At 39.9% G+C, this 288,358-nt stretch overlaps 5 protein-coding genes across 26 annotated transcripts; 1 reads left to right on the top strand and 4 right to left on the bottom strand.

Annotated features, from left to right (window-relative positions):
- Nucleotides 1-75,570: 75,570 nt before the first annotated feature.
- AGTPBP1 (ATP/GTP binding carboxypeptidase 1) lies at nt 75,571-147,441 on the bottom strand. 15 transcript variants are annotated; one of them, XR_007505113.1, is made up of 29 exons: nt 138,380-141,025; nt 136,619-136,750; nt 135,507-135,577; nt 128,236-128,366; nt 127,636-127,703; nt 127,169-127,232; nt 126,676-126,822; nt 126,273-126,404; nt 124,260-124,353; nt 122,774-122,811; nt 121,028-121,236; nt 120,390-120,567; nt 118,131-118,228; nt 116,970-117,086; nt 115,636-116,345; nt 112,015-112,098; nt 111,652-111,738; nt 111,413-111,561; nt 109,785-109,872; nt 108,945-109,089; nt 103,359-103,512; nt 102,417-102,597; nt 100,882-101,011; nt 100,385-100,516; nt 98,591-98,767; nt 92,988-93,148; nt 90,742-90,767; nt 87,944-88,087; nt 76,228-76,292 (listed from the first exon to the last, which is right to left on the bottom strand). XR_007505113.1 is itself a non-coding variant. In XM_049795686.1 (28 exons), exons 4-28 carry the CDS (start codon nt 135,536-135,538, stop codon nt 76,115-76,117), a joined length of 3,684 nt encoding a protein of 1,227 aa, XP_049651643.1. In that variant the 5' UTR covers nt 135,539-135,577; nt 136,619-136,750; nt 138,380-138,481; nt 139,107-141,019; the 3' UTR covers nt 75,571-76,114. The 15 variants fall into 15 exon arrangements, 12 of the variants coding, with proteins under 12 accessions (XP_049651643.1, XP_049651648.1, XP_049651645.1 ...); XM_049795686.1 differs by lacking the exons at nt 87,944-88,087; nt 90,742-90,767 and having other exon boundaries at nt 75,571-76,292; nt 138,380-138,481; nt 139,107-141,019; XM_049795693.1 differs by lacking the exons at nt 76,228-76,292; nt 87,944-88,087 and adding an exon at nt 88,847-89,534 and having other exon boundaries at nt 138,380-141,026.
- GOLM1 (golgi membrane protein 1) lies at nt 91,829-216,413 on the bottom strand. Of its 3 annotated transcripts, none has more exons than XR_007505116.1 (10): nt 209,320-211,264; nt 206,765-206,944; nt 196,926-196,980; nt 196,505-196,607; nt 191,030-191,168; nt 187,048-187,177; nt 185,512-185,799; nt 183,986-184,099; nt 182,044-183,680; nt 91,829-91,840 (listed from the first exon to the last, which is right to left on the bottom strand). XR_007505116.1 is itself a non-coding variant. In XM_049795701.1 (10 exons), exons 2-10 carry the CDS (start codon nt 209,446-209,448, stop codon nt 183,619-183,621), a joined length of 1,200 nt encoding a protein of 399 aa, XP_049651658.1. In that variant the 5' UTR covers nt 209,449-209,493; nt 216,332-216,413; the 3' UTR covers nt 183,569-183,618. The 3 variants fall into 3 exon arrangements, 2 of the variants coding, with proteins under 2 accessions (XP_049651658.1, XP_049651659.1); XM_049795701.1 differs by lacking the exon at nt 91,829-91,840 and adding an exon at nt 216,332-216,413 and having other exon boundaries at nt 183,569-183,680; nt 209,320-209,493; XM_049795702.1 differs by lacking the exon at nt 91,829-91,840 and adding an exon at nt 214,630-215,407 and having other exon boundaries at nt 183,569-183,680; nt 209,320-209,493.
- NAA35 (N-alpha-acetyltransferase 35, NatC auxiliary subunit) lies at nt 153,635-181,244 on the top strand. 3 transcript variants are annotated; one of them, XM_049795699.1, is made up of 23 exons: nt 153,635-153,722; nt 155,227-155,368; nt 156,449-156,482; nt 157,920-158,034; nt 159,142-159,216; nt 160,468-160,635; nt 161,466-161,532; nt 162,245-162,288; nt 162,892-162,942; nt 163,771-163,854; nt 165,605-165,719; nt 166,234-166,412; nt 167,523-167,582; nt 168,648-168,754; nt 168,997-169,063; nt 170,356-170,454; nt 171,773-171,951; nt 173,662-173,798; nt 175,149-175,216; nt 175,463-175,603; nt 177,334-177,456; nt 178,562-178,642; nt 179,293-181,244. In XM_049795699.1, exons 2-23 carry the CDS (start codon nt 155,245-155,247, stop codon nt 179,350-179,352), a joined length of 2,178 nt encoding a protein of 725 aa, XP_049651656.1. In that variant the 5' UTR covers nt 153,635-153,722; nt 155,227-155,244; the 3' UTR covers nt 179,353-181,244. The 3 variants fall into 3 exon arrangements, with proteins under 3 accessions (XP_049651656.1, XP_049651655.1, XP_049651657.1); XM_049795698.1 differs by having other exon boundaries at nt 155,212-155,368; XM_049795700.1 differs by lacking the exons at nt 153,635-153,722; nt 155,227-155,368; nt 156,449-156,482 and having other exon boundaries at nt 157,920-157,978.
- Nucleotides 216,414-242,306: 25,893 nt separating the features above from the next.
- On the bottom strand, nt 242,307-249,224 carry ISCA1 (iron-sulfur cluster assembly 1). Its single transcript, XM_049795704.1, has 4 exons — nt 249,070-249,224; nt 247,436-247,489; nt 245,604-245,709; nt 242,307-242,751 (listed from the first exon to the last, which is right to left on the bottom strand). Exons 1-4 carry the CDS (start codon nt 249,148-249,150, stop codon nt 242,603-242,605), a joined length of 390 nt encoding a protein of 129 aa, XP_049651661.1. The 5' UTR covers nt 249,151-249,224; the 3' UTR covers nt 242,307-242,602.
- Nucleotides 249,225-253,092: 3,868 nt separating this feature from the next.
- Nucleotides 253,093-287,537, bottom strand: TUT7 (terminal uridylyl transferase 7). 4 transcript variants are annotated; one of them, XM_049795680.1, is made up of 29 exons: nt 287,436-287,537; nt 284,856-285,376; nt 279,888-280,063; nt 279,211-279,327; nt 278,026-278,203; nt 277,440-277,528; nt 276,366-276,417; nt 274,492-274,561; nt 273,494-273,620; nt 272,661-272,780; nt 271,543-271,674; nt 270,623-270,803; nt 269,136-270,262; nt 268,860-269,010; nt 268,098-268,184; nt 267,142-267,242; nt 266,001-266,058; nt 265,203-265,306; nt 264,145-264,234; nt 263,943-264,056; nt 263,757-263,834; nt 262,953-263,130; nt 262,184-262,231; nt 261,978-262,069; nt 261,383-261,498; nt 257,372-257,697; nt 255,453-255,529; nt 255,208-255,271; nt 253,093-254,092 (listed from the first exon to the last, which is right to left on the bottom strand). In XM_049795680.1, exons 2-29 carry the CDS (start codon nt 285,343-285,345, stop codon nt 254,025-254,027), a joined length of 4,611 nt encoding a protein of 1,536 aa, XP_049651637.1. In that variant the 5' UTR covers nt 285,346-285,376; nt 287,436-287,537; the 3' UTR covers nt 253,093-254,024. The 4 variants fall into 4 exon arrangements, with proteins under 4 accessions (XP_049651637.1, XP_049651638.1, XP_049651639.1 ...); XM_049795681.1 differs by having other exon boundaries at nt 253,093-253,549; XM_049795682.1 differs by lacking the exon at nt 287,436-287,537 and adding an exon at nt 283,688-283,806 and having other exon boundaries at nt 284,856-284,939.
- Nucleotides 287,538-288,358: the final 821 nt, after the last annotated feature.

Raw genomic sequence — 288,358 nt, 5'->3', positions numbered from 1 at the left:
AAACGCACCAGCAAGGCTATTTCTACCAGGAATAGGTATCTGTATCTGAACTGTAAATCACAAACAAAAACGCAGTCTGGGGGCCTTGTAACATTTACCTCAGTAACTATTTTCCTCCCTTGGCTTCAGAAAAAGAGAAATCTCTAATAATAACCCTATAAACAACTTGGGCTTTGAAATGTGTCAGGGAGCTAGGCTGGTGTAACACTGAGCAGAAATGAGCTTTGTCAACAGTGTGGTGCTCGCTTCATCTCAGGATTAGATTAATAAGGTTGTTTTTATTACTGGGCATTTAAATCTCCCTGTTCTTTCTGCCACACCATGCTTTGAGCTACTTTATTTAAAATAACAGTTTATTGTAACTGTTGAATACAATAATTCATGTTCATTGAAAGAGTGCTGTTCCTCCACTGTTGTCTTGATATTCAACACAAAATCTGTAAGGAGGAAAGGAATTGTGGATTCCTGACACACTAGGCTCAGGGCTGCTGAGCTTGAGAAGTGTTGAGGATTTTTGGCTGGGCGAAGGCATGTGAGCAATCCAGCTGTTCGGTGGGAACGAAGCATAAGTTTACAAAAGTGCCAGAGCAGATGAGGACGCTGTGTCCTTGTACGCTGGGAAAAAGGAAGGTAAGAAGAGCCTGACAAGCAACTCCTGGATGCTGAAGAATGAGATAAGTAACTGCTGGACACCTCGTGAAGGAGCTTGCACAGTCAATATAGGATAAGATAGTGTCGCGTGAACCGGGGTATTGTACCAATTAGAGTTTTGTATAAGGCGCGTGCACAAGCACATAAGGTATATAACTGTGCTAGAAGTTGTAGTAAATGGACTTCACTTGATCACATTGGTCTGTGCATGATTTCCCCTGTGGATCCTCCACAACAGAGAAGGATGTGGTTCCCAGGACTCAACTCTCCAAACCAAGCCCAAAAGAAGCCACTGGAGAATTTGCAGAATTCACCTGGCACAGCCAAATCATGGGGCTTCTGCTTGTTTAGTGCTGGATATAAAACTCTCATATTAAAATATTGTCTCTTCTCCTTGAAGAAAAGTCATCTTTGAATAACTAAAGTCTGCAGAATAAGTGCAGTAGCTGTGCTCTGGAACAATATCATTATCATCATGCCCAAACAACAGCCTCCAGCTCTGTAACACAGAAATCAAGCAAAGGACACCTCGCTGGCAAAAGCGTCGTATACTGTAACTTCAGCCAGGGCTTTGCAGTCAACGTTTCTAACAACTTCATATCCCTGTGAATTTCACATGGAAGAGGAGCCGATCCCCATACTTCAACATGGGTGTTTTGTGGGGCCTTCAAATCTCCCACTCATGGTTAGATGGCAAGGTTCACCCTGACCCGCTATTTCCTTTCTGTCACCACCAGGTTTATCATGGAAACACACCCATTTCTCCTAAAGAATAAGACTTCTGCTTTCTGTGAGGAAGCTATTAAAAGCTGATGACTTCTGAGTGTGAGTAAACCAGCCAGTTTTGAGAATCCTGTAAATATGAATCACATGCTTGAACTGCACCTTCCCTTCTTGCGTGCACAGTGCCTGACTGCAAGTTACAGGTCCTGGCGGAAGCATACTTCCCAAGAGAAACAAAGGCTTTGCAAACCAAATATTCCCATGTATCACTCATAAATATTTAAATCTTGCCTGAAGAGTGATTTTCAGAGAAAAATAAATTGTGCAGATTACTACCATCCTCCCAGTGAAAACACTGAATCACAGAAATCAGTGGTGTATGTGTGATGTACTCCCACTCTGTGTTAATTGAGATAAATTTCTTTTACAATACAAATTCATTTTCCCTCATGCTGGCACACAGCGGAGGATGCTGCTGGGCCAAAATCTACCCTCAGAAATGTACATGCAATGCCTACAGAAACCATACACAACCATGTACGAATATAACTTGACTTACAGACCAGAAATTTTGATTGTTCAAAGCTCTTCAGAACTGGAGGAGCAAGAGGGAGAAAATTGCTTTTACTTTATTAGAACAAGGAATGAAGGACAATGACTTTGCAGGTAGTCAAACAACACAAAAATGATAGGTGTTCAAGAACGGTGTGTATATGAGGAGGACTGGGAGCAGATATAAACTTGACTATGCCTAGGAAAACAAAAGTGGAAATGCTGATAAAAGATTCCTTAATGAAACAGGCTCCTGTACAAATGCTTTGGAAGGAGAAAAATAAATTTTGCTAATGCAGAAAGAATTCTGTAGATCTCCTTTTTTAATCTCCCTGAAGCCCAGGAGAATGAGGGCAGACTGCTGCCCTTATGCTGCTTGGGACAACCCTTACAAAAAAGCAGCAAAAACCTCAATCCAAAGGAGTGCTAATTTGACATGGCAAAAAAAATTGTAGGTATTTTTAAACTTCACTTTCCGAGCAGGTTGACAGCATCCTTTACAAAACTGACTTGCAAGCAGGTATTGAATTACCAAATGCCACTAAGACAGATGGGTGGCAACCTTCTATTGACTGGTGTGGATATCTTTGACAAAGTCTGCTGAGCCACATGTGCTTGCAAAGGCAATTCATAGAATCATAAAATTGTTTAGGTTGGAAAAGACATTTAAGATCATCGAGTCCAACCATCAACCATGTCCACTAATCCACTAAACCATGTCCTGAAGTGCCATGTCTATGCACTTTTTGAATACCTCCAGGGATGGTGACTCAACCACTTCCCTGGGAAGCCTGTTCCAATACCTGACAACCCTTCCAGTAAAAAAATTTTTCCTAATATCCAATCTAAACCTCCCCTGGCACAACTTGAAGCCATTTGCTTTCATCTTATCACCAGCCACCTGACAGAAGATACCAGCACCCACCTCGCTACACCCCCCTTTCAGGTAGTTGTAGGGAGCGGTAAGGTCTCCCTCCCCTCAGCCTCCTTTTCTCCAGACTGAACAACCCCAGTTCCCTCAGCCGCTCCTCATAAGACTTGTGCTCCAGGCCCCTCACCAGCTTGGTTGCCCCTCTCTGGACACGCTCCAGCACCTCCATGTCTTTCCTGTAGTGAGGGGCCCAAAACTGAACACAGTACTCGAGGTGTGGCCTCACCAGTGCTGAGTACAGGGGGACAATCACCTCCCTGCTCCTGCTGGACACACTATTTCTGATACAGGCCAGGATGCTTGTTGACCTTCTTGGCCACTTGGGCACACTGCCGGCTCATATTCAGCTGGCTGTCAACCAGCACCCCCAGGTCTTTTTCCACCGGGCAGCTTTCCAGCCACTCTTCCCCAAGCCCGTAGCGCTGCATGGGGTTGTTGTGACCCAAGTGCAGGACCCAGCACTTGGTCTTGTTGAACCTCATACACTTGGCCTCAGCCCATCAATCCAGCCTGTCCAGATCCCTCTGTAGACCCTTCCTGCCCTTGAGCAGATCAACCCTCCCTCCCAATTTGGTGTCATCTGCAAACTTACTGAGGGTGCGCTCGATCCCCTCATCCACATCGTTGATAAAGATATTAAACAGAACTGGCACCAGTACCGAGCCCCGGGGAACACCACTTGTGACCCGCTGCCAATGGGATTTAACTCCATTCACCACAACCCTCTGGGCTCGTCCATCCCGCCAGTTTTTTACCCAGCGAAGAGTACACTTGTCTAAGCCATGAGCCACCAGCTTCTCAAGGAGTATGCCATGAGAGACAGTGTCAAAGGCCTTGCTGAAATCCAGGTAGACAACATCCACAGCCTTTCCCTCATCCACTAGGCAGGTCACCTGGTCATAGAAGGAGATCAGGTTGGTCAAGCAGGACCTGCCTTTCATGAAACCATGCTGAGTGGGCCTGATCCCCTGGTTGTCCTGCACATGCTGTGTGAGCACACTCAAGATGAACTGCTTCATAATCTTCCCCAGCACTGAGGTCAGGCTGACAGGCCTGTAGTTCCTCTGATCCTCCTTCCGACCTTTCTTGTAAATGGGCATCACATTGGCAAGCCTCCAGTCATCTGGGACCTCCCCTGTTGATTCAAGGTGCTCTCAGCTCATTGGGACACACAGCAATACCTGGGAGCATCTGATGCCTCACCGTGCATGGGAAAGGGCTTTCTCCTATTGCTCCCAGAACCATCTAAACAAGAGCACCTTGATGTACCTTGGAGGAGCCTCAAAAGCTGTGCTCATCTGAGCTACCTGTGTTAATGGGGGTGGGGGGTGTCTTGGCTTGGTGGCTAACTGTCCCTCCCTGCCAATGAGATACATGCTCCAAATATTTTGGGGGCCTCAGCTGAAGTAAAAAAGGCTACCAGTTCTTTTCTGAGTTTGTTCCTCCAACTCTTTGCCATATTGATTATTATCATTTAGCTAACTTGTAGTACTGTCCATGGATAGTGTCCAGCCCTTTTAGAGATTGTACTACCATACAAAGAAGTGATTTCTACCTATCCAAGGCCTGATTTAAGTCGTAAGACACTAGATAGCAGATGGATGTAATGAGCAGACGGGACGAGCAGAAGACCCTGGCAAGCCAACACAGATGAACAAAATAAGTAGTCGTTACCCCACACCAGCTGTTTGCTTAGCCCTTGTCATGTGTTTTATAGGGGTTATGATGGAGAGTAGTTATAAGGATGGATATGCCAGACAGCAGCATGGAAAGGAGTGCTCTCTGTAGGGAGTTTGCTCCATGCATGAAGGGCCTAGAGGAAGGTGCAGGATGGTCCCTGCTGATGGCTATGCTAGTGCTCTGTTCCCTGGTTGCTTAGTGTGAGTGGCAGTCAAATGTATATCTAAATTGGTTTTGAGCAACTAGAGAACTTTAGATGTAAAAGTCTTTATCAACGACTGATTTTCTTTGATTATTTTTTTCCCCTGCAGAAAACACCTAGGTAAATAAATGCACACACACAAGTGTGCACACATGCATCCCTCCCAGACAACAGAGAAGACAATACTGCATGCACAGTTAAAGTGCAGAAGCCAAGATATGCCTCAGTGAAGTGCATGCAGGCTTGTTTCCTTGAAAACATATATTTAAGCAGTCAAAGGTATGGGCAGCTCTCAGAAAACAGGGATCTCCAAAAGGTCAGATTATCTTCAAGCATGTTGCACCTTTAACCAAATAACTAAGCCTTTCAAGATTCTTCAGTGTTACTAGAAACTTGCCCTTGGTGTTTTACTGCACAGGGCATCCTCATTTCCCTTCTAGTGGAAGATGACTGAGATTTTAAGTGCTTGCTTATGAGTTGTGCAAAAAAAGCCTGAGGTCTAATGATTTAACATTAAGCAGTAGTTTCAAGATGAATGCTGGAAACTGGAGAAATCCCTCTTAGGTATTTATGTGGTTTAAAGACTAAGTGAACCGCATATTTCCGTTTAGTAATTCTGTGGTCAACTTGATCACTTTAATATGGCAGCTGAGGTGGCAGGAGGAGGAAGTGAAGAGATTTATTGAAAAACCATCAACTCAAATATGTATCAGACCACAGAAAGTTTCCAAAGTCCCCAAAGGCCATTTTTGCTTTTTTTTCTGGCTATGTAGGTATTTTTTTTTTTTTTTTTTTTTTTTTTTTTTTTGGTGACATGTCTAGCTTAAATGGTAAATAATAAGTGATAATAGCAACCAGCTGGTTCCCACAGAATAGAAAGTGACTGACAGAGCAGCTGCCATTCTGCTTTCTGTTACTCCCCTTGTCAGAGCTTCAAACTGTCTGTTTAATGTGGTATATTAACAGCACTATTATGACTGTAAATATTAAACCCCAAATCCTCACGAGGAGCTCTGCTGAACAGAGATTTGATTTCTGGGGATGTGATTTTCCAATGGAGCTGCCATGAGAACCATGGAGAGTGTTCCCCTGTCAGAAATGCATGATGTGACATGTGGGGCATGTTCTCCTGCTTCTGACATGCACTTCCCAAAGCCTTAGCTGCCCACAGCTGGGGCTGTCAGCATTTTCGGTTCTCTCTGCACAGCATCCCTGCATGAGACGTTACCACAAACCTCAGTGTAAATCAAAAACCTGTCCAGGGTTTGCAGGAAAGTCTTCTGGAAGGTGGAAAAAGCAGCAGTAGTGGTCCATATTGCTTTTACTGGCATTGCATTTGGGGATCACTGCTTTCTCAACAAAATGCCATCAGCTTCTTGGATGTGCAGGATTTGGGCTCATAGTTTCCACTGACTCTCCTGGAAAGCTGAAAATCTGTGTGTTGTTGAAAATACAGCGGTTCCTCATATTTTTGTTACAGGCCTCTTCCTGCATGAATAATGTTAATGGGAGCTTTACCACTAGCTGAGACCAGGTTTTAAGCAGCCTTAACTTCCTAAGTAGCAAATTCATGTGATTTTCCCCATATTCTGTTCTTAAAAATGTTGGTTGTTTTTTTCCCCAGAGCTTTCTGACTCCTCCAGGAAAATCATCATTACACTTGTGATCACTGCAGCCCTTCAAGATGCTGGATTCTCTGGAAGGAAAGAGACCCAGGAGACGAGTAACAGAAGACTTATGCAATCCCTAAAGCTGTCTGCACTGGCACCAGGAGTAGGTGCGGGAGGTGAGTAAGCAGTTGCAAAGTATTTAAAAATTCCTTGTGAAAGTGCAAGAAGCAGTAGCATGGCTTTGTTTCTGAATTCACGTAAACGTAACTCACAGGAGTGACCGAAGACCAGAAAGGGCTGCAGCGTAGAGGATTAGGTTCTCCCCCAAGACTTCCATTAAGATGAGAGCCAAGAGCCTTCCTTACTTAACAATAATAACTTACTTATACTTACGTCCCCAGAGTGTTGTGAGGCTTAATTAGTTAATGTTTGCAAAGTGCTTTGCAGATGCAAAGAGCAATATACATACTAAGTATTATTAACTGGCAGAAGAGTTCCACGTGAGAAGTCCCTACAGTCTATTAGAACTAAATTATTCAGCAAGTTCCCTAAAATTATGGGGCAAGGTACAGAGAGCTCTCCCTCAGAAACACTACAAGCCCACTTTCACAGCCTCCCTCTGATTCACACCCCAAGGCCATGGATCAAAAATTGCCTCTATTCCCCTGGCACTACACCCCACGACAAGCCAGGAGGACAAGGTCTGTGAGACCCCCACTGGTCTGAACAGAACTGAACAGAGGGTTGCCTGCTCTCCACCAGGCTAAAGACAGGTTTTCAGTTTGTGACATGGTTACAGCTTGAATTGTACCCCAACACCTTTCATGAGATTTTTCTCCTCAGTGAGATACATGGGAGACCTTCTTCCATGCCAGCCTGGAACCTGATTTTCCCAGGGAGCCCAGAGTTTGCTACCCCACGTTTGCTGGACAACTGCAATTGCCAAAATGGAACAATAAACTGTTGTGTGACTTACAGAATGATTGCTATGCTCTTATACTAATACATAAGCTGACTATTATGCACACAACTGACAAGCTGGAAATCTCCAGCTGACAAACAAAACCAAAACAACAAAAATGCCTGAAATACATTTCTTCAGACACTATAGAGAAGAGACTAGATGTCATCTGATATATTGCTGTTTGGTTTTCCATTTAATTTCTACCACAATGAGAATTGGTTGTACAATTCTTGGTTACAAATGTGTGATTTAAAATTTTTTTCATTCCTGCATTTTCCTCTTTTTCTTTCCTCTACATGCATACTAGCTTTCCAGATGGATTGTCCAGTTGGCTATGTACAATATTTTCTCATGCCTTTACACTAGAAGGAAAGTAGATTTTCTGGCATCTGAAAAGTACAGTAATATAAAAATAAGGCATCCAAATTGTTGAGATTACTTTTCCCATCTTGGAGTCATGTGTAGCTCAGTACTTGGCTCCCAGTGCAGCTCGCTCCTGAGATTACACTCAGATGTACCCAAACTTTCCTGGTTCCCGCTAGTGCCACAGACACTCTGGCGGTCCCAGGTGGACTTTGGACTCTCTCATCCCTCTGCACCCTAGATGGCTGTGAACAGTCATGTTCTTCCCACTCGTTGTGAGTGTCCCCTTGAGGCTACAGCTAGGAGGGAGGTAGGTGCCTCTCCAGTGCCTGGGGAAGAGCACGCGCTAGGAAATGGAGCAAGAACTTTTCATTTTGCCTCAGACAGACATATACCAGCAGCCTTTATCCTTCTTCTCCCTAGGCACAGAAAACACTAGCACATAGCCAACCTGCTGGGGCAGGTCCCCTGACACTGCAAGTAGAGAAGCGTATGTGAGGTACCTTAGCCTAACACTGCACTACTGATAAAACACACTACTGAGTATTAGGCACCTAACTCTACTGTGTGTCCACAAACTATAAATAAAATAAAGGCGGGCCTTAGGAGGCTTTCTGAAAGCTATGCTTACTAATTTAACATTTCTAATATCATATACATGGAGAAAATACACTGGTTTTATACTGTACTTTTGGGGAGTTCATATTAAAAATCTGCTTGTATTGTTTGAATAATTGAGCAACGAATGAAGAAACTATGCAATAACCATATACTGGAGTCAAAATTTGAGGGAATTTCAGCCATGACTGTATTGCAAAGTGGATATGCAATGCTTCAAGCTTTTATTTGCTATGGTTGTCAAAAAAAAAGTGAGCTATGAGTTCCAATAGCATAATTTTTTTTTCCTGCCAACAAAGACTAGGAGAGGGATGTTCTCTCCTTCCCCCAGAATCTGCATTAGCAATGCAGGCAAGGCTATGAGATATCTTACTAGGTGGATTTTTCTTCTTCAAATAGCTGTACTCATTTCCTTTGAAGACCTATTTGTTTTAATAGGTCACCACACACTAAACAGCTGCCACATTTCCAGTCAAACACAAAGTTCGTTCTTTGTGATTTTCTCCATTCCATTTCACTATACATCAACCGATGAAGGCTCATCTTGTAACTGAAATAAATACAACCAACACATACACATTTTCCATGATACTCTACGATCATCTGTTATTAACAAGCCTTTTGGTAACAAATCCTTTTATGATGCATTTGTTCAAGGTTTATCCTTCCCAAAGAGTGGGGAATACTTAACTTGTTTTCTGTGCCGTACTTTGTGTAACTAAATAATTAATCATATTGATAGTCTATCAATACATCTTTCTTTAATGGTTAAACATGTGTTAATAATTCAAATATCTATGGGTGACCTCTTTGCACTCCTGTGATTTTCAAAAATCCCAGTGCTCTTTGAAGGCACTCTATCATTATCATGTATGGTGCAAGTTAAAAGCCTTTTGTTCTTTCTTTTCTTTTTTTCTCTCCTCTTCTACTGGTATGTACCTTTCCAGGAGGGGTGCTGTGGGCCAGCAGTAACTTAGGGTTAGTTTTAAGTGGAACAGCAAAGTTCAAGGGTGTTGAACTGCTGATTCAGTTACAATATTTAAACACAGAGCAACCATACAAAGCGGGCAGAGGAGGGCTACACTGCATAAATCTCTTTATACTCATCTGGCAAAGCTTTTCAATTGTGATTAAATTAATCAACAGAGTCTGAAAACCTCAAAACTGGATGTTTGCCCAATTCACGGTTTATGCAATTATGAGTTATTAGAGTCCAGCAGTCTAATAATGCTGCCAAGCCCCAAAAGAAGCTGACTGCTCTAAAATACTGCAGGCTACAAATGCAGTTACACAGCCTCTTCTATAAGACTTTCGCACACACTGCCTACAACAGCAGCAATGTTTCCAGGCAAACTGGTGACCCCTGTTATGGAGCTCAGAAACTGCAAATATGGAAGTCTTCTCTTATATCCTGCAAGGAATTAATGGGCAAACCTTTCCCTAGATTCACTGGGGAGCAGGTATTTTACTGTCAAGTTTCCCATATTTTACAGCTGAAGAATAGGGCTAAACCTCCCAAAACTTACAGTGGAAGCTTATAGCAGAGACCATGAACTGCAATGGATAATCTTGCATTCATTCCTACTGCTTTAACATGAAAACACACTTCCTTGTTAAAGCTAAGATGACATATAATGAGAATTGTTTATCACCCAGTGAATCCTCACATGTAATGGTGCATAGGTTTCTCCCAAAGGCCATGTCACAAATCTTGTTGACTTAATGCTGCTGTTTCATACATTTTGGAAACAGAAGCAGGTTTCTTAGGGAAATAAGGTTTGAGGACTAATTCTGGGAATTCTGGGAGTGTGCTCTTGGCCAGCAAAGCTCATGAGCAGCATTCCTGGTTTTTTCTCCCTTGCCAACTCCTGTGTAAAACGAAAACAGAGACTGGCTTAGCTTGGACACAGACTGCAGAGTGGCAGCTGGAACTGACTTGGTTCTGCTGTGTGTAGGGAATGATAGTAAAGAAAGTATACAGAAGTGAGCGGAAAGTATATTTTTAAATAACACCTCTCATAATCTCAAAATCGGTCCTATCAGACGTATCATAACACAGTTTTTTTCTCTGGAATCACCTCTTCCTAAAAGTAGGAGGGGTGGAATAATCTATGTCATGACAAAAGAACATTATGTTAATTCCTTATGTCTTTACCTCTGGCTGGAGAAAGAACAATACAGCTGTTTGTACAGTGCTTTTACCGATATATACCATCTATTGTACTATGTAGCATCTGCATACTGGTATACACTGCCATACCTCCTATTTCTGAGGAGGGCACCAAGAAACGTATGTAGTTCTTCTGAGTCCAGTTCAGGAAACCATGCCTGTTCAGGAAAGCTATAAAGCCAGCATTTTACCCTTGTGCTTCAGTAACCTTGTCTTACAACCAAGTGCTTTGCCCCAGAATGGCTGGGCCTTAAGCCATGCTTGGACACCAAGGGCCCTATTGCTGGGTCAACCCACAAAGAAAAAGGGTTCCCCATACAAGGTCCCCCTGCAGGGGCTTAGGTGAGTTACCAACATGTTTTACTTGTCAGGACTTACTCTGTGCACACCAAGAAAAGGCTTTGAAATAGCATCTCAGTGCCAGGCTGAGAAGATTTGCTTAACAGAGAGCCAGACTCACCAGAACAGAAATTCAGGATGAACAAATGCACTCACACACAAGCCCCATGTGCTTTCCTCCCCCTTCCTCAAAGTGGGACACACCTGCTAGCTCAAGACGATGACCATGCACTCAGCTGTCAGTCAGCTCGTCAATTCTCTGCAGCAGAAATTATCCCAGGAATTACAGGACTTTGTTTTTCTAAAACAACCACAGACTGTGTCAGAGAGAGGGGGACACCTTTTCCGACAGAATAGTGTGGGCAAGAGCCTGAATAACATACACCGTGCCGTGTGGTCAGATGTCTTGCAGAAACCCTCCTGGTTTTCAGCACCAAGGGAAAATCATATATATATGAATCTGCACATGCTGGCAGCATCTATTCCAAAACAAAGCATAATTCAAAGTTCACAGTTTAGAATGTTTATTATTTTTATCTGTGCCTGTTTTTAATATTTATATCTATCTCTATGGCAAAAAAAACCCCACTCTTTTTTATAAAGTTCTAACATTGTGGGAAATGTTACGCAAGGAAACAAAGCCATATGCAACAGTATTGGAGGTCAACGTGAAAACAAAACCAGGCCACACCCATGCAAAACTCTGGCCCAGCAGCACAAGCCCTCCGAAAGTGTAGTTGACATTAAAGAAGATTCATGTCTAGAAGGACAGCAGGGGCCTTTCTTCAGGGGTGAGGGAGAGTGCTTACAAAGCATTACTGAACTTCACGTAACACTGACCAAGAACAACATCTCTTCAACAGAGTTTTTAATTTCTTTTTGGCTTTGTAAAGCCACTCAGAAGAGTTGGCCATAGATTTGGAGTTATACCCCCATACACAGAACAAACTCCATCACTTTGTGTTCCACATTACAGTCAACTCACCCCTTAAATACCCTTCAAGCATAAGCATCAAAACCAAGTAATCTACCATAATCTGAAGATACACAAATACGTACCCAGATGGCTATGCCTGACAGCTGCCAACTTGCGATTAACCTAAAATCTGACCTCACAAAGTCACTAGGAGCTGTATTCCTTAGCTAGCGGAGAGCTCAGCACTTTACATAGCCACTACATCATAAAAATAAGCATATTTTTCTCCTCTGTATTTACTCTTTTTAGTTGTTAATATTCTACATACTTAGGAGCATCTTTTTATTCCCCTTATCACTACTTCTGTGTGGACGCTGCTGTCAATCTGCCTCACTGATGAACCATCTGAGGCACTGAAAGAAACATGAATTAGCCAGCTGGAAACTGCGCAAGGTAGTGAAAGAGCCAAAATTTTAACTAAGCATTTCCAGACACCACACCCTTATTTCTTTAGAAGCCCCATGCTCTTTGTGCAGCAAAAATCTTGTTGGAAGGACCTAGCTGGATGAATAAAAAGACAGAATGAATCAACTGAATTATAATATGAAAAATCTGAACCTTAACCTAAACTTTTCACTGGATGTTTTTCTGCTTTCTGTGTGAACTCTGACTTGTCCAGGATCAAAAGTACTATCACATCATGATGATCACAGAAAACATTCTTTTCTTTCCCAGCCAGAAGCCAGAGCTAGTGGCAGCATCCTTTCCTCAATGGTTGTTGTGGCTTTCTACCTCAGCTCAGTACAAAACATTTTGGGTCCTAACACTGTCCCTTCCCCTCCTGTTGTACCTGCAGTGACAGAGGCCACCTGAAGCATTTCTGGTGCTTGTTCCCAGACCTGGCTATGCCTGCACTACCTGAGCAGTGAGGGTGGCTTGCCTGCATGGTGTGCCTCTCTCTCCAATCTGCAGGATGCATGGCAAATACCTTCTCATGGCTTGGCAGCCTCGTGTAGGTGAATGGGGCTTTTGATAAATAAGAAGACACTGGACTGAGAAGCTCCGTTCCTTGAAGTGCCGAGGAAACTCCCTCACTCATTACCAAACAGCCTACAGTGTTGGGCTCTGCTATAGAAGTCATCAGTTAGCCATTGCTTTATGCTCTGACAATATGATAAATATTTGATAGTCATAAGCTGCCTAATGCCAGGCACGTTTCCAGGGAGAAGGCCTGATCGAATTGGCAGTGCGCACACCTCACATACTTGCAGTTGCGTGGAGGCAGGGCCAGTCCCTGCCTGTGTCACTCAGGCCTGTTTGGGAAATAAATTTGGCAGTTTTGGTCCAGCTCATGGCCAATCAGCCATTACACTAGGAAAAAAAATAAAAAAATCAGTGCTGTAGTTGGCACTGATCTGAAATTTCTGTGTGATACATTCATCCCACATGCAAAAGGTCAGCCTTTGCTGTTGATTTCCAGAACTTCAGCAGCCTTTGGATGCTTTTCAATTTTCTCTGCACACAACTGGAGCAGGAACTGTCATGTCTTTACTGTGTGATGCAAAAAATATGTAATGGAGAAAAATGTCCTGTACTGACAAGCAATAAAGAGTTAAAGTCAGTGGGAAGAATTTTTTTCATGAACTCTGACAATGGCTAATACTTTCCACTGAAACATTTTCCCAGTGAGAATGGGGTCACACAGACATTTTGTATTTTGGGAGACAGTGCTGATATTTTCTGATGTTACTGATGTTCTGATTTTCTGATGTTAGAAGAAGTATTTAAGAAAAAATTTGGGTTGAACTAACATACGGAAGTGAAACCTTGTGTTTCAAATTGGTTTTTCAGCATTTCAGTATGATAAGATATGAAAATGCCGTTACTTCAAAGCAAGTGTTTTCAATGCAATTTCCATATCGGCTTTTCCAAAACCCATATATTCTGAAACTTCCTGCTCCATAAAAGAGGAAAGAAAACTGTCTAAACAAATGCATTTGGGCATGTTTTTATTAAAATAATTATTAAAATAGTACAGTCTCTTATGGCAGGAAATCCCCCCCTCCAAAGAACTACAATGTATTACATTTGCATAACAATGTCCTTAATAACACTCATCAGGGATTTTAGCTCTTGCCCTGCCTATGTTCCAGGAAATTCTGTCTTCCCACTGCAAAGAAAAAGTCATTTCTTCCATGAAGACTCACTTTGCTGATCAACAGTCAAATAATCAAAGTGACTTATCAAAGAAAGATCTGCTTATTTTAGAGCTGTGCATGATACAACTGGGGCTGTGGTATCTCTTTACAAGTCTGCTTTGTGCTTTACTTCTTTGCCCTGTTGAAAAGCATTCAGCTTAAGCACAGTGTAAAATTAGTTAAGCAGCTCTTCCAAGTAAGTATATTTGCAAATTGTGTGTGCTCTTGTTAACAATGCAAAGATGGTGGACCTGTTCACACTTGTTTAAGAATTTGCTGGCATTAGATCCTCCTAGCAGAGCTGACTTTTATCCATAGTACAAAATCTACCATGCTGCTTTTTCCTCTTGTGCAACAAAAGGGAATCCCCTTCAGGTATTCCTAACAAACTTTAGGCAGCTCACAAGTTTCCGGGTACTCTTAACAAACTTTGGGTAGCTCACAACAAGTCCTTGCCCTCCAGAATCATACTCTTCCTTGTCAGGATTGCTCCAGCACCACCAAATGGACTAGACCTTCAGCCAGCATCACCCAACACAGGTTTGGGTGGGACAAGGGGAATCTATCACTATTGAGGATGTCGTTCAGTTTGAAAAGCTAGATGTCTGCTAGGAGAGCTCCTTGAGGACTTCTCACTTATCTGACCAGCAGAGATGTCTTGGCTTTATAACTTCCAGCTTACCTTTTTTAAAATGCACACGAAAGGGGCCACAGCAGCCCTGTAACAATTTTCAAAGTAGGTCTAGCCCAAACCTAGTACCATTAGGTTTGGAAAGGCTTTTGTAAACTTATCACCGGCTTTGCTGTTAACAAGTTTTAAGAAGTTCTTGTTACAATGAAATGCTGCCGCTTATCTTGAGACTATCACTACGCACTAGTACATAACTGAGAAGAAAGCAAAAGCCCTGGAACAGACCAAACTGCTTTCTTTTGAAAACAATACTCATTTTGCAGTGATAGTCATGCTCTTTCTTTCTGTTACTTAGCTTTGTCACTTTTACTGTCAACCTGGGATTTGCTGAGCAACAATTCCCTTGTATTGGTTTGAGCTCAGGATTCCTGCAGAGCACAATGCAACAAAAAGTCCAGTCCTACATGCTGCCGGAGAGTGTTTGGTTTTCCAGACATTCAAATACAACCTAGTTGTCATATCTTTGCAGACCAAGAGATATTAACAGGTATACTTGCACATGATACATTATCTCATGTAAGGTCTGTTGCATGCTCATTGCACAGACAGCCTTCTGAAGAACAGCTAAAGGGCTTGTAAATTTCTACCAGTAGTTTGGCATTTTTTCATTTATGCTGCCTTCTGCTCAAAGGACTTCGAATAGGAAATCCATAGGCAAAAGTTAGCTTGTGAGCAAAGAACAGTTTTGCCTGTTTATACTTCCCATCAGAGTCCTGGAAAGGGAGGTCTTCTGTACAGCCCTCCCTACTTCCCAGTGCATCTCAGGCTCACTGAGGCTTTTCTGCTACAGTGCTTGCCATCCAGTGATTGCCGAATGTCACAGAATGGCTTTCATGGGGTCTTTTGGGGAAAGAAACAGGTGAGAATGAGAAATCCTGTCAGGGAGTCCTCACACAGGAATGCTGAGCTCTTCCCATGTGCCTGCTGAACTGCATAGCCCAACTAATGCTTATATAAACCATCCAAAATCATGGAAATATACTGATTTCCATCCGCTGAAGATCCAGTCCTGTATCCCTTTGATACACTTTGGCATTGCTGTAGCCTCAGTCCATTTTTTTGTGCAAATGGAGGCACTTGAAAGAGAATCTCTGAAATATCAATAAAAGAGAAAGATTGGGTTACATAGACACACACTCCAATTTGTATCATGCAAGAATCTGCCCTGAAGACATTAACAGGAAATTCTTGTGTCATCTGTGAGAAGTTCTTGCAAACAAATGGTTTTGTCATTAGATGTGGACCTTTTTCCCTTCCCCCCCCCCCCCCCCCCTTCAGCAAATTCTCTGGAAAATGCAGGGATTGGGTTGCCAGACTTCTCTGCAGATTCAGATGGAATTTGCAGAGAACTTTCAGCTGAAATAAAAATGACACAATAGTTCACAAGTGCTTAAGGTACCTCTTTGACAAAACACTGGAAAGATGCATTCTCAAATGTGGTTTCAGGCCCATGTAACAAAACATGAAGTAGCTTCACCTGCCAGGAGAGTCATCAGAGCCCTGAAGCAGGTGAAATTCCCAGGGGAGCCCAGGCTTCCACCCATCAGCCACCCGCGCTTTCCTACAGCTCTTACTTCCAGCATGGGTCTGCTCACTCTTAATCACTGGTGCTTTTCCATTTTACATGGACATAATCTTTCAGTCAGGGAGGAAGCAAACATACAGAGGATTTGTACAAGGACCCCTGTACACCCTGCAGGCTGGACACTGCACAGCACAGTCCCCTTCTGACTTAGATGTAGCAATGATTCACGTAAGTACTGCTAGGGCAATCCCACAACTTGAGCACTTCCATGAACCCTCAAGCAATGGCATCATTTCACTAGCTCACTGAACCAGTGGGCTGAAAGAGACCTCAAGCAGCCTCCTCCTTCATCTTCTGCCCACACACCCGTTAATGTCATGGTCCTGCAGAATTGCCTGTGCCAAAGCCATTTTGGACAGAAATTGCACTCTAACATTATTCTAACATCTCAGTGATGGATACTCCATAACCAAGGCATCTACTCTGTTGCTATCCTTACCTTTAGAAAGTTTTTTCTGAATTTATTCTTGTTATGGAGGGGGTTTTCTCTCTTTACTGTAACCTTTTACCTATCTGAAGACTATTATCTTTCACTTCTTTTTGGACTAACAATTTTCAGTACAGTCTTTCCATGATTCATAACTATAACATGGTGATGGATAAGACACTGACCTTGGAGATGTTGTTTTAAAACCTAGGTCACACACATACTGGGGTGTCCTAGCCACATGGCTTTGGGCAGTTGTTGAAGAGAAAGTAGAGGAGCCTTGTTATAATATGTAGAAGTCCTGTTATGAAATATATGGTACCATTTCACCTTTGTGGAAAAAAACTTTTAGAAAAATCTACATTTTAAATTCAAATATATAACACCTGCATCCCATTCCATTTCAACCCCTGCTGAAAAAGCTAGTCCATTGTTTCCTGGCAGGAAAATGCAATGCGCTACTTTGGGTCAATCAGATTTTATGGTCAAGCTCATTCAAAAATGTTTGCACTGTTGTTCCAGGAAAAAAAATCATGTAATCAGTCTGATTGACTGCAGGTTTGGGACATTATTTTTCAGTAGCTCAATCAAAAAATGTACAATTTTATAGCCCTGCTCATCATATTCAGACACATTAGCACCTCTGTAGGTTTTTAGAAGTCCTAGAAGAAGCTAATTTCAGCTATGAAAGCTAAAATCACTTTAGTCCTTACTTTACAAATTTCTAAACTATTCTTCAGAAGAAAACTTAACTAAACTTAACTTAGTTTTCTAGGGGAAGATTCAAGATGATGGGCTACATCCTTACTTTAATTTGATTCATGGCAAACTACCTTTAAATTTAGAAGAAAGTCACTTTGAATGAGTCCTGAAAGAGGGATTCAGGTATTTTAAACAAAAACTTTCTACACATAAGCAGAACTGAAACACTATCTTCCCTGCCATGAAGATTTGTCCCTGTTATGCCAAATGCTAAAGATTGTTTCACTAGGCAATCTTACACTTTGAGCTCATTGCCTAAATAGTGTTTTGATTTTCTAGTAGTGTGGCTGGCATCAGAGAAAGGTATGCACTCTATTTTTCCAGTGTTTATTATTTTCTCTTCCTACAGGAGCTTTCTTTTTCCTGGTTACACTTTTCCCATTGCAAGTTTTGGTTGGGGTCCAGGGGATTGTGGTCTGGTTCTGCAGGGATTTTTTCTCCTGGTTCTCTCTCTCCATGCATATTTCATGTGCCCATTACTTTAGGTGCCATAAATACAAATTAAAACCAGCATCATTTCTGTCAGAAAGGACCATATTTCTCTACTCATTCATTATTTATATTGCTTCCTTAAGTGGTGTTGTTCTTGCTTGTTTGTCTCTAATAGAGGATACAAGTTATTTCACAGCCCTTGTTCATTACTGAGGTTGGGCTGATCAAGAGGTCCACTGAACTGTAAAAGCAGCGAGGTTCATCTCTGCTAATAGATAAATCCATGAACAATGTCTCCTGCTGAATGACCAGCCCCAGTCAGCCACATAAACCACATTAACCTCACCTTTCACTGTGTGTCATGGGAAGGAAGACAATTTCTGTGCTTTGGGCCCATTTGAGCACCAAATGTTTAACCTCTGCATCTAGAATGGATTATGAACTCACATGGTGCATAATCAACCTCTAAGTATGAGTAGAGAAAGAGCTGTCCTGCGTCACTGAGTCTGGTCTTGTGAACCTCACCTTCTTCTCAGGAACAAGTCAAATTGCATTTAAAAAGCTGTTTGATTTCCCTCTCCCACTGCCTTTACAAGGAAGCCTCCAGATTCTCTCTACTCTAATTTTTACAAGACTCCCTGTTTCCATCCTGTACTTTACACATGGTCAGTTTTGACTCATTTTTTGTTTTGTTTCTGTTTTTGTTTTTCACCAACATTATTATCCTCCAATTACATATTTCTTTCCACCATGGAGCATTACCAAACAATGTACCTTGAGGGAGCAGCTGCACAGCCTTGCACATTTTATTTTGTTATGCTAAAAATGGGTCTATGCGGCTGCAGCAGAGACAACTCCACTAATCTTGACCACTGGCCATCTAAGGCCTGCAAAAATTATGAGACTAAAGTGCCTTGCATTTTCTGGGACAAATGGTGGGAATTTGTTTTCTGCCATCAAAGCCTCTGTTTTTCACATTTTAAAGTTGTTCCACACCACCAAGAAAGCCACACATTCCCTTTAAAAGAAGGAGACATGAGCTTCTCTGCATATGAATGCAGACTGAAGTTTTGAGAAAAGCATCTAATGCTATGAAATTCATGATAAGGTTGTGAGACTTGACCACACCACATTCACTCTACTTTTCTCCAGGTAACAATACATCAGAGGGATCAGCAAGTCTATTTTACCACATGCTGCAAGGCCATCGGTAAGTTCATCCTAAAGAGGTGCTAGAGGACTGTCATCTATCACCAGCAGAGTCAGCGAGGACACTCTCTAAATGCAAGAGTCCCATTACACAAGGAACAGGACATCTGAAGGACAGTTTATCTCCCCTTTCTCTCTCCACAGCTATAATGCTATGGATGTCTTTTCTCGGGTCTAGTGCACTCAGTCCTTGTAATTTTGGTGAGTCCCATAGGGACCAGAGCTTCGTTTGAGAGCAGCCTGTGGCTTCTTGTGCTGTCATTGAGAGCTAACCTTGCAATGAACCTGACCTCCAGCACCAGTTGTCCTGTCCTCTTGGAGAGCTGACGGGCAGTCAATAAATGCCTTGGCAATGCGTGTTTGCTGGAGGCTGATGTGCTTCCTTGCTTTCAGACATGTCACAGCTAAGGCTGGGGAAGGCACGGCATTTGCCTTACAGGAGTACAGCCAGCTTGGGAGGGAAGGAAAGAGGGAAGGAGAGAGGGGAGGAAGCAATGGCAGAAGGGCAGAAGGGAGGGAGGAAGGAAAGGAAGAAGGTTGGAAAGGGAGAAGTAGGACCAGTCCATGAGGGGCTGTGTTGTGCCAGGCAGAAATTAAATACCAAGTATGGCCCTAAGACATCCCATCCATTTCCCTCCCACCATCTATCCTTACCCTCAAGGGACTCTGAGTAACAGAGGCTCTCCCTGTCCTCAACTACAAACATCTTCACGCATTTCTACCACCTCCTTTCCTTTCTTTCCTTTTAGGGAGTCTTTTAGGCAGCAATTTAAGCTCTACAACACTAGAGCTCTATCAGAGCAGAGGAACAGTATTTCAAATGAATTAAGAAAACAACATTAGGCAGCTTATGAGCCCCCGGTTGTGCCGAGCCATCGCTCTCCCTCCCTGTATTCTGCAGGCAGCAGCAGCAGCCAGGGCTGCCGGCAGCACGGGAGAGCACTGCCACCAAGTGCAAACCCAGCTCCTCCACATCCCCCATGCAGAGAAAACGATTTTTAAAAGCCCATATTCACACCAGCTCTTCAGTCCCTTGCTTTAATGAAACTCCCATGAGTTGCACAGGTGGTCGCATTGGTTTTTTTTGAATTTTCAAGCTATAATTACTCCATTACTTCATCATTTTTATTCTGTGAATTAGTATATCAGCCTGTTCTTTGACCTTCTTTTTAAGCACCAGCTTTTTCAGTAACTGCATAGACAAAAGCTGCTAATATCACAGACCTTTTAACAGCTGGTTAAATTAACTGTGTGATGGCAGGGCATGCAGCAATCCGTGAAGTGCAGAAATAAGAAATCTCCCAGTGGCACTGAGAAGAGAAGGTAGAATACGGCTTCAAGACTCAGAAAACAACATCGTGTCCTGCCTGCATGGGGATGCTGAGGAAAGGTAAGCTGATCTAATTCAAGGTGTGAATTTAAATTAGATCAGGTAAACGACACTAAATTCCAAAGTGAACTAAAAGAAACAGAATTAAGGACTATTTTAAATCAAAATAAAAATGTCACCACAGTGAGGTAATGCAGTTTAACCAATACATTTAAACGTGAATTTGATTAAATTTTCTGAAGTTCCTATCCCTACACAGATCACGATGCAGGTGCAACCAGAAGTGGTTGAAAATGGTGATATTCCCTCCTGTGGTGCTCTCTGGCACTGGCTCACTGAAATTAATTTTTTTCTGCTCCAGTCCTGTATCAGAGAAGGCAGCCTGGCCCCTGCTTCATTTACCTGAACACTGGACAAATAGGCACAGTTGCTGTCTTTGGTTTACTCACCTGCAGAATGGGGATGCTGCTGTTCTTTACCAAGGGTAAATAATGAAGAAAATGCTTATGAATTACTCTTGTCTGTTCAGCATTAAACGATGTAAGACGATAAACAGAAAAAAACATGCTCTGTTGTCTAAGTAAGGACAGGTAATTTAGTTCTTTTACTTTCCTTTCTTCATGATACTTTTAATTACAATCTAAATGTTTGTGCTTGGAATTTAAGGTTTTGTACTATCAATGAAATCAAGGCATCCAAGCAAAATTCCCTATAAATATAAACCAATAGAGGATCTGAGCTCCAGATACTTGTCTTCAGAATCAGGCAATGTTTAGGAAATACAGCTTAATTCTGCTCCACCACAGTCTCCAAAACCAGCCTGTGCCTGGTTCAGTCCTTTGGATGCCAGCAAAACTGTGCAGGATGGTCATGAACAATACACTTAGCAAGGCTAATTACTGCTTCCTTTCTGGCTCAGTTTCACATCATGGTTAAAGATAAGGGAACTAAAATGAAGGAAATGTTAAAGGCTGTTAGTAGGTACTGCAGTTTATTCCCACCTTCATAAGAGCAGAACGGACTCTACAGCAATACGTTATCATCTGTTTCTTGGTGATCAGCTGTATAAAGTCATACTGCTAACTTACTTCTGATAAATACATTCCCACTAGTGCTGTTCATAATTTACATATTATACATCAATGAGAATAAAAGTTCTGAAGATATTTTCTCTGCTTCTTCCTTCTATTTTCGTTTCCCACCTTAGCAAAAATTAAAGGGGGGGCGGGGGGGGGGGCGGGGGGAGAATCACTGAGAACACTGAGAGCAAGCTGGCAAATCACTTGCTTAATTGAGAAAGAAGTGGCATGGCCAAGCTGTTACACACCAAAATGGGTAAAGCAGGAAATTTCTCATAGGCTTGCTCTGATATGGCCACATGTGACCGCCATGCACGATAACTGCAGAGCATCTGTGCTTTGCTCAGTGCCTGTAAACCATGGCACCACTTAGCTGTGAAGGCATTATCAGCATTAATCACAGCCAAGACATGTCTTGTGCATTTCATGTGAGAGTCCAGGTCAAGCAGGAACAATGCTGCTGGGGCTGACTAGGCACCATGGAGAAAACCAGTTTGGGTCTTTTAGGTGCCCTGCCCTGGGGAGAGACTACAAAGGCCAAATAGCCTGGATGGTTTTCGGAGAAAATAGGATGGGATGAGTACCCAAGGCACGTGCTTTCAGCTCAAATCATCAAGAGGGTTTTCAAATCCAGGCAGGATGTCCAAGGTAGGAAATGCAAAGAAAGGCAGGAAGAGATGGACAGTGTCTGACCTTAAGCCATTTTCTGAATAAATCTTGGCTGAGTTTTAACACTAAGCCTTTTGGTGCTGGGAAGTGAGGGAACAGACAAACTGAGGACACTGTACTCCCAAGAAGGTGGCGAAGAGCAACAGCCCTGCAAGAGGGATCTGAGAGTAAAGGACCCATCCCAAAAGGGAGGCCAAAGGCTGGGCAGTACTTCTTGCCCTGATCCAAAGAGTCACAGAAGAGGACAATGCTTCTGGATGCTGGCTTTTGGGAAGGAAAGGAAAATACAGCAAAGGACATTTGTGGAGCTGTAGGGAGATATCAAATGCCCTTTTTAGTACACAATTAATGATGGCAGAGGAAAGATCCTGATTAAATCTAATTTTTTTTAACATATTCCTAGCCTGAAAAATAATTCAGTGGTAAAGCAAAGAGAAAGAGAAAGACAGCTCACACAGGATATTTACATTAGATGGGATAAGCCCTTGTAAATGTGCAGTAAGGATTAATTGCACTTTGGCAGAGATGGACTAGATGACCTACCGTAACAGTTCTGGAGGTAGCTAACAGCCAGAATAAGTCATCTTGAAAATGCAGTAGGGAAGCTTAGTGTCTCAAAGATTCACAGCAGAAATGGCTGTGTTCTTCTGCATGATAATAAGAAAAAGGACAAAGGGGTGAATTAAGGACACAGGGTTGGTTTTGCATTTCAATTTCCTGATTTTTGTCAGTTATGTTAGAACTTAAACATTCCTAAGAGGTACGGCAATTTCGTTGACTGTGAAATTTGTATCTGTTTTATTTTTGCTTTATTTTTTTTTTCCTTTTCTCATAAGTAGCGTGGGGAAATATCTTATGACAGATTAAATCCTAAATGGCTGATGCAGCTTGGCAATAGGCATTTTTACAGGGAAGAACGTATGGAATTAAGTATGTTTGGTGTGTGCACTACATAGTATACCACAATTATTTATTCAGGTAATCATATCTTTCAAAAAAAACAATCTTTATATAAGCATGATTTATTTACCCTAGAGACAGGAAAAGCTCTCAGGGAAATGTATATTTAGACATCTCCAAAAAGTGACTTATTTACCCAGTTCAATACATTAAATCTGTAGATTAGATGATTCACCTGACAGACATCAAGGCCTCCCCTGGAACTGTTTCATTCTGATAAGCAAATGTGCCTTTCATGCCTGCTTACCAGGGAAAAATTACTATATTTGCACAATATCTTGTAATGACTCTAAAGAGGTGTTTAAACATTACTAGCATTTTCAACCCCCTACGCAAAAAGCAAACAAACACAAAGACAGTCAATATTGTCTTTATACAGTAGTGTATTCATCTATGCTGGGGCTTTGATTCAGGGGTGGTGAACATTTACATCTCTGAGACATCTGCTGTCTTCAGACAGTCAGTCATTTTGTCTTCAGTTTGGAGCAGGCAGCAGAGAATCTACAAAGAAAACATGCTTCTTAAAAATGTAATTGAGTCCTTTCTTGTTTAGGTTATTCTGACTGAAAGCGCATGGCTGCTATTCATGTAAAGGAAAGAAACCTTTCTACTAAAGACAGAGTTGTTTATATAGGAAGTATGCTGTTCCAGGCTCCCTTTTCAAGGTGGCTTGAAAAAATTATGTGAAGTGCAGTAACTAGGAGGAAGGGAAAATCAATGTCTTTGTTTAGCATGGGAAGCTAGATTGAGAGCTAGTGAGAGCTTATATTTTTCCCAGATGGTTTTATTTCCCCAATGGCAAACTCAGAATTGATTTTTTTCCCAGTCCTCTAGAATTTAGATGGGAAAGAAAGAAAAGAAAAAAAGAACTGTGAAGAGAATTCAGACAAACCATCCTGGTTCTGTTTTTTCCTTTCATCTGCAAAAGGGATGGTAGCATGCCATGTAACCAGTCCAAGTTTCACCCTGTAGACCTAATGTCACCCAACAAACACAGACTTGCTTTCAAGGTTGGCACTGAACACTTTTGCCAGGAGAATAGCATAGCATGCCATCTTCTGATGGGCTGAACCAGATGGATGTATCCTGGAGCAGGAGGAGTTTGATAAGGACATTTCCTCAGTGGGCAACAACAGCTCATAGCTCTTAGATGATTAAAATCTACTCTGGCCGACAACACCTCATAGCTCTTCTATGATTAATATCTACTCTGGCCAGCAGCAAGGTGAATGCCAATGGTTTGGGCACCTCCAGTGGGAAGGTCAGGAGTCCCAGGCCACCTGTATGGAAGAGTGTGGAGCCTGATTTCAGATAAATATGAGATACTTTGATAAGTAGCAACAGGGTGGCAATTTGCATAAGAGACTAACAATAACATTGGTGCTGTCACTTTCTGGAAATGGCAAACCATTTTTAGAATTCTAAGTGGAAACTATTCAATTTTTATTGAGCACATTATGGGATATTCAGAGTAGAGGCTGGAAACAGAAAGCAGCAGGAGAACCAGAAGAGTACAAAGAGAGGGGACCAAAACCAAAAAGCAAATTAAGGATGCAAAGGATACCTTGCTGTCAAATTTTCCATTCACCAAGGTTCTCATTTGGGACCCCTGAAGTGGGAATTTCAAAAATACCATTTCACACTTTGGGAAAACAGCAGCAGTGGTATGGGAAAGGCCAGATTTTCAGACTGAGTTGAAACACAATGAAAATGGGATAAAATTAAATACTATAGTACCCTTGGCTTTATGACTACATTAGGTACAAGCTCTACACTGCAAGAGGAGCTCTGAATTACTCTGCTCACACAGACTTGCATGTCCTTCTGTTCCAGCGCACCTCCTCTCTAAGTAAGCCCTTCCCCTTCTTTCTCTGCTTCTGTCTCAGTCCACACAGCCAGCTTGCAGCACTGTGGATGTCCGCTCTCAAACCTCTCAGTGCTGGTGGTTGGAGTCTTCAGTTCCAGTTTTGCCACCGTTGTTACTGTGGATGTCCAAACACCAAATGTGGAGGACAAAGAGAACCCCTACACTGAATTATGGTTTTCAGTCATCTAATCATAGTATTTTGCTCTTATGAAACATAACACTTCTCATTCAAAGACCTCTGAGCTTTAATTGATTACTTAATTAAGTCACAAAATGTTCCTGTGATGTAGGAAAGTATTGAAATGGGTGAGTAAACTAGTATAGATGAGTAAAGTCATTAGTCAAGATGACTAACAGAGATGAGAAACGTACTAATAGAGGGTAGTTGCAGTAAAAGAAAATGAGCTTCGAAGGGATTAGCAGAGAAATTTTTAGAGAATATTTCTGAACACCTACACTCTTTTATAGCCAGCAGAAGCTGTGACTGCTCAGGAATGTCTAAAAACTAGACTAGGTCTGACTTACCTAGGGACAGGGTAAAACAAGACATTTTTAAAGCAAAGGTGTGTATGGGGCATAGGAACACACAGCTGAACAGACCACCTGGGCTACTGAGTCCACTTGCTCACCTACATGGACAACCACAGAAATTATGTTCAGTCTAGGAGTCCCTACAGACCATACGCTACTCACCACCTGTGTCCAACGTCAGTTGCCATTTTAGATGCTACTGGCCCAGAAGTCTCTCCTGGGTGGATCTCACCATTGCCTGGCTCCAGTGGATGATACTGAGATCGTCTTCCTGTATGGACATCTTTACCAAGATGGGCAGGGTGCGTTTTGACAAAGACAACCATGGTTCTATTCAGTCATCCCATGCTTGGTCTCCCTGCACTCTGTGGCCCACCAGTACCTTCTTCAGAAGTAACAGGAGAGAGGACCAGAGAGAGGTGGTATCATTTATCTCATCCATCGAGTAGTGAGGGTACCAAAGGGCTGATGGGTGTGGAGTAATGCTTAGGTAAGATTGACAACTATTTCCTCCTGCCTCATACACATAACCAGCACCCACCTGTTTTCATCCCACCCAGAGATATTTTTGAACGCTTCTTCTAGCAAATTTCTGCACCAAAATTAAACCCATCTAGCAGTCAGCCTTACTGCCATGTTCCAACGTCAGCTGTGTGTCATGACAACAGATGATAGAAATGCTGCTATTCAGGCTTCAGGGTGCGTGTTTCTTTTCATTTTTTAAAATTTTAATAGCTTTAAAAAGAGCTCTGAACAAAAGTGCTTGCTCCATGATGCAGCGCTGAGCTAAGGCACACAGGGCAGGTATACCTGCCCACATGCCAGTGGGCAAAAATAGGTAGAGTGGGTGAGGTTTCCTGTGATGCTGTGGGGGCTGAGGAAGAAACACTTTGAGGAGAAAGAGATGGCAACTGAAGGGAAAAACGTGGAGAAAGGAGAGGCAGAAGCAGAAGTGCTCCCCCTTCCCTGCATGCTGGGGCCCTGCACCCCTCCCCTGTGGGGCTGCAGCAGCAGGGTGGCCCTGCAACCTGCACATGGGTGTCTCTGTTCTGACCCCTGTCCTAAAGCCAGTCAGACCTCCCCACCTTGGGGTGCTCCCTGGCAGATGCCAGCCTGAGGGGCCCCTCCATGACCTGCCTGCCTGCTCCTGACCCACGGTGCTGACCCAGGAGAGCAGAGGCCACTTGGAGACCCCAATGGAAATTAGGAGGTTGCAACCTTCAGTGCCTACCAGGTGGTCAGGGACGGATCCTGTGCTCTGGAGGAGAGAGCTCCGTGTCCACCACGGCTTGCTTGAGTTAACCTATGGCGCAAGTGCCACAAGCCACCCAGGGACGGTGAGCATTAATTTAGGACCAGTAAGCCACACCACAGATGGGCTTTAACTGCACAATCATCCGTCCTCATAAGTCTTACCTGTGGTCCAACAGATCAGGAGGCCCAAGGGCAGGCTGAGCTTCTGTTTTACCACCACTGTGATTCTATAAGAAAGGACCATCACATGCAGAAGTAAAACTGTGAAAAATAGGACAGCTGATGTAGATTAGTAGATTCCTGGTGCCAAATGTTTCGTTTGTCCCACGCTAGGTAAGCAGAAGTATTGACTGGCTTTCTTTGGACCAAAATCTGTCCTGAAAGTTCAATGTCAGCAGTGTAAGGAAGCCTGAGAGAGGCAATTTTAAACAGTCTGTGTTTGGGTTCCTCTTAGCCCTTCTGAATAAAATAGGAAGCTAGATACCTGTGTAACACCCCTAAGGTAAAAAACCTTGAAAATTTCTGGCCCTCAAAGGTTACAACCTAAATATCTAAGATAGGCAAAGCACACCATGAGTTAAAAAACAGCACTGAGAAGCAAAGCAGCTTGACCAAGGTCTCACAGAAAAGCAGTGGCAGAGGCTGAGATAGGGAGCAGATTTGCAAACGAATCTGACTGTGTGAAATGCTTTCCCACCTAATTGGCTAATGAGAATGCATTCCTCTTGTAACACTATGTACTTATTTTCTACCAGTCATATTGCTGTGGATGGATTTAATTTGGAATTAATTTTAAAGTGAGTATTTTTAAACCTTCTCTCATACCATGCTTCTGTGAAATGCAAAAGGCAACCATAAAAAGCCCCCAACAAAACCCACAAACCACTTTATAACCTGATGGACAAAAAGTAAAGGACAAAATAGTTACAAAAAAGAAGATCAGAAGCAGAATAGCAGATCCCAGGAGAAATCCTCTTTCGAGGATCATCATAATAAGCAGAAGTACCCGATCTCACTCACACAGTATAAGCCCCTTTGCGTGCATCCTGGACAAGTATTCTCAATAGGTTTTGCTATCAGTTTCAAGAAAGGGAAGTTTGGATTTCCAGGCGGGGAAATCTTGCCCTGCAGATGTCAGCTCAGTTACTCCATGGGAGTAGAGCACTACTGAATGAAAGCCTCCTCCCATGAAACAACGTTATTCCCACAAGATATAATTTCTTGCACGACAGACCTGCAGACACTACTTTCTACTCAACAGCTGAACTAAAAAGTTTGTATGCCTTTTTTTTAATGCACCACTAGGTCCTCAAGGCATAAAAATAAATAAACCAAGTAAAAGCAGGCTCCCAGTTACTTTGGGATCAGGCTATGCAAGGGCAGTGAGAAGCTCAGAGAGGAGGGCATCTCCAGCTGAAACTGCTGCAGTTCACAGCTCACACCTCAGTAATCATCACAGTTGCTTCTGTTTCATAGCATCATAAAAGACTGCAAGCAACCCCTGAGCCAAGCAAGAATGTAAATATGTCTTTGAGGCCTTTCCCATTTAGAAAGTCGCTTGTGTCTATGCTTGATACTAAGGGCTGTTTCTGAATAGCAATGCTTCCCTGAATCAGGGCTACACAAGTATCAGAAGCTTAGATCAAGGAGCTGATCTGTCCAAACAAGATATTAGAGGCATGATGAAATGCTGCAGATCTTCCCTTTAATGAAACTTAGTTTATGAAAGCCTTTAATAAAGCTGCAGTGAGTATATTTACATTCCCAACAGAGAAGAGCTCTCTCTTGAAACAGGAAAAAATTACCACAATTAATAATATCCTGATATTCTTCATAATGACAGTAGATTGCAAGTTTTTGTTGAGCTGTTCATCATTTTGAATTTCCATGCATCTCTTTATTCCACATCCACATCTATACCCGCTGGGGCACTTTCAGGACTAGAATTCATTGCTGTATATTAAAAATAGCAAATGAATCTCATGATTTCTTTTGTATCTCCCCAGTTTATTCAGCATACAAAAGACAAAATCAATGGCATCCTGCCTGAGGAATAGCGTTATTTTTATTTTGGGGGTTTTTTTATACTGCCACAGATTTTTGGCTTTACTCTTGAAACTGTGGTGTGGTGCAGGAATAGATTTTCACTCCATGAGTTTTCAGATGATCTGCATTTTGCTGTGCTAATCCCAGGTGTTTAATATCAAGCAAAATAGTATTTATATCCCATTCATCTCTCTCTCCAGCATCTCCTGTGTATCTGCATTTTCCTTTTCCATTTCCAAGAGTCCGAGTTGAAATATTCAGAAATTATTTTCTTCTCAGGGGCACAGATCCAATTAAGCACTTATACCTAAGCTTACGTACCACTGAAGGTAAATTTGGGTTTGAGAGGCTGAGGTGCTTCCTTAAGCTGAGAGGGACAGGGAGTAAAGGAGGGAAGGGGTGCCCCTATGGGCTCTGCCCTTTAGGAAGAGCTGGGACCCACAAACCAAGCGCAGCTGTTGCTAGAATTGGTCTGCTTTCTGTTTTAGAAAAGCAGTGTGGTACTTCCTTTCCTTCCCTTCCATCTTTCAGCACTTCCACAGTTGCCCACGGTTTTCAAATAGTTGTAAGTGGCAGAAAATTATTCAGGAAACAGTATCTTTAACACCTAAGGATGTGTGTCATTCAGGTGACCCATATGTGTCCAGATTTCCTATATCTTGTTCCATTTTTTTCTTTTTTTTTTTTTTTTTTCTTAAGTAGGTTATTCCCTTTTGCATTTACTGGTTTTTTCCATCCACTTTGTCCATTATTTTTCTCCAGATTAATGCAAAAGCAAGTTCAGTGTTTCAACCATGCTAAGTGTCTGTTAATGTAATCTCCATCCCAATTTATTAACAGATGGACTTTCTACCAAGTACTGCTATTTCCCCAGCATACTGATAAAACCCTTTCTATTTGTCCTCATGTATCTGATGGAGGCAATTCACTTTGCTTTAACTGCCTTCTTTTCTCTGAAATCATCGGCTGCCTAATTATTCTATCTACACAGGTTCCTTCATTTCCCAACTACCATTCAGGAGACTTGGTTATTTGATTTTATTATTCTTCAACCTGAACCACCAGACTTTCCACTTTATGACAGAATTCTTCTGAATGTAACTTTCTGGACATGTTTTACTACGCACTTTAGTTTTAAGGCAGAACAGAAAATACAAAGAATACGCTTCCTTCTTTCACGTCTTTGGTCCCATTTCTTCTGGGACTTTTCCCTGAAATGTGAACAGGCTTTTCCAGTAAAGCAAAGCAGATGTTTTGCAACTGTTTTCACAGTTAGAAGTCTCTGACAAGCTATATATAGTTCACGTGTCCTGTACTGCAAACATTGTACAAATACCTTTGCATACAATCAGTCTCAATGAAATTAATATGATTATGTACCCCAGTAAACTAATCTTCTTTCTGCTTGGGAGAAAATAAACTTTTCTTTGCATTTCCCAATATATTTCTCCCCTTAGCAAACTGATTACAAGGAAACCATATACATACTTACAGTGCATCTTGTGGTGGAATTTGCAAGGATTTGGGGTTTATTTCTTTGATTTCTACCTCCTAAATTATGGCTTAGGTAGCTAAGAGATGTGTCTAAACTCTAACTAAATACAAATTTGAAACAAAGTGGAGGCCTAATATGAACTTATCATTAATTTAGCTTGAGTGCACTTCAGATGCAGTACTTGATTGCATCCCACCCAGTGTACCTGAAGAGCAGTCATCCTTGGAAGAAAACCTCTTGACATTTTCTTCCTTTAGAAAGCACGGTCATTTTGAGATCACTTTTGCTCCCTTTTTCCTGCCACTAAAGCAATGTTTGTTCCCTCCACAAAATGGAGCCAAACAAGGTGATTATATGAGTCATCAGAAAAGAGCAACAGCATTAGATGGTCACTGATGGTGATCAGCCTGAATTGCTTACTGGCCCCCTGCCAATCCCTTGCAGGCTTCGGCATCTGGAGGACAACTGGGACTTGTCAGGGGAATAGCCTTGGTGCCCACGAGGCAATAGGCAAAACCAGTTTTATCTGAAAGCTAAGTTTGCATTCCCAAAACATTGCAAGTCTAACATTGTAGACTATTGCCTTAGCTGATTGCAAAACATCAAATGCTAGTAACTGAAAGTGGAGGTATTCCCTTCTAAGCATAATAGAGAATACATGCCTAGCTAGTTATGAATACACCTATATTGCTAGATGTTAAAAGAGATGCCACACTGCCATATAAAAATGCATTCTATTGTCCTTAAGTTGATAGTTCAATCAACCTGTCATCAAACAGCATAAGTATCCTTTCTGCTTCCATCTCACAATGAAAGGAAAGTAAGAGCAGATACATGTGGCATTAATTCTCATATCCCATGACATTTTTTTCGTATGAAGAAATAATATATTATCAGAGCAGAGGTAGGTAAAGAGAACAGGAAAAGAAATATTCAGTCTGTTGGAGATTTTGCTATGCTAAAATCTCTCCTTGTTTCTCTGCAACACTTCCATACTGCCATCTGAGTTAGAACTTCACATCATTGCGCAGCTGGGCATCTGGCAATAGTTGGAGTAAAAAGATTTCGAGGCACACGTCGTCAACATGTATATAAAAATAAGAAAGCCTAAACAACTCCAAACAATGTAAGGAAATTACTGAAATTAAGAAAGATTGGGAAGTGTGTTCCCCTTCTTTAATGAAACAGCAATGTGAAAGAAATTCAGCAGACCTCAGCAGTTTACGCTGGAGAAAACTTATCGTTCACCGATGTGTTCTGTAGCTTCTTTCAGTCAGCGACGAAGTCGCGTTTGCTGTGTATTTTGAGACAGGGGAAAGGGGGGGGAAGCGCAACATTGCCCGGATCGCCACATTTAAGCACGTATTTAAGTTCCTACACAGAAATTAAACACGGTGGTAGATGCCAATTATCAGTATTTAACGCACCTAAGAAGTCATGAGAGGGAACTTCACTCGTCTTGCTAACCGACACGACACAGGCAGCGGGTGGCGGCTGGTACTCCCACCAGAGGGTCTACAAAGGAGGGGCGGCGGAACGGGGAGGGGCGGGAGCTTGGTTCGGCACGGCACGGCACGGCACGGCACGGGGCCGCCCCCCGCGCCGAAAGACGGTCGAGGAGCCCCCTCTGACCAGGAGCGAGGGGAGGCGCCGGGCGGCAGCCTCCCGGCAAGGAGCTGGGCTTCGCTGCCGCGCTCCGAAGCCTGGGCGTGCTGGTGGTGGTGCTGGTGCTGGTGGTGGTGGTGCTGGTGGTGGTGGTGCTGGTGGTGGTGGTGGTGATGCTGCTGCTGCTGCTGGTGCTGCTGCTGCTGCTGGTGCTGGTGGTGGTGGTGGTGGTGCTGCTGCTGCTGCTGGTGCTGGTGGTGGTGCTGCTGCTGCTGGTGCTGGTGGTGGTGCTACTGCTGGTGCTGGTGGTGCTGGTGGTGCTTGTGCGGGACCCCACTCTGCCCCTCACCCTGCCGGGTGGGGAGGGGACGGAGGTCAGCCAGCGGCAGACTCCCGAGGCCGCCCCTCACCCCTGCCTGTGCCAAGCCATGCTTAGTTATCCGCCCGTTCAGGGAGGGTGGGAAAGTGCCTGTGAACTGGAAGATTTTGCGGCGTGCTCAGATCTCCCGGGGATTTTGGCTGTGTCTTACCTCCTCAAGGAGCTCCCTTGGCCGAGAACATTTTGTCTCTGCGTCTCACGTGCTTCCTTCTTTTCTTCGTTGCCGTGCGGCGCCGGGGGGCAATGCTGTCTCAGGGCATTGCAAAGGGGCTGGCGGCTTCCCTGGTGGTCAGGTCCTGATCCATGGGGAGTGTGAGGACAAAAGCCCAGGGCATAGGGATGCTCGGCAGGGTGCAGGGTGCAGGCAGCAGGGCTGGGGGCGGCTGCAGGTGACACGGACAGCGGCCAAGCTCAGTGCAGACGGCCTGCCAGCACCTCAAGACCTTATAAAAGGAGCAGCTTTGGGAAGCAGGACAGTCCTGGCAATTAATTCCCCACCTGTTAGAGACAAAAGCTCCAGTGCAAAAATATTGAGCACAGGGTAAAGGGACCTCCCAGAGGTTTTAGCTGAAATTTGGACCTTTTCCAGTCAAAGCTACAAATTCTGGGTGAATAAGGAGGGGTCCAGCGAGAGTCACGCGCTGATGCAGTTCCACACCCCTCATCAATGTAGGCACTTACAGAGGCCATTTGCATCCCACAGGCTGGGGCTTGCCTCCATGCCCAGGGCTCAGGAAGGCCTCACATGCTGCACACAGGGCAACACCACTTGGCAGCTTCTCTTAGCCTGCAGGGGTGAGCTATCATCCGTGCTGGTGATGGGTTGTCACCCTTTGCTGGAAGTCCCTAAGCCCACGGTGGCACTTCAGCCATGCACCAAGCTGTACCCACGGTCCCAAATACATGTCTCCTGGAGACATTGCGGGCACCAAAAGCATCCCCCGTAGGTTCGCCCGCACTGAAAGGAGAGACCAGAGGGAGGTAAGGGGTGAGAGCGGGTCTATATCTCTGCGTACCAGCCAGACTCAGCGCTGTTATCTGCAGGGGCCAGCAAGGGGGAGGGGAAAGGCAGAGGTTGGTGCCATGCTCACCCTGCCCTGCTCATCCTCAGCCCGCAGCCCACACCATGGGGGTGGTCAGGCTCCTGTGGGCACCAGTGGTCTGGGAAAAACAGCTTTTGCCCCATTTTGTGGGTGCAAATGGAAGAGCCTGTAGAACAAAGGCTATTATTAATTCCCATCTGCTGAAAGGAGGCTGCAGCTGTTTTGAGAGGTTTTCCTGCAAGCTATGCAGATCTGCTCAGAATTTTAATGGCTGTTTACCAACCAAAGTGTGCCATTGAAAGAGCAAGATGTTTCCAAGCAAACAAGGTGTGAATGTCATTTCAGCCTGGAAGTAAACCTCTTCTTTCTTGTTAACGTTTTTCTGGGTGAGCAAAGACATTTTTTTATTTGATTGTTTCAGTTTTCAGCTCTTCTTTTTTAACTCATCCTCTCCCATCTAAGAAGCATATAGAATAAGAGATTCCTTGAAATATGCAATGCATTGTTACACACGGAAAAAGCCTTTTTTTTTTTTTGGTGGGGGGAAACCCAAACATTCTCTCTGTGTGGTCTCTAAATGACTGAAAGAAAAGGGTAGCCCCACAAAACACTAGTCCGCAGCTGAAGCAGTATGCACATAAACCTGGTATCTGACTAAAGAGCCTTCTAAGCCCTGAAGAAAAACACAGCATACAAAAGACTGAAGAAGGGAAAAAATGAATAGGCTTTGTTATATTCTGGGGAATGACAAGACAGACGGCAGGCTTTTTATCTTATATTTTCTGCAGTGGCCATAAACTTCAAGAGGATTGTTATTGCTAAGAAATTAACATGTCTTTAGCCAAACTCTCTAGTGCACGTTATTTATATCGGGAATTAAGTCTCTGCAACTGTGCCTGTGCTTTATGGCTGTGTATAAATATAAGCCCTGCTTCTGTGATATTAATACATGCAGTTTCTCTATGACATGTATACCATACATAGCTAAAAGGAGCACTAGAGAAATGCCTCAGATAGATACAAATAAACAAAGGTTTTTTGCTTCAATGCATTTGCAATCCAAGCTCTTTTTCTTTATCCCAGTGGACTTTGAACTGTCTGACCTGCAGAGGGTATTTACAGCTGAAATGACAGTCCCTGAATGCAGCCTAGCATTCTTGGTATCACTGCTGCAGCTGGGGGTTGGGAAAGATCCACTAGCATCCACCATTTAGCCAAAAAGTTATGGGCATCCTGCATTTAGAGAGGACTATGCCTGAGAAACTGAAAAGACAAGAGAGTTAAGTGACATGGTAAATGGTGTCCAGGAAATGACCAGGAAATTAATATAACATTGAGGCAGTGCTAAGGAGAGGGTTGGACAGCCTGCTGCTATTCCATCAGGTCATGCAACTGAAAATATTAGTGAGAAAATTAAAACTATTCATCTTTCACTAAGACAGAAAGGAAAAGTGATCTGGACAGTCTGACCTTCTAGTCTGAGTTAAGTCAACACATAAACAATAAAAATGGACTAATATTTCAAGGAATTTCTTTTTAATGACTGTAGCAGTTCAAGTTACCATAAGATATTTTCCTGTAATATAATAAAATCCCACTAAATGGTCGTTATTTGACTTCTAGTAATGGAGACACCGAGGCTCTCTGCGTGTTGTGTGTTTCTGTTACAGGAGTCCAGAAGGTAGATAAGGCTACTGGCATGGCTTTCACCCATATAGACATGAATTTATTTTCTCTTAATAAGTGGTAACCTTCAGCTTTGTATAATGACAATGCAAAGTGAATTTCTACTTCATGCTAGCTAATTCATGGCAACTAACTTCTAAGAAAGCATGTGACTGCAAACAGCTGTGGACTGTTAAATATTAGAGATGATTAAGTAGATTTTTTTGAAATATCACACTTGCCCATTTCTTAAAAATACTTTTTCTGCTCTGCAGTTCAGCCTACAGCATAGCACAAACAATGACTGAAACAAGTATTAAAATTTTTTAAAAAAAGGATGGGAAATCAGGGGATTGATAAACACAATAAAGTTAATGGCATAGTCTGAAATGGCCAGAGATATCAACTGAGTAGGCTGAGGGGACATACCACACCTCACTGCCCAGTGTTTTCCTTATTAAGAGAGTTGATGCTCTCCCATGTTTTAGAAGTGTAAAATAGGATTTAGCTATATAATCCAGCCACCCCCAATTTTCTTTATGCATGCTGGCATTCATGGACGTGACCTCAAAGTATCTAGGCACTTTGATGTACTATGAGACAGTATCAAGAAAACACTTACGCTACCTGAAAATAACCTGATCTAATACACCATATGATTTTACCGATGTTCTGTCTGCATGTATGTACAGATGGATAAAGAAGTCATAGAATCACAGAATCATAGAGTAGTTTGAGTTAGTAGGGACATCTAAAGATCATCTAGTCCTAGCCCCCTGCAATAAGCAGAGTCATCTTCAACTAGATCACGTTGCTCAGAGCACTGTCCAACCTGACCTTGAATGTTTCCAGGGATGGGGCATCTGCCACCTCTCTGGGCAACCTGTTCTGCTGTTTCACCACCATCATCACAAAAAATCTCTTCCTTATATCTAGCCTGAATTTACCTTCTTTTAGTTTAAAACCATTACCCCTTGTCCTGTTGGAACAGGCCCTACTAAAAAGTCTGTCCCCATCTTTCTTACAAGCCTCTTTAAGTATTGAAAGGCCGCAATAAGGTCTTCCCAGAGGCTTCTTTTCTCCAGGCTGAACAACCCCAACTCTCTCAGCCTTTCCTCATAGAAGAGGTGTTCCAGCCCTCTGATCATTTTTATGATCCTCCCCTGGACCCACTCCAGCGGGTCCATGTCTTTCCTGTACTGAGGACCACAGAGCTGGATGCAGTACTCCAGGTAGGGTCTCACAAGGGCAGAGCAGAGGGGCAGAATCACCTCCTTCAACATGCTGGCCACGCTTCTTTCGATGCAGCCCAGGATACAGTTGGCTTTCTGGGCTACAAGCACACATTGCCGGCTCATGTCCCACTTTTCTTCTACCAGTACCCCCAAGTCCTCCACAGGGCTGCTCTCAATCCCTTCACTCCCCAGCCTGTATTGCTACTGGGGGTTGCCCTGACCCCGGTGCAGAACCTTGCACTTGGCCTTGTTGAACCTCATGAAGTTCAAATGAGCCCACTTCTTGAGCTTGTCCACGTCCCTCTGGATGGCATCCCAGCCCTCAGGTGTGTCAACTGCACCACTCAGCTTGGTGTCATCTGCAAATTTGCTGAGGGTACATAGAGACTTGATCCAATACAGATCCCAATACAGACCCCTGAGGGACACCACTCATAGCTGATCTCCATCTGGATATTGAGCCATTGACCAGTACTCTCTGGGTATGACCATGCAAGCAACTCCTCATCCACCAAACCAGCTACCCATCAAATCCGTATCTGTCCAATTTAGAGAGAAGGATGTTGTGGGGGGACCACATCAAAAGCCTTACAGAAGTCCAGATAGATGACATCCATAGCTCTTCCCTTGTCCACTGATGTAGTCAGTCCATCATAGGTTTGCTTTCACAAGGAAGTCTCCCCTTCAGTCACTCGTGGCCAGTGTTCTGCAGCCTGGTGCGGTATTGACTTCCAGTGCTGTGGGAATGCGCATGTAGCAGTGAGCTGGTTATCCATATCATCCCACTGAACAAGCTCCTCATTTCGTTACCCAAAACTTGCCCAGAAACCAGCGCTGGACAGGTTTCTAAACAAGTGTGAACCACAGGAGCACTAGGAAACATCCTTATCTCCCATTTTGGATCAACATCCTTTCCAGATGTGAGACCTCACTGTCTGGCTGCTGCAATGCCCTGAAACATACCGTCTCTCTCACTGCTTCTGGACCTGTCTTCTCTACCTCAAAATGTTAAGTACTCACTGAGTTCCTGCATCCTCATGGTAGCTCAAAGCCACACCATCTAATCTGTGCATGCCACCCAGAACACAGCTCATGTACATTGTCACTGCTGCCACTTGGGACAAAAGAGTGTGTCAGCATTAGTCACAGCTGCAGGGCTTTATGGACACACAACATGGGCCTTGACATAGCGAGTCATGGACTTCCAGCAAGAGCTACAACAGTTTTACATAAGGAGCAAAGATGGTGTGACCTGAGGTTTTGGAGACTAGCACCCTTTGGGTCTGAAGAGAAATTCTCATGCGCAGGTGAGGGATTTTGTTCTCAAGAGGCTTATGGACCTGCACTGCTACAGCCAACACAAAAAGAAGTGTTAGCCTCTCTACCAAATGAGCTATGCCAGAGGTAAGCAGTCCATCAGTCAAGCTGGTGGTGCCCCTAGGAAAACATATTTAAGAAAGGGTAAAAATCATCTCTCACCAGTTTTGAGAGAGAGCAGTGAGAAAAAATGTGACAGAAACAGCCCTGCAGACATCAAAGACAGTGAAGAAAAGGGGAGAAAGTGCTCCGGGTGCTGCAGCCATAGGTGAAGACCATAGGGAAGCAGATTGTCCCCTTGCAGCCCATGGAGGACCATGCTGGAGCAGATATCCACACTGCAACCCATGGAGGACCCCACACCACAGCAGGTGGACATGCCTTGAAGGAAGCTGCAGCCTGTGGAGAAGAGTCCACACAGGAGCAGGTTTTCTGGCAGGACCTGTGAACCCATGGGGGACCCACACTGGAGCAGTCTGTGCCTGAAGGACTGCACCTCTTGGAAGGGACCCACGCTGGAGCAGTTCGTGAAGAACTGCAGTCCATGGGAAGGACTCACTTTGGAGAAGTTCGTGGAGGACTGTCTCCTGTGGGAGGGACCTAATGCTGCAGCAGGGGAACAGTGTGAGGAGGAAGGACCAGCAGAGAGGAACTGTTAGGGACTGACCACAAACCCCATTCCTCATCCTCCTGTGCTGCTAGCAGGGAGGAGGTAGGGAGGTAGAAGAGCCAGGAGTGAAGGAGTGAAGTTGATCCTGTGGCCGTGGAGGGGAAGTGGTTTTAGTTTTTGTCTTTGTTCTTTAGCATCCTGCTCTACTTTTATTTGGCAATAGATTAATTTTCCCCAAGTCACATCTGTTTTCTGTGTGTTTGTAGTTGGTAAGGGATCTCCATGTCCTCATCTCAACCCACAAGCTTTTCCATCTTATTCTTTCTTGTGATGTCAACCCACTGCAGCCAACAATTATTCCTTGTATGAACCACCAGAAAAATACTGTTGGTGTTTTAGATACAGGGGTGGCAACACACCTCTTTTCTGTCGTTCAGAGAAATCCATTGACATCTTCCAACTGTCTTTCAGAAATCCCTCGCAAAAGTGGTAGCAAGGAAAGATTCCTAACTTGGCTATGCCTCCAATGTCCTGTACTACTAGCCTGTATATTTGTGTTAGTACACAGAAAGCCATCTAGAGTAATTTCCTACTTCTTTTGCCACAATAGGAATCCATGTCCATATTTCATTGAAAGAGTGTGTCATACAATGATGAAAGTCAAGTGCTTCTGTATTTCTAACTGCTCATCTGAACAACATTAAAATTGGCCACTTAAGGTAAAGCTAGTAAAAATAAGTTTTATTTTACAGACAATATTATTTTTTTTAAAGGCTAGAAAATTTTCTTAGTGGAAACAACTTAACTCCAACTTTTCTTAAAGAAGTTGGCACTGAAATTACTACTGCAATAATCTCAACAAGGGTACAGCACTACCTAATCAGCATCAGGCAATATGTGACACAATTAGTTTATACATTACCCCTCTGTTTCCAATGTATTCTGCAAGCCCGTGTCAATGTATAGGTCGCTGTAAGCTTTCAGATGTTCTGCAGAGGTCAAAGATACAGATTACCTCTTGCTGTTCTTATTTGGACACTTACACGCTCAGAGACTCCTGCAGATGCTTATGGGAGTAGACCTGTTATGTGATTGACAACATGAGCTGTGGTTTATTAGATGTTCCCACGGGCCCTTATGGGCCAGACTGTATCTCCTGTGCTGCCCCTGCAGTCAGACAGCAGCAGGCTATTAGATGGAGGAAGGACAACACTGCATTATGAGAGCTGAACAGAGCGGGATTCCCAGGCAGTGGCTTGCCACAGTAGGGAAATCCATCCTAATTTAATTAATAGGAAAGAAATATTTGGGGTTGTTTGAACAGGCTATTACAAAGACACTTGGGCTGACCCTATGTGAAACATCAACATGCTATAACTCAGACAAATTGAAAGCTTCCTCATGCAACGTTGTTTTGTAGAAACTGCACTTTCTATGGTAAAACCATATTAAAAATCCTGACTAGATTCTTCGGCCAAGAAGAATCCTTCAGTTTCTTGTTCATGACTGTATATTTCAAATGCTATAAACATCAACTTTGTCTTGGAAGATAATATCACTATCAAATTCTAATTAAAGCTAACAAGAGCTGAGAGTGCTCATTGTAGGCCTTTTAATTTTACATTAGCCAAGTCATCAATTTGAAACAGGAACAGACCAAATAAATATGACAAAGTGGAAATGAAAAATTGTCTTTTAGAAATACTCTGCCATTTATTCAAAACAGACCAAGCAGAACACCTGGCTCCTTAATATAGAACAGTAGTTGGGGCAGCTCCATTAGGGGAAATTGATTTCAGCAGAGATGGTCTTGGAAAGCAAAGTAATTTCCAAAAAAAGTCATATGGAACTACTTGCTATTCCCTCCTCTTCCTTTTCAAATCTGCTTCAGGGAAAAATTGTTTCAGGAGCAAGATCTTAAACATAGCTTCCTTGTGTCTGCTTCCAACAGAATTTTTCATGCCTTACTTCTGATTAAAGGATCTGTTCTCATCAGGTTTACACAAACACCACATTTCATGGTTTCCAGATTCTAACTCTAATTCCTTTGGCCACTATTGCTCTCCTTTTTATTCTTTACCTCCTGTAAAAGAGGAACCTCACATGAATCACTTGCTTAATGTCCAAATTCAGTGAAAAGAATTGCACCATGAGGAATGAAAAATTGACATCTCAAAGTCATTGAAACAGAATTATTACTAAAGTCTAGAGTTCCATTGCTCCCCTTTATACATAGCTACTTCTGTCTATGGAAAGGTGTTATAGTTGGTTGTTTTAACTACTCAGTCTGGTTCTGTAAAGAGGCAGTGAGGAGCCTTTTCCCATTCATTAATATTCACAGCACTGCTGAATTCAGTTTCAATTTCAGTGGCTGGTAAAGGAGTCCAGCATCTTGTGAGGCCAAATGCTTTCTTGGTCACATAAGCAAAGATGAATTTGGGTAGGAAACCAAAGCTAAAAGTACTGCTTTGACAGAAAATGAAATTTCAAGCTCAGAAAAACAGAATCAAGCTGATTGTTGTCATGACATTTCAAGAAACCCAAGTTCACATCTTAGAAATGCTTCGGCTTCATGTAACAACCTTCAGAAAATATTTGCATTTCTCTGTAAATACAAGGGAAATTAAACGACTTCATTCACCCTTTTTCTGCCTTGCCTTCTTGTCTGTCTTGCCTCTATATATCACGTGCTTTTTAGGAAGGACAGATCTAATTTCTTTTCATTGTAATTTTCACAGAATCACAGAGTGGTTGAGGTTGGAAAGGTCCTCTGGAGGTCAGCTGGTACAACTCCCCTGCTCAAGCAGAGCCAGCTAGAGCAGGTTGCCCAGGACCATGTCCAGATGACTTTTGAAGGTCTCCAAAGCTGGAGATTCCACAACGTCTCTGGGCAACCTGTGCCAGTGCACAGTCAGAGTATATAGAAACTTTATAAATGTTTATAAACTTCTTATGTAAGCTTATACAAAATTTATACATTGGCTAGCACAAAGAGCCATCTCCTTGTGTGGTAAGTGGAAGCTACCTAAAATAAAGAACAAGAAGAGCACAAGGGTTTGTAAACATGGGGGTATTTGGGATCCAGGAGCAAGTAACAAAACAATACAAAATTATATATGTAATCATACTGACATACATGAGGAGTTAAAGAGTGTTATATCTGCTTAATGCTGTTTGAAGCACTTCAGTCACTCCTGAAACAGCATGAAAATGGTCAGCAGCAGGATGGAGAGTTCAGTGCCTGCCTAATAAAAGACGGCTTGAGAATCACTATTCTAACACTGTGCAGGGAGACACATACATTACTAATATGAGATGGTGTATACTGTGTTGTACTGCTGCATAACATATAGATTGTGCATTGCCTCAGAGGCACCCACATTAGCTCTAAGTCTGGCTGAAAATCAGGGTGGTTTTTGGCCAGGCAGAGGTCAGCAGGAAGACAGCTGTTCCATTGGAAGACTGCACTTTGCTCCTAGCAGCAGTGGAAAAGTCACATTTTCTTTCTAAGCTTGTTTCCTTCACACATTTGCCTATTTGGATTGCGGGTAACCTGGAGCTGAGTTTGCCTCACAGTCCAGGTGGTAGCTTTTAGCAATAGTTTTGGCTGCAATCTCTCCCTTCTAATTCAAATAGTTTTTTGAAATTATTCACAAAGCTCTTTTCCAAAAGATGGAGACTTTGGTTTTACCTCAAAAACACAATCAACCAGGCAAATAAACATCCTTAACTGGCTGATTTGGTATAGAGGGAAGAAAAGTTGGCATAAGTTTAAAGATTGCATTCATTTAGCTAGTCTGGGATTAACTTGTCATGGACACCCCCAGCTGTCAGTAATATATAAGTATGTATCTAAGTATGTTTGCATACCACTAAACAGCTACAAAGAACAAAACAGTGTCATATTAAAAGCTGATAATTTAATCAGTTTAAATTCTGCTACCATGCTGGTTACTTGGTTCCAATGCCCATAAACAGTTATCATTAGCAGCATTACTGCAAATGGTGGGAAACTTCTGCTGGGCAGTGGCTTTTTGCTAAGGGTAGCAGAGCTCCTGAAAATGAGCTTTAAAAGAACATTTGTGTGTTGTTGTTTTTTTAAATTCCGATTTAACAACTTGATCGTGATCTGCTGAATATGAAACACATGCAATAGATCACATAAAATCACACTCTGTAAACATTTCGGATGTGCAAAACCCTTAGCAGACCTACAGTGTCCTGGCTCTCTGACTCAGAAACCTACCATGTCCGTACAGAGATTTCTTGGGGTCAACATTGTTTGCCCACCCAGGCAATACAGCTGTCTCACACTTTTGCGGTCTCTCTCCAATGCACATCCAAATAAACTCTGCATTACTGTAACCTCCCTAACCCACCCAGCCCTGTAACCTCCACTCACTTTTCTCTTCTAATGTCTCCCTGCTGACTAATCCACCCTAAAAGGGATAACATGAGAACAATGAACACCCTTTTTTCATTTGCTGGACAGGTAAAAATCACAAAATGCTAGTGGGTTTGAATGCTTCTACTGGGCCTAAATTGAAAATTATTCTGAACCTAGTCACCAGTTTCGCACACACAATGTAGAGTCATTGAACTATGGTCTTACACAAACTTCAGTCAGCTTTGTATCATTCATATAAGCCAAATCTTTATTGATTTTCACAAAGAGTACAAGGCTAAAAAATCATTTTCCTGCTACATTTCACAATAGAATCATGTCCACCTTTTAGTCAGTGAATATGAAATCTGAATGCTTTGCACTGTCAAAGAGTGAAGATGGTTTAGTGCACACAAAAAAATTGTTTAAATTATGGGAAATCAGCTGGAGAAACACTTTGGCCAAGGTGAAGTTCCCAGTGCCAGAATTCTTCCCATGAAGGAAGCATTTTGACCCACAGTGTGGCCTTCTGACACCATTTACTAAAAACTCCTCTAATTCTGTCCAAACTACTTCCAAGAGAGTGTCATTGAAGAACTTATTGCACCATCTCAGCCTCAACTAAACATGAAATACTTAGGAAACTTCTACTTTTTGTTAGACTAATATAAATCCACAGGAGAATAAAATCAGTGAGGCTACTGTTTTCTTACATCATCACAGGTTCAGATTATCCGGTTCATGCTACCCATTGCAAGCATATATATTCCATGAGTGTGTTTAACTGTATTGTTATGCAGGTAGAAGAAAATTTCAGAGAATGAACCTTTCTCCTGCCACTATATATTTTATATATTGCCTTTCAACTATATTGACAGTACACATATGCAAAGAAAAATAAAGCAGACAGAACTCTGATCAGTGAATGCTTTATTTGGAGCTGTATTTTACAGTCATGGGGAAGCTTCAGAATGAAGAAAAGTTTTAAGAAGGAAACAACACTATAGTATTTTCATTTTTACTTCAGAAAAAATGCTGGCAACACACTCAGCACAGTTCTCTGGAAATATTAAGTGTTGCCCATCTTTTTTCAGCATAAGCACCACAAAGAAAGGCACTTTTTCATATTTTATTTTGGCTTATTTGTTCTTTGTTTGCAAAATGCCCTGACACAAGATGGATGAACATCAGAAGAGCTGGTGACAGGTATCGGTCCAGTTACATAGTTTCAAGTTAATGCACAGTAACTTGCATTAACACTTCACAGGACAAGTCCATAAACAGGACAAAACCACAAAGTTGCAGTTTATAGAGTTTTCAGACAAGCTGTTTGTATCAGTATTAATGTGATAACTTTCTCTAACTAGAGAAGTATTTCCCATGAAATATTTTATAAGTAGCATCAGAAATACCTTCCTTCAGGTTTGATTTACTAAGTCAAAGTCCATTGCACTACTCAGAACACAAACCTTTCCATATAAATTTAAGGTGATTTTTTTTCAGCCTTTTTAATCAGTGCTGGGGAAGGAGATAATCTCTGTTTTAATCCATGATAATCACTTCATTCATCGCACAGCAGCACTGAATTTTAACCCAAACCAGGCGAGCTGTATTCTATTTTTAGATACAAACATTGATCTCCAAATTAATTCAAGAGGTGCTGGCATCCAAGTGCAGCTTTTGGCTTTCAGACAAAAATTTTTCTTCTCATTTTCAGTCCAAATCAGATAAAGCTGGTTTTCTGTGACTTCACTTCGGTGGTTTGAAGGGAGAAAGAATTATGTCACCTTTGTGCTAAACTTAGACATTTTCTTTGTATCATAGGTAGACAGTGCATTCTCCATCATTAAGCAATCAATAATTAACAAGCAATTGAATAACAAATTAAAGATTCAAGCCGCCTTCTTGTAAACCTATAAACACCTCCTTACCTTACAAGTGATCTTGTGCTTATGCTTTGGTAAGGTCAAAGCCAAAGTTAAAACAGCAGCAAGAAGCTTTTTGGAATCATGGACAACAGTTTTAACTTCATTTATTTTTAGTAAGGAGACTAATTAGCCATCCAGACATGAACAAAGCATATGAACTTCTGCTGGAAAGATGGCAAATCATGATTAAAAACATTGCTATGGTTGGAACTACTGAAACGACGACTTTCAAAGGTTCATTTTTTCTAAATCACAGTCATCTTTCACTGACACAATCAGTGGTGCTTATTACACTCACTAGGTCCTTTCTCAGACTCAGAAATTTGGACTTTGGCCTCACATGGCTTTGGTACTACTAGATGTTCACATAAAATCCCTGGGATTAATTTGCTCATTTTTGTTTGTTTAGGGCTCTTTCTCCTTCTTCTTATCTCACATTTCAACACGAAGCTGTAATTTTTTCTTCTCAAAATTTCAAAAACAATTCAGCCTTAGGCAAAGCCCACGCACGCAGCTTCAGGCTGATAGGAGAAAGAGAAAGTTGGGAGTGAGTCACGCCAGATATGTGGATGACTGACTGGAGGGCTTGGGCTAGGGTTATGCATCAAGCTTCCCAATGTTTTTCCTCTGTAGATCTCACAGTTCACAGATGTTTAAAACGATTAGTCATACAGAAGGACTTGACACATGTTAAATGCATGTTAAACGTCTTTCCCCAGACCTCATAGTAAGCTACAGTTTTACAATGACTTAAAGCCAGGCCATATGATTTCCAGTGCCAGGCATTTTTCTCCAGCATGTCACTGCCCTTCAATACACTGCTGATGACTTTTTTTTGAGCAGTGTAAATATTGTGTAGCATGAAAAGAGTGTAACATCCTGAAGCCAGGCTCTGAAATTCATGTAATGCTATGCTTAAATAAATAGCTACGCTTGTGAATACTCTACAGTAGGCAAATGCTGTCACAGACATCAGTAGAACAGCCTTCCCACTCCATTCTAGGTGGGGGGCCACTTTCTCTAACCAGAATTATTTTTCTTTCTCCACTCCCCTCTTCCTTCACGGCATCAGTTTCATGTCGCTTATGCTTTCCTTCAACACCTTTACTACCACATAAACTCTTACAACTTCAATGGTGGTATTTTGCACTCCCATTTCTAAAGGCACCAGTCCACAATGCCCCTTCTTCCTAGCTGCAGCCAGGAAGAAGCTTTCTCTCTAGCTGCCCTGTGCTTCAAATACCCACTTTAAACTGTGCTCCTTTAGGCTAAACAAGAAGGGTGTTACCAATATCCTCTTAAACCCCCTTTTCTAGACTTATATCTGTCTTGGAGCAAGAAATAAAGCAGTTACCAACAGTGGGGTAGAGACTCCAGACTGGATGGCTGCTCTCCTCTTCAAACTTGAAGTTACTCCTCTTTTCTGCTTTTCCTTTCTGCTGGTTTTCATTTAGCCAAATTACACAGAAGAATTTGTACTGCATATGGGTGGCATCTACAAGGTCTGTGTTTGTATCTTACTGTGATTAACTCTGCTAACCACTGGAAACAGTTAACTTCTGACAGAGCTGTGGACATGAGGAAAAGAGAGAGAAGAGCAGCTCTGAGTCACTTCTGCAGGTACTTACCAGCTGGGTCAGATATCCTCTGGCTGGATCTGTTACACTGCCCCTAAGGATTATGTTCGGCAAAGGTCTGTGACAGCACTCTGCCAGAAGTACTCTTTGGTGTATAATAACAGAGACATGGTGAGGATGAGATACTACAGAACCCCTTACAGATGTTTTTCTTATTGGCAGCTCCTTCCACATGAGCAGTTTACCCAGGCATTGCATCCTGCAGATTATCATTTTCATGACCCTGCTCCCCTGGAAAAAAATAAAAATATAAAATGCATCTTCTCATGTTATTTTCTTTCTTACTCGGTACCAGATCCAGGCTCTCCCCTGTGCTAAAGAAAAGGTTATAATAACAAGGGCTAACAGTGCTTTTAGTCTTCATTAAAACATACAGGGGGATGTGTCAGCTGCAGGACAGACGTGGAAGATGCAAACACAACATGGGACTGTTTTGTGTTTTTATATATATATATGCAGGCTCTTCTGACGGGCTTGGAAGTCTCTCTGTCATATACAGACACAGACAGTTTATTGGCGACAAATACTAACCTCAAAAAAAAAAAAAAAAAAAAAAAAAAGAGTTTTCTGTATGGCTTCTCACACTTCTCTAAAGCAGATATTGCTTTCCATAGCAACACCTTCTGAAATGAAAAAGAAAGTGAAAAGAGTTCACTTCTTCCTGTTTTCAACAATATTTGTATTATCTTGTCTGCTCTGTAAACATCATTTATTCACTGGCATGTCAAAAAAAAAGAAGAAAAAAAAAAAGAGGAAAAGACATTCTTTTGTTAAAAAGGTGTAAGATCAGCTCTGAGCCACTAAGGTATCAATCTCTACCATCTGCTCTCCAAAGTGAGAGTATCACATTTATGTATGTATCACTGATTAAAATCAGACTAATCTTTAGACAAATATTTTATCTAAGGGTCTGGACATAGAGAGGAGATGCAGATAACACAGTTTTACTACTACAGTAACTTTTATGGGTGGAAAAGCTGAAATACAAAGATAACCATTTTACTCCAGCTCACAGAAATCAGAGGAAGTGCCTCAATGAGCTGAAAGTCTCCTGTTTCCCCATCCTCATGAGACTTTACAAGCTCTATTTTACCTCCTTCTCAGATGTTTTGATCCACTCTTTTGTGCTCATCCTGGAGGAAAAAGACATAGAGAAGCAGGTAAGGTAGATGGTAAGGCCTGGCTTAGTTAGTCCTCAGGCAAAAAGATGTCTCAGTAGTAGCAGAAACTTCGGGCATAGAAAAAACAGGGGTAAATGGAAGTATTAGCTTGGAAATTAGAGATCTAGTGGATCTTTATCCAATGCAACAGAATTTTAAAAATACTGTAATATAGCAGTAACTATTCTGTGCTGCACAAGTATTATTTTACTTTCAGAAGTGCTCAGCAGAGGGGTTTTTTCCCCTTGGTCAGCTGAAGACATGTTATTAGGAAAGAGTGTCAGGAAATGAATATAAACGTTATTGTGAGAGGAAACCTGTTTCAACTCCCATGATTACAGTTTAACACAGCTGCACCCCAAGAGAACAATAGCGAGATTTATTTCTTTTATAAGTCTCAATTTTGTAAAGAATAAAACAGTCCTGTTAAAGAAAGCTATGAGCACAAGAACTGTCTGGGAGGATGTGAACACAAACAAGAGAGAGGAAGAGAGAGCACAAGAGAGCAAGGATGCACATGTACTTATAAAAGGGGAAATAAACATGTTTCCATCTAATATTTAAGTCATTTCTTTTGGGTACTTAAAAAAAATTAATCATAAAACCTCAAATATTCTAAGAAAAAAAACTAGGTAAAAAGTAAGGCCTTTTTTACATGCTTGCTATAGACACCTACTAGCTGTGTGCGAAACACAAAAACCGGGCACCCAGGCAGAGGCTCCACCTGTGTTTGCTGGCTATCTCACAGTCCCTTTGCAAAACCAGGTCCCAAGGGGTGATTTTCTTGTCTCCCAACGGCCTGCCACAGCTGCCTTACATCTTATTTTTAATTTGTGCTTTGCTCTTGCCATAGGAAGAGCAACTTTGAATCTCTATCTGCTCATGTCATGCTGGCTGCATGCACATGGGACAGGTACATGTGCCTTGGCACCTCACCTCGCTCCAGAGGCACGGGTGTATGCCCAGATCAGCTGTCGAGGATGCAGAAGCAGGGCTCAAGGGTGCTGGGATGTGTTTTCTGTCTTGCCAGTCAGTACCTGGGAAAGACTCAGCAATTGTCTTTGTCTCTTCCGCCTTTTGAGTAAAGCCTTCTGTATGAAGCCTTTCTGAATCAGTGGACTTTCTCTTGCTGCAGGTGTCTCCCTTAAAATGGGCCTCCTTCCTATTTGCAGCTGCTGGTGCTACCAGGCTGGTTGTGAAGGGCTCCTGTTCCCTACCAGTGACCCAGCACTCAGACCCCTGCCACTCATCAGCATGCTGCCTTTGCAGCCAACCCAGAAATGTTCCCATGCCTGGGGAGGAGATTAGCCGACGGGAAATCACATTCAATGCAGTCACCATGTCAAGCCTGCAAGAAAAGTCCTACCCCCAGCTTGCTGTTTTGCAGCTGAGGCAAGCAAGTCTGCTCCTCAGCTGAGAAAACAGAACAGCCATTCATGTGCATTATGAAAAATAGAAGTTGAAGAAACAGAAACAGTAAAAATCAAAGCCCGACCATCAGAAACAACCACTAAGCAGACAGTACAGCCTAGCAAGAGAGATCCTTCCTGCATTTGTTTCACTAATACATAACTAAATATTGTATATTTAAGCTGCTCCCATTGGTCTGCAAAGTTATTGGCGGGGGGGTGGGAGAAATTTTGGGGTTTTATGAGAAATACATAAAAAAGAACTGCTCAGCTACCTTCTCAAATACTGCATTGGAAGTCAAAATTCATTCCAACTCCTTTCATTTGGTAAATGTTTTTTCCAGAGAGTATGGCATGTCTTCATTGCCTGCCCTGAACTACCAGTATGACAGTTTTCTCTGACAATGGTTTCTGCTTGTCTGTTCAGAAACACCAGCATTCACAAGTGGGAAAAATAATACACTTTGGTTATGATAGAGTGCTCAGTCGGGGAATTTTAAGGTTTTTTTCCGGATCTGCTGTGGATATAAATGTCTCTGACAAATCCTTCGACCCTTCCATGTTTCAGTTTCCCTGTCTATAAACAGAGAATCAGCTATTTTTAAATTGCAGTGAGAAGCCAAGTTGTACTTTTCTGTGTAGAAAACCAAAATATTATTTTTTAAAATATGATCAGCTATCACCCTCTGTTATTAGAGACTACATATTATGATTTCAAAGACTCAAATGCCTGTGTGATACTGTTTAGATGTAAAATCAGAAGTATCAAAACTCAATATTAATTTTCATATAAGGCATCTGAAAAGAAATTCATATTTCAAAAGGAAGGTAGAGCATTTGAAAACACATAGTAGCCATACTGTACCTCCTAACAGTTCCCTCCATTTCTCCTTCTATTCCTACATGTACATCAAAAATAGAATGAAGGAAGAGGAGCAAAAAAAGTAACAAGTGTTATGAAAGAAATTGGTACACAACTAAAATCAAGAAAGCTTCCCACTGATTTCAACAGATTCAGCATATGACTTTTGAGGTTTAATAAGAACTATTTTGCTCTACAAGCCAAAAGAAAAAATCACAGTTAAACATTTCAGAATTAGTTTTACTTTCTCAAGAAACATGTGAGTGATCGTGTATTTATTACAAAGATGTAATCTTATTTTTATAGTAATTTTGAAATACGAATTACCTGACTTATTCTTCCCATCATTGTCATTGTCATATCTTCCTTTTAGATAGTCAGGTTGTATTCCACTTTATGTCGTTACTCACAGATATCCAACAATGTGTTAAAGTCAGTATTTCCAAATGGAGAAAAACATTTCTCATAATTTAACTTTTTCATGTCTATTTGTCTGCCACCAATTTTCAGAGAAGGAAAAAAAGAGTTGATCACAGCGTTGGCTTTGTTTCTATTGAACATCTGCTCTCAGATACTTGGTCCTCTGATGCGTTAATGTATGCAGTAGTAAGGCACTTCTCCCAAAAACCTGGAAACTGTTGGAAATCTTTGGGAAAATGTTTAGTCTCTGAACTTGCCACTAATGATAGTATCATAAAAAGACTACAGAATAAACTTGTTTCTGCCATAATTCAAAGGTATGGCAATAAAATTAAATTAGGAATGGGTTTGGCTCCAGAACTTGGACCACTCTGTTCCTAATGGATCCTGTCACAAACACAGTATCCGGATATTCTTGTTTGGAGCACATGTTTTCCATTCCTTTGTGTACAGAGGCACCAATAAATACGATGAAATTTTTTAGACCATTAACAATACTTACATGAGCTAAGGATGCATCACTAACCCTGGCTATGAAATGCTCACATGTTTTAAAAGGTCAGTGCAAGGATCACCCACTTACACAGTGAAAATGGTGGGCTCTGCTATCTCCATAAGAAAATCCTCCTCCTTCTCCTAGACCAAGACTGTCCCTCAGGCTTTAAGCTGCAGGCAGACAGAGGTTTCCTCCACCATGGTCGTGTCACATGGAGCCAAGCCGAGTCCCCTTCAGTGTGGCCCTCAAGAAGCTGTTAGCAAGGAAATGCACCATCAGTTTTCCCCAAACAGTGTGGCGGAGAGGATGCCAGGTGTGATACTTCTAGTTGCTTCTCAGTCAGCCAGATGGCAGCTCTAGGTGCAGAAAATCTGGACTATTTTCTGTGAAGGATATTCTCCCTTCTGGGAATGCCCCTTATTTAGCTACCAGGCTCTCATAGCTTTTAGTAAGTGAGAAACCACCCACCATTTATTCTGTGGGAATTGCAAAACCAAAATGAAACTCAGAGTTTAAACAACCAAAAGGGTCAAAACCTTCTTTAAAAAAAACAAGTCAGAGTGGAAAGCCAGAAATTGGTACAGAATTATCTCTTGCCAGTGGAAGATGTCAGACCTTTCCTGTTTCCAGAGAACCCAGAACACCTTTGTTCTCTCATCTCCAGTCTTTCCAATTTAGACATCTACATCTTTCTGGCAGAAATCACCTCCAAAAGGAGAGGAAGGAAGGAGCAGAGAAGGAAATTTCTCACACCCTACACATGCTGCAGTCAGAAACCAACTCTCCCTTCCCAGTAAGTCTCAGCCTGCCTCAATCCCCAAAGTTTTTAACTACCACCTTAGTTTTAAAATATTTCTGCTGATTTACAAATATAGAACCTGAAATTGCCCTATTTTCTCCTCTTGTGAGTGCTGCTACCAGCTCCAATGGCAGGACTACTGGTAGTAACAATCACTACTTGACTGCTAGCAGCCAGCCTTTCGAGGGGTTGGTAACCACCAGATAGGAATGATTACTCCAGTCCTCTGCAGTCAGAGTTAAAAAACATACCCGCTACCATAGGAGCCATCATCCTCCTATCTGCTGGAGGAATTACCCTGAGAAGTGCCAACTATAAACCTTTTTTCAACAGAAAAGATGCCTGCTATCACCCTATTTGGTGTCCTTGCTATATTAAGTATGCATAATTAGTTGCTTCATTAACTAGTTATTAACAAGTTTTTTGTTAGGCACTCTTATCCAGAATACAGAGTATCAAAAATATCAGGACAAAGATCCTCAGTTTGCCATGGTGCAATTTGGGAAGTGAGGCATCTGCAGCACAGGTATTCTGCTGGCAGAGAGGCCAAGTGCTGTACAGGAAGAAGGTGTAGAAAGAAAAGGAGCAAGAGGTGGAAGAAGGGTGATGATACAGCTAATAAGGAAGAAGGGAAATCATGACCCTTGCTAAGGAAAAAGTCCCACACAACCAAATCAAAGACACTCTATAATATTCAACCAGGAGTACTCCAATCTGTGTACTGGGTTAGCTCACTGTGAGGATGAGCATGGTACAAGAAACACAGTCCCTAAAATGTAAGTTTTCTTTCTGCTGATCTTACACAAGGAACACCGTGGTCAGGAGAGTTACATTCTGATTTCATTTAGGAGGAACCACTTATGACCTGTTGCCAGCCAGGTCAGAGCTGTGCTGCTCCACACATCACAAGTGACTCAGAGTCAGGATAGCTTGACCAAATAAACAAATAACAGTTGAGGATAGAAATCAAAGGCACAATGGAGTAATGAAAGCCATGTTTCTTATTGGTTTTCATACAAATCATCAGATGCTGAAACCATCAACCTAAAAAAGGGACAAAACCTTTTGCTCTCCAGGGCTTGAATTAAGTTTTGTGTGGTTTGCTAATTACGCTTCTTTCAGTTTTTCTTTGCTTTTTTTAATTGTTTGTTATAAGCAGAAAGCAAACATCTTGATTTGGCAAGATGTTTTCCTTTGAAGGCAAGGCACTTTGCAGTAGCTGCATACATTGTCTTTTTTTTCTAGGACCTTTCTAACTTGGGACTGCTTTCTTTCACAATGATTTTACTTCCCTCCTTGGGTGGCTTTGAGATTGCAACAGCTGAATAAACCCTTCCTCCAAAAAAATCATTTTGACAAGAAACATGTGGGTATATTCCTTCTTCACACTAATTTGGAAACTCTCCTTTTAAACTTGGGGTGCAAGAAAACAAAGCAAAGGTTAATTTAGAAAAATATTACTCCTAAAGCAGGTTCAGCCTGTTCAGGTGTCCTTCTGGAACCTTCAAGTCATTGCAAAGGTGGTGTCAAGAGTAAAAAGCAAGCACAGCTTCCCCACGTTCCTTCTTCCAACATGTACACAGGGATTTTTACTGCAATACCACTAAGCAGGAAAACAAAAATCAAGCATGTGCTACAGTTATTTCTCATAGCAAATTAGCTGCACAATTAGCATTCACACACCAAAATAAAAGTTCTCACGTGTGTAGCACTGTAGAACTATAGCTTGAAGTATTAGGCTACAAATAATAACTTTTTCAAAAAGCCCAGAGAGATACTGGTTGCATTAGGGAATTTGGGCTCAGTTATTCCCCATTAGTCAATATGAACTACAGGGTAAATGGATAAGGATGCAGGATTTGCTTTGATGGACAATTTTCAGTGAACAGGGTTTTATTGTCAGCATTTCTATTTGTGGCTGGAACAATTTAAATAATGTTTTCCTGACAGAAGAAAGGAGTCAAACATTTGGGAAAGAAAAGTAATTGCATTCTGCATTTTGGGGAAAAGCAGCCACAGAACCCACTGAAAACTCATCACTCACCTCTAGGTTAATAAAGGGTAGAAAAATTGTTGCAGCAATCAGTTAACCAGAGATATTACTGTTAAGCTGGCCAAGAAGTTTCTTGCCTATTTTGTGAAGGCTAGTTGTTTAAGTATCATGTTGAAAACTGCATTAGAGCTCCAACTTCTAAACCAAATAGTTTTGCCTGGCAACAAGACCCTTAAGATGTGTTTTTCCTGAATGGCTGCTTTAGATTCAAATTCCAGGCTTCCCCCTTAAGGCATCTGAAACCAGGCTGCAACTTCTTTTACATAAACCTAGCCCATAAACAAGCGGGGTCATCTGCAGGTTTCTGTGGCAGACACAAAGATCCCTTCATCCTTCTGAGATGTGAACATAACATCCACACAGTGCTCAGGGTGGATAATATCATCTGGGATCAGAAACAGGAGGATAACATAAGTCCTTAAGAACATGCAACTTCCAGCAGAGATGGAGATGAGAACTAATTACCTCATTTAATTCCCAATCATATTCCAAGGGATTCCTTTGTGGTCATTCCAAGTGGGATATGCAGATATCTGTAATCTTATAATTTCTTCCCTGAGTTCCCCAGGAATGTGATGTAGTACTATATGAGGACTGCATTATTGCTGAACCTGCCATGACCAGAACAAACAGAATTAAATTTATTGAACTGCTTTTGTTATAAACCTTTGCTTTCAGTTATAGAGAACTTTCTACAGTTTTTACCTTTCAGTCAGAAATTTTCCAGGCTTGCCTTTTGGATTAGTAATACATACTTAGAAGGTTTGTTGGAGGAAGTGAGTAAAACAAAATCCTCCCACATACTTAGGATAGGAACAAAAAGGGAGTAGAAAACCATGCACTTGCCTCAGTCACGGGCAACAGTCATGGATTCATTTTACACAACTACTGAGAGGGTGTGGGAAAAAAAAAAAAAAAAGAGAAAACCAAAGAAGTCTAAAAGGACAAAAGTCAACGTTTAGCAGAGAGGAAGTTAAATAAAATGGTACCATACACTTGAACATTGGGTGAACATTAGTTTAGTCTTATGGAAAAAACAAACATTCAAACTTCCTCTGAAGACCATATTTCGGGCATGAGATGTATCCCCACTTCCTCTATTATGCCTCAGGGGAGCAAGGCAGAGCAGATCGCAGCTCCTTCAGCTCCCCACACCGCCCCAGCTGGCCTCAGGGGCACTTGACCTGTGACTCTCCCTTGGTCTCCCAGGGAACAGCCACCACGGCACCTTCCCGGAGGACTTTTGGCCTTGCTCAGGTCCCACTTTGCTTTCCTTTTCTACAGACAGCCCTGCTTTGCTAGTGCTGCCATGCAGCAGGTGCAACTCCAACAGCAGCCCCCTTGGTAGCAGGTCCCCAAGAAATAGGGCACCAACAAGGCCATTTTTATGGAGGTCCCCTTGTCCAACGGGTGGGTCTCCTGGTCCACTTGCAGCTCTCCTGGCCCACTTGCAGCTCTCCTGGCTGAAGGTGCCGGGGTATTGCAGCATGTCTTGTGGATTTTGTTACAGAAGACCTTCTCACTGGCATTTGGCTTGAGACTACCAATTTGCCTCCCAGCAAGGGATCACAAACAAAATGACAGGTTGTATCAACTCTTTGTAATTGCTGAAAATGACCAGCTGTCCAAACCGATGAACTACATAAAAAGGTGTTTTAGTCCATTAACTGTTCCCTGAACTACCCAGGCTGCTTCTTTTAGTATACCCAAGCTAATGGAAAGGCAGCACAGATCACATAACAGTGGGATATTGTTGATCTGTAACAAAGGATGTTGTAATTCTGCGCTGCATAAATGCATACAGCTCGTTTGCGTAAGAAAAGCAGTAGCCGGTTTACTGCAGTGACGAACAAAACTTTTCTTGGCCTACAGAGCTACTCAGTATTACATTGGAGAAGGCTGAGTGAGAAAACCAACATGAATTAACTAATAATTAAGTAAAATAAGTAGTAAAATAAAAGCTGGACCAAATCTTCTCTCCAAACCACACCTGAGTCAAACTTCTTCCTTCAGATGAGAAGTACTTACATGGCATTCTGCAAGTTGTCACTTCTTATTTGCAGATTCTGCCATTCAGAGATGATCAGAAATTTACCAACAGTGTTTTTCCACATCAGAAGTTACCAATTGCTTAAAACAGCAACATTTTACAGAAATAATCAGTTCTGACACCAGTTCTCATAAAGAAAAGAAGGGGAAAGGATTTCCATTAACATTCTTTTGGACAACTCCAGAATGGAGTAATTTGATTTTTCATTTTGAAAAGAATTTTTGTATTAGCCTTACTTTAAAAATTTATTTGCAGAGTATTGATATCTTGTTTTGATTACCAGAAAGGATTTTTTTTCATGAGAGTTATTTTCAAAACTTTCTGTTAAACTTGTAACATTTGCCACCAAACAGAAAGTCTGGTTCCTGTACAGTCACTGTCACCGAGTCTATTTTCCGTTGTACAAGGAATCTCTCTCATGAAGGACTGAACTGAATTTCAGTCCATGGCCAGGAAACACAGAGATTAAGTAACATAAATATTCTACAAACTTTGTATTCATGTGATAATGTGATTACTTTCACATTAGATGCAAACTCCTGTGATTTTAATTTTTTTCCGTGTATTAATAAAGTCCTGTAAATATGTTATTTGTGCTATATCTAGTTGCATCAAATTAGTATGTTAGTTTGTGCCTGTGAGTCATCCCAGCGAGTTAAAATGGTGCTGCTTCTGTGAATGTTCTTGAGGAACAGAAGAATAGGAGCCTGCAGGGAAACTTGATGTCCATAAAAACCTCAAAGAAACGTACTGGTGGGCACATCTTAAAATACTTCTCAGCAACATATAAAAACACAGTGCTTGCACAGAAGGATGTTTTTTATTCATTGATTTGGTAAAACATACTAAATCTCTCAGAAGAAGATGGTGAAGAAAGTCACACAGCTGCACTACAAGGAGTGTCAGCTTCTGTTTGCAGTTACGGCTTCATTTTCTTTCTAGTTTCTCTTGCATATACAGTGGTCAATCTTAAAACTAGCCAGATTTGCTTTCATAAATAAATACATACTCCACTACTTCGTTCTATTTGCTTCAAAGAGCTAGTGATGAATGCATGACATTAACTAAAAAGAGAAAATAGAGAGGGACATCTGACACAAAAAGGAGGTTATATGACAAGTGCTATTCATGGTTTCACGCTAGTGAATGTGTCGGGTATATGGCTAGCCAGCTGTATCTGGGATCTCAAATTTCCAAATTTGTTTTAGTGTCCAGACACTCTTTTTATTGTCTCTCCTCACACCTGCACACATGTCCAACCTCACCCATCCAAAAATGAGGCTGCAGGCACTTCTGAAGACTTTCTTGTTGCCAAGATCTACAGTCCTGAGACAAAGCAAGGTTAGTATTGGTATCTGAACGTAACAATGACAACCACTGATAATCCTTTGGTTTGGGGGACATTCTCAGTGCAGAATCATAATTAGAGCAGAAGATCAATCAGCTGCAGCATACATTTGCCAAGTATGCTGTCCATCCCCTGGTTATCAAAAAGCCCAAGAGAGAACGAGAAAGTAACCCATAACAGACCTAGTCTGACCTCAGGTGAACCAGCATATGTCATAGACAGATCAAGGCTGTGCTCTTAGGAAAGTTTAAAGGCTACAGTTTCCTGAATTTGCCTTTGTGAACACGGGCAGCAGCTGTAGCTCCCGTTGGTCTCTGCAGAGGCAGCTTATCATCACATACATGCAAGCAATAGGTAATTCTGGCATTTTTTTCCCAAGTATTTGAGGGAATGTTTGCCTTCCATTTACCATAAGAGTAACAAAATAGTTCTAGGGAGAATTTTTGATGCACAGTAGGCTACATCTATTGCCATACAAGTTTTAACCCTCCCTAGCAAACTCAGCCTTGCAAGTTTTTTCAGTTGGGTTTACATAGCTAAGAAGGGTAATCACTGGGTTCAGTTCATGAGCTGACAGGGCAACATCAAAAAGGAATAGCAATTTACCTAAATGTTAGATGGTAATCAAAACTGTAATTGCATTGTCAGTTTTAGACTGAACAGATCACATACCTCACTGGATTGCACATCTGCACTGAAATCCTGCAAATGGTCAGGTGGAACAGCCAGCCTCTGCTTCAAAACTTGTGAGTCCCTCCTTCCTGGCATCAGATATGGTTTGCTCTGGAATCCCCTGTCCCAAGGGCAATATTAAAGTAGATGCTAAATGAGGGACAGAGCCTTTCCACGCACTCATTTTATCCATCACAGATAATTACAATGTTGTCTGTGAAGGAATAAGGTTTTTCTTTTTTTCATTGCTCTTCCAAATGCTTACAGCTGCAATGTGACAGACAGCACCTGTGACTTTCCTATATTTACTGTTAAATTAGAATAGCAATCCTGCATCAGTCAGTCAGGAGAAGAAGCATTACAAAAAAGATTATTAAACACATGCAGCAGGAATGATAGGAAAGAAGACAGGGAAGTTAATGAGGATATACATGTCCTAAGTGTTCAAAAGAATGTATGCATGGTTTATGGGGCTGTGTGAAATAGAGAAAATCGGATTCCATAGCCGGACAAAAGCTGTGGTAACCTTGATAATCCTCTTCAAAATACACATACTTTCAGCAAGTCCTGAAAAATATTTTCTAGAGTGAGTCTAGAGCAAACTGAAGCAATTGTAATTTTGCAGTACATTGCAAATAACCAACGCTGTTTTTCTTGCTGTATGCAGATGGTTTATGAATTATGACTCAGATGGTACAATGTCTGCTAACTGATAGTAAAATAAATTCTGCTCTCATGAGAAAACTTAATGTAAGACGGCAGAGTTACAGGATATTGCTCAGGCCCAGAGCATATTTCATTATGCAATATAATCATCCTCAAACCTCTGAAATTTCTTCACATGCATTATTATCAAGCATTTGCAATAGGGTTTATTTCTCAGATAGCAGGTCTGGAAGTTTACTAGTTTAACTAAAGTCTTTCTGCAGCATCCTTTCTAGTCAATCAGAGACGCTGAAATTCTTATCACCTGCTGTTGTCTCACGTATTAGTCGTGCACAGGTTTCACTGTGCTGTTCTCCCCATTACAATGCTAAGTCCAAAAATCAGTAAACAAGAAAGTGTTTCAAGAAGTGAAAAAAGTAGTTACTAGGGTGTAAACTGAAAAATAATTAAAATAATTAAAGGCCAGTATAAGTATAAGAAAAGATACACTCAATGGGTGTTGAGAATGCATGGCTCTGAGCTGATAACATAAAAATATATGAAGGTGGTGAGATTTATGGGAAATGAGAGAATGTGGCACTTGAGCAGAAAACCCAAATCTGTATCATAAAGTCACGCTTTACAGTACAGTATCAGCCTGATACCATTCTGACTGCCTGCTTGTGTTCTCCTGCAAGGAAAGCTGATTTTAAAATGCTTCATATTTGTGAGGAGAAGAACTTAGAGCTGTTTCATAGACTGCTCTAAATGGTGAGGATTATTCAGCTGCATATCCCAAAATAGACTAGGAGGAGATTTAGTGCTCTTCCTGCTACTCTGACATGCCTGCTCTTTGGCGCTCAGAATTTCCTGTGACATCAGGACACTCCTTTTCCACCACGAATGAACAACTTCAAAACACACAGGGCTGGCTGCAGACCTGACTTGCCCCGGGGACACCTGCTATAGCTGGGTGAGGAGCGATCGCAGCCGGAGGCTTCCCTCCAGGCATCCAACACACCCCTGCACAACCAGAGAGAAGCAGCAGGCAGATCTCCAGGACAGACCTCCCTCTTAAAGGAAATACTTTCAAAGGAGTGATGAAGAGGAATGAAACGTTGCTCTCCGAATATGCCTTCCCTACAAGGACCATTGCTAATGTGTAACTCCCCAGGTTTAACAGTGGCATCCTTGGATCCTAGCACACGCCATGCAAATGAAAAACACCTTTGAACCTTGCTGCCATTTTTTCAGGATTCACTTGCGGTAGAGAGGGGCTGGCCTGGGGCACGTCCTGCAGAGGCTGCACAATAGGGAGGTGGTGGTGATGGTGAGGGGTGCTGGGGAACCAACGGCGACCATCTGCTGAAGAGGGGTCTCTACTAAGTTGGGGGAAGAAGAAGGCTGGCGCCAAAGCTGGATCTTGAAGAGGGGGAAGAAAGCCTGTGTTTGAAGGCAGGCTTTTCTCTGCTCGTGCAGGACTTCTTTGCCCTCAGCCGAGCACCATGGGGCCTGGCCCCCTGCTTTCTCAGTGCCTCCTTCTGCAGAGCTGAGCACCTTGGGGCCTGGCCCAGGGTCATGCAGGGCCTCTTTGTCCTGATTCGAGCGCCTTGCCAGTGCAAGAGCCAGGCCCCATGCTGGCCAAGTCAAAGCAAAGAAGGCCTGAAAAGCACAGAGCCAGGCCCCATGGTGGCCTGCTCTCAGAAAAGGACCCTGATGGTTCATCCTGCCCAAATCATGGCAGAAAGGCTCTCCATGAGCAGTGGGCAAGGCCTCATGGTGCTCCAAGGCCCCATGGAGTTTGCACTGCAGCAAAGACGACCTGTAAGATCGGGGGCCAGGCGCCATGTTACTTGTAATCAGGGAAGGGTTGCTAAAATCAGGAAAAATTGCCCCAGCAAGAGTGGAGGGCTAAGTCCCGCAGCTCTCCAATGAGGTGGAAAAGGTCCAGCCAGACCAGTTGGCTGATTTCAGTGGTGCTCAAAGCAGCACACAGAGGCCCTGTGAGACCAGAAGGCCAGGCTCAATGGACATCAAATCATAGGAACGAGGTCACAAACCTATAGTGCAAAGACCTATGGTGCCTGAATGAGGGGAAAGAACCCTGGAAGAGCAGAGGCCCAGGCACCATTGCCCTGAGGCTAACAAACCCAACAAGGGGAAGGGAAGAGTAGATGCAGATGAATGAAGCAGCTCTTCTGAGTACTCTGATCAGTTTTGGCTCCTCCATGGCAAGAGAGAGTTTGGCAAACTGGAAAAAATGCAATGGAGGCCACTCACTTCATAAGAGGGATAGAAAACATGGCAAATGAGGGGAGGCAATGGGTGCAGGGCCTGTTTAACCTTGAGAAGAAAAGACTAAGGTGGGTCTTAGAGCTGCCTGCAGGTAATGGAGCCAGAGAAGAGGCAAGCGGCAAGAGGACAAGAGGCAATGGCCCCAAGCTGCAGCAACAGAAATGCTGATTTTACGTAAGAAGAACGAATTTTCACCTTGAGGTTAAGCTGATCAACCACATACCCAGAACAGCAGTGGAGCCTTTCTCTTTGGGGAGTTTCCAAAACAGATGAAGCCCTGAGCAAACAGGTGCAATTTTGAAATTGACCCTGCTCTGAGGAGAAAGTTGGGTTAGAAACGTACAGGAGTCCTTCCAGTCAAAATTATTTTAGGATTTTGTGATGCATTGAATGATCTTTCACTAAAACATTATCATCCATTAATGGTGCTTAGGTAGAAAAGTTATCCAGCATTCTAGCTTATGCAAACAGGTAACGTGAAATGTCTGAAGAGGCAAAAATTCTAGCGGACTAAAGCACTCTAAAGACACTTATTACCTCAAGGACATCATCAAAGCTCTAGGCATTATGCTGTAGGGCATACAGTTATTGTAGTGAAGTATGCCTCCTTATATTTGGAAGCTATTACAAAGGGGTTAGCTGGCATAAAAATTCTGTTTCCCCTATCCAAAATTCTATTAGGCAACAGCTGTATGAAAAGTAATTTAAAAGGTGCCCTGTGATTTTTGTGCCTCTGACATAATTTCTGTAGTTTCAATCTGACTATTCGCTTGTTCTGTTTTGCTTTCAAACCCAATTTCTGCAGCCAAAAAATACATACGTTTTTGGTGGACTGCTTAGGTCCAACAGAGGAAAGGTGGCAAAAGTCACAAAAGCAATTCCAGTGGAACTCTGCCATCATTTGGTAGTTGGCTGGGCTTAACCTGACATTTCCCAAAAAACTGAGAGGGAAACTGGTAAAAAAAAAAAAAAAAGCCCCCCAAAACCCCAACCAAAAAAACTCAAACCAGTGGAAAATAAAAGGGGAGACGCCCCCCCCCCCCAAAACAAGTCATTGATTTGTGTCAGACTGCTGAAGCAGGTTGCATGAAAGCAGCTCTGAATTTTTCCTGAGCTGGAGGAGTGCGCGGCAACTCAATGAGACCCCCCCACCAAAGGCAGCTGCTCTCATGCATCGTGCAGTCTCCAGAGAGAGCCCCTGTCTTGCAGCTGGGTTCTCCTCCCAGGGCAGACCTCCGGCTCTCTGGGCAGCCCCAGCACGGTGGGTCCTGGCCTGCTCTCACTGCTTTCTGCCTGCCCAGCCGCAGAACCTCACCAGGTTCTGCTGTGTGCCTGAGGCATGCAGGATCCCCTGTGACCCTAGCGTCAGGACCTTGCTGTCTCCAAAGTCCCTATCCCAGCTGCCCAGGACGTGTTTTCCCAACATTTCTCTCTCTCCACAGGCCCAGCTTGCTGGGCATAGGACCTGACTGTGAGCGGGCAGCATTTGTCCTCTGTGCCATGGCCTCCACATCATGGCCCCATGGCTGCCATGTCCTCTCCTGAGGGGGATGCCATCTGTCTGGAGGGCCAGGACAGTGGGAGCATGGCGCTGGGCTCATGACAGCCGCCCCTTGGGCACTGGACAGCTTCTGTTGGGGTATCCTTGGGGTGAAAGGACAAAGAACTTGGCTTTGCACTGTGAAAAACAGCTCAGAGAGTGACTGACATCCCTCATCCAGGGGAATCTGCTTTCTTCCTCTTTTTTTTTTTTTTTGTGTGTGTGTGTGTGTAAAGAGCGTACTAAATCAAGTATCTTAAAGGCAGGAACTTGATCAAGGGAACATCTACCCTGTGAAAAACAGGCTGAGCACTTCACAGATTCCATGATTTCAATTCTTACCTATTCTGGCTAGTTATAATATAATCCATTATGTCTCAGAAGACCTCATAAGTAAAGCAAGTGCTATTTCTTAAAACAGGATTTAATAAGTTCTGTCCAGGACCTAAGTTCAGGGAAAACATTTTATTTTGCTTCCACTCAGAACACCATTAACAGGATCTTGTATCCTCTGCAAAGGGAAAAGTTGAGGAGACCAATTGTTGCGGTTTGTTGTTATAAAGCCACAAATGATCCCAGTCTTGATTTTTGGACATGCTGAATCACCAAATTGCTGTGTTTCATATTTGTATTTCTTCTATAATTCTCTGGTATTTTTAGCAATTTCTGCAGGGGAAAAATAGAAGGAAAATAAGAATTTCATTTTGCATGTTCACATTACAAACATCCCAAGCTTAATTTTTTCTGCGGTCCATTTCTAGGCGAATGAGGGCCTGAATGACTTTTTTTTTTTCACTACTTGTGACATTCAAGAGAGCTACGTGATCTTTCATAATCTCAATTATGATGCCAAACAACAAAAACAAACTTCAAGCTTCTGCTTTCTAGAACTTTGTGTCTTCCAAGGTGTGAGGAAAGAAAGAACAATTATTCCTTTTTGCTTTAACATAAAGAGCAAACAAGAGTATGAATAACAGCCCATATAAAAACCTTTAAAATAAAAGCAATTTATGTTCAGAGCAAGTCAGGGATTTAACATTGGAGGTAGCTTTGCTTTTAGCAAGCTACTTTTTTTATTCTGCTTTAAACATAACTATTTTGCATACTTTGCTATGAAAATAAGCACAAGATAAAAACAGATGTTTGAATTCTTGCATGGGGATATTTTAGGGAACTTTGGGCTTTTTTATTAGGTAAATAAACTAATAATATTTTACAGTTACCCTGTCAAAACATCTATGTGCTCTACATATGTCAATACAAAGATGAAAATGTTCTTGTCAGATTTTTTGTTCTTTTTTCAACACGTATAACTTGATGGAATAATTTGAAAACAGTGAGACTGAAACAGCATTTACTGGTTGCTGGAGCACAGCGAAAGACCCAACTCCATAAAAAATTTCATTAATGTAGTAATAAAGCTGCATTCAAGAACCCCAAAGTCACCTGTACAGATTCTGTTCAGCCCCACATGCTTACAAATTGTGATGCAATCTCTAGGTATAAACTTTTTTTCCCATGCATCTGTGCCTCGTTCACTGCATAAAAGAAACTCTACCCTTAATGAGCAACTATTTGATATGCTGTTTCATCCCTATTGTTCAGTGCGTGATCTTCAGCCTTATTAACTTCACACTATTCCAAGTATTCTGAAACCAAAATCCTAAAGTTCCTCACAGGACTCTTAGAAACAGATTTTTTGAAATACAGTGATGCTCATCACTGTATTACCATTTAGCAAACTCAAAATGCTTAAGTAAGAGAGTGTGGGTTTTCTTCCATTTTCTTAGCTGGGATCTGGAGTGTTGAGAGTTTAAGATGCAGAGTAACTACAAATGCTCAGTGCCCTGTGAGAAATGTGAAGCATTACACTCCACTTCATATATTCAGAACCAGCTCCCACCAGTTTCAGCAAGTGTTCTGGCAGTCTCAAGTCAAGCAGTCAGAAACTTGACACTTACCAGGCACTGAGAAGCCAGGAGCAGGGACCTGACTAAGTCCACGAAGCAAAGGCAGCAGTCGATACCTGTCAGACACTGAAGGAGTTAATGTCTCAAACACTGTGGTGGGGCAAGTTCTGCACAATGGTACACTCTGGCTAACAACGAATCCTGCAGGCAGGTGAGAAGTCAGTCAGCAACAGGGCACGGAGGCCGTGCCGTGCCAGAGGGTGCGCAGTTCCCTGTTCTGACCCGCTGAGTGGGGCAGCTCACCGTGCATGGCCAAAGAACAAAGAACAGTCATGCCTGCAGGGAGGGAGAAGTTACTGCCCAAATCACCCCCAAGCCCACCAACCCATTTCCCAAAGGTTCTGGAAACACAAACCACATGTGACACCTAGTTAGCCTAATGAGTTCGAGTGCCCGCCTGAAGGAGGGGCAAGGAGATGGTAAAAAGACACAAACTGAAGCCCCACATGCATGCACCCTCCGGAACCGGACCCCTCGGCTGGCGGGACCAGTGCTGGAACTAGGACTGGTGAAATCTTTCTCTTTTCTTTCTCTCTTTTCCTTTTCCATAATCCCTACACCTCATCCCTTTAGGATATGAAACTTTGACCAAGCCTGGGACTGGGAGCGGATCCAGCTGCCCCTGGGGCTCCTCTCTGAGAAGGACTCTAGAAAGCAAGGGGGTCTGCTCTGAACCTTGTGACTCAATGGGAGGGAGCTCCTTATTGTCTTCATGGAACTGATCCCCAAATAAGTAAGGCCTGTAGTATATATTTGGTGGTGTATGGTTAGCACATGTTACATAGTTTACTGATGTAGTTTCATGCCAATTTTTGTTGTGAGCATACCAATTTTTGTTATGAGCATGCCAATTCTTGTTTTGAGCGAATAAAAGTTGAGTTTTGTGAGTTAAAGGATCGTTGGTGTCATTTCACTTTAATCCTTTAATCAGCAAACCTGAGTCATCGTCCTGAGAAATTGGGACATGACAACACCAAATCTAGATCTTCAGGCTGTCATTAACAACTGAGGCTTTTTGGTGACTGTTCTGTGCTGTATTTGCCACAAAATTCCCATGGTCACCAGAGAGGAGGCCTTCCTACCTACATTGGGCTTGCTTATGACATTCTCTTTTCTACATCACTAGTCCATAGTTTTCATAGGCATTAAACACTTAAGTAAATTTGAGTCAAATTTTTAAATTGCTTCTACAATCTGCTTAAATTTAGATTGTCATAAGTTTACATTGAATTTTAAACAGGCCTATTTTAAAATGGAAAATTATGCTCAGTGAATTTTTTAAGTTTCATTTAAATTAGAAATCTCCATATAAGTCTCTACTTTTTGCAAGAATAGAGTATATTCTCCCAAATGAGAGTGCTTACCTGCTGAACACAGAGTAAATGGCAAGATTAGTTGAGCTCACAAGTTTTCCTGCACAGAATTTCAAGGTCAGACATCTGAAAAATCAAAAACTGATCTGGAATAGTGACTATAGTTTTGAGAAACAGTAACATAGACAAAGAGGTTAGAGTCAAGGCAGATAAACTATGTGAAGTCTCAGCACAGAGACCATGATATACTTGGATGTATGGCCAGGAGAAGGCTTAGTGGAAGTGGAAAAACTGGTGTACTGCTGCTGCAGCATCAGGGAATCTGTGGGTACAGTGCAGGGCTACCTTACGGTCTCTGATGACCACTGCTGAACAGGAGCTGGTGACCCAGGGACCACTCAGAAAAAGCTGTGAGAATGAATCCAAGTTTAGGAAGATGCTTTACAGGAAAGCAGGCTGAAGAAGTGCAGTCCACTCGCTTCAACAAAGAAAAGATTGAAGAATGACTTCCTTGTAGTGATTTCTGTACTGGAAGCAGGCAGATACAAAGTGAGGTCAAGTACTAGATACCAACAGCTAGATACTCTATAAATAGAAAATGTGATTTTTCCTTATCAATCTTCAGAAGTAATTATCAATTTAAGAAGTTTCCTCAGGACTCAGCAGTTCTCAGAGCCCAATTCAGGGCTGAACTACAAGTACTGCTCTCAGCCCTGAGAGTACTACAACCACTGGCCAGCCTGAGACAGGAGCTGCTTAATGACCTTTTATGTAGCATTAATGAGCATAAGGTGTAATGGTATCTCTTGTCCTGAAAATCTATAAAGTGTCTGCTAACTTGCAAGAAAATCATATGAATTATATTTAAAAGTAGTTTCAGAATCAACTCTTTTTAAAGTTTACTGCATGGTCTCAAGCCACTGTGCCAAAAGTTACAAAAAATGGAATAATGCAGATCTTTAAGGTTTCCCAAAAACTGGAAACTCGCAGAACTTTCAGGCATTTGAACAGAAAGGAGGGAAGGGCAGGAGAACAGATTTTGGATGTTAGCTGTCGTTTCTTTCCATGAGAGCATTACTACCAGCTTGGAGGTCAGACTATTTGAGTGCTTCTGTCCTGCTCTTCTGTTGTTTTACCTGCTTAGATTCCTACCTGGTAACTCTGAATTCATGATGATAGTTCAATGGCATCATTAGCACACCCAGTAAGTCTTAACAGACATCCTGGATTTTCACTGGCTTGTGACCGTAGCTGTTTTCACCTAGAAATACAAGGTGTGGACTGTGGCCATCTATGGTCTCGGAGACAGCAAACGGAATATTCAATAGGACAGAAAAATTGTGGCATGAGGCTTTCACAGGGACAAAACTATCACAGTGCTTCTTTTAAGTGAAGATACTAAACAATATTGAAAATAGCGACATCTGCATAGACTGGATAAGTATGGTCAGTTAATGAAGGGGAAAAAAAACCTCTTTTGCTGCAGGGTTTTAAACAACTTCTGGCTGTTAGGGGTAATTTTGTTCTGGCTAGATTAGCCAATAACTGGCTCCTCATTTCTTTCTCAGAGCTGTCAACACCGGCCGATGGCAGAGATGAGGTTACCAACCCTTTCTCTGGTTCAGTAGCACAGGCCCTATGTCTTTTCCAGTCTGTGAGGAAAGAAAATTGTTAACCTGGAAATTGTGCCAGTATATGGAAATATACTGGATATTTTTTCTATTATATAGGTACCGCTAGTACCATCTCATTCATAGGTTAATCACTGACTATTCAATAAGTACAAGACAATAGCATAAATTAAAACAAACCAGAGGAAGAAAGTAGAGGAAAACATTATTTTGATGATTCCTGGTAGCATTTCATGGCCCATACCTATTGAAGGACATCTCCTTTGCCACTTCATTAGGCCAAGACCTGTCTCATCATTAGAGACACCCATTCAAAAAAAGCAGTCACCTGGGAAACACAGCATAAACATCACCCTTAGTTGCCACTCATATTGCTGCCTGAAAAGGCTCCTGCCCAACAACAAGGAGCGACATTTGCTTTTCTCCTCCAGCACTTCCACAGCTATGGTGTGCAATCTTCTGATGTTTATTTGGTTGCAAGAAATTAACTGGCAGCCAGATGTGTATGGTGAAAATAATGAAATTTAAGATGTGTAAACAGGAACTTTATGTAAAAATAAGGTACAGCTTCTCCTCAGAACAGTCTTGCAGCTTTGAAACATGCTATACTGCTGAATACCATATGGACTGCTTTTTCACTTCCTTACAAGCTTTCTCAAGGGATTATTCTAATAACTAGCATCATGTAGGAATGTGAATCTTTTACATATGTAACACTATCGGGCAATGCATTCTAAATGTACTACCAGTTATCATAGCTTTTATTACAGAAATCAATATTTTATATCCTTACATGATGTACTATTAACTGGCCTTCCCAATTTACAAACCTTGGGCTGGAGAATGGTATGTTTCTTTCACAGTATTGACCTACATTATGAATGAGGCTTTAAAGGACATCACTAAAAAGAAAAAGAAAGAATGGGCTTGGGTTTGTGCTATACATGGCTGTAGCCTTGAAGTGGCAGGTGGTCTTTCGTAGGAAACCATACTGCTGCTTCTGTCAGTATACCAGGAAAAATTTCTTTCCTATCAAGACAATACTGAAATTTAACTAGCTTAAAAATGAATTGAGAACCTGACTTTTAGAAATTCAGAGTTTTAGTGACTGCAGAATTTGTTGTACCTAAACTGTGTCATGTCCCACTCTCCCTTTTTTTTGAGGCACTGAAAATAAGTACATTTAAGTTATGTGAAACCTCTTTGCCATCCCCTTAATTTGCAATACCATAACCTCTTCTCTTCCTCTTCTGGCACAGCTTAAATCCTTAGCACTTAAAGGCATATAGAGCCTTTCAGCTGGGAATGAGAAAATGCCTTACCAAATTTCCTGAGAGTCACTCAGCCTCCAGCAGACACATTTGTCTTAAACATCTCTTCCTGCAAACTGCAGAGCTCAATCAACCCATAAGGCTTCCAGCACATAAGCCTGGGGTCTCAGGCATGTTCTTTCCACCCTCCAATTTGAAAAACATTTCTAAATTTTGTTGAAGTACTCTGCTTATATTATTCAATTCACATGAACACCTGCTAAGGGTGGACATAAATCCTTGTGATATATCCTTAAATTTAACAGGGATAACTTTGTAGGTGGATCCTGGTTTTAAGCTGATGATTTTAAGTTATAAGGGAACACTTATGTCCGCTTGGTTTAGAACAAAATTGTTTCCTCAGGTTGAAATATTAATGATACAGCTAGCAATAATCTGTAAGAATATAGGAGAAAGAATGATAGAACATGCAAGTCATAACCTAGAAATATGCAATTACTTGGGATCCCTGGCTCTCCTGCTCACAGAACCATAGGATCCTGCTTCTGCAGACTGGCAGCTCTGTTCCTGAAGGGTCAAAACTTTGTACAATTCACCCAAGTGGGTTGATCAGTCATTGTAAGACGTGTTGTGACCCTTCTTTTGGGTCTGTTTGTTCACACATCTTATTCTGGGTACAAAGAGACACTGCAAGCAGGATATACACAACATAAAAGCATAAAGCAATTACTCACTGGGATTTAATGAGCTGCTAGGCAAAACTGTAAGTGTGCTGACCACCCCTACAAGGCTCTTGGGGCCAGGTAGGCATTGGTCCCACAGGCAGGGTGAGCTCCCATGGGATGCTCAGCCCCACAGAGAGGCACCTGCCACCCACACACTGGCACTGGCAGCTCAGCCCAGTGACTCCCACCTAGTTGCCCTCTGCTTTTCTCCTAAGATTCCTAGGCTGGTGTTTTTTTTCTTGAATCCTTGACCTATCAATGGTTGCATCTCATCAACCCTGCTCCTGCCCCCAGTGTTGCTTTTCATACTGCTGTGGGGATGCTCTCACAGCTGTGCCAGTAGCCTGGCCCCAGGTCAAGGAGTGGTGCTCCTTCAGGGCTCCCAGCACTCACCCAGACCTGGCCATGGCGTAGGGGGAAGTTCACAGCAGGGACTGCGGAGAGGGAGTTTTCACAGGCGGCTGAGGAATTCCTCGAACCCCATTTGCCTCTGCTCTCCACAGACTAGAAACAAAGTGGGTATTTCCTGTGTCTATTCTCCATTTTCTTTCACTGCCAATAGGTGCTTTGCCTATAGCCACTTCGCCCTGGTGGACAAGTCATGGATGAGGGTGATTGCTCTTAAGCACTAGCCTATGTGACCCTTAAGACTGGCAAGTTGTAATTTGTTCTTCTCTCCCTCCCCCCTTACCACAGAGCACAGCTCAAAGGCAGAGGAAAATCTGCCCCACAAATCTCTAAGGTCTGTGATGCAGATGCAGCCAGGTGAACAATATTAAGGTGAAGACTTCTTCCTCTGCTATGAATGACAGCTTTTTCTCCTCAATGCAGGAAGCTGTGTGAGAGGGAACACCAAGTGACTCAGCTTCCTTATAGAATTACCTGACCAGGAGCCACCCCTGCCTGAGTACATCAGATTTGATCTACTTCCCTATTAAAATTTGGGTCCAGGTGCTTAGAATAAAGGGACTTGTATAGGTAATATCTTCCTGAATTCACTCATAGATCTGAAAAATTACTCTTTTGAAACAGAATCTACTTCCGTTCTAGGCATTCAGTCTTTGGACAAAAGGAACAAGTACCTGACATACTGAGTAATGAGCTACTGTCTTTAAATAGATGATTTGGGGCTCTTTCTTTCATTCTGGAACACACTTAAGGTGTACGTTTGGTAACAACAGTTTTCAAGCAATCCTGACTGACGTGATTTGTAACAAAAGTTTGTCAACAGTAAGGTCAAACCCAAAGGAAGAGAGAAACATCACTGGCTGATCACTTAAGCTAAAGAACTGCCTTGACCTGAATGGATGCTTTAAAAGAACAAAGTAACCTAGACTAGAAGTGGATTAAACTGAACTCATGTACAAGTGTATACAAGCACAAGCTCTGTGTAAATTGAACTTGTCCCTTTTGTGATTATACATGCGCTGTAACAGCAGGATGACTGTTGCGGAGAATCTGCAAATTTTGCAACAGTCTTCCCAGGGCAAAAAAACCCAGGCATACGTTATTTCGGAATATTGTCTGACCCAGTTTAGGACTTTTCATTTGGCAGTGTATTGTACTAAATTGCATTAAGTGGGATGCTGGATCAAAGCCAAGTATTAAGGCAGCCTGTTGGCTGAGGGTTTGCGCGAGACACCTCATTCCAGTTTGTCTTCACAAAATGTACAACTGAGCCATTTTAATCTGTGGGTCAGCTGGACTGCTTGTGTCATTAATAAGATTCATGTAAGTATGGTACAATTAAGCAAATATTACACAAAATATTAAAGATCATCTGTCTTCCCTTACTCTATGCTTCATGTCTTGTTTCTGCTGAAATATTTTCATGTTCATTTTCTTTTGGGAACAAAGTGAGCCCAAATGCAATGCTGCCATCTGAGAGTGGTTTATGTTACCTTAATAATTAGCCAGAGAAGACAACAGTTCTGATTTAACCCTGAAAGGCTAAGTGAGGGTTGCTAAGGAGAGCAATCTGCAATGAATCAAATGATGAAAGACCACCCCAGTGCAAAGCAATTCAATCCCAAAAGCCAGTAGTCTCCCAGAGCCATTTCAGGTGCCAGATTTAACCCCAAGAAGACTGCAAGCTGCAAATAAAACTTGGGCTGGGTGACCTGGGGTTTGGCTTCAGCCTGCATCACCTTTCCCAGCAGCCTGGAAGGCAAATAACCTTTGTTTCATGTTCAAGTTTGAGGGGAAGCAAGACTGTTCTGTAAAAGCTAACCCCATCTCAGCCATTCCTGGGGTATGGTCCTACATGTTCTGGGGCAAACCTCATTATGACCTTGACAGCTTTTCTAATAAGCTTAGAACTTACCTTAAATTGAGATACCTTATGCAGATTTAGCTGTATGAAGACTCCTACAGTAGCATTACATCATTTTTAGACTCCAGTTGCCTTTTTTGGGGAATTTAATAACAGCCTGAGTTATTCTCTAAATAGACAACAACAAACTCCAGACCTTTTTCTTTTGAAGCGAGTAGGACAAAAGATGGGTAAGGGTAGTCTGGGGTTTGGAAAAAAGTTCTTAGTCTGTACTAAATTGTGGAGATCCTTTTGTACATTTATTGCATTACCTTTGTAAGTCTGGAAGGACAGTGCAAAGAGGAATCCTATTTCAGGTCACTGTAAGTCAATCTCCCCACTCCATTTAAACAGCAGTGTTTCATGTACGGAGTACTATTGTGTAATTTTGTTATTTGGGTTCTTCTATTATTTAGCATTCAGCCCTGTGAAAACTTAACAGTAGTGCTACATGATGCTGCTAGTTTAAGCATGTATTCTTCCAATCTACCATGAAAAATGATGCATGCTAAATAACCCCATTCCAAGAAAGAAGGGCACACACTAAGCACAAACATCTCATGGTAAGAATGCTGCATAGGCAGCAAAAAGCAGCAGCTGGTTGGCATTTGGTAACCACATAATTTGGATCAACAAATCCTATGGTATGCTGTTTTCTTTGCTGCTAAACCTGTAATTTACAGCAACAATTCTTTTTGAACTGCTTCAAAAGCTGCACTAACAATACTATGCTTTTTACAAAAAAAAAAAGAAACCTAACTTTTTCTAATAACAGAAGAATTAAGGGTGTGTGTTTCATATTTATAAAGTATTTTACAGGGACTAAACAAATTCTCTATATAATACTATTAAAAATAGCCAAGTCATGCATAATTTAAGATAATGTATTTTTTACTAGGTGTCAAAGCTGTTTAGCATTTCATATTTTGAAGCGCTTCTCTCAAAGCAATCTACAGTTTATTTAAGCAAACAAGATGCAAGGTCACATCTCAAATGCTTTACATCCTGACAATCTTAGAAACATTAAGATCAAAGAAAGATAACCTTAGACTAATTTAAGAGTCACTGCAACTCTTCTACACCCTACAACAGTTTGGACAACGAAGCCTGTGAGGGAAGTTGTTCAACTTAAACTAACATGACAGATGTAGTTAAGTAAACTGCGTATGCATTTGCAAAAGTAACATTGATGATTCCTAGTAACCACTTGCTCTTTTCAGACAGCTCCATAAAATTAGATCTGCTTTTATCTTAAACTTTCCCTCAAAAAATTGTCTCAGATCTTAAAATTGCTACTGCAGAAATATAAATATTAAAAATAACTTAGTCCTCAGCTGCAGGATGAGCTGAATTGTAAATGGATGACTTACTGAGGAATAAACCTGTGCCTTTCTTAGATCAGATGAAAAGTCTATTGGCTGTGTAGGAGGGAAGGACTCTTACCAAAAGACTCTCCTGTTCTGTGTGCTCTTCAATGGCCTTCATTGTGGTTCACCCAAAGTCCTCCTAAGTTTTACATACATTGATGAATATTAAGCTTTTTAAGAGAGTTATAATTCAGTCTATTAATATGCAAATGGTAGTCTAAGCCTGCAGCACACTGACTTTAACTTGACAAAGAACAAAAATATCCTCCTTTTTGAAATGCTAAGCACACACCAATTCTTATAGGTAGGTACATTGCTGCAAATGCTATGATGAGAAATCCTTTAAACATTTCTAACCAATAATAGGGAAGCAAAGTAATTGTAATTAATTCTTTATTATGTATTTTTATTGTTATTTGGGGCATGCATAATAACACTGCAACAATTATATCTATCACAGCATTACAATAGAAACTATCTGAAACCTTGAATTTTTGCATTTTGTGAACAGTGTTTACTGCTACTGCAGTCTTACTTGAGATTCAAACCGATTCTCCCTGATAAGTCAGGCTGATAAAGCAATCCACCTCCAAAAATGACCAGGCAAGATTTTGGCACAAACTGCAGTCTTAGCTGCAAGTTACATTACACCAGGGGATGTCACCAGTGAAGACACAATACCAAAATTTGTGCTGCAACTTGAATTATACCTGGAAAAGGAATAAAGTAATTAATCATCCAGCAATTATTTAGAAGCAAGACAGTAAATAACACAGATATAATTATCATTTATAATCTTATCTGTTGTTAGACTGGAAAAAGAGGCAAGAATATCTTCTTTCCCTATACAGAATCAGTCACACTAATAGCAAAGAGCATCATTTAAAACCAGAAACACATTGGAATGCCAATGCGTAAACCAAAGATTGTCTGGCACAGACCACGCTAGATGACTGATTTGTGACAGTTCAAGAAGCTGCCATTCTTTGCTCTCCGTTCTGCTCATTTATTTGGGGTGAATGCCATAGTAACAGAATGGAGCGTGTGCTCAAGCCTCAGCTAATAACACCAGAATTCCCATGAAAACAGATAAAAGGGGATACCCGCATGTGTCTGCCAACACTGCTGCAACAATGGCAACATGCAGTAGAGAAGGGATAAACAGTGTGAAGCAGCTAGCACTGCAGCAGTTCTTCGCATGAACTGGCACCCCTGTGAGCATGAATGGAGACTCTGCCTTTCAGAAGACGTGTTAAGCAGCGCCACAAAACATGTAAGAGGTAACAGACTTTGCATTTTCAACAATGTGTAAGGTAAGAACAAAGTTTCACTCTTGCATCGGAACTGCACTAGTACAAGTGCAGACCCGCAACTGCCAGACTGACATCTCATCTAATCAAACACATACATCTAATCTAATGCGTAAGTGCATTAGAATCTAAGGTATAAACACAATGTTATTGTTTTAGGAAAGTGCCTGTTATCCTGAGTCATTATATAATTCATTCGTAACTCCTTTGCACAGACTAAAAGCTGTAGAAGACAAGAGAAGAACATATACGCATATTTACTCAGGATGAAAAGATGATTTTGGACTACTAAGTCACAATTCTTTCTAAATAGATGGAGTACATTTCTAGTCTTGCCTGTAGTATGAAAATAGTGTTCCAGGATTAATACAGATTCATATGAAAACTAAGGAGAAATGCATAATAGGGTTAACTAACATGTGGCATCCTGCACCTCATGAAATTTAAGTCAGACTTATTTATGTGAAGTACTGAAGTATAAGTCCTTAAGGATGAAAAACTATTTATGCAGATAACTACTATAAGACTGACACAGCAATATAAGCATTCTGCACTGGTCTCACTAGACTGACTTAAAGATAGGTTGAATTCTGTGGCAGTGTTAATCCTTCTGTTCGGCAGATTCCCAAATTCCTCTACAATTTCAAAGCAGAGGGCTCCTTTTCAATAGGGTATTAAATAAACTTTCTTATTTACAGTATGTAGTTCACGGAACACAAGGAATGATAATTTTTGCTACAGAGATAAATTTATAAAAGAATAAGAATGTAAATGTTTCCATTATACCTTTATATCTCAAAACTGCGTGATTATTAATATAAATTCAAGCCTTTAAACAAAAATACAGTAGCATATCATGAGAAATCAAAAACCCTTCCTCAGTTTAGAATCAGGATGGTATGGAAAGGCATCACCAAACAATGCTGTATTTGAAACAGCAGATCTTGCTGAAAATCCATCTCCCAACTGAGAATCATTGATATAGTTAATTGTCTTGAGTCTTTTTTTTTTTTAATCCTTCTACCAAAGGCACCCTTTCCCTCCAAATAGTTTTATTTGCAACAGTAAACATATATAAAGTTCTCATCAGTTAAAAACCTGCTGTAACTTAGAAGTGTTATTTTTCATGCTCTTAAAGCCCTTGATCATGCAGTGGAAAATGAATGCCACAACTGGGTCACATCAAGTAAAAATAATTTTGGAAATATATTTTTCATTGCAAAACACGTCAGTTCTGTAAACAGCAGCATACAACTTCATTTCTCTGTTAGATCTTATTCTAAGCAGAGACAAGAGGCAGTAAAAATTAGTAGATGACAGGAAAAGATGAAGTGTAAAACCCGTGCCTGACAGCTCGACTTTAAACATGAAGAATACAGAATCACAGAATAATTATTCAGGCTGGAAGAGACCTCAGGAAGTTACAGCCCGATCTACTTCTCACAACAGGGTTAACATTGGATTGAGACCAGACAAAAGATGTTTAAACCAAAATGCACCTTCCCTCTTAAAGCATTTGAGTTGGGTATGTTATTAATGTGCCCACAATAAAGTGAACTCTTATCAACGTGCATATTGAACAAGAAAAATTGAGCAACTGGGTAGCTGAACATACATACAGCGTACACAACTAACCACTTTTTGCAGTCATGTACACTTAAAAAAACCTCTCTTCATATTAAAACATGCCTATTTTATGGGAAAGAGTTTTATACAAGTGTATAAGGTCTTGTAAGCACAGGCTGCATTGGTCACTGTGCAAAATTCCTGAACTGTGAACACACATTATATATTTTCACTTAGTACTGTGGCAAAACCTTATAATATAATCCTCAGAAGCAAGAAACAAGTGCAACAATTCATACATCACTTTTTCATTTTTAATTTAGTAATTATTGAATGGTTCCAGAGCAGGCACTACATTACTTCAAACACAATCTCAAGTATCTTTGAAATAATGTTGAAAAATAACCTCTTCACCTCAGGATACACACACGCATATACACACACATACACAAATTAATTTAGAAAATCTGTACATGTGTATTTTTCAGGAAGCAACTCAAAGAACCGTACCACAAAATTAGTTTCTGTACTCTGACACACCACAAATTATAATTCATTTTTCTGTAGATAGGGTTTAAGGACACAAAATGCCATGCAGTGCTATTTAGTAGAAAATGAACCAGTAAATAAATTTATCTATTTAGTGTTAAAAGAAAACACAGAATTCCTTAAACAAAACAAATGCCAGTTTACCAGAAATCAGAAATATTTATTGTCCTTGACCTAGGCAGGCCCCAGTTGTTTGTGTTTCTTTAAGCCTATCCCCTTGGTAGACAACAGTGTGGAAGTATTTGACTATGAAAATCCGGGAAATTAATTTCCTATTACTGGCTGCAAAGATGGTTCAAGAAAGGAGTATCCTTGTTGAATCTGAGTCTGAAAGTCCATCTTCTTGATTAGTTGCCTCATAATCACCTGCATTATCAGCTAATTCAATGTCTTGATCATCATTACTCTCTGCGCTGTAATCAACTTCTTCAAGGAAGCGAGGTTCATCTTCATCCAAAACATATGTAGTAGGGCTATAATGAACAAGAAGTTACATGAATTATGTTAAAAGTTTTGCTTGAAACAATACATTCAGAACATGCCCTGTCCCTGTCCTGACATACAATAATCCAAAAATTACCTCAGGAAAGGGGCTGTTTACCTGAAATAGTATCAATTTTTTAATTGCACGTAAAACAACTGGGAGCCAAAACCATGTTTGTAAGACCCTGAACTAATTAGTCATACACAACTCATTATCCAAATGTGCCATGACAAACAAGCTACACATTATAGACTTAAACTAATGGCCTCTAAGAACTTCATATAATTATAGCAGTATCAGAGGTTATTGCAGAAGGATACAACTACATAAAAAAATAGAAGTTGCTATAAGGTATAAACAAACTAAAAAACAGATGAGACACTAAAAATTCAATTGGGAAACCTCTATTTTATTAGAACACATATTTTACTGAAAAGCATTGTGAGCAATTACACAGTACATATCAGAAATGACAAAACAAGCAGTCACGTTTATGCCTAGAATTAAGTTACCATATGAATCACTTGACTCATATCAGGTCCTCACACACTCGCACGTAGTTAAAATTTTTATGTTAAGCCTTGCTGTTCAAAAGGCAGTGGATTTAAGGAACTGAGCCACTGCCCACAGAATGGTCTATGCCCTTAACTCATGGCCTCCAAGAATAACAGGACTAACACCTTTAGTGTTAACTGGAGAAAGGTTAAAAGACAACTTTCTGATTCTCCCACCTCCCTAGGACAGAGGAGAGAAAAAAAAAAAACCACCACCAAACCAAATAGTGTTTTCCAGTTTTCCTAACCCACCTTGGGACGTAAAAAGCTATCTGCTTATAAGCACTAAGTATTCCTAAATATTTCATAAGTAATTTTATATTCAGATGAAGTCCTATGAAGGTTTTGTAATGCATTTTACCTAATAATCAAATCACACAGAACTAATACAAAACAGTGAGAATGTTCTTACTCAGAAAGATCACAGGGTACTTGTAGAAATGTTTGCATATTAATTTTGATGAATTTTGTTGTCTTACGGCACACAACAGCCTAGCTTGGCTGTGGCTTTATAATTAAAAGGATTAATCACTGCTTTCTAAAGGTCTCTTAGGAGCTTAAGTGAACCACCTGAAATCTGCAATGCAATCTCTATTCAATTTAAATAAATTTCACAGTATTCTTCCTCTACCTGTAGCCTCAACGACATGCTACACTGTCATGTTTTGTATTGTTGACAGTTCAATTTAAATATTGGGAGAACAACAAATGACAAGAATTGTTAATCCTTGCTTAAGGAAAAAAAGGACAGAAGACCTAAAATAGTAAGAAAATAAATTATCAAAATTTCAGTTTAGCTACAGTCTCTGGATTTACATTTAAAACAATCTGTATCGTGGTTCACTAAACAAGCTCATACTCATTAAGCCATGCAAAAAGGAATGCTCCACAAAACTAAATACTTTTAGAGATTATTTAAGCCATAACCAGGGGAACAACCTGCTATGTTGGTTAATGAACTAGGTGTTTAAAACAAAATTGTTTCCATTTAGGAGACACAAACAGTGAGGAAAATAACTACTATCTTTGCTAAAATATCTTTTTCATTTTACAGGTAGGTAAGCCAACATACCATAAGGATACACACTTTACATGAAAAACCTGTGGTAGAACCAGCAAAGGAATGTAATTTTTCTGTGCTTTTGTCCTGTGACACTTTCGTCCTGTGACACTTTCCGTCCTAGGAAGTCACTACCTATCAACACTTCTTCTAAGGAAAAAAAAGTTGGGGGAAAAAAAAGTTTGTTTCATTTGTCTGAGGAACAAAATGAAAGGAACTTCACCACATAGATCACTTCCAACCTGTGCACAGTTATTTTGCAACTTCTGCTTCTAATCACTTAACACAGATAATGATTTTTTAGCTTTCGTATGCAAGGGATCCACACTGCAATTGCAGGATAGACTGTGTAATTCAATTCACAGGAAATGGAGCCATTAAATCTGAATGTTGGCCCAATATTAACTAATAATTCTGAATACTGAAACAGAAAACTACAATGAACTATGTCAATGACATATTTTACTAACCACTGACAATGGGATGTTAACACATTACAGCAGGCACTTATAATAATTCATGTTAGTGAGGTATAATGTAGAATAATAAAGCTCTTAAAAATTCTATCCACTCTTTTTAATAAGTGTCATTATTTGGAAATTAAACTCACATAGTTGATGCAATTAAAAAAAAGCAACCAACAAAACCTATTTTAAGGAGAAAACCCCACAAAACTGGACACACAAGCAAACCACCTCTTAGTTCACCTCTTAGAACTGGCTTGTCATTTCATGTAATATGTCCTATTTTATATTGTCTTGAAAAAACACACAGGTATATGTATTCAATATCTATTTTTTGTTATATTTGTATATATGTATTTTACTTATTTAGGTAGGTGTAAGCATGTAGGCATGCCCCTAACTTCTAGAAGTTCAGCCACTGTGCACAGTCTTCAAGTCAGTGCGTCTGATGTAACACATTTGCTCTGGCATGTGTATGCTCAAAATTCTCATCCGAAACTGAGGGATGCTTTTTATTGGCATTTCCCATTTAATAAAATCAACATTATAAATTACTTTATTCAAAAAAATACCATTAGAATAGATGAACAGATCTTATTTTCAAAGCTACACAAACCTTTAACGTAAAAACTGGCTCTGGAGTCTGCCTCATAACAATCTTAGCTTTCTACTTACCATCCAGGCCAATGCACCATGGCTTCTCAATCACTTATTACTGAAAATAAATATCATGATTGTATTTACTAAGATTATTTTTTCACTTTCCCTTTGTTGAGTCTTCATTCCTCACAAAATGGTATCTGAGTACTTTGTACATTCAAAGGAAAAACCTGTGTCGCATACCACTCATGTGCATTTGCTTTGCCCATGGCATGTTTTCTTCTGATGTAGCAAATGTTAATCTTGGATATTTAACTTTTCAGCAATCTTATTCTAAAGGTAAGTATGAATCTGCAAAATGTAATTATTACTCTGCTGTTTTACTAACGCTGGGTCACAAGAAATGTAGAAACCAAAACACCTGAAAAAATTTCTTGCTGTTTAATCAAATTCTTTATTTGCCTCCCTGCCGCTCCCCACCCTTGGCATATCTTGTGACAATATATTTTTAGCTGCTGTCATGCTGATTCTATGGGTTTTAATTTCCTAACTTTTCCCTCGGGCTTTTTCTAATTAACTTGCTAAATAATCCCTCTTCCTCTACCCCCACACCTCCCGCTTTTCCTTTTAAAAGGAAACCATTATTTTTCTCAGGTTAGCAGAGGTTGTTTATCACACAACTATAGTTCTGTAGTATAAGGGATAGCATAATCTGTGTATCTTCTTTGAAGTCATGGCAGTTAAAAGAGAATTCTACATGAAAACCTGAAGTTTTGCAGATTTTACTTAAACAACATTTTATGGGTAAAAAGATGAACTCCGAAATACCTGATACAATACTGTGGTCTTCATGTTTATGAAGAACTTTAAGGATATCCCTTTAATTTAAAAAAAAAATAAATCTTCTACATCACCTGCCATTGCATACACTGAATTTAGGAATGAATACAACTTTTTTCTAAAACATACTTTAATTATTATTTTTTTAATGACAACATCTTCCTATGTTTTTTCTTATTTACATTAATGCTCCAAACATATTAAAAAATAAACCTATCCACTAACAGGGTATATTTTTTCAAACTACAATTTTATTTGTCCCTCAAAAGATATACTTGGATGTTTTATTATCCACATGACTCAATTACAGAGAAATTAATCCGCAAGCCAGACACAAACGTAAACAATTTCAGCCCCATGGAGATCAGCAGTTTTCTGAGACTACAGGGGAAGTGTATACATTTTAAAACTTTGGAAGAAAAAATTAAGACATATTCCCTGCCAAACTATGGAGAATTGCAGCTACTTGGGGAGTTGGGAAAGGAAGGAGGGAAAGATCTGAAGAACTAATGATTCTTTTCAAAACTGCGTTGCCAGGGGAGGGAAAATTTTAGCAGAGAAAGAGTCAGGAGGTATCACAAAGGAATCATTTCTCCATACTTTTAATTTCCCTTTAGGGTCTATATTCTCTTCTAGGGATCAGCAATGCTGCTACAGTAGGCAACCTCACACATGCAGCTACTTGCTCTCCCCTTCAGGACCTCTTCACATATGTGTTTTTCCCAAGTAGTAAGGATATTTCCTCAAGGGAATTTCCAAGGCTAAAGAGAACAACATGTCTCGCTCTTTTCTGAGCCCTAAGAAGCTGGCTATCCAAATCCCATCTAAGTCTTGTTTTAAAATATCCGCAGAGTTACTAAATTTCACTCCACCGCTTAATAAAAATTAATCTCAACATTTTCTTTGTGCTGTCACCCTGAAATACATTTTGTGAAACTAAAAACTGGATTAAATTAGTTGGATTCAACAATCATTGACTAATATTTGGATCATACTACCAGGAGTGGAAGAAAGGCTTGAAAAATGGTATGAAGAATATAACCTATTCATCATACTTATTTTTCCTACTAGTTGCCTTATTTTGCCTTAGAGAAGATGAACAGTACTCTGACACTACAAAGAATTAAAAGCAATCACTTTCACTTGGGCCAGAGGAGCATCTTGGTGCATATGCACTACCACCAGGCCCACCAGTGAAATTCTAGGTGTCATCTTTCATAGCTTTTTCTTCCAACCTTCTGAAAGGCACAGACAGGACAAGAGTTGCAGCATAAGATGCCTTCTTTTTAACTAAGTTGTACTCCTAAGGTACTGGAAAAAAGGCCAAGAAAAGCTCAAATGCTGCAGGAGAGTGGGGAGGGAAACACTTTTACTCACAGGTGATAGAGATTAGGAGTATGCAATTGTCTGGGCAAATTTTAAGAGTTATTAAGGGGGAGGGAAATAAAGTAGGACAAATCCAGTTTCCTTCTGGCAGCTAGAGAGAGACCCTTTACAAGAAAGTGTTGGACACATTCTCACTGCATGCACCTCTCACTCCGTGCCCCACCAGTCTGATGTCTTTTCTCAAGTGTAAGACTAAGTGCAGGAAATGGATTTTGCATCAGTGTTTTTCTTTCCCACAGCTCCTTTTGGCAGTCTACTTTTTCTACCATTTTCAAGACATGCTGGGTCCCAAAAGCTGTCTGCTTTTCTGCTATAATTAAATTAAATTAACAAACAAAAATACACCATGTTCTAGAACATACTAATGAGCCTCAAAACAATCAATGAAACAACAAGAATTTCCAAAAACAGCCCAAGTTATTGTGCAAAGGATAATTCCAGTAAGTCCTAACAGTTATGACTGCAGTCATGTGTTTTTGTTTCATTGCATACAGACTCTATCAAACCTGTCAGCATAACAACTATAATTCTTACTACAAGATCAGTATTACATTCAGTCTAATCTTTTCCATTTGCAACTGGGGGGGAAACATTGGCTAATAGGTCTGAAATAATTAAAGAAAAATAAAGTGTTTAATTCATCACTTAAAATGTTAAAGTGCACTGCCAGAGGGAAATAAATCTACTTACTGCTTTATTTTCTTAAGTCAAGTATGTTTCAGACATGGTTCAAAATAAAGTCATGGAAACTGAGCCTATGTGTAATGAAATACTGGAGGTATATTTTAAAATATTAACATTTACTTGGTTATTTTAAGTACAATCAGCAAAACAAAAAATAATTTGAGAAACCCTCAAAATCATTTGCAAGAAATAAAAGCAGTGCTTCTGTGTGTTTAGACTTGAACATTTAAACTTGCCTATTTATCCTCTAAAGCACCGAAATTGTCATTTTGTAAAAAGTAACACCAGTAACATCCAAAATACAAAGAAAATAACTACAATCTTATTCATTCCTCTAACTACACAGGGATATTATAGCTGTGTAAAAACTACTCTCTTATATACTTCTTATTCATGAATTTTTTACATGCATTTTCTGTAGGTAGCTTCTCATTCATTTCTAACGGTAAGAAATGAGCAGTGAATCATGTAAGTATGAGGAAAGAATAAGCAGTACGTTTATTAGAATAGAATAATGGGAATGGAAGTCTGGGCATATAAAGCAAGGAATAGCACTACTATCTTCTGACCCATGACTGCCTCTGAAGAGGAATGGAAATTAGCTTTATGAATTTTACTCAATAGCTCTTTGTATATCTCCAGCACTCAACTGAACAGATACCTAATGAACAGATATCTCAGCTGATAAATATTTCTAATAACTCATCTAGAGCTGTACAGAAATGCTAAAACTTCAGCACTTTGGATATGAGGATTGATCCAAAGGATAAATGGACAACATATTTTACAGATACTATTTCACTAAGAAATAGAAACAAAATAAATGAAAATCTATTTCCTGATAATTACAAAGAGAGGGACTTCTGCTGCACAGAAAAGTAGCCAGATCCTTGCTGGGAGGGGAAGAAATAAAACGATACAAAGCAATCTTTTCCTCCAAACAGCAGTGAGGTCTCATACAGCTAGGGAGCTCACCTCCCCTGTGCTGCAGCTGGAAGAGTACTTAGAAATACCAGCCATGGGCTTCTCTACATCTCATTATCATTGGACTGGGAAGTGGGCAAAGGAGAGCTCAAGAGTTTGCTGAGCCTCATCAGAGGTGTCACCAGGAGCTGCTTCAGATTGTATCTATGTAAATTAGTTGTAGCCTTCTACCAAAATGTTCTGGCATGCCTCTCACACCACCAAGATGACAAGAGAAATTATGATTATGGAATCTGAATGAACTGCAACATCTTGAGGCAGTGTCCAGTCTTCTATTTCACTGTACAAGGGAAATACAGCATAGTCTTGAAAACTCATTTAGAGATCATACAAAAATACTGCTTAAGTAGAACCTATACCACCACCACCACCACCCCAAAAAGACCAAAACCAAAATTATGAAAGACCAGGGGAAAATCCATGCTGAACCACACTTTTTTCAGCTGCTAAAATCTGAATATTCCTCATCTTTTTTTTGGTTTGGTTGGTTTGGTTGGGTTTTTTTGAGGAGGAATGATCTCATCAACACCTATCTATTACACCCTTGCCCAGTACTTCCCGAGACAGTACAAAGTGGCTTTCAATAGAATTCATTTAAAAAGATATTAAAATCTATTTTAAATAATATACAAAATAGAAGAACACAGTATCTTCATTATCCCATAAAAGAGCTGACCTTTAAATACAACCTGTTCTACAGTATGTGTTTCTGTTCTGAAGATAAGGCAGTACCTGAAAATAAATAACGAGTCTTCCCCCTTGAGTATTGTCATTGATAAATAGTACAGGTTTTTGAACTTTCTGCTGAGACATGCGGTGAGTGCTACCAAACACAGGAAACTTGGGCCCCAAGGATATCTGGCCCAATTGTCATATGGGCATATTTGTTGGGGAGCAGAATAAAATCGCTCTGCTCTGAACAGACTTTTCCAAGTAATTGAGCCAAAAGTCTGACGGCCTAAGGTATATGGCAGAACGTGGCTTCTGAGCCTCCAGAAACAAAAATCGGCTCATCTCTTAGTTCCACCTATGGCAGTATTAATCCCTTCAGCAAAGAACGAAAAAAATAACGTGAAAACATAAATTATTATAAGGCACTTTCATTGCTAATAGTGGAGGTAATGTGAACAAAATTATAGTTTCTTGCTTATGCAGAAATGACGTATGCACATAACTTCTATGGCACACAGCACAGCTATCAAAAATAAAAAGGAGTCAACTCAGTTATCCAGATAGCAAATTCTTATTATCATGCATAGACATGGGTCATTCCTGTCTCAGAAGGATAACAGAATTATAATTTAAGAAATAAACAAAATCTAGTCATATTGTTCTAGGTTTACTGGAGGAACATCTTGCCAGGGTAAGTATTATGTGCTTAAATATTTTTCAACATTTTAAATTGGAGATGACTGCTTAGGTAACTTTGGTTAAATAAATCTGTTCAATGATGCAACAGCAGGTACAGACAAATCAGTGGCTGTACATAAAACTGCTCTAGTTACACATAAAGTTTAAGAAAATTCACACTTGAAAAAGGGAACAGTGTGATATTAGGTCAATATTCCAGTAGTGACACAAAGAGTATAGTTTGCACTTTTCTCTGAAAAACATGCTGTCTTGGGTGTCTGATTCCACTCTCACTTTTCAAATAAGCATTTCCACTAAATTCAATGACATGAATCCCTGTATAAATAATTATGATTATCAAATCACTTCTAAGATGGGTTCAGAACATATAGAGAATCAGGTACAAATACACAACATAATTCAGTCTTAATGCCACATTTTAAAGACAAGTTCTTGGAATTTACACATTTAGTTTTTTCACCACAGATTTTCACATAGATCCACAGTATTGCTAAACGAACACTGAGAGCAAGGTACCTATTTTCTCACTTCATGCTATATATTTTTCTATTTTAGTGTTATAAAGTAAATTTACATTTAATAGATTTACATTTAAAATATTTAAGAAACAAAGCCATCAGACATTAGAAAAATCTAAACAGTTGTTAACAGATGTCTCCAATAAAGCTCAATATTCCTTATCTGATAAAAATCATAACTCCAACATGCACAGAATCTCATTTTTTTTCTACTGCCTTAATTTCTTTAGTGCAGAAGCATTTGTCACTACCTTTCACCATCTGTAGCCAAAGGTCAGGATTAGGAAACTATTTTTTTTTTCTATATACAAATTCAGTTTCAAAACATTGAATGAAGTTATTCATTCATCTCTCAACTTAAAATTTTGTCTTGCAGTACAATTACTTTTGTGATTTTCATGACCCAGTCTTTTGGGGTGGAGACTGGACCTTCCTGTTTTTTGAAGTTCCTGAGTACCAGTTACCTTCCTCACACAAAAGGATTCTAAATATTTCCATGTACAGTCTCAATAATATTATGAGCCTCATGTTATTTTTCATCTATGCTCACATGTGCCAAACCAGCTACATTGTGTTTTTGCAACAGTAAGTTTTTCATTAGTGCTTTCAGAAAATCCAGTATAAAACAGTCTCCACGCCCCTTACTTCCACCAACAAAATGTAAATCAAGTCAGAAGCAGTTTCCCCCCTGCCCCAGCACTTTACATGCAGTTCATTTTGGTTTTTCTAGAGCTAGCTGGATTAATGAAGTATTTTAGCTGGAGAAGGAAAGGAAATTCAAACTATACATGTCTGTCCACATACCTCTTTCCAGGATTTGCTTTATTTCATAACATCAAAACAACCCACTTTCCCCTTTATTCCTTTTCTCATCTAGGGTTACTCAAGTTTGCTATCAAACAGAAAGCAGTAATAGACTTTTACTCACTGAAGGCAATTCCATACCCATCATAAACAGTGTGCTTTAGAAGTCCAAAATGGAAGAACCATTAAGTCCAATGGATTGTGTTTACGCTTGTATGTGCTTTCAAAGCAGCTGATCAACTTGTGTACAGACTAACTACGGAGATCCTGTTCCAGAATCAGGACCATAACTATTACCTTTACAGTAAAGTTTAGTTTCACCAAAACAAGAAAATCTCTCTCAATAAATGATTGTGCTGACCTGTTGAAAGTTTCAGAAATATTAGAAAGCATTAACCCTGTTGTTAGTTTAAGCTAACATCTAGCACCAACATTTAATCCAGACAACAGTTTCTCTACTTCTTTACCACAATTGCACCTACAGTTTGTGGATCAGTTAAAAGCTTAACCAGAGCGGTAAAGCATAACCAGTTGCTTCTCCCCCCACTACCCTGGGAAGAAGGTCAAGAACTCTAGCTCCTTTTTTTATTCACTTCCTTCAAATAGCTTCAGAACTAGATATTTTGTGCATGTGTTCATGCAAAGTGGTATGTTAGAAGGCTGGCTGGTACGTGACTCCTCACCCTTTTTTATCCCATCCTGATACTAAAGTGTTTCTGATGTGTCTTTAGCTCTCCAGCAGATCCTATGGGGAGTGACTTATGTATGACATTCCCCAATTCAACAGGTGCTGTTTTAAGGCCACTCCATCATAAATAACATTAACAAACTCAGAAATCCAGCACGTAATTTTTTCTGAAGCACAGCACACCTGTGACCCAGGATGCTAACTTTCTCCAGAGAGACAATATAAAATACAGATTCTACATCTGAGGCAGTTATTAATATAAAGTTATTGTCCTGGGTTCAGCTGGGATAGAGTTAATTTTTACAGCAACCTGGGAGGTGGGGGCATAGCCGGGGCAGCTGACCTGAATTAGCCAAGGAGCTATTCCATACCATGGGACATCCTGCCCAGTATATAAATGGGGAGCGGGCCGGGGGGTGGTCTCTGTTTTCGGTGGGGGAAGTGGCGGAGCGTCGGGTCCCGGGTGGTGAGCAGTTGCACTGTGCATCACTCTTTTTGTATACCTTTTTTTCATTATTGCCGTTGTTGTTGTTGTAATTTCTTTGTGTTTGTCCCAGTAAACTGCCTTTATCTCAACCCTCGAGGTTCCAGTTTCTTTTTTCTTTTCTCTCCTCCGTCTCCTCCCCATCCCACCGGAGAGGGGCGGAGGAGTGAGCAAGCGGCTGCGTGGTCCTTTGTTACTGGCTGGGCTGAAACCACGACAGTCATGTGGACATCTGGGGCTGTTTTTCAATGCCACCCTGGCTCTATCTTCTTTACAACCTCCTTTCAGATATTTGTACACCTTGATTAAGATGCCCCCCGAGCCTTCTCTTCTCCAGACTAACAGTCCCTGCTCTCCCAGCCTTTCCTCCTATGGCAGATGCTTCAATCCCTTCATCATCTTAGGGGCCCCTCACTGGACTCTCTCCACTATGTCCATGTCTCTCTTGTACTAGGGAACCCAGAGCTGGACACAGTACTACAGGTATGGCCTCACCAGCACTGAGGAGAAGGGAAGAATGATGTCCCTCAACCTGCTGGCTACACTCATCCTAATGAAGCCTAGGATACCATTAGCCTTCTTTGCAGCCAGGGTACATTGCTGGCTCATGTTCAACTTGGTGTCCACTATGACTCCCATGGCCTTTTCTGCAAAGCTTATTTCCAGATGGTTAGCCCCCGGCATGTACTGGTGCCTGGGGTTGTTCCTCCCCAGGTGGAGGACTTCACATTTCTTGCTGAACTTCATGAGATTCCTGTCAGCCCATTTCTAGAATCTGTCAAGGCTCCTCTGGATCAGCCACTCCTAGTCCAGTGTCATCTGGAAACTTGCTGAGGGTACACCTTGCTGGCTGGGCTTAAACCATGACAGGACCTGCCACATCGTCCACGTCATTAATGCAGATGTTAAACAGGAGTGGACCCACTATTGTGCCCTGGAGTACACTGCGAGTTACTGGCCTCCAACTAGACTTTGTGCTTCTGATAGCCACCCTCTGGACCCAGTTGTTCAGCCAGTTTTCAATCCACCTCACTGTCTGCCCATACAGCCCATACTTCATCAGCTTCTCTGCCAGGATCCTATGGGAAACAGTGTCAAAAACCTTACTGAAGTCAAGGCAGACAATATCCACTTCATTCCCCATGTCTACCAAGACAGTCATTTCATTGTAGAAGGTTATCAGGTTGGTCAAGCATGACTTACCTTAGTGAATCCATGTTGACTACTCACAATCTCCTCCTCCATGTGGCTGGAAATGCTTTCCAGGATTAGTTGTTTCATCACCTTCCCAAGGATCAACGTGAGGCTGACCAGTCATAGTTCCCTAGGTCTTCCTTCTTCCTCTTCCTGAAGATAGGAATGAAATTTGCTTTTCTTCAGGCACCTGTCTCAATCACAACGATCATTCAAGGATTATTGAGAGTGCCCTCACAGTGACATCAGCGAGCTCCCCAAGTACTTCTGGGTGCATCTCATCAGGACCTATGGACTTATGCAAGCCCAGTTTGCCTAAGTATTCTCCAATGTGTTCCTCTTCCACCAGGCGTAAGTCTTCCTTGCTCCAGACTTTCCCTTGTCCCTGGGTCCTTAGATTACTGAAAGCCAGTTTTGTTAGCAAAGACTAAGGTGAAGAAGGCATTCAGTACCTCAGCCTTTTTCATGCGCTGTGTCAGCAGGGCTCCTGCCCCATTCAGCAGTCAGTCCACATTTTCCCTAGTCTCCCTTTTACTACCTATGTACTTATAGAAGCCCTCCTTGTTGCCTTTAACACCCCATGCCAGATGCAGCTCCAGGTGGACTTTATCCTTCCTAACCATGTCTCTGCATACTCAGACAGTGTCTCTATTCTTCCCAGGTTAGCTGTCTCTGCTTCCACCTTCTATGTATTTCCTTTTGTCCTGGGTTTGGCTGGGATAGAGTTAATCTTCACAGGAAGCTGGAAGGAGGCACAGCCAGGACAGCTGACCTGAACTAGCCAAGGAGCTATTCCATACCTGTGACATCATGCTCAGTATATAAATGGGGAGCGGGCTGTGGGGCCAGGGGCTCTCCCTCCTGGTGCGGGAAGTGTTGGAGTGTTGGGTTCCAGGTGGTGAGAAGTTGTTTTGTATATTCTTTTAATAGTACCATTGTTGTTGTAATTTCTCTCCTTGTGTTGTCCCAGTAAACTGTCCTTATCTCAACCCATGAGGTTCCATTTTTTTCTTTTCTCCTTTCTGATTCTCCTCCCCATCCCACCGGACGGCAGGGTGGGGATGAGCGAGCGAGCAGCTACATGGTGCTTTGTTACCAGCTGGGCTTAAACCACAACACCTTTACGTGTTTGAGTTTTGCCAGGAGTGGTCCTCGAATATCCACCAGCTTTCTTGGGCCCCTCTTCCCTCCAGGGTCTTATTCCATGGGACTCTTCCAAGCAGATCTCTGAACTCTCCTCAAGCCCAGGGTTACGATCTTTGCCCTGCTCCCTCCTCGTGAGAGCCTGAACTCCCATCATCTCTTGGTCACTGCAGCCAAGACTGCCTTCAACATTCACATCCAAACCAGCACATCCTTGTTTGTGAGTACCAGATCCAGCAAAGGACGTCTCCTTGCTGGTTCTTGTATCACTTGGGTCCAGAAGTTGTCATCAGTGCTCTCCAGGAAGCTCCCAGATTACTTATGCCCTGCTGTGTTGTTCCTCCAGCAGATATTGGGTTGGTTGAAGTCTGCCACAAGGACCAGGGCTTGCAAACATGAGGCTGCTTCTAGCTGTCTATAGAAGGCCTGATCCATTTTTTCTTTCTGGTTAGGCAGCCTACAGCAGACACCCAACACCATGTCACTCAGTGTGATCTGCTCTTTAATCCTTACCCATAAGCTCTCGGTTGGCTCATCATTCATCCTGAGGCAGACCTCCATGCATTCCAGCTGCTCTGTCACATAAAGGACAACTCCCCTTCTTCACCTTCCCAGCCTGTCCTTACTTAGACAGCCTGTATCCCTCCGCTGCAGCACTCCGGTTGTGCAAGGCATCCTATCACATCTCCATGATCCCAACAAGATCACAGACATGAAACTGCACACAGATCTTTAATTCCTCATATTTTTTCCCTATGCTGCATGCATTAGCATGCAGGCACTTCAAAGAGGCACCCCAGCATGCTTATTTCTCAGAAAGGGTCTGGGTTTCTTCCATATGGTCCCTCACAGGCACTTCCTTGCTTACATGCAAATGCTTCAGAGAAATGCTGTAAAGCAATGCTTTAAAGAAGAGAGTCAAAGTGACTCTTGACCATTTAGTATTTATGAATAAGTAATTTATTTTAAGTATGATACTTAGTGAAGAAGTTTCCCACAGCCCCTTTGTGTACCTCTGTGCATTAAGGCTAATTCAGCTGTTCCCACTGCCATTCTAGACTGAAGCCTGCCTATATTATTCTTAATCTCCTGTGGAGACTCTGCAACTTCTAAAGATGACTGTTCCAGAACTTCATTTTTGCTTGCCATATAGAATTTTTACCACATAGAGTGACTTTTCCTCATAATTTAAGGCCATTACTCCTGGACTAGTCTGCCCGAGAGACAACAGACTCTTTGTGTCTGTCTTCTCATATTTGAAGGCAGGTTCATGTTCTTTTCTCCTTCTCCATCCCCTAGTTTTGCTCATTTTCATAAAGGCCTTGTGAGGAAAATTGTAATCAAAATGATTAATTTTATTTGCTGTAGTAAGACTTGCTCTATCATAAAGATGGAATTCTATCTGGTAATTCCTCTCAAGAGCTTTACAGTATAAAACATTGCCCCTTGCTCCCCAGCTTTATTTCAAGGAATATATCTATCTGAGATGCACTACAGAACTTTTTTCAAGCATCTACACACTTCATGACCAATTAACATTTTTCACTTCTCAAATTCTGGTCTCTTTTGTCAATACTTACACCTCATCCCAAAGAACAACTCAAATGTCTATCAGACAGTATGCTCCTCATATATTTAAGAAGAATTCTAAACAAATTACTTACCTTCAGACGATACATATCCAGAACCCCTGGCAACACATATAAAACAATACATAAGCAAATAAAGTTTTTTCTCCTCAGGCTGCTCCCTGTCCATGAGACAAAACCCACCGAATTTGTGTTTTCCTAATTCAAAAGCTTAGGACAAGAGAGCTGCTTTCCATAGTTACCTCATGATCAGCTATCTCGTCCCCCCAGCATAACAGCAGTGGAAGCAGATATTCTGTGCTAACATCCCTGTAGTATTGCTCATTAGACCACTATGCTACACAAACAGACAAGTAAGAGACTTTTTAGAGCAAAGCAGATAATTACATTAACTCATTCTAATGGCCAACTTTTCAACAAATGCAAGGAATAAAAGAAAAAGAGTTCAAGACTCTTCACAGTTTACCCCTACCTCCCCCTTGCTTTTTTTTTTTTTTTTTTAAATACACTATAGAGATAGCAGAATATGGTTTTACACTTGCAAAACCAAGGACACTGATATTTTATTTATACTTTCAAACTAGATCTTACAAGGCTGCTAGTAATTCATACAACATCAAGTGAAAATTTTGAGTGATACATTGAACAGTAATGTTACAAATGCTGAGTGCTGCTCTATGCTGCTACCATTGTTTTGGTACTGTTACTTTAGTACAGTAAAAAACACTGCGGCATTCCTCGCAACTAAAATGCTGCATTTTGCCTGCACTGGAGACACCATGCTAATGCCACTCCAACAGTTGTAAAGCACTGTTTGCTGTTTTTCAGCATCTGCCATATGACTCTCTCCCAGTGAGTCTCTACCTGCACTTCAGTGAGGCTTACACACTGGTGGGGGTGGGTTACTCCAAAGCCACCTTCTGATCCTATCTCTTCCAGGAATCACTAACTCGGCCTTACCCAAGCACAAAACTTGATCTGACAGTAAGAATCTGGCCATTACAAGCATGCTAAAACTGTATTAGTGAGCAAATAATACTGGCGGATCCAGCCGTCACTGGAGTGACAGATATCTATACATCACAGCTGCTTTTCATATACTTTTAACCACTTCACTCAGACACTCTTCTATTGTTACTCCTATTATTCTTATCACCTTTTAGCTTATACTTCACTTTTCATTACTATGTGTAAATGCTAAGCATGAACACAAGCTCCAGCCTTTCTCAGTAGTCCACACTGATAACACTTACGTGTTTAAATGCTGGAACTAAACATCATCTTCCCCTTCCACAGGGTACCACAGATACTCTCCCATATCTCTGCTGGTTTTGCATGGTCTACAGACAAATTGCTCATTAGTCTAGCATCTAATGAAAGTCTTAGTCTCAAGAACCCCCTTGTTGCAGTTGCACAAAACCAATAATATATTTTATTTGACCCCAAATTTCCACTGTATTGCTTTAGCTGAGTTGGAGCTACAGCCAAGGCCACTATAAAAACGTTTTTGGCTCCAAGTATGCCAAGTGGTAACATTATAGTGTGTAAATCTTACTTCTTTCTAATTTAATGCTTTTCTTAAGTCTGGAATTCTGCAACTCTGCTTTATTTAGTCTCTAACCAGATTTTCAGGAAGAGATGCTTGTACATTTGAAATAACTTATTTACTGTGCATCCCCAATTACTATGTACATGTGCATACTTCAATAATTAGATTAATAGAAATATGCACTAGTATGCATACTTTTGCAAGCATATCTAGAGCTTTAAGAATTGGCAACTTCATAAGCTAGCTACTGAGCAGATACAATACATTTCTTTTGTGACCCGAACGTTATTTCACATGTTTTGAGTTCTTTAAATGTTGTTATATATCTCTACCAGAGAGGAAAAAAGAAAAAAAAAATTGGAAGAAAAACTTACAGTTCTTAGAGTGCTTTAACTCACATACTTTAAGCCTGTCTAAATACATTTTTAATACTGTAGCCAGTAATAAAAAAAAGAAAAAAATTGCTCTCAAAGAAACAATTGAGACGTAAGACCTACTTTTACTGATGACATTAAAATGGCCAGTGTTTATTTATCCCAGCAACAAATGTGGCATATAGTTTAACTCTGTATTTATTGTTTTCTTTAAAAGCTCCAAGTAATTGAATTAACAAAATATATCTCTAATATATTCAGATTGTTGTTACACTAGCAGGTCAAACACATCAACATTATTTTGTATAAGTGAAAGAACATTTTTGAGAGAATCAAAATTTGAGAATCTGCAATTCCGCCCCCCCCCCAAAAGAGTAAAAATAATAAATGAGTACTACCTCGTCACTTTACAGCTTGAATCAATCAGCTCATTTTCAATATCCAACAGACTAGAAGGCAGATTGTATTCCAAAGGTGAGGCCATTCTTTTTAAACGCAGTAAGCCAACACAAAACTTTGCTCCCATCTCCTCCAGTTCTCTTGTCCCTATCTGCAATCCCTAATTTAAAAATAAGAATTAAATATTCAAAATAGGTACATGCAGATGGACCCACACATACTGCAGAATTACTATTTAAAACACATTTCATTATTTTATTTAATATACTCTCTTGCTCTAAAGACAGAACAAATAAAAACTGTAAACACTTAACAAGAGTATCAGAGAAAACTCAGTAACTACATGACTCCTCTAAGGCTGAACAGACATTTCTGGACACAACCATAATTCTTTGGAGCTTCCTAGTCTACACTTCTAGCACATCAATATTAACAGGACTCTACCCAGTGGCATTGGAAGAGACACAGAGATCATGTCCATGTCTGTAAGTATCAATTTTTTAAAAACCTGAGACAGAATTTATAAAAAGGAATTCCAAATACTAAGATTTCAAATACAAGATTCTTCAACAGAAGTTCCATTAGAATGAAAAAAATGAGTGAATTCATACTTTAGCTGTGATCAAGTTCATTGCTGTGTTCTGATGCGTAACTAAGACTATTTAAGGCAACAAAGTAACTCCTTGACAAACACCTCTTCCCCTCCTATAAGTGACAGGCCCTATGTGTTAATTCTGAAAGCATTTATTCACACATTTAGTAATTAAAAACAACAAACAAAGTATCAAAAGCCATAGCTGTTTTCTAACTCGAATGATATACCAAGGCATCTTCCTCTGCAAAGAGTATTTAGGAGGTAGAATTTATGTAATATTCTCTGAGTTTACATATGTGATAAAGCCTCCCACCAGATAATTCTACACTTTTAAATTAGCCAGCAGTGCAGTATGTAGAGACAGAACCTCTGACCTCAACTACTTTATGAAAAGAATGATAATCCAGTGTGACCCTTAACAATTATGGAATTGGCTAGTACTGACTGTATATACACTAAAAATTCAATGTCACAAGTCAGCTCAATCTACCCCTTTACAACTTCTGTACCTCAGGAGAATTTAGAAGGATTTTAGTTTGGATCTTCTAAGCCTCTTAAGGTAAAGGGTAGTTAAAAAGAAGCTTTGACGAAACACGCAGGGAAGCAGAACCAGGAATTGGTGGTAAGCTAAGTCATCAAGTAGGAAAACATATAAAGCAAAAAGAATGCAGTAGAAGGTTTTTTTTACTAAAAGCTAAAAACCACACACACAAGCTTTGTGTATGTTGCCGCACTGACACTGTATTTTAAAATGCAAGGTTTAAAAAAAAGAGTGTTATGCTGCTCCAGAAACGGTACAGTCCACATATTCTTCATGTACTTCTGTTTTGAACATACGCACACTTAATAAATAGAAAGATTGTGATTTTATTTTTCTTGCGAGTTCTGTTTTTTTCCCCTTGATATTCTTCATGAACAAGGTGGGTTTTAGTAACAAGAAAACTAATGCTATATTCACTAAACAGTGCCATCCTCCAGCCAAATGGTACAGAAACCTGCTAGCAGTGAACAAGAGTTGGATATTTGAGTATTATTGTTAATAGTAATACTACTTACCTCTTTTATAATGCTTTTGTGCTGTAGGTTTCAAAGCACTTTATTAATAAAGGAAGAATTATCCTCACTTTACTGATGGAGAAATGGAGGCAGAGAGTGTTGAAGCGATTTGCACAGTGTCTCACAGCATGTCACTGACCCCGCTGGGAACAGAAATCAGTTCTCCTCACTCCCAGTGCAGTACCTTATCCACAGAGGCCAATTTTTTGTTTTTGTTTTGTATTTGTTTGCACGTCAGTAACTTTCGAAGACCCCAATCATAGCTGGGGCTCCACTACGCTAATCACAGGAAGACACAGTCCCTGCCCCAAAGAGATTAAAATAACATTAAGGACAAGAGGCAACAAGTATGCAGAAGAGGAAGGAGAAGAGTAACAGTAATCTCACTGTTACACAGGTTACTAATGTGTACAACTTGATGGTTCAGAAACTTTTCCAATCATTGTCTACATCTGTTGCTGAAGAAGTTACAGTTAGTTGGCAGATTCCTTATAAGACAGTATAATACGAGTGCTCTAAGTTGAAAATGGACAAGAGTACAGTATAAAAGAAAGTGCAAAGACAATTGTTAGAAAGATAAATAGCGTGTGCATGTTCCACGGCTGCTATTATCACCACAGCAGAAAGAGGATATAACCGAAGAGAGACCTAAACAGATCAGATTGAAGGTGGATAACTGTGAAACAAAGTTTGAACAATAAAGTCTGAACTTACTATACCGAAGGGTAATTCTTGTGGTAAAAGTTCATGCCAAAGTCTAGATTTGCTTCTGCCATTTCTTTAAATCATAATGGAGAATGCAATACCACACAGCTGGCAAATACCAAATTTCTTAAGCCATAGTTATTCTTCCATCAGCCAAATCTCTTAATTTCCATGAAACAAGAGACCCAAAGTCTGTTTCAGGAAATAATAACAAGCAGTTGCCCTAACTAATGGACCCAATGTGAAGTCCATTTTCACAGAAGCCTTGATTACATTCCTCTTCTTGATCTTCTAATCACCTTCAACTGTTATAGCACTTTTAACTGTGGCATATTAAAGTTCCTTAAGTGTTAAACCATTGCTTTGAAGCACAAGCCACCTGGAAGTAGCTGCCTTTTTTAAAAAAAAAAAAAAAAATGCACCAAGTTTCATTTGTTTTTCTTTACATTTTATACAGCTGTTTCTTCTAGACAGTAACATTTTACATGGCTGGTTGAAGTCTTCTTTACTACACACATCACGAAAATACCTTCATATGAATAGAGTGTTTCAGTGATGAACTTTGCTACCTGAAAGTAAAGATACACAACAAAGGCACAACCTCAAGCTGAGAAGAGTATTCCTGTAATATGTACTTAATAAATTGAAAACAGTCATACTAAGATTTGGAGAAGTCAGTTGGACAGTAAAACATCATCTTGTTCTTCTGCTCGCTTATTCAGCAGAGGCTACAAAGATGTGATCATTTCTCATAGCTCAAAATCTAAAGACTGAAGAATCATGGTAAGTGACCAAGTTTCTTGACTGAATCCTTATCTCCTGAAGTCTTCTCCTTATGTGCACCATAAAATTGCAAGATAAAAAAATCTTTTCAATTAACTTAAAAATTAAACAATACTCCCAAACTTATTAATCTCCAGTCAGGAAAGGGATTGATTTCAGTTTTCAGGTGGTTTGAATTGTTGAAGAAATTGTTCTTTTGTCTGTCATCTTAATTATCCTCCACAGTAGATCTTGGGAGCATCTTTTCATCTGAACATTTGCTTTTCAGTATCTTGAATCACAGATGACTGAGCAATAATTGCAGCACTAATTCTCAATGTACTACAAAGACCCCACAAAAGCAGTTAAAACAAGATTGGTTCCAGAGATAACTCTGTCACCAGGGATCCTAAATTCAGGTAAGAATTGCTAACTTCAGTTCAACAGCTTCCTGGCTGGCAATAGTGTAGCATCACCGTTGCCGGAGTACAATAAAAAAGAGTAAAAAAGAAAAACGGATGTTCTGATATTCCCCAGCTTTGGCAAAGACTCAGCATTTCTTCCACAAAGAACAGAATTGTTGAGTAACCCTCTTTGTGCTTTGAAAAAGATTCAGTGATGATGCCAAACCAGAAGACTGGAAAAGTGCTTCAGACCTTTACACTACACACAGTCCAGTCTCTCAGATCCAAAGTGTCATGTCCCTTTGGGTGGGAAGTAGGAAGGGAAGGAATTTCTACAGTTTAATTCCTCTCTGTGTTTTGAAATAACCCACTATGAAATATGTCACCTAATTTATACTGCAAGTTTATTTACAGAGTTGCTGGCCCCACTCCCTCCACACACAAAAAAACCCGATGACTGAGCCTTTTCATCTCTTTGACCTTCTCATTAGACAAATGTTGCTCTTTTCATGTTCTGTCTAGTCACCTTCGCCTTTTAGATACATTGTCTTAGTAAGTCTGAGCATTATCATAGTGAGGAAAAAATGAAGAATCTTCCCCTATGTTCAAAGGATGACTAAGTCCTCACAAATTGCTTTATTCCAAATAAAATGAATGACAGAACAGCAATGTGATCTCATCAGCTAGTTTCTATTACAGAGAGGAATGCTCTTCCCTTCTGAGTGAATGATTTTTCCACAGAATTCAGCCGGTTTTTTTCACCCTTACTGAAGAAGGGCTTTGCAGGTTAAGCATCTTGAAAGTTTGTCCACAAAGAACCTTCAATTCATCTTCTTAAGAACTTTTGTAGCAACACTGATAAAGCCATGAAGTTCATGTTTAAGAATTTTCTGGAAGTTTCAAAATAAGCAAGTTGGACAAGTTACCATTTTTTAAAGGTCCATATGATGTCATCTGAGGAATAATGGAATATTCTGACGATAGCAGGAATAATTTTATCAATTGACAAAATTAACTCATTCATTTTGTAGTTACAGACCTAGTGAAATTCCTGCCAAAATATATTTTCCTTCTGTATAAGGAGATAAGCATGGGTGTTGGAGCATATATTAATACATTAAATATACCCGGTTCAAACATTTTGTTGTTGTTGTTCCTGCCCCCTCCCTGGCCTTGATCCCAGCCTTCTGATCCTCTTTGTCAAGCACCTTATGTGAGGCTTGTGGTCATTTTCTTGATTTGCATTCCTAAATTCTGTTTTCAAGCAGAGGAAACCGTAACTTCTTTCCTGAATGTTCATTCTAAGAACTTGCTTCAGTTTGTAGCTAAATTTAACCCAGTGACAGAAGCTGAAAATCAGTGTTAGGGTGGCGGTTCTCCTTCCCCCCCCCATGAGTATTTTCTTTGAAGTAAGTTTTCTGTTAATGAGAAACTATGAACAGGGTCACCTTTTGTTTTCAAATATCCAGCCCTGTTAACACTTTTGAAAGAGACAAATTGAAAACAAGTTTTAAGTCAAGAAATCAAAAAACAACTACAGTGAGTTCAGAGACGTGTAATTTGTAGTTCTGGTAATCTGACATGAAAGTGCTTTGATTTATAAGCCTGTTTCTGCAGCTATACAGGAAAATCCTGTAAGGGACACTACTAAGTATCTGGTGAAGAGCCATGAACTGCCATGGTGAAGCTGCAATTGCCATTTGTAAAGGAAATTTTTATTCTAGTATTGCGTTTATTACTACCCAATATTAATAATCTACTGGAAAGAAGATTCTGCCTAGTTCTGATTTTTTTTAACTACATGCATACATGCATATGTATTACAAGCAATAATTAATACTAAACTTGTTAAAACAGCGAATCAGCATAACATATGGGGGGGTGTTAAGTGACATATGAAGACTGTTATGCAACCTATAATAAATTATGTAATTTCACTCTAACATTAGTGTACACAGATCTTAGAAGAGTTTTAGAAGTTTAAAGCAAGCAAGCAAGCAAGTGGGGTTATACAACAAGATACCAATGCAAATGGAAGAAATTATGAAGCAAGAACAATTTTACAGATGTATTTTCTTACCTTATATTTGCCCTGGTCACATCCACATAACGTGCTTTCCATTGTGTAGCTCCTTTGTACTCCTATCTCTCTCCAGACAACAACTCTCGCTGTTGATTCCTTGGACCTTTCCACTACAAAGCTGCAGCTGCCCATGCAGAATGCTGGGGCAGTTTGACTCAGGATCTTGGGCAGTGCCTGCAGGACAGCAATTTGAGAAATACAGCGATTCTTTTATCTCACTTATGGAAGCAGGGGGGAGGGGAATATGCAATCACAAACTGTTACCAAAAAAATTGCTGCAATTTGAATTCAAAGAACAAGAATGAAAGCATTTCTCCATCTTGAGTTTTCAAAACCCAGTGTGTGTTCAAGTGACAACAGGTTTGCTATTTCCTACTTATTAAAATACTCTTCTTCAGACTCAATCACTAAAATTGTTAGTCATGTGGGTAAGAAACAGGATACAGAAGAGTTCTTCAGGTGATCACCATCTCCTAATTCATCGAGCTAACTTTGCTCAAATTAAGTGTACTACATACACCATATAATTAATTTAATTCAGTTTCAGACTGTTTCAACAATCCAATCTGCAGACCTAACACAGGCACTATTTTATTAATACATAAAATTCGTTCATATTCAACACAGCAGTAGGTGCATCTTTAACTTCAAGAATGTGAATCAAAGTTCAATATAACTGTACATGACAGCTTTGAAAAAGACAAGAAACAGTTAGGTATTTGACTAATGCTAAATGACTACATTATTTCCAGCTTTTATTTGTATCAGTTAAGCCAAAACACATGACCACTTTGAATTTACTATTTCAGTAGTAAATATACAATTATTGGTGTAAGCTTGCCCAAACATTCCAGTCTGCCTTTTTGAAACCAAAAGGCTTTTCCCCACAACTCTTATTGACTAGTCTTCTGTGTGCTATGATAGTGCAGGCTGAAGTGACAAAACCCCATAAAAACGTGTTGAGCAGCAGACATGAACAGCACTGAAGTCAGCATCCAGGATACCTCACAAGAAAATCAAGGAGAGATAGAATTATTTTTTTTAAGTGAGGGAAATTTGAGAAAAAAAATCCGAAAACATCTGCACTCATTTACACTCACGGATGCATAACAACCGTTTTGCCCTGCATTCACATGCTTCTCAAGCTTAACTCTCTGCATCTCCTCAAAAACCCACGGGGTTTGGACGCATTAGGCTGCACAGATTTGCAGTTGCCACAAGGCGGCAGTGGAGTTACACAAAAGAACGAACATAAGTCTTTAAATCTTTCAGAACTTTTGAAAGCTTGTACAATGCAGTGGATGCTGTTTGTGCAAGTTTATTATGTATATTTATTAGGGCCACACGCCTTAACTACACATCTTTACAAGTGGAACTTTGCCTATTTCCATACACAAAAATGAGTATTTCTCAGAGCAATTCAGTATTTTTATTTTCTTGTTGCTAGAATATTGTTTGTCATACTTAAATGACTCTTTTTTTCATCCAGTAATTATAAATGCACAGAAGCATATTTTCCATGTATTTACTATAATAGTGATGTTGGACACGGAAAAGCATGTATTCGTACAAAGACCCCCCTAAAATAAAGCACTCCACTGCTGTGTTAGTATACAACAATTAAAGCTCTCGTAATAGTTTGAAGTACACTCACAAGCTAAAAAGAGATCATTCTAAATAAGTCTGCTTACGCTTTAAAGTCACTATGTGCCCAGAATAATATCGGGAAGTTATTTGAAAAGTATATTCCAAATTCATGCCAAGTGAAAAAGGCACAAATACCAAACTTACCCTGTAACCAGGGTCTTCAATCAGGTCACAAGAGGCAGCATTAACATTTGTGTGCCACATTGTCTCTTTGATGCTGCAGCCATACATAAATACATTCTTTTTACGAGAGTGACCATGATAATCGCAGTAGACCTACAACAAATCATTTGGTAAAATAAGCCAAGACATATGGAATTCGCATTTTATAAAAGTAATAGAAGGATAAACAAAAATCTTTATTTGTACCATCGAAAGCTCCAAAGAATTGGGAAATACAACGCCTTATATAACTAACTTGTGCATTAAGACAAAAAACATAGGATTCAACTAAGGAAGGTTTAACTTTCTACCCTAGCAAAGGAAACAGATTTACATCTAAAAGTTTGCAGAAGACCAGTTCTCCAAGTCAACTTTAAGTGTGACACAGTTTATGAGACCGTATTAAAATGTTTACTTTACAGACTAGCTACATAGGCAAGGTTAAAAAGATTCAGAATTGCTTACACACACATACTCACCAAAGGTAAACGTTTTATAGCAGCCAGATATTGCAGTAACCCTTTAGCATGGTAAATAGTGGGATGCAGATCTGGATTTGGATTTTGCCACTGTCTGTTTAAATCTTCTCCACTTAAAGAGCAACGGTGGCTATTGTGGGGGGGTGGAAAAACGCATGATGTAGTCTGTATTATCATACTTTTAAATAAGCCTCCCCCCCACCTCAAGTTTTCCTCATCACCACTGCTCCTTTGGAAGGAGTCTGGTAAGAAACAAACTTCAGTTTTCTAATGTGCCAAATAATAGAAGTGCTTGGGGTTTTTTAAGTTACATTACAGAAAAACTAAAAATAAGTTAGAAGTAGCTTCTTATAGGAAGTCAATTGTAACCTTGCTTATTTGCTGTTGAAACTGAAGGCTTATGATCCTATTCAAATGCTAGTTCAAAATCAGTAATTTTGACTATATTGTATCTCCACAGTTTCGGTGTCTTGACTTCTGTAATATAAAGACTAATGTCAACCAGAATTCTGAGACTTGAAACATGAAGTTGTTAGGAGACAAGTAGCTGTGACAAAAACAAGACAGACAAAAAAAACCAAAACCAATCAAAAAAAACCAGCAAACAAAGATTGATCATCTCTGTATTCTGTCAACTATCAGCAAGAACTTTTAAACCTGCAGAAATTCATGTTCATGCAGTCATCTTCAGTGCATTTGTCTTTAGCTTGTGTCTGCTGGGACAGATTTCTCAACTGTCCCTGTATTAAACTTTCACTTGTATTCTGAATTAAATTCCAGGTATTCTGTTAGATACATGCTTTTACATATAAAAAGACAGGGTTCTACTCAAATCCATAATAGGTTTGATTTCTATTATTTTATTTACAAAACCTTTTAAAAAACTACCCATATCTAGGAAAGAAGGAACTGTAGAATCATTATACCAAAATTTCCATTTTATATGAATTTCCTGTAAATATAGACTGCTGAATGCTTACTCATAGCACTATCAAAAGGTTCTGAAATATCCCTTAATAAATTTAAGAAAAGCGGTAGTAAGTGAAAGAATTACTATCAATAACTTGAAATCAGGATACTCTTACCCTTTCTCTTGCACACCTATTAACTTTCCCCCTTTTAAAATAACATTTGACAACAGCCATTTCCCTAAAATACAAGGACTGTTCTTTTTCATGAGAACAATGAACTTGTTAGCTTTTCCTAAAAGCAGCTGTGCTTTCATATAACACTGGACACCTAAGACTGTAGTTCAAAGACAATTAAAATGCCATGACAAATCACCTAGGAATGATTATCATCCATGAACAACTGAAAATACTTTTTATAAAACTGAAATTCATGGAATGATACATCTGCCCTTAAAAAGCCAAAAAAATTGAAAAGTCCTAACCACTTGTAAGTGTTGGGGTTTTTATATTAAGTATTACATTTGTATGTTCCTGGGATTAGCTTGGGTTGGGGGGGTTTTTGGTTTTTTAAGATCACAGATGCAAAGACTTAGAAGTACAGATTGTGAGTAAACTTATGCTTACTTTCCATTGATGACACCATCTGGATTGAGCATAGGAATAATTTTGAAAATATAAGATTCTCGTAAACATTGGGCGCTTGGATTATTGCTCATAAGGTATTCCAGTGTTCCCTTCATAACCCAGCTTGCATTAGTCTCTCCAGGATGTACACGAGCAGATAGGAAAACATAAGGACGATTCCCTAGAAGAAGTATGCATAGAAGTTGCAAAATATGATTCAAGCTAAGTAACCAGTTTGTTAATTGAAAAAAGAGGCAATAGCCAGCTTCATTTATTACAATGCAAAATACAGTATTTGGGAGTTGCGTATTATTGAGTATCAGTATTATTGATAGATCTTGCCAGATTATTATTATAAGGACTGCTCATTACAGAACTGTCACATTGGAGCTTTCAATTCAATCAGACAATTACGCAGTCACAACTAGTTTGAGCTAGCAATTATGATATGACGACTTTGATGGTTTTTTTTCCAATAGGCAAGAAAAATATGGGGGTGGAGGAACAAACCAGAAATGCTGTCATAACTAAAGTTCACTTCAAATTGCAGTAGCTTAGATACTGGCTTTATAAAAGATTTTTTGACAAGCAAATAACCTGAGCATTTGGAGAAAAAACTTAGTCAGAAGTCAAGTGTTCTTTTCCAACAATTGTTGTCTGCAAAATGTAACACAGAAAAGTATCTAGCAACTAGGTTAAAATATATGAATATATATACTCTTACATATCCAGATATAAGTATCCTTATTTAGGATATGTAGGATTAAATATTATTTAATACAAAGCAAATCCTGAACATTGACACCTCCTGATTTCAGGAAATTCATTAACCTTATTTTACTTCTTTATTTTTACAATGTACAACAGTTAATACTATATTTTTTTCATAAAGAACTAGTTTTACATTATTTTCTGTTCATGAGAAAAAGAAGTCTTACTTACTGAACTGACAGACATGTTCATAGTAATTGGACTCTGGCATGGCTGTAATAGTGACTAAGGGACAACTGTTGCCAGCCAGGGTCTCACAGAGAACATCTTGTCGAAAATATATCTGTTGAGGGTTGTGCATAGATTCCAGCTTCTGAAGATGCATCTTCATCCCAAAAATAATGAAAAATTACTTCAAATCTTTTACAGTCACATATCACAGCATATTCCACAAGTACTATTTAATCAATCGTTGTTTTTGTTGTTCTAAACAATGTTCAAGTTTCCATCATAATTTTGACCATGAAATACCATTCTCTACATCTCTGACTGACTGAATAATTCTCTATAAAGAGTCTGTTTTTCCATCTGCTTCAAGGAAGATGAAGGCACAGAGGGTACATTATTTTCTACCAGATGATACAGTAAGTCTATGTGGAAGGTAAGAACTTCTGCTTCACTAAGGTTATCTGATCAGGGACCTTTTTCAGTACAAAAGGAGATACCAAAGGGAGAAGCAACAGACAGGAACAAACAAACAATCCTGGTTGATGAAATATAACAGAAACAATACCAAAGACCAAAGTCTCAAGTCTCTAACTGATTCTGTAACTGATAGGCCATTAAGAATCTACAAGCAAAGCTTTGGAGAGGGCCACCTGAGGAACAAGGAGGAAACAAGAGGAACACAAGGATGTTAGATATTCAAGGGGGGGCCTGTGGGACTATACAAAACTTATGCACCTGATTCCTACAGTCTGCCTTTAGCTATTGTTGGAAAATAACTCAGAGATTTAGAACAGTCTGACAGGCAGGACAGTCTGAACCTCCCCTTTGCTCTCCATTAGGATGCACTGGAGTAAGTTTGGTGGGGACCCCCTAACAAAGAGAAAATTAAAAGAATACTGCAGTCAATGGTGGCCAATGTATAAACTGGATGATGGGGGAAAATGGCCAGGGATGGGGACTTTGAATTATAATACTATTTTGCAACTTATGTTATTTTGCAGAAGACAGGATAAATGGGATGAGATCCCATATGTGGATTTGTTTTTTTTCTTTAAGAAATGATCACAAAATAAGAAAAAAGTGTAAATCATTGATATCGGATTCAAATGTTTTGATGCTGATGGAGCATAAAAAGAAATTGTCTCGCTGTTGTTCTGCCTGTAGTATTGGGAAGAGGTGTTTGAAAGTGGACAGTGAAGAAGAGGATGTGCAATTGATGGTTTCCCCAGGAAGAGACCAGGACAGTGTAATTGAAAATAGGGAGAGAAGCAGTGAAGTAAGCTAGGGATTTAGTCCTATTGCAGGTAGAACCTGGGTACAGCAGAATCCTGTGATTCAGGCTCTCTTATTCCAGGCGGCAGGGCCAGATGGAATGCCTGTGTATGTGAAAGTCCCTTTCTCAACCTCAGATTTAATGAATTGGAAGGAGTCTGCTGGATCATACTGAAAAAAATCCAGAAAACCTATATTGGGCATTTCAAAAGATAATTGAGAACCACAACCCAGATTGGAAGGATATACAGCTGTTACTTAATACTTTACTCCTCCCTGAGGAAAAGAGAGTGGTGTTGGAAAAAGCTCAGGAAGAAAATACAAAATTGAATAACAGAGACGGTCCAGAACATTTTATGCTGACACAAGAACCTGACTAGAATCCTAATTTGGAGCAGGATGGCTAATGATTAAGCAGTATCAACAGCTGATTCTATATGGAGTGAAACATGGAGTCCCCAAACCCAAAAAACTCACAAAGCTGTATCAGGTAGCACAGGGTAAAACATGAGGACCCATCTGCTTTTTGTGAAAGATTGTGCAAAACAGCTCGGAAATAGACTGATTTAGATGCAAAGAAGGTGGCTAACAAAGTAATATTTACCACCTTGTTTGTGTGGCAGTCAGCAGCAGACGTAAGAAGGAAGCCGCAAAAGGTAGATGGTATGTCAGGAATGACTATTTCAATTGATTGAAATTGCTTATAAGGTGTATAATAACAGAAAAGAGTTAGAAAAAAAAGAAAAACAAAAGGAGAAACTAAAAGATCAGAAGCAAAATGCTGCAATTTTGGCAGCTGCATTCACCCAAGTGCAAATCTCACTTCAGGGAAGAGGTTTTCTGAGAGGACAAGGGCATGACAGAGGACAGAGAGCAGGAGGAAACACAGAGAGTAGAATCCCTTTGAGAAAAGATCAGTGTGCAATTTGTAAGGAAAAGGGACAGTGGAAAAAAGAGTGTTCAAAGAAACAACTAACTAATAGGACACCCCCATCTGTACCCATTCTGGGGGCAGACCTGTTTATAAATGGTACAGGAGATTCAGATTGACGGGACCAGGGGCTGAGAAAATAGTTTCCTCAGCTGAACTACTGGTTTCAGTTAAGCTGGGGAATGAGACAGTTAAATTTCTAGTCGATACAGGAGCAACATATTCTATACTAAATAGTTGTAAAGGTCCTATGAGTAAATTCTCTTATGTCAGTGATTGGTACCAGGGGAAAATGGGAAATCAGACCTTTCTTTCAACCAATTAAGTGTGAAAGTGGAAACAAAGTACTTACAGATGAATTTTTGTATATGCCAGGATGTCCCCTACACTGGGAAGGGATTTATTGAATAAATTGCGAGCATGTCCTGGGTTCAGCTGGGATAGAGTTAATTTTTACAGCAACCTGGGAGGTGGGGGCATAGCCGGGGCAGCTGACCTGAACTAGCCAAGGAGCTATTCCATACCATGGGACATCCTGCCCAGTATATAAATGGGGAGCGGGCCGGGGGGTGGTCTCTGTTTTCGGTGGGGGAAGTGGCGGAGCGTCGGGTCCCGGGTGGTGAGCAGTTGCACTGTGCATCACTTTTTGTATACTTTTTTTTTTCATTAGTGCCGTTGTTGTTGTTGTAATCTCTTTCGTGTTTGTCCCAGTAAACTGCCTTTATCTCAACCCTCGAGGTTCCAGTTTCTTTTCCTTTTCTCTCCTCCGTCTCCTCCCCATCCCACCGGAGAGGGGCGGAGGAGTGAGCGAGCGGCTGCGTGGTCCTTTGTTACCGGCCGGGCTGAAACCATGACAGAGCACAAATAACTTTTGATCTGAATAAATTCTAAGTACATATTCTGCAAAATACTGCCTGGGAGGCACAAGTGTATGTGTTACAGGAATTGTCAGAAACAAAGAATGTTGAAAATAAGGAAGGACAAACTGAAGCCCCCTCTGAAATCATGAATGCAGTGATTTATTTTGTCTGGGCAACTAAGAAACCTGGAAGAGCCAAATCAGCATAACTGGTAAAAGTGGAACTGAAACTGGAAGTGAAGCCGGTAAGACAAAAACAATACCCTGTGCAATTGGAAGCTCAGGTTGGACTAGAGCCTATAATTAATAATTTTTTAAAATATGGACTATTGCGAGAGTGTCAGTCTGAATGTAATACCCTGATCTTGCCTGTTAAAAAGTCACATTCACCAGAGTATTGGTTAGTACAAGTGATTGATGTACATCCAGTGGCACCTAACACACTCTGTTAACAGTAATAGTTGATTCAAATGTTTATGTTACAGTGTTGGACTTAAAAGACACTTTCTTTTGCATTCCATTGGATGAACAAAGTCAGAAACTGTTTGCCTTTGAGTGGGAGAGCCCTGTAATGGGATGCAAAATGCAGTTATGCTGGACTGTGCTTCCTTAAGGATTCAAAAAACGGTTCTACAATTTTTTGGTAACATATTGGCAAAAGAACTGGAACACTGGCAAGGTAAAAAGTCTACCACTACCTTGCTACAATACGTAGATGATATCTTGTTGGGAGTAGACATGGCTGAAGAATGTAGAGACCACTACTGATTTATTGAACTTTCTAGGATTGGCAGAATATAAAGTGTCACAAAAGAAAGCACAAATTATGCAGAAAAATTTGATTCATCTTGGATCTAAAATATCCCAAGGAGAAAGGAAACTAGGGGTTGAGAGAAAAGAGTCAATTTGCCAAATTGCCCCACCCCCCCCATCAAAAGAGAACTCGGGGGATTTCTGGGAATGGCCAGATGGTGTCACCTGTGGATACCTAATTTTGGATTAATAGATAAATCTTTGTATGAAGCTGTTAAAGGACCAGAAGAGTTACTGGAATGGACTCCAGAATGCCAAAAAGGATTTGATGAAATAAAAATCACCCTTATGAGTGCTCCTGCCTTAGGCCTTCTGAATATAACAAAACCTTTTGAACTTTAGGTACATGAGAGAGGACATGAGGCACTGGGAGCCCTTGCACAAACTTTGGGAGACTGGAAAACACCGGTCGCTTACTTTTCAGAACAATTAGATAGCGTAAGCTCTGGATGGCCGGGATGTCTGAGAGCAGTGGCAGCTGCTGTATTACTAATATGAGAGGCACAAAAATTGACTTTGGGACAGAAAATAACTGTTTATGTGCCATGTGCTGTTGTAGTAGTGCTGGAACAGAAAGGACATAATTGGTTATCTCCAAGCACGATGGTACAATACCAAGCAATACTGCTCAAACAGAAGACATAGCAATGAAAGCGTCCAGTGCCCTGAATCCGGCATCATTATTACCTCTACATGAAAAGGAGGGATTGGGACATGAGTGTCTACAAACTATTGAACAAGTGTACTCTAGTTGTTCAGACCTGAAGGATACTCCTTTACAGGAGCCTGACTGGGAGCAATTCACTGATGGAAGTAGCTTTGTTGTGAGAGGTGAATGGAAGGCTGGATATGCTGTTGTTACTTTAGAAGAAGAAATGGAAGCAAAACCACTGCCATTGAATACATCTGCTCAAAGGCTGAATTAATTGCTTTAACTTGAACTTGAACCTTGGAATTATCCAAAGGAAAACGAGTTAATATATATACTCATTATATATATATTTATATATATATTTTTTAATATATATATATATGCCTTTGGTGTAATATATGCTTATGGTGCAATCTGGAAAGAAAGAGGATTGTTACCTTCACAAGAAAACCCTGTAAAATACAGCAAAGAAATTAAGAATCTTCTTGAAGCAGTTTATAAACCTAGAGAAACAGAAGTAATACACTGCAAAGCACATCAATCTGGACCAACTGATGTGATTAAAGGAAGTTGAAAAGCACATGAGGCTGTGTCGTGGTTTCAGCCCAGCCGTGTAACAAAGGACCACGCAGCCACTCGCTCACTCACTCCTCCCGTCCTCCTCCGGTGGGATAAGGAGGAGACGGAGGAGAGAAAAGAAAAAAACCTGGAACCTCGAGGGTTGAGATAAAGGCAGTTTACTGGGACAACACACACATAAAAAATTACAACAACAACGGCACTAATGAAAGAGTATACAAAAGGAGTGATGCACAGTGCAACTGCTCACCACCAGGGACCCGACGCTCCGCCACTTCCCCCACCAAAAGCCCAGAGCTCCCCCCGGCCCGCTCCCCATTTATATACTGAGCTTGATGTCACATGGTATGGAATAGCTCCTTGGCTAGCTCCAAGGAGCTTCTTCATAAAAAGAAATAAAAAGAATTCACTCATGAATGCTTACATTTCACATTGCCCGAAAGTATAAATATTTATCTATGTAACAGATCATAATCTTCTTACCTTTAAAGTTGAGTATGTATACGGATAGTGGTAAGCAAAGTAGCAAACATCATCTTTATGTTGGAAAGTCACTGTGAACGTAATTGTGTAGTAAGATTTTCCTTTCTGACCTCCAGCAGCAATTGAACTTCTTGAAAAGTGATTCCTAAGAGTAAAATGAAGGCAATAAACACATTAGAATAATTTTTTTTCATATCATTGACTATTCCTGAACACACATCCTAAGAGCCAGGAAGATTTTCAGTGATTGTATTTCTCTTCTGCATACATCCAGGTTAAAAACCACTGGTTCCCACCATCTGTAAAATACTTTGTTATAACAGTGATACACATTCATTCATATTGGGAAAAGGCCAGTAAACAAATAACAAAACAAAACAAAAAAAAGGAAGCACACAACTGCTGACCAAGAAGGGCAACGCATGGATATGCTGTACCATCTCATCCCATGCTCCAAGATTGCTCTACAATAATTGCACCATAGAATACAGGAGCCTAATCGCAAGCACCACATGATCAGTATTATTGGAAGTCACTATTAAGATTTCAAGTAAGTATGCATATATACATTCCCTTAAAAGGTTCTCTGGAACAGTATGCAATTTCTTACAAAAGTATAAAAGATGAACAGCTTAAATATTAGCAGTATGTTAACAAAATAAGACCCTATCTATTTCAATCACTTCTGTTACTCCCATGGTAAGTCAGGAAGAAAACTGCTTACAACAGAACTACTAAAATAGAATTATCAAACTCAGAAGCAAACATTTCTTCTCAAAAATTGTATCTCATACTAATCTTCAGTGTAAGATTTGCTCTATGTTTGATTGGTCTACTTACTTATAGTAACAAATGTCTGTCCCAACACGAGTCCAACATGGTCGAGAATTCAATGCTTCTTGAACAGAATACATGAGGGGCTGCATACCTTAAAGACAAAATGCATCTCGCTTTAATGCTTAACATTACACATCAAGATCTTTGCAGTAATGGACCACATTGACACTTATCCGTGAAACTCCGATCTAACTATACTCATTTACTCACTATCATAGAGTGTATTTTCATGAATGCTTGGGTATTGTACACTCCTGTAACAAGCTGACAAAACATTTTCCCCCCTCTCCCCTTATTATGTCCTAATTTTCAGCAAATAACAAATTAAAGGAAAAAAATAAAAATAATCAAACCTATGGAAGACCAAAATGAAATGTTACATGAAAGCTGTGGTTAGCATGAATGGTAATCTACAAGAATTCTGGTCCCACTCCATCCAGCTCACCATTACAAAAAAGCTTCAAAGAGAATACAAAAAATTGATACAATCATCCATTCACCTGGATAGCTGGAAAATAACTGACGTTTCAGGACAATTTTTTTTTTTTTAAACAGTAACTCTAAAGTCTGTACTTTTTAAAGACTACACTTCAGTTGAATACTTAATATGAAGTTAGAGTAGAAAATAATACATATTAATTGAACATTATTTACTAGTTAGATAATTAGCCAAGTACATTGACTGATTCAGTCAGCGTACTTAAAAACAGACATAACTATCAGTTAAGTATATGCAACATATGAATGAAGATCTAAGGTAACTGATGAAGATCAGTAAATAATTTAAAAGCATCTTATTACTGGTTAAACCACCTGGTACTCTTGGATTTTATCAATGTGAATTGTACAATTACAACAAAGAAGAATATGATGTTACTCTGTTCCAAGAGTTTGAGTTGGGGGGGCAATGGGGGGGGGGGGGACACGGGACTTCTCCTCCTCCTTCTTACAGGATGAATTTCAGAAAATCCAGAAGGAAAAAAAAAATCTAACAAAACAAATGGTTTTAAGCTGAATGACACACCACTCCCCCCCTCAACAAGTCAAAGAAAGGCCTATTCGGTAAGCCAGTGCTTTTGGATGAGGTACAAGCAGCAAACACGACTCACTGGAGACTGCAAGGGTCACCTACGAAGCCCAGCATTTCAAAGGAGACTTACTTTTCCTTCTCAGATAATGTGCTTCTCTTCCCATCAATAACACAAAACTGTTTGAGAATGTCTCCGCTTAGTTTCACATCTGAAAATACACCTCTATTCAGAGAGGGATTAATGACAACAGCTGTCATTCTTCTTGCACCTATGTGGATCAACAGGCTTTGGTGGTGTCCCCCCCACCATGGCCTTAGGACAAATTTTAGCTGCAGCCACCAGTAAATTTCTTCTGCTTTGGCTTCACTTACAACAAAACTTCATTTTAAAAACTGACAGCACACATTTTAAGATACTTTTTTTCATTTTAACTGAAACTTGTCAAAACATTTTCTAGTAATGCTATTAAAAAAGAATCTGATCTGACAACATGAATATACTACTGACTGATCCTGGGGCAGAGAGAAGGAAAGAGCTGAGCTGTCTAGTACAGATATTTTTCTATGTATTTCTTCTCAAAATATAGGAAATGTATCTTACCATAGTTAAATTGACTATTTGACTTTTCACAGTTGATGATGTTAAACCGGTAACCAATGCCAGTTTTCATTCCACTAACTTCAAAGTAAAACCACTGATGATAATGATTGCTATTTATATCCGAGTTCAGAATTAGATCATACTCGTTTCTAAAGATTAAAAAAAAAATTGATTTGTTTTTGTTAAAAAGCAGAAATAAAAGGTCTCATGTGTGAAAAGAAAAAGTTGAAATATCTTACTTTCTGATCTGAATAACTTTGCGCAGGTTTCCCGATTCAAATTTGGAATTAAACTTCAAGACATCTGCTTCCTCTGGTACTGAACAACTATGAGTAGAAAAAGAAAAGGTACAAAAATTAATAAAGCAAACTTAACTAAAACAAACTCATTAAGTTTATTTTAGCCCTCACTTGGTAATTCAGAAATTTTGAACCCTCCTCTAAATGCAGCCTGGACAGCAGAAACACTGTTACACCAGATGACACTTTCATTGAAGTCTGTCATAATAGTACTGCTTTAAGTATTACAAATCGTATCACAGAAAAAGTAGAAAAGGCTTAGGGTATTCGCTGAATATTGTTTTCCTAACAGTGAAAACTTACCTCAAATTATCAAGGTCATACACAACTCTGTCTATAATGTCATTTTGATGAATCAGTCTTTCAATATCTTGAGAGATTTTTGTCCTAAAATAAAAAGCAGAGTTCTAATTTAAGTTGTTCCATACTGTTTCCAATTACAAAAGAGGAATTACCTCATACAACAATGAAAACTAACAAAGCTGACATGAAGACAGTGGAACAGATTTTCAGAGAGACCTCAGCCTCATCCCCACTTATGTGGGCAAACTCTAAGTGTACTTAAGTTTTAACACCTGCATTCACAGCTGACCAAGTCCAATATTTTTATGTGAGGGAGCTGAGTTTTCATGCACACAACCCAGTGGGTTTTCTCTTATGGGAAAAATGCACCATTTCATACTTTAGAAGCAGGAATTACTCAAACATTACTTATGTTAATGCTTTAATCCAGGACAGCACTTGATAACATTAGTAACTTACATGAGTCCTACCATAACTAAAATTAAAGCATTTTAGAGAGTAGGTCATGCAGTGAGCATGTTAGTGCACTAGCTTTTCACCTCTGGAGATCTAGGTTCATTTATCAACTAGGTAACAAGTAAGAATGAATTTGGTGATGTCAGCAGAATGTCAGGTGTATGTTTATCCAGATCATAAAAACCACAACTGGCAGTTATCTAGGTCCTGGTCTGGAAAAGTAAGAATGTGTTGCAGTTCAAGAATGAAATATAGTGGCAGAGCTGTGTGGAAAAGCTTGCACAGCGCCTGCAATAAGAAGAAAAGGAGGCAGATTAACAATGAACAATACAGGAACAGAGCAGTAAAGTATGTTCAGGCTGGAAATTCTCCATTTTATTAAAGTAAATACTGTTAACTGATGAGAAGAAGGTAAGTGCCTTTTATTAAATTTAACTGGAAAAGAAAACAAGTCATAAGACCAGTGTACTGACAAAATTGTAAAGAGGCTGACTCACCACAATCTATCTGATCAGGTTAAGTTCAGGGCAGAACCACAGATTTTTGATCTTGCACTTGATCTTACACAACTCCTTAGATCTCAGTATGCCTCAGCTCTAAAGGGTCACAATACTTGCTATCATCACAGCAGTTTTGCCAAGACAAAATCCATTACTGAATATCAGGCATTCAAAGATCATAGTAACAATTGATGTAGACAAAAGGAAAGAAGAAATGGTATTCAAGATGCACATGAAAAGGAAAAGTAGTAGCAGACATCTTCACATTCCAAACAAACAAAAAAAAAAAAAAAAAATCAAGAGAAAAGAAGAGCTATTTTAAGATAATTAAAGGAAAAAACATAAAACCAACACTGGTAATGTGGAACTCTATGTTTATAGGTTAGTCCTTTGTGGATCTTGATTTACCTGATGATCACTTCTAAGTGTCAGATGATTAGAAAATAAAGTGATTACAAAATACCGAAATGTACAGCAAAAAAAAAATAAATTTAAGTAATGGAAAAAAGTAGGAGTTTAAACCCAAATGTATAAGGTATTGAATTATATAATAATTTTATTCTCTAAAAGATAGAATAATATAAAACACTTCAGGTATTCTCAATGACATTTTTCCAAGCAATAATAATTTGGTGAGACATTTGGTGAAAATTGCAAGTTACTAAATATAAACAAAAAAGCAGAAGCCCTCCAAAGCACAAATTCAAAAACAGTGCATCTCCCAGCATACTTCAAGACTAAAAAAAAAACAACCAAACAAACAAAAAAAAAAAACAAAAACCAAACACACCAAACCCCACATGCTTGTCTAACAAAAGTAAAAAGAAAACCCTAACTCCCCAGCTCAGCCCCCCACAACGTTTTCCTAAATTACAAGGATGGATTATGGCAACTATTTGTTTTCTAAAGAAGACTTAGCTAACAAGCAGCAACTAACTGCTTACATTAAGGAGAACATAACTCCCACTGAACACCAAAAGAGTTTGGACACAGCTTGGTAGAAGAGTTAAAAGCTTTACTATGTCCCCTACCAAACTCATTTTCACCACCTTCCCATAAACTATAAATTCCAAAAAAGTTTAAGCCCTTTTTAAGCAGGTTCGCTTCTCAGAAATTTGTTACTTTGCAGTAGCAAGACTAAGTCATTTGTAGAAAACTGAATTCATAGAAGAGTGTATCTTAAAAAGGTGATGCAGGATTTTTGATACAAGTTTAGCAACTTTACCTGATATTCATTCCTGTTTCACACAAGACCTAAAAAAGTTACTTTCAACATAGAAAATACAACAAAAATAAAACATTTTAAAGTTAAAATAAAATATACTCTAGAATTACCTTTACGGTTTAGAAATCAGCATTATGTATAACCACACAGGTAGCTTTGTTGATTAAAAGTCTGAATTAATACAGTGCTTTATAGCCAAGAAGAATAAGCATTGGAATAAAAAATTTCATCTGACTTTACTCAACTTTACTGAGGTAAAATTCAGAATTATTAAGTACTACCAAAAAATCCATGGATATTTGCAAGATTTTCTTAAAATGCAGTTCTTACAAGATTTCTGACTATCTCCCTTCTAAACTGGCTGAATGCATCTAAAAAACAAGCTTGTAGGGAAGATTATTTTCCTTCAACACTGAACAGTGCTTTCTAGTAACGGTATATTCATTACATCATTAGTGTTTCTCAACACCTGGTCATTTCACTAGAAAGATCACTTTTTATGACACATGTGAAACAGCTAAAGGATTTTAATTATACAATCTGAAGACTCTTAATCATTTTAATATCTAAATGTAAATATGAAGACTCATGAAACCAGTTAAAGTATAAAGCTGAAAGCATTCAATCTAATAATTAAGCAAGTGGCAAGGTCTCATAGTTACTATTACATGTTCTGTTAACATGCTCATTTGTCTTTCTAGTAAATTACTATGCATATGAGCCAGCTCTTCATATCACCTCTGCAAATTATTCTTAAGAGTCTCATCACCCTTCATCATCTTCTAATATCTCTCAGTGAAGAAATAAATGGGTGTGCTGATGTGTTCATTTTTATTAGTTTGTTTTATTTTTCATTCAGCAGTTACTGTGTGTCATTCTGCAGGACTGAACTCAAACTGCATCCTCAGCATTTGTTACCTTTAAATTCTCTTCTACTGCAAACACTAAAAAAAGCAAACACTTAAGTGCATTAATTTTTTAATTTTTGCCACTACATTTTCCTGAAAGATAGCTTTGTTAGCACAAAGAGAAAAGCTGAAGTATCTCTAAACTACTAACTCTCCTACCTTTGCTAAGACCTGAAGGGAGTATTCGAGAGGGGTTTTTTGTTTGTTTGTTGGGGGTTTTTGTGTGGCGTTTTGGGGTTTTTTGCAAACTACAAGATTTAGATGGGGGACGGTGGGAAGGCAGAAAGGGAGACTATAAATTAAACAGTATTCAGAAACTGAATTACAGAATTAGCAATTACAGAATCAGACTGTGTTCTTGTTTATGGCTCTGCATTGATCAATGCCTACTCACCTACCTTCAGACTGCTTTTCACCGAAAACAGTTTTAGATACCAAAGTAAACATTGTATATGTGCCTGTTAATCTCATCCTAAAGATTGTTTCTCAAGGCAATGAAAATAATGACAAAAAAAGGAGTATGGTAACTCACCTCTGCACCCCATATGGCCTTTCCAGAATAGGCTCCTTAAATGGGGGTGGAATATGGCCAAAATAATCTGGATAGGCCACTTCTGAATATTCAGGAATAGACTTTGTGGTTTTTACCATTTCAATATAAAGATCACAGTCATGAACTGGTGATACATCAGAAACTTCAAGCATGACTTGTTCCCCTGATGAACTAGATCTGGAATCTTCCTCTTCTGAATCCACTCCAGTGCAGCAGAGTTTTCCCAGCTGGACAGATGATCCTTCAAAGAGGCTGCTTCCACAGGGTGAAACATGTTCACAAGGTTTACTACAAGCAAGTGTGGTAAGGCTAGTTTTGCTTTCCTTCTTTATTACACACCCTGTAGAATAATACTGGTCATTTTTTGCACTGCTCTGCAGACTCATTCTGTCCAAGCCTTTCACAATTTCTTGGCTTAGACACTGGCATGATGGAAGCAGGTTTCTTTGATCATTTTGCTGATGTAAACTACTGTCTTTGATACTATCTTTCTTTGGTAGTTCCAGAAAGGCTGGCCTTCTGTTATATTCCTCTGCCAATAAAGGATTGCTCTCCTTTAAAACAACTCCTTTCATTGACTGGTTTGCTTCAGCAGAGTGCTCCTCTCCTGCTGTAGGAACAACAATAGGTCCACACAGATTTGCATCAGGTACAAAAGGCTTTGGTTCCTTGGAAACTAAGTCACATTCCTTAAAAAATAAAAGGAAAAAAAATAAAGAGATTGTAAAAAAGTACAGAGTTCCTAAAGTTTCATTTCTATTAGACACAAACATTCTCCTTCACTGTTCCTGAGGTGCATTTTGCAATAATCCAAAATAAGTGTAATTTAAAAGACAACAGTTACTAAGTTCTAAACTTACATAAACATAGCAATGAAATTTCAGCTTTCACAAGAAGATAGCGTCAAAGCAATAAACAAGTAGTTCATCAACAACAAATTATCAAGTCAATGCAATTCCCCAGATATTTTCACCATACTTTAAAGAGGTGCACAGCATTTAAGGAAATACCTAATACAATCAATGTTTGTCAGAAATGTCATGTCCTTTCTTACTATTTTACTTTCCACTGTATGTAATAATCAGACATCAGAAAACAGTTTTCCTTTATATCCACCCACAATCCCCTTCTCAGTTAAATATCATAGGTTACTTTAATCTAAGTAATTCACTATACAGCACTCTCATATGTAGCTCTAGACCTGCAGACTCATTTTTTGGCTAGGGGAACTATCCACCCAAAAAAGAATGTCAAAGTGTATTCCAGAGTCAACCCCTCATGACAAGTAATGCCTTGGGAATTATACACTTTACCTGAAAGTTTTCTGAAAGTTCTGGGAAAAATTGCTCATATATTTTCAGTTCTTCTATGGGTCTTCCCAATTCCTGTCTAGGTTTCAGTTTATTAATATCAGTCTCAATATCATCATTCTGAAAGAGCACCAGAACAAATTAATCTTACATCCACAATTAATGAACTTCTAAAATAATTACATTTATGTTTTACTTCTGACACAGCCATGCTTTAAGAGCTGAATAGCACTATTTAAAATTAGCTGAACCTCACCTTTCACCATGAAGTTTTAAGCTACTCAGTTTTATTAGTATGTCAAAGCCTCCATTTCAACAGAAATATTACAAACATCTCAATTTTCTTGCTTTCATCCATATACATTATGCAGAGACATCAGACTACACTTTACACGAGATCTGTGCATAATCCAACTATTGCAACCTGGAATGCGGAGATTTCATCTGACTGCAGTGACAAAGGAGTAACGGCTTCTATGGAAGATACTCCCTTCATTGGGGCTCATGAGAGCCTTGAATAAAATTTGCCATTGCAGTCTGTGGACAGTCAATTGATTAACTCCTGAACATATGTAACATAAAAATATAGAATAAGGCAGTTCTGGCCAAATGTCCTTTCATGTCATGGCTGGCAACTGGAGAGCAGAACAAGACCTTCCTAAAGTGATACAACAGTGAGAGGTCTGATCTCTACTCCTACAGTTGGCTGAACTTCAAAGTTACCTTACTGAAACACTGACCTATTCAATCCCAGTCCAGAATGACAGGAAAAGTTAGAGCAGCTCCTACACACTAAGCAGCTTAAGTGGGAAGAGCGAGCTGAGAGAAATACAAGTTGGGAGCAGAACAGCGCTAAAAGACTTTGCAGTTTGGTTCCACTGTACTCCAGATGCATCAAGTGTGAAGCAAACAGGTTTTGACAAAAATCTGGAAGCAATCTGAACAACAAAGGTTGATAATTTTCAAGCACCACACACCCTCCTTAAGTTTCAGGAGCTTTTTTAATTCTAGAAACTGCCCTGAAAACCTCCTCAAAGTCCTTTTAACACTTAAAACATTTGGCTGTATACATGATTCAAGCAACTTAAAAAAAAATAAACAACTGTAAAAAAATAAAAACCTGTTATGCCTGATTTTTGCATGTTAATTTTGTCTCATACCAACCTTAAAATGTTGGTCCCTGTCATCATCATTTTCAGTTTCAATTTCTGATTCTGTTTCAGCATCATCGTTATCATCACTTTCATCTACTACATCATCCACTACGGTATAAAAGAGTTTTGTAAGGCAGATCATACATTTAATCCAATACATATGCTCAAAATTTCTGTATTCTGGGTTTCTTTTCTTTTTTACTTACCAGTTGAAAAAATGTGAAAACCAACTAGTAAACACTATTTACTATTACCAGATTTACAAAACAAAGTAATTGTTTGACAATAATGCAGACTCAATTTATCACATTTCTATCCAGTTTTAAGTCAAAACAAAGATCTCTGGTTTAAACAAAGCAAAACAAAACAAAAAACCACCCCACCAACCCACCTCCCCCAAAAAAACCCAGCAAGACAGCAGATGGCCATAGAAATACTTTACAATGTGGATGGACCAAGAACATCTCAGCACGGCTTGAGGTCAGCACAAAATGAGATGACTCAAACCTTTTCCCAAACTATGTAATAATGACCACATCCAAAAAAAAAAAAAAAAAAAAAAGGTCTCAGAAGCTTTTAGCCATGTCACCTAATATTGTCCCCATATCAGGGAACAGTGGGACAAAGTACCCCCTTTACCATTTTTGTCTTGCTTAAATGGGGCCTAACAATTAAAGAAAAAAAAAAAGTCAAATGTATCACTGGAGATTCAACGAGTAAGGATAATACTCAAGGAGAGTAGTCACTGCAACTGCTTAGCATGAACAGGTTCAAACGTACAGCAAGATGTTATTTTTTAGAGATGGGGAACTAGTTGAACACTAATGACTAATTTCTACTTGAGTTAGAGACCCAGTACACATTGAAGGATCTATGACCTCCTCGTTTCATAACAAAGAAAAATAATGGGAAGCAAACTAATTGACTAATGAGAATTGGGTTAGCTTACTAGTAGCAAATTTGATCTTTTTCTAGAAATCTCACAAAGTTTGATGCTGGGTTTTTTTGTTACATTTTCTGAAAGAGTGTTTTCCATGCAGGAAATTTGCTGATTGTCAGTAAAATTCTCACTCAGAGGTTTACAAATTATACCGATTTTCTAGTGTATTCAGAATGATTACATGTATTACTTTTACAGTGCTGGCTATACAAGATTATATTTTTAATAAACTCAGAGCTGTACCCACCCCATTATTCTACACATCTTTTAATACAGAATTTTTTCCTTGAGAAGAAAATCCTATGTATCCTATTTCCCTAAGTTTTTCACTTCTTTTTTGTAAAGATAACAAACCTTTTAAAAAAAAACTGTCAGTAGTCTACTTCAACATACTGTATGAAGTAGATGTTAAATTTCTGTGAATTTTGAAACACATTTCTAAATCTATTTTCTATGTTGAAGACAAAACAAAGAAACTCTAAACTCCAGCAGTTTGATTCTGACCCATATGAACCCCAGTCAGATAGCCGTCTTTCAGATTATGATCCCATTTTGTTTCAAGAGTATTGTGAATAAGAAGATATTAAGAAGTCTGACTTTGCCTCTTCATTTTAGAGTAACTTTCTGACAGCACCTTCATTAGTTGCTTACCCAGGTATCAAACTATTTCACCATATCTAAAAATGCATTAAATATTAATCATCCAAAAATAATGAAAGGTGTTCACAAAGGGACGAATCTATTTCCTACAAAGCACCATACAAAAATGCTTTGCAGACAAGCATTGCCTAAGAGACTGCAACAGTCCAAGAAAGCAGCTCTACTTTTCTCATCACGCAAATGAAGGAATAACCACAATAATTTAAAAAATAATGCTTCAAATGGCACATTAATCTAAATTCACTACATGCAGTTTATCAGAGTAACAGAAGTAAAACAAGCAATATACACTCCTGTAAAACACGATGTACACTCCATTTCACATAGGAGAATGTGTATAAGTGAGTTAAAAAGAAAGCCCATTTAGGTTTGTAGATTAATATGTACAGCCTATGCTTCACACTTCACTTCAGAGTTTGATGAACATCACATTTTAGCTCCTGTTTTATTTTTTATCTCAGAAACATAACCACATGTGTGGACAAGATTATCATCAGTTAAAACTTATCATTAGAAACTGGTGCATTGCACTAACAGCCACAGACCCTTTGCTAGCTGAGAAGAGTCTCAGTGTCCAAGTTTTAGCGGAGAACACAAATAACTGCAATTGATTCCACCTTACATAAAGCAAGACATGCTTAAAGACAAAATATTACAAAATCACCATACCATCAGGAGGCAAGTTGTACAGCTGAGCCACAGGACCACTGGCAGGAATTACTGGGAGTTGGAAATGGAAAGCACTTTTAATAGTTGGTAAAGGAAGACGATTTTTAGGAAAACATTTTCTCATTATTAGGCTGGATGTGTTGACAAGAGGATCAAGAGTTCTTACTGCAAGGCACTCCTATTAACAGGAAAATAACGAAGACAAGGAAAAAAATGTATCTCTCAAACTAATAGTCAAGCTACATTTGTTTTACAGAGTTCTAGAATTCACTAATAGCAAAGTATTTTGTTTACAATAAATTTTGCTAATGTCTCCTTTGAAGGCCAGGAGAACCTCTACCAACTTAAGTTCAACTTTTCTAAAAAGCCAAACTTCAAAATTATAAGCTTTCCCCCCCTCCCTCTTTTTTAAAATTAAGTTCAACAGCCCCTCCCAGCGATAGTCACAGCCAAATAAAAGCAAATATGAATTTAATTCTGTACTATTTCATACCACTGCAGAAAATAATCCTTACCCCCCCTACCAGTAATAACCATGAATAACATAAAAGAACTATGACAAATCTGCGGTCAGGATGTGTTTTTAAAGCTGAAGAGTCAAAAACAACAACAAAAAAACCCGACACAGATAAACTTACTTGTGAAGTGTTGTAAAGAATTTTCATCCCATTGGCATCAATGAATGCTTTTCTTCCCAATTTGATGTTTGTAACACTTTTAATGCACTGTAAAACTCCTTTACGTATCAGCATGTATCTGTGTCGACTATCGTGACGGTGCCAATCAACATAAATTGTTAAAAGCACCTGCACATATCCTCTGTCTACTGCTCTCCTGGCATTTGTTTCTTTATAAAAAAAGTTAGGAAAGAAAATTAAAAATTGCCCAATGACTTCAATATTATTGTCAAGTCAGTGTTAAAAGTATTCTTTTTACCCAAATAACTGAATTGTTTCATTTAAAGCAGTATTTTAGCCATGCTTAGCAGAGTTTTACATCAACCTGAACAGAAATGACTGAATAACTCAGGCCAGTAGTCTACACTTCATTCATCAGAATAACATTGCATGTAATTTTCATGGTTTACCAGAAGAACAGTGTGCATTACACTTAAAGGTAATTGTAAGATACTGCCAGATAGCAAATTAAACAAAAAAAGTTTATATAAAGCATATCTATCTCTATCCAAACACACTGTGTAGATAGAAGATTTGAAACAAACTTCCTACTGCTTGTAATCCATAGAGTTTTGCAGCAGCTATCACTCAGATTTGATAAACACAAAATACCTCTACCCAAATACTGGATAATCAGTATGACAACTGGACTCTACACACCAGAGATTAGTGTTCTTATGAAAAGATTTACATGTACAAAGTATAAGAAGTTACAATGTCCAAAGCCCTCAGGACTGAATAAGACATATCAAAATAAATGCATAAGACCTCCTTTTTTAAAGACACACCTTTTCAACATTTAATTTCTTTCCCCAACATTAAAGTTGAACTGCCAATTTACAGAACAGAATACTGACAATCATTCAGAAATATTTTTTTCCCTAAACATCCTAAGGAGAAATTCCAATATTAGTAAATACACAAATCTGTAAGACCAAGGTATCACACAGATCAAACATGAGAAATCTCAGCACCCTGTAATAATCGGTACAGAAGTTTCCTGTCATTTGCCTGAAATGGTTTTCTGCAAATCTAATCACGTCTCAGTTCTTATCCAACTCCACTAAAACTACCAGGAATGCAGTAGCCTTTATACAACTGTTCAGAGAGAATGAATTTTTAATTCCTTGTCAGTTACAATCCTGATGCAAAATCTGCACAGATGACATTTGTCAGGATCCACCTCTGCTGGCTAAGACAGCCAACATCTGGGAACAGACCATTGTTTCGTTACCCTTGGTCCCACTTCATGAGCATCACTGACTGACTTCTCATGAGGAACCAAGACCTAATTAGTCAGGAAGGTACCTGAAGAAACCCTATATTTTCCCTTGCCATCCAACAGATATTTTCAGATGTATGTATAAAGAAGATGCACAGGAGCTAAGTTACAGATATCTGTTACTGAAGGCCTGAGATGAATGACTGTAAAAGGCTCTTTCTCCACCTTGGATCCAGACCAGGTGTGCAGAAGCCTTTCTGCTGCATAATTGAAGAAACAGTAACTAATTAGTAAACATATACATATATACCATACAAATACTAAAGCACCAGAGACTGCAGATACAACTGTAGCCTTACTTCTAAATTTCCTAGTCTTGATTTTGCATTGGCCACAGACTTAATATTAGTTTTACTCTGTGTATATATACACGCACATATATATATCTCAACTAGACAAACAGATTTTTGTAGTCAAACACTTACTTGATTTTAGCAATGCAGCAAGTGTGTCTAAAGCAACCCTGTCAACATAACAAGAAAAGTCAAAACAGCAACCAACCATCAAGCTTAATCTACAACACTGTAAAGCTATATAAAATATTTACTGCTAGCAGATTTATTTAGCATCTATCCTCATGTCTTCCTGGTTGCACTGTATCACAGACTTTGCTTTTAAATATTTGATTTTACTAAAATATCACGCATATCTGCTACATCTGAAGTCTGATGGTGAAATTTAAAAATAGCAATACAATGGCTATTCAAACTTTCAGCCTTTGCAAAAAGACACCATAAATGACGATGTAATGTTTATGAACCATACTCAGTAAATCAGATACTTCCCAAACTCATGTTTTTATGTTAGCAGCAGAACAAGTACTTCTACAAAGCAAATGACACTATTTTAGAAAACTGTAGCTCAAAACTGGCAATGTATGAATATATTGAAGAGTAATGCTCATCAATCTGTACTACAATACCTCAGTGTAAGATTTTTCCTGTACAAGAAGATCTTGTCTCAGTTAACTCAAGATGTACAACTAGAAAACGTATATACTTATTTTTACCCTCTTTGTAAAGATAGACTCCATGCATCTGATCTTAGACTATAAACAAGGCTATCATGATTACTCACATCATGGAATAGCAAGTTCATAGGTCTAATTATAGCTGGAGCTTAAAAGGGGCAGAGCATTTTTTTTACAAGATACTCCACTGACCACAAACTTAGATAACATAACACTGTACTGAAGTTAGAAGATGAACAACATGAGATTACTATTTTGCCAAGCAGATGAAAAATTCAGTTTTCCACAGGTAAGTACTTCAAAAAGGTGGTAATATACAAAGAAAGGGCTCTCTCCAGTTAGATCCACTTACCTATTTTTACCCTAAATTCACTTAAAGAAAAAAGAGAAAAATACACTGGGTGGGGAATCTAAAGTCACCACTTTAAGGTATGCAGTAATTTTTTTTTTTTTTTTAAACACACAATAGCCCACTAGACAGACATTGCTGGTGCTTACTACTGTGGTTTATGTTTTTGCTCTGAGAGTCTGTAATTGCTCTCAAGTAAAACAGAAAGAAAATTCTATTACAAAACAAAACAGATAGTGACTCTAAAACCACGAAGGAGATGTGGGAGCCAATTCAAAAAAATTGAAAAGAGATGGGATTGTCTTGATCTGTTTGTCCTGATTTGGGGATAACCCCTGTACAGTTTCCACACAGGAATATCAGAGACAAAAAATAACATTTATATTCTTTTACCAGTACTGTAACTAGACATCCAAATATTTTGTTTTACGCTACTGGGTAAAATTAAACTGTCAGATTTGTGGTTCTCCTTCACACCTCCTTTCAAATATGAGTTACATTTGATTTCCCTAATACAATTTTTCATTTACAAGTAAGTTTCAAAACTTATCTAAGGTTTTTCCATATACTATATTAAAGAGACCTTACTTACTTCATAAGGCTAGTGTTCTTTTTACTAAAAGGGCCAATGATCTTAAACATCAGTTCTACTACTCCATTCTTTCCCAAGGACACTGCATTTACAGCTGGAAGAGTTAAAAACAATCCATTTTAAGATAGTGTAATAAGAAAAGCAAAAGAAAAAAAATATATCAATATACTCAAACTAAAATCCATGCAAGTTAATTTTGAAGTACAAAAAACGTTAAACATGTTTGGGCTTTAAGACATACAATGACAAGCAGACAGTACTCTGTACATAATTAGTGTGATAATCCAATCCTGATAAAACTTGGAAAAGAAGGAAAAAATTATTAATTTACAAATAAAATTATGTACTACTTCCAATGCACGCTTCTGCTTTCTTTGTTATTAAGATATATCATAAAAAGACTTTTCTTTCAAAAAAGTCTCACAGTTTATCAAAACAGTAGGGTTTCTAAAATTCTTAAGTCTAACAAGTCCTATGACCCGCTATTATCCTTCAGCATCAGGAAAGATTGGTATGTCCACCACAATTTGAAAGCCAAGCGTTTGCTGTAAAATTTAGAAATGCCAGTTGGTATAAGCTTTCCTGAGCTACACATTATGCATGTATGTTCTCAGAAAGAAAAAAAATTATGATCTATTTGAAAGGGAGCAAATTAAAAGAAACAATGCTAAGATCTACATTCAAGAAATGCATACTGGATGTATATATGGCTGAAGCCCGACGCCCACTGAAAATACAAACTGCTGAAAGAGGCACAGAAATTCAATTCCCAACTGAGTTTAGCAATATGCATTCCTAACAAAGTAGGAAGAGAGCAACTAAGAATTGACTTCAACACAACAAATGCTGTTATTAGTGTAGAATTTAGTACTCGAACCGAAGTTGCAATTTCATCATTATTAGCAGCAACATTACACCACTAGAATCTAAGAAAAGTTAGGATTCTATGCTGGTAGTAACTGTATACAAACTTTAAGTAGTACTTCCCATTTATGTGTAATAAACTACTAGTTTATCTGCTAATAAGGAGTGGGAAATACAGAAAGATACAATTGATCTAAGCAGAATCCTAATTAAAGACTCAGTTCAATTTCCCATTTTCAGGATGAAGCAAATTTTCATCTAAGCTATATAACTATCTGTATTAAAGTCTTTCATTTAGAAACATTCTACCTCATTATCAGACAGCTCAATAGAAATAAAGCTTCCACATTTTTAAATTATTGGGACTTTATAAATTATAGGTGCTCATGTGAATGTCCTGAAAACATGATCTTATAGACCATCAAATCAATTCTCTTGGAGGAATGTGGTTATGTTTTCGCATTCTCGCACTTCTTTAAGAGGTTTAACGGCCATTTTCAGCTCAAAGGAAAAACTTAAGAGCATCTAACCAACAGCAGAGACACAGGAAGAACCACACTATTTTCATCAACTTCCTACTGCCTGCCCAAACAATTAATTAGGCTCTTGTGAAAGAATGTCAGTCCAATAGTACGGCACTTCGAGACAAGGAATAAGGGAAAGGTTAAATAAATAAAGTATGTCCTGTGTGAACCAAGTTTTAAATTAGCAATCAGGAATTAAATAAAATAATAAAAAGAAAAAAAAACATGAGCATGTATAATAAAGAGAATAATTATTTAATTTGAAGTGCTTTTGCAAGCACAGTGTTAGCATTTCTGGTTTAGATCTTAAAGCATCAGCACTTATGCAAACCAGATGACTCAAAATTCCACACAGCCAATAGCACTGGTTAAACCTCTCCCAACTATACATATATTTATGTATATATAATCACACACACTGAACAAAAACCAAAGATACACAGAAGTACAAATATGCTTCACAGTTTTTATTAGAATTTAAGCAATTTGACAATCTAAAAAGCAAATTGTCTGATAAAAATAATTATTTTAAACATCTAACATTAAACAAGCATTTAGATCCAGTATTTTAATTGTTATCTAGATAAAATATCACATGGGAAAGAAAATAATCTGCAATACTTACAGTTGGTTGAGTAAACTCTTAATACTTGAAGACATGGCAGTATTAGCCTGTGGTTCTGCAAATTCTGCTTCACTAAATTCAATGATATGTTGAGGGCACCATTAATTCTTGCTTTCATGCCAATCTTCTTGTCTGACATCAAAGAAATACAAGATCAATCAAACTAATTTTGAAATTATTATAAAAAAATAAATGAACTGTGAATTCCTTCTACTGATAATGTCAACTCTGCATTATCTATATTTCACCATTCTATCCTCCCCTCTGTTTTACTCCTCCTTTTGTTCTCTACCAGTTCTGAGTACGTGGATGCTTGTACAATAATAGTAAGAAAATTTTTCTTAAGTTTCAGTCATAAAACTGTAAAGTATTAAGCCATATTACTTAAGTATATCATTATCACCTTTTGGACCAATTTTTGCAAGAAGAGTATGAAGAAGCACCATTAATTCTTCATTTGGTGGAGTGTCTTTGCTGGCAGTCAAAAGCAGCTGCAATAAGATCTGTGTCCCTCCTTTAGTGACTAAGACGCTGGCTCTCCGACCACCACCTAGAAATAAAAACTTAACTGATATTTCTGAAGCCAAAGAACAATTAAATATCTAAGCTACGGTTATCATAAATAAAGTCTTTAGAAGAGCAATATTTTCTTCATGTGTGACTGCACTATTCAAGAACATGCTGGAATTAAGACTTGCAGCAACATAAATTATTTGTGTATGATTATTTGAAAGGTGACTTCAGTCCTTATGTTTTTTATTCTGCATATAAATCAGCTTTAGCAAATGTCAGAAACAAACAAACAAAAAACCACCAAGAAAACAAACACACACCCCAAAAATCTGCAGAAGAATACAGGAATAAAAATCACAAATTGTTCCTTAATGAAAACTTACCAACGGAGACTACCTCAATGAGAATATTCAATATATTTAGAATAGTTTGAGGATCTTTTGTATTCTGCAATAAAAACCAGAGAGATTTCTTTGCTTAATGTGGAAGTCTGATACAGTGATTTAGATAGTTAAAGCTCAAAGAAATTGCCACCACTAAATTAAACAGAACTTAAGATGTAATCACCCAACTAACCATCCCACTAGGCAGCCTGAACTAACCACAAAACCAATTAAAATCTAGTTCGTAGTATGGTATATTAATTAGAACTGATAGTTGCCAAATAATTTCTTCAATATTTAAAAATAGGGGGAGAAATTCTTATGTAGGTTATGATACTTAAATACATTACAGTCCTACACAAGTTTTGGAGACTAGCTAGGATAACAACATATTTAATAATACAAAGCCTAATGATAAAATGAAAATTTGCTATGTACCCTTAACCACACAGATTAAAAGGTTTTACCTCTAGCGTTGACAGGATAACTTCTATTCCAGTAGAGCCCTTAGAAGTCATCTCCTTCCTGGTTTTTTCTGCCAGTGAGAAAAAGACCACTTTTAATATACTAGCTTGCAGAAAAAAAGCTGTGATCATGTACCGATTGATCAGAAAATCTACACTGCTTATAATAAAACCTATTCAAAACTGCATGTATGTATATAAAACTAAGTAAAAGACTTAAGTGTTTTTAAAACTCATTTTTGCTTTTACTTGTTCAACAACCTTGTCATGCCCTAGAAAAGAAACTGTAAAGAAAAAAAATCTGTAAGAAAGCCCTCCTCCAGATACTTCTACTTCTCATATATATGCACACAGACATACATATATTGTGAATTATTACTTAAATTATAGCTGTATGACAATACAAAACACACTCAGTGTAACCAGTACTATACCAGATAGCATTAAACAGGGCCTTAAACAGGTGCTTTCAACAATCAGGGACAAAAACGGATAGACAATCAGGTTCACCAAAAAGAAACAAAGAAAAGTCCAGCAAGGAAGAAATACAAGGAGGAAGGCTCTAAAGGAGAACTACTAAACCCACACAACTTAGATATTTACCTTGACTCTGAACCAGATGAAGGATCTTTGAGGTAATGTATCTAGCATTGTCTGCTTCTCCTAACACAGAGTCCAAATTGATCTTCTCCAGCTGTGACAGCAGCGACATAGTCCGAGAACTGGTAGAAACACTACAAGAAAGATTTTTTTACATTCACTTTTCCCATCTAGACCAGATCAAAAAAAATACTAACAACAGAAATCCCATGTCAAAGTAAGGGGAGTGGCTAATTCACCTTCATATTTTCTCTCTATAGAAAAATAGTCTTAATTCTCCTTAATTCTGGCAAATTTACAGATTTTGCAAAGCCTGCATTGCAGCAGACTAATTATATATAACAGCATCTCCAAGAGCAACTGTGAACAGGGAAATTGGTTGCAGCAAATAAACTCCAGATATAGGTACAAATGTTGTTTATCTATGTCAATTAGAGTAACTTATATTTAATATAGTTTATGTTAAGTGCCAGGATACTGTATCAAACCTGCCATTCAAGGACAAACTGGCTACAAACAGTCCCAAAGACTGTTTGTCTTAGAGAGCTGGTGTTTTGGAGGTGAAAGAAAAGATTATCATTCATGAAGTGAGCAAGCCAGAACCCAACAGCTGAAGAAAAATAACACAATTTTAAAGAAAAACTTTGGAAGGTTTCCAAAGCTATCATCAGAGTTTGGATTCATTTTGAACACAAGGGTATTTGGCCTGATATCATAAAATTGCCTTGAAAATGTATTTTAATTTAAGAAACAATTTCGAACCAGGCATTCATATAGATAGGTAAATTACAGAGAAACAATAAATTTAAATATTTATAGTATTCAAAATAGTCAGTCTAGAAATTATTTGCTTTCCAGTTTTAGATGACAACAACTACTCAGAATAGTTTTGAGATTCACATTCCCACATGAATGTAATTTTTAGACAAATGGTTAACATTCAAATTATAGTCATGTAATCAACTACAGGAAATGATGATTTCCAAAGATTAACTACCTTGACTTTTCAATTTTGTAACATTAGAGTCCCTCAATAATCAACAATAATTCATTTTACACACATACTGTCCTGACTATCTGTAATAACACTAAAATATATAACATTAGGCTTTATAAATACTGTCAGCTTTGTTTTTAACAATAAGGAATTATTACTCCTTGACTTGTATTTTACATCTGTGAAAAGGTTTCACACAGTTAACTCTACTAAAATAATTTGTTTAGATGTGGGCAAAAATGTTAAAATCAAGGAAAAAATGTAGCTGACAGCAATGGTTGTACTGTCGTGAAAGCAAATTGATATAAAAACTGCTGAGGAAACTGCTTCTACCACTTTCATTTTTCCATACTGACATCTAAATGAGAAGCATAACCAAAAAACAATTTCAGGTTACAGATGATACTTACAAGCTGTTAAGAGATCAGTAGTAAGAAATGGTTATATTAATTATAGAGCTTAAGTCAAAATAATTTTATATTGTGAAGTAAGTATATCATCTACCCAGTTATTTGCTATACTTTGACTTAAAAGTATTTTTTGATCTAAAATATATCTGTCTTGGTTGCTGAAATATTACTTTCCTTGGATAAGTAAAGGATAATCCTTCCAATCCTTTCTGATCATCCAAAACCAGGTTGAATAGTATAAAGCCGTTACTACTTGCATAAGCTTTGTTTTGTTTACTTCTACTTCTCCATTTATCCACTGAACTGGAAATACTCCAAAATAAACCCAAGATTTTAATTAAATCCACAAGCTCTGTTGATCTGCTGTACAAACTGACAAACTTCCAAAGGATGTTATCTTCACCAGCTCCACAATCAAAACAAGTAAGAGTCCAGCCAACCCACATATAAATCAACGTGTAACAGAACTGCTGCTTCAATGTGGGTGTGTGTATACACATGTATTTAATTTCCATTGTGGTGTATCATTGATCTCACAATGAAGTGAACGTAGTTTGAAAGCTGGAAACAAGCCAAGAAAGCAAAGATGATCCTTAGGAACAAAAACAAAGAAAATAAAAGTTTTTGTAAAGACAAAACTCATTTACAGGCATTAAACTTTCAGCGCAAAGCTGATTTTTGACTGCTGCAGCCTGCAAAATTCAAGCAACACTGGCACATGGAAGTAATACACCAGGTACAGAAAGTTAGCATCTAACTTACTTTCTCCATAATTACTAAAAGTTTTAAAAGGTTTAGGAAGGGTAATTCATTCTCGCTACTGGGTGGCATAACAATTTAAGTCCTAAGATTTAGAGGTATAATCTCCTCCTGGGGCCAGAGTTTCTATCAAGGGCAGTGAGTGCTCATTGTAGCGGTTAAAGAGGTATCTTCAGAATGGTTTTAGGCTATTCATCTTACAAGCAGTCTTCCAACAGAAATATAGCCAAATAAACTTCATGTCTTCAGCGTACCCAATAAAGTGTTCTTGAAAACAACACCAGCCCAGAGTCTAAGCTGAAATATAAATTAAAGTCCTGATTTCCTTTTAGCTATGACTGAGTTTTCTTCTTAAAACAAGAATTGTACTCTTGTTTATTAATATTCTACACTAGTATACATAGTGGTTTGTCTGGGCTTAAGCCCAGCCAGCAACTAGGCACCACGCAGATGCTCACTCACTCCTCTGCCCTGCCACTGGGATGGGGAGAATTGGGGAAAAAAAAGAAGAAAAAAAAGTAAAACTCATGGGTTGAGATAAGAACGATTTAGTAACTACAGTAAAATAAAATGTAACACTAGCAATGCTAAAACATAATAATAATAGTAATGAAAAGGACCAAAACAACCAACCAACCAAAACATAAAGCCCAAGAAAAAGACAAGTGACACACAATGCAACAGCTCACCACCTGCTGACAGATGCCCAGGAAGGGATCCACCCCTTCCAGCCAACTCCGTCCAGTTCATATACTGAGCATGACATTCTATGGTATGGAATATCCCTTTGGCTAGTTCGGGCCAGGTCTCCTGGCTGTGCTCCCTCCCAGCTTCTTGTGCATGTGCTTGGCAGCAGAGCATAGCAAACTGAAAAATCCTTAACTTAGGATAAGTGCTACTTAGCAACAAATAAAACATCAGTGTGTTATCAACATTATTCTCACATTAAATCCAAAATACACTGCACCCGCTACTAGGAAGAAAATTAACTCTATCCCTGCCAAAACCAGGACATGGTTATAACACAGTGATGGCTTTCAATGTCTGCACAGTAAAGCTAAGATGCTGTATGACAGGAATTACGGCAGCCAGCCTGACTGACTCTGCTCCTGTACATAATACTTCTGTGACAACCCTACAAGCCAAACTGAAGCCCAATTTACAATGGGACTCTTTCTGATACTTGTAATGCAAATATGTACATTTTGACCAACAAACCATTCAGGATCCAAATCTAGAAGACACCTCTCCAAAACAGAGAGGCACCACGGAATTCAGTATTTTTAATCCAGCAGCTAGGTAAACCAAGGGAATAGTCAGAATGGCACAATAAAAACTGTATCCTGTCAGAGCTAGATTTCCTCTTAAGCTGCTGATGTTGCAGAACTTCACATGAATACCCTGAACAGCGTGGCGAGCCCTTCATACAAAAATTGTTTTCACACAATGTGAAGAACCCTTGTTACTGAAAGAGACGTTTTTCAGCCCACCCATTCTAAAGTCTTCTCACAAGAGCACTCTGTAGTCACTGAGGGTTACATAGTCTCTACTACCTTTAGTTATAAAAATTGTGACTAAAGAGCACCCGAAGAAAGTTCATAAGGCCATATAAACCATTCTCTTCAGAGCTGGATGAACACCACACTGCTTTTTGTGTCAGACATACGCCCAACCAGTCCATAGTGGCCCGCAAAAATGTTTTTTCAATAACAAAGGCAACCCTGTTCTAACACTTTGTATCCCTTCACTTGAAAGTTTTTCTCCCTGCACTATAATCTTACTATTTCTGGCTCTCCTCACTAGAAACGTGACTGTCCTTTATCCTTTCCAGTGGTATAGCTAAGCACAGTACCTTGTACATATTTCCATCAATATTCTTAATCATTTTCTGCATTTGACAAGAGTATTTTGAAATAATTTGGTAGTCCAATATTTTTGCAGATCTTTTCAGCTTGAAGTTGTCTGCAATTTTAACAAGAACTCTTTCTTCTCTTTCAGATCATTAGTCAAAACTCAAAGTATTTTCAGTCATTAACTGTAACCACATTCAAAACCAAACTGTGCACTGTTTCCTTCTGACAGCATTCAACTACCACTGCTCTGGTATTCTGTCAGTGCTCTACTCCAGAGCACTTGCCTTAGCTTCTTGATAGGAATCACATGCAGTGGTTATTTTAGTAAAGCTTTAAAGACGTATGTGGTATTTTAATGCCACTTTTGTGCTCATGGGATCTGTGACTCTCACACATGAAAAATCAGATGTGTTTTCAAGGGCAACTCAAACCACTTTTGGCTGTTCGCAGCCTCACCCATTTGGTTAGTTCTTCTAGGACCCTTCTGCGCAAAAAAGAAGAGATGGTGGATTGGCAGCTACTCGGTTTCTGTTCCCTGACTCCCACAGACACAACCACTAGGTTTGCCACCTCTGTCTTTCACTATTTAACCCAAGTCGCATGAGTTCTGAAGACAACCAATAATTATTATACTGGGATGGATTCAGACTTTCTTTAAGTGTCCTGAGGTACAGTTTACCAGGCTTACTTGATCCCATACACTGCATGTCTCTGTAGGCAGGAAACCCTTTCTCCATCCCAAGTTCAAATGCCACAGCTCAGAACGCCCCTCACACCACCACCTTGTTTGCAGAAAGGAAGCATGAACAAACAAGCTTGCTGTCATCTCAACTGTTGCCAAGGTGTACAGCGTGACTCAGCTAACCAGAGAGCTTTGCGGATTTCCTCCTTATCTGGTTAGGAAAGCTGTGAGTAGATATAAAGGAAGCAACTGCCCCAACAGTGAGGAACACAGGTCTTCAGGGGTTCACATTTGAAAAAAACCTCCCTTAACAAGAAAACATCATCTCAAAGAAAATTCCCTCACTGCAGGGACACTTCTTGCAGTCCCCCCAATTCCAAAAGGTTTAAGCATTCTTTAATTATGAGGAAGTGCTAGATTCAAAACTCTCCATTACTCACTGCACACTACTTTCGCTATGCAAATGCTAAAACACATCATTACACCTTTCTAAGTGTCTGCTCACAATGAGAAAGGTAACACTAATGGCTATCATGGCAGCATATAAAAATTCAGTTGTGTTAGACTGATTTTCAGCTATTCATCTTGCAAGTAGCCTTCCAAGAGACAATGGTGATGTCCTGGGTTCAGCTGGGATAGAGTTAATTTTTACAGGAACCTGGGAGGTGGGGGGCATAGCCGGGGCAGCTGACCTGAACTAGCCCAGGAGCTATTCCATACCATGGGACATCCTGCCCAGTATATAAATGGGGAGCGGGCCGGGGGGTGGTCTCTGTTTTCGGTGGGGGAAGTGGCGGAGCATCGGGTCCCGGGTGGTGAGCAGTTGCACTGTGCATCACTCTTTTTGTATACCTTTTTTTTCATTATTGCCGTTGTTGTTGTTGTAATCTCTTTGTGTTTGTCCCAGTAAACTGCCTTTATCCCAACCCTCGAGGTTCCAGTTTCTTTTTCTTTTTTCTCTCCTCCGTCTCCTCCCCATCCCACCGGAGGGGGGCGGAGGAGTGAGCGAGCGGCTGCGTGGTCCTTTGTTACCGGCCGGGCTGAAACCACGACAGGCGAAATGAAGGAAGTCACCAGAAGCCTTCAGTTTCCCAACCGTACCTACTTCCTCTGAAACTGCTGTTTGCAGTCAGCCAGAACACTGACATATTGGGGAGTGCCTTCTTCCCCCACAGGAAACAGGTCTTCCGTGTTCAGCATGTTAGAGTGAGCCATTAAAAAACTATTTTAAAGTAGGCAGGCTTCTCATGAGTTTATTTTCATTTTATTCCAATGCAAACCATTTCCACGTTACTTTGTTTCTCAACCACCTCCACGTTACCAAATAATGTTTGGAGAGCTGATACTTCCAATTAGCTCGCAGCTATCTCTGGACAATAAATTCACCATAATTTATTCATGACTTAGGGAACAACTGTTTTGAACTGCAGGGATGGAAATTTCCATTTTAACTCAATAACTAAAGAAGAATAAATAGTACTTAAGTAGCCACTCTGCAAAAATCTAGTATTCTTTGTGTTCGCATACTTTATGTGTTATAATTGGTAGTATTTCCAAGAAAACCCATTGCTGACAGAGAGTATGACTTTGCTTATCATAATGCCTAAGGAACTAACATACCATCAGTAGAAAACATATCAGTTTCTTTACTGTTTCTTTTGATCCATTTCTCACACAAATAGGAACAGCCCGTCTCTGATATCAAACCATTCCACTCTTAAGGTCAGCAAAAGCAAAAATTATTCTACATGCAACCATTTAAATTCAAATTTTAAATCCATCCCAAGATATAAAATTAATCCACAGTAGAGCTTGTCCTTCATGCAAATTCATCCACTCATTTAGACAATGATCAGTGTTTCAGAGAGCCAAGACTGAAGCCAGAATTCCCTATTTTGCTGCCTTTACAATTTATTTTTTTAAATCTGATTAGATGGTTTGCTTTAATGTGGTGGTTTAACCTGTGCTCGCTTAAGAAGAGAGTAAGACTGAACACCTTTCCATAGTTCCCTGATGCTTAACAGACATGTTGCATTCCACAGATAATCTCATAATTTTTTCAGATATTTGCTAAAAAAAAGTTATCAATGAAAATAACAAACACAAGTTTTCAACTCTTGAAATCTTCTGTAATCTCACTCTTGTTTGTCCTAGCTATGTGTTGGATTGCAGGATTGTTGGAGAATGATACGCATTTTATGAAAAATTCATGACTTCTTATACAGTATTATAAACCTGTCCTTTAATTCTTTCAGCAGAAATCATTTTATGTTTTGCCAATATTTGCAGGAAACAATTGGTAATTGTTTCAATGAAATTTAATGTACATTTAATATTTGAACATGTCTAACACTAACTGAAAATTCTAAATTTAAGAAGTTATTTATTAAGTGTGAAGCTACTTTATGCTAATCGATATTGACTCCCTCAGTGTTTCAGGACATCACTTTACACATACTTACTAGAGACCCATAACGTGTACTTTATCTATCTTAAAATTAAGATATAGACTGCTTTTTTTCACAAATCTCAGATAGCTTGGTGTTGAGAAGTCACCATAGTATTAAATTTACCTTTTTTCAGATGATGTTTTTACTTTGTTCATATCGGAAACCTGATTCTTCAAATCACCATCCCTGAGAACCTGGAAGATATTAAATAACTGCAAATTATCAACATCAGTTGTTCTTTAATGATGAAATGCTACCGCCGTATTGGATGTCTCTACACTAGAAATGTTAAATAAGTTAATTTGCATTGACTGCATTTCTCCACACTGTCACAAGCTCTTCTCTCTTCAATCTATTTGATCCAGCTTTTAAAATAAACTATTGCAATACAAGTATGGAGTATGATTCTGCATTATAATTCAGTCCTACAAAGCTGAGAGTATCTGATTATAGTAAAACAGAAATTTATGTCAGTTACCTAATAGATAATATTGTCATGTCCACAACAGAATTTTATTGAACAAAGCTTTTACTGAAGCCAGTAAATACACTTCTTTAAACTTACATGACAATGTTATGAGATGCCACAACATACTTAATTCTGACTGCCATTTCATCTATCTAAAGGATAACTAGTACTAGAGGCACAGCGAGAAACGGAGTGTTTGGTGTTCTTATTTAAGCAAGACCTGAATACATTTCTTGGACAGAAACCACATCCGTACTAAGGACTCAATTTTCCTATCCTTTTAAGGACATAGTGTCCTCAGGGTACACTGCTTCCTCAAATGGTGCCTCCAAGCAATTAAGGTTGCAGTCTACAGGACCATTAACTGAACATCAGTAATTCCATTTGAGATCTAGTAGGAATGACAAATACTCCCACTGTGAAAAAAAACCCCAGTATCTGCAAAGGGCACAGTGGTTAGTTTTAAGGTAGAAGACAGAGTAAAGGGAAAAAAGGATGTTCAAAGATATGGGCGGTGAGAATGAAGAAGATGAAGCACTCGTTCTCTTGGGAAATGCAAGCAAGAAATTCAGCCAAGCACACACACACATTCATTCCCCGCCTCCCCCCCCCCGCACCCTCTCAAGAGAACTTTGTAAGACCTCTCAAAAATCCTTGTTGTTCAGCACATATAATAATCAGGTTTTTATTACTGGTAAATTCCACTCTGCAACTGGTAAAAGCCTAAAGCAGATGAAGTATGAAGCAAGCTTATTTCCAGACTTACCTCAAAGCAGAATCTTTTCCCAGCAGCCAGGAAGCAACTGCTCAGCTTTTCACACAAATTCCAGCTTGACTCAAGTTAACAGGCGTCCTAGGTTTGTCCAAGTACCCTTCAAGTGCAAGCTATCTTGACTTCCTTTAAAGAAAATGAATAGTTACAAAAGAATAGCTGTATCCACCACTGCAGACAATTTCAAAAATTAAAAGGTCTGGATTATTTGAACCAGGTTGCAGGTCTTACTGGGGAGAAAACATTAGATTCTTGAATTCAAGTAGCCAAGTGCTGTTTTGCTTACAGCGTTGACCTGCTGTCAGACAGATGATGAACAGTCTGCCAGTGCCAATAGTGTCTACATATTATAGTGTACTGAACTGCTGTACAAGCGGAGCCAGCTAGAGAGCTCAACTATCTTGAACTGCAAGGTCTTAATTTATTTTGCTCTAAATTCACCACAAAGTATTTCAGTAAGCACTAATGTGTAAAAGCTCCAGGTCAAGGGTAAAAGACAAGCAGATAAGAAAACACACAAGAACATCTCCCAGAAAAAAGTGATAAGGAGCATGGAAAAAAAGAGATAGAAATGCATGTATCAGCAATCCAGAGAGTTGTGGTGGAACATTTATGTACACTAGAGTAACAAAATCTCTCTTTAACATTTTACTAGGTAATGCAAAAAAGCCACTTCTAAACTATTTTAAAAACTTTCAATATTATGATTTTGAATAAAGGATAAAAAAAAGGGTAAAGCCAGAAGGTGCATGAATCTCAATTTAAACATACTTTTAAAACACATTTAATGCCACTTGCCTACCAGTGGCAGCAGAGCAGAGGGTAAATTAGCATCAGTTCTTCTGCATTTAAAAGGCCAACAACAACTATTTTAAAAAAAGCCTCAAGTTAGAGGGGAACAGAGGAGAGCAGGGAGTGTTGACTTGTTAAAACTCAGGATGATATGTTGGATCCTGTGCAATCTCACTCTGCCTTTTCACATTGTCTGTGGAACGTTATTCCCTCCATCCTCCCACCTGAACAGAAAAACAGGCAGCTTCCTCATATGAAATTTCTCCAAAATTGTAAAGTTCCAAATCAGAAAGCTGCAGTCACTATAATAATGCTACCAACACTAAGATAAATTAAATGGACTGCAAAAAGTTATATATAGTTTTCACCTTTTCCTTTCTCCCAAAAAAATCAAAGACATGTCTTATGTGACATGTATTTGCCCCCCTCCTTGGTGAATTCTTTATCACTGAGCCACTGACTCACCTTCTCCACTGATCCATCTTTTTCAGCCCTGTGAAACTTTGCCACTCACTGGCAAAGTTCACGCAAAAGGGCAGAGATACCCCCCCCCCCCCCCCGAATTTACCTTTCATTTAAGTTTTGGCACATGCTGAAATGTAACAGAACAACATGGAACCCAGGCTCCTACTTCTTGGGTAAATACTCTAACCACAAAGCTACGGCACAAAATGGAGAGCACTATCACAAAGCACATTTCCTTTTGCTCAGAACAACAGCTAAAGAAACAAACTGGCACCACTTCATTCAGACCTCACATTCAAGTGTGTCTATTAGACATTACTGGGAGTGCCTGTTAGACTACAGAGAACTCATAAAGACACCATCTTCCTGAATACTAAGTTGGTTTGTATGTGTTAGAAGAACACGAAGACGCTTAGATTCTCCAAGCCTGCAATAACACTGGTCAGTCATTGTAACAGGATTCAGAAGAAAATCCACTGACGCAAGTTAGGTAGTGACCTGCATGGGAGGTGAAAGGGGACGTCGTAATTCTTGTACTGTGTTCATAATGCTCAATACTAATACCATTCTGCTAGCATAGGTGACTGGACCTCAGGGGTTCTGCAAGAAAACAAAATGGTATTATGAACAGGGTCACAGAATCCAGATGTTGCTACCCTCTTTTATAAACAGCCCGAGGCCCAGTTCTTCTGGGGATGAAGAAACTTCGAGATTTGGGATTTTCTTTGCTGACTGCTGGGTTTGAGGTTTTTTCACTTACTGCAGCCCCTGAAGACTGCACATCAAGGACACATGATGTTTCTTGTCCAAACTCTCTATCTGGGACACCAAACAAAGTCCTCTTTTTCCTTGATCTCACCTATCTACTGTATCTGATACACAGTCAAAACTGACTCCTGATTCTTCCAGAAAGCAGTGTCTTGTTCCCATTTTAGGCATTCATTTACTTTTGTGATCCTAAATCTGCTGCTTTGCGGAAGAGAAGCCTAAATGCTATCTGTTTCAAAAAATAAGCGAATAAATAAAAATCCCCTTCACTAAAATCAGGCCAGTGCCTGCCCCATTTCCCTTGGTTGTCTTCTCTCTTAGAGGAACCCTTTTTCATTTTCACGCAAGTATCAGGAATTTCATACCACAGCACAATGCTACCCAATCATCAGATTTACTCTCCATCATCTACCTAATAATGGAAAGAGGGAATTAAGAAAAAGTAAATGCTACTAACCAAATACTTCGCATGCACTGTCACAAAACTCTTCTTGCATCTTCTTTAAGATTCTGGTACTTAAAATAATGTATGTATTTCAGGGGAAAGTGATATTCCCCTTGCTTATTGAAAGCCATCCAGGTGAAATTCTACATACTCTGAACAGCCATCTTTAAATGAAACTGAAGAATTCAAATTAAACTCCGTACAGTAATGCACAGCTCAACTGCACCAGAACCAGCAGTGAAGTGTATTCACTCTAAATTGTTTTCCCTTTTATCTCCCATTAATTACTAATAGACAGTAAAGCAGGCAGACACAAAACCAAACTCCAATCCTTACTCTAATTTACAATCATAATAAGAAAAAATGCATAGTCACCATTACAACATGTCAGTGCTGAGCACTCTCATTGTCATTTTGCTAACATCACATCTGAAAGAAATTCTCATATGTTAAACAAAAAGTAACCTCACATCTGAGGCTGAAAACTTTTATTTTAACCAACAGCAGCTCTGCTTTCATGGTTGCTTGTTTTTTCTTTTCCACTGAAACTGGAAGTTTTTTTACACATACATTTAAAATATGTACCTATATTTGGGAATTATGCCAGACTGTCTTGCTATCAAGCCCATTTTCTTGCAATAGAAAATCTCCCCCAAAAGTATGTTTTCAAATGACTGCCATGGAAGACAAATCTACCAGTATCTGGCAAGATACGGGCAAGCAAAGGGAGCTTTATTGGTCAGACAGGGCAAAATGACTCTGCCACAAAAACGGTGCTCAGAAGTAATATGTACAGAGCATGTCAGATAACACCTACCTCTCAAGACTGTGAAGAGCTAAAAAAAAAAACAAACCAGTTTTATGCTAAAATCCTGCTATTAGAACTCTCTCTTAGGGAAAACAAAAGATAATGTCTGCTACTGAAGCGGAAAGGCATTCTGAGTTTACATACAGAACTCATATGCTTCAATTGACCAAAATACTTTAACATGGAACATGCCTGTCTTGGAAGTGTAAGTGTAAATAAAAAATTTGAAGTATCTTTGTATTTTCTTTTCTTAATCACACCCATCCCCCAAAAAGCCCAACAAGCCAAAAAAAAACCCCAAAACCCAAGCACCACACACAACCACACACAAGAAAAACAAACAAAAAAACCAACCAGAAAATAAACTTCTTTAAAAAGCCAGAGACCTCTGAAATTTACCCTGGTTAATACCAGGACTTCCCTGCAGAGTACTTTGTAACTACATTCCAAAGAAGACAGTTCTTTTCATGAAAAAAACTAGAAAAATCAAAACCAACTATAGATATGCACAGTTTATTGATACTATTAAATCTGTTCTACTTGCAGTATATTCTAGTTTCTGTATTTTTATTTTCCAGAAACTCATCTTCTTAACTAATATACTTTATACAGAAAGACAGGCCTACTTTTGGGAGTCTATTCACTATATCTTAAAATAAGACATTTTATCATGAGTTGCAAAAACCACATATTAAATCATATTCATGGAAAGACAAAACAAAGCTTCAGTTTTATTGTATATATCTATCATAATAAGTCTCCAAAACCTGTAAGACTGTTCATATACAGATATTTCCACGTTTTGCTTTGTATCCAAAACTAGGCACATCCCAAAGTATTTTCAAAGCCAGAGCTCAGACTTCACTTATGCTCATCACAGTTATTGATTTGAAAGGTTAAAAAAAAGCAACCATTAACAAGCACACAGCTAATAAGTCATTTCTTTGCTGTGTACTTATCAGATAGTAGAAGCAAATAGCTGAGCAAAATCTTTGTAAATGTTACAGTATTAAAAAAAAAACCAACCTAGTATAGGAAAAAGGAAGGGATACAAAAGTTCAGAGGACAGAATTATGTCAAAAAGCAATGAATTAAAAAAAATTAAACAGAGAAACCCTAGGTATGAACTGAGAAAACATGTAATGATTTAAAATTTCATAAATGCTAGGCAGAAAAAAAGCTAAATCAAAACCCTCCACTAGATGAGGTGACTGCATTCTGGAGTATGCTTCCAAAAGACACTTCTACCTCTCACAGAGGTACATGCAGGTCCCCCCAGTCACAGTGCAAATTAAACCAGAAGCAAACTGGCCTTTGATAGTATATCATTTCACATACCCCAGAGTCTCAGAAGCTGTTCATAGCTGAAATATTCTTTTTCGAGACACTGAAAAAGTCTTTTTAAACACAACCATATAAGAAGACTAGTGCATTATTTGTGCTCTAGGCAATCTTAATTCCAAAATACTGCTTGTGGCTTACTTTTATAAACATAGAAGTAAATTGTTTGCAGGAAAAGACTTTTTACTTAAGTAAATTAACATTTGTAGGAATAGGCCCTGTGTTCAAAATTTAGGATGAGCAGCAACATGTGACAGCAAAAGTCACCATCTCAGTACCAAAAAGCAAACTACCCAGATTGCTTGCAGAGAGCAGGTCAACACAGTGATAACCAGCATCCCAAGTACAGCAAAACTCCACAAATACCGCTGCGCAATATGGAAGACTGCAGTATGTTACTTGAGATTACACAAGAAACATTCACCAGGACAGCACAGCGCTCTTCCTTTGGCAGCAGTAAGAACTGGCCACTGCTATTAATACAGCGGTGCTACCTCCACAGTCTCAATCTCTTGTGCCATAAGCACGACTGTCCCTTTGCAAAGCGCTTAGCAATTATACCTTAAAAAACCCCTCTGGCCATTAATCATTTAGTCATTGACACATGACGTATTGTTTCCCAATCCAGTACCCCAAGTGACAACTTCCACTAGTATTTTTTTGCAAAACTTTTTTTTGACAGAAAACACTTCTATTTTAAAGCCATACAAAATAGCGAAGTTATTGGGTGTGAACAATTTCCTTAATAAAAACATAAGGCCTAATGTTAGATTAAAAGTCCCACAGACTGTTTTGAGATGCCACAGTTCTTTGTACTGCTTTGTACCCTGAGAGCTCAATCCACAGTACAATGCATAAAGGTTTTGGTTATCTACAATCCAACTTAAACCTCTAGTGATTGAAAACCTGGGGAAATCCTTCAAGTTTGTGTCGTGGTTTAACCCCAGCTAGCAACTAGGCACCACACAGACACTCACTCCCTCCCTCCCACCTAAAGGGACGGGGGAGAGAATTGGGGAAAAAAGCAAAACTTGTGGATTGAGACAAAGACAGTTTAATAGGACAGAAAGGAAGACAGTAATAATAAAATTACAATAATAATAATAAAAGGACTGGAATATACAAAACAAGTGATGCACAATGCAATTGGTCACCACTTACAGACCAATGCCCAGCTAGTTCCAGAGCAGTGACCTGACCCTCTCTCCACTCTGGCTGACACCCTCCAGTTCACATACTGGACATGACATCCCATGGTATGGAATACCCCGTTGGCCACTTCGGGTCAGCTGCCCTGGCTGTGTCCCCTCCCAACTTCTTGCACCCCTCCAGCCTTCTTGCTGGCTGGGCATGAGAAGCTGAAAAATCCTTAATTTCTTATAAACACTACTTAGCAACAACCGAAAACATCAGTGTGCTATCAGCATAACTCTCATACTAAATCCAAAAGACCAACACTATACCAGCTACAAAACCAAAAATTAACTCTATCCTAGCCAAAACCAGGACACTTCACAAGTTTCAAGTTGGCAAATCCTACATTGTACTCAACCATAATCTAGTAAACAGAACCCATATGCATAAGGAGTTACAACTAACATGGCAGTGAAAATTTCTTTTCCGAAGTTGCCTATTCCTAGCCCAGTTCCAAACCTTCTTCTACAAGCACAGGGAAACAAACACATAGACTTCCCACCCCATCCCCAATCTTCCTTTGTGGAAGCCTCACAGGAATTAAAGTCCTAATCAATAGCCCAGAGAGAGATGCTTTTCAGGAACAGCTGTTTCTTAAAGTGTCAATTAGGACAGAATGACTTTGAGTACACAAACAGTTATCTCTTCCCAAGAGTTATCTCTTCCTTAATTTAATGCGCAGCAGTACAAAAAGCTTTAAGTGTCATCAAAAAATAATAATATACCTAAGAGTACGTTAGAAGTATTTCTTCCATGAGAAAAAGTTCGTTCAAGACACTATAAAAACTAGAGGTACTTTTCTTCTAGATGCAAGACTTCATGTGGAAATGGCATAAAATAACACTTTATCTAATGACTAAAGCTAACCAACTCCTCTAAGTAGAAAAAAAACCTTAAGTTTTTTGTGGAAAAGAATCTAATTTTCAAATTCAAAATACATTGGAAAGGCTAACAACCTTTACTAGTCAAAGTAAAAATACTTCTGAAATTAAGCTACTGCCTTTTCTTTGCACCCTTTGCTACAAATATTTACAGCATGAAACAAAAAAGTCAGCTGATTAGTTTACCCATTGCTGCATTATAGCAAAGTGCTGACTTTTTGATGTTACTAGATAAACTGCAGTACATAATCAGACATTCAAAATGACATACATAAAGCTTCAAAGAAGACCAAAGCACCACAGCCCTGTACAGCAGCTTGCAAACTGCAGCATGCAGCCAATTACCACCAGTCCACTTAACTGTAAAAACAAAGTCTGATACAGGTGATTAGTTTAAAAAAAAAAAAAAAGAAAGAAAGAAAAGAAAAAAAGCATTTATCAGAAAAAGAGCAAAGTAAGAAAACAGTACTTCATTTCTTGCCTGGAAAGAAGCTCCTAGAAAGTTACCTGCATGGCAAGCATAAGGTTACTCCTCAAGACAGGACAAACTTGCCATCACCAGGCTCAGTGTATCACAATCAAAGTTTGCATGATTTAAGTTCACAGAAATACTGCAAAAGTCAGCTACTTCTTCCCCAGCTAGCATAACCCTTTCATGACATAGAAGGTGAATGGCACAGGGAGGCAGAGGGTGGCAATAAAAATAGCCAGGAGAGAAAGGACAGTCATCGTGAAAACTAAGCATTTCCCTACACCAAAATCTGAACAAGAACTGGAATCCCAGTAACTTTGCCCAGCTCTTGGAAATGCTTCATTGATATAGTGCTAAATGTCAGAGGTGGTTTCCAGCACCTAACCCAGTGACTGCTCCTTGATGGCTAAGGTCAGTCTGTGAAAACATCAACCCAAACATCTCAACTTGCTAGTTCACCAGCTGAGTTAAAGCAAATCCTCAGGCCTGTTTTTAATCCAGAAGGAAAAAGAAGAAATGAAAAAAAAAAAAAAATTTTCAACATGGAGCTACAGATTTATCTACTCAAATACACCTCCAGCCCTTCAACCTCATTAGCGTGCAGAAACACAATCATCTTGCAATTCGTAAAACTCTCAGCAACCATTCTCACTTTCAAAACCTTGATTTGTACCATTTAGCTTATGAATTATACTTGAAGCAATTAAAACAGTATTACGTACCTGCAGTACACAAAACCCTAGGCATCCTGCTTCTCCTAAGTTATGTTTTTTTAAAGATGTGGGGAAAACGTATATGTGCTTTTTAATGCATTAAGGTTTTAGGATGACAGTTTCAGGACTGTCATTTCTGCAGCTGTTGCAAAAGAAAGGAAGGATATTTGGGTGTTCCCCTCCCCCAGCCCTTCTCTGTTTAACTGTTACAAAACTGTATTCCAGATGTAAACCATGCTGAATTGTCCACTTATCCAGGACACACACTGAACAGTTCATAATCTTCTCGATGCTTAGCACAGGATATTGGACAGTTAAGCTGTGGATAGCAGAAGGGCTTGAAAACATACCCAGAGATACACTGCCATTACAAATCCCTCCTAAGCACTCATACAAGCAGCTGCCTCGTTCAGCATTCTCACACTCACTCCAAGAAACCTGACTTCCTCTCTAAGTTGTTTAAGGAGTTCAAACATTTCAATTACTGCAGTTATACTCCAGGGCCAGGATGACTTGAGCAGCATTCAGTTCTTTCGGACATTAGCAATTCATATCACAGGAGCAATCTCCTAAGAGCAAGCGGCTCACAGATATTGGAATTCAAGAAGTTTCAAGTAACATATTGAGAGCCAAAAAACAGGTGGTTCCCACATAGGTCCAGCAGAGTATCACCATGAATTTTAAAGCCTGCAAAGTCTCTCATCATAAGATACATTGCTGACAAGTTGTTGAATTACAAGCTGACTGTCTTTCCTAGACTAAAACCTAAACATGAGGTGAAATAGCAAGTTCCTTCTGTAAGCCAAGAGGACTTCAGACAGCCTTCTCCCAAGTTCTCCCTCTCTAACTGCAGTTTCTCACACATAATTTCAGGGAAGTTGCTCCGAGCAGCAGTAAGCTAACTGATATAAATCAGCTGGTTGTGTGATACCATCTACTACCAAGAAAACTGAATATTTTTCAAGTATAAAAGCTTCCATTGGGAAGACAATCTGTGAATTGCTTGAATATTAAGTATGAGCGCTGCCATGTCCAAAACCTGAACTGAAAGCTAAGCCTGAGATCAGGTATCACTTCACACAAACGTAGATCAGGTATCACTTCGCACACTAAGACTACTCATTGGTTTGGGACCCTTTCCTCCCTTTTTGAAAAAAAAAAAAAAAAAAAAAAAAAAGAAAAAGGAGAAACTTATTTTTAGGAAGCTTTCAAATAAAAAAATTGTACTTCCCTTATTTTATGCTCGTATTAAAAAAAAAAGTCACAGTGGTGAATTGAGACATCAGAAACTAACAAAAATTTGTTCTGCTGAAATAGGGGCACATGATAAAATTATCTTGATGTTAAATAGGAAGGTCTCCAGAAAAGGAGATTATCTTGCCACTCCCCAGCCCCCAAAATAAATAGGTACTCCAACACAGACTTGCACTTGCACTCACAATGCACATCATGAGGTATAATTTCCAGAAAAACTCCTAGGTCACAAGTATGATTTCACTGAAGGATTAACCAGAAGGTGGGGCTATCCCATCAGCTGCATCCTGTCACCCATCATTATATGCAGGTGCAAAACACACACTGAAAGCTACCTGCAAAACAGGGAAGCCTTTTCATGAAATATAACCTGTAAAGGTAGCGCACGCATGTATTTCTCTAAAAGAAAGTCACTGGAGAGCTAATTCCCTCATGACGCTAAAATAAATACACAAAAATCAACATTCATACCACAAGGCTATACAGAGGCCTCACAGAGTTTTTACACCATACAGGTGCACAGAAGAATCTCATCGCTGCCCATAACATACTACGGAAGGCTTGCTACAGCTGTTAAGTGTACAAAATAAAAGTTCACCCAGGCCAGGATCCCTAAACATCTGACAAAGCTCAGTGTCTGAAAACAGTTTACGCTGAAGAAAAACACCACCCCACCCCCCGATACGCAGCCTGTTTCTCAGATTCTCTCGGTCAAGCATCTGAGCGGACACCTCCAGAAACACTTGCTATGCTAGATTTCCACAACCGTAAGAGAAGGCAGGAAAACATCCCAAAATATTAATGAACTCCTACCCACGGAGCGTGAAGTTAAACGGGCGCTCGGCAGGCCGTGCCTCACGGCTCACGAAGCAAGCGTTATTCCAGCCGCCGTGTTTTCCACCCAATACCCACACGCCAGGTTATGCTGCCGGGCAGGGCAAGGTAGGGCAGGGCAGGGGCCACGGAGCCACGGCGTTACGAGGCCAGCAGCACAGGGGATCACCCACAGCCTTTCCGCTTCGCGGAGCGTTGAAGTTTTGCTGTAACGCCGCCCGGCAGAGCCGGGAAGCGCCTCCGAACGGGCCACGCACCGCAGTGTGGGGCGCGGGGGAAGAAGCGCGCCCCGCGGTCACCGGCGGGCTCCGCGCCGCCAAGCCGCCGGCTCCAGCCCCTCCCGCCAGCAGACCCGACCCGACCCCGAAAACTGGCACCGCTCCCACCGTAGGGCAAGTACCCGTCTCAGCAGGTGGGGGCACGCACGGCGCCGTTCCCGCAAAGAGCTGCCGAGGCCTGGCGTCCCCAGGCACACCCGCCGCTCCGCGACCGGGATGGGGCCGGCAACGGAGAAGTCCCTGAGGACGGGGCGGGCCCCGCCCCTCCTCAGTCCCGGTCCCGGTCCCGCCCCGCGGGAGCCTCGCCTCACCTCGCCCCGGCCCTGTCCCCGCTGCGGCCCGGCCGGCCCGCGCTGCCGAGGGCGATGCCCGGCCCGCGGGGCTTCACCTTTGCGGCAGCCGCCGTCCCGAGGGCTGAGGCTGCCCCGCACCCCCTCCGCCTCCCCGAGGGACAGAGCGGAGGCTGCCGCTCACCCCGCGGCGCTCGGGCGGCGGCGCCGTGCCGCGCCGGGGCGGCGGCTCCGCGCTACGCCCCCGCCGTCTTCATGCGAGCGCCGGCAACGGCGGCGGCGCCAGGAACCTGCCCGCACCGCAGCGCGTCACGACCCCCCCCCGCCCCGCCCCGCCCTCGCGCAGGCGCCCCGCGCCGCCGCCGCCGGGGGGAGCGCGGTGCCCGGCCTGTGCGGCACCGGCGCCCGGCTCCGGAGGTAGAGGAGCGGAGCCGGCGGCTGCTCGCGGCGGCGCCGGAGGAGGCTGCGAGGGGAAGACGGGAAGGTCCGTCACCTGGCCACGGGCTGCCTTCTCCCGGCCCGCCTTGGTGCGGTGCTGCTGCGGGCCTTCCCAGCGGCCGCTGAGGCGCCTCGCCGGTGGCCCGGGCCGGGTAGCGAGGGAGGGCGCGGGCCGCCTCAGGCAGCGGCTGCACGAACCGGGAGGCGCGTGGGAATCATACGGTTGCAGGATCAGCGTGACAAGTCGCGTGAATCCGCCTCGCCGGTAGCGTCACCCTTCGGACCGGCCGCTGGCATCCCAGCTTTCCTTATTTTCCCGGTGCCCTTCCCCCCGGCCCAGCGGAACTTCCACACCCGGCCCTTCACGGCAGGTGAAGCCGTAGATCGCGACTGCTCAGGGCACCGAGGAAGCGCTGAAGCAAGTAAGAAAACTCAAGATGAGTGACTTGTAAAAGCCAAAGGCTTCATTCTTTCCTCCATTCCTCTCTCTCCCGCCCCCCCCCCCCGCTTCGCCTTCAGGTCTTTGCAAAAGGGAAATAATGCTTCATACGCTAAAAAAAAAAAAAAAAAAAAAGTTACGTTGTCCGGTAAATTAACCTCTTGTGTGCCCGGTTGCAAGCCACTCGGTGCCACTGATGACTTCTGAAAGTGAGCAGTTTAATGTCCCTTCCTGACACTTGCTGATCTGTAACAACCCAGAAGTAACATTTCCTTCTTCATGAAGTTCCTCAAACAAAGAAAGGAAACTGCTAACAATCCCGAGGTCACATCTTTATACTGACAGTTTAAAAAATTTACAAAGAAGCAGCAGCCCTTTAGTGAAGGCTGGTAAATTGACATCCAATTTAAATCTGCTTTCTGCTAGTAATAGCTAATGAAAAAGACATAATCCCTAATAGAAATATGCAAGGTTCATTTCCCAGTAACAGTGTGTAACCATGGAGTTACCCGTTCCACTTCTTAATCAGTTAAAAAGCAAGACTCGGATCCTTTAAATTGTACACACTTTTATTCATATTGCCTTACAAAATACATACACCTGGCTACAGGATTTGCAACTACTACACCATTAATTTATTCCACTCACGAAGACAGGAACAAAGATATCCAAGACTTTTCTACTGCCTAGGAAGTAGCACCGCATTCTACTGCCGGTGACAGTCAGCAACTCTTCCTTAGGGCTGATTCACCTGAATTTTTTACAGTTACCACTTGTCACTCCTTTAACTCAAGACAGCGTTACAGTGTTAGAAAGATAAGTTCCGCTTATCACGCATGCAACAGTCCACAGATGATCTGCACAAGAACATACACATCTATACCTTCCGGACACAGAACAAAGCTGCAAGCTTCTGCAAGTCTGCAGGTTAGTAGTAGGGGACTACTTCCGTGTAGCTGTGTCAGATGGGAGGTACCTGGTTAAATGCATGGTGTCTAGCTAACTAGCATCAACCAATTTCTACCCATTAAATCAGGAAAGTCAACAAGAGTTTTGGTGAAGTTAATTCAAGTTTAAAGTGGTATAACATTCTTTAGTCCATTGCCATATAATTTATGCATAAATGCTTCATTACATTTTAAGTCCACTTCCCACAGTATTAACATGAAGGGATAGGAGTAATGAAAGCATATAATCAATTGTCCTTTGATTTTATTATTCAGTTGGTCTTCCTCCAGCAGATAATTCAACACTAATTATGCTTCCCAGGACTTGTAAACCTATGGGTTACAATTGGAACATACACATGTATTTGGAAGGAGATTCCCCCATCTCTCCTACCTTAACAGGTTTCTCCAGTCACCTAGCATGAATGAGAAGAATGCAGATATTCAGCATGCAGGAATTTAGCAGCACCTTGGCAACCAGTAGGAACAGTCTCACTCATTCGTTAATGGGTCACATTGGACAACGATTTAAGAGAGAAAACTTTCAACAGCAAACAGTACAGCTACAAGTTTTCTGTTAAGTTCTATTAATGGAATTATTTTAAATGCATAACTTTGTCTAAAGTAAAGCAGAAGTCGTGGAATAAACTCAAGTATGACTCAGGCAGAGACAAAAATAGTGTCAGGCAGGCTCTGGCACGTAAAGAGCAAATAAGGGTGGGGGGTGTACATAAATATATCCCAAACTTTTTAAAGCTGAAGTCAAAGTCAGTTTACTTAAGTTAGTTGAGAAAAGAATGTTTTTAAACAGCTCTGTATGTGTCCTGGCACATGACAAAAATGAATTAGTTAAAAATACAAGAATTCTCTAGTGAAGAAAGAGGACACAGCAGTAGATCCAATTAATTTAAGACTGGGAAAAAGTGTAATTTCATTTAAGAAAGAATAAGTTACAGTAATAATACAAATACTTGTATTAGTTACTGAAACCCATTAACTTTTCTCACTGTTAATGTAAACAAAGAATGCAGAAGATGAAAGCGGGGGGGGGGGGGGGGGGGGGGAGGAGCAGGCCTGCATTTATCTTAATTATTTCACCCAAAAAGTTGTTCTGTGCAGAACTCCTATTTTTACTAGCAAAACATCTGTTTATGGGAAGTTAAAAGGTCATTGACTGACTGAACCTAGATTCCACCACACCCCCCTTCCCCCGCCACAGTGATTCCACGTTTAGGATTAACTTCTACAGAGGACAAGTTCACCTTTGGAAAACTTGCCTCTGGTGTACAAATGCAGTAGCAGGCCACTGCTGTTCTTACTTACAGCAGTTTACTTATATGAGACTGTTTTTGAACAGATACTGTGTGCAAAAGTGACTAGTTTATCCACTGAATCTTTTCTAAAGATATACTTAAAAATCACATTAAACAGAATACAATTCTAAACATTTATCTGATGCTATGAAGTTAATATAATGGTTCATTATTCTTTTGATTTCAAAAATTTTACAACATTTCAAGTAAAATCTTTAACAGGCATACAAGACTATTGCAACCAATTAACGTTTTACTTAGCCAGAGAAAATAATACACCTGTGGTGTTTTGAAAATAATGGCAATTTAAATTGCCATCACCTTAAGTGAAAGCGTGACAGGCATTCCTTCTCTGAAAATAGCAGCAACAGTAATACTGCCTTGTGGAGCAGAACAGGTTCCACACAAAATTAAGTCTCATTTTGGTATTTGTGGGGAATTCAGTCATAGGACTATACAGGACAACCCAAGCACTTAGGAAAAAAGTAACAATACATGTCAAGCTACACACAGTGCGGAAATGCAAGTACATCAGAGGTGTCCAGCATCATAAGCTAAAAAGAGAGCTTATGTATTTACACAAATCACATTGCATTCATTCACTATTTTTGACAAGTCAATACAAGCAATGAATTGAGTGACAGATTGCTGATGTTTATGTAGAGACCAAAGTTTTCAAAGACAGGCTCCCACTCCCAACAGCATGTTTATAGTCTATTAAATAAACATTTACTGCTATGTAAGCAGTACAGTATGACTTCCAGGTTCAGACCATACAGCTAAAATAATTGCAAATAATTTTAAAAGTTAATTATTATCCCCTCTGGGAGCAGGAAAAGCAAGGAGAATATGAAAAAAGTTCTTAAAGATACTTTAATGGGTAGCAATATGTAAGCATTATTAGATTCTACCTGCTTCCTTTGTAATTACCACCTGGCTACTCATTGTTCCGTATTAACAGGCCTTGCCTATTTCTGTACTCCTGTGTACTTAATTTACCAAATCAGTTCCAGATAACAAACATGGGACCAGCTCTCAACTCTGAAAAACAATCACTCCCTCATTTGAAAGCCAAGACTTGCCTCTGCAAACACACTGGATAATTTGTTTTTGGTTCTTTATCTCTAGATATGTCATTCCTCCCTAACAATTAGAACACTTGGTACTTTTCCAAGTAGCTGCTGTTCTTTTTCACCATTGAGAGGATCCTTTGTACTCTGCTATGTATTTCAATGCCTGCAAAAGCATTTCAGTTCAACTTCACATCTGTGGTTCATTCAGCTACTCTTGCTTCTGTAATACTACAAATAAAATAACCCGTGAATAGTCTTTGCACAGAGTAATTCAGAACATATAGATTTGTACCCTGGTGGATATTTTCATTTTCAGTGTTCTGGAGACTGAGGGTGGGAAGGAGTGGGTGTTGTTTTTCAGGGCAGGAAGAGGACAAATTTCTGAAGTAATGCACCACATTTCAAAGACTGATACCAAGTCAGCCACTTTTCTCCACATGCCTTCTGACAATCACATTTAATTTATGTATGCAGGATATTAACGCCAAAAAAAGAAAAAAAAAAAAAAACCAACCATGCCCAAACAACAAAGCCAAGAGTGAATCTCATGAGTTTCAGTCAAACAAGAACCTCCATACTCACAGTTAAAAAGATAAAATTTATGCCTACCATTTAATTTATGCACTGAGGGCAATATGTTGCTACTTCTTCATATCCTGACTACTGTTATCAGTGCACCAGATTTTGACAGCTCATATTAGGACAAAGCTGTCAGCTAAGTACTATGAAGCTGCAAACTCAAGCAGTTTTTAAGGTTGTTTTGTTTTTAAACAGGCCTTTAATCTGGAATAGCCTGTAGTAAAGTCATTCATATATAGGCACATTAAAGAACAGCAAGAATTAAAATAAGACTTTGGCCCAATTAAGGTCAGCTTCTTTCTATTTATGAAAACATTTGTATACTTTCACATATCTCCATTTTCCTTTTCTCCCTGCACCAACTACTTCCATTAACAAGTGCATCCAGAGCAATTGTAAGTTCCTGAAAAATCAGCCATATTTTAAGCAAGGCAAAAGGTAAAGAATAATCTTTGAAAATTACTGAGATACCTGCTTCTTGGGGGAAAGCTAACTGAAAATAACTTGCAGCAAGTGACCTCTCCTCCCATGACGGACGATTTAAGACACTTCCTCGTAACGTTGGAGGCAAAAATCTACTTAAGCTAGCCTCTATTTGGTTAGTTACGCAAATCAGCCACTGTCTTTTACATTGGTGATCTTTGCCAGAAACACTGGAAGCCTTCAGTTTAATAAAGATCAAATCCACTGTAAATGGCTCTAAAAATGTAGTTCCCTTAGACATGCCAGCTGGTTCCCGCCCCACAAAAGAGATAATCCGCACATGTGAGTAAACGCTGCAGAGAAACGCAGTTACATAATCTCTGGCAGATATAGTTCATTAAAACGGACAGGGCAAAAGGAAGGGGAGGAAGCGGTTGACACGGGGGAGGGGTGTGGGGGGGGAATCGCCTCAAGTCTGCCTGCTTTCAATTCGGCGATTCAAATCCGGAAAACCGCCAGAACGACCCGCGTGGCTGAGCCACGCCGCCCGCTCAGCCCACGACCCCCAAAATCCAGCAGTCAGCACCGCGCCTTCCCCAAACTCCCAATCGCACCAGGGTGCGACCAGCCGCCGGGCGGGCAGCGGGGGCCACGAGAAGCTGGACTGAGAGCGGGCACCGCGCGTACCTGCAGAGGCGGAACCGGGCCATCGCTGGCAGCGGTTCGCCTACACCGTTTGGGACGGACGTAGAGACGGAGATTCCCTGCCCTCGCTAAGCGGCAGGGTCTCCCCCCGCCCGTGTCCCTACCGCCATAGCCTCCACATGCCGCCAGGCCTCGGGCCTCTTTTCAAGTCTTCTTCCTCCCCAGCCCGAGCCAGGCGCACTGGCGCCCCTGGTCTGCGGAGTCCTGCCGCTCCCGCCGGGACTCTCTCCCTCCCTCCCTCCCTCCCTCCCCTCCCCTCTCCCACACAACGCGGGGCTGAGGGCACCCTCTCCGGCAGCGAGCTCGGCGGAGCCCTCGCTGCCGCACCCGCCTCAGCCCGCCACTCCCTCAGACCACGGCGCGGACTCAACGGCTGCCCGCGCGCCAGCCGGCACCGGGCTCGACGCCACCGCTCTTTCTCACCCTGCTCGCGCCGCCACCTCCGCCCACCCCCCCCCACCCCGCACCGCCAGCCGTGGTGAGCGCATGCGCCTCCGTGGAGGGGCGCGGGGGGGAGTCCCACCGTGTGTGTGCGCTTGCGCTGGGACCGTGGGGCAGGGTTCGCGGGCTCCTGGCGGTGGCGGTCGGCGGCTCAGGCGGTCGTGGAGGGCGGAAAGGAGCGGTCCGGCGGCGCGGGACGCGGCGGGTGAGGCCCCCTGCCCAGGGCGGGGAGGGTGCGGGGAGGGTCGTGGTGTGCCGCGCCGCGCCGCCGCCGGGGGCAGAGCGACTGCCTCCCGCCTCGCCTCGCCTCGCCTCACCTCGCCTCGCCTCGCCTTGGCTGCCTCGCCGGGGCGCCGGGCAGAGCCGGTCCCGCTGAGGGACGAAGGGAGTCCTCGGCGGCGGGTGGGCGCGGCGCCGGTGTCCCGCGGCGGGGCGGGCGGGCGGGCGGGCGAGCGTTGCGCTGCCACTTACCCTGTGGCGGGGCGGAGGAGCCGACCGGCCTGTCAGCGGGCGGCCGCTCGCCGCGCCCGACGACCGGCACCCGACGACCGGCGGGAGTTAGGCTGCAAGGAGCGGGGCCGAGACGGCGCCGGGAGGGTCTGGCTGTGCTGGCGTTAATGCCTGATATTCAAGCGTGATTTCCATTTATTTTAATTAGTTTCCCACGTAATTTCCTCGTCCCAGACCGCTGAGCCTGGCAGACCCTGCGGTCGCCTGAGGGCTAGTCACGTACAGGCAGGGGGCGAAGGGACGCCGAGCATGGCTCGGGCGAAGGGACTCCCGGACTGGTTTTCAAAATCCGTTTGATTCCCCAGCCCCCCCCCCCCCCCGCCTTTTTATTAACTGCCGGTGCCTGGGAGGTCTCATGCCACGGGGGCCTTTGTTTAAAGCTTCCATGGCGGCTTTGATGAAGCTGTTCAGAGCTCGCCGGGCTGGTAGGTGTCTCGTGCAAGATCTCCGACTAGATAAGGGCAGGTTTAGCATTGCCGATATCTCAGAGGCAGGCTTGAGTGGCTAAACATAAAATTCCTCTGGGCTGCCCCGCGAACCGTGAGATTGCGAAAGCACAAAACCAGTTCGAAATAACTAGTCGGTAGCGTTTAAAAATTATATTCCAGTCTGAAGTTGCTTAACATGGCTGCGATAATCTTGATATTACGTTCTGCTGAAGAAGTCAGAGGAAATACGCCCATTTTCACAAATTCGTTTGGACACGCTTTGTATGAATAACGAACTTGTGTGTGGTCTATTTCACGGTTCCCTCTTTTTGATTCCTTTCACAGAGCAGTGGGAGGACATAGGTATTTCTAATAGTGTAAAGCAACAACAACAAAAATTTGTGATATCTACATCTCTTGTAAGAGGATTTCTTGACATTGTTTCCCGTTTTATTTCCAGTTTGAGAGTACACTCTTTAATATGGCTCTGTACTGCTGAAGTTTTGATGTCCTTAGTTTTTGAGGTTTCATAGCCTACAAGCTAGTTGTAGAGAAACATGGAATAAGAAAACATTTTTTAAAAAAAGAATTTTTATTAATAAGGTTTTTTGGGCTGGTTTTATGTAATGGTAGCTGTTTAAATGAAATCAGGTTAGTTAGTCTCCCTTTCTCACCTGATTCTTGGGGGGGAGGGACACGACAGGGGGAGAAATTACTCCCATGAAGCACTTTTTCTAATTCATGCATAATGTACAGTGTCTCTTGATACAGATTTAAAGGTGCAGTATCATGGTTATGAAAGCTTCAGTAGAAGATGATGATTCAGGATGGGAACTCGGTGTGCCTGACAAGATGGAAAAGAGTAATACAAGCTGGATAGATATAACCCAGGATTTTGAAGAAGCTTGTAGAGGTCAGTCGTACTGCTTGTATTCTGAGAAAACTTGGAATCGTTTGGGGGACTAAGCATAGTTCTTTGAGGTGTTTTTAGCAATAGTTTGACCCAGGTTCGAGCTCCAGATGAATGCAACTACTTTGATTCTGTGTTTCCCTGTGTTTAACTTAACTGTGAGGTTGGAAATGTCAGAAGAACCTCACCTTGCTTCCTCCTCCAGATTACATAAATTATCTTTTTTCAGTCATGTTTTTTCATCTTGCGTGTTTTTGCACCCACTTTTTTTCTTTGCAAAGATTTCTTCCTCTCTCTTCTGCCAAATGGAAGCCTCGTTCATCCATGCAGAATCAACAGTCTGTTTTTTCCTGTACATTTTTGGATCTGTAGGGTCCAATGATTTATTCATTTAATTGGTCAGTGCATCATTTTTCATCTTTTGAAACAAGGCTGAGCTGCTGAGGAGATGCAATGCATCCCAGTCACAGGGAAGCTGTTGCTTCCATTTAAACGGTGCCTTTATTGTTGTTACATATTAGTGCTAGTTTACTATGACAACGACTTTATTTTTTCAGCTGATTTTATGATGACATTATGGAAAAATAAATATAAAACTGCAACTTACCACACACAATATTACATAATAATAAACACAATTTCCTTATGCCATCAAATAATTCCTGTATATTAATCATATACTGTTTGTGTATCAAATACATCTAAAGGCTTCATTAAAAGTAATGAGGAAAAGCAAGCCTTTCAGTAAACTCTCCTGGAGAAAATCAGACATCTGCATAAAACCGCTCTCCTGTGTTCCAGGCTATTCAGATGCTACTCTTTGGTAATTGTAAAACCCCTTTAACTGTTGGAATAACAGAGAGGGATGAGGAAAGACTCTGAAGAACTGGGTTTTTTTAGCCTTTCAGTCTTGAAAGTGCTTTGTCAGTAAAAGCAAGTGAAGGTGAAGTAGAAATGTCTGGTCTGCTTCCCACACCTTGTTCTCTCTTGGCATAAGACAGTTCAGTGGGTGACAAGACTATCCTGGAAAAGTTGTGCTAGAAGGATGATTGTAATTGGTTTTCCTATTCTGTTCCTTTGTAGAACTGAAGTTAGGAGAACTGCTTCATGACAAGCTGTAAGTATGCCTGTGAGATAGTTCAGGTTTTTAGATAGGATTAATGCAAATATGTTAATGTTCACTAATAAGCAAGTCATAATAAGCAAGTTGGTATCAACTAAGCTTTTTTAAACTTTAAATAAAATAGTATTTAGAATATCATTCGTCTTCAGCAGTATGTATATGATGCACCTGTATGAATGCTGAACATTTCTTGTCATAGCACACCTAATGATCAGTGGTGCTGACACTACTGAACCTACTGAACTATTTTATTGGACATGCTTTTATAAAAAAATGCCAGAAAGACTTTAAGATTTTGAATTTGTTTACCTCAAATGTCACTAACAAGTTTAGGGTAAACAGTCCATGTGCTTTAACATAACTCTTAAATGACATGGTAAAACAGAAATAGAAAGGTCTACAGATTAAGAAAAAATATACTTCAAAAAAAAGCATGTGCTAAAATCTTGCTGAATTCATTAAAGAATGACATGAGATTAAAATATTTTAAAGATAAAAGTAAATTCTTTAGCCACACAAGTCTGTTCACTTGCATAAAGAAAAAAAGTGCTTATTTAAGACTTCTAGCTCAGAAAATGGAAGCACACTATTAAATATATTGCTGCTTAAAAACATGTGCAAGGATGTCACCAAGTAGTTACTGAGTAGAATCAAAGCACATTTTTGAGGTATAATTTTATACATAAGAACATTTCAGAGCAAATACGCTTTTCAGAGTTAGAAAGTGCCACACGCAATAACCTTTTTTATATAACAAAGGCTTGTGCAGCAGTTCTGATTAATATCATATATACCAAAGGTGAGGCAGTATATCCCTTCTTCTATAGGTCAGTCTTCATTTGGTGTGGTTCTCCCGCAAGCTTTTATGCCTTGACTACAGGTGATCCATTGTCACACGCTGGGGTTTTTTTGTGTTAGTTTTCTTAACATGCCCATTTTAAACAAAGTTGGTATATTCAATGTATATTATTGTCAGTACGTGGCATGTATATTGTCATTAGTTTTGGGGGGACATATGTTACTTGGGTTTTTGGATGTAGCATAATAAAGAACAGCTTGTTCAGTTAATATCAGTTTATTATGTTATGTGATTTTAAAAAGGTGCTTTATCATTATGAGGTGTCTAGAAGCAAGTGTGCATAGATTTAGTAGTGGGATGTTTGGCTCAGGAATGTTCTTCAGCTTTAAAAAAAAGGCTAAGGGTTTTACTTTTAGGCTTCCATTTTCTTACCTACTTGTTATGAGATCCTCAAATTCCTGAAAACCATGATCTCTAAAGATCGGTAATAATGTTCAGGTGCCTTACCTTATTGTCTGTAGTCAGAATACAGTTTACCTAGTTTGTCATTGTATGTTCTTTTACATTGGATTGTGAAGACTGTTTTGTGTAAAATAATTACATTTAGAACATTTTTTTATTGGTATTCTTAGCTTTGGTCTTTTTGAAGCCATGTCTGCCATTGAAATGATGGATCCCAAGATGGACGCTGGTATGATTGGAAACCAAGTTAATAGAAAGGTTCTTAACTTTGAGCAAGCTATTAAGGTTTGTGTGACTTTCCTGGTTTTGCCTACATTGTCTGTAAAAGTGCGATATAGTTTTATCAAATTGCAGTTAAGCACAATTCAACATAATTAATGTTTTCAATCTTTACTTAAAATTAATTTTTTCTTTTTTACTTTGGATAGTTAAATAAGAAATAACTTGTGATGTTTACCTTTTTTGTTATCTAGATGAACACAGTGATGTTAACTCTTGCAGTGAAAAGTACTGTGAAATTGTTGGGTATTGATACCTCAGATAAATAAATTTCAGAAATGGTTTTGCAAGTCACCTTGTGCTTCCCCAAAATGTGTCTTTTATATAAAGATGTATTGGTTAGTCCCTCTTTAAGCTGAATGGAAACTAGCTTTCTTGCAAAAGCTGGAAATTAACACTTTATGAGACTATCAGTTCATTAGCATTGAACAAAAGCTGGCTAATTTAACAGTAATGATTAACTTTTGATTTGTGGTCAAGATAGACTGGTGGACAGAGGTTGAAAGACTTTCTGTTATGTTGGAAAAAATAACGCACTTGGAGGAAGAAATGGTTTTTACCACGGACCTTGTTTTGAATGGACTAAAAGAACTCTGTGTAAAATATTGGCCATCTAAGTAATGTAGAATGTATGCAGAATTGCATACATTGGACAAATAAAATGAAAGAAGTAGGTTTGCTGCCTTCTTGGTCCTGACCTTGAAGGCAATAAAATTCTACAGGTACCTGCAGCATAAAAGGCACTTTTCAAAGAATGGGTCCTGCATATTATTCCTTGTTCAGTCTTTATTATGATTGTACATATTGTTTTGTGATTTAAGTGTTGGCAGTTAACTGGTTTTAAACTTCTATTGGCTACCCATAAATCAGAAATTTTATTTTAGCTTACTCTTTGAATAGCTTTATGTTTGATCAGTGTTGAACACGATGGGAAAGCAAAGTTTTTCAGAACTTGAGGCACATTATGAAGCTGATCAATAAAGCTAGTGGTATACAAATATCCTGAAGTTTTGATCAAGTTGTAGTTTCCTTTTCAGCTATACAAATAATAAGTTGTATTTTGCCTATAGTCTTCCATAGTCTTTAGGTTTTTTTCCTTCTTTGTTTTCTAAGGATGGCACCATTAAAATAAAGGATCTCACTTCACCTGAGCTGGTAGGAATAATGGATACATGTTTTTGTTGTTTGGTAAGCATTTCTCTGCTCTTAAAGTTAGATGGTTTTGCTTTCAAAATATAATCCTTTAATCCAGTTTAAAAGAAGAAAAAACTCAAGAAAAAAGATTCATCAAGTGGAAAATACCTACTTAGTATTTTAGTTTCCATTTAGGTACTTGCATTGACTATTATAAGAGGCATAATTTTGATATTTTTTTAATTATTTTTTTATTATAAGAAATGGTTATGGAAGAGAACTGGTAGCATTTTGAATAAAGTAAAAAGGTTTTATAATTTGTGTGTTTTAAATGCATGGTATCTGACTGCTTGCTGCATAGTGGTGTTTCACTGTGTTGGAAAGTGAGTGTGCAGTAACTTACAGCACTCGGTTGCTCATTTCTGTACAGTCAATATTGACTGAGCTTACAGGGGCATTTTGAAGAAAGGAAAGAAAATGCTGAAATCCATTTAGAGGAAATAAGTGAATTATCAATTATTTGGTAATTGTGATTTTTTTTCTATGTATGTCTTAATTTCCTGAGTAAATGATAGAAATTATTTTCAGTTACTCTTTAAAATGACATCAATAAAATTACTTTGTTTTTTAAAACAACATTTCGAACTGCTTTAGTCCAAAAAGACATGTAAAGGTCACTGTATATTTGATATTGTGTAACATAATTTGTCATCTTTCCCCTCCCTGCCCCCACCAATACTGCCTTTTTTTTTAAAAGGGACGGTGGTCATGTTAAAAATCTGATCCTGTTGTGGCTTATACTGTTTCAAGATAGAAATAATTGTTAAAATTACTGAAGCTTTCCCTGTAGCTTAAAGCAGCATGAAAGTAGTAGGAAGAGGGAATCGTGAAAAGAAACCGTAAGTTGTAGAAGAGAACATGCAGAATATTGCCGAGTTGTTTCATAGCCACTTGCATTTTTCATTCAGTATTTATATAGAGGAAGATTCTAAATCTGGTGGTCTCTTAACTTAATGTCATGTGTAAGTCATAGAGATTAGACCTGAACTTTGTGGAAGAGGTTTATCCAACACCAGAATTTGATGGTGTTACAGGGTTTAGTAACTTACTGCCTGCCCCAGCCAGCAGATGAACAAAGGTTAAAGGTTTGGAGACCTTCTCCTGCCCTTTTTTGCTAGTGGAAGGTTGCCATGATAGGAACTTCCTTAGTGACTCAGTGAAGCACAGTAAGATGGAAAAAGAATGGAAATATAAAAATGAGGACTTGGCTGTCATGAGTAAAACATTTAATTTTCTCTTCCCTAGATAACATGGTTAGAGGGACATTCCTTGGCACAGACCGTATTCACGTGCCTTTATATTCATAATCCAGACTTTATAGAAGATCCTGCTATGAAGGCTTTTGCTCTAGGGATCCTAAAAATCTGTGATATTGCCAGAGAAAAGGTTAACAAAGCAGCTGTTTTTGAGGAGGTATGTGTTTCAATATCTCCTATGGTTAAAAATGTAATGTAATACATAGGCTCCATAATGCAAAAAACCCAGAATATTAGAGAAATTTATTATTGTTTGGTTGGAGGATACTGTAGGAGCATTAATTCATCCCCCTAAAAGTATTAGACCTGATCTTTTTAAAATGCAGTTTTCTTCAATGAAGGTGTTTCATGCTCTTTTCTGTATTTTGCTGGAGTATTGGAGTCACATATTTTACCTAAGAAGCAATGCGAGCCTTGTGGCTAACAATTTGAAATCAGTTTTACTTGTGGTTATCTTCCTGTTTAATCTTTTGTTTTTCTACTTTAAATAACCATGATTATATTTTGTCTGAAATGTCCATGTAGCAATGGAATCAGAATCTGGTTTTCTGAACTCATAGCAATTTTTGTTTCCTCTGAGTTTGGATGAGTCACTTCTTACTGACTATATCTAAAATCGGTTAAGTTTGTATCCATAGTTCTTGTAATATTTTGATAGGGTGGCACCTGATGAAAATATGAAGGGCATATTTTTACTAAGGATTTATGCAGAAAATAACTACTCCAAGCTGGATTTGGGCAGGAAAGTCACCCAGATCATGGGTGTATCCAGTTGTGCAGAATAAAACTGGCCTTTTATATACTTGATGTTAAACAAAACCACCCCAAAACAAACAAACAAACAAAAACCAACAGCAAAACACAACAAGAAAACAACCCCAAAAAACCAAAACAAACAAAAAGAAAACCCCAAACCCTAACCTGAAAATGTAACTACTACTGTTTACATTTCACTGCATATTGCTTCTTTGATATGTATTTTTTTAGGAAGATTTTCAGTCAATGACTTACGGATTTAAGATGGCCAACAGTGTGACAGATCTTAGAGTTACAGGTACAGTTTGTGCCTCTGTGTATCTTCCATCAGTCTCTTCTTTTGAGCATGTTGGTTACTGTCAACCAAACCTAATGAATTGGTAGGAACCTCAGATGTAAAGTTTTTTTATTAGTCTTGTGAAAATCAGTGGCTTGGTAAAAAGGCAGATCAAATTGTTTTTCCTTGAAGAAAAGGTTCAAGGGTTTTTTTATTAAATGCATGAGAAGCAAAAGAAGTGCTTTTAGATGTGCCAGTCAAGTGCCTGGGCACAAGCTCATCCAGGTCTGGGACAGTCACAAACCATTGGAAAGTGCACTGCTTGAATTCTGTTTCTCTGCCTCACAATTTGTTGTTATCTGAAGAGATTGCTTTTGAGGAAAAAGCAATCTGGTAGTTCTAAAGCTATGAATACGTATGCTATTAGGTACGTACATAAGTATGTGAGTAAGCCTTTCGATGTGCTATGATACGCACTTGAGCTTTCCATTGATTCATTTTTAGAAAATTTGTGAACACTTTAGCTTTGGATCAGTCAGTTTATACTCTGATTTACGTGTTCTTGCGAGGAATCCCCACCATCCCTCACAAGAATATTTTTTGTCTAGTCTTTGGCTAATGGGTATGTAAAGCACTTCAAAACTTGATTTCCCCTCAAAACCTTTTTCTCCTGAGTGGTGTAGGTGTACCTAGGAATGCTGCTCAGCTTTTAATTGTACTGTGGCTTTTCCAGGTATGCTAAAAGATGTAGAAGATGACATGCAAAGACGAGTGAAGGTATTTTTCTCATGTTTGCCTTGTCAATTATACTTAAAGTGTACTTAACATAGGTTTGGGGGAGGGACTTGGGTTATGAAGAATGTGGCAGTTTTGTGTCATTAAATAGTGCTGGTTTTTTCTGGAGAACTGCCATAATGGTTTGCATAACATGGTGGTAGTTTGCCTTGTAGCTAAAGATGCTGAAGTCTTCAGACTCTTCTAAACTCTTTAATAGTTGCTTCACTAGTAATAGGTGGAATTGTGATGTAGAAGATAACACTGGGCTGGGCACAGAAAATATGTATTGAATTTCTGGCTTTTACGCAGATACACTATGTGATGTTAAAGAAATCACTTAATCTTCCTTTACCGCAGTTTACAATATGAAATGTTCATTCCATTTCCTTGCCTATTTGCAGAGTGGACTGAGATAGGTCTCATTACGATAGCAGAGTCTTGGATCATTCAGGTACCTAGATTCTATATTAAGAGGCTTTGAAATTGCAAACTGATTTTTAGGGTTATTTAACAGATGGATGTTCTGGAGAGGGTAAGGGAATTTTATTAGTAGCTTCCCTTTGCAATTTTTAATAAATTATTTGAAATTCCTTTACCTTCTAGAGTACTCGAAGTCGACAAGGAGAAGAGAGAGATCCAGAAGTTGAACTTGAAGTAAGGAATTGTTTGCGCTTTTTTTTCTGGATTTCATGGATTAATAGTACCTCATTACTTTAATCAGTAGTTAACAGCTTGTGAGAAATGTGTGTTGCCAGTGTTGCTCCTACTGTCATATCTGAGCTGTTGTAAACAAGGCTCTGAGCAAATCTGAGGCTAACAGGTAGGCTTTTACGCTTTGAAGGGGTAGAGCTCTGCATCAATCCCAACGGCAGAATAGTGATGCTGCTGCAATTCTGCTATTTATGCACCTACCTCTCAAGAAAAAGTCATTAGCAAAGTAGGTGATCTTACCTATCCTGTACCTTCTTCCCTCAGTTCCTTCTGAGCAGCTTTTACTGCTGCTGGCAGCCTCACTGTCAAGGGAGAAAGTAGAAAGAGAAAGTGAAAGCAGTGTAGCTCCTTCCAGGAAAAAGTGGTGATTGATGTGGTTGATTTAGAAGAGCGTGAGTTTCCTTTCCCAGTAATGTTATTTTCTTCAGAAATAACTTTTAACATAGATCTTCAGCGAAAAGGACAGAAAATTTGTTTAATAATTTGTGGTTGTTCACTTAAGCTGAGATGTGAATGACATTTGCTTAGGAGATAGCTATTCAGCCAGTGGCTGTGCTTTACCCAAATTATTTTAGTAATTTTTGTGTTAGTGCTTTTCTGACAGCAGTACAGATTTCTTCTATAAATCCCATAAATTTTCTTCAGAATCATATTAGATACCATATTTTTAAGACTAGAGAGCATACTTTAATGAATCTACAAATTTTTTTTTAATACGTTTCAGGATTTAATGCATATTACTTAGTAATTTGCAGTATATTTTTATTACAGCATCAGCAGTGTTTAGCTGTGTTCAGCAGAGTCAAGTTTACCCGCGTACTACTGACTGTTCTAATAGCATTTACCAAAAAAGAGGTACGTTCATTTGGTGTTTCTGTGTTCGCAGTGTGATCCTGTGAAATAATCATTTTTTGTTCTTTAAGGTCAAGCAATTATTCTGTAGATTCTGCAGATTGAAACTGATGTTGCTGCAGGTAAAGCATTGGATAAGGCCTTACAGTGGCAACCATTCGGTTTTCAGTCATTTTTGAAGAAAACACAGAAAAAGATAGTAACTGACACTATTATGGCCTTGCAGAGAGACAGAATATCCATTCTAGAACACTTGAAAAATATTTATGGGTTTTAGATTACTCTTTTCAAACACATGAGCAAAACTTTTCTTTCTCAAGTTTTGTGGAGTTACCTGGCATTGGGCAATGTTTTGTCCATCCTTAGAGAATTGTAAGCTTTTTCTTCCATGCGATATTGAATGTGTATCTAGACTTCTTTGGTCCGAGAAGAGGAATGTAACAGCTTTCCAAGCAATTTGCCTGCTTTTTTGAATACAAGATTTCCTAATTGTTGAGGAGGGAAGGAACTGCATGTTTTAGGGCAAAGGGTAGAATGGCATGTCACATAAGACAAAGCTTTTTGTCTGAATAGCTTTTTGTTTATACAGGGATAAATATCTGTCTATTGCTTATTGTTATTTCCATTTTCATAAAGAAATAAACAAGCTTCTTGCTTAAGCGGCATGGAGCCTTTCCCACATGTTTTTGCTGTTGGAGCAGCTGCATACTTTACAATCTAAAAAACCTTGATTAAATTGAAAGTCATGTGTAAGTATTGATAGACATCAGTGTTGAGGAAAAAGTGATTGAGTAGTTGCGAACAATTGCATTCTGAATATAACCGTTATTTATATCAGAAATCAAATTGTGACAGAGAAGTGATATACATTGATGTACAAGCAAATTCTGTGTTAACTGCTATGAGTTAATGATCTGTGCAAAATCAGATTATCTTAGTGTTGCTAAAGTCTGATTACTTAAAGTATAAGATATTTGCATCATGGACTACTTTGATATCAATTAGATCTACTTAGCTTATTCTTTTAGTAGATTTGTGGATGCTATAATATGTGAACATTCATTATGCAGAGCTACAGATCTTGTTCGGCTTCTGTTAGATCTTCAGGGGTTTTTAAACATCTTTTTTTCTGAAAGAAGTCAAGTTTCAATTTGACTTGAGATTTTAAATATTTGAAGTTCCATCAGGGATTGTTAGTCCAGTATTTTTAAAACAAAATTTTAGGTTTTAGAGAGAGCTATTTTAAATAGTACCCAGTTTGCTAACAGATTTAGATTCACAGGACATCAGAAAATCCAGCATGTCGGCAGATCATGAATCAAGATTTCTAATGGACCTCTGGTATTTTTTAATTTTCTGTCGTATATAGTGATTTCATTAAAGTTGGTAGGTCGTATTTTGTCTATATTCTTAAGAATTCTGCATTTTCTAATGGTAGGAGATTTTTTTTCCCCTCTTTGGAGTTCTGCCTCATTTGGCAGAAGAGTTTTGTGGGGTTTTTTGCACCTCCCTCCCAGCCAGTCAAAAGTAGAGGACTTGCATGTAGTGTATATTAGACTTGAAGCCGTAACTATTGTTAAGGCTTATGTTACATAGCAAAAAAATACAGTATTAAACATAGGTATAGATACGTAAAATATAAAGAACACTTTATTGCACAAAAATCTGTACGAACATTTTTCTGATAACAGCATTAATACTGTAGTCAAAATGTGTTGGTTCGTAATGTGAATAACTGTTACCTGCCTTTCAGACAAGTGCTGTTGCAGAAGCTCAGAAACTAATGACTCAGGCAGCTGACTTGCTTTCTGCCATCCACAATTCATTGCATCATGGTATCCAGGCACAGAATGATACCACTAAAGGAGGTATGTATCAGATTTTGCCATTTTTCCCCTTTCTTAAATATGCTGTCTTGATAAACTTTAATATCTATGTGTATTTTTAAAAAATCACTATTTACTTTGAACTAATAATACTTGTAATACAAGCTGTTACAGATTTGCATTGTTTGATCTTAATTTTATTTCACTAAATGATGGTTCTCCTGAAAGCAATACTGTCACTTCAAAGCCAGAGATAATACAAACTTTCAGTTAGTGCATTGTACTTCAAATCAGTGTATATGCCATTTTAAAACAGGGAACATCACCTCACTGTACAGGTATACGCTGAGCTGTTGAGGGTTGGGTTTTTTTAAATAGTACTCATTGCCTCAGCTGGGTAGTTAGTGTCTCTGGAAGTTAACTGTCAGTTAAAAAGTTCATTATGGCCAATTGAATAATTTGTATTATACTTTCAAATTTGAAGTGAGTTCTGAAACAACAGCTTATATGCAGATTTTCTCTCTCTTTCTTTTTCTCCCCACTCCTCCTTCATTAGATCATCCTATTATGATGGGCTTTGAGCCCCTTGTTAATCAGAGATTGCTGCCACCAACTTTCCCTCGATATGCAAAAATAATTAAAAGGGAAGAAATGGTCAATTATTTTTCCAAACTAATAGACCGAATAAAAACTGTATGTGAAGTAGTCAACTTAACTAATTTGCACTGTATACTGGTAAGCATGAATATTTCTTATTTATAGCCAAAAATAAGATCTTAAAATGTAACTTGCAAAAAATCATTCCATATAGGCATGCTGTTGCTCAATGGAGAAAAAACTGAGCTGTATGTATAAATCTTTTGGTGTTTCTCATTGTTGTGTACAGTTTCATAGTTTGCTGTCTTTCCTGATACTTAATATTTTTCTTTTTTTGACAAAGACCTTTCTCTTGCCAAACTTCCCATTTTTCCTATAATTTCTTAAATAATTATATATGTTAGTGGCACAGCCCAAGCAAGTTAATTTCCTTGTAACTCTTTCTTTGGTTGAAGAGCTGTATCTGCAGTAGCAGAACATAAATCCTTGCTATATTCCTGACTTTGTTTCAAATTCATTAAGCAGTATTCTGAATATGTGCCTATAACACAAGAGGGCACTTAATACATGTTTGTTTAAGCATGTAATTCCCTGAATAGGCATAAAGTTAAGCACCTGCTTATATTCTTTTGTTAATAAGTGATGTTATTCTCAGTTACTGCCTACATTTATTAGAAGACACTTAAATGCTTTAAATACTTTTTACAGTACATGCATTCATTGGGAAAAGAGCCACAGTTACATCAGTTCAAAGACCAAGCAAAAATCTTTTGTCTTCCTATTTCCTGTTAAATGAATAAAAGCAGTGTTTGCATGAAGCACCTGGTACCAGTTAAACATTGAAGTTTTGTTACATACCTGCTTCAGTTATGTTGTGATCTTAACAGTTTCACAGTATCTTTTTTCTATACTGTTATCCTTTTAATTGTTGTATCTGAAGAAGAAAATTCAGAAACGTTTTATTCTGTTAAATAGCAAGTAATTGCAGAAAAAATAGATTTTAGCTTCATGTTCTGTTTTGTTCAAATGATTCATGCTTACTTTTTTACAAGTTGTATAAGCCATGCTATGTGTATGTATGTGTGTTTGTGTATACAAAATATAGGTGTATGTACACAATTTTATGTATATGTTTATATAAAAATGCAAATGCATGTTTGTGTATAAAATTGTAAATATGTGTGTGTGTATATAAAAAATTGGCATATTAACCTGAATTGTCTTCTTTTTTTCCTACATGTAAATTAGGATTTTTTCTGTGAGTTTAGTGAGCAATCACCATGTGTTCTTTCAAGATCCCTGTTACAGGCAAGTCCTAATCTATGTCTTTGAATAAAATACTTCTGTATTCATTAAAAATATGGATTCATCTTCTTGTTGCAAATATTTAAAGTATTTGCATGTCATTTAATAATATATAAGTGGTAAAATATTTTCTGGAGATACTTAAGTATTAGGTATATGGAGGCTTATGTTCTGACCTATTTTTTTAAAACATTTTTAAATACTGTTGTTTAGATCATGTTAGTACATGCTAATTAAAACAAAGTGCTAAAATTTTTTCTCTGCCATAAAGCTGGGCCTGTACGTGCATTTTTATTCTGTTCTCTGTATGCTGTCTCTGGGGCTGATGTTTTCATTCATCTTCACTGTTTGGACTGAATTTCATGTATAGACTGCCTCTATTGCTAAAATAGTAAAACTGATGGTTAGCGCAGAACAGGCTGCTACTATTCTTCTCCCTGCTTCACTTACCTTGAATGTGTATTATATTCCTTAACTCAAGAGTAAAATATACTTCCTTATAGGACGTTTTGATTTGAATAGGGTGTCCCTGGACATCAGAACTCCTTTATATTTGATCCCAATTAAACCATGTATAGAGCTGATCAAATATAACTATTGGCAAGTAAAAAGTTTTCATAGCGTGTGTGTTCTGACTTTCCACTACACGCGTTTGTGCAGTCTCTGTGAGTGCCTGACAGCAGAGCTTTTTCTCCAGCTGCTGAAGAACCATGTAAGAAAGGGACACAGCACAGGGAAACCATGTAACCTATTTTATGTTAATCTTCAGAAACATCTGTCTGATTAATTGTCTTCAAAGTCCAAGAAATAAAAAGGTTTTGCATGCATTGTCTGATGAAAGTAATAGAACTGTATTTTGTGTCATGGGAATACCACAGAAGTGACAGATCTCAATATGCCGCTGTTTCTGAGTCTGTAACCTTGTACCTAGCTGAACTGTTTTAATTCTTAAAGCAGTCTTAAAAGTTTCTGATATAATACAGGTACTGTAAGAGCTTTCTATTAGTAATTTCTAAAGCATTACTTTCAACTTAAAACATGTTTCTAAAAACACATTTTCACTTTCAGACGACTTTTCTGGTAGATAACAAGAAGGTATTTGGCACTCACCTAATGCAAGACATGGTAAAAGATGCTTTAAGGTCTTTTGTCAGTCCTCCAGTACTTTCTCCAAAGTAAGTGGATCTCGAGTTTACTTGCATGTGGTTACATATCTGATGAAAAAATATTTCTGCTTACAAAAGCAAGGACAGACATGTAAAGAACATACACATTTTGTACTTATTAGTGCTTATGTATGAAGGAGTTGGTTGCTGTTGCTGCTTTCGGGTTGGTTTTGTTTGGGATTTTTTAATTTTGTGCTACATAGACTGGTCATGTTTATAAACATGTATGTAGGTGGATATTTGCCTTTTAGGTGTTGTCTTTATAATAATCACCAGGCGAAGGACTACATTGATTCCTTTGTGACACATTGCGTTCGGGTAAGTGTTCATTCCAATTACAGCGTGTTTATGTGTATAGGAGCTCTTTCAAGATTTGCTTATGTTTGAAAATGAGACCAGGTTTTTTTAGACACCTAACATGAAAGCAAAATTGCAGAAGTTGGCCATCTTAAAATGGTAAACACTTTTTAAAAAACCAGTAGAATTACTGCTGTTTGTTTCCTGTATTATGCTTCCATATTTTTCACAAACACTTCACTTAATTAGAAATCTGCACCTACTGCCCCTTTATAGGGTAGTTTCATGTCACCAAACAAATGCATAGCACTATGAACAAAATTATTTTTACATTCTCTCCAGTTTAAAAATGTTAAAAACTGTTTTAAAAGATTCAGATTTTGAATGCAGCACAATGAAAATCTAAGAAAATCATAGAATCGTAGAATCATTTTGGTTGGAAAAGACCTTAAGATCATCGAGTCCAACTGTTAACCTAGCACTGCTAAACCCACCACTAAACCATGTTCCTAAGAGCCACATCTACACATCTTTTAAATACCTTCAGGGATGGTGACCGCTTCCCTGGCAGCCTGTTCCAAAGCCTGACAACCCTTTCAGTGAAGAAAGTTTTCCTAACATCCAGTCTAAACCTCTCCTGGCACAACTTGAGGCCATTTCCTTCTGTCCTGTCACTTGTTACTTGGGAGAAAAGACCAACACCCACCTCGCTACAACCTCCTTTCAGGTAGTTGTAGAGAGCGATAAGGTCTCCCCTCAGCCTCCTCTTCTCCAGACTGAACAGCCCCAGCTCCCTCAGCCGCTCCTCATAAGACTGGTTCTAGACCCTGCACCAGCTTTGTTGCCCTTCTTTGGACACACTTCAGCACCTCAATGTCTTTCCTGTAGTGAGGGGCCCAAACCTGAACACAGTACTCGAGGTGCGGCCTCACCAGTGCTGAGTACGGGGACAATCACTTCCCTAGTCCTGCTGGCCACACTTTTTCTGATACAAGCCAGGATCCTATTGGCCACCTTGGCCACCTGGGCACATGGATTTAGGCATAAGAAATATCTCTCTTAGCCCAAGCATTCTGTTCTGATCAGATTCCTAAAGGACGCTTGCTGAATCTCATTTTGACTTGTCTACAGAGAAAAGGGCTCTTGCATCAGTCCAGAGAGCTTGCTTGCCTGCCATCTTGCACTCTGTAGGGACCCTTAAGGAACCCACCTCCTAATATAGATGTATAAAATGGGTGCCTAGACATCATAGTACTTCTCCTGTGGTTTCAAAGTTACATTGAATATTTAAAACTACGCTTTGTTTCTTTCAGCCATTCTGTAGTCTGATTCAAATCCATGGACACAATAGAGCTCGTCAGAGAGATAAACTAGGTCACATTCTTGAGGAATTTGCCACCCTCCAGGATGAGGTAATGTCCTAGGCAGCAGACCAGCAAGCTTTTCTTTCCAGGTATATTCCTACCAGAGTTGAGCATGTGGTATTAGATTCTAGATGAATGCAGCAACTCTTCTGTTTGTCCTAAAATCTTTAGGACAAGGATTCCTCAAATGCAGCCCAGAAAGTCTGTGGGATACATCCAAAGACGTTCTGTTACATCTGTTGAACAAAAAGTTACTACATTTTTTTAAGATTAACTTTTTCCAATAAGTAGACCTCAGGGAAACATGCTGTGATATCTGGAATTTAATGGTAATTCCACTGCTTGTAGTCTTTATCCTGCTTGTCAGTCTGCAAGGTGCAACCAGGGAGAGATAGATGAGCCATGTTTAGAAGACACCTTTGACAATTCAGTCTTATAGCTATGTAACATGTAAACAGCAAAACTTTATAAAGGTTTTAAAAAATACTCGTGAATTAAATAATAACTCTTAAAATATGTGCTTCAACTGAGTTTTTGAATGTTTCTCAAGAATGGGGAGTGAAAGATGATAGGTCAAGGTATATTTTCACTTCCTGGAAATATGTATCTTCAGCAGTGAGAGGCATGAAGGAATATTTTCCAAGATGTGGGCTAAGGAAAGCAGGCGAGGAACTTGGAATTGAGGGGGTCATTTTGTGTGCTCCACCTTCTCTCAGGATGGTTTTGTTGAGACTTTGTTGCAGTACTGGCAGCTGAGACAGACTGTGTTTTCACTTTGTAACAGGTTATATGGATTGATTTGTTCAGACTACTGATAATATTCCAACTGTGGGAGACTTCATGTCTTTCATACAATTACTTTTTAACACTGAATTGGTCTCAGCAATATTTTAGTTTCTCTGGTGGGCCACAATGTGTTTCTTGCATGTTAAGCTTATAAATTTGACTTTTCAATGCAGCTAGGTTTTTAAAAAGAAAAAGTAATTATTGCCAATATAGTAAAATGTGTAACAGCTTGTAATTGGTTCTGAGTTTCAGTGCTCACGTGACTGCTAAAAATGTATATATAAATACTTCTTAAAATTTTTAATTTAAAAAAATGTAATGTTCTTGCTGTGTTACCATATAGAATATTTTTTTCCTCTGTGCAGCAGAATTTACTTACAGTTTTGTGAGTAAGTTTCCAGTTTTCTGACAATTTTAGACTACAGAGGTGCCAAAATCTGTAAAAATATATTTATGTCTTTTAATCTGGAGCATGACTTTACTGACCCAGTTCTGTTAAGATTTTATTTCTGGCAGAAGTTGGATGCTGTTTCAGTCAAATGTTCTTCCTCCCCTGTTACTTTGCTTTGTTTTTCAATAGGCAGAGAAAGTAGATGCAGCACTTCATAGTATGTTACTGAAGCAGGAACCACAAAGGCAACATCTGGCTTGCTTGGGCACCTGGGTCCTATATCATAACCTTCGTATTATGATACAGTATCTTCTGAGTGGCTTTGAATTGGAACTTTACAGTATGCATGAATATTACTACATATATTGGTAAGAGGATGCCTTACTGACAGCTCCCACAGAGCTATAATTGCAAATATTTAAAGGAGGGACTTCAACTATGATTTTTTAATCTCAAGCATGCTCAACACGTTATCTAGTTTACCTATTCATAAAATCACAAGTGGAGAAAAAACAAATCTGTTGGTCTCTTTTCTAGACTTACTGAATAGTGTACTCTTTTTTTCTTTTTTTTTTTTTTTCTGAAATAGTAATTCAGTCTCTAGCTTTTTAAAACGGTGTCTTCTAATGATAATGAATGGAAAATATGCTGATTTTGGCAGACAAGAGAATGCAAGAGGAAATCAATTTCCTTTATTCTTTTCTGTCTTGTTGATCTCTAGTATTTTTAAAAAGATCTGCCGTTTCAAGTTGTGATTGTAATCTGAAAGTTGACTAGGTAAAAATAACATCTTATTCTGTGAGCATATTTCAAGAGACATCTGCTTAGTGAAAATAATTGCACTATATGGAGTCAAAATACTTTTTATTTTTCTGCTTCCATTCACATTAATTATTTTTCATAACTGATGGCTTGCTCCAAAAGGTAAATGATTTTAGATGGTTCATTTTTGATTCAGCATTAAAAATTTGATGTTGAACCTTCATGTGTTAAAGTGCTTTTGTGCTTAGGTGTTTTGGGTTTTGGTGGTGTTTTTTCTTCTGTAAAGCTACCAATAAATTCTTATTAGGTAAACTGTAAGCCTTCTTTCTGAGAGATTAGACCAGTTCGAACGACTTGAACTTCAGTGCATCTCATAATATTTCTATGCTGTTAGTGGATTAAGCATTGAGAAAAATTAATACTCCAGATAGTTACCTGAAGATGGCAGTATTCTTTAAGTCATACCTCAATAAGTAATACCTAGTTTTCTCTAAGACAGTATTTTTTTCCCAGCTGTATTTCCCCTCACCATTTTAATAAAATCACTCTTAATTGGAACTGGTATGTCAACTGCTTTATCTCCTTACTGTAAGTGAAGAACAAAAAAAAGAGGAAATTTCTAGAGGGGAAATGTGCAAATGTGACTCAATTATTTCTCAGTACTTTTTCTTCTGAATTAAGACTTCTTATGAAGTATTATTTCTTCTTTATGTGCTCCAGATCTGTAATTTCTATTCTCTTTTATCCCCTCGTCCTTTTGATTTGAAGTCAGTCAAGAGATTTGTTGGACCCACTTCCACTTACTAAGAAATCACTCTTAAAGAATTCTTAAAGATTTCTTTTAAATCTTAAAGAATTGCCTGTAGATCTCGTGTTCCTGTGGGCTTGGCTTTTTAATGCTTGAAAAAAATAATAACCTTGTTTCTCAAAACAGTAATTCCTAAAAAAAATAAGAAAAGGTATTAACATAGTATCTTTTTTAAAAATGCTTCATTTGCTGGGGGAAAAATTCTAGAAAAAATTGATCTTATATGGGTTTTGAAATAATAAGAAGGTTAGACTTCGCTTAGTAAACGTATAAGAAATTTGCATTCCTTGAGCTGTCTATGGTTGAATCTGTAGAGTCTTTTTAAACAAACCAGCACAGACTAATCTGTTGATTTCAGCCATGCAAAACAAAGAGTTTTAACTGCCCTAAAAGTTGTCCTTTACTATTAGTTCTTTGAGTAAACAACTTGGCATTCAGTGAGGGTGTGTGCATTACAAATACATTTTGCACTGTAGTATGTAACAGCTACATACTGTTTTTACTGTAGGTACCTATCGGAGTTCCTCTATGCCTGGTTGATGTCAACACTGAGCCGCGCTGACAGCTCTCAGATGGCGGAGGAAAGAATAATGGAGGAACAACAGAAAGGCCGTAGTAGTAAGAAGACAAAGAAAAAGAAGAAAGGTATCTAGGTGTAGAGTGTAACTCAGACTTTTTTTTTTCTCCTTCATGCAGCCATGTAGAATTAAAATTCAAAATTTATAGAGTCAACACTGATGTGGGCAGGAAAAACATCCTGAACTTTTTAAAAAAGTCAGTTGCTGTGTAAGAATTTCCCATTTATTTATTTACTTAATTTTAAACAGGTCTTTGTAAAAAAACCCAAACTCATTTATATTCACAGCTTCACCAGTTGTGTTATGTGTTGGATCCTGTGAGATGTAATTAAAAATTTGAAAAATACTACTTTTCTACAGTCTATAATTCCTGCAGAATTTTAGGGTTTGTGACTGTAGGTGGATTCAAAGACTAAACTTTCAGTGTATTTGTGCAATTTTTCTTTGGCTTCAGAAGGTGTTCAAGCATGTTTCTTAATTTTACAATGGTGAGTTGGGCCATTTCAATTCAGTGGTAATACTGTTGTGCAAAAGCCCCTTTAGAAACTCTTGCTTTCTCTGGTGTATATGCATCAGAGAAAATGAGAATTTCCTTTCCTATATGAGAGGTCTGGCACTGTGGTCAGAACTGTAAGCCTCCTACCAAAAAGGCATCCAAAACTGGTGTCAAGAGCATCTGATACATATTTGCCATGCCTAAGTGGCTACTAGGATTGTAGTATGTTGGAGTTATTTTAGTATTAACATTGCAAATAAACACCATGCAGAAGCTCACTTTTGTTCTTTGCTATTCCTTCTTTTTGCTGTGTTTATCCTTGTCTTCTTTTCAATGGGAACAAGCAATTAGATCAAGGTCATATGAACTAAATTCCCTTGTGTCTAGAAATTCAGAAAATTACTACTGTATTTTTTACTTTTTAAAAAGTTGCCAAGTGTGGAATAATTTGGCACTAGTTAAACAGTGGAAGCTAGAGGGCAGCTTAAAGGAGTATTATCAGGGCAAAAATCTTTCTTACTAGGATAAAAATACTTTAACCTTTTAGTCTTAAAAGTTTAAAAAAATCCATTAACTAAGCAAACAGGCCTTTCAACTACAAGCTTTAAATTCTAGACTATTGTTTAACGTGTTGTATAGTGACATGCTAATACTATTGACTGTCTGGACCAGTTTATTTCGTTGATGGCAGTATGGTTTTCATGTGACTGTTAACTGTGTCTTGAGATACTTTGTGTAATCAGGAGCCAGGTGAGCAGAAATGCATGACAATGCTTTTTGTGCTTCAGTTTTCTTCCATTATTTTAAAATATAATTGAGAATTGTGTCACTTTGTGAAAACTTGAAAGAACTGTTTTGATCTGGAATTAAAATGTGTACATAAGTTGAATAAAAAAAGATATTTTTATGTGAAATTTGCAGTTCGCCCTCTCAGCAGAGAGATCACCATGAGTCAAGCATACCAAAATATGTGTGCTGGGATGTACAAGGTAATTTATTTGTGCTTGCTGAACAATGGCTCAATTTTTTTAAAAATAGGAATCAAGCATACATTGCATGCCGCCTTTGTTTTTAGTGTGTCTGGAAATTAAGTTCCAGTTTATAAAGTGATATGGTAAATTCTCTACTATTTTTCTATCCTTCCTGTTATAGCTAAATCATAACTTTCATCTTGCTCACAGCAAAATATGACATAAAGCTAACACTTTTCACTATATTTATCCTTTCCTTTTTAGACAATGATCGCATTTGACATGGATGGCAAAGTAAGAAAACCTAAGTTTGAACTGGACAGTGAACAAGTTCGATATGAGCACAGGTTTGCTCCATTCAACAGTGTTATCACACCACCCCCAGTGCACTACTTGCAGTTTAAAGTGAGTAATCTTAAAACGCGGTGTCACGTGCTTTTATAAAGGTAATTTGCTCACCTGCTTTAGACATTGTTGTCATTATAAGAAGAGCCTTTGATATCTCAAAGTTAATACTGAAGCATGAGTCAAAATGGCAAGGAGTTCTAGCTTTAGTTGTGTGCAAGGAAAATATATTGCTTTGTCTTCTTACTAAAATTAGACCCTTAGATGTTTAAAAATAGGTCTGATGTGGCAGTTTGAGATACTTGTGTTGGTTTGCATGAAAATAAAATCTCTTGAAAGTCTATTGACAGACTTTTTGTCTGTGGTTTACATATCACTGCAGCAAGCAAACAGGAAAATGAAACAAAAGTAATTTTGAGTGTTAAATCACAGAAGTGTTGGTTGGAAGGGACCAGCGGGGGCTTGTCTTGTCCAGTCTTCTCCTTAAAGTAGTAGATCATTATAGATCACATCAGCTGTGTCTTTGTCTAGCGAAGCCTGAAAAAATCAAAGGGTGGAGATTGGTTAACCTGATCCAACTACTTTTTCTGGTCCATTAGTCTTTGGATAACCTGCTTGAGGGCTACACTATTCACCTTCTTTCCTAATGTTGGGTCTGAACTACCCAAGCCACTGTTTGTGGTCTCTCCCCTCATGTTATATTGTCTGCCATTAATAAGGAGTATTTGTCTTCTGACAACTTTTTAACTGCCTTTCAAGTAGTTGTAGGCTGCTATTAAGGTTACTCATTAGCATGCTTCTTGTCTAACTGAAAAAGTCCAGGTCCATTGACCTCTCCTTGTGGCTCATGTGCTCTAGGCCCCCAGCCATCTCCACATCTCCGCATCTTTCTTGAACTCAGTGGATCCAACACTGGACACAATATTTAAGATGTTACAGCACAAATATTGAGTGTAGGATGATAACCTTACTTGATCTGCTGGCTGTACTCCTGCTTGTGTAGTCCCTTATGAGGCTTGTCTTATTTGTACTAAGAGCACCTTCTTGGCTTGTATTCAACTTGGTGTTCACAGTAACCTTGCTACTCATCCAGCTGGTTATTAGCCTCTACTGATTTGTGGGGTTATTCTGCCTCAGGTGCAGAAGTTTGGGCATTTCTTGTTGAACTTAGATTTTTGGTGGCCAGACTTCAAGATTCTAAAGGTCTGTCTGAACCTAAACTGTACTATTTTGCATGCCACCCACTCTTACTACTTTAGTGTTATGAATAGTTGTAGTGGAAATTAACACTATCATGGCTTCTTCCTTGTCAATTGAAGATTTTTATCCCTAATGGGAACAAAAAAAAAATAAAATTGGAAGTATCAAAATTATGTAAAATGAAGTTTTGAACAGTGTCAGTATCTCACTTGCTGTAAACTTGATTTGAGTAAACAATATCACATACTTTTTTCTCTCCTATTTTTCCTGTATTTTCACACCCTGCTGCATGGCTCTATTAAAGCAAATGAATGCCAAGTTATTCAGGAGAGGGATTGTTTTCTAAAGAGTATGAGAAGTTCATCATGTTCTGCAGCACTCTAAAATAATCGTTAAGCACTGTATTGCTGCTTGGTGTTTGCCATTTTAAATAGATGTTTTCATCTTCAGTATATATTCATAAAATATTATTTAGTCAACATAACTTTTTTCTTTAATATACTAATTTGTTTTCATTTAAGGTGATAAAAATATACAATTTGTTGGCAACTGATTTTAATGTATATTTTTTTATTTCTGTAACACGCTAGGAAATGTCTGATTTAAATAAGTACAGCCCACCTCCTCAGTCATCAGATCTCTACATGGCAGCTAGCAAACACTTCCAGCAAGCTAAAATGATTCTTGAGAATATTCCTAATCCAGATTATGAGGTAAGACTGAAACACTGGAAAAAGGAGTATTTGCTCATAATAGAGTAAGTATTTGTTTTCAGCTGGATGTGCTTGAGATCCAAAGTGTACTTTGTCAAAATGCTAAGCAAAGCTGAGTACTTTGTCCAGTCCTTAATCAGAGGAGGGTGGTGGCACCTTACTCAGTGGTCTGTTTCAATATGTTAGATAACATTAATCAGGACTGTGCTTGCTGTTCCAAAGCCTGATGACTATCTTAGATGCTAGATAGCAGTTTAGTTCCTTCTTGCATGTTGCCTTCTGGCCCTGTTCTAAAAGCATATCAGTTTTAACAAGGTGATGCATGCCTGCCTCACTTACCTGGAATCTGGTAATTCACATGTACTCTTGAAAGGTGGGAAAAATAGGTTTGAATGTCATCAGGCTGAAAAGAGGATTGAGTCTGGTACTTGTTTCCTGGAGTGGTTTTCTCAGCACTGGGCTGTAAACACAGGTAGGAATTTCTCCCTCTTTGTCCATAGCCTAAAAACTAAGTGTCTGTGACTGTATTTTGGGGAAGGAGGATGCTTATTCTGTTGCATCTGAGCAGGTTAAGAACAGTTACTGGATTAGGTTCTCTTGAGAATTTAGGAATCCCTGCCTGTTCTCTGGATCCTGGTGGTATTCACGCATGAGCTATCTGATTGAGGCTAACTGGGGTAGTTAGAGGTAGGTTGAGTGTGCCCAGAGCACTTCCATAGAAAAAGCCACTAGTTTGGTACTTGAGTTTCCCCTTCTCATCGCGTCACAGTGTGGAGGGTAGATGCCTAGAGTCTGTCTAAACCTGTATTTGGATGAGTGCTTCAGAACTTGCCATAGTTTAACAATTTTTGAACATAAGCATGGAGGGCAGTGGTTTCCATGGTCTGTTGAATAAAAAAAGTGACTATTAAAATAAATGCCCCTTCATTAAATTTCATTAATCCAGCTGTTACACTTAAAAGCAAATCCGAAACACCTTGATCTCTGTTCAGTTGATACTGTAAGAGGACTGCTGTTTTTTATGTCGAGAATTTGAGTATTATCTTTGAAATAATTTTGAGGTTATATGCTTTCACTTGAAAACTTCTTGCTGTTTTGTGTTTAGGTCAATCGAATTCTAAAAGTTGCTAAACCCAATATTGTGGTCATGAAGCTGCTGGCAGGAGGCCACAAAAAGGACTCTAAGGTAAGAAGATGCCCATTGAATTGGATCTGAAATGTAGTCTTACACACAGTGCTACCACAGATCTCTTGCAGCTGAATGAGCAGATTCAGGTCATAGTTACACTAACTTTTAAAAGAACTGGGAAAGTAACTTAATCCATTTTTCCCTTGGAAATAGTTCATTGTAGTAACTTAAATATGGAAAACTCTCATTTCTAAGTGTTTTGGAAAAATTCGGGAAGTGCATGTGGGATGACATGTACAAATATGGGTATTCTTCAAGAGCAGGAAGAAGTAATTGGTAGCAGTGTATCAGCAGCTTGTGTGAACAGTCAGTAGAGTGCTGGCTGTCAGGATTAGCAGCTGCCACGTGGCTCAGAGGGAGGAGAGGGCCTTCAGACTTCCTGCCGGAGGCTAGGCACAGAAGAATGAAGGAGCACACTTAACAGGCACACCAGCACCCTACAGCTCTGTGCCCGTCACTACTGGAGAATGATTGGCATATCCAGAACTGGGTTGGAATATTTTTAAGATACTAATTTAAAGAGCTAGGATTATTCTTTTTTTCAATCTTTTGCTGTTTAAAAGTTTTTTTCTCTGCAGGGTATCCCTCATTTTGAATATTAAATTCAGTACTACTGCTGTATAATGTTTTAAATCTTTTCTTTCTAGGTCCCTCCAGAATTTGACTTCTCCCCTCATAAATATTTTCCAGTTGTGAAGCTTGTTTGAAAGACAGATTATTGTTAGGATACCTGAAGCATAATCTGTGTATCAGATACCAGTTGTAGGATGGATTATCTAGTGCTGTACCCAGACTGAGAGGGATCTCTAGGATAAAAGTACTGTTATGTGGAGTATATAGTCTGCCGCCTTTACGTAATCTGAATGACAACTGCTGTTTTAAAGTGGTTTGTATAAAGTTTTATGGGTGAAGCTGATTTTAATCAACTGTATTGTTGAAGAATGTTTTATCTTAGTTGATTTTATTAAAGATTTAATCATAAATCATTTTTATAAATGAGCTCTGACAGAAAATGGTGGTTTAGGGATTTAGTAACATTTGGGACTGAACAATGCAGTAGAGCCTTATGTGTGATAGGCACAGCTGAGCTACTGAAATTCTGCTTTGGACAAAGCCACATGGAAATACTCTGAGTTTCCATATTTTTACCTAAATTGCACCAAATTTGCTTACTTTGCAAGTAGAAAGACTGGGTTCTTTTCTTCCCCAGTCCTGGAAGCTAAAACAATATTTATAGAAATTAAGAACAGTTGAAAACTAGTAATTTAGCTCCTACTGCACTGCATTCAGCAATATTTGTTTTACTGAAGTCAATTGTCTAGGAGGTATTTTGTCTTAAATGTAGAAGTCCTTGAAGACAGTGAGAAATGAAGTTATTTCTAGTTGCAGTTTCTTTCTTTGTCTTTATTCTTCATGGTACTGGAGAATCTGCATAGCTAATACTGTAATACGCACTAGCAACACAGGAACATAAGATACTAGCAGTGTATGTTAACCACTCTGCAACTTTATTTCAATCCTGTTGTTACTTTGCCATTGCAAAGGAGGGATTGTTAATTTGTTCCATTGCTGAGTCAACTCTTGCATGACTTTTATTCTCTTGTTTTGACTGCAATGCTGCTGCTGGGTTCTACTGCCTTCTTTAATGGTTGATGCAGGTAGAATCCCAGGCAGGAGGAGCTCCAAACCTGCCTTCTTCCTGGAACAGGTCTTCCTCTTGTGCTTCCAGATGTGAAATAATAGGTTAGCTGATGTGTTGAGCAACCTTCCGCTACAAGATTGAAAAAACAAAAAACATTTAAAAAGCTGACTTGCTCTTTGATAAACCATATTGCCAAGTCTTAACCTGGGCCATAAAAGCAAATCGTCCAGGTTTGCCTGTGTTGGACAGGACAATTCTTCATTTTGGTGCAAAATGGCTTCCTCCATAACAATAAGCTTGTAACTCTTTCTTGACCATGCAAGACAGTTGTGTTTCTCCTAACATATAGTTGTACTGTGGAATAATACCACTTCAACTGCATCGCCTAAGCAGCAGCGCTGCTGAGCTAGAGCTGGAAAACAGTGAAGGAACTCTGAAGTGGAACACCCATTTGTCTGCCAGCAATTTGCAGCTTCTTGAAAGAAGCAGAATTACTGCCCTGAATACATGCTTTTCCTGATTTCTTTGCTAAGAGGTTGCATACCATTTTATATGTTTGCTTATCATCATGACTAATACACCTGAATGCTTCTATATTGTTGCCAAAGGAATGAAAATCCTGGAAACTAAAAAGTAGTTGTGAACATGGCAAACTGCTTCTAGTGTAAGGCACTGAGAATTCATCTGGATTTTGCTGCCTTCTTGTAAACAATCACAAAAATCTTTCCTGTCTTAAAAATCTTGAACTACATGACAGCAGCTCAAGGACAGCCTTTGGTATTTCTCCAAAGGAAGCAGCAAGTAAAAGAGAAACCAAGTTCCGCGTCACTTTTCTTAGAAAACAGGAATGATCATCTTTCCCATTTTCATGAACATTAAAAGTGGATGAAGTATAGAGAATAAGGTGAACACAGAGTAGAGAAGATTATTTTTATTTTAAAATATGATCAGGCTTAGTTTTTAAAAAAACATCAACGACAAGTGTTAATTTAACTACACGATGATTACAGCAAAGAAGCTTCCCTGTCTTGCACAACTAAAAATTTTAGTGACGGACAACACTATGTAAACCACAGTTCCAAATTAATCTCTTGTTTTGTTCAACTAAAAGTCCTTTAATTTTAAAATTTTAATTCTATATAGTAGACATACAGACCCCTTGTCTACTAGAAATCTACTACCCTAGTTACATTCCTGTAGCACTTGAAGCTGTTGAGAGTAAGACTGCATTCCTTCATGGTTTTGAACATTGCTCTTATGCAGGTTTTCAGACCCACTACTGTCAGAGGTCTAACAAGTGTCCTTTGTACAAAGGTAGTCTTGTTTATGGAGAGGACAACATCTAGCTGATTAGCAAGAAGCCCAGTCAGGTTTGGGCAGTGTACAGAAATACAGGCAAAACAATTCATTTTTAAAAGAATTCTATGGCAATATATTAATTACCTTATGGATTTTGTTTGGGTTTTGGGGATTTTACCAGTATCATGTTAAAGCCATTCATTCAACTTGAATACAGTGTTTCACTGTGCATTTTATACTGTTAGAATATATGCTCTTTAACAATCCCTATTAAACTCCTGATTAACTTCATCTCAGCTATATAATTCTTTACAGATTAAGTCCTAAGAAAATGCCCCTCTTACTAAGAATATGGGTAAACATTTTGATCTTAAAATATGCCATTATTTGCAAAAAAAACCCCTACCTTAATAGCCCAAGTTGCCCAACACTTGTCCGTTAGAAGAGATGCTTATACTTTTCTCTCCTGCTTACAGGCATTTGTTTTCCCTGCTATATTGACTGTATTAGCCCAGACCAGTTAAGTCTGACTTAAGTGGTGAAAAAAAATGAGTAACCAAGAATTCAGTAATGGAAGTTAGTGCTTTTCTTAGAAGAATTCAAGTCACACATGGCAAGTCTATCAATTAACTGTTTATGTATTTAGGCTTAAGAGGCACCATTTAACTTGAGCTCTCCCTTTCACTCTGATAACTAACACTCTTCTCATACACAAAAGAACCAACCTTCCACTTGCATATTTAGACATCTTCAGGTACAGGAGCTGTAAACTAGTAGACTGAGGAATGACACACCACAGAAGTAGTTACAAAATGAAGTGCATTAAGAGAAAGCCAAGACAAATTTGTATTTTCTTAAATGGAATTGCTGGTTGGGAAGTTAGTCATGTCTGTCTGCTCCCATGCTGCCTCAACAGAGGTTGGTTCATACTTGCAAAGATCGGTCCAGACACAGGTGTTGGTCTTGAGAACTGACACAATCTTCAAAACATCTTACTAGACACAATGCAGGCTGGACTGCAGTTAAGGGTGCCTTAGTGGTAGCAGAGGGAATTTCTAAGTTATCACAAGTAAACTAGTTTCTAGTTTGCATTCAACAAGTTACAGAAAAGACGAAGACTACAGAACATTAACAACATTATACCTTGTGAATAACTTAGGACTTCACAACAACTACAGCTTCACCTGTGCGAGCCACTGAGATTCTGGTAAATGCAGTCCGGTCTACCTTCTTCAGAAGTCTGGCAGAGCAGATTAGTCACTTTGAACAGCTGAGATGATTGCTGTTCTACAAGGCAAGCATTTGCCTTTCTACTTTTTAGCAGAAGATAGTGGCTGAGTGGAGTAAAGGGCAGTCCTAGCACAGCTATTCAGATGGCTTTGTTACAAAAAGTTCAGGAGTTTGAATTTTTACACTTTAAACTTGTGCAAGTTAGTGGTAAGTGAACCATACGATAGTACTGATCTTGTGAACAGGATTCCAACAAAGCTTTCAGAAAAATCTTCCTGACTAATCTCTTAATGAGAAGACACTATTGTCAGAATCCTTTTTTTTTAACCTAAACACTGAGAACACAACCAGGATAGTGTTTCAGCCTGGTTACAAACAGTATAAGCTAGCAATTTCATTTAGAAGGCCCAGGAAAGTATATTGTACTGTGTAATATCTGAGGACTACAATCACGCTTTCTGAGTCTATCTACATTGCAGTAAAAAGGTGGCAGAATAGGCACCATGGGCCATTTTTCATCCTTCCCATGTTTTGTCAAGGTTAAGTCAGCTTGTCTTAAGCTCCTTGTAGAACTAGGCTGGGGATTTCTCTATTGCATTGTTTTAAAACAAGCCTCCAGAGATTTAAGATGATTTTTTTTCACCACTGAAACAGTACTAAAACTTCACAAGAAAATACTACTTCATTTGGGCCCTTATTGAAGACTTGAGAAGATAATCAAAACATTCTCAGATCACTTTGCTGTCATCGTTGCTGCATTCATATGAAGAGGTGACAAGGTTGCATGATGAACCTCCTTTGCTCACAATCTCTGTCGTTCATCATGCACAGATAAGTGGTTCTTCATATCTTCAGGGTTTTGAACTAATTAGGAAAAAAGGTACAGAAATCTCTTTAAGAGGCAGAAGTGATAGTTCTTCATCTAGAAAACAATCGTAGAACACAGCAGGAGAAATTTTGAAAGGACTGTTAAGTACTGTATGGTATAGTAAAGGCTACAGATACTGACCCTCCCCACCACATGTTAAACAATAGCTTCAGTGATGTTATATGTAAAATAGGTCACACTGTCAACATGAGGGAAAGCTCAAAGAACAAACAAATTAGCTAGCTATATCTGCTACAGGATACCATTCAAAATATCATCTTAATTTTTTTTTCTTTTTTACCATGTTCAATCCCTGCAAGTGCTGCTTCCTTGTCCATTTCTGATTCAGCTTCATTCTCATCTAAATTGTAAGCAAAATCCCTGTCCTGGTTCAGTGCTTCATGTTCTTGTTTGTCTGCAAAAGTGTTAAAATTAATTAGTTTTATGCTATACCATAAGGTCATCTGCACAAGAAACAGTTACTGTAGCAATCTTCCACAGAATTTACTTTGCTGCTGAATGAATTGCTGTTTAGTGTAGGTTTTCATATTATTTCTCCTTCTGAACTGTTAAATTTCAGAGCAGCTTTTGCTGTAATTCTCATCTAAAGAACTAGATAAGAGACAGAATCTTTGGGCTTTTGGAAAGTGTAATAAAATTCAGCCAGTGCTCAGACAGACAGAAAGGAAAAGCATTAAACAATTTCAGAATACAGTAAAGGACAGCCTAAGGAAGAGTAAAACCTGAAGCCAATGCTTAAAACCCTGGCTTTTCACTGGCTACATGGCAGAGCTTTTTCTTGCGCTAATGGTTGGATGATTTTTTTTTTTTACCTAATCTTTCTGCTATTTATTTCCATTGAAATGGAAGCAGTTTAGGTAACTTGTATTCACATCTTTTTGGGGGACAGCTTGCTCTGGCCAGCATCTTTTTGGAGCAGTTGGAAAAATACTACTTTAGCAATGCAGATGAGATTATTTATCCCTGACAAGTTATCAACAGTGTTAACATCATTACTCATGATTCTATGAATGCATTTACTAGAAAAGCATAAACAGCATTTTTTGTGGGCATCAATTCCTGCTCTGACTGCCATAAGGCTCCCTCTTGATTACTCTGGGCTACTGGGTCCACCTGAGACCAAGTTCCTCAATACAGATGGAGGGATGTCTAGATTCTGGTCAGGTTTGGGCACCAACATCAATACTCTGCTGCTCGGCGCTGTGGAGACACATGGTTCAGGGTCACTTGTGGTAGATGCCAGAAACTGGCACCTTTGCAATATCTGATCTGCAATTTTGCAGACTCACAATAATAAACTTTACATACATTAAGTCTTAGGTCGAGTTTTATTTATGCTAGCTTATTTTGAAATAGGGATAGCTAGCATTTACACATGGACACTGTAAAAGGACTATCTGCAAAACATCAATACTTGGTATCATTCTACTCATCAATGCTTTGGATGGTTAACATCAAATCCTTTTCAAATGCATCATATTCTTATAGAGCCTCAATACCAAAAAGCTTCAGGGCTAATTTCCCCAAATGCTTTGTAAAGCCAATGGGGAGAGAGACAGGAAGACTGCTATGGTGATACAGAACAACCCAGCCTGGTAGCTCCATGTCGCACAAACAGAAGCCTCCGTCTTTATCCATGGACTGTAGAAGACTGCTGGGGACCGACTAACCTTTTACATCTCACACTAACCTTTATGAAACCTTATACTAAGTCTAGCCAGCTGCCACCACTGTTGCAGAAATCATGCCCTATTCCACACTTTCATTTCTTTTAGTGTTCTTAACAATATGTGACATGCTACCTACCATCCTTTCCAGTGGGCGAGTCATCCTGCTTAGCATCATAATTTAGGAGCTGCTCCCTCTCAATTTCCTCACTAGCAGCCTGCTCTGCTGCCAGCTGTAATGCATCTTGCCCAGCTACATGTTTTTCATCTTCAGATGGAGTCAGCTCCTTCTCTGACTCAGGCAGCATCTCCTTATGACCTGCAGCAGCCTTGAATGAATCCTGCGGGTTTTTCAGTTGACTAGAAAGCTTCTCCTCTTCTGCCTTAGGCTCCTGTCTTCTGCTATCAGCTAGGCCACTTATTCTTTCTGTAAGCAATAAAAATGATTCTGAGTAAAAAACTTAATGCCTTTCAGTGGTGGCACAAGTTAAAAACCTTTAATAAATACTGCTTTATCTTTCTCATTCAATTCTTGGTTTTCCTCTGAAAATGTATCTTCCAATCACATTAGTTCCAAGACAACCCATATTTTTCCTACTGGGAACAGCTAAAGGATGAGACATTGTTTACTGTCAACAGATTCATGCTTCTACCTACTTAAAATTTTGGTATGTGCAGCTAATAAATTGGGCAGGTGAAGCAAAGCAGTTTAAATAAAAATTGCAGTGTGCTATATAACCACCAGGTTTCTGTGTGTTACATTTCGTTACTAACAATAAAACTGATTTGGTGTTCAAAAGTAGCTCAGGACAAAGCAGTCACATGGGCATATTTGCAAGTAAATCAAGGCTATTCTTATTTTTAAATATGAAGAGGAAGTGCAGGAGGGCTATTACTTTTAGCAGACATTATCATATCTTTTTGCCTGTGTATCTCTATTTTTACTGAAAAAAATCACAATAAAATTTGCCTGAATAAACTATACATAGATGTTGTCTTCAATTGCTAGCTCTCTGAAATCAGAGTTGCATGCTCCCAAGATTGTAATTTAAGATAGCATGCAAGAATAATTAAATAGGAAATTTAATTTCTATCACAAACAGTACTATGCAAGACAGACATACAAAGATATATCCATTCAAATTAATAGTTTCTGAGAGTTTAGTGCCAAAAGCAACCATTAGGTTAACTAATCTGATCTCCTTTGTATCATTTCCTTTACTTGCATTTTGCTCATTGACAACACATGGCAAGCATGCCTGTCTGTTTGGTTAAAGCCTAACTTTCAACTATTCCATAGGGTCAGGTAGCAGGCTAGATGTATCGAACTTATTAAGAAAGCAAATACTAAATGTGCTTGAAAATCATTGCTTCCAAAAGCAGGGCATTTTCTCTGTATTAAATGAGAATATGATTCCAGAATTGTAAATATTTGTATTTTTATTTACAAGCAACATGTCAATTACAACAAAACTAAACCAGTAGAAATGCTAGTAATAAAAATGCTTGAATAGATATTATACCTCTCCACAGCTGGAAATTTGAATAAAGTTCAGTCTGCTGGTGTCACTTTTTCCATCTTAATCTTTTGTACAAAAATGGGTTTTTTTAAGTATTCAATTAAATTACAAACATTCTCAACCAGTTGCTAGTAAGAGAGTGATTTCCATCTCACCTTTAGCCTGCAGCAAGTCTATCTTTTTTACTGTAGGTACTGCTTGAGGCACATCTTCATTGGGTTTCTGCTGTTCCAAGTCAGCCTGCCTGAACTCGGTTTGCTTCAAGGCTGGTAGTTGAATATTGACCTATAAAGTGAATGTACACAGATAAGCATTGGTCTATGTAACTACTCCTGGATTTAGAAAGGGAAGTGGAAGTTAGATAAGAATTCAGTGGGGGGAAAAATATCCTAACAAACTTGGAAATATTTGGACTGTAATTTTTATTGGTGATAGAAGTACCACACAATCTTGAATATGCAGTGATGCTTCTATATAACAGCACAACACACTGGGAGAATTTAACACACCTTTATTGTAATGGCAGCTAACAATAAAGTTACTCTTCTTGGTTAGTATTTCACAAGAAACAACACTACCTGTTATTCTCTGAGGGTCACAGAACAGTAACACCACGCATTTCTCCACTGTTGCCCTGCTACGATGTCAGCGTCAGTGGAGAAAAAAAACCAGATGGCATTAACTACTGTTAGTAATCTACAAGGACAGGTAAACTGAGTTTGGGCATAATAAGACTTTAATTAAGCAAACCTGTACAGAACTGGTCTGAAACTATGTTGAATGCAGGATTAAGATAAGAAAAACATAAATCGACCAACTAGGCAACAGTATCTGTTTAACATGATGGAGCTCGCTTAAGAATGTATTAAATGATGGTACTAGTCTGCTCTCAGCATCTGACCTGCTTAAAAATTAATGTCTAAGATCTACACCACCTTGAAGATCTTCCAATTTAGCGATTAAAATTCCACATACAACTTTTAGTCATATTGGCATTTTACTGGCTGAAAGCTATGTCAATTCAGTTCACACAAACACTGAACATGAAATGTGCCTGGAGCACGTGTTGTGTATACCAGCTTTGGCACAAAAAACCAGACCATTATGGAACTGTTTGTTCTATGGAGATTTTTTGCTCATTTTTTGTTTTGCTTAAAAAAAAATAAAAATTGGAAGACACAGAGAAAGAACAAACATACAGACATTTAGAAATATAAATCTTTTTATACCTGGTACTATACATATGAATAGGAAACCTTATGGTATAGGAAGTCATAGTCAACAAAGTTTTTTGCTGTGATGTTAGTAAGATTGTAGCTACTCATTGTTCTAAGCAGGTCAATAAAACACTAGGTTGTCAAGTGTTCATGCAGTCATTTGGAGAAATGTCTGCAGAAATAAATGGTTTAATAACCAAGAAGTCAAAGTTGTAGAGGATTTGTAGGATATGATTACTTGGCTGTGTTGAAAATGTTTAAGCTTAGTCAAAGGCAGGCAGAACTAAAGACCTTGTAGGGTTAACACCATGAAGTCCAACATCAACAACAAATAATCTAGCATTAACTCTTGTGAAAGCTTGAGAAACAAGTATTACCACAGAATATTTGGTTATTGTAGTAAGGATATTCAGAAGAACTCCATCTTCCTTCAGTCATTAAAACAAAAATGCTGTATTTAAAAATCATTCTGTTTCATAAATAATTCAGCCTCTTGAGGTCACTCTCTACAGTGGAAATCATCAGAAACTGAACATAAGATTATTTTTCACTTTATGCTGGGCATGAATTCTTCTGTAAAAATGCTAAGCCTGCACTTACTAGCAAGAAATTACCTCTTAATTAAATATGCAAAAGCCCTTAGCTTATATTATCTTAAATTTCTAGGTCAGCAATTTGTAATGATGGTGTCAAATAAATTAAAAGGGTGTATGCTGAAAATTTTTTAAGTTGAAGTGGTTGGATAAAAAGATAATAATTGGAACATGTTGTGTATTCCTCAGCCAAGAAGTATACATCATTCCTTACAATACAGCGCTGTAAGAAAAGCTGTTTATTAACCAACCAACACTCCATTTTCTTTCTCCGTTTTATTTTAACTCTGACCTTTCCATTACATAAGCATGTACATCTTACAAACAGGAATTATTCCAGCTAAAAACATACACAGATTTCCCCAGGGTCCCCTTGGCACTAATGATAAATAACACGGCTTTTATACAAGCAAAAAGTTGCAATCCTTGGGCAAACAAACAACTGAGAAGGTTACAGCTTGACGTAAGAAACACTGTCACAGATGCTAGAGAACACGAGCAGACAGAATTTATTTAGGCTGTAGCTATATTAGTGGTTATCTCATCTGGGACTATCCCCTCCAGAGATTAAAAGGAAACGGGTAGCCTGCCCTGCTTAACCTACTGCCTGCTTTGAGTAAAGATTGCCTCCAGCTATGGGACTTGTTGCAGGAGACTGAAATTGTCCTGCAGAGGAGCTTCAGCCAAACTCCTCAGGTTCCTTTTGGGATGATTTTCCTTCCAAGCAAAAAGGTAAAAAAAAAAAAACAACAAAAACCCAACAACCTGCAAAACAAACAAAAAAGCATCTGGTGCAAGTAACTGTAATGAAAATTTGCTGCAAAGCCACACCAGAAATTATGTTGACCACCTCATGGTCTTCCCCACATCAACTTTCCAAATAGTATTTCACACCTTGACATTAAACAAGATACATTGGTGTGACAAACAAATATATCTTCTTCAAATGATGGGCTTTTAATTTACACTTCACTACAAAATTACTACTTTTTATTTACTGATTTGACACTGTAATAAAAACTATTGATAAACAAGAGCTTTCACTTTTCTTTTTTTTTTTTTTAAGGGATAATGGGCTGGCATTTCCTGTCTCTAATGCTTCAGTCATTTTGCAGCTCTCATACAATGCAGGTTCCCAGGATAAAAGGTCACAAACTTAGCAGTTCTCTCTCCCACCATTTTACATAAAGGACTGGACACAGACTGGAACCATTACCTGAACACCTAGGGGTCTCTGGGCAGATGTTTCAGCCATTTTCTTCCACCATTTTCCAGCTTTTTGCAAAACCCAGCTTCAATCCTCATTGCTTTACCCTTTCCACTTCTGAAGTCATCAAATTGTTTCTTCTAGTAGCCTTTTCTTTGCCAAAGAGAAAAGGGCATACACCACCACACCCCCACTGCCTTTGCAATGAGAATTGGGGGGAAAGGTCCTATTGCAGTCACACGTAAAAAATGTAACTTCTGTAACTTGGGCTTGTTGTCCTGACAGAAGGGCTACTTCAGTACGTAGAAATAAATCAGTTGCCTTCTCACCCAGGAGCTTCACTGCATGTTTCCAGGGCCATCTGTATCAAGCTTAGCCAATCAAGTCCTATTCCTGACCAAATCCTCCTTCACTGAAGCATCAGTAATTCACATGCCAACACAACAAGATGATCTGAAATTTCCTTTTCTCAGGATCTCCTCTTGCCCTCTGTACCCTAGGAAGGAAAAGTCAGCTGGCACACAGCCACCCTATGTGGCAAGCCTGCCCCATCCTAGTAAGCCTTCTCATGTCACATACAGCAACACCTTTTGTGGTTCTTTGACTCGAAATATCCAAAAGCAAACAGCTAGCACATTTGATCTTCCCCTCATTCCCATAGTAAAAGGCTGACATTAGGATTTCTGTGAAGATTCATAGTTGATGGACCTCAAAGACCCTTGGACTACAATATCATATTCAAGGCTTGCTGCTACTCTGATGTGATTCACAATTTATCCTCATTTTTAACACGTCTTCAACACACAAAGCAACTAAGTCCTTTAACGAGGTAAAATGAGCTGTGAACCAAATCTCAGCAGTGTAAATATTCTTTAATGGGCTCCACACCACTCCCAGCATTACCTCTCAAATTCTGCTTGTCTCAGAGACACAGGACCTCTGCCTCTTCTGTCCTCAGAATTGCTCCATTTCCCATAGATCAGAAACATTCAACAAATGTGAAGGAAAGCAGTGTAAAACTTAATAAGATGGGCTAATATTAGTTGGAGATAGCAGAAAGGTGGAAAACCCCTTAGAAATTACAAAGAAAAAGATTTTTAAGAAATTACCCAAACCATACCTGGCTATTCCTTTTTGAATCTTCTGAGAAGTCTTTGTTTTCTTTGATTTGTGGTATATCACTACCCTTTTTTGTAAGCTCATCTATCCTTTCTTTACATTGCTCTTTTAATTCTTTCATCTGGTTGATACACTGTGACCTGGAGAAAACATGAACAAGTGAGCAGTTAACTTTCATCCACACTCTTCTAAAAATTTCTTTTGTAACATGTCCATTTTTTTTATTTTCTTCCTCTTTTTATTACTTTCTTGGTTCTACAATCTGTGCTTACATTTGGGAAGTCACTAGGCAAAAATGGGGTGTTAACCTACGTCCTAAGGACAAACTCATGGTGCAGACGGTCCAAGTTATACTGGAAGAAATTAATTTAAACTGCTTTTGTTAGACAACTCAACAAGCTACATGAATTTTCTGGTCTTCCACTAAGCATTTCTAGTATGATAACAGAAATGTGTATTTGGATTTTAGCTAGGAAGAGAAAACATCAAGGTACTAGATGAAATAAGAAACAGGTGTAAGCTACTGCTAGCAAAAACACCCTTTCTCAGCATTTCACCAAAGTGCAGTGCTGCAAGAGTTTACAAAACATACGTAACAGAAATGAAGTTCATCAGCAGGTATTTGGTTTGGGTTTGTGTGGCAGGGTTTTTGGTAGTGGAGGAAGGGTGGCTCCTGTGAGAACCTGCTGGAAGCTTCCCCGGCTCCAAGTCAGGCCCCTCTCTCACCAAGGCCGAGCCCATCAGTGACAGTGGTAGCACCTCTGGGAGAACAGATTTAAGAAGGGGAACCTGCAGTGGAGAGGGGAGTGGGATGTGAGAGGAACCCCTCTGCAGACACCGAGGTCAGTGCGGAAGGAGGGGAGGAGGAGCGGGGGAGGAGGGGATGCCCCTGCAGCCCCTGGTGAGGCGGCAGGCTGTGTCCCCCCAGCCCATGAGGGGAGCCGGGGAGCAGAGGCCCACCTGCAGCCCGGGGAGAGAGGAGCCCACACTGGAGCGGGGGGATGCCCCTGAAGGTGGCCATGACTCTGTGGGAAAGCCTGAGCTGGAGCAGTCTGTGCCTGAAGGACTGCAGCCTGTGGGAAGGACTCACAATGGAGAAGTCTGTGGAGAACTGTCTCCCGTGGGAGGCACCCCACGCTGGAGCAGGGGACAAGTGAGGAATCCTCCCCCTCACATGATGTGATGAACTGACCACAAGCCCCATTACCTGTCCCCCTGCACTGCTGTGGGCTAGGAGGTAGAGAAAATCAGAAGTGGAGTTCAGCCAGGAAGGAGGAAAGGGGGGGGGGGGGGGGGGGGGGGAAGCGTTTCAAGGTTTGGTTTTACTTGTCATCATCCTTGTTTTGATTTGTAAATTAAATTGATTTTGTTTCTTCCCCAAGTCGAGCCTGAACTTTTGCCCATGACCATAAGCGGTGAGTGATCCCTCCCTGTCCTTGCCTCGACCTTGTTTCTGTTTATTTTCTCTTCCTCATCCCACCAGGGCCAGGGGGAGGAGTGAGCAAGCAGCTACGTGGTGCTTTGTTACCAGCTGGGCTTAAACCACGACACTACTCTAAGTTCCAAAAGGAGTATTTCCTCAAGATGCAAGTATTGTATATCTTTTACATACTTTCAATAGTTACACAGTGCCATTAGTCCATTAACCGTCATGACACCAGGGGTCTTCTGTTTGCAGTTCTGTGGCCTGCCTTTCCCTCACAGCTCAACCTCGAGGTAAGCCCGAGGCTGCTGCAGCAGTGTTTTTCCTGAAGCTCCCAGGGCAATGTTTTCCCCTTTTGTGGCTGTGCTGAGGATCCTGTGCAAACCCCAGGAGTGTTGTCAAGCTGGGTTTCTCAGGGGAAGTGACTGCCATCAGGGCAAGAACAACTTTTGTCCCCCACTTTCTTCATAACCTGTTTTGTAACTTTTGGTTTATATTAGAAGACAACCAAGATATAGTGAATAACAAAGCAGATAAGCTTTACCCCATAACACACATGTAGAAGGCTTAGAAACCAGTCATCATATGACCCCAAGTATGCTTTCATGCCAACAGGAACAAGCAATAGTGGGTTTGAGTGGACCCCAATAAGAAGTGCATTATGCTAGGGAAAAATGTGAAAAATCATCATTGTTGTCAGCACCCACTGCACTGGAGAGTATGCCCAAGGAAGAGGCTTGGCTGGTGACCACACAGTTTCTCTTCCCTGCTGGCCCCAGTGGCAAAGGAGTGTGTTGGGGGTTTTTTTAACCCTTTTTTCCTTTCTCTCCCTCTCCTTTGTTTTTTTCCCTTCTAAGGCAAATTTGAGTTCAATGTATACCATCAGCTACAGACCCTGGAAACATGCCTTCCTGCATGCAAAACCTTTCTCGCCATCCTTTGTATATATAACAACTTGGTCAACATGCTGCAAGTTTTACGTCCCCCTCACTAAGACAGAAAGGGGGATTAATTTCTTCTGAGCCTAGCTCTGGCAGTGTTAATACTCCCAGTGTAACTGCAGCTGGTTCAGATGGGCATATCCCAGTTTCTCAAGCTGCATATAAGCTACTACTACCTAATCCAGAAGAATTCTCAGGGCACGTGCCCCCTATGACAGCAAGTCACTCGTTTTATTGCATTTTCATCCTTCTCCACCCCCACTTTTTAAAAGTAAAAAAATCTGTTCTGTAGTTCGCACCCAGAAAGGAAGAAGAGTGGCAGACAGGTACGCTATGAACTGGCAAATTAACTACCTTTATGAACTGACAAATTAATTACCTGTATTACCTTTTCTTCTTGACAAGACATTATTCTCAGGTCTGATTTTGCTAATGCTAATACATGGAAGAGTCATCAAACTAAGCAGTACTTCCTAAGTCCGTGAACATCAGAGACAATAAAACAATATAGGCTTGAGTTATGCACATATTCACTAATTTCTAGGAAATAAAAGAACATCAGAATTTCCTGCACCTCAGTTTGCAAGCTTGAGAAAGTTGTGGTATACAGACAGCCTGAAGCTGGATAGACCAACCTTTCGCAAATGCTCTTTCATCCCACACTGCACATGAAAATAAAGTTCATTTAACATTTGTGACAAATCCTCATTTTTAATTTATTATCTGTGAAGGAATTCCCTTCTTGTAAAAGGGATGTCTGGAGATTTGAATACTCTGCTCATGCATACAACTTCCGAAGAACAAGAACAGCACTGTTTTCTCCACCTCATGCCGTCAACACGACATACTCCAAATGGGCAAAAACAGTGCTCTTGAATTCAGTCTCTGTGGCATGTTTTCTCTATCACAAGATCAAAAAGAGTTAGTTTCTGTGATAAAGAGCTCACCTGCGCACGGACAAAGGTGCTCAAGTAATAGCCTCCCCAGCTGCCCCCAGGCCCATCACAGAAGCCATCAGCCCATCCAAGGCCCATCTCCATGAGCCCAAAGGAGCACAGAGGCACAAGGGCAGCGGGGAGCCTAAATTACAGACTCAGAAGAAGGGTCACCCTGTCCACACCACCCCACAGCCCCATGCTGTCTCAGATCAGCCTCAGACCCTGTGTCCAGGCTTAAAACCCATCAAGATGAGTCAACGAGACCAAGGTGTGTCCTGCTCAGGGTGGGGGACACATTATGGGATGAAGGGTTAGAACATGTCAGGATTGCACAAGACTTATTATGGGATCAAACGCAGGGAAAGGGATGGATCTCCGGCAGGAGCAATCACAAGAAAAGAGAGAGATAAGGCGATAAACAGTTGGTGGCATGTAAACATGTTGCTGGTTGGTGCGCTTGTCTGGCCTTGCCCTGCACCTGATCACCACAGTCTGTCCCATTTCTTATTAAATGCCTTTTTAACTCTTTCCTAGGTGAGGGACTCTCTGTTCAGTGTGTGTGTGAGTGTGTGTGTCCATGTACGGGGGTGCGAGTGCAGCAACTGGAGTCAGAGCGGGCTGGGAGGGCTGTGCGTGGGTGGCGCAAGGAGTGGTGCCAGCAAGTACATACGTACACAAGCGTGTTTTGCACTAGCGGACCCCCACCCTCAGGGAGCGGGAGGAGGCTACTGGTGTTGTTCACGCTCATGCGAGTGCTTTGTGTGTCCGCGTCAACCTGTGTACTTGGCCACATACAGGCGTGCTCTTCCTGCGTGGGAACACGTGGGCAGCCTCTCCCCTCCCAGGCTGCTGAATTTGCTTCCCCTGCCTGCACCATAAGAAACAGAGCACCTTTGTCCTCCAGGAGCATGTATCATCAGCTGCTTTCATCCCTGCCAAAAAAAGATTACTCTTGCACTCACATTCTTATACTTTGTCAGGGCTGCAAATACCAAACTAATTGTCAGACTTTTTACATGTAGCAAAATTTCCAAAGAAGCAGCTACATAACAAACAAAGATCCTAGGAATCAGAATGCATCCGAGTATTGAAATATCTTCAAAAGATCAGTCCAGAGGCTTCCGTTTCTCTCTGGTTGCTGCAGGAGAGAAGGGTCAGTGCTGCCAGTCAGTCTTCGCTGAACAAGCTCTACCACAGCAGACGGCACTGGCCACAGTGTGCACCAAGGATATCTCAGTAAGTCAACTGCTGAGGAACGTGCACTCCTTTTGCACACAATACCAGTAAGCTCACATAACTCCTGCTGACTTCCATACAGAAAACACTAAGCTTGCCCCCAAAAATGCTAAGATGAAACTTCGAGACTCGGGCATGAGAAAAAACAATTACTTTTGTGCCTTCTATGTTAACAAATTTTGTTCTATGCATTCCACACGCACAACCAGTTTTATCACTGTCTTCTACAGTTCAATATCTGATTGTTTAAAAAGAGTCATTTACAATGTATGCAGTTAAAAAAAGGCATTTGATTTCTGTCATCTTTTTATAACGTTTTCAGTTATACAATAGTACTCTCTGCATTTTTCCACTGGGCAAAGTGTACTTGATATGTAAGAACCCAGGAGAAAATCCTAGAAATACCAGAAACATGTATTTAGTGTAAGGATACTGATAAGCACTTGTGTTCAGTTACCCATGCCGTATAAGTCAGTGGGAAATCTCAACAAAAAACATGACTAGTAGTAATGCAGAACACATGGCTCTGACCATAAGTGTACCAGAAATTTTCTGAGACCTGTGGCAGCTTAATGAAGTACAGCTTCTCATCAGGTATTCCCACATCTCAGTTCTTAAACTTCTTCAGAGTTTAGCCTCCTTGTGTCTCCATTTTCCCCTCACTCTTAAATGAGGATATTGCTACCTTTCTCCTCCTGCAAAGGAAGGAACATCAAGAAGTGTGGGAGAAGTTTGTGGATACCAAGATGCCAACCACTGCAAGGTCTACACTATTCTCCAAGATCAACTGTGAGCAATTTTGGAAGATGTGTCAGGTGTTACTTTCTCCTTAAAAACGTGTATTTACTAACAGCGCTATAGATATCACAAGAATAGTCTGTGTTATAACCAAGTCACCTACAACTCTGGAAGCCATCTTTTAGAAAGAATATACTTACAGGTCATATGAGAACTTCCTCTGAAGGTTAGTCTGGTTCTTCTGAAACCAGTAAACATCCAGCTGTAGCTTTCCATATTCTGTCTGTAACTCTTTCAAGTTTTCTGACCAAGACAGTATTAAAATATATATTAAAATGCACACACATATATACCTACATGTATTACAATAGAAGTATCAAACAACAGATTGACAGTAAGCACACTAACTTCATCCATCTGTCATGCTCACTTTTTGTATACAAATTCATAAATAATTTTTGAATTTTTTCATCAAAGATGCACAGGACTGGGTAAGAATAGCCTTTCAGCCTAACATACTAACAAAAATGGTGTAGCATAAATTTTTTACCTCCTTTTCTTCATAAGGAATACTCTTTAACTTGTTTGCAAACCCTTCCTCTGAGGGGTATTACAACATACCTCGTAGACTCTGGATCACTCGATCATTTACTGTGATGTTACTCATCAGCACTGCCTGGAAGGAGCAAAATGGAAAATAATGTTTTAATTGCAAAGGACCTGTGTTACCATTAATATTATATTACACAATCAACCAAAGCACATGTAACAAGATCTTTTCTTTGCAAAGTGCTGGGTTACAGCCAAACCCAAAAATTTTTAGCTGCTTTAGAGATTTACTATTACAAACAACAAACACTCATTTTAACCCAGATTTCCCAGTAAACGGGGGGAAGATATCACTGCATTTAAATAAAAAGAGGAGGAATTTAAAGAACCCGCTACTAAAATTGCTTGCTGCTGTACTCTAGTTTAATCTCACAGTTGCAGTCACAGTCAGATTTACTGTATTTATCCCTTGAAGGAAGAATACAGCATAGCACAGCTTGCTATGAACTACCTTTTCACCAGGGAATCAATACACGTGCATTCAGGTACACAAGGATGAGTATTAGTCATAGAGCATAAAGGTACTCTATGAAAGCAACACAAAGCCCTTGCATTGTATCACTTTTCTAACTATCCTCTCCCTCACTTTGATAAGAAAGTGCTGGAGTGACCTTCTTCCATTCCCTCATTTTGCTCTCCCTCTTTCTGAAGAGGCAGTCAACACAGGAACATGTTTTGTCCATTCTTTCACCAATCCCCCTCTACCAACCCATATACATACACATGTCCCAAAACACCTGAATATTGACAGAACTAAGGCAAGTCTAAATGAAATTAATTCCTGTGAGCAAGATGTCAGGATAACTCAGATTCATATTTAACATTTAGAAAGTCTGGTGCAGAAGAGTCATCTAAGACTACAAAAAGATGAGGTGCATTGACCCTTCAGTCCAAGATCAAGTCCAGTCCTAGGAGCACATTTCTTACACTTCACTGGCAATTTCATCATTATCCTTTTCCCAGGATACCCCAATGTTCTGCAGGGGTGCCAAATCAGGATACATCAAGTCACCAGTTTCCTGAAGTTTCTGCTCAAGTACCAATGTGTACTTATGTCCACACCACTTTAATGCAAAGAAATGGCTGCATCCACTCTGTCTGCTCAAGTCACCCTGAAACACTGACAATGCTGGTCAGTGCCTTTTTTCATTAAGTCTATGGTAATAAGTGCCAGTTGACTAGGAAAAGCAAAGTGTTCAATCAATCTGAGTGGGATAGCACATAGCAGAGGGGTAGATTTGTCTTTTGTTGACCCTTTAAAGAGTCCCAGTTCAAAGAGGTGGTCATTCACACGTTGAAGAGTCAGCTGTTTTCAACCCAATAAAAGAAATATTCCTACACCATCCTATACATACAGCCAGTCCATGAACACCACTGTGAAACCTCAAGAGCCAAGGCCTTGCTCCTCTGTTAGAAAGGAAAAAATAATAACATGAATAACAATATATACTTAGGATTGTTTAATACCTTTCCCTCTCCTTTGTCATAGGACAGGTTAAAAAAAGGCTGCAGATTTGTTTTCCCTGATTTATTGGGGAATGGAAGTTAGTGTTTCAATGGAAATGCCAAGTTTTGCTAATGCGTGAGCAACATAATCAGGTTGTTCCATGATTACCACCTTCAGTGTTTCTAGCATTGGCCATTACCAGAAACAGTCAATGGAATACAAAAATCAGTATGACATGGCAATTTTATGTTCCTACAGTTTGTTGTGTTGTGGTTTGTTTGGTTTCTTTTCTTTAAATGTTTTTTTCCTCAAATACCAGGACCACTTATTTGACAGTAAAACAAGACAACTGTTAAATGTTTTGTACATTAGGACAATAATAACTGTGATTAGCTGAAGTGAATAAAATGATTTGCCATGTGAAAAAGGCTCCCTAAAACACAACAGCGGGTAAAAAAAAGTGTGCCTTGGTCTTTCTGGATTGCTTATAAAGCTTCCTTTTGGCAACACCACACCTACCTCCTTGAAGTTGTGGGTAAGAGTCCAGGACAAAAAAAAAAATAAAAATGAAAATCTAGTTAGTTGGTTAACTTGAGCAGGAAATACTGTTGAATGATATATGGGGCAGTGCTCCAACTGCCAGCTTCCAATCCGACTGTATCAATAATGTCAGGCTTTCCATTCCTCCTCCTGTCATCCAAGTGTTAACTAATCTTCACCTCATGGCTGTGATTTAGGCAGACATTTTTTTTTTTTTTGGGGGGGGGGGGGGCAGGGAGGAGGCTATGCAGGCCAAGAAAGAAAACTGCTAGGAAGAACTCAGCAAACACACGCTAAAAATCAGCTCTAGGAAGAAACTCACATTTTAAAATTCATTCAGCTCACAAAACAATACTTATGATCCCTAGGACTGAGAATCCAGCTTTTCGAAACTCACTATATCACCATTACCAAAATCTGACCTTCTGTGACAGAGTAACTCTGTAACATAGAACGAGCTCCTCATATTTGCAAACATGTCTTGCACAGAAGTCCTTGGGACTATCACAGAGGAAAAGTCAGTCTCCTGATTGGAGTCAATGCTGCAAAGTGCAAGGTCTTCAGAAACCAAAAATCAAAAGCCACACAGCCACCCGCAGTGACAGAAAAATCTTGCTCCAGCTGGACAGCAAATTTTATAATGGCAACTGCCAGAGATATATGTGGGGGTTTTTTTATTCACCACAGAACATGTCTACATAAGTCATACTCCACTTAAGAAACACAAAAGTTGATGTTATTGTTTAAAAAAAACCCCAAAACATAACACAGAAATACCTGTGAGATAAATTACTTCAAAGCGTATGTTTTGAGCACATACTCTGAACTATGTATGTGCATTTGATGTGATTAATGCCTTACACAGTAGTCTCCATAAACATATTCCTTGGAGGCATTACTACAGTAACTCCTTCAGCATTTGCTACCATCATAAATCAAGCTAACCCAAGCACACTAAACTGACATACATGCTTTCTAACACTGACTGTATGTGGTGTATATAAAAGCATAATGAGATACTGCAACAGGAAAAAGGAATAAAACAGCAAAGAACTTGATGAGAGTAAACACTGGTTTCAGAACTAAAACCTAAGAAAAAAGGGGCTTTGCATTCACAAATACAGCTCTCACAAGGAGAAAGAATGAGCCACAGCATCAGTAAATCAGCTGCTAAGAACAAAACCAACTGGGAAACAAAGCAAGTTGGGAGGGTAAGATTTATACATGCAGAAACAAGCATTTATAATTAATAAGGGAGAAGAAAAGCACCTATTTCGTGATTAACTCAAACTGATCTAAGTCCTTACTGCAAAGAAAAGGAGCAGTTCTGCCTTGCATGTTCCTACCGCTCCCCACCACCATGCTGGCAGCAGAGTACAAGCCACATTTTGATTATCTATTGTTCATTTCTTAAATATATTTTGAAATTCCCAAATCCCTTCTCTATTTTTGCAAACACACTTCCACACACACAAACTTTACTAGTAACACACATCATCAATTCTTTTCTGTCTTTGTACTTTTCTTTACCACTCTGAAATAATCTTCAGGAGTAAAGAAACCATTTATACTAGCCACAAAAAGTCTTTTTCATTCTAGGATTAATGGCTAACTGCATATTAGTAAGTGGGGGGAAAAGTTCATAAATAAGATCCCTAAGAAAGTATTTCTCTTTTAGGTTGGTCTGTGCGCTGCACACTCATGTATACTTCAGTGGAAGAGCACCAATTGAAGCAAGTCTAAAACAAATTTCAAGCCCAAAATAGAGGAGACATTGTTCATTTAAATCCGTTTCTCACTGCAATGAATTCCATTCAGAAATTACAGACTTTTCCCCATCCTCAATAAATAGAAAAAAAACCCAAACAACTGAAAAAAAAAAAAAACCCAAACCACCCAAAACAAAAACAAAAAAACAGCTCTATTCCCAAAGAGTGATTCCGGTCAAGACCAGGGACCCAATCTTGTTTCACACCCCTTGCTAAAAGCAAACTAGTCTCTCTTTTTTTTTTTTTTTTTTTTGTGATGAAGGACACACGCACCATGACATGGTGCAGTGCAGCCCTCAAACCTGCAGAAAACACCAAAATTGTAAAGTTAATTTCTTACACTCTCAGTGGAAGAGAGGGGAAGTTGACACACATGAATAAGAAATTGCTTTTACAGGAGCACACCAACAGCAAGTGGACTGGATAAAAGAAGACATGTGCAGCTACAGAACATTCCTGACGTTGTTATATTTAATTGAAACCCAAATAGTAGGCCGTGTAAACAAAGAAGAATCCTATGATGTAAGAATCTTAATATAAAACCTGTACAGGTACATGTAATGTACCTCTGCTTTCCTTTTTGCCCATTCATTTTGCTGTGAAGAGGTAGAAATGCTCCAGTAGTTGACTCTTAAGCTACACGTACTCTAAATTTCCATTCTTAGGGTGCCTACAGTTCAGTGAGTCTCAGACCATCCTTTTTTTTTCTCCACTATGTGAAAATATATTTTAAACCGAGGTAGTCTTCCAGACCTCTGCTGTACAGTTATGACTAAGCAGACTGATTTCTTCTGCTAATTTAGTAACATCATGGCAAGCAGGGAGGGGCACGAGGCAGTGCTTGCTTTTCCTTAAAGCCTTTCCAAACCTAGAAAACACAATGTTGTTTGGTTTAAAAAAAAAAACAAACAAAACACATATAGGCACCTTCTTGTTTTCACAGCAGGCTTTCTTCTGTCTTTTCACCATCCAGGACTCTCTGCATAACAACAGGTATTTTTTCTCAAAAGACTGTGCTGGGCATTGAAATTTTCCCAGAGGGAAGGGATCTGAGAGCAGCTGTGGTCAGTGTTAAAAGACACTGAGCAACGGGACAGTAACAAGCTTCACATATAATTTACAAAGCTTGACCCCTCTCCTCAATAAAACAAGATGTGGGCTGGGGAAGAATCACATAAATCCAAAGAAAATGACAAACTGAAAAAGCATGTTCTAGCTGCTAAAAACAAGAGATATTACACACATTTTTCTCCTGTTACACTCTTCAAAAAGACTATCATGGCTGTGTACATCCCAGAACCTACGAGTCCTGAATAACAACCACACAGAATATTGTTCTTTAGAAAATTGCTTACAGATTAGAAACAGTCCTTTTGCACTCCCGATTCCTTAGCTGTTGTTACTAAGAATCTGTGTAACCTCTCTTGATCTCTTCAGTGTATTTCTGTATGGATTTCCAGAAGCCATTTGCTAAATCTACATTAATCCTTAAAAATTCAAGCAGATTTTTTAAAAGCGGACTGGTGACAGAAGTGTTTTATACATACTCAGATCTAAGAGACTAATTACGACAGCAATTTTACAGGATTACATTGCCCCAGTGAATGGTGAGCCTACAGGGTATTTCAGGCTGACTACCTCCTGCCTTCCATGCCCTTTTCCTTTAAGTAGCAGAAGGACAGTTCTGCTAGAAGAGAAGGCAGATTTAACTCAAAGTAGTTACCACACTGCCATCGACAATGACTTTATTATGGCAAGCATCTTATTGGTGTATTAGTTTGGTATGAAACTAAATCAGTGGCATAATTATTTTGTATTTTATCAGCACAGTAATAAGACACAGTGAGCAGAGATGAACTGCAATTAAGATGGGTCTCGAATGTTACTTGAGAGTTGCTTTCAGTAAGGAGTCCAGATTGTGAAAGTTTGTTCCTGAACAGATTTCTTCTATAACCAGAAGAACCATAATTTCTCCCTGAAAAAGAGGGGATTTTGAGAGAGACCATTCACTCCTACACATCACCTGAAAGCATTTTCATTCTTCTTTAAGAACAACAACAAGAACTAAACAAAATCCTGTTTATCACTGAAAGATCTGTCCAGTTAGTTAGACAGTTTGTATTACTTGTAGAGCGAGTTGAGAGACTCCGGATTTGGATTTGCATTCATCCTTCCTGGACTAGGTAAACATTGACTGGCAATCCCCATGGCATAAATAAAGTTCAGTTCAAAGACCAAGTTTCCCATAAACAGAAAGGGTGAATTCATTACTTGCCCCCCAGGAATCCTGGATTCCACTGGAATCCATGGAGCCGAAAAACAAGGATACATGTGTGCCTGTGTGTGTATACAAATATGTATGCCCATGTGAATATACAACACACACTTATACATGGATATAGATACACACACAAAATAAAAAGCACTCTGAAAGAGTCTTTTCTTACATTCCACGTCCCCCTGTGGAATAACCTCTGATCCCGGACAGCTTCTTCAGACCATGATCCTTAGTGAGGAGACCTAAGTTTTCCCTCTCTTCCCCACCCACCATATTAGGGGCATTACTAGATTAGAGTGGATGAATCCATGCCAACTTGGCTGCAGCTTTTGACAAGTACGCAGGTTCCCAGTAAACAACTCTCCCTGCTCTTAAATCAGAGCTGGAAAACAAACAACATCCATGCAGGATATTTGCTCATGTGTTGCAACAAAAGCAAATCTTCAATTTGCCAACAAAGTGGTGCACAGGCACGTACATGCTCATCCTACCACTTCAGGCTCCTGAGACACACTCTTCTCCAGTCACGAAAAGAAGATGCGAAATGAGTCCATTGCACCACTTTTACCTAATGCTTCCTACAGCATCAGCTCCTGGGGTTTCAACACCAAGTTTCATAGACTATTCCATTACTGAACAACTGTGTTTTAGGACAATGGAGGCAAAAGCACTTAAGAGGAAGGGACAGATAGTTTGGGACAGCTCCAAAATCCACCTTGCCCAGTACCCTGTCTCTAACACTGGATGCCAAATGACTACCACAGCAGCCATAAAGCACAGTATTTTCCAGACAGCAGCTACTTCTGGCTGAGGAACACTTGGAGCCAGGACAAACACCTTTATATTGGGTGGTGGAGCAGGTGTTTGTCCAAGGTTATCCAGTTGTTTTTTAGCCTGCACAGACCCACTGCAACTGGGCATTGTGGATGTCACACACTTGCAGCTTCACCATCTGTTGTGTGAAAAGACCTTCTGAACTACAACTTACTGACTGCCATTTGAAGCCTGTCAGCGGATGAAGAACAACCATGCCTTGTCTCCCCTAGCCATGAGCACTTTCCATACCATTCAGGATCCTGGAGATGCCCGCGATGGCTCTCCTCAGCTGACTTTTGTCCATCTTGTAACCTACACTGTGGATTCCTATACAGGAACTACAGCCCAGCTTTGGTTATTCTCCTTGTTCTCCTCTGCATGCCTTCTCCAGCACTACAAAACTCCACCAGTGACCTCCCCACAGTACAACTAACCCAGTTTATTTCTAAACTGCTTTCTAACTTTTGCCTTATCACCCCTGTGATAACACCATCTTACCACATGGCTGCATAATTTTTCTACAAGCCATGTGTGTGTAGCCTTTTGCAATTCCAGGTGTGAACGCATTCATTAGTCTCTCTCATCCTTGTCAATTACTCTTTCAGAAGTAAACTCCAAGAGACTTCAGAAGTAAGATTTCCTTTTCCAGAAGATGCTTTGATTCTTCCCCAGACTACCGCATTCACTTCCATGTCCAACAGCAGTTCTGGTTTTGTAAAATAGTTCCCACCACTTTTCCTGGCACAGATGCCAGATTTAATGGCTGACAGTTCCTACATGTCCTCTAGACTCAAAAACACCACCACAAAAAGAAAGGTAGATTGTGTGGTGCCAGCTACATTTCTCTGGTTTCACAGCCATTTGAAGCCGAAAGGTTGTACACCATGCTTGGCAGATGGAACATTTCATCCACCGAACATCCTCAAAACTCCTGGGTAAGCTCCTGTCACCAGCTCTCGACGTTGACCCATCTGGCCAGCCTGTGCTGTAAACTCTGTGGCCAGCTCTTCCAGTTCCAGTGACTTTTAATAATTCTGGATAAAGGAAAATCTACTTATGAAAAGGAAGCATAAAATGTATTTCCCTTGTGAAAAAGACTGTAAATTAAGCAAATACTCAGTTCTGTTTGCCCTTTCCTTGCCTTTTTTTTTTTTTAAACTCATGCATATGCTTTCACTCCTTGCATGACAGAATTCAAATGCAGAAAGATGCCAAAACAGAATGATGGGTTCACCAACCTGTAAACCGGGGTACCTTCCCGGAGGATAGTAAATTTATGCAATTCCCACAGCACTCAGTAGCAACACCCACTACTAGGAAGCAGAAGTGACAACAAGATTGATTACTCACTCAAATGCTGTCTAACTGTCCTGAGGTATCTTTTTAATGAATACACACATTTAAAAATTAAATAGACAAACTATACCTCACCTTTATTAAAGAATACACAAAGACTGAACCCAAAGAAAAGAGAGAAATAATCAAAGAAACACATTTGTCTCAAAAGAGTTAAAGAGAACTGGTTTATTATTTCTTTGAAGATCTTGGATAAAAATTATTTCAAAATAAATTAAAAATATATGCTACTGATGTGCATATTAATGAAACAATTCCACCTTCCATTTTTACTCCAGTTTTCTTCGTCCTTCAGAGATTATTCTGGTGATATTTTCTTCATGCACTGCAGGTTTTGAGCAGTGAACCATCACCTAATGGTGAATCCCTTTACCTGAAGAGCACCTATTATCATCATCAGTTGTGTCTGTTCAGTCTGCTGAAAATAATAGTCCTGGAAAGCTGCTCTATAAACTGCAGTCAAGAGACTCTAGAGGAGAAGCAATAAACCCAGAATGAATACTCTCAGCTAAATACTTCCAGCGATAGTGAGAAAAGTGGTATTAATGACTAACAGCCACATCCAAGGCAGCATCAGCAACATAAGGAAAATACATAACAAAACAGTTTGCAAGATACTACACAGCAGTAATCGTACACACCGCTATTTAAGTAGGTATTTTCACATTCTTCATAAAGGACTTCCATCCCTCTGGCAACGCCGCACTGTCAGAAGCACTGCCACAAAAGGCTAGGCTAACCTTCTGATGTCTCCCAGTGTTATTGGGTTTTGGAGGCAGAAGGCCAAGGTACCACAAAATTTGTAATGTAGTGTCCTGGGTTCAGCTGGCATTGAGTTAACTTTCAGAAGAAGTTGGGAGGGGCCACAGTCAGGACAACTGACCCAAACTAGCCAAGGGGATATTCAATACCATATGACATCATGCTCAGTATGTAACTGGGGAAGCTGGCTGGGGGGGCAAGGTATCCCAGCTTGGGAACGGGCTGACCATCAGGTTCTGGGTGGTGAGCAATTGCATTGTGCATCACTCACTTTATACATTCTTTTATTAGTATTATGACTACTTCTCTCCTTGTGTTGCCTATTAAACTGTCCTTATCTCAACCCACAAGGTTTTACCTTTTTCTTCCAATTCTACTTCCCATCCCACAGGGGGCAGGGGAGAGTGAGCGAGCGGCCATGTGGTGCTTTGTTGCTGGCTGGGCTTAAACTACAACATGCATTTAGAAATAAATGTCAACCATTTATGCCTACAAATATACACAAATATATTTGGGAAAACAAATATATCTGTTGGTGCAGCTTCTTCTTTTCCCTAAGTTTTAAAACATTAGTATGCAAGAAAGGATGCCAGAGGCCAACCCAAGTTTGATAACAATGATTTATGGAGGGGGTAGAGATTTTAATCAGAAGTGCTGTTACTTGCAGTTTCTAATATTTCACATATTATACAATGAATGCTATAAAGTGCATTCAATGTCCATTTTCTAAATATTATACAATGATACATAAATTAAATGTTTTGCTACACCAACACTGACTGTAGGTCCATCAGCTGGAACATTTGAGCAACTGTATTCTATTGTAGAGAGTGTCTTGGTAAACCACAGACTCACAGAAAACTGTGGCTAGAAAAGGCCCTACCTTCTCTTCCTGATGTACTCTGTTGGCATTTTCCATCTGAAAGCTGTGCAAGGACTGGATTTTGTCAATCTGCTGTCGCTGCTTCTCTAGCTCTCCTTGGAATTCATTCTTTTTGAGCTCCACAGCACCTCTCTCCACTGCCGCCCTGTGGACTTTGACTTCCAGTTCCATGATCCGACCCTGAGGAAGAGCAAATTAGCCAAAGCAAATAGAAGTGCTTCCCCCTTGCTGGACTTTTCTCCAATACATTCAAGGAATACCAAATTTCACAGAACTAACGATGCTAATGCCATCAAAGTATTGTGTCAGCCGGGCAAACCTGCCACACACACAGAGACACACACACACACACACAGACACCCCCCTCCCAGTTTTAGATAAATTAACAGTACAGCATATTCTGTAGAGACTATCAAAATTGCAGCTAAAGACAAGAGAAATGCAAAGCTGCCTCAGTACTTGAGCTTAAACCTCCCCTCCCCCTCAAAAAAAAACCCACATTAAAAAAATGCAGTCTACAATCTTTCTGAAGTACAAGGTCAAACCATCTTTTAAATTTAATGGAGACATCACTGCACTTCCCAGTGTCGTGAGAAACTAACTCAGGGAAAACTCATCTGTCAAATCAATAAGAGTAAAGGGAGGACAATATTACCCAACTTTTACATAAACAACTGACATATGGCTGTTACAGAAAGACACATACAAGAAAAACTAATTTATAAGCAGAAAATCATCGTTCTTCTTGATTGCTCAAAGAGCAGTGACAACCAGAGTAAAATTCAACACCATCACATACTGCACATACAAACACAGAGACATAAGGTAAAGGACCAAGCCTGATACTGTCACAGTTTTTTTTAAAGCACTGATTTAATTTTGCAGGACATAGTTGCTAAACATTTTGGGTTAAAACCACTCTTCAGCAGCAAGGAAGAGAACAATGACACATGGAGAAAATATCAACAGAATTCACCCAGGCAGAAAGACCTGGGGATTCCAGGTGGATTAAAAAATAGATATAATAAAAACTGCACATCTTCCAAGAGTCCAAGAAAATGGACCAAATCTTCTTACGACACAGTATGCTGCATATTACTGCCCACCTACTCTGCTTCTCTGCCACAGAAAGGGAGAGAATGGAGGGGCAGGGGGGAAGAAAAAGACTTAACAGTTTAGCTGAAAGAGCAAAGAAAAGCACTTATTCCATTTCAGTCATAACAGCTGCAAAGTCTTGCCAACAAACAAATAGGTTGACATAGTGCTTTAGAAGCTCTGTCCGTGCCTTCAGCTATCCTTTCATTTCATTCAGAGTGCATGACTATGCAGAAGTGAAACGATTTTCAAGCTAGCTTTGGGAGAAGTGTACAAGACAATACAGTGAATCAATAACAGGAAGAAGGACCTTGTGTCTCTAAGTTACTGAGATCAAGAGTAAGCTACTATGGTAGCTTATTTTCCTCGCTATCAGCTGCCTCACAGCCATGAGCAAAGCTTCAGCAGTACTGACACAGTCACTACCTGCCAGTAGCCACCATCCCGAGGCCACTGACTAAAGGGAAAACAAGGGATGACCCGAGCCCCACAAGACAGAGCATCATACCCTCCACCAAGGGAAAGCTAAGACATACCCTTAACCGCATGGCCAGACATGACACAACTGTGTCCTGTTTGACTAGTGCCCTCTCTGAGGTGAAACAGGAGTTCAGTTCCTACAGCTGTCAACCCAGTACTAAAATTCAGCTCAGTTACAAAAAGGATACAAATTCAGTGGAAAAACTTGGGAGGAGCTCTCATCAGCCATGTTTAACCACCAGGTTCTTAGTTTTTAGGTTTGCTTGTTAAAAAAAAACCAACAACAACAACAAAAGAAGGGAACCATCCTGTAACATTTTCACAAACCAGGAATTTTATTCACGTACTACTCAACCTCAGAACATGCGCTGCAGAAAGGATTAAAACCCAAGCTCAACAGTCACAGAAAATACAGTTACCATTAGAAAAATAGCAGACAAGTTAATTACTCCACATGAGTTGTGCACCCTCTTTAGGAAAGGTTTCTCAGGAACACAAATTCAGATTTTTAGACACTGTTCCGAACAAGTTAGATTTCCTTGTACTTGGTGGGACAGTGTGCATACATTCTTATGAGTCATGTAAGAAAAAAAAATCTAGGGAGATAAACAAGTTGCAGATGGCCATTCAGATTAAAAAAACAGAGTGCCAGTATCAATGTACAGTTAGGAAAAAAAACAGAAGATGGCTTTGCCACATCTGTAAACTGAAACAGCACAAGATACCTGAACTGTTTGTGTGAGCGTAAGTAACAAGCACCATACATGCAGGTCTTAAAGTTTTGGGTCATCCTCACCTACAAATAGGCATTCCTCCCATTCCCCCCACTCCCACTACTGATAAGCAACAATTGTAATATTTGTGAAAATTCCTACAACAAGCTGAAGCTCCCACTACACGCAGGGGAAGCATCCTTCTTGTGGACGATGCTTATTAACCATGCAAGTACAAAACAACATGCAGAGCAATAGGAGAGTTACCTGCAGATCCACGCTGCGAGAACTTGCAATCCAGTAATTGAAACCCAAAACAATGATGCATGCCATGAGCGCAGCCACAAGGAGAGGTGGAGACTTCATCCCTCGGCAGCTGTTTCCTAGCCCTACCATTTCAAGAAAAAAAACAAACCCAAAGAACCACAACAGTGTGGAAACCTGCAAATTAAAATAGACATGTTATATTGCATCCTCTGCTACGGCCATTTTATACACACAATAAAACTTCTACTGTAATAACGCAACAGCTGTTAGCTGAAAGGACTACACCCAGCAAGGAAGGCACACTATCTACATTATTTCCATCTGAAAGACAAAGAAAGGCCATCTCATACTACTAGCTTGTATGTAAAGTTTCACATGGACTTGAGGGGGAAGTCCTGAATATTCCTAACAATATAATGAAAATCCTCAATAAACAGAACAAACCAGCCATCCTTTCATCATTTATTCCACCCAAAAAGCTAATTAGACAACACTGGCCCACAGAGAGAGGATAGATTCCTTGTTATCTCATTTAATCAGAAAATAATAAAGTTAGTTTCACTGTTTCAGGAGTAATTTGCACTTTGCTTCCCAAACTTGGGTAGTTTCAACATATACCCTCTGATAATACTACTTTAACTTTTTCGTTCTAAGCTTGTGAATAAATTAATAAATCAGATTGAACAAAATTACTTTAAGAATAATCTAAAAAATAATTTTAAAAAAATTAGCAGACACTCTGTTGATTTCAATGGTAAATTGTATTAAGTGATATTTGTTTTGATCCTCAGCTGCTTTCTCTGCTCCTAATAGAAAATAAGTAACCTCACTTTAACAAACGAGCAGTACCAAGGGTACTGCTGGTTGCTATTGAGACTTGGGTTGTTTCTGTGGAACAGCCCATCTTAACAGAAAAGCGGGGGCAAAGGGCAGTTGCATTTCTCTTTGAAATAGGCCATATTCATCCTATGACATGATAAAATCTAGTCTTAATGAGTGTAATATCAACTAGCTCAAAGAATCCTCAAACTCCACTGGTAACCTTGGGCACAGTTTGTAACAGACTGCTCTTTTGTAAACTGAAATCAACCTTTTTTCTTTTTGCACTCCCACAAACAAAAGCCAGCAAAAAAATGAGCACAGATCAAACAGATAGCAAACACAGGCTGCATCTCAAGATACTAACTAAATCTGAAATGGTTACATTTACTATTAATATATTGTAGCTCAAGGTGCATGCTCTTAAATAAACTAACTTCTTCCCTACGGATGCAATTCACAGGTTGTGATGTATTTAAAAATTAATAAATGACAGCAACTCTCAAAGGGTTTATACATTGACATACACTGTAATCACAGGGGAAGAAGGTGATGCTAGCAGTCAGCACTCAGCAGGTACCAGAAATGCTGATTCTACTGTATGTCCAGCTCTTAAATCCTTCAACAGCACACCTATACCTACATGTGCATGTGCACCCTCTGCAAAATGCCCTCTCTGCATTCAATTTTAAGATATAACCCATCTTCCTCTTTTCTCAGCAGGGAGTGCACAATACTGCCAGACTGGTAAAGGTTTCAAATCTATTTGCTCATTGAAAAGATTGTGATTTTGTTCATATTTGCAGATGGGGTATACATGGAGCCTAAGAGTAAAAACATGGCTTCCTGAAAATGCTGCCTCTTCGTGTACGTGCACACACACACACAAAACAAATGCAAAACAACCCCCCAAAAAAGTGTGCATAGCTGCACAGGCCCGACACCTGAGGCCCGAGTTTCTTGCCTAAGGAAACCTCAGCTACAGAGCAAACTGACACATGCAGCTCAGCTCCAGCAGACACCCATGGGGCTGCATACAGCCGAGGTAGGATCAACAGAAACAGCAAAGGCACGGGGAGGAACCATGCATTTTTGTTGTAAAGCAAAAAAAAAAAAAAAATCAAGATGCAGTAGACTAAAACACACAGACATAGGCACAAATTTCCAATACAAAGCTAAGAACTGCAGAAACACATACATCTTGCACAGACTATTCTCCTGCTGTGCCATCCTAAGAAGAGTGCATGAGAAGTATAGAGCCTGGGGCTCACCTTACACAGATTCCCTGAAAACCAAGAACCACAGACCTCCAGAGTGACAAAAACGAGAGGTGGAAAATGGAGATGATCATCACCGCCACATCAGCTAAGAACAAGATAATTAATTTACTTTTGCTTACTGGAATAAAATACTGTATTTCAAAAAACTTATATCAGAACCTGTCATTAAATCATTCATATCCTGTTCTTTGCTGTAAGAGTATTAGTTGGTACACCTGAAAACATGGAAAAATTACTAAGCATAGCACTGCAAGACATAGTGCATCATTCTAAGTGTTACTTGAATAAAATAATTGGTATTTTCCTCCTAGCAGTCAGAAATAGAGAAAGTAGTCCATGTTATCAGCAGTAACAAGTTGCACTAGAGTTTAACTGCTGTATAAACATATGACACTAGCCGTTTAGCTCAAAAATTTTCAGAGGTAAAGCAACCGTATTGTTCAAAGGAAGAATGATTAGTTCACTATGCAGCTTAAAGCATAGGCACAAAAACGTGTTCAAGGAATGCCAATACACCTACCAAGTACACAAACCGAGCTGCCTCAGCGACCCTTCAGTTGTTTTCCATTATTAAAAACAAGCAGGCAAGAAAGAGTTGAATTCACTAAAGTATGTTTGACTCCAATACACTTCTCTCTCTAGAAAATCCAGTGTTGTTTGTCCTTAAATGATTTATCTCAATTATATTTTTATATGCAACAGAAGGAAAGGCAAAAGGAGATGAAAGAGCTGAAACACACAGAAGGATCTTCCATTCAAATATTGCACACCCAAAACATTACCTCAGTTGCAATATTGATATTCCCTCTCCCATCACTTTAAAAATAAAAACTGTTTAACTTTCTATCATGGATATACACATACGCATGCATTTTGGAAAAGAGACAAGCAAATCAGCTCAGTAGGTACATTTACATGGAAATGCATTGTACATGCTGTTTTCCAGGAAACATCTGGTTTGGCACAGTTATTGGAGTTGAAAATAAAATACATTTCTGATTTTATGGGTAAGAAAGTGATTTTACTGAACATGAAGGAACCCATCTTTCATGAATGTGAAAATGAGATGCTGTATCATGAGCATAATGCCCTACATTTGGTAGAGCATAAAATTTGACTTCTGAACAGCAGATTTCATTCTTCTGCTTTGCCAACCTAGCAGTGCTTCATCAAGAGGGAGATATTCTAGACTCTGAGATATACAAGCAAATTAACATACAGTATACTGTTATTTCCCGTATTACCATGCTATCAGTCTGAACAATTCCTTCTTTTACTGTACTCGGCTGAAGTAGGATAGCTGGTATCCAGCAATCTTCCACTACAGATAATTAACAACCATGCTGACTAAGTCTCAAGACTTAAAACATCAGAGGCAAAGACAGAGCAAAACAATTTGTGCATTTCAGACTCCCAGAAGGAAAGCTCACGTGGTCCAGCTCTGTGTATTTGCATGAGACCTGCTGAGCAGGAACAAGCAGAACTGATGAAGATTTCAATAAATGCAGCACACAGCCGGGGGGGGGGGGGGGGGGTGGGGGGGGGGGGTGGTGGAGCAAAAAAGGTCCCTTATCCCCCGCCTGCTTACCTGCCTACTGACCACCTTCACCACCACCCAGCCACCGTATGGTACAAAGCCAGCACAAGCTGGAGCAGCATGTGAAGACCATGTGCAGCTGGAGCAGCCACTGAAAAGCCAAGGTGCATCTTACTTGGAGATCTGTGTCTCCAACTAAGGACAGAACCTTAGGAAAACCCCTTTGGAAAGGCAGGGCCATAACCAGAGACAAAAAGCAAGAAAAAAACCTACGAGGACCCGAAGGCTACTGGACAGCACTGAAACCCCATCCCGACCAGATCAGCCAACAGGCCACCACTATTGCCCTGGCTGTGGAAACCTCCTCCCATTGAGGGACCCCCACAGATAGACAATGGTGCTATCCCCACGTTTTGCAGATTCCTCCTGAATTTCTCAGCGAGACTGTGGAAGAAATTACCTGTTTTTTCAGACATTGCCATGAAATTCCTATGTCTGACTGCTTGAAGAAAAATACACCAGCTTAACCAAGCAAGCTAATCAAAACCTCTTGCACTGACAACAGTTAATTAGTTATACCCAGACATGATTAAATCAGACTAGAAGGTACTAGAAACTGGGTTTTATTTAAAAAAAAAAAATAGTTAAATAAAACTTTTTAAAAAGTAATTCTTAAAAAAAAGGGAATCAGAAAGCAAACATTTGTATGCCCAGTCTTCCAAAAATCAGGTGATGGTTAGGGTGTGGGTGGAAATGGAGACGTGACAAAAATGAGTCAAAACCTTTCATTTTTAGTTTTATATACGATTAACATACAGTAGTGATCATCCTTGAAAGAGAAATCCAATTGTTGGTTCTCACTCATGGCTGGATGTTACCCACAAGTACGACCATGCACAAGTCCCATGGCAAGAACAAGTTACAGCCAGCAGCAACCTTTATGCTTTCAAAGGTGCACTGACTGCCTAGAAGGGTCAGAAACTGGGTCTAATACACTGTCACAAAACATGCCACACAGATTTCTTATAATCCTCTGCAGCAACACCATTTGGGAGTGTTTTTTCCCAAGTTTGCAAGTCAAAAGAGGTCAAACAAATGTTTTTCCAATGGAGATTTAAAGTTTGTACAATGAACTCAAGCCTGATGACCACAAACTTGCTAAACACCTTTCATAGGAATCAAAAACCTGCAGGCTGAAAGAAACAAAACTCCTGAAACGTTCAGCAACAGTCACTTTTCAAACTTCTGTACTTTGGATGACTGGCTAACTTCAAAGTGGTAATCACACACGTACACACACAAAAAATAAATTCAAACACGGATGCTGCAGGATGTCACTAAGTCACTATTTACCCAAGTTATCAAATTACACTTTTCACAGGAACAGGAAGGGGAGAAGCATTTACGGCACAAGTTCAGCAACTGCACTCTCATCCTTCTAAGGAATAACCATCATTTGATGCTTAATTCAGTTCTTAGGTTTTCCTTTTCTAACACATTTTAAACTAGAAGTGACAGATCAGAAGAGTATGAAAATACTGAAAAACATTACCTCTTCAGGGGGAGGGTGACTGTTACCACTTGTCCACTAATTATTTTTCAACTTGGGAAGTATGTCTTCTTCAAATGACTACTTTACAAGAAGCTAATAACCAATCACACACAATGTCCCACCCTTCGTTTGATTTAAGAGAAATCCCAAACTGGTGCGTAGCTAAACAGATGCTTGACGTTTCAGGTAGGTATCTTTTCTGATGAAAGAAGTTAGGTAACCAAAGGTAACTTGACAAAATCTCCTAAAATACCCGCACAAAGTTTCTGGACATGCTGTCTAGGTGCACTTGTAGACACTACTACTACTACCACTTGAAAATACTGTGTATGAAAACAAAATTAAACAAGCAAACTTGTACACCAGAACGATCTCAACAGTTAGTCAGATTGCTTGTTTCTTTTTATTAAAGTATTTTGTTGGTTGGTATTTTTCCCATACAACATGAACTATCTTGTTAGGATCACAATTAATAGGACACCCACTTGATCTTAAAAAAAAGACATTAGGAAACAGAGTACAGTAAGTTTAGATATGTGGTGAGAAAACCACAAAATTGCTACCATCCCCCCCTCCCCGTATGGTTTTGTACGGTAAAAATGTATGGTTTTGCTGTAAAACACACAAACCTCCCGCTAGAAAAAAAAAATAAATAAAAACCAACATTGCAAATAGTTCTTCATGAGCGAAGTGCTGTTAAGATGTAAGATGAAGGGCCATTTAAAAACACTCAACACGAGAGCGAGGTTAATTTAAAACCTGTTCGACTGCTCCCATCCTCAAGTTGACAAGGGAATCCAACAAAGCAAAGCAAGGTAAACCTCCCGGGTGCAGGACATAAACCCAGTATTTATTCTGTACCCAACATCCGAACCAACATTTCTGAGGAGGTAGGGGAAACGCTTCTCCAAGCGGCAGTGGGAAAGCCTCTGGAGGCACGGACTTGGGAAAAGCCATCAGTCACCCCAAGGTGGGGGGGGCAAGAAGAAAGAGACCTCCACAGCTCCGCCTGCCCGCGGGGAGGGGAGGGAAAGGGGGCAGCCGGCTGCAGCGGGTCTGGCGCAGGAGGAGCAGGAGGGTGAACAGTCGCAGGTCACAGCCCTGCGAGGCTGTAAGGGACCTCGACAGACCATCTCGCCCGGCCTTCCCCCGGCAGGGGAGCCTGGAGGAGCTTATCTCCCACCCCGCCCTGTTATGGCCCTTTCTGATTTCAAGCATCGTCATTATTTCTACCTCCGCTACGAATACCCGCGGTTGTTTCCGGCTCAACACGCTTCTCTCTGTGCAAAAGGCCCACAGAGGGGAGACTGGCCGAAGAAAAAAGAAAAAGTCATGTAATAAAACGCTTGTTAGCGTCAGGCACGCACGCAATCCAAGCCCAGACGAACGGCCCGCCACCGCCAGCGGCATCTCCCCGCGGCGAGCGGGAAAGCTCCCGCGGGACGGAGCCCGCCCGGGGCCGCACGCCGCCGCCCGCTCCGCCGGCCTCACCGCCCGCCCCGCCGCCCAGACCGGCGGCCGCCGCCCCCCCTCACGCACGCCGCCGGCTCGCCTCCCGCCGGCCGGCCGCCGGCTGCTGGAGCCGGCCGAGACGCGCCCGGCGGGGCAGAGCCAGCCAAGTGGCGGCAGGCCGCGGCCCGGGGTCCCTCACGCCACGCCGCGCCGCCCGCCCGTCCCCCGGCCCGCCTCCGCCGGCCGCCTGCCTCAGCCGCCGCAGAGGCCGCCGTGCGGAGGGGACGGGACCGCCGGGCAGGCCCCGCCGCACCGGCCCCCAGCCCAGCCCCGCGGGTCAGCGGCGGGGGCCGCGGCCGCTCACCTCACCACCTCGCCTCGCCTCGCCTCGCCTCGCCGTGCCGCGGCGCCCCCCGTCGAGCAGGAACGCGACGGCCGGGGCCGCAGCTCCCGCAGCCCCCGGCGCCCGCTGCGAGGGAGAGCGGCGACAGCAGGCGGCACCGAGGGAAGGGGAGGGGAGGGCAGGGCAGGGCAGGGCTGGGCTGGGGAGGGGAGGAGAGGCCGGGCAGGAGAGTGCGGGCGCGGAGGAAGTCTGGCGGCCGCAGCGGCAGCCCCCGCCCCGGCCTCGGCCCTGGCCCGCCGCCACCCCCCGGCGCCCCCGGCTTGAGGGAGCGCGGGGCCGGGGCCAGGGCCGGGGCCGGGGTCGCCCCGCGGGTCGGCAGGGGACCTCCCGGCGGCGGCTGCCGCCCGCGCCCCGTTCCACCGGCGCCTCCGCCGGAGGAGCGCCCGGGCTCTGCTGCGGGGTCTGGGCTGCGGCGGACCCGTGCGCCCACGCCTGCCTGCGGTAAGCCACCGGGCACCAGCAGCATCTGCTGTCCTCCCCTCCAGCCTGCCTTTTCCGTCCGAGCAGCTGAGGCAGAGCCCTTGGCCAGCGCTTCAGCTGAGGTCCAAATTTCCAGTCGCGACCGCAGGCGCTGGAGTTTCTGGAAAGCGACGTGTGGGAAAAGCTGAGTGTCCGAAATCAGAGACGAGTGGAACAAACCTCGGGAAGGCTGTTTCAACTTTTTTTTTCTTTTTTTCTTTTTGACAGCCAAATGGATGAGGCGGGTCTTTTCTTCGTTCAAAAATTTCAAAGCAAGGAAAAAAGTTAGGCAACGTGTTTCCCCCGTGGTTATTAGCTCAGCTGGACGCTTTCCACCATCCAGATAGGCATGTTGTTTCTGCGTGTTAAGCTTTTGCAAGTGGAAGATAAACAGAGTGAAAGCAGAGTATAAAAATTGCTGCAACGGCAGTTGTAGGCCATGAAAAAAATGCAAAAAAAAGTATTCATCTTTGGTAGGAGTTACTATTTCGAGATCAATTTCCTTAATGACATGGTTGATTTAAAAAAAAATTGACATATCTAACTGAACAAAGGGCACAAACTTAACGAAAATTACCTTCCACATGTCAGAAGATAATGCTGAATATGAGCCTTTCTTCCAGTCCTTGAAGACCATTTAAAAATTGATCAATGTTAAGTCCTTCATTTTAGCTTTTTCATGGGAAAGAATAGGTTTAATTTTTTTTAATAATAATAATACGTACAATAGCTTTGTCTAGCTCAGAAACAGAAATTTTTCTTGCAATTTCAAAGCCATGTTGGATCATATCCCTCTAGTAGGGAGATATGTGATTTCCTAAGTGGGAGCTTTTTTCCCTTCTTTTTCAGTTTTTAAGGATAAGTGGATCCTTCTTTAGCAGCCCAGCACAGCCAAAGTCTAGAGTTATAATTTGACTAAAACCAGAGTTTCCAATGTTTAGGCAACTGAACTTTGTTGAGATTCATAAAAACACAATAAGACTCAGAAAACAGCTTGTTTGTCTTTGTCGGTAAGACAAGAAGACATTAAACACCAATAAAAATATTCATCAGGAATAACTGTGCAAGCAGAAAAAAAAAAGGGGGGGGGGGGACGGGGGGACTGTCTTTAGCTGGGATCTAAAGACTAATTTTGACTAATTTTGCCCTGCTTGCTTACAGGCAGCTAAAAATTCTGGAGACATAACCCCATTATTTTCCCTGTCTCACGAGGTTATCTTGAGGAGAGGCAGTTCTGTCCAGAAGATCAGGGGAGTGAGGAGGGATCATTTAGCTATAGAAATGACTGACAAGTCTCAAAACCTGATTGACTATAAAGCCTGCCTTTAATAGGGAGAGTGAAGGTTTTATTAAGTCCAGCACTGTCCTCAGTATGGATCCAATGAGAAGACATTAACCTGGTTTGAAAAAATACAGTGCTATGCAGTTTGCAAAAACGGATTCTAAGAGCACTTAAACACATTGATGGTGACAGAACTAGTTAAAAATATTTATCAGCAGTCATCACGTACCAGTGTTTCAGAAAATACCAGTAACTGGCAGAGAGCAAATTGTGAAAAGCTCAGATGCTGCAGAGCAATGGTACTTACGTAAAAAAGGAGCAAGTGCTCTATTTAATCTTCATAGCCATCATTTCTTTCCCTATTAATTAATACTTTAAACTACAACGATAACCAATCTTGCAGAAAAATTAGGGGAACATGCAACATTAATAAGAATATATCTTTATTTAAAAAATTAATAGCCATGTATTTAACAGAGACCTAAGAAAAATACAAGTGTTTTTCCTTTAAACATAAACATGGTAAAGCAAAGAAGTCTTGAAAGAAAACCACTCAGTTTAGTTTAGAAGAAGAAAATGGATGGCATATAGCAGTCAGACCACTCAGCATGGTTTCCCGTTTGCTATATAGTCACAATCCTACGACGATCTTTCAGAATTGTATTCTAACACTGCTTCGAAGCCAATAGGAACGCACATCTACATATGTTAAACTGCAGAAAAGTTGAGGATCTCAGCAAGATCTCTTGGGACCAGTACCAGAAGCAATACACTTCATAAGGGATTGTTTATATGGGCTTCACAGGACAGTATGACCTTCAGCCCAGGGCTTGAGCTGGCCTTGAGAAGGAAGCCAGATTTGTACTTGGAAACACTACACACTAGGACTGAGTGTTAGTGTCTTACTGCTGCCAAAATACTGTGTCTGAAGAGCATGGTCTAGTGTGGTGGGTTGGCCCTGGCTGAAGGTCTGGTGCCCACCAAAGCCACTCTATCACTCCCCACACTCAGCTAAAGAGGGGAGAGAAAATATATCAAAGGGCTCATGGGTTGAGATAAGGACATGGAGAGATCACTCAACCAATTACCATCACAGTCAAAACAGACTCAACTTAGGGAAAATTAATTTATCGCCAATCAACGAGAGTAGGGTAATGAGAAATAAAACCAAATCTTAAAACAGCTTCCCCCCACCCCTCCCTTCTTCCCAGGCACAGCTTTACTCCCAGATTCTCTAGCTACCCCCACCAGTGGCACAGGGGGACAAGGAATGGGGGTTGGGGTCAGTTCACCATATGTTGTCTCTGCCACTTCTTTGTCCTCAGGGGGAGGACTCCTCACACTCTTCCTCTGCTCCAGCGTGGGGTCCCTCCCACGGGAGACAGTCCTCCATGAACTGCTCCAATATGGGTCCTTCTCATGGGCTGCAGTTCTTCATGAACTGCTCCAGCGTGGGTCCCTTCCATGGGGTGCAGTCCTTCAGGCACAGACTGCTCCAGCATGGGTTCCCTGTGGGGTCACAAGTCATGCCAGAAAACCTGCTCCAGCATGGGCTCCTCTCTCCAAGGGTCTGCAGGTCCTGCCGGGAACCTGCTCCAGCACAGGCTTCCCACAGGGTCACAGCCTCCTTCAGGCACCCACCTGTTCTGGTATGGGGTCCTCCATGGACTGCAGGTGGATATCTGCTCCACAATGGACCTCCATGGGCTGCAGGGGGACAACCTGCCTCACCATGGTCTTCATCACAGGCTGCAGGAGAATCTCTGCTCTGGCACCTGGAGCACCTCTTCCCCCTTCTTCTTCACTGACCTTGGTGTCTGGAGGGCTGTCTCTCTCACATGTTCTCACTCCTCTCACCCGCTGCAGTTTCTGTGCCTCCCACAACTTTTTGTTTCCCTTCTTAAATATGTTATCTCAGAGGCACTACCACTATCACTGATGGGCTCAGCCTTGACCAGCAGTGGGTCTGTCTTGGAGCCGGCTGGCATTGGCTCCATGGGATATAGGTGAATCTTCTAGCAGCTTCTCACAGAAGCCACCCCTGTAATGCCCCCACTACCAAAACCTTGCCACACAAATCCAATACATCTAGAAGTAAAGCAATTTGCAGAAGGCTACTGGAGGTGGATCGGCTGCGTAATTCGTATCTGTTCCAGAGGTATTTTTGAAAATCAAAACTACTGTCTAAAGAGAAGCAAGAAAATTAGATGTGCTTTGAGAAAGAGGGATTAAAAGCACTTAGATCTGTATAATAATGGTTATTTATCATTAGATAAAGTGGAAACGCAGCAGTAGATAAGTAAGTGATCATTGACATATGCATATATATAGCTGGCATAGCACTAAAACCAGGATGCATTCATGTGCAAAAATGGAAAATCAGCAAATTAGTCAATGGTAAAGGAACAAATGTCAATGGTAAAGGAACATGTTTATCTATGTCACAAACATTAAAACTGATAGTGGTGCACATTTTTTTAACATTGAGAGTTATCCCATGAAAGATAAAAGTATTCAGCACATGACTTTACTATACCAGTTTTGTCATGTTGCTAGGACTCTGCACAGAAACCTCATTATACACAGTAGGTTTTGATAGATGTTAAAATGTCCCTAAAAAGAAAACACCTGAGGTACAAAGTACTTTACAGCTGATGCTATGGAAATAGGACATCTGTTTTTTCTTGAACTCCTGGACAACTAAATCAGGAGAGTTAATCCATGTGAAAGATTGTTCTGAAGTGTAGGTATACTATGTTTCCAGGGGAGTGCTTGACATGTACAATCTACATTTTTTAGATATTACCAGCCCAGTGTTATATGTCTGTGCTTTATGTGATATTTCTGGTATCTCCATGAATGAACAAAACTAATGCTAAAACCCCTCAATACCTCTTTGTCTTTTCTATTTTAGAATTTTCTATTTTCTACCTCTATTCTCTTTTCTATATCACGAAAATCAGCAAATCAGATATTTTAGAAAATATCTTCTAATTTTGCATTGTGCTTTTTCCATTAACTGAAGTACAAGGATGCTAATTATTTACCTTTCTAGCATATGGGGAAAGAGCTATAGCATTTTTAGGTGCCATGTTGTAACTATTAAGAAGGGATAGGTCAAGCCCTGCTGAATAAGCCGTGCTTGATTAGTTCAGGCCCTTCTGAAAGTTTGTTAGTTAATTAAGAGGTATTACCTCTGTGGCTTGATGTAGAGTACATCTCAAACACAAAAGTGTTTTCTTTTCTGTGATTCCATGCAATCTTGTATATTACCTGAATTTCTGAGTGCCTGTAAAATTGATTGTAACTGTAATCATAAGATCTGTTGATCACACAACTACTGTGATCTCTTTGATCTGCACTGTTTAAACACGTGTGAGAGATGTGGATGTAGCCTTTACTTCAAATGCCATCGTTTTCTGCCTACTTGTGAGGAAGTGCATTTTTTAAGTCACACTGCCTTGCAGTCAGAAGAGAAAAATAAATGTCTTGCTATATTCCTTGCAAAACTAGTAGTTTAATAATCTTGATCCTGAGGAGTTCACTTGCGATTTTTTTGAGGCGGTTTCCTGATGTTCTCTGTGGTCATTGTACAAACATACAAATGCACAGGTAATGCATCACTGCTGTAGCCAAATTTCCCCATGTACACTAGAGCATTCCTATTTCAACACATATACTCCCACAGACCGCTAGATGTGAGCTCCACCTCTCTTGTCACCTGTCCAATACTACAGAAACACTGCCAGTTCATCTTTAAAAGATACTAATTTTTTTGTTCTAGCTGCACTGATCAGGCAAGAAAGCATTGGTCTAGCAGAAAGAGAACAGATTTTAAGAACTTTGATTCAAATCCCATCCTTGCCATTGGCTTCTGTGCAGGCCCGGGCAAGTCATTTAAAATCTTAGATTTGAAAATGAGTATCTGTCTCATAGCCAGGGAAATGATATAGAGCTGGTGTAGAGTGAATTTTGGCAATCACTTTTCATTTTTTTATACACATTACCACTACCCCTGGATACTCTTAAAATTAAATTAAAAATCAAATGCTTATGTACCATGTTAACTATTTCCCTTACTACCATGGGGTTCATGTATATCCTACCTTTTAGAACTCGTTGAACTGGTAGAATTTCAGATGATATTTCATGTCCATACTGGAATAAAAGAATTGACAAGGATTTGGTTTTTATGGAAGCTTCCACAGCACTAGTAGTTGAAGCTTTGTATTCTTTCTTCTGTTATGAAAACACAACACATACATATAAAAAGATCAGCCACAAGAGCTAATGAGAAAAGATGGAGACTTAAGTGATTTCTAAATGCTGAAGAACTCTGAGTATGACTCCAGCTTCTGGCCTAGATGAAGCAAGATTCAGGGCATTATTTTTAAGTCACCTTGGTCACACAGAGTAGCATCATAATGATACCGGGTAGAATGCATCTTACACACAGCCCTCCTCCTGCCCCTCTCCCCATCCCTCCACCCCCCAAAAAAAAAACCAAACAAAGAAAACAGATTATGTTACAGAAGAAGCACATGTAAGAGCAATCGTGTTCAATTAGATCCTCATCTTTAGACCCCACACTCATGCTAAAATTAACCCAAACTATGATGTTAGCTGGGCTCACCTTTCCTTTAGTAAAATCCCCCTCCCTGTGTGTTTGGTATGTTTGGTATGTTTGTCCTACTGTGGAAAATTGGTTTTTCATTCATAGGATATCCCTGAAGGTTGCTTCAGAATGTTCATTGATTAATGTTACTCTTCAGCATTGGTTGCTGCCATTTTCTCAGGAAAAGTAGTACCCGCAGGCAACGGCTGTATTCACTCTTGATGGTTCACCTTGGTTACATATGTAGCCAGAATTAAGTCATTCTTTTATCTTCCAGAACAATATATAAAAGATTGGGTCTCTTATTTTCAACTTTTTTAGCTTCCATATTTGTAAGCCAGTAAGAGGAATGCAACACATTCTTTTCTATGGATGTTTTACTGACGGACAGATTTCTATGGTACCAGTGGCACATGCAGTAAAGGATGCCAGATTTGCAAGCATTTGCTGCAGCCTTGTGCATATGTATACAGTCACATGCACAGGTCACAGGCTGAACCTGTTTCTCCCGGAACATGGGCTGCCATTTGCAAAACTTTGGCCTATTTGACCAAAATTCAGAAAGTACAGGTTCTAGCCTGACCTCTGCTGTGCACAGTTAAAGTACAACTCAATCTTCTCTATTCTTAATAAGTCAGAACACTAATGCTTTTTCCACCTAATGAGGACACTCAGAGGCTTAATCTATTAGGGACAGCAGATGGCTAGTCCAATATAAATACATAAAACAGGGTAAAGGTTACTAAAGCTCTCTCCAGACCTTAAATGTCCACCCAGGAAACAATGGCCTTGGTCCATATTTTCTAGAAAAACTGTCGGTGACACAAACCTGCAATTCTGCAGGGAAGGGCGGTGGTAACTGACATGGTAACCAAGTACAGTTTTGGCTAACTTGCCTCACTTCAGCTTATAGGAAGCTAGAACATATAAGAATCATTTTATCACTTCTTCATGCCAAGGTTGCACTAGGTAGCAGGATATGGTAATGTATGATTGACTGTGCAATTACCTGTCAGCCACAGTATTTATGATGGTGCATCTTGGTACTGGGGTCTGGTGCCTATAAAGCACAGGCTAATTTACACCTCTTTACATGAATTCTGCACTACATTGTACACAATATATGTACTGCATATGCAGGTATAGGGCAAAAAGGGAAACAGTGATAGAGGTCATGTGGGAACTACTAGAAGTACTTTGGAAATGCAAATGGGAAACTGAGAATTACCCAGCAAGGCAGTCTGTCTATAAATGCAGTAGTAGTAGCAAGACAAAAGAAAAAGTATTTTCAGTTGAATTTACGGAGGTTCAAAGCACAAGTTTCATACAGTGATATTTGTTAATATGAAGGCAATGCTGTGTTTTTCGGGACTGATGCCTCTGAGGCACAAGTGCCTGTGTCTGTGAACCTCATTTGCTATCTATCTCATGAGTCACCATGGGGAGCTAGTGTAGAACCACAGCCTTAGCAGTGATTTAGCATCAAGACAAAGCAAAGCATTTCCACTAGGGCTGCTAGCTAATTGTTCACACTTGGGCTGAGACTGCTGCCAACATTAACTCACTGGCTACGTGAGCCAAATCTCCTTTTGTCATCAGCAGTTCAAAGATGGTATGTACAGGATGCCACTAAAATTGAGCAAATGGTATTTCTACACCCCCAGCATAGCACCAGCAAAAAGAATGCATCACCTTTGGACCGTGCTACATCAACAGCATTTCCAGGTTTTGCACTGTAAAAATATAGGTACCACAGCAAAGTCTGAATGTTCAGATTAGACACAGCCTCTGTGACAGTCTGTTGCTTCTGCAAACCTGCAAGAATTGATACTGCACAACAGGCACATTTAAAAAAAAAAAAAAAAAAACAAACCACATTAATTTTGCCTCGCTGTCATTTGAAGGGATGGAAATAATTAGCAAATAAATATGCAGCATATGGAGATAGCCACCAGATGGTAGCAACCACATAGTATGGGTATCTGTTGAATTTTCTTAATTATACTGGATTTCTTGAAACCATGAACACTCGTGCATGTGTTTATACATGTGAGCTCAATAGGGTGACCTGCAAACATACTACATAAATTGTGAACAACTGCTCAAACTCTCCTACATCAAAAAGCACCAGTAAAAAACATCCTCCATGGTCATTTTGCTCCTGTTAGCAGAACATATCCTTTATGTTCCTTCTGGCAAACAGGTGAGACAAAATTGGGATGTTCACGAAAATCATCAACATCATTGACACTAGTCTCTAGTCAACTGTTGTTGCATTGTCAAATTTGATTCTTAACCTAAAGTCAAGAAGAATTTAGTGCTTACTAAACTCTTTTGCTTGATAGCTTCTGTATAAAGGTTTTAAAAGGGAATAGTGTGCAGTGGAAGAACCTTTTTCATGGTATTCATCCACTACTCTATGCTAATACCATCTGTTCACCAATGCACTAGTGAGGCCCTGGCATCTAGAATGCTCTAGGCAAACACAAAAATCTGCCCTGTCCCATAGAAAAATAAATACAGAACTCCTAATCAAATACTGTAGTTTGCTGTATTTCTGCTGACCCTCATTTACACAACTACAGGGACTGCAGCTGGCTTCTATAGTCACAGCTTCTCCAGGCATCAGAAAAATGTAACATCTAGGAAACAAGGCTTTCCGAAAGTGAGTGTGTGTATAAGGGAGAGTACCTCAGGCCTTCTGGAAGCTTCCTCTGCCTTTTGTTTCTGGGTGAAGCACAAAAGCTTGCTTATGGCATGCTAGAGCTAACTCCTGAAGTCAATTCATACTCCTCTACACAGCCATGGACTGCCTTAGGTCCAACAATAAACTGCACATAAGCACCTTTCATGAGCTGGCTGCCCTGCAGCACAGAAAAGCACAGCTGGCCCAAAATAGACCAGGAGTTCATTAGATCTGCATGTCATCCACTGCACTACCCTGAATAGCTCTTTGTGGCCACCACTTTTAGAAGTGCAGTCAGAGCTGGCCCTGATCCAACATCCATGGGCCTTTATAGACTTGAAGGCTCTAAAAATAATGCATTTGAAATAATATACTCAAAGCAAGAATGTGACAGCCCACTGGAGCATAGCTCAGCACAGATTGTCTCTCTTTGTGCCTGAGGAGCAGTAAGTGGGGACTACTTGCATTGATCATTTCTCTTCCCTGATTTTATGAACATGATTTTTAAGAGCCTGGGATCCATTGCAAGTACAAGCAATTAAAAACCTGAGAACTGTTTCCCAAGCTATTGCTGCCAAGAGACTTATGCCTGCCTCAGAATACTCCAGGGTATAGGGAGAGTGCAAGCTTGTTCTCACATTTTTTTGTAATGGCTGCTCAGCAGTACTCCAAGTCCGCAGACCTACTGTTGGGCATGATCTCTGTGCCACTCATCTTGCTAACATTAATCTCCCATCTCACAAAGAAGGAACTTTTCAAAATCTTCCCTTATAGCAAAGCAAGCTTAGCAGGAAAAAAAATACCACCACCACCCCCCAAACATTAAAGAAAACAGGGATTTCCTAGCTAGGAATAATACATTCCCAAGTCTGCTTTCTAAGTGACTGCAATTTCAGGTGGGAAAGAGGATCCAGGCTGTCTTGAGGTGTCTCCATTCAAATTTAATGATCCCCCTTCCCTATACAGAAGGCAATCCCATGAAGCAATTGGAAGAAGAGCCTAGCAGCTGTCCTTTTTAATATCTCAGTGTATCTGCTGTGATTTGTACCACATCTCCAACACTTGCCATACTTCAGGCTCTAGCATCCTGCAGCTTCTAACTCTGTTCTCTGCAGTCCCTCAGGAAACCAGAGACAGGGCCTTGCACCTGCATTACACAGAATTTATAACTGTTACTTGTGACAATCATTTACATGTAGCCCTGTTCAGGCTACTCTGGCAATGCACAGGGACTTCTGCAATCAAGAGAAGCATAGTTTATATCTGCTTTGGGACAGTGCATGATTTACAAGGCATAATAAAAGAGACTAAAGACAATAGCTCTTGAATATTATTTCCAGATGTCCTACTTTGTCTGTGTGACCTTGGGACTCTATATTTAAGTTTCCATGCATATGTTCATTCCTTATAGTTGCCCTAATGCTTTTTAACTTGTGAGGTCAGTAGTTGTCTGCTGTGTATAGGTGCACCATGCATATAATACAACAGAAATGTTAAGCTGCAACATCATACAAAAGAAAGAAAGTATGTTAAAAAGCTAAAACTAACAAGACAGCAATATTTACTTGTACACTGGGGTGGGCGATATTACCTTGTAAATGTTTTTGAAACTTTCTCTTACACTGCCCTGTTCATGCTCACAGCTTGAGTCACCAGGTGCCTGTTTCTGAGAGCCTGGGGACAGCCAGCAAAATCCCCACTGAGAATTCTAAGCGGTGCATGAATGCAGAACAGTGTCACTGTCAAGCATTACTTGAAAAACAAACAATCACACACACTAACAAATTTGTTACATGTTAGAGCAAATTGTTGCACATTGTAACATCTTACATATTCTAGCAAGTCTGTACAAGGCAAACAGTTACTCCACTGCATAACTGAGAGAAGCTTCTGTTGCATCATACCACCACTACCACGTTACCCTTAAAAGATAATGATAAATCAAGATTTTGGTGAGGATTATAAAGTTCTGGTGGGGATGGACCACTTCTTTCCAATATTAGAAATGTCCCTGGTTCTTTGTGTTTTACATATAATTTACAAAAGAGCGTGATCTTCCATGCCCTCTATGGTTTAATTGTATAGTGAAGCTGTGCTTCCGTTGTGAGAAGAAACAACCCACTGTGACACTAGCCATTCCTAAATATGCAAACCATCACAGTACTGATCACAGAGGAAAAAAAAAAAAAAAAGAAAAAAAAAAAAGGTTGCTGCATTGATAGCTGTCAGAGGCAGCCTTTAAAGGACAAAAAAACCCTTTTTGTTTTATGTATTGTCTTTGTTGCATGAGAACCCACACAACGTTTGTAAGCCTGAAATGTCAGGGAGCTAAAGAAAAGTTGCCTAGAGTGACAGGGTGGAGGGGTAGGGAGCAGAAGAAGGAGGAGACAGGAGAGGTTTAAGATCAGCTTTAAAGATGTAACTTCTAATCATCTTGCTGCATAGCAGAATTCAAAGACCCACATTAGACAGTGAGGCTTCCCCTGCAGTGCACAGGCAGAGTGCGGTGAGCCAGCTCCAACACCCTCATGGAATAAAGCACTTCAGAATTAAACATCCAACATCACAACCATCACTGAAAGTTAGACTCTCACATCTTCTAATAAAGGTAACTACAGCTGAGGGGTAATAGCTCCAATTACTCCTCAAAAGGTGCAGCAGATACTGAAAGCTTAGAAAAATAGACTAGATTTCTCCTACATCGCTTTCAGTTACTCAGATTCAGCAACAATGTTAGAATAATTTGTATTGAATTCTTTACTGTAAAAGCTACTACATCAATAAAAACATTGATACAAAACACAGGTTATTGTGCCTTCCTCAATCACATTTGCTTTCCCTCCACGGACTTCTCCAAAGGCTCTTAAGCAATTTTACTTCTTTTAGCTTGTCCGTGAATTTTAAGCATCATAAATACAGCCAAAGCTGACCTCCTGGACATTATGCAATCTTTGTTGTACACTAGGAATTTTGTCTTTTCTGCAAATTAAAAACAGTGAATGATTATGATAATGCTACAACTGAAGCACAAGCACTCGTTTCCTTTTGTTTTATAGTCACTTGTTCTAAGATCTACACAAGCTTTAATTTGTGTCATATATTCTAATCCAGCAGTATAAATTCATCTAAATAGAAGTAAGATTCACATTTTGAGTATGCTTCTATGTGCAGAAAGAATTAGATGTATAGAGTCTGCTTTATCATTCTGTAGATCACTTTGTGAGGGAAGGACACTCTCTAATGTGACACTACCATCAGGCTGTGATGCAAGAGTGTCCAGGAGCTAAGGCAGAGTCTTGCCTTTGTGCACCATTAAAACACCTTCTTTCTTTAAAGGAATCATTTTTACAGCGAATTTATGTTATACTCCTTCACCTAGGACACTTTTGCACACTGTTTTTCAGAGGCATGCTTTCTCCCAGCAGTACATATCTGGGCAATTGAGCTATGTGTCCTTTCAAAATAAAATTCTAAGGTGGGAACAGCTATTATCAGAAAACAGCCAGGATACCCACTTAGTAGTCATCTTTCTTACATCAGAATAAATCAATTTCACACTTTATGGTCCTAATCCCAAGTTCACTGAAGCCTGGGAGGTTTCACTAATTTCGATAGGGTTTAGGTCAGATCATTTAAAAACAAACACACACACACACCCCCACACACCCCCAACTAAAAAACAACAAACAAACAAACCACAAAGTAGTACTTCACCACCTAGCTGCCAGCCTCTGGGTGGGGATACGATTAAAGTTGAGCAAAATAGAACCTAGCTGAGGTTTTCACTCAGCTCTTTCCCAGACCCCTTATGCATCTGAGAAGAATACTTTACAGCTTTAGAGCAAACCTGAAATTCTTACAGAGCTCTCACCCAGTGGGATTTCTGAGAGGATGACTAGTGGTGGGTAGCTAAAGCAGCTTCAGCACTCTTTCCTCAGGTATCTTCATAAACACCATCTGATTGCAGCAGGGCTGCACCTATGCTTGGTATCTCATCCTTGAAGAAATGACTGGTTTTATCTGCTGTGTTTAACTGTCACAGGTGCCTCCAGGGAATAACTTATTTGCAGGGTGAAGACAGAAAAAGAGCACAGTTACCAGGCAGCTACCAGCAGTGGAGACCTCTGAACAGCTTGAAGAGAATGGTTGTGGGTGTTCTGGGCACTTGGAAAGAAGGGAATCTTTTTGGCAAGGCAACAACACTAGACTAACTGATTAGCAATGACAACCAGGCAAGCCAAAGATGTTGCTAACACTTGGAGGCAGGGTTGTAGGTCTGGCAGAGAGATCTCCTTTGTAATCAGAACTGAGGGAATCCTGTCATAAAACAGGAGAGTCTGATGGGTCAAAGGAGAATGGAAGAGGAGGGAGGAATACAGCTGGGAAATTTATCCCTGAAACAAAGCAAACTGAAAGAGGGGCTGTTCCCTGGGCATTTGGAAGTAAAGACTGCTTCATGACTCACAAGGGTAGACTCTGAGAGAAAAGGTGATTAAAAGAAACCCAAGTCATTGTTTGGAAGGAGGGTAGAGGACAATAAAGAAATACATAGAGAGATGGATATGCAAAAACAAGAAGAGAGAGAAATAAGAAGACGAGAGAGGAGGAAGGACATACCTGAGTTCCTCAGTCTGGGCAGGGCACAACCTTGTTGGTTAAGTGGGCTGATTAACCTAGAATACGCCTACTCTCAGGATCGCACATAACCTAGGGCTGTCTCAGAGAGCAGTTAACTAAGCCAAGCTCTCTAGACTGGGAATTACACTGAACAGAAAAAGACATACTACTTGTTATATAAACAGCAACTTATTATGTTCCTGCAGAGAAAAAGAAATATGTGTACTTTGCCTGAAAGGTTATGTTTCCCTCCAGCTGTTCCACATCTGAGTAACAGCACAACATTTGGGAGAAAGAGTAATTTTGTTTTGCTGTTGTTTGTACTGCATGAGGAGGTCATGCTCCAGGCTCAATTTCAAGCTACTATTACAGTCTGAAGAATAATTAAAAATAATGATAGCTTTTTAATTGCCTACAGCACTTACTAGTTTTATTTGCTTTCTCTGCTGAGCTGCAGTCATTCCTGTTTAAATTCACAATGCAGAACAGGATATGCAGGATAAACAGAGAAAATTATTGAATCCTTAAAAATCAAAGTAAGGACATAGTATGCCTTCTGAGTTTTTCCCTTTAGTATCTTGAAAGGTCTGCAATTTGCTTCTCTCAGAAAATTTTGGAACAGCTGTTTCCTCTTTACAGTGCCTTTATACAATTTCCATTGCAGTCCCCTCGGATGGTGGAAGATCACATAAGGTATTTCTGACACTGGCAAAAAAAGTATCTATTATGTTAAGGTATATGTAATACAACTTTTTCTCTAAAAAGAGTACACTGTAACAAGGCAGAACACTGACCTCACCATGCTATGATTTAAACTGATGTTCAGGACCCAACTCTTGCAGTGAGGTATCCACACTGATAAACACCTACATTGTTTGGTTTGGGGGTGTTTTTTTTAGGAAAAAAAAAAAAAAAAAGGGGGCCTGGTCCTGCTTCCACTGAGACAAGTAGAGAGATTTTTACTGATTACAAAGTCAAGAGGAAAAATACTTCATATGTCACCATCAGTGTTTGGCACTCATACTGCCAGTCTTAGGCACTATGCCAAAAAACGGCTAGACATCAACACTTAACAACTGTATGGTCTCACAGATGTGGGTTGCTGGCAGATCACAGAACACAGGTTTGTACTGATGCTGCCTATGTTTCTTCTGCTATCAGAAGTAAAAAACAGATCTTATTTCAGTTTGTTTAATTCTGTTCCCATGTTAAAGCCTGCATGGTCATTTAGGCATGGATTTTGTTGTCGTTGGCCTCTGAGGAACATCTTTGCAGAAACAGTATAAGAACCAATTGAAACTAGCTGCCTAAGCAGTTGTCAGCTTCTTGAGGGATGTAAGGAAGTGGATGCTATGGCAGTCTTCAGGTGCAGAACCATCTTGTCAAAAGTCTTGTAATTGTGGAAAACATACTGCCTCCACCAAACCGTTCCTTGGAGGTTCGACGTTGTATCTGAGAATCCAGAAGCTCTAAAAATGGGTTTAATTCTTCCCAAGTTATGCAGGAAGGCCACTTGGAGCCATTAACTGTTGTTTTTCTCAGACATGCACGCACACACAGACACAGAAAGTAATATATGAAAAATTGATACAAAGCCCTAAAGTACTTCAAAGTCAGGAAGATGGGAAGGAGGGGAGAAATATGGAAAGTGTTGCTTTGGCACAGATTATCCCCTCTGTTGTTCAAGTGGGATCAAAGATGCTCTGCTATGGTAACCTCTCCACACAGAATGGTCACAGTGTATGCAAGCCATTAGCTGTAGCAGATCCATAAAAAAAAGCCTGTTAATACACCTCAGAGCGGATGCAGATTTAAAAAACCAAGGTGTCATTCATTTGAGAATCCAGTGCTTTGCTCGAGTGAGGAGAAAATTGTTTACATGAATCCAACTCCCACTGAAAACCAAATCAAGATTCCCACTGAATACAATGTCAGGAGCAACTAGCAAGCTTGTGAGAATTAACTACATCTGCGCACAGAGATCTGAGAGAGTTCCAAAATGCCTGTCATGATTTTGCATATGTTTTTGATATTTCTTGCAGGGTTTTGTGGAAAAATATGTTTGGTGTAAATAAACGTAGCAGATGTTTGCCCACTTTTGCTTTGACAGAGATAATCATGTTTCTATTATTTGGAAATTATTTCAGAGTATAATATCTAGTTCTTATATTCAGGAACTGTGTCTTGATATTCAGGCTCAATTATTTTCCTGCTTTTAACTTGTTCTGTTGTTCCTGGCTAATCTCAATTGTGCTGCTCTGAAGCATCCATAATTATCAGTACAGACTGCTCACCATCAGAAGTGTGTTATGTAGAAATGGAGGAAGTCTCAAATGTCGGCTGGAGCTTTTTCTTTTTGCTGAAATGTCATATCTTGCATAATATCTCCCCACTGAAACATTCATCTTAGATCAAAGAAACTGGCATAGGAAGGCAATTTTTGATCAAAAACACGTAAGGAAGTATAAGTTTTTGCATTGGGTCACAAACATCAGCTTTTCTGTGCTCTTCAGCAACAGATATTTTTTACTTTGGTTTATACAGCTATTTGACATCTTCAGATATGAAACTGGGATTCTCTTTCCTGTTCTTGGTGATTCAGCATTTTCCTTTTCAACATCTATTTGTGAACAACTGCTACTAATAGACTCATTAGAAAAAAAGCTGTGTTTACATGGTGCACCATTGCAGTTGTTAGATCTTACTGCTGACTGTATAGTGTAAAAGAGAGAGATGTGTGCTTGCTCCAAAAGTGATGGATACTTTTGCTGCTCATTTTTAATATTTGTGAGGGGTGACAACAATTCTAGTACCTGAAAAGAATATAGGAACTTTTTCATATTAATGGCACAGGACTGTAAAAATAAATTCTACAGATGACTACGAAATTTTCTTTCATTAGGAGTATTATTATTATTACTTAAATTTTTTAAAGACTAGGATTTTCAGTAATAGTCATGGTTTTGTAGCCACTGATCTTCAAGCAATACAAACAAATCATCCTTGCCACAAAAATCTTACAATCTAAACATAGTATAAAAAGTAACCATGGGCTAGGTATGAAGATAAAAGCAAGATGATCACATAAGAGACCAACAACCCATGTTCCCAGCACACCACAATGACAGAATACCTTCTCTTTGGATTGATTTGTTACATTATGCGTATCTTTTATAATGTTTATAACAGACTGTAGATGTCAACTGCTCCATGAAAAAAAATCTCTAATTTTCCACATCATGCCTTGATTAATAAAATTGTCCAAAACTAGTTTAAAAATGTAATCTGTCTGGAACAATGTGTAAGGATACATGTATAAAACAGATCATTAAGAGGGAGAAAGTGAACCTAAGGAAGCTGTAGGATTGTGTATACCTCTGCTTAGCTTACCTCCAGCACCTAGTGCCAGCCAATGTCTTACTAGGAAGTTGCAAAGGTGATGAACCAGACCATGAGAAGGATGTGCTATTTGTTTGCTGTTCTACACTATTAACTATGAGATCCAAATGTTATGCATTAAAAATAATTTTATTTTACTGAAAACTCATGAGAAACTCACCATTTCTGTATAGATGTAAGCAGCATTACTTAGTCTAGAAACTAGTCCAGACAGATTCCCCCTGTTGTTGGGATCACAGTGGCTTGTTGGATTATTCAAAGACTACTCAAAGTTTATGAAAGCAAGCAAGTGAGCTGTTTTCATTAAGATAAATGACCATTTAAGGCCACACAACCTAAGGGACAAAGCAGAATCAGATGCCTGCTTCTTACTGATCTTCTGACCAAGTCTATTGATATATAGAGCACCACCGAGAAACAAAATCATCTTTTGATTAATGCCATGAAGGTGAGACAAATACTTACTTTTTTTCATAACAGGGACAAATGATACTAACTGAACTTCTGTGCCCGTAACTATGGAACTTGAAACATTAAACTGTTACAAATTCTGGTATCAATTCTTTTTTCACCACAAAAATTCAGTACAAATGTATTAGTGACTCTTAGCCTAGAATGTCTTTGTACTCTGACAGTTCTGCTATATTGAACAAATAAAAACTTGGTACTGTAGAGCTACCTAGTCAATCAGTCCATAAAAAAATCAGCATAAAAGAAAGTAGATGACACAGAAAACCGACAAACTGCTTTTACACTGTTACAACACTCACTTTCAAATCAAGAGAGAATGACTGTTTCTTCTGCTTGGTATCTTCTGGTAGAATATGTTTCCCATTTTGATCCGTTGTGCCTTCACCATGCTGAAAAAAGAAAAGCAATTTTAATTAGTAATTAAAAAAACATGAAAATGGTAGAGAAACAGGATTAAAAGGAGAAGAGATGAAGAAGAAAAATACAAACGAGTCAGTCTCTTATTGCCCAGTGTCTGGTGAGCTAACTGTGGTTCATCCGTATTATGCATCACAGTACTTTGCCCACCAGAGTTTAAAATCTTCTCAAAGATGGCAGGATGTCTCACTTTCCTTGTGAGATGATTCCCAGGCCAAGAGATTTCAGCAGCAAGCTCATCCTAAAATACTGGATTTTCCTTACTTAGCGTGATTCTTTTTTTCCCTGGTTTCCCTTTTCCTGCCATAGACATATCCCCTGCTTGCTTGCTGCCTATTCCTGGAAGACCAGCATTTTCTCTCCTTTGCTTACATTTTGCTAAGGCACACCAGTGCCTTCTAAGCTCACTTTATAGGTTTCCCTAACGGCCTTCCTGCTGTTGCTATGCTTTCCCCTGAATTCATCTTCCACATCCCAGGAAGGCAGACGGGAGCAGAGCAGACCCCCCCCCCCCCCCCCCCCCCGCCTCCTCCAAGGGGCTCCTGCTCAGGCGGACGCCTGCGGGTTGTGATCCTGGTGACAACCTGGGCCTACCCCGCTCGCTGTGGGCCCTGCCCCTGGTGGGCCCCGCCACGCGCTGCACACAAACCACCATGCTCCCCGTGAGATGAAGTTCATTTGGGAAGGAGGGCAACGAGGGCTGCACAGAAGAGCGGCTGGCCCCTCGACCCAGGGCCAGGAAAGGAGCCACCACAGGGAATGCCCACGGCCATCTCCCCGCCCTCAGCAGCCTCGCTGAGGAGGGTGGGGCAGCTGACCAGAGAGAACACGATTGGTGTGCTTGGCGGGTGGGGCAGGGACAGAGCTTGAGTTAGCCAATAGATGCTCAGGACAGTGTGTTCTGGGAGCGCCAGGCGGCGCTGAGGGGCACGCGGCAGCCAGGGTTGGGGAAGATGGCCGCTGGCGGCAAGGCCTTAGCTTCCCTGCGCCTTGTTTTCTCTGGTTGGCTCCCCAGCAAGGAGGGAATGGGGAGGCTTGGTCCTTCTCTTGCACCCAAAAGGGAGGGGAAACCCCACGTTGTGGGACTGCAGTCCCTAGCTCTGGTTTAGCAGGTATAACTGGAGGGCAAGGCTGGTGTCAGTCACCGGGTAACTCATGGGGCTCAGGTTGCCACAAAAACAAGCATTAGCAAATGGCAGCTCAGGTTGCCACGATGACAGATACAGTACTTTATAGTTTTATATGTATTTGGCTAAATATTTTACCTCAGGTGAAAAATTCCTGGTTTTCTGCCTGTTTTCACTCTTCTCTCACCTCCTGCCCAAAAGGCCACTTTCTTGAATTAAAAGTACCGCAGCCTGTGGCAGACTTGCTTTAGTCAGGGGGTGAGTATGAGGGAAGCTTCTCGAGCTGTCAGGGCCAGAGATATCAAGCAGAGCAGAAACAAAGACACAGCCTTCACAGTGCACCGAAGCATCCCCCATGCAAAACTCAGTGCTGGCGGGTTCCCACCAGAGTGCTGTTTTCCAGGAAATATTTTTCCAATTCATAATAAACCAAGGCTTCCATTTTAAAAAGTGCGCTCATGCAAAAGCCTCTTTATTGTGACATATGGGCCTAGTTATAGTGCAGGGCTGTTTTAACCAGTTTAAGTACAGCACTGACAGCACGAATTTCAGTAATACGTAGGATGGTGAATGTGTAGGTCTAATGTGAATAGTTTTCTTTGAAAGCATCCAAACCTGGAGTTCAAAATAATTTTTCTGAGTCTTTTTAAACTGTTTCACGGTTCCACAGTAGGCCATGACTATCAAATGGGGATGGCAAAGTTCCATGTCACATGTGTAACAAGCCTTAGGTTTAAGGGTTGCAAGAGGATTTTAATGTTCTAAATTATTTGTAGAAACCAGAGGTTCTTCCTGAAATGAATATTGTGAGTGCCAACTTGCAATATCCTTGCAGGAGGTGTTTCAGGCTCTCTAAGGCATGGGCAGATGAGCTCTAGTTCTTGATAGGGTAGTTTAAGTAAACTGCACTCACTGTATAACTATTTATCACTTTGCTGGGGTTTTCCCATGTTCCAGCAAGACTGAACAGGTTCCTTTCTTGGAGCAACTAACTTTACAGTGCAACACATTAATGTAAACTCGCTGTCAACAGTTGAGGCTCAGGCACTTGTTTGACAAACATGCCATAGCAGTGGCAGCCTCAAACAGAGGGGACAAGTACACAGGAACTTCCTAAAACCACTTCAGCAAGATTTGCCAATGTTTGTTTGGTTGAATCGCAGTTCATAGCTCAAATAGTAAAGGCAGAAATTCAGAAGATGTATGTCAAGGGGAAGCAATATGATTTTTCTTCTCAACAAAGTTTCCAAACAGCAGTTTTACACTACCACTTTTTATACCCAACTATTGGATTTTCTATTTATTTATTTTGGGGGAGTATTCATTGGATAGTCAGCAGAAATAGACATTGACTATACTCTTCAGCTAGCTCTCATTTACAAATGGGAGGACTGCATGCTGCAAACCTCTTGTGAAAACAGAGGCTGGCAGGAGGGACTGGATCCTGTTCTCTACCACCTATGTGCTTCATGAAATCACACAACATTACATGCATTAGCACCTTGCCTTTTCTCCTTATTTGAATACTTACTTGCATTTAAGCTTCTTAAGTGAAACAAGCACAAGGAAGGAAATGATATAATTAACAGCAACGTAATCTAACTTAAACGTGGTTTTGCCAGACCCCATACAACTGTTTAGTATTTAATCAGAAGGGCTACTGTGATTAGGAATGAAAGGTCTATGTGAATGACTCACCATGAGCAAATTAAGGATTAAAACATGTGGTTGAAAAAGGAAGTGGCTGGCGGCAAATCCTCTGTGTGAACTGAATTCTGCTACTTAGGTTATTTCAAATTTTTGGAGGCTGTCTCGTTTCATTAGCTAGGAAGGGGAACTTATTCCTGCTGTCTGGGCTTAGCTACAGAAGGAATTTTTCATTAAAATCATATGCAATAAAGTCATTATGCATTCAGCAAAAACCCCCCAGATAAGTAAGGTGCTGGGGATAAGAGTGTTTCTGTTGTGAGTGGAGACTATGCTGTTTTGTGAGATTCTTTGTCCTGCTGGACTGTACCATCCTAGCAAGAAACTTCTGTTACCCTTAAAGTTAAAGCGAACTGTCAGAAACAAATCTGCAGAAACGTGGAGACGGCCACAACATTAATGAGGTACATTAACACACTACTAGCAAGGGGAGAAATGGTGAGAAGAACATTGCTTCAACAGCCAAGGCTGGTCAGAAACCTCTGCTCCGCTCCCCTCCGCATCAGGAGCTCTGAAGCGATGTGACTGACGCGTTGCATTTCTGCAGAGTCACCCGCCATGCTTCAGGAACAGGTGACCAGCACGGAGCAGAATGCGAGAAGGACAAACAGCAGAGCTGAACGGCAGTACAAGCCAAAGCGCTCCGGTATTCAGGAAATGCAACAGGAAACTTGGAACACGAGGGTCGGGAAAGGGGCGACCGGCCTTCTGAAACGCGTAGGCTGGAGACTTGCTGCCACCCCGTGGCAGCAGGTGCCCGCTCCCACGAACCAGAACCCCCAGCCGCCCGGGGAGAGAAGCGGGGCCGCGGCTTCGGACCCTGCCCCGAGGCAGACACGGTCTGGCACCCCCGGGTTCCACCGGAGGAACCGCACCGCCGGAGCGCTGCTGCCAGCGACGGCAGGCACAGCCTGAGAAACGGCCCGCGGAAAAGGCGGGGGCGAAGGCCTTGCCTAAATTCAGCCGTTCGTCTTCCCTCGCTGTCTCTCTTTAAGAAAAATGCCAGGCATTGCACACAGAAAGTGCTATTGCAACGCTGCTCAGACCCAGATGCGTGGGGGATTGTGCTAAGTACCTGCATTTTTGCTCGCCGCGTTGAAGCAGCGTATCTCGCGGCTGCTAAAAGTGGCAGTATAGAACAAAGCAGCCTGAACCGCTCACTCGCTGTCTGGCAGATGACTTTACTGGTCACCATAGAAAGTAATTTTTCAAGTACTTTTTCGAGGGATCTTTTGCGATGAACACAGAGGTGTACGCTCTGCCTCGTCAGACAACTACGGAATTCTTCTGTCAGAAGAGACTGCGACATTTTAGCGTTACAAAAAACTAATCTAAGAGATGGCCAGGCAGCCAGTGTAAGCACAACAGTGGTACAGTTGGAGAGTTTTTCTGCTAGTGGAGGCACTGATTTAAATAAATAAGGAGAATAATAATACTGTAAACCCCCCAAAACTCATAGAAGCAACCCACGGCAGACAGGATTTAGCTACAAAAAAAGAAACGAACCTATGTTTCCTCGACTAAATTTCACAGTCCCATTACCTGCATCTGATTTTTAATATTGGAGTTCAAATTGATTTTAGTCCTGTAATGAGCGAGTTAACTTTGTTCATGAAATCGGGAAGGGAGAAGAGACATATTGAAAGTTAGCAGATGCCTTGTGTAAATAACAAAGCTTGCTTAATTGGTGCGTAAATGTCACGGGAAGAGGGCAACGGCTATAACTTACTAGCTAAGGAGGGAAAAGAACAACAGCTATAATCTACCAGATAAGGGGATGGACTCTGCCAAAACTGTACTTTTTCACATCAGAAGACATTCTACATGAAAAGACACTCGTCCTTGAGAAGATAGACCAAATCTGCTTAGTAACAGACCTACATGAATGGAGAAAGAAGAAACAGGACAAGGCGGAGACTTGCAAGAAAGAGGTGCATGAACTGTATATAAGGAATGTAACTATAACATAAAGTTGCGAGCTTGTGGTGGAGCACTGCCTCCCCGGCCGCCCAGCGCTGTTTTGCTCTCTTATCACTTGCTAATAAATTCGTCTTTTTTTTATTCACTACAAATTGGCTCCTCCAATTTGTCACGAGCATCTATAACAGTCCCATTACCTGTTGTCAGCATGACTTGTGTATTGAACTGTTCAATGTTTTCCTAAACAAGTTGTTCTTCCCGAGCCATTCAGAGAGAGCTATAAGAAGGGATGGATCAGGAATACTGACTTGCAGCTGCAAGCAAGTGGTTTGCACAAGTTCTGCGAGAACTCCAACAGAAAGGTAACCATTGCGTTTCCACGCTCCCAACTGTATGAAGGCTTTGGTTCTCTCACTCCAACATCACGAATATGCAATTGAACCAACAATCTCTAGTGTTTTTCCAAAATCTGTTACTTCGCCCCCTATCGTTCAGAATCCTCATATAATAGGAAAAGGAAAAATGGCTTTGGAGGTGGAAAGACTGTATCTAAGAGAAAACCCAAAATGTGTCATAAAAGTAGTACACTATGGCATATTAGTGCCATTATACAGCACTGAGGTGGAATGGCCAGGAATGCCCTTTGACTGTCACCCTTAAATTGCCTAGCCAATTAAAAACCTTTTACGCCAACAGTTACTTTGATCAAAATCATTATCCCGCATCAAAACACACCACAATGACTTTTTGGCATGTAGAAGCCTTCAAAATAAGCATCTTGCCTGTTAGAATTTTTACCCCGAGAACAGCATATCGCAACGTATAACAGAAATCTATGCATTAACAGCCCCACCCTTCCAGTATGTGTAAATACCTTTCTGTACGTAGTTAATTAAAACTTTTTTTCCATATGTCTCTATGTTATTCCAATGCTGTTAATATTTGGAAAACTTTAGTATTTTTGAGAAATATTAACTCAGGTAACAGTAATATTCTATCTGCTTTGTAATCCCAGCACACAAACCTATTCTCTCTCCCCCCAGTGATTGTTTATTACTGTAAACAAAAATCATTCAAGATAAGAATATTTCATGTTTACCAACAGGCAGTGTTTATTATTATAACTAAGAACTCTACATACAGTATTGCACAAAATTATGATGGACCACTCAACAAAACCATGTTGCTACGCCACCATAAATAGCACTTTAACAGAAGTTTAAACACATTTGTGCGTTAGGTGTCTTAGTAAAGTGACAATTTAGAGTATTATTTCGTGGGAGTACAAAAGTGCAAACTTTCACTCAAGGCATATACACAAAAGACATGAAAAGGACTGCTATATGTGCCACAGGTCTAAAAAAACCCCAAACCAAACCAAACTCCCCCACCCCAAAACACACCAAAACAAGTTAAATGAGTAAGTACTAGCACTCTTAGTAACCACCAGTGCTACCACCTTCACAGTCTTACCCTCCAGCAAGAAGCAGAGAAACGCAATCTGAAGAAAGGCCCTCAGCTTGGAGTTTTAGACATATTAACGCAGCTGTAACACATTAACTGCCTTTTTTTTTGTTTGGCAAGACTTCCAGCACTAAAAATGCACCTAGACAGTGTATTACCACTAATTCCTGAATTACTATGAAGTAAAGTAACTGTGTACAACAGTTGACAGTTGAAGGAAACGGTGTTTTTACATCAAAAGGTGATATAGTATGCAAACAAAATTCAGGTATTTAATATTAAACTACAGGTGTGGAAATTCTGACCTTCTGTTCCCATGCATTACATAAAACAGATCAAGAATTATTTTTTCATTTTTCTTCTTCCCTCTACACCTGGGAAGAGGTGTAGAGGGACAAATAAAAACATAGCTGCAATCCTATGTCTTCAGCACATTACTATCCAAAGTTGTTGACAGGCATGAGGGTACAACTGTCCACATTCAATGTGACCTTTGGATTTTCAACACGCAGCCTTGATGCTCTCAGTTCACTCCCATCTCAGCACCTTCTTGTCCTTGACTACAAGACCCCAGTCCCTGTTGTCCCCTGCTTTTCAGTTGAACCCTTTTCACCAGCTGTTCTGATCAGTTGCCCAGGCAGATACATTATCTTCTCTCCTGCAGAAGTGAGCAGCTTAGCTGCACAATGTCATCTTTGGACAATCAGGGAAACGTGGAGATAAAAGAATGGAACAGTAGTTCTCTCATATCACTTTTTGGGAAGGCTTGGGGAGGCATTTACACTTCTGCCTAAGCACCAGCAAAGAAGAGTTGAAGACTTTATAAGCTTGAAAAACACTGGTTTACAAAAACAGAACTCCAATAAGGAGAAAGCAAGCGTAAATTCCAAAGAAAAAATGGCCTCCTATAAACATAACATTTTCATTACTATCTAGATTAATTTAAAACAATTACAAAATACTATGGATTTTAAAATTATAAATGCTTTTTCTTCTGTTACCAAGTTAACTTCAAGATGGGAGTTAAACAGAAGTTACTGTAAATTTTGGTGAAAAACCCTAGCAACTACAGAGGTCAAGCTGTAACAAAACTAGTAGCAGACATGAGTAAAAAAAAAAAAGTAATGAGAAGTGTAAGATTTCTCTCTCAAAAAAAACATTCATAGCGTTTGGTTCACAGGTAGCACATACTGTGAACACAGGGAATCAGAATCTGGAGGCAGTTTTACCAACTTTGCAATTTAAGTCAAGAAAGATAAACAACAGAAATGTGAGAAACAAGACCTGTGTGTATCTTGCTTTAGTACTCCAGTGCCTCAATCTATTTCATGTTCTTGAAAATTACTTTCTAAGTACAGCAGATACTAGGCCTTCAAGAAGGAAAGGAACAGAATTAAAACTAGGATAGCCCATTTTTAAGTATTTCTGCAAGCAGCGCTATGGTAGCCTACCGCTATATTAATACATGAACTTCCTTTTGGACTTCCCCAAATTTACAGGAAAATAAACCACCAGAAAATCCACACATAAAAAAATCAAAGCATCAGAAAACTACAAAAACAAAGCAAGCATCTACGTAATCATAGTGAACTCTGAAGCTGAAGACTGTGTGCCTGTGCATATAAATCTTTATAAACAAACACAGATAAATGGTTGAGGGGTTTGGTTTTGGTTGTTTCCCCCCCCCCCCCCCCCCGCCCAAGTCAAAGCAGAACACATAGGCAATATATTCTTTCAAATGGGTTTTGGATGGAGAAGCGAGTAGAGTGGACAAAGAAAATGACAAAGGAAAAGAACAGTGAGATTTTATTTCCTCAGCATGTGAAGGTACAGAGATGTTACTACAGCACTTAACTGTTCTTACCTTTTACATCCCAACTCATCACAAATTACAGCATAACTACATCAGTGGTGGAATTTAACACACAATTTAAATTTTCAAAATTATTTAACTTTATTTTTCTTCACGGTATCCGCACTTTATGCAGCCTACAAATGTGAAGACAATGCATTTGCTTCTGAAACCCATCATAGTAAGTGTTTTGGGGTGTTCAAAGTCAAAGTAGTCCTGATATTTCAGATGTTAAAGCTTTCTCCACAGCCACATGTTCCTTTGATGTTCGGATTATTGAAGACAAATTCACTGGACAGCTTGTCTTCTACATAGTCCATTTCAGTTCCTAGAAGTGTCAGCTGTGCCTTCTTCTCAATAAACACCCTGACCCCTTGAAGACAACAAAGAAGAAAAAATTACATACAGCAAAATCATCATTCACATTGAAATTCTCTTTTGACCAGTGATAAAAAAAATGGAACCAAAACATCAAGGCTAACAGTATAACTTGTTTTCCCTGGCCTAACATGGGGCACTTTTACCACTGTTTATACTCTACCTATAAAAGCCTTGCAACAGTCTAGAACTGTTATCTGTGTATGCACATGCACGTATGTATTTTTTGAGGTGGGATTTAAAAACATGATACCCAGGGAAATACACTGTAGAACCTGGGAACGAATCTCAGCTTCAATACTTAATTCCCACACATTACAGTCAGTAACCCATTTCCTACCATTCTTAAAGTCTGTACATCCAACAAGATGCCCCAAATCCTTGAAAAACCAAATGTTCCTCTCTCAAAATGATTATTTTTTGCTCTGCAAAAATATTTGGTCTACATTAACTGTTAGCAATACTGGATCCTATAATAAGGCAAATGTGTGAACTTCCAAAGATATCACAACCTTTAAGGATTAAGAATTAGTAGTTCATTTTAGGAACTAGAAAGAGCTCCCTTTTCAAAGTACACAAAGCATCTACCTCTCTGGAAAGTTACTGAACTTTAGAACTGCAAATCTGATACAAAATTGCGAGTGGACAGCTTTAGCTGCCCAGACTAGGAAATAATAAAAATAAAAATGTAAAATTGTATCAGTAAACAGCAACAAAACCTCATTAAGTTATATGAGAGATTGCTGGAAAGCTGTTTCATCATGGTAGACATTGAGATAAAACACTACTAATACAACTCAAGTCTGTGGGCAACCAAGTTGAATCTATACATTTTGGGGGTCAGTTTGGACAGTAACTGACAGTGAAGGCTAAACCTAACGAAGGAGTTTATGGACCTGATCCCTGAAGCAGTGACTTACTACCTAAAAGCCATAAAATTTGTGCTGGGATCCAAAGCCACGAGCTCAGTGAGCACAGAGCTATATAAAAGACAGAGCCTTCACTGGCAATCTGGCTAGAAGCAACCAAAACAAACCAGAAAGCACACCGGCACACGTGAAACGTTGCCTGGCTTTGGAACGTAAGGCCTCTGACCTGAGGGAAACTGCTTTTACATTCCTTAAGATCCAAACCAGGAAACGCCTTCTGAAAAATGTGTTTTCAGCCATGTAAAGCTAAAGCTCAAAGTCAAGCAGAAGAGGTAACTCCAGAAGCCTGCTGAATTCTAAATCAAGAGGCACTTGCAGAATTAGGTGGCAGTCCCTATCTTACATACTCTGGTTCAATTTAATAATTTGCTCAAGTTCCAACTAATTCTCTGTTTAAGAGAATAAAATCTATGAGTTGGTCACAGGTATTGTGAAGACAGCTGGAAGATGGGCTCTGCCTAGCCGCATAGCTTCTGTAAGAAAATGATTGTGATATCCCACTTATATTTAAATCTCTTACTTTGCCACCAAATTAAAAGTAATATTCCTGAACATAATATAACAGAGTTCAGTAATGCCCCCAAAAAAACGCAAACAGCCTCACAAAAGGAATTTTAGGAACTTTTAGAAAAGGAACAGAAACCAACACAAACACTACTATGCTTCTGTAAAAATCCATATTTGACAAAAGATGACTCTCAGAAATTTTTATAAAAATTGGAAAAAAAAGTATAGAATTGTGCTGGTTTTGACTGGAACAGAGTTGATTTTCTCCAGAATAGCTAGTGTGGGGTTATGCTTTGGATTTGTGCTAGAAACAGTTGATAACACAGGGATGTTTTAGCTATTGCTAAGCAGTGCTTACACAAAGTCAGGGCCTTTTCTGCTTCTCACGCCACCCCACCAGCCAGTTAGGCTGGGGGTTGCACAAGAAGTTGGGAGGGGACACAGCTGGGACAGCTGACCCCAACTGACCAAAGGAATTTTCCAGACCATATGACATCATGCTCAGCTTCTAAAGCTGAGGGAAGAAGGAAGGAAGGGGGGGGACGTTCATAACGATGGCATTTGTCTTCCCAAGTAACTGTTACGCATGACGGAGCCCTGCTTTCCTGGAGATGGCTGAACACCTGCCTGCCCATGGGAAGTGGTGAATGAATTTCTTGTTTTGCTTTGCTTGTGCGCACGGCTTTTGCTTTACCTGTTAAACTGCCTTTAACTCATCCCATGAGTTTTCTCACTTTTACCGTTCTGATTCATTCCCCCTTCCCACGGTGGGAGAGTGAGTGACCAGCAGTGTGGGGCTCAGCTGCTGGCTGGGGTTAAACCATGGCAGAAACTATAGCAATAGGCCTATCATGGGATGCTCTATGAAATTATCAAGCAGCAAGCTTAAATACCAGCATATGAAAACAATTTTTAAAATACTCCTAAAATCATAGAATCCGTTGTTACAAAGCAATGTAAAAGTCAAAAGCATAAAGAGGGTAAAAACAAATTACAAATCAATGATGAATAGGACTAGTTAGAGAAGATAATCGGGAAAATCCCTTGCAAATAAAATCTTTACTTTGCCAAGCCTTAGTTTACATATGCTGATAAAGTAATCTTTTATATATGCATTGTTCAGTATTACTCTCTAAATACCTGCTATTAGCCACCTCCAAAGACGTGAATGATGGACTAGACTATGCTGGTAGAGTAGCCTCTGATGCAGAGACTGTAAAGCTGCAGATTTTAAATAACTGGTTACTTCAAAACAGAAACTACGGTGACAACAATTCCCGTAACAGAACAGTAGGACCTCTTGCTATAACCTGTTACTTCAAGTAAGTTCTAACCTTGACCTAGGCAAACCTGTAATAAGTTATTCTTCCCCACCACCACAGAAGTTTGCTCTGCTGCATCAGAAACTCACCATCTTGAACTACTTCTTCATCAGAGTCTCCTTTCGATTTTGTGTATTCTAACGTGTAAGAAAGTCCATTGCATCCTCTTGTACGAACGCCTACTTTAACACCTACCTAAAAAAAAAAAAAAAAACAGAAAAACCAAACCCGATACCATATTCATGACTTTTTTAAAACCTGAATGGCAAGATAAAAAGTATGCAGAACAACAAAATGCTGACATTTATTATTCTCCACTGCCTCAAAGCAGAAGTGAATTACCTTAATGGATTAAGAGGTAATGTTTTTTTCCTTCTACAAAATTGACTGCCAAGGTAAAAGCAAACATCAGATGTTTGCTGCTGTGGATCAAGCCCTGAAGTATGTTGAAGTTTTAAAGTAATAAACTGTTGGCACTCCTGCAGGTGCCTGGTCTCATAAAGACAGTTAAATGTCAAAGATGGATGGTTTTGTGACTTCAAATTAAAGTTTACTCAGATGCTAATTCAGGCACTATGTTAAGACTATTGACAGTAACATAGTTATGAAGCTGTGAGGTGAAGACAAAGGCAGTTACCAGATTTTCACAGAACTCTTGCAATGGCGCCATCAGAAAACTTACTCCAAACTAAATTTTTGAGAAACATACTTTGATTTCTTCATTACCTCTATTGCCAGTCTCAATTAAAAAAGCAATCCCTTCCTTAAATCAAATATGTTTCTTTGCTCACTGTTTTAATCAACCTTAAAAGCCAACCTAGTCAATATGTTTGTAACATTCACAGTATCCAACAAGTCTGACAAAAAGAGCAGCTGTGTAAGTAAAGAACTGAGAAAAGGTTTTAAAGAAACAGAAAACTGTGCACAACAATATTTCAAAAGTATCTGTATCACTTTCCACAAACCAATGCTTCATAACTGAAGGGGAAAAAATTATTTGTCTATCTCCATAATCAATGTTACAATAAAAATGTATCACTTTTCGTCAAGTGGGATCTCAGAAACAGTGTTTGATCTCTTCAGACTGAATACCTTTCTCTACAGGAACTGCTACAAATAATGGGCTAGAAAACACACACACCATTTATAGCAAGGGGATAACTGATCAGCTAATCTGTAGGCTTAGGGCTTCCTTAGGATGGTTTGAAACATTAGAACAAAGAGTCTAGTTAGTTGCAGATGTGCAGGAAGCAAAAGAAACAATGGGCCTTGTATGAAAGTTAAAAGAGAAATAGTCTTCCTGAAATAATACACACTGTAAAGAAGAAAATCCAATGCTTGTTTTTATAATGATTAGAAAGCAAGACTCTGTGTGTTCTTCCCCAAGAAGAAAAGACGACAAGCTCAATCAGTTATTTGGAGAAATGCTGATTACTTAAAATTAAACATTGTCTAGCAAATTTCCTAAGAAATACATGTTTTCCAATGGGTATGAATATAACTTTATTATTATATAGTTCACAATGAGAATTCCTACAATAACTTAAATTTAATAATGTCTTAATATCAAGAGTTGAAGATCTCTTTCCTTACCAGAAGTCACGACTATGCCATACTAAAAAGGTTCATTAAAATATAGCTCAAAAATATTTTGAAAGTTTAAAATTTTTTCAACTTTATCTTAACTGTACAGTGAGATGTCATTACAGTCAGTTATTTTCTGCATTTTATTTTATAAAGAAACGAAGCTTGTTGTACAAACAAGCTGACATATTTCGCCTCCAAAAAAAAAAGATGCCAACATCTCCAGTAAACACCTCAGTGTCTATTTAAAGCTTCTAAGGTAGCCAGAAATGCTTTCCAATCATGAGCTGTGCTAATACCTTAGCACAATCTACAGGTTGGCCCTGTTTATACTTACATGCTCGGGTTTATCCTTAAGAAGCTGTTTTATCTTCTGAACAGCTGATGGCGTCTGAAAAACAAAGACATATGCATCAATTTGAAATGTTTTGGGGTGTTTTTTTTGTTTATTTGCAGTGAGTGCTTGCACATATATAAGATGTGCAACGTACTTAGTTGTACTGTAAAAAAAATTCTGTTCCAACTCTGTGCACTCAAATTTTCTTAGTTTACGTTTGTCCCCTATCTGCAAAGTCCACCTTTAGCATCAGCCACCTGTCAGCATTGACTAGCCTGTGTTCTGCCTGAAACTGATGTCGGATCTGAAGATACGCACTCTGCTGTTAAAAGGAGGATTGCTGAATCTAATCCATGCAGAACACAGTACCTCTTCAATCCTCTCCTCACCCACACTGGCAGCAAACAGATAGCTCAAGAACTGCAGCCCTTAATACTACAGTGTTTGGAGTTGCCACCCCCCCCCCCCCCCCATCACTACCACAATTCAATTAAGTAGTTCTGCTCTTGTGATACTTTTGTCACATACACCTTACAGACAAGTCAACTAGGCACAGAAGTGTTCATGGCCTACTTCTCTTCCCACTGACCTAGAGGGGAACTAGTGGCAGCACATAAATTCACTGTTCACGCAGAGCTAGTTGTTGCAGAAACGTGAGAACGCAACACAAACATAAAAACTTCCATTACATGCTTACGAGTTTCTAAGACACCGAGCAAAGGAAAAGCGTAGTACTGTGAAGTTCTTACCGTGAGCAGACTTAAACACACAAAGCAAACTACAGGCGGACTTACAGTAGAAAACCTTTTCTAGTCACCGCTATTAACCTTCATTTGTTACAGAATCAGTACTGAACAGGAATTACCTGCTCTGACAAACAATTTAACCATATGCACTTAGTCTGCCCCTGTTCCTGCAGGGAACTGACTGCACCTTCCTCCGCGGTAATCCCCCTCAATAGCACGGCCTCCCCAGCACTGCCGCTAGTAGCAAACGCCCTTCCTCAACCAAGAGAAGGATACAAAGCCTCCTTGGAAACAGCCTGCTCCTCAGCTTCTGTAGGTAATGCCTTTCCATCTGTTGCTGTTTGTTGGTGGTTTTTTGTTTGTTTGTTTTTTGGTTTTTGTTTTTTTTTTTTTTTGCTAAATACGCCTCTCCGGGTGACTGTGCAAAAAGGCCTCACCCCCGCCACTCCCCGCACGAAGGGGCCGCACCGGTCCACCCCCTTCTCCCGCTTTCTGCAAAGGGTGCCTGCGGAGGGAGCGGAGGGGCGCGGGGAAGGGACGGGCAGCGGGACGGGCAAGGCGCAGCAGCTGCCCCCCGGTAAACTCAGGAGGGGGAAGAGACACCCCCCCCCCCCCCCCAGCCTCCCCGTAGCCCCCTCCCAGGCCGCGACACCTCGCCCGCCCACGCAGACAGGCAGAGCGGCGCGGCGCGGCCCCTCCCCGTCCCCGTCCCGCTGCCACCGGCCGCCCGGGGGCGGCTGCGCACCACCCGCCCTGCCGCGGGGCGGGCGGCAGAGGCCGGGGGAGGCCCGGCGGCCGGGCCCGGCCCGTGGCGCAGTGCTCGCACCCGTGCGCCGGCGGGGCCGGCGAGGGCCGGGCGCTGCCCGCCCGCGGCGGCGCGGTACTGACCAGGGTGAGGGCGGCGCGCGTAGCCTGGATCTTCCGCTTGCTGACGGCGCGCACCGTGGCCCTCACCACCGACGAGGCCATCGCCCCCTCCGGCCCGTCTCCTGCCCTCTGCCATGGGCGCCGCCGACGTCACGCCGTGACGCCGGCGGCGCCCTTCCAGCGCTCGCCCCTATTGGGCAGCGGGCCGTGATCGGCAGGCGGCGGCGCCTCCGCCCCCTTCGCCCGCCCCGAGCCGGGGGCGCCGGGCGAGAGGGGCCCGGCCGCGGGCGGGCGCGGCGCCCCGCTCGGGAGGGCTGTTCGCGGAGATAAGCGGCGGGGGCGGCCGGGGCAGCCGCAGCAGGAGGCCCCTCCCTTCGGGCGCCGCGCCGGCTCGCCCGGGCCGGCGGAAGAGCCGCCTCGGGGAACGCGGCGGTGCCGGAGAAGTACAGGCAGCGCACGCGCAGCGCGCACGCACCGGCGGTCGCACGGACGAGCGCCCCGGGCGCACACCTTCGCCTAAGGCCGTGCCGTAGGAAGCGGCGGCGGCGGCGGCGGCGGCGCGGCGGGCGACACCCACGCGCGGAGGGGGCCCAGCCCGGGCGAGCCCCTCGGCCAAGCGAGCTCGAGCGCGGAGGCGGCGCGCCGCCTCAGCCCTTCTTGCCGCCGGGCTGGCGGCCGGCGGTGGGAGCCCAGCCGCTCTGCCCGCCGCCGGCCCGGCGCACCGTCCCCGTCCCCGTCCCCCTCCCCCCTCCGCCCTCGGCGGCGGCGGAGCCTGGAAGCGGCCGGGAGCAGCGCGCTGCCGTTGCCGAAGCGCTCGCGGCAGGCCGCGGGGGCCGGCGGCTTCTGGGTACTTGCGAGAGAAAGCCCCGCAGCCTCGGCCCGGGAAGACGAATCCCATTGCTTTGGACCGAACGGTGGCTAGGCCAGAAGGGAAACGAGCACCCACTTTTAACTCCCTCCGACAGCAGCCTTAAGCGTGCTAGGTAATACCTCAAACCCGCCTTTACGAAGTCCAAGCTCAAGCAGGGCGTCCGCTTCTCACCACCAGATCTACTTGGGGTACCCGATCCCGGGCATAGCCGTTTCAAAGAGCTTGACAGTAAACGTGCAGGCATTTTTCTTTTTTTTTTTTTTTTTTTTTTTTTTTTTTAACGTACGTAATTATGCCACTGCTCTTTAATGAGGCACAGTACTTCTACCTCAAAGATGGCGAGTGTGTAAAAAAAGCCGTATTTTCTTGAGCCACGCAAAACGCGTCTTTGACACACAATTTGTGCAACTTGGGCACACGTCCTCGATTGAAAACACGCTCACTTAGGGGTGGGAGGGCTTAAATGCGACATCATTTCTGCAGCCGAAGTCAGTAACATGCCTGCTTGGAGGGGGGAAGCTTGCGTATGCATGGAACCAATACCTCCTTCATCATTCACAGTCTACCCCACAGGCATGAATTGCTTTACCTCCCTGTACTTCCCCAGGATGCTTCCAGTCGTCAGTCACCTGTCCGCTGAGTGAATCTTCAGCATGAAAGACTGAGCATGGGCTAGAACAGCAGCCTTTTTCGAAGGTGTTTTTTATCTTCAGCACATTACCAAAAGGAAGATAAAAGCCAAAGTCGGTATTAAAATCCAAATAATTCAAGTCAATAATAAGAAATATTGACAACTTCATCAGTATACGGGAGAAACCCTACATTTTTCTTTGCTAGCAAGCTCCCCTTCTAAGCAGTTATTTCAGGCCCACGAAAAGTTACTAGCAGAGATAATTTTTGATGTGACTTCTGCAGTTCTTACAAAAATGCAATGAGGTTTATAAAATAAATCATTGTGTATTAAATACATTTAAATTGAATTTGTAATGGATGAGAAACCAGTTTTAAATGTAGCTGTGAAACAAATCTCACCAGAACAATTAAATCAGGGGAGAGAGAGGTATGGTAATCCAGTAGTTACAGAGCTGAGATTAAATTGTCTGTCATTAAACAGACAGTTAACTGTGCTGCATGCCTGAAAGAAAATTTCATCCTCCTTTTTTCAGCACCGGTAACTAAGTACTCGTAGCACAAGATATTTTCCAACTTTGGAAACACAGACATCAAAAGCATGTGAAGTTCCTGTGAAATATGAGAATAGCACTTTACTAAAAAAAAAAAAAAGCAGCACAAATAAACAGTGCTACCAACTCAGTGTCCCTCCATATTATCAGAGGGACTAAGTATACAGGTGGTTCAGAAGAGGCCTTTTAAACTATTAGTTTATTAGTATTTATTATTACATTTTATTAGTATGAATTTAGTAGTAAACTTATTTTAATCTATTACTACTACTTTTGATACTGTTCTTTTTCTAGAAACTTTTTATTAATGCAGTGCACACTTTCATAGTTTTTCTTTGTATGTGGAAAGTCACTCCCTTGAGAATATACTCCCGTAAGGCAAGCAGGATCTTGGGTATCAAGAATTATTATGAAGAACTTACTTTTCTCCAATTTTGATTTTCAATCCATTTCATAAATTTTACAACTTAAATCAAGCACATATGTGTACCTCCTCAACTGTGTTTATTCTGTCACAGATCATTCTATAAGTTATGACTGTGCTCTTTAACTACTCTTTAAGCAAACAAAGGATTTGTTAGTTACTGGTTTAATGCTTGCAATATATAACCCAAGTTTGAGGGAGTTTATTTTAGGGCCATGTTGTGGTTTAACCCAGCAGGCAGCTGAACACCACACAGCCACTTGCTTCACTCCCCCTGCAGTGGGACAGGGGAGAGAATTGGAAAAAGGTAAAACTTGTGGGTTGAGGTAAAGACAGTTTAATAGGACCGAAAAGGAAGGGAAAATAATAATAATGATAAAAGCATATACAAAACAAGTGATGCACAATGCAATTGCAGCATGCCAATACATGGTCAGTCCCCAAGCAGCAGGCCGCTACGGCCCCCGCCCCCGTCCCAGCTCTCCCCCTGCCAACTGCCCCCAGTTTTATTGTTCAGAATCCCTCTGGCCAGTTTGGGTCAGCTTCCCTGGCTGTGTCTCCTCCCAACTTCTTGTATCCCTACAGCCACCTTGCTGGCTGGGTAGCATGACAAGCTGTTAAGTCCTTGACTTAGTGTAAGCACTGCTCAGGAACAACTAAAACATCAGTGGGTTACCAACATTATTCTCACCCTAAATCCAAGCCACAGCACTATACCAGCTACTAGGAAGAAAATTAACTCTATCCCAGTTGAAACCAGGTCAGGCTATGAGATTACTAACTATAGTAGAACGTGTGGTTGCATAAGGAAGCAGCAGCTTCAAAGTGATAAGACTGGTTAATCTGCAGAATGAGTTTTCATTCAGACGCGAGTTTAGACATTTCACAGTTGAAAACTTCACTGCTAAAGTACCAAGTATCACAAACAGAAGAGGGCAAGTATGCATACACCTGAATTACTTTTGTTCGTTTTAAACAGCTTCTATCTTTGAGATTATGCCATAGTCTCTTAGAGGCTTACACACTTCATTCCCATCAGCAAAACTGAAAGTAACTCTAAATAGAGGGCTAAATAAGGCATACAGAAGGCATGTCTGCCTTTTTTGGAGGGGGGGGAGAGGGAGGAACGGGGGGTAGGGGGAATATAAATGAAAAACTGCAAGAATGAACTTATTTTGAGGGAAAAACTGACAATTTCATATGATAAAATATGCTATAGAAGACAAAAAGACAAAATTGGAATTATTTTTTGTTTGTTGCTAGCTAATAGTTTGCTTGAAAATAAGTTGAGGAAAGAAAAGAAATTGTGAAAGTTGCACATCTAAGAGTTTACAGATAGGTCGCTACAGATGGATGAAACCAAAACAGGAACTAGGATCCCAGTTCCCTAAGACCACTTTGGTAAATCTAGCTTTCAACTTTAATAAAAATAGATTGTTAAGGAAAAAAATTAAACATGACATTCCTAAAACCAGATAATTCTAATAAGTTATCATTAATTCTACATTTAAGTCAGGAATACTGAAAACTACAATCTAAGAAGAAATACAGAAACTGAATTCTGATATTTTTTATTTATTTATTTCAAAGTCATAAATAACAGTGGTTTCAATTTTACCATGTAACTAATTCTTTCCTGAACAAGATAAGACGGTACATTACCAGCTCTGGAAGGACTTCAAGTAAAGCTCAAGTTCATACTACTAATTAAATTCTTGGCTGGTACAAGGATCCCCTTCACATTTTATGAAAATGAACATGTGTTTTCCCCGGTTGCCAAATATAATACCTCTATTCTTTAAAGCATTTTTGTCTGTATCCCCAAGGCCTTGAAAAAGATTCTTAGCAGCATCAAACAGGACTGACCTGTTTCTTAGTCTTTCTTTCTTCTTGTACACAAGCACAGCAGCAAATGAACTCCCATAAAATCACAGAACAGAAACAAACCCAAGAAATCTCAATGGCACTGCTTGACCAGAGATTATTTTATGTATGTTTACTGGTGTCTATGTTTTCAGTTCTCTACAGAAAAAAAAAAGTAGCAGTCTACAAACATTTCAAACACTTTTACACAAGGATTCAGTAAACAATCAACATTAATAAATATTATTTGCTCCTTCAAAAAATCAGTTTTTGAAGAAAATATAACGTATTTGGCTTGCACACAATTTTAGTGCATTTTAAAATAGTCAGGTGGAGCGAAAAAACCTTGAAAACGGTCCATTTTTAGTACCTGCCCTTTTGTATATGATTTACCTAGTAAATAAAATAATTATGGCTTTCTATTCAAATGCTCAAACAATCTATTTAAAAGCAGGAGTCTGTATTAAAACCCACAGTTGCTTGTACTAGCAATCTAATATAACACCCATATTTCATTAAAATTAATTTGAAGGTTGTCTGTGCTGCTGTCCTGTGAATCCAGATGCTTTAGCCAAAGAAAATTTTTTAAATGAATGAAGGGCCTGTATTGCAATTCAACAGTGCTTAATATCCCTCATGATTCTTGTTGGGTCCTCTTCTGTGAGGCTTTTCCCTGAGTCATGTATTTATTGGAAAGGCTGCCTAAGATTGGGAGGAAGAAAGCATCACACTTTAAAAGGTTTAAAAAAACCCCAAAGACAAGACATAAACCAACTGAAACAGACAGGAGAAGATTACTGTTAAGTCAAACTATAATGAAAGCACACACAAATCAACTTTAGATCATTACCTGCTGGAGAACAGTAGGAAATATTAAAATACAAAATTGAAAACTAGCATTTTTTTTTTCAACTAAACAGCTAATGACAAATCATTTTGTGTTTAAAATCCCCAAACTTAGATTTGAAAAAGCCTTGCAGTGAAAACAGAAGATACTGTGTCTTCCCAACAAAACTGAGAATTTGAGATACTTAGTTGCAGTTTAGTTTTCCAAAGTTTGTAAAGACTATTTAGGTCCCCCTTCAGGTGCCTCAGAAGAGATTTACATATTGTATTGAAAAAACCCAAGCTGCTAAAACTTTTGCAGAGTTGCACCAGAAACTCAAAGTAATTAAAAAAGAGCTGTTGCTTTTAAAATCTTCATTGCACGTTAATAAGTATGTGAAATGACTGAAAGGAAGCTGCATTTGTAACCATACATCTAGGAAAACATCTGCTGATCCAGAGAAAGTACATAAAGGCCTTTGTATTATCATCTGACTGCTATCTGTAAGCGTAATTTTAACTTCCTTGCATTTTGGCAGCACAGACCAAGGATGTGCTTTGATAGTCTCTCCTAAGTTAGTTGATAATGTGGAATTATAGACAATTACTCTGAGAAAGCCTCACAAGAAAGCGCTCCACATGTCATCCCTGAAGAACCCCACCCATGTATGCCGACACAGGAGAGAAGAGAGATTGATACAACTCCACCATACCCTTCTGCAAAATAAATCTACCAGAGTTAAAGAAAAAAATGCACAAAACTGACATGCCCAAGTTTTGCTTCCAGAACAAACTGGAAAAATTGCACACTTTTGCAGTAAAAAAAAAAAAAAAAAAAAAAAAAAAGTGCCTTCACTTCAGCATTATCTAGAAACCTGTCCAGACTGGTCAGCAAATTAGGCAGACTTCCCATAAGGACTGATGGAGAAAGCAAGTTAAAAATACATGCTTTTACACAGAATTTCTGAATTGAAATGAAGATATATACCAACCTGACTGGGGACTCAAAAATACTTTTCCTTTTTGTTTCTTTTTTTCTTCCTGTATAAGCAGTCCCTATAAACAACATATATACATTGATGAACCAACAAAATTGGATTATGTCATTCCAAAATGAAAAAAAAAAAAAAAAAAGGCCCTCTCTCAAGGCTTAAGTAAAGCTATTTTTAGTTACTTATATGGACTTTAGAACATTTAAAGAGAAAAAGATCAAAGAAAAGGGACACTTGGTATGTACCTGATTTAATCTACCAGCATGTTTGGCAGCGCTGGGTACAGAAGGGGATCCACACAGCACTTCTGGTCTTGAACCACCTGGAAAGATCATAATATAACAAAGATTTGCTAATTTGAAACTAGTTTCCATTTCAGTTATCGTAAGGTATAAAAATACGAAAATATTTGCAATCTATCTTCATAGTACATAGAAGATAGGACATTTTTATTTTCCTCGATTTTGTAATGTGGAAAACTGGCACAATGAGGTGAAATACATCTATAGTTAAGCATCTAAGTTAGGAACCTACAATAAATTAAGCTCTGTATTCTCCTCCAGAATCAGAAGGACACATGGAACTTCAAAGAATGAATGGTGATATGGTGGTAAACAAATTGCCCGTAGTCTTACAAAATGTAGCACAGCAAAGAACAAAGTCTGATCTCTTAGCTCCAGTTGTTCATAGTTCTCTGTTCAACTAGAGAGAACACTTCAGGGACTAAGCAAGCAAAAAAAGCCCAAACTACAGCAATTCTCTTCAAATTCAAATACAGTAATTCCCAAACTACAGATAATAGATTAAAACACCTACTCTAGAATTTATGATTTTAGATATACGTACTGTACAGTCTCAGTGTAGTTCTCATATGATAAATGTTATAAAATACAACGTCACTGATGACAAAACAGTCAGGCATACTCCCCTTTACCTTAGCAAACTCAGTATCATGGCAAATGGAATGGTAGAAAGAAATGCTCAATGAGACAAGATCAAAAATAATGAAACTCAAAAGTCAAATTTAGACTTGACATACACCTTCAAAAGGTCAGAAGCTGAACATAACGTGGCTTCAATTTTTAAACATCTTTTCTTTCAACCCAACACTTCTAGTGGTCTATTGAACTAAGAACACTTCTCAATACTTTTCAAATTCTGAATATATTTTCACCATTTTCCTCCCACTTCCAGCACCTGCTTAGCATAGTCTTATGCCCCCTTCCACCAATTACATCTGATTAAGATGAATGACAGAACATTTTTTGCTAGTAGAGAAGAGCTGGTTTGAAGTTATTTTTATAGAAAGGATTCCTATTTGTCACTTTAAGAGGTCAAGTCATCAGTAATCTGTACAGCAAATTTTTCTAGCATGAATTTAAATGCTCCTAGGTTTACCTACAAGGAAACAATAATACTGAATTCCTTTGGAAGCTAACTAAAAGTACCATTCACTGTCTTAAGTTTTATCTGAGTGATTTTACTTCACAGATTATGAGAGCTGTCTTCTCTGAAGGATGACTTAAATACTGCTAAGCAAGTATTTCATTATTTCGTTCAGGTCTGTCAGTCAGGATGTGGATTTGGGGGCATTTTTGTAATTATTATTTTATTTTTTTTTAAGTCAAAATTGCAAGCTGACTCCATGAAAAATAAGACAGACTGCAGTACCCCTCCATCTGCTGAGTTGGCAGGAACATTCTTTATTGTACTTAATTCACAATATTCTATCTGAGCAATCTGCACACTTTCATAATGACTTTAGGGTCTTCTGGAATAATTCTGGTTTAGATGATATGAAGAACTATAACGCTAGCTTTTGTTGCAATTATAATGTAGTGAAAAGAGAAGCTGTAATCTGAGATGTTAGCAAACTCTTATATAGTGAGGACAATGGAAGCAATTTCAACATTCAACTCATACCCTTTCTACTACCTGCTCAGAGAAACCATGTCAAATCTCTTGGGATACAGCAAAGTTCTGAAAGGTAGGTGAGGATGAAGGGAAAACTGACTAAATGTGACTACATTTAAAAAAAAAAAGAAAAAGCATTTACATGATGCCATTCAATGCAAATACCTTACCCATTACCTTGTTAATCTTGTTAAAAACACCAAAAAACATAAGCTCTGTTTAAAACTACTCAGCTTGATCAGTTTCATACCTATAGCTCCTTTATACTGTGGGCATTCCTTTTTAATATGACCTTCTCTTCCACAGATAAAACAACGTTTCTCTCTTATGTCCCTGTCTTCCAGGCGCTTCCACTTCTCTGCTGATTGCCTGGGAGTCTTTTCTCTTCCAGTTTCCACAACTACCCTTGCTAGTTTCCTCTTCTGAGGTGTACATAGATACAACTTTCCCTCCTTGATTGAGCTCTCCTTTTCTGTTGTTTTAGTCTGAGTTTCTTTCTCCTCTTTGCTTCTTTTCTCCTTGCTTTCTGTGTACCTCTGGTTTTTGATATCTTCATAATCACGATGTCGTCTTAGTCTGCAGGAGCAAAAAAATGCTGCAGAGTTCATACGCCTTACATACATAAAGTAAAAACACCCAAACCAAAACCAAGTGCTGTCTACAGACAATAGATATATTTCATGTATTTCTTCAGTGGGTTAAATAAAGTAAATTGATGTACCTGTCCCTTTGACTCTCCTACCAAACAGTAGGATGCAACATGTTTAATAATTTAACTTTACAATTAGATTGCAATACAGCCCTAAATTCTAATAATTATATCTAAAAAAATATAAACACAACAGAAAATCTGCGTGCTAGAGTTCCAAAGACAGTGGAAGAAAAGAAACACCGAGCAAAATGCTAACAAAGTATAAAAAATAGGGCTATTAGTTCTGGGTTTTTTTTCTCCTTGTACAATTCAGTCAGAACTCACTCCCTTCCTTCTGGAACTGTGTATATTCACAGTATCTCTTAAATTATCTTCTACTGGGAGAAGCTTCTAACATTCTACATGACTTAAAGATGTAGCAGTGAGGAAACAGCTACCACTGCTGGACTGGTTTTATCTAACTTCTCTATACATGACCTAGAGCAGGAAACATCAGTGAAACCTTCAAGTCTGAAGATGGTTACTAGGCTCCTTCAGTCAGTCAGATGCAGTCCTAATGGCAAGCAACTTGAAAATACCTCGCAAAACAATGAACGGGCAAAAGAATGGCAGATAAGCTTCAAGGTAAGCTTCCCTTTTTTTTTTTTTTTCAAAAAGGGGAAAAAGGAAGACTGGGGGAACTACAGGCTGGTCAGTCTCACATCTGCCTGGCAAGATCATGGAGCAGATCCTCCCAGAAACTGTGCTAAGGCACATGGAAAACAGAGGTGACTGGTGAAAGCCAATATGGCTTCACTAAGCACAAATCATGCCTGACAAATTTTGTGGCCTTCAGTGATGGGATTACAGCATTGGTGGATAAGAGAAGAGCAACTGACATCATAGACCTGGACTTGTGCAAAGCATTTGATACTATCCCACACAACATCCTTGTCACTAAAATGGAGAGACATGGATTTGACAGGTGGACTGCTCAGTCGATAAGGAATTGGCTGGATGGTCACATTCAGAGACTTGCAGTCAACAGCTTGATTTCCATGTAGAGACCAGTGATGATGTCCCTCAGGGGTCCATACTGGGACTAGTATTATTTAACATCTTTGTTGGGGACATGGACAGTGGGATTGAGTGCACCTCCAACAAGTCTGCAGATGACACCAAGCTGAGCAGTGTGGCTGATGCTCTAAAAGGAAGGTATGCCATCCAGAGGGACCTTGACAGGCTAGGGAGGTGGGCCTCTGTGAACTTCATGAACCCCATGAAGTTCAACAAGTGCAAGGTCCTGCAACCAGGTTGGGACAAATTTCAAACATGGATAGAGGCTGGGCAATGAGTAGATTGAGAGCAGCCCTGTGGAGGAGGACTTGGGGGTACTGGTGCATGAAAAAACTGAGTATGAGCCAGCAATGCGCGCTCCCAGCCCAGAAAGCCAACCATATCCTGGCCTGCATCAAAAGAAGGGAGCTGATTCTGCTCATCTACTCCACTTTCATGAGACCCCACCTGGAGTACTGTGTTCAGTTCTGGAGCCCTCAGGACAAGAAAGACACGGACCTGCTGGAGTGGGTCCAGAGGAGAGCTACAAAAATAGTCAGAGGGCTGGAACACCTCTCCTATGAGGAAAGGCTGAGAGAGTTGGGGTTGTTTAGTTTGGAGGAGAGAAGGCTCCAGGGGGACCTTATAGCAGCCCTCCAGTACTTGAAGGGGGCTTACAGGAAAGATGAGAGGGACTCTTTATTGGGGAGTGTAATAATAGGATGGATAAAACACTAAGAACAGGACAGAAGACATCATTTTTTTGCTACATAAAACCATGATGTACCTACATCTGAGTACTGAATGTTGGTTTGGTCTCAATATTTTAAGAAGGAAGTAGTAGAGTTAGAGAAGGTACAGAGAAAGGCAGCTAAAATGATTAAGAGCGCAAGTGCTTAAGGAAGAGATACCAAAAAGGCCAAGACTCTCCAAGCTGGAGAGAAGCTAGAGGGTGAACACAATCATGGCTTACAAACTCATCAAGGCGGTATCTCAACTAAATCCCACATGGCTACATCTATGGAATGCTTATGAAACTAAAATGAGATTGGCTTTAAAGAGATGAAAGAAATTACACATCAGTTAGCATACTTATGGAACTGATTGCCATAGAAGACTGTTAAGGAAAACAGAAGAATCAGGTTCAGAAAAAAAACAACCAAACAAAAAGGACAAAATCATAAAGAACTCCAGTCCACAAATAAGTACTGCCAAAGCAGGGCAGGTGTGTGCTCTAACATCTCTTACACAGCAACTGCAGATGCTGGGGGAATGCATGAGAAGAGATTACAGAAAACAGCCAACTAGTGTGCCCTCCATAGACAGTATGTCCTATTGCAATGGCTGGACAAAGGACTCAAATGTATCAGTGGTCTTACCCCATAAGGCATTTATGTTCTTAGATGCCAAATCCTACTGACTTTCGCTCTAATGTTGTATAAAACATAGCTGCGTATGTGTAGTGAACTGGGGTTTCACTCCAGAATGCAAAATTAAAAATCCATTGCAACTGAGACAGCAGTTTAGACTGAGTGTATTTTCACAACACCTTCTTTATTTAAACTACCATCAGCTATTGTACTTGCATTTGCTGAAGTTGAATAAATTCCCAGATTAACAGTCTGAACAATATACGTTCACAATTCTCTATTCTGTAGCAGAAAGGCTACTTCATCCAATCTGATGTAAGCAGCTTTTTAGCTACTGACATAAAAGTGCAGGTCATTTTTATTTACAGCTTTTAACATAGACAGACTCCATTCACCTTACAAGTGAGCACAAAGGCTTTCAAGATTTTGTCCCTTTGAAGTTTATTTGCTGATTTTCACTATTTTATAGACATGATGTCTTTAGAGCTTTGTCTTAACTAGGAAAAAAAAAAAATCACTGGATCAGCTTTAAGTTTAGATGGTTCATTATATGAAGAGCAGGAACATCAGTTTAGCATTCATTTGTTACATGAAGACAGTTGCTGAATTTTGGACATCCAGTTACTCAGGATCAAGAAACCTTGTCTCGCATGTAAAATGGGACATTGTTCTCATGTGTATGTGCTTAAGAAAAAGAATGCTGTGACATTCATGTCTTGCTTTTTGACATGAATTGCATGATGCTGTGAACATGTCAAAAATGTGTCTTGCTGGGAAGCAGCAGGATTCTAGAAGTAGAAGCTATTAAATGAGAATATGTAAAAAGCTTTCATGAGGGCACACAGCACACAGCTATTCAGCTCTGCATTTAGACCCTCTTTGACTGCTGCTCTTCTATATAATGAAGTGCAGAGTCAGCATTACTACCTTAAAGTTAAGTAGTTTTGCAGCCTTCTGTGAAAAGATTCTGTTAAAAAACTCTACAGATGATGCTGGCAAAAGTTAAGTAGTGACTCACATAGACCAAAAATTTAAAAACCAACACTATCCACCACTGCCAAAACTGGTATTGATACATTTTCATTTCAACAGTAAAGGAAATAATCTGCAGCATGTACAAGTTTTGCTTTAGCACTACTATCCTAATCTTTCTTCTAAACAAACCTAAGGAAAAGTTCCACACAGATGCCAAAACTATACTCACTTTCTTCTCATGGGACAATCTTTCATGAAATGGCCAATTTTACCACAAGTTCTGCAGCATCTATCATTTGGTGCCAATTCTCCTTCTGTTAGTACCTCTGGATCAAAAAAGTACTCCTGAAGAAGAAATCATGCATTTAAAATGAAAATCCATATACTTGGGAAACAAGACAGATAAGCAAGTGTTAAACGGCAGTAAGAGTTACAGAGAAGAATAAACCTGGTGTGTGTAGCTGAACTCCTGAAAGACCTGATGAGATTAACTGGCCACTGGCCTGTTCTTTAGGCAGCCTGCTGACCACCAGGTCTGCAAGCTCTTTTTTAAAACTGCAAGTTTTAAGAAACAGTAAGCTGGGTTTGATATGGATTAAAATACATAAGCGTGTACAATGAAGCTCTGACTTGATTAGTATTCTGCATGCCAACACATTTTACATGCAAACAACACAAAACCAGTACTCAGTAATAACACCCATAAAGATTTTTCGAGTACTGTTGAAATTTAAGAGAGAAGACCTTCAAGAGAGTGCAACCATACTCCTGCAAGTGGTTACGCACCCAAGAAGATGCACATACTGCTTTTAGAAGCAACTTACCATTTTTGATGGATATTCTTTAGGAAATATTTTTACAGGGGTACCAAATACCCTTCTGCCATTGATAAAAGCCTTCATTATAAAATTTGTCACTGGGAAAGAAAGAAAAAAAGAGAAATAATCAACCAAACATCGAACAAGCCAGTAAAATAAGATCCAAGACAAGATCTTCACTTTGTAGCCAAATTTGTTAACAGGAGACTTACTTTTTCTTGACAATCCAGCTCCAAGATTATGGTTCAAATCAAAGGGGTCTGTACAAAAAGCATTACAGGCATTACTCAACTCCAGGGCAAGATCAGCAATGTATACATAAAAATGAACAACCCAAGGCAGCTATTCCTGATACAGAATTAATATACTGAAATTGAACTGTTTGCAAATTTACTGAAAAGAAATTAACTCCTTGGACAAAGGACCACAGCTCTTCAGCTCTGAACTGACTGAAGTATTGTAAAAGAATAGTTGAATGTGCGGCCAAGAAAGCAGAAATTCTTTCCATGAAAGTCATATGGGCCAGAAAGTGGTTTAGGGAACATTTCCAAAATGTGTCGCTGCATTTTCTTCACAGAGACCATGGTATTACTTAACAGTGTAATCATACACACAGTTAAATCAGTTATGTAAATATGGACTCAGCTAAACTTAGTGCTTGTGAGAAAACCTCAGTTGCATTACAGCTAATTTCTTTTCCATAGGATTTGGTTAAATCTTTTTTTCTGTCAGTTATTGTAATCATGAAAAGTATGAAGTCTGCTTTGCAGCTTCTCTTCAGTAGAGATTAAAAAAACCCCAAACCTAAAAATAATTTTTAGCACTACTGGAACTCAATGGGAATTTTGCAATGATTTCAAAATATGAGCAAATAACAACTTATAATCTAGTAATAGAAAAATAAGCCTTGTGGAAAGACCACATTTTTCATGTGGGCATTAAAGAAATTCCACATATTCATGTACTTCACGTGATTTTTACCTTCAATTACAATGTATTTGGAGGTCCACTGCTTCTTGAAAGTTGTAAGCAGATTTTTTCTCCTAATGCAGATGACATGCTCTTTAAAATCAAATTCTTCTGTGTAAAAACGGAGAAGTCCCAGCCACAGTTGCCCAATAGATTCAGTGTTTTTGCCACAGTCTGGCCAAACAACTGACTGAAAATGACAGAAATATTTTTACTTCCAGTAATTACATTAAGCAGAATAATTTTCTTAACCAATGTAAGTCTTATTTTACAAAGAAACACAATTGAGTTACACCAGAATACTTCCCTTTCATAATTGGTATTAATAACCCAATATTGATTTTAAAATGGTGTATTTTTAAAAATATTAACAACAGAAGTGGAGAACTAATAAACCTTCTAACATTAGGTTTTGTCTGTTATAAAAAAGAATTTATTAATTCACTTTATGTGCTTATTTAACAAAAAATAACTCAACAGGATTAACCAGTTATGACTAGTATGCAGCGGGTATTTGTAGGGGTTATCTCCATCCAGTAATGTGACACACAGAGCAATTAATCATCATTATCACCTTAAAATAATGTTTTAATCTGTTGTTTTTCAGATTTTGCAATTATGTTTTTTCCACGGATGAATTATAACCAACCATATTCTAAAAGCTTTACAGCATGGGATTGGGATTTTCAAAGCAATAGCTACTCTACTTCCATTTCTATATTCGACCACCATATTTGAGGACAATGTTTCTTAAAAGGAATTCTTTATTTGCAAAGCTACAGGTAACGCCATTTCAAATTAACCTGATTTACTCACCAACTCCTCTATCTTATCAAAGAAATAAACATTCCAGCCATCAACTAAAATTTCAGGCTTTTTTGGTTCTTTGTAGATCTGAAAACATAGTATTAAAATAATTAGAAAAGCCCTTCACATTCAGCAGTGACATTCTATTGGTTAATACTGTGTACTGGTACTCATTTCTTTCTTGATATACTGTACCTCTTGAAGAACAGGGATGACAGGTGGATTTCGCTGTTGAAGAAAATAAAGCACCATAAGAGTATATGCATAAGAAGAAAGGCTACCTCGAGATGCATCTCCAATGTCACATATCTAGAAAAAGAAACATGATTTGTATCTTTTATGGTTATCATCTCTTGCTGGAGCACTTGTGCTTCTAGAATGTCTGAAATACACTTACCTTTGTAAAGACTTTCATTGTGTAACACAGATATTTTACTCTAGGATCAATGGCTGCATATGCTGACAGAAGTCTTGTGTTATGCAAGGCCTATAAAAATAGGAAAGTCATACAGAAAATACAGGAGCTCTGAATAAGTGAAGGAATAAGCTGAAAACATGAAAAACAAAAACTCTTAAGTTGTGTGCTGAAGAAATGCAGATGTGAAGCCCTGCATAGTAGAATATATATTGACAAAGGAAGCATTCAATAATGAGGTTATCACCTGCTCTGTTAAAAAGCTGATGAACATCCTTAATCTGCACAGAAGTGGTACAGAGCAGCATTCACAGAACAGGACTTCAGAAAGGGAAGCATTAATCTACTACTGCATTTTCAAAATACTTCATAGAAGCTAAGTTCTTGAACTAAGAGATTTCAGCCCAGAAATGCAAGAGCTATCAGCTGACCCATATGAATGCATAACTTCAAGAAGAAAACTTTCAGACTGACTTAGTGGTTGAGGTATCTTCTTCAAGACTCCCTTTGAGCTCATAAAAACTTTAGAAAGTTTAATACTTGTCTCTAAAACTTACTTTCCTTTGATGTTTCAAGGGACTGGCTTTTGAAGTTCAGAGACAATGAAAACAACCCCAAAATTTGTTTTTGAAGTATTTGGCCAAGAACTTGTGGGTTTTTGTAAATTCTAACACATCTTCCAGCTCAGGCAAGCTGGGTTCAAAATCACTATTCCAGGTCTCAAGGCTAAGCAAGAGCCACGACAGAAAGTAGAGAGTAGGAAAGCTGAATCTTTCTCATTTACAGAAAGACTTAAATACCTAAACCACTATTTCTTACTACTACTGAAGAACTAATATATTTTCTCAGGAAGTGACAACTCTAAAGTCGCAACTATGTGACTTACTTCAGTCATAGTCAAATAATAAAGGTTCGGAAATCTAAAACTGCAATAGGTAATTGGCAACAGTTGATTACTGAACCGCACGAAAACAATCACTTCAATCTCAAAAAGCAGACCCACATTTTTCTGTTAAAAAAAAAAAAGGAGATCACCTTACCAGAGTATTATATAAACTGATGTCTACTTCAAGACCACTTCTGACATGGAAAAATTTGACAATTGGGACTTTAGCAGTTGTTATAGGCAAGACATTTCTTAAACCTAGGATGAAATGTTTAATTACTGAATGACTGCAATACAGTCGTAACAGTATCAAATGCTCTAAATAACTCCAAACTGTAGTAAAAAGGCTAGGCTACAAAATAAAATCTTTGTTGATATCAAAATTGTATTTCAGTTATATTTTAATATTGATATTAGACATTTGTCAAACATGATGAATCTGCCAAGTATAATATATACAAATATACATTTAGCCCCCCATAAAACAAAGATCAGTCTAAATGTTTTAGAAAACTACACCGAAGAGATCATTGATAGTTCACTCCATTTATATTAAATTCATGTGAGATACACCAAAACAAGCACTATAAATAGAAAAAACATAATTCCATTGGACACTTGTATCAGCCTACCTTTTACTATTAACTTACTAGGCACTGAACATACTAACTAATACTAATAGAACCTAACTACTAACTTGAAGCCTCAAGCTTTAACTTAAGGTTTGTTCATATGCATGTAGGTTATAAATACACCATGAGTCCAATTCAGATATGGTTCTGTAACATTATAACCTCATAGACCTACATATGCAAACAAAAATAAGTCCAGATGTTCACAACATAACCTCACTATTACTAACATTAAGCTCTTAGATACAGTTTTACTGTTCTCACTACAGCAACTGAAGTCACATAAATGGAACCACTTATTTTAATTTTCAAGAAGTTACCTGACTCTTTCTTGAGAACTTTTGCTAAATCTTCAATGATTCTGATGCAATCAAGTCCCTAAGACATTAAGAAAAAGAAGTTGAAAGTTGTATCTGCTACAAGTATTTTAGGCAAACCTTTTATTACTTGCCATTAAGCTTAAAAACTGTATAAAATTGAGTTTCATATTTTACAGAATTATGTGAATACCAGAAATTGTTTCAAAATAGCACTTGTAAATCAACTAGATAGTATCTTAACACGGGCTTTTAAAAAGTTTATATTAGGCATGAAAGGAGATCGATGTCCTTTTCCACTGTCTCCCATTCCTAGGTGTTCATGCTACAAAGCATGGTATTTATCTGCACAGGTGTCCTGGTTTCAGCTGGGATAGAGCTAACTGTCTTCCTAGTAGCTGGTACAGTGCTATGTTTTGAGTTCAGTATGGAAGAATGTTGATAACACTGATGTTTTCAGGTGTTGCTCAGTATTGTTTAGACTATAGTCAAGGATTTTTCAGCTTCTCATGCCCAGCCAGGGCACAAGAAGTTGGCACAGGACACAACCAAGGCACCTGACCCAAACTGGCCAACGGTGTATTCCATACCATGTGACGTCCCATCTAGTTTAGGAACTGGGAAGTGTGGGGGGGTAGGGAATCGCCGCTCGGGGACTGGCGGGGTGTCTGTCGGCGGGTGGTGAGCTATTGCCCTGCGCATCATTTGTACATTCCAATCCTTTTATTACTACTGTTGTCATTTTATTAGTGTTATCATTATCATTATTAGTTTCTTCTCTTCTGTTCTATTAAACCGTTCTTATCTCAACCCAGGAGTTTTACTTTTTTCCCCGATTTCCTCCCCCATCCCACTGGATGGGGGAAGTGAGTGAGCGGCTGTGTGGTACTTAGTTGCTGGCTGGGGTTAAACCACGACAACAGGTAACACGAGAAGTAATAGCAGTGCAGAATTCAGAAGAAAACTGACTGCTGAGAGTAGTTCTTAAAGTTATGCCTAGACCTCCTAAAATAATCTGCCTTTGTGGCACCTATTTGTGTTTTCTTCCAATCTGAAAAGCTTCTATTATTTTATAAATTTGTTACACTATATAAACAATATAACCATAGAAGTTTGCATTTATTTGAAAAAGTTTTCAAACTACCTCAGCAGTTTCCAGCCCATCCATTGTCATACAGATATCAAGGTCGCTTTGTTTGAAGCCAAAGCCATTTTTTGAGGAGCCAAACAAATTCAGCTTGGTTCCTGTAAGAGATGCAGTGGGTTATAACCACATATAGACACAGAATCTCAAATTGTATATAGCTTCAAACCAGCATGTCTTTTAATACAGGCATGAAAACATTACTACCTCTCTATGGTACATCAAAACTTATTATCAACTTCGCTGATGAGAAAAGAATCTCCACTGTCATTGGTTCAGATGAGCAGTCTAACAGATCCAGAAACAAGTTACTTTTTCCAATATTTAAATCAGCATGCAGGGCCAAGCTGAAATCTGATTAAAAGAATGTTAAGACTGCTCTCTACAGAGATTTTCAGGATAAAAGACATATCTGTCCACATACCAGGCTGCAGCCAAAAAATCTTTTGCTAATTTTAAAAGCCTATGATTCGAAGTCCAGGTGTTACAGGTAAGAACTCCAGAAACAAACAAAAAAATTTAAATAGCTAGAGTCTGCAGATAGGTCAGATGTTCTGCCTGTATTTAAAATATTACAAAACCCAGTAAGTTTCAGTAGGAAGGACTACAAAAAGCTTGTTGTTTGTAAGAGCAGATACAACAAGAAGTCTGACTAATGAATAAGGCTAAAATAATGATTACAAAACTGTTCCACTACTGCTTTGATCGTTTTCTCCTTAACTTGCCAATATTCTTTCCTACTAACGTGTTGTATATGTAAGTCGAAAAAGACTTAAACCAAAGCCTTAAAAGACTTAAACCAGAAATTAATGTAAAGAAGTGCAGCAATGCTGAGCAATACAGGTTAAATGTTCAAAACTAAAGTGTTTATTAGGCTGATAGGATATGTTTTCTTGGAAAACACTCAAATATGAACATACCAAAGTATAAACATAAAGCTAGAACTGCCTAATTACCTGGGAAATCCTGTCTAATGAAGTTTTCCAAGTTTTGTCTTATATGTTCCCGAGCCTGGTCCTCTACAACATTTGGAGCAAAATCATCTTAAAAAAAAAAAAAAAAAAAAGACAACGATTAAGGCAAACTGATCTGTAGGAAGATTCAACAGCAAAGAGTCAATTGAAAAAAGTAAGGAGTTTACAGCGGGGAGGCGGGGACAGAAAAAGCAGAGGACAGAAGATTCACATGTGAAGGAAAGAAAGCAAGGATGAAGTAGAAGAGAAATACCTGTTCAAAGAAAAACATTAATTAGACAAATAATGCATTTTGTCTGGTCAGAAATGGCGAGAGAGAAAGGAGGAAAGTTGGGTCACTCTGCAAAGAACAAAAGTGGAGAAGTGTTACAAAACAGTATTTTGACTCCATTTTTTCTAGAACACTGAAGCCTTTGTTTAACAAAAACCACAAGTTAAGGAAGAGTAATGAAATTCAAAGTAGATAGAAATGTAAAAGCATCTGTCAGAAACCCCACCCTATAATCTGTAATCAGGCAGCCAGTGTGTGAAAGATAAACAAACATTTTGTATTTCTCTAGATACAAACTACTTAGTAGTCCTGTTAAAGCCCTTACAAATTTTAGAATTGTGATCTAAAAAAGAGTTGGATGCAGTGTAGCAAATAAACTGGCCTCGTTTATAACACCATTAGCCTGTGGTTATTTTATTATTTTTGCAATTCTTTTTCTACCAAACAACAATATTCAAAGGAAAAAAACTTACGGTAACATTGGACACAAACTTGATCTAGAATAACTGAAAATTTGGGTGTCAGTGCTGGCAGTGGGTCAAGCTCAATTTTCTTGAAGTCTTCCGGACAATCCCTCTTTAAATGACCTTCTCGTTTGCACAAGCTACATACCACTGTAGGAGACTGCATGAACAGAAAGCAAGAATGGTTTTAAAAACTATAATACTTGAATGAATTTGAGCAACACTTCCATATACCTGATAATAGAACATAAGCAATATGTTTATGTTCTGATACAGCTTGCTTACCTTGCCCTTTGTAAAAGCTGGTTTACTGAATTCATAAAAAAGTTCAGATTCTGAACACTGTTCTGTTGCTGTGTTCTCTTCAAAAAGGCTTCCCTTCTCAGTAAGATCCTCTTGACTCAAATTGATCCTCAGATGTCCACCCACATTTTCTTCGACATGTTCATTCTCATTGGGGATAGAAAAATGTTCTTCTTCCTCTGACAGTGCATCATCATCTCCAGATCCAGTGTTATCTAGTTCATCTCTCGCTCTTACAATAACACGACACACTCTCTGGTTTAGAAGACTTGGTTCTTCCTCCTCTTCCTCCTCATCATCCGAGTTAATAATTTGGGATTTTTGACTCTGTGCTGAACATAAGAATTTTTTGGGGGATTCATCCAGTTCATCGGTACCTTCAGTGCTCTCCTCATCAATGTCAATCTTGCCATCCATTATACCACTGCACTCTAAGCCAAACTCATCACTCTCTGTAAGTGCAGCATTTTGAAAACCTTCTAAGTCTGAAGTACTACATGTCTCTATATCATGCTCATTCACTGTAACAGGGAGATCACCACTATCACTGTCTTCATCTATTCCCTGCTCAGCAGTCAAGATATTATTCCATATTCTTTTTTGTTGTTCATGTTCTTCCTCTTCCTCCTCTTCCTCTTCATTTCCACTCTCTGTCTCTTCACAACTTGGTTTAAAATCCTCATTATCTCCAGAAATAAATTCCTCAATTATACAGTCTGAATCTTCATGGGCAATTCCCAAATGACTTATATCATCAACCACTTCTTCTGTGAAGCTTTCTGAGCCATCACACAGTTTTGAAGGATCAATTCTATGTGCCTGGGGCATACCTGTAGTCTCCATTCTGCAACCTTCCATTACTGCTGTGTTTGTTCTACCATCCAAGTTTTGCAACTCAGAATTTTCATGCTTTATAGCATCTTTTCCATGGTCCAGCATTTCGGGTTTCTCCTCAGTGGCATTTGGAGAGGTTTTTTTGCTCAATTTTGCACTTCTTTTGTGAGGTAAGGCAAAATACTTGTAAGTTGCTCTCAGGCAGTGAAGAATATACTCATACACTAGCTGACTGTTCAGAGTTCTTGCCACATTCCTTTTGACTGAATATGGGTCTAGTAGAAAGAAGTGAGCCAGAAATGCAGGAGTTAACTCTTTTTTTAAAAAAGTACATCCTTACAAAATTTGAATATAAAACTGTTAGTTACTCTAAAACATTGTGTAGGGACGCAAGATCTATGAATTGTGCTGAAGGCAATTTTTAAGTCCACTTAATTACTTTTGATAATGTTGGAAAAAATACCCAAGAGAAATATTGCTTAAATTAATTTTTTTTCAAAACATATTCTACTATAATATCGGGAATCACAGTACAATATTGAAAATTCTAAGTTATGACACACAATGTCAATAGCCAAGACACTACCCTAGAAAATTAAAGTTAACAGTTCTTTAAAGTCTGTTGATATAAATACCTTCCACAGCAATGCGCTTTTTAGGCCAGTCCTTTGACTCACGAGACACTGCTTCTTTGAGTCGTATGCTAATTACTAAATCAGCCATATTGAACTCCAGGGCATAGAAACGAAGCAGTTCTACCCAGAGCTGACCAGCATGTGCTGAACACTGTTGTCCCGATTCAAATACTAATGGAACCTGTCAATTAGAGAAGAAAAGCTTAAATAATATTTAATGCACAGGTGTTTAGCTGTGCATTCCTTGAATTTCATCTATAATGTAATATTACAAAATGTATAGTTGCTTCTATACTCCTGCGATTCCAATAAAAACTGCAATTAAGAAAAATGGAAGAGATAGTATAAACTTAAATTATAAAACTTCAAAATGAAAGACTGCAGCAATGGTAAAGAATAGCATCAATGACTAAAACAATTTCTCATTTAAGTGTTTATGCCATAATTTATAAATTTCCAAGAAGATATCACATCTAATCTAATTGGACAGAAAAGATTATATAGCCTTTTTTTTTTAGCAAAGCCTAAACTGTATTGTTAACTGTCATAACATGCAATCATATAGTGATAGTTTCTTGCAAAGTTGTTATAAAATAATTTGTAAGAACAGTTCAAAGCTAAGAGGAAATATTTTTCATATGCTTAAACTAATTCTGAGATAAAATTGCTTCTACTCTATAAACTATATTCTCCCCCAACATATTAAAACCCAGGGTCTTAGCAAAGAGTTTGAAGTTTCCCGCTAGCCTCTTATCACCAAGAAGTAAGCATAGCAAGCCTTGTATCAAGCAGTAATCCAATCTCTTAGCTCAGCTTGTTGTTTTGCAACATATACACAAAACAAAAATAGAAGACAGTTCTTTTTTCGAGAACAGGAATGACTGCTAGACTACTACAGAAGTAAATTAAGTAATTCAGACCTTGCCCCTTCTAGGGGAAGTTTCTTGTGGCAGATCAGAGTCATCAGTGGGGTTATGCTCCCAAATCACAGCATTGTTCTCGACTTCTTTCAGATGAAAATTAGTTAGTTTGTTTAATGAGAATCCTCCAATCTAAAGGAAGCAGAAAAAAGAAACATATCGCCAAACATCACATGAACTTTAAATCTTACCCTCCCCATAGTAGTAAGCCAGATTAAAACAGAACAAATTTTAAAAATAGCTGTTCCAGGCCTAGAATATGCCCCAATCTGCTTCTCTTTTCTCCCTATACTTCTCTACAAAAAGCTCTCCAGAGTTCAGTGCTTTTGGAAGGGTACCTGTATGTTATAGAACCTTGTCTTTGCACATTACACAACCACAAATAAGTTTTTTTTAATTATATGACCATATACTATAGGATGTTTCTCTCATTCAGTGCAAATTGTGGAGAGGCTTTGGGAATAAGTCAGTCATGTGCTGAAGGAAATTGTTAACTGCAAGGTCCATGTAATGGAAACTGGAACATGCACACTAAATATAACAGGTGACTGTAAGACCAAAAGCAGGTGCCATGAATATAACACCTGGATGGTGTTCTGGAGAATTGGATTCTGGATTTGTGTCCATAATACAACTTCTGACATTAAGACGCACTTCAACCTCTAAACCCAAGAAATACATGCTCTAAACCCCTACTCTGATCTGTCAGGCAGATATCACACAAGCATGCTCCCCAGCTGTGGTCTATGTTTTGAAGAATTAGATGTCAAAATCCCAGACACTGTTTTGGGATGTAGCTATGTGAATTCAGAGTTCTTGAAAGTCTGGAAGAAAGGCTGAAGAAATGAGGAAGTAGATTGCTATGAAGTGCATTATTCAGTGCCCAGCTCTCCTTACTCACAAAAAGGGCAACAGAGCACTTAATGAATTGTGAATTGCATCCTTACAGCCAAACATACAAGGTCAGGTGTAGTCTGGCTGAATTCACATTCTTTCTGAATTCCTGCAGAAGTAGCTGGCTTACGACTTGCTCAGAATAGCAAGGAGCTGACAGGTTACAGACCACCAGAGGTGACTGATCCTCTCATTCTTACTATTCACTGTATTAATACACATACCCATGATCCCAAGTAGACAGGTAGAAAAGGCTCTTTCCTCTGTTGTAGAAAGAAAATAACCATTAAAGCAAACACATAAGGTGACAAGCCTCCCTCTTCAGGACGATCAACACAGCACAACTGTAAAAATAAATTGTGCAGTCATTAAGGTTTCAAGTGATACTGTGAAAAATACTGTGAAAAAGACATCTTTGAGCTCTTATGAGATGGATTTTGTTCTCAAGGCCTGCATATTTACTGGAGTCATGTTATTACCAAAATATTTTCAGTCTAAGAGCCATAGGATGCAGACTGGCAAAACAGACAGCATACAGCACATTTGCAAAAATTATGACTCATTTTACATAGATATAGTACAAGTTAAAAGTTTTTCAATCTTCTTAAATCATATTTTAATTGCAGGTACACAAAGTTTTGGAACAAGTTATTTTAATTCACAATAAAGTTTTCATCTGCATGGGGAAATAAGCAGCTTTTTCCTTTCCATTTTTTTTGCATGATGGGTTAAGTTTATGGGAAACTGGTAAATCCACTTGATATACATTCCTCTGACTTGTTTGGTAACAGCAGGATACTTACAGTCTGCACGCCACTGGCTGAAACTTAAAATTCCACTTTTGATATTTAGTGGAACATTATAATGCAAAAATTATAGTTATATAATCTATAAAATTTATAATTTATAAAAAATTTAAATATCCTTTTTCCCCACACTTTTTCTAAAGACTGTTTCAACAACTGTTTTCTAAAAACCACACCTACAGTCTTACCAGCATAATATCAATGTTCATTCAGTATTTATTCACAGATAGGAGAATACAAATGACTCTTACCTTTGCCCAGTACCTGAAGGCAATCACTAAAGGTACTAGAGTAGGTTCCAGTTTTCCAAGTGTAGCCAAATGGTTTGTTGTCAGACAAGCATTCTCATTCCCTGCACTCACTTTGCAAATAAGGCCACTAAAACCCAAAAAGAAACAAAGTAAAAGATCTTGGAAGTTTTGTAAGAACAGCCACAGGTCAGATTACATCTCACAAAACAGTGTAGAAGGCTGTAAGAAATGACTTCACAGCCTCATAAAAACACCATGTCTATATTAAGAGAAGCATGAAAAACCAATTTGATTTATGGTTAGGTTGAAAATATAGATATTATGATTGTCTGTAAAAATGTTTTCAAATACAATTCAAATTTAATTATTTTTTTCTAATGACATTAATTCAATGAACTAAAAAAAAGTTACAATACTAATTTCCTTCATAAATCAAAAACATCTTCCCATACCACACCCATTAGAAAACAGTTCTATGCTGTTTCCATAGCACAAGAAATATTATCAAACACTGAAAGATCAAGGTAGCAGCAAATAACCAGTAGTATTTCTGTATCAGTAGCTGTTTATAGAATGTTTAATAAATCTTAAGTGATATCCATTAAATGGGCAAAATAAAATGTCTTTCACTTGTTCTCAAAATACTAGTGAAGATAAGCAAGCTGATCTTGCCCTTACAGAAATCCATAATTTAATGTGGTATCTACATTACCTATAAGGAAGGAAACTTTCTGCTTAAGCAGTTATTCCAAATGGAAGGGTAAGGGTACATGCTGGAAGCCATAATGGTTGAAGGGTTTGTGAAATACACAGCTGAGGATAGAACAACCCTTACCCTCTTATTCTAGGCTAGGAATGACTTGCCCATGAGTGTTAGTTTGTGTTTCAAAATCCATGGAACTGTAATAATTTAGTACAGAAACGTCATTTTTCAGATGTTGGTACATATAATTTACATTGCTATATACTATTAGAACACACAAAGTGACAACCAAGACCTTTGCTTTTCTCTGCACACCACCACAGGTATTCTAGCATGGAAATCTGCATCAACTTCTGTAAAAGATTCTAGGCAGGAGAAAGAAAAAGAAGAAGCCACATTAAGCATGGTGTTGACAAAAAATATGTTGAACTGGATGCAAGTAGAGGAGTACAGCTAGAACTTCAACTTCTTAGTAAAATTACTATTTTGAGACATACATCAGTACATCTGATAGATTAATCCTGTCACACTTTTAAAGCAAGTTTTTTCCATGTGATGGGAAGATTATGGTCTACACTCTATGATAAGCACTGTTAAGAAAATACTCAGGAAAAAACGAACTTTACAAAATTCATATGCACAGTAGGTAAAATTAAATAGGTATATTTTGGTTAAGTGCTGGCTTCAGTAATCCAGGCATACAGACAGACCAATGATATCTGTAAAACAATGTTAGTGTGAAAGATGAAAAAAACAGAGTGTTATGTCAGTACTAGACAGAAAGAAAATACCAAAGTTTATTTTCCCTGGTAATCTAGACATGCTTGGTGTAAGTATAAAACAAGCTTATGGACGTGATGTAATTTCTTCATACTATGCTTGATTTTTTATTTTTTTTCTCTTATTCTTAATATAGGTTTCCAAATACAATTCGGCTACATTTTTATCTTAACACTAAAAAAGTACAGATGTCACTGCAGTCCTTTCTCCAAGTGGAGTTTATTGATCCAAACCGGGCTTACTTTTTGATCCCTCACTGTTTCACTGGGCCAGGTAGAAAGGAAACTATGAAACAATTTTAGATACCCAACTCAAAACTTCTGAAACGACAAGGTTTTCTTGATGTCACCTAGCCATTTGGACACCCGACTTCTTTGAAAAAATATCTTGCTTTTGTCACTGGGGTACCTCAAACGCCTAATGCTCTGTCCCCGTATCATCTGACTCACGGAAAAAGGCTTTGCCCAAGATGTTAATGCAAATACTGCTTCCTTTTACAACACATTAGAGATCCTAACTTCTTATGGGATCTGGGTCTTCATTCCTCTAGTCTAGTTGAACAATAACCCCATTCTCAAAGACTATAATGGTCATTTGACCAGACAAGAAGATGCACATACAATGGGGGTGGGGGTGTAATGAGAAAAATCTAGGTCATTAAATATATGCATGTTTAATATATATGTTTGGAACCAGATGGTCTGATTTCCCAACTGTGGGCATAAAGCAAGGCAAGAAAGTAGTAAAGCTACTTTTTGCAATCTGCATTTTAAAAAAGACAGGTTTTTTCCCATCTTTTCATTTTTTTTGCCTGAATATGCCTGAATCAGTTTGAGTAAGTGCATTTTTTAAGATCTTAAACTTTACTTGCCTGTATGGCACAGAGTTGTACTCATTACCTCAAAAAACCCATGTGTCTGTACACAGTTGTTTGTACGTGGCCTCACTGCACTAACAGGCGTGCGCACATAATTATAAGACAAGAGACCACAATCTGAAAGTATGTTACCAAGCTTCTGATCCCATACTAGAAGAGCTTAGGCTACTTTCTGTACTATAAACGGCTAGAACAGCAGGCTGGGGAAGGAAAGGCAGCACAGTCTACCTTAAGTTTAATGACATCTTCACTTATAATGTAGACGAAAACCACCCACTAGGAATTTCTCATATCAACACAAATAATGGGACTTCAATAGTCATAAAACTGAACACCAAACCAAAGTTAGTTCTGTCAATGTATTAATTCTTGCAGTATTTTTCAGTCTCATCTTTCTTAAAAAAAAAAAAGAAAAGAGTAGCATGTGGTTTACCTGTTCAACAGAGGTGGAATTCAACAAGAGTAAGCAGTAATAGTTTAAAGGAATTGAGAAGGCAGCAACTTTTTCTTACCACTGTTCTGGAGACTTTCTTGCACGAGTAAGAGAACATCTGGTTGAGACATCTGTAAGTATAAGTAATAAAGCTGTTTTTATAGCTGTCAAAAAGGTAATGTCCCACAACTCAAAAAAACTTTAAAACATCACCCCTAGGCCACTTCTCTTTTTTTCCAGAAGGTAGCAAGAAAGAAACAAAATAAAAGCAACTGAGAAAAAAAACTTCTCTTAGTCCTTGGCTATGGCTAAATTGTAACAAGAGCAACACCAACTCTGCTTATTTTGAAGAAAATAAGGAAATGAGGAATTCTAAGTAAAGCTATTTTTACCTCTATCAAAGACTTGGTTGTGGAAAAAAAACACCAACAGAAATACTATTTCTGTGTGCTTAAGTATGATTGCCTTCTGACATAGTGGATCTACCTCACGTCAATGACTGGAATCATAGCTTTTTAAAATTACATGCACTTTATGAACTTGGATCATTCTTTTTCCCTACAGCATTTCCATCTTTGCTTCCTAGAAAAAAATAGTACATTTTAACTATGGGACTGCCAAATCAACTACAGGAGGTATACCTATGGAATCAAAAGCTTTTCAGAGTCTTTAATTTCTTTCCAATGTTCAAGCATAAAGACATTTAGAAACAACTAGCATGAAAAATCAAGACTTTAAATTACTTCACATATAGATGACATAAGATGGTTTCATGGCTCAAAAATAACCTAGCAATCAGAAACTCTGATGTGCATATGTCAGTATGGAAACAAGATCATGGAAGTAGCATTTAATCCAGCCATAAGAGAAGATAAATAATTATCTGTCTTGTAGGACTGCTAGGACTACAGATGTTTTAAGTGTTTTCAGAAGGAACACTTGATAAAACACAAACCTGCATTATACTGCCTGACCATTACTGGTGTATGAAGCAGGAATGTTATTTTAAGAACATTTTAATGTGATAGCCGTTTAACCCAATGCATTTTCATAACAAGTGCTACTACCACACTATAAGTTATATTTAAACTATAATCTGCATTAAGGTGCAACATTCAAAACCACTTAGACATAATAAAATGATCCTACTTACATTGGCAGGAAACTGGATATCTATGTTTATGTCCGAAGTTTTGAAACCAAATCTGCTGTAGGAGGAGCCATACAATCTTAATGAGCACTCTGCAACAAAAAGAATTATATTGCATTTACTCTACACCTCATTCTAAGTCTGTAGCTACTTCACACAATTGTCAGTAGATCTTAAACCTACATATAGTTTTGATAACCACAGGAAATGAAGAAGGGTCTTCCAACAGCACAGAAGCCTGTTAGTAAATCCTACCTTCCATGCTGTTGCTAAGTAAAGGCTTATCATGAAGGTCAAATGCCCCCCATGTCCTGTTCATCTCCACTTTTTACTACAGGTCTGTTTGGGTCATGAGCACCCTTGCCAATTTAATTCTGATACAGGGTTACATTGCCACATCATGTCATTCATACAGACTAGTAACTAAATATACTGTTTTAGAATTTAAAATTTAGCTAGCTAAGGCTTTTAATTAAGTTTTCACTCCACAAGCTGTTGGTATTTGGTTCTGGTTTTGGTTTTCTGTTGTTTTTGTTTGTTTGTTTTTAAGTTGGCATATCTAGCATTTAAAACAAACTGCAAATAATACCTGGCAATTTTTGACGCAGCAAGTTTTCCATCACTGCTTTAATGTTGAGCCTTTCTTCTAGATCTTCATTATTTAAGCCAAACTCCTGCACTACATTTTCAATAGCAACACCAATAGCTTGTATCTGGGAAGGTGTTGGAGGCGGCAGAGCAGTCAGCAACTCTTCTTCTTGCTTTTCCTTTAAAGATAGTAAGACTGATGTTTTAATGATTTTCTTGAGTTGCTTAATGCACTAGAATGAATACCTGCAACTCATCCCAAGTAACACTACGACAGGTTTTCCAGATAATGGAGGTAATTGGAAGCAAGAACATCAAGAGAGAAACTGTGACAGGTGTAAAGAATTAGATATTCCAGGAGACTTCAGTAATGTGCAGAGGTATATATACATATATTTGGAACATTAAAAAAAAGTTGCCAATTCTTTCACCTCCTATGAAGTGGGAAAGGGTAGGAGTTAAAAGAATTAAAACCTGCAGAAGAAAAGTATTTTTGTCACCTTCAAGCTCAGAAAGTAGAAGGAGCAGAAGATATTTAATTTAAAAAAAATCAACAGTAAAATTGAGGTTATGCTAGAAGTTATTTTTATGTTCAAACCAAACTTATTTCCTTTACATACAAACAAATCTGTAATACTCCACAAGTTCTTTATTTTTACAGTATTTCTGAATTGAAATCTTCACCCTGACATATAGGTTATAATTCATAATTCTGTCATACCAACTGTATTTGCTATTGCTGCTCCTCATTGCTCTGGACTTTGATCAAAACTCTTTATTGTTGAAATATGCCAATGAAATATTCAACAAGAAGAATACACATAACTAGTCTACAAGAAGAATTCTAGAACAGCAAAACAGAAGAGTGAGTTGGTACATCTTTTTTATTACACTTCAATCACCAATAACAAAATATTACTGAGTTATACTTTAAATGAGGACTTCTTTTAATAATAGGCATGAAAAAAGTACAAATTAAATTCCAAAGCTGAGGGCAGAAGCAAAGTGCAGGTCCCAAGTTTACTCTTTTTACCAGTATCACGAAGTAATAGTTTTTAAGAAGATTCAAACACGGTGAAAAATAAATGCAGAATCATTTTAGAAGCAGTGCAGTTTCCTTGTCATTAGTAGGGTGAAGACAGTTTCATAAATCTGCATTTTATGCTTTTTCTTGTCCTTAACTCACCTTTAGGCTCTTCTTGTGTCTTTTCTCTTTAATATGCTTATGAGCAAAAGCCACCGATTCAATCAAAACATCACACAATTTGCAGGTATATTTAGCCGATGGGTAGCTTCGAGGTTGCTAAAATAAAGATAGTAAAAAATCCTAAAATACAGAAATATACTATCTTCATTTCATTCAATACCCTTGCTAAGTTGAATGACTGTAACTCTGAAATCCACAAACACTCACTTCAGCTTTCCTAACTCCATTTCTACAGTCTAAAAGTTTGCATATCAAGTATAATGCCAGAAGAATGGTGGTACTGGGTCAATAAAGCCCAACAGCTTGTCTTTTACAGTGGAAAATACCCAATGCCCATGGAAGCATATATTAACTGAACAAACATACCATAAAACTTTTCTAGTCCACTGCCCCAGCATCTAGTGATCTGATGTTAATGCATGACCTAAAGGAGCTGCCATTTTCTGTGCTTAAATTGCTGCCAAACCAAGATTTATTATAGTAAAAAACCAAAGGACAATGTGCCTTCTCTTGACAATTCATTAACAGCACCCATTTTGTATGTTACATCAATTCTATAGATTTTCTAGCTACAGCCAGAGAAATTGCTTAAAGTGCATCCTCTATATTGCATTTACAGACAAAAAAATAGGAAAGGTTAGTAAAGGCAGTGGCACCTTCTTCAGTCTATAAATGCAGTCTCGCTTCAACCGTTCTTCAGCTTGCTGCAACCCTAGAAGTTCTTTTGCCGACAGCACAGATTCATCTATGACTGGACCATCCACTTCATCTTGATCATACTCATCTTTTCTAGTTCTTCTTGATCTTCTTGGCTTTCTAAGCTTCTTCATTTCTTATAAAGAGTTACAAGAGAAAATATGTCAAATAACTTCAGAGCACCACACAGCATTTTGTTTGTTGGTTTTTCTTTTCTTTAATTATCATTCTACTATTTGCGAGTCAAAGAAGATATGAATCGTCCACACCGCATGGTTTCATAATCTGTTCTGTGCAAGTTTCATAACAGCAAGTGTGTATATTTATGTCATAACCTATAGTACCTTTGCTCCGAACTACTAAAAAACACAAATTTGTCCCACTGAAGTCACCAACCTTATTTAGTTTTGTTAAAGCTGGCAAAAACCCGCCAACTAAATGCAACAGATTTCACTGCCTAGTTGAGACATACCTGTATGTCTTTATAATGAAAAGGTAGAATATATCCAAAGATTTCAGGGTGCCTGGTCAGGTTTAGGTAGACGAACAAGCTAGAAAGTGAACTGACCCATAGACCACTATGAATATCACAGAATTAGTGAGTGTAGGCCAATCTGAATGATTTGGAAGAGCTAACAGCACCATGATATAGCACTGCCATGGCTTAGCTAACATACTATAATTTATTATCACCAGTAATAACGGCCTGTTAATGTCACTCGCCTTTCAATTAAACCAGCATATGGATCAATATTGCCTGCACATTATTAAATAGACAAGTGGAAAGAAAATAACCCCTATTGGCTACGTAAGTCAATAAATAATGAACTTCCTAAGTATTTGCACACATTGCTTAATAAAGCTATAAAACTGGCAGAATAAATGTGCTTAGAAAGCTTGTTATGTTTACAGCAAAAGTTCTGGAACAAATTAATGTAAATACCACTTCTACTTTTAAGCAGACTTTGTCATAATTTTGAAACAGGAATTGCTACTGGTCCAAAGAATACCTGTAAAAATCATCTCAGGAATGAATATACACAGGCCAGATTTTCACACATGACTTTAGATCACATGTTACCTTTCACTTGAACAGCTATATAGTATGTCCAGATGCATGGAATTTGTAAAGTTCCCTGCTTCTGAGAAAGTTTATGCAACTTCCCTAGACTCCAAAACCCTTATCACAGCATGTTCTCATTTGTAATAATTTAAAAAAAAGATAAAACAAAAATGCTCTATCAAATACACTTACAGAGTTTCTTTCCTGTGACCACAATTTTTGTCTCCAGTAATTGGCAAAAGGGAAACAACCTGACTGTGTCTTTTCAACCAGTTGTTTGATTCAGTTCCCCAAGCAGCACGCATGCGCTAGTGTTGTAAACAGGACCAGGACAAGAATGGTAATATTTCTCTCAGCAGCAGCACAAGTTTATGCTGGAATAAACAGAACTTAGACTTAATATGTTGCTGGGACAGTACTCCAAAGGAAGCTCCAAGGAGCAGAAACAAAAGTCTGAGTCTCTGAACTTTACACATCCCTTCCATTTCCTATGCTGACTCTCCTGCTCAAATTCCTAAGACCTGCCACAGTTGTTTGACTACATTTTTACTGATCAGTGTAGACAGAACCTGCAGAAAAATGGGTATTAAAGTAATGTCTTTGCAGGAAAGCATGTGACAACTACCTACTTACCAATTATTTCTGTAACCACTAAGTAACTTAAAAAAAAATTACAAAGTAAATGAATACTTCTAATATTTGGTAGTTACAGTAGTGACAATCTAATTGTAGGTTAATGACTAAATTAAGTACTAAAGGCAAGATAAAATGAAAGCTTCCACAGAAAAATCAGTGCCCCAGAGATTTGGTAAACTCCTTCTTTATAAGCTACAGTAAAAATGGATAAAGTTAAGGGAAAGGGACAACTACATAAAGGATTTCAAGTAAAAGGAAATGCTAAAAGAAACGCTTTTAGTAATTGTTTGCTTCTTGACATAGAATTAAAGCTTCTGAAGGGACCTCAAAAGGTGAACTTTGTCAATCCTGAGCAATGCTCACCTAACCTGTTTTTAAAGGCCTTCAGGTACATACTCCATGAGCTGCGCAGACAATCTCTCCAGTACTTCCCCAGCTTTACCATTAGAAACTTCTCCTTTATTCCTCATCTGAACCTTTCTTGCTCAATTTTAGGCCTATTGCTTTGTGTCCCGTCTATTGGAAAGACGCAAGCCAGATTACTACATCAGCTTTTTAATACCTTTCTAGACACCTAAAGACTATTATCATGCCTCCCTACCCTTTCCTTTTGCAGAAAGATTTGAGATGGTTTACAGTTTGTGTAGTTTCTATTTCTATGTACCCTGGCACTCTTCTTGCTCTTCTTTGGACTGCTTCCATTTTACTTATTCAAGTAGGGTGCCAAGGCTGGACAGAGCACTGCAACTGAGTTTACCAGAGTTAGAGGGAAAAAAAAAAAAAAAGAAAAAAAAAAAAAAAAAGAGTACTTCAGGCTGTGAGTCTGTTTTCATGCCTCACAACACCATGACACTGACTACTCAATAACATCTTCTGATTCACTACGATTCCAGATCCTTCTCTGAAAAAAATACTACTTTATAGTAACTTTTTCTCCTTTATTTGTACAGTTGACATTCTTACTGAAACAATGGCATTTGCATGTCTTTTCTATTTCATCCTATATGTGGGACGTTTCTCCAATTGTGCAGTTATTTTAATTGACCTTCCTGCTTTTCTGCATTCAGTTCCTACCAGCTCCACAGCATATTTGTCCAGGTTTCAGCTGGGATAGAGTTAATTGTCTTCCTAGTATGATGTTTTCAGTTGTTGCTAAGTAGTGTTTAGACTAATATCAAGGATTTTTCAGCTTCTCATGCCCAGCTAGCGAGAAAGCTGGAGGGGAACAAGAAGTTGGCACAGGACACAGCCAGACCCAAACTGGCCAACCAGGTATTCCATACCATGTGACAACACATCTAGTATATAAACTGGGGGGAGTGGGGGCAGGGGGAGTCACCACTCAGGGATTAACTGGGCATCGAGCAACTGCACTGTGCATCATTTGTATATTTCAATTCTTTTATTATTACTGCTGTCATTTTATTAGTGTTATTATCACTATTAGTTTCTTTTCTGTTCTATTAAACCATTCTTATCTCAACCCACGAGTTTTCCCGATTTTCTCCCCCATCCCACTGGGTGGGGGAGTGAATGAGTGAGCAGCTGCGTGGTGCTTAGTTGCTGGCTGGGGTTAAACCGTGACAATATTCAAATTTAAAAGCACACAGTTAATAAGCATGCTGTCTTCATTCATCATCAGAATAGCGTAATAAACATTGAACAGTACAGAATCTTCGTAGATGCTTGCTCAATGCTTCCTATCATTTTGACAAAATCTTTGGTAAGTATTTTCTGAGTATAGTTATGTAATTAGCTCTGCAAGTCTCCTGTATTAATTTCATTGAGAGAATTTTCCTCTAGTTTACTTACAGAGCTGTCACATAAGAGTGTCTAAAGTACTACAGTACTAGTACTCGCAGTATCTACCTACTGCTTCTCTCATGTCCACAGGGGACTGATCACTATTTTAAAGTAATAAATTAGAAGGACTTGGCATACTTTTTTTTTTTCTTGACAAATCCATGTTTGCTGCTACTCATCTCTCTGTTACCTTTCAAATACTTATAGCAGATTACATTATTTGTTCCAGAACAGATTCCCAAGATTAAAGTTGCATACCATTTTTTTAATTCCACTTTTAAGAGACGCTTGCCCTTTCCTATATGCCAGTAGCTCACTTCTGTATAAGTTCTCAGGTATGATTGCCGGTGGTTCCAAAAATCTACTTCAGTGAGTTCCTGAAGTTTCACAGAAAAAAGTTCATTAGACCCAGCAAATTCGATAACAAACTTGCAAAAGCATTCTACTCTGCTCTCTCCTCATCTGAGGTTGAGTTTAAGTGTGCAATTTACTTCTAACAATGAGAGACACTGGGCACCTGCTCACAGTTTACCCTTTTAGTGGCAGCTGATATCAAGGGAAAGGACATTCAATTCCTGGACTTCCCAGTACCAACCAGCAACAGCTTTCCTTCTCAGCAGGGGGGGCAGATCCATACTGACTTTGGCCCCCAGTCTTAACTAAAAGAAGACGGATCTCTTGTTAACAGGCAGTTGTTCCATGTTAGCAGCACCTCATTTGTGCCTTAGTCTTTCTTATTTTATCTAATTATATTCTCTTCTTTAAAGCCTCCTCTTTCTACTTTGATCTACTTGCACTTCCTTCTAGTACTTGCATTCAATGAAGACCTTATGATATTGATCACTTTACCCTCCCTTAGCCTGTTCTTCCTTGGATTTCAACACTTATGGCTTGTACTCTCATTATTAGTGCCAACTGCCCATAGAGCAGTTGAATATGCATGGAGAGTGAGTTCTGTGTTATTGCTGTATTACCGTTGCTAGTATTAAGTTCTCAGTACACCTACAAGGCATTGTTTTCCATCTTCTTTAAGACATGTTGTTACAGACCTCACCAGTAGCTCCAAAATCCTACCCTGTATCAATTTAACTGAAACATCCTTTATTAGCCTTGACAGATTCAATCAAATTGTACCTGGAAAACTGCAAACAGGGTCACTACACAGATGTCGCAGTCTACTTACTCCTACCACTTCTACAATAACTTATAAAGACAACACAATTTATAAAACAAGTTCTGTATCATTCGCTGTAACAATTTGTTTAAAGTGCTAGAGTATAGTACAGTCAATAGTTTGCAATATATAACAGAAAAAAGATGATTTTTTTGCTTTAACAGTGAATCTTGAAATTTTACTTTTCAGCAAAACACACAGAGGGCTACTTTACTGGATAGCTATGTAAAACGCAACAAACGTGCTGATTACCAGAGTTTCCTTTCTGCATGTCTGCCATGTCTTCTAAGTCTTCCTGAAGTTGTCGTCTTACATTTCTGTTTCCAGCACCTTCAACTTCATGAAAAGAGTCCTTTCTTGCCCTGCTATGCATAGGAATCCAGGCAACAGATCTGTACTCTCTCCAGCTGTCAGAAGTACCATGGTGGTCATCAGATACCCACTTCTTCATCTGGTCTCTTTGGGTATCATTTAACTTTGACCCTTGACTGTAAGTTATGTTTTTAAGTGAATTTGGGCTACTGAAAACACTACGTGGCCCTCGTCTGGGACTGCTTCTGTAATGACCTGGTGTTCCCCTTTTCTTTTGCAGGCTGGTATCTATTTTATTGCTATGGCCATTTCCGTATTCATCCATGACTCTGTAGTCTTTCTGTAAGGGACTTCCTTTTAATTCTTCCTGACGTAAAATTTCCTGTTCCTTATTTTGTTTGGCAAAGCAAGGTTTTGCAGCATCTCCCATGGTTATTGCTGTTCAATTTAGTGATTCCGACCTAGAAATTAAAAAGTTAAAGTTGTATTTTAAAATTAATCAAGCAATAAACACTGGTTATTATTTGTTATGAAAACCTCAACAATCAAAGCCCTGGGTCTGTAACAACATCAAGGCAAGCAAGTCTTGGTGGAAAGCAAAATTTGCTCCAACCAAACAAAAGGCAGTTCAAAACTCAGCTAGGTTTCTTCTCTTAAAATGTCTAACACCTATGAGTGGTTCACAAATTGCAGACACAGGCTATGGGTTTTTTTGAGCATTAAGGTCTAGATGCCTTTAGGACAGATAACTACTTTTAAGAGTCCACATCAGAGTCTCAGCTCAGTACAGGAAAGCTTTGAAAGAATGACTGAAGGAACTTCGTAGCATGTAGACTACGTAGAAGGCAGGAACAAGGATGGCCCCAAAGCCATTCTATATCATGTGAAGTATTCCCCTTTCCCCACAGTAGGCACCGTTCACTGTGTTAGGAATGAAAACTGTGATCAGAGGAGACAGAGATGTAGAAGTTGAGTAGCAATCTATCTGTCAGGCAAATATGATAAAATGATTAAGAAACAATGCTGCACTCTCAGACCACTCCGCACATTTTACCTATACCGGCATTCTGAGGTCTCGCGTTCCTCGGTATTAAGCGTTCATATTTCATATTATTTTAGTACTCTCTAAAACATCTGGGCTACCGATTTGCTCTTCCCTGCCCTGCACCTGGTCATGTCCATGTTCTTACTGTAAAAGACTTCCAGAGAGCTGCAAGTCCAATGTTAGCATAAACCCATGTGGACTGTGAAAGGGGGAATTACCTGGAAGAGACTGGCTACAGACACACAAGCACCAGCAGTCACATCAACACTGAATATTGTATGATTTAAACATAGCCACATACAACCAAATAAAAAAGGTTTTCTCTTTCAAAAGACACGGATGCAGGGAAGGCTGTAGGACATTTACAAGAAGCACTTAAACAGCAGGAAAAAGGCAGAAAGGCCCTTTAATACGGGAGTAGTGTACCCTATTTTCTTAAGTGTTTTTTTTCCAAGTCCTGCAGGTCCCAAGTGTCTGCTTGAGGCCTTTAGCGTTTATCCCCCCCTTAAGCAGAAGAGGGTTTTTTTGCTCTTACATGAGTGACAAAACAAGTGGGATTCCTGTCCTAAAGACCTGAATTCATAGCCAGTTATGCGCGACTGTGGAGACGCAGGTATTCCGCTAAGAGCTTGAAGAATTAAGTTTCAAACGCAAAAAGCGAACTCGCTCCCTATTTTCGGAAAGAAACTGCTGTCAAACCGGAATTTCAGAGCGACCTAAAACCAGCTTCTTTTAGAGTCATCCCCAGCAGCAACGCCCACGCCCAGCCGCCAGGCCGGATGACGCCATACTCCCCGCACTGGAAGGGAGCGGAGAGCCCAAGTTTACACTCGCCTCTGGCTCCCAACCGCGACGCCAGGTGCCGGCCTGGCCGGGCGGGGGGGTGGGGGGTGGCTGGGTGGGCTGCCCCGCAGGGTCAGCGACAAGCGCAGCCGGGAGACGACACGGTTCCCCGCGGGGCCAGAAACAGCAGGCAGCCCCGGCCAAGTTGCCAACGGGACCCTGGCGGCGGTGTGACGATACCGACCTCCGTCGCCACCAGGCAGGAAGCACGCTGGGCGGGCCGGGGCTCCCCTGCTCCCACGCGGCAGCTCCCGGACCCCTCCTTCCAGTCCTCCCACCGGGCCACAACCCCTCCCCCCCGAACCCTCCGCGCCCCCCCCCCCCCCCCCCCCCCTCCGCTCCCCGAACGACCGAAGGGCCGGGGAACGGCCTGGCGGAGGCAGGGGGACAGCCAGGCGGCCGGGGCGGCGCGACGGGGCGGACTGTGGCGCGGCGGTCCCCCCCCCGCCCCGTCCCGTCCCTGCCCTGCCCTGCCCCGCCGCCTCAGCCGGACAGCCGGCGGGCGGAGGGGCCGGCGGCGGCCCAGGCCCAGGCCCGGGGTCGGGGGTGGTGCGGAGCGGTCGCCGGAGGACGCCCCCCGCCGCCGGGGAAGAACTCCCCCGGCCACCACCCGCCGAGAGACGAGCACTCACCGGCCGCCGACGGCCCGCCCTGCTACGGCCGCCCCGCCATTGTGCCGCGGCGGAAAAGGCACCGGTCTCTCCGCGCGGCCCATCCGCGCGGGTCTTCCGGCAGCCCGGCCCCGCCTCCCCGCCGCGGCACCGGGGAAAGGCGCGAGGGCGGGGCTTGTAGGTGCGCGGCGGCGGCGGCGGCGGCGGCGGCGGCGGCGGCGGCGGCGGCGGCGGCGGGCGGGAGGGGCCGCCAGAGGCGGGCCGCCAGAGGCGGGCCGCGGGGCCTCCCTTCGCCCCCGGCGCCCCGCCCGCCGGCCGCCGGTGGCGAGGGCGGCAGGCCGCGGCCAGCCCTGCCGACGCAAGGCCCACGAGCGGGCGCGGGAGGCTCTTCCCGGCGGCGGGGAGGAGGCGGCCGTGGGTGTTCCGTGGAGGCCGCCTCCAGGGGAGAGGCGTACGCGCGCTCGGCGGCCGTCTGCCTGCAAAGGCAACGGTAAGCAAAGCGCACTGGCGTCAGCGGTCGCCAAACCAGCAGGGCCCGAGCAGCTGCCGCAGGATGGTCCCCGAAGGAAACGTCGTGCGCTTGTCCGCTGGAGGGCCGAAGACGTCGCCACGCCGCTGGGTACCAAACCCAACGCCGTGGGGTCTGTGCGGCTCATCGGACCGGCCGCCCCGGTCGAAGTCGCTACGGTTCGGAGCGGATTGCTCTGGAAAGAGAAGCGCGAAGTACAGGAAGTGGGAAGACCCAGGGCGGGTGGGGAAGTGGACGTACACCTGGTTTCCTGTAGAAGAAAAAAGTTCCTTTATCGCTAAATTGCCCTTCTCGCCGAGTTCAGGGTTTTTTGTGAATGCTGCTTGCACTCAATCGGCCTCTTCCTCTTACAGCCGCCTCTGTTGAAGAATAACTCTGAGATTTAGAGTAGCCTGACTGTTTTGTGCAAGGTCTA

This window comes from Accipiter gentilis, chromosome Z, assembly GCF_929443795.1.
Source record: "Accipiter gentilis chromosome Z, bAccGen1.1, whole genome shotgun sequence".
In the NCBI taxonomy this organism is placed as follows: domain Eukaryota; kingdom Metazoa; phylum Chordata; class Aves; order Accipitriformes; family Accipitridae; genus Astur; species Astur gentilis.
The sequence above is the reverse complement of the archived record's forward strand: the minus strand, read 5'-3'. Positions and strand labels throughout refer to the sequence as shown.

Coding starts and splice junctions, on each gene's coding strand:
- AGTPBP1 (XM_049795691.1), bottom strand. CDS start 135,538: ATGAACAAAGTAAAAACATCATCTGAAAAAAG. Junction 121,237..122,773: donor TGCTGCATTGCTAAAATCAA/GTAAGTGTTTGA, acceptor TTTTTTATAAAG/AAACAAATGCCAGGAGAGCA. Junction 116,346..116,969: donor AACTTTCAGAAAACTTTCAG/GTAAAGTGTATA, acceptor TTATTTTTTAAG/GAATGTGACTTAGTTTCCAA.
- NAA35 (XM_049795699.1), top strand. CDS start 155,245: ATGGTTATGAAAGCTTCAGTAGAAGATGATGATTCAGGATGGGAACTC. Junction 162,289..162,891: donor ACATGCAAAGACGAGTGAAG/GTATTTTTCTCA, acceptor TTTACCTTCTAG/AGTACTCGAAGTCGACAAGG. Junction 163,855..165,604: donor TAGCATTTACCAAAAAAGAG/GTACGTTCATTT, acceptor CCTGCCTTTCAG/ACAAGTGCTGTTGCAGAAGC.
- GOLM1 (XM_049795701.1), bottom strand. CDS start 209,448: ATGGTAGGGCTAGGAAACAGCTGCCGAGGGATGAAGTCTCCACCTCTC. Junction 184,100..185,511: donor CTCGCCCACTGGAAAGGATG/GTAGGTAGCATG, acceptor ACACTTTTGCAG/ACAAACAAGAACATGAAGCA. Junction 183,681..183,985: donor ACTTGCAGGGATTGAACATG/GTAAAAAAGAAA, acceptor TTTCCTAATTAG/TTCAAAACCCTGAAGATATG.
- ISCA1 (XM_049795704.1), bottom strand. CDS start 249,150: ATGGCCTCGTCGGTGGTGAGGGCCACGGTGCGCGCCGTCAGCAAGCGG. Junction 245,710..247,435: donor TTAAGGATAAACCCGAGCAT/GTAAGTATAAAC, acceptor TTTTTTTTTTAG/GTAGGTGTTAAAGTAGGCGT. Junction 242,752..245,603: donor TGAAGAAGTAGTTCAAGATG/GTGAGTTTCTGA, acceptor GTTGTCTTCAAG/GGGTCAGGGTGTTTATTGAG.
- TUT7 (XM_049795680.1), bottom strand. CDS start 285,345: ATGGGAGATGCTGCAAAACCTTGCTTTGCCAAACAAAATAAGGAACAG. Junction 273,621..274,491: donor GTGTGCAGAGAAAAGCAAAG/GTCTTGGTTGTC, acceptor TTTGGGTTTTAG/TGGCCTTATTTGCAAAGTGA. Junction 270,263..270,622: donor AAAGCGCATTGCTGTGGAAG/GTATTTATATCA, acceptor TCTTTCTACTAG/ACCCATATTCAGTCAAAAGG.